Source organism: Oncorhynchus mykiss, chromosome 7 (assembly GCF_057628025.1).
Source record: "Oncorhynchus mykiss isolate SJ-2025 chromosome 7, ASM5762802v1, whole genome shotgun sequence".
NCBI classification, from domain to species: Eukaryota; Metazoa; Chordata; class Actinopteri; order Salmoniformes; family Salmonidae; genus Oncorhynchus; species Oncorhynchus mykiss.
Window position 1 is genome coordinate 40,370,124 of NC_143028.1, and position 288,358 is coordinate 40,658,481.

General features: G+C 41.6%; 3 protein-coding genes and 2 long non-coding RNA genes across 33 annotated transcripts; 2 read left to right on the forward strand and 3 right to left on the reverse strand.

Moving 5' to 3' along the window:
- Positions 1-229: 229 nt before the first annotated feature.
- On the reverse strand, positions 230-2,785 carry LOC110527874 (putative G protein-coupled receptor 173). The gene has a single exon (XM_036983346.2). The coding sequence runs from the start codon at positions 1,951-1,953 to the stop codon at positions 832-834; it is 1,122 nt and encodes a 373-aa protein (XP_036839241.1). The 5' UTR covers positions 1,954-2,785; the 3' UTR covers positions 230-831.
- A 20,459-nt stretch (positions 2,786-23,244) lies between these two features.
- LOC110527875 (uncharacterized) lies at positions 23,245-27,858 on the forward strand. The gene is made up of 2 exons (XR_002474170.3): positions 23,245-23,588; positions 27,324-27,858. It is a non-coding gene; the product is annotated as an uncharacterized LOC110527875 (long non-coding RNA).
- Positions 27,859-28,488: 630 nt separating this feature from the next.
- On the forward strand, positions 28,489-233,947 carry LOC110527876 (forkhead box protein P1-B). 29 transcript variants are annotated; one of them, XM_036983357.2, is made up of 20 exons: positions 28,489-29,039; positions 65,862-65,960; positions 93,888-93,931; positions 118,291-118,357; positions 142,527-142,687; positions 174,924-175,055; positions 193,105-193,242; positions 193,471-193,560; positions 197,182-197,332; positions 203,032-203,221; positions 208,686-208,799; positions 215,084-215,171; positions 218,465-218,548; positions 222,231-222,441; positions 222,595-222,671; positions 223,395-223,496; positions 225,277-225,398; positions 226,211-226,280; positions 226,513-226,679; positions 229,408-233,947. In XM_036983357.2, exons 5-20 carry the CDS (start codon positions 142,538-142,540, stop codon positions 229,544-229,546), a joined length of 2,025 nt encoding a protein of 674 aa, XP_036839252.1. In that variant the 5' UTR covers positions 28,489-29,039; positions 65,862-65,960; positions 93,888-93,931; positions 118,291-118,357; positions 142,527-142,537; the 3' UTR covers positions 229,547-233,947. The 29 variants fall into 29 exon arrangements, with proteins under 29 accessions (XP_036839252.1, XP_090097066.1, XP_036839254.1 ...); XM_090240940.1 differs by having other exon boundaries at positions 226,214-226,280; XM_036983359.2 differs by having other exon boundaries at positions 197,185-197,332.
- On the reverse strand, positions 70,564-74,596 carry LOC149982540 (uncharacterized). The gene has a single exon (XM_090240962.1). It carries the CDS (start codon positions 73,384-73,386, stop codon positions 72,466-72,468), a length of 921 nt encoding a protein of 306 aa, XP_090097088.1. The 5' UTR covers positions 73,387-74,596; the 3' UTR covers positions 70,564-72,465.
- On the reverse strand, positions 138,093-164,374 carry LOC149982541 (uncharacterized). The gene is made up of 3 exons (XR_016497251.1): positions 164,135-164,374; positions 159,347-159,465; positions 138,093-138,583 (listed from the first exon to the last, which is right to left on the reverse strand). It is a non-coding gene; the product is annotated as an uncharacterized LOC149982541 (long non-coding RNA).
- Positions 233,948-288,358: the final 54,411 nt, after the last annotated feature.

Below are 288,358 nucleotides of genomic sequence, written 5' to 3' on the forward strand. Positions count from 1 at the left end.
ATAACATGATTTGAGTATAATCATATTCTTGTTTCAGGGTAATACACCACATAATTTGTGCTACAGTACAGAAGGGCTACAATACACAAACAATATGGTAAGCTGAAAGTAATTGGGTTTGTGGATGACGATTGGAAATTGATGTTCCCATATGGTTTTTGTATTGTAACTGAACAGATACTGTCCAATAACCATTTGCTTATTGTGTATTACAGAATCAAAGCAATACTAATCATTCATTTGTTGTTTATTTACTCAGACGTCCAAACAATGCAAACACCTCTCTGCACCACTGACACTTTTCTTCTTTTAGAGTCCCATGGTCATTGTCCATAGAAAAACAAATGATTTGTCTATTTTACAGGGAATGTACAAGGGATGCATTTGTATCACCAGGTTATGTCAACATCCAGGAAGAACATGTATTTGCAAATTACTGTAAAAGTGAGTTAACACTTTCTCCACACAAATAATTCTAAGATTTTCTGAAAGATAGAAAGTCATTTTTTTTTGGTTTGTTCAGAATAAAGTGACAAAATAGCTTCACAGAATATACACACGTCATATGTCTTTCTCACAGGGTTGACATAGGCCTAGGCTATACTCAAAGAAAATACTAATGAGATTCATAAAATATGCTAAATGATTAGTATTTGAAATCAAGATTGGCAACTTTATACACTTTCTGTATGTGCAAATCACAAAATGTGGCCTTCAACATATGTGGAAAAATTGGGCAAGCAGAGAGACTGAGAAATATCACCTATAGGCTTTAATACCAACATGACAGTTCTGTTCGTTTTCCCTTGTCTAAAACAACAGTTGAACCTATCAGATGACACAGTAAGGCTCCATAGACATAGGCGTCTGTGTGCTGAGACAACACGGGAAACAAGCTCTGAGACGGATCCTCAGCTCCTTGTTGAATATGAAACAAATAATGGGATTCGCCCCCGCCTGAATGAACGTCATCCACACCGCCGCAGTCAGGTAGACCTGTGGAATGGTGCCTCCCTTGACAAAAACTCGAAGGTAGCAAGCAACAATGTACGGGGCCCAGAAGAGAAGAAACGCCAGAGTTATCATGTAATACATTTTCCCTATGCGTTTCTCCATTTTAAATTCATCCAAGACAAGCAGCCGTCTGTTTCCATTATGCGAGGCTTGCCTGATGCCCACTAATGTTGGTGGGGTGGGACCACGTCCAAATCCTGCAATCCAATTGGCAGCTGCCTGCCCAGTTGCACCTGGCCCGTGGAAGGTCCAGTTTTGGCTTATAGCTGGGACCAGCTGAGCGGGTTTCATCTTGCGGTGGTCATAAACGAAACACAGCATCTTTATGTAAACAACGTGTGTTGTTCCCACGATGACAGCCAGCATCAACATGAAGCCCAGGGTATCGTTTGCTTTCACGTATCGGTGCTCGAAAATGCATTGTTCCTCCTCATGGATGAATTTGTAGGTGCCAACGTCGAATACAGGGGGGAAAGCCATAGCGACAGAGAGGGTCCAGACCATGCAAATCACTGCCACACATGTCCATAATGTCATTCGTTTGGAATAAAACCTGTGGTGTGCTATTGCCATGTATCTGGTGACACTGACGCAGAAGAGCAGAAACGCCACATGGAAACAAAAAAGGACTGACATGAAAGCAATAATCTTACAACTTATAATGCTGTATGTCCAGGTGGAACCGTTATTGATTGATATCATCACAAAGGGGAAACACACGGTAGACCGTATTATATCTGCCAAGCACAGATCAAGTAGAAAATAATACGGAGCCTTTTGAAGGGAGCTGTCTTTCAGCACCAACAGGGACAGCGCCACATTCCCTACAAGGCTCATGCAAATGATCAGACCGAGCGAGGCCAGTTTCACCGCAGAGGCGGTGATAGCATAATTCTGTAGTGAAGGATTGCTTTCCCCAAACTCGCTTGTATTTGCCATCTATGCAACCAGGCTATTGTCAAAGCCGCGTTGATTCTATATTCGCACATCAAGTTGTCCTGCTTCCTCTCGTCGAAGTATCAATGATTGATCAAAATTGCCCTGCAAAAAAATGTACATGATGCACGTTTTAAGTCAAAAATACCTCAGGTTAAACAGAATCTGCGTTTTAACCTATTCAGAATATAATTAATTATTCTCCTGGGTTTAAAGCATAGCCTGATTAACAAAAGCAATTGATATCCATCGAAAAATGAAGTCACCGTTTTACATTGCTTTTCTTGTAATCCTTCATCTCACAAGTGTCCGTTTCGAATATGAAATACACCCATGTTCGTAGTTCCATTTTCTGCTGATAGCAGTGTTCGCACACACCATTTTAAAAGGATCCGTTTAATGGGCACACATTTAAAAAAAATATCTCCATTTCCACTGATGGCAGAGGTTCTCGTTCGTCTTGCGGAAGAAATAAACATAAAACTGGGGACAGGCCGTCATCATCACTTCAGCACGCAATTAATAGGGCATGGTAGGCTATAGCCAAACCACTGTTCAGTCCGCTCAATCGAAGGCATGGTTTATGGATAGATCCAGAATTAAAGAACAGTTGTATATAAACTATGCGCGTTGGTTTGTATTTGTGGAAAATATGTCTACTATTTACGTTGCCAAACGAGGTTGAATCGGATGAGGTAGAGACCGACAATACTGAACAGCCAGGGGCTAATCTCGAGATAGATGAGATGTAATCCACGTCCTCAGATCAGAAACGGAAACGTTTGTCCTGTGCGTGTACACTATTCTGCGATACATGGACTCATTCAATAATTGGATCCTGTCTCATGCATTCCTCAGGCATGCTTTTTCATGTAGCCTATAGAAAGCCTTGCCAAATGCAATCGTTTCGGGTCGGGGGGGCTCCGTTACTTTTACGCTGAGTCAGCTTTAAAGGCACAGTCTTATACAACCAACCTAACCTAAAATGCAACGATCATCATCTAATTTAAAAATATACTGTAAGTAATTGAGCGAATTCATAGTCATACAGGACAGGTGCATTATGAAAATGCTACCAAGGGTCACAGAGATATAGTTCTATTGACCCATGTGTTTGAGTTACTGTCTCACCCAAGTGTATGACTCTTCTGCTTGCATTTACTATTTTGTAAGTCACTACAGATGATCCATGACTCTTATCCCCTGATCAGACATAGCCCACTGGGCACACACTGGTTGAATCAACGTTGTTTCCACGTTGTTTCAATGAAATTACATTGAACCAACGTGGAATAGATGATGAATCTGTTTCCAGTGGAGCAAACAATAGGCTATTGTAGTCTACTTAGAACGATTTTATTCCTGTTTCTACTTTATTAGTCACATATGTTTCCAAATGCAGTCCAATTTTGACTGGTCAATATGCAGGATAGGCTTACACAACTTTGCCAACATGATTAGTTGGCACTACCAAGTAGGCTAGGCCTATAAGACTACCAACAATTTTTGTAGCCTAAACATTTGAACAACTATTAGACAGAAGCCCACATATTACTATCACCAATTATATGTGATATGTTAGAGACATATCCATCTTATTTAACAAACTGTATGCACATAATATGGCACAATATGATATGTGGCAATGGTATGCATTATGTCAATGGAGTTGATAACACATATCTAACAGCTGTGATTCACCAGTGCCCTCTGCAGGCAAGGCATTTTAGTGCAGGAGTCACAGAAATGCAGTACTGTATTTTTATATTTTTTCACCTTTATTTAACCAGGTAGGCCAGTTGAGAACACGTTCGCCTTTTACAACTGCGACCTGGCCAAGATAAAGCAAAGCAGTGCGACAAAAACAGCAACACAGAGTTACACATGGGATAAACAAACTTACAGTCAATAACACAATAGAAAAATCTGTATACAGTGTGTGCAAATTAAGTAAGGAGGTAAGGCAATAAATAGGCCATAGTGGCGAAGTAATTACAATTTAGCAATTAACACTGGAGTGATAGATGTGCAGATGAGTATGCGCAAGTTGAAACACTGGTGTGCAAAAGAGCGGGAAAAAAAACAAATATGGGATGAGGTAGGTAATTGGTTGGATGGGCTATTTACAGATGGGCTGTGTACAGCTGCAGCAATCGGGAAGCTGCTCTGACAATTGATGCTTAAAGTTAGTGAGGGAGATATAAGTCTCCAACTTCAGTGATTTTTGCAATTCGTTCCAGTCATTGGCAGCAGAGAACTGGAAGGAAAGTGGCCAAAGGAGGTGTTGGGTTTGGGGTATCAGCCTACTCAGGGGAGTGGGGGAGGGGGAGAGAGAGGGGGGGGGGTAATTGAGGGTCTATATCCTTCGCAGGCTACTTGTTTATGTTAGGTTATGAGCTATGGGGCCTATCATAGCAGGCATAAAAAAAAAACGCCTGAGCAGAGTCCCCTAATCCGGTTCTCTGCGTTTGCTTTCTAGCATTGCGTTCAAAGGAGTGCATAGGTTGGATTTATCAAACATACAATATGCGTCAAACTGTATGTGTAGACGCTTGACAGAAATGGACTTTTGTTGCACATTTATCCAGATGATGCTGCGTACCATTTTTGCGCAATGACGCTGTAGGGATGATCGAGGTGTTATTGTGAAGTGGAAATGTCTAGGAGCAAAAAACGTGTCAGCCGTTAAATTATCATGTCAGCCTAAAATTACCATGCACAATGCCAAGCGTTGGCTGGAGTGGTGTGTAAAGCTCGCCGCCATTGGACTCTAGAGCAGGGTTTGCGTTCTCTGGAGTGATGAATCACGCTTCACCATCTGGCAGTCCGACGGACAAATTTGTGTTTGGCGGATGCCAAGAGAATGCTACCTGCCCCAATGCATAGTGCCAACTGTAAAGTTTGGTGGAGGAGGAATAATGGTCTGGGGCTGTTTTCATGGTTTGGGCTAGGCCCTTTAGTTCCAGTAAAGAGAAATCTTAACACTACAGCATACATGATGCTTCCAACTTTGTGGCAACAGTTTGGGGAAGGCCCTTTCCTGTTTCAGCATGACAATGCCCCCTTGCACAAAGCGAGGTCCATACAGAAATGGTTTGTTGGGGCCTCACGAGTGGAGCAGCGGTCTAAGGCACTGGATTGCAGTGCTTGAAGCATCACTAGACCTGGGGTCGATTCCAGGCTGTATCACAGCCGGCCATGACCGGGAGACACACGAGGCGGCACACAATTGGCCCAGCGTCATGGTTAGGGGAGGGTTTGGCCGGCCGGGTTCTCCTTGTACCATCGTGCTCTAGTGACCCCTTGTGGAGGGCCAGGCGCCTGCAAGCTTACTTCAGTCGTCAGCTGGATGGTGTTTTCTCCGACACATTGGTACTGGCTGGGTTAAGCGAGTAGTGTGTCAAGAAGCAGTGCGTCTTGGTAGGGTCGCGTTTCGGAGGACGCATGGCTCTCGACCTTCACCTCTTCCGAGTCTGTAGGGGAGTTGCAGCGATGGGACAAGACAGTAACTACCAATTGTACATCACAAAAAAGGGGTAAAAGTACATTAAGAAAAAATGAAAAAATATGGTTTGTCGAGATCAGTGTGGAAGAACTTAACCGGCCTGCACAGAGCCCTGACCTAAACCCCATCAAACACTTTTGGGGTGAATTGGAACGCTGACTGCGAGTCAGGCCTTATCACCCAACATCAGTGCCCGTCCTCACTAATGCTTTTGTGGCTGAAAGGAAGCACATCTCTGCAGCAACGTTCCAGCATCTAGTGGAAAGCCTTCCCTGAAGAATATAGGATGTTATAGCAGCGCTATACAGGCCCTATACAGTCAATGAGACTACCTGTATACTGTACATGTGACCAGTGACCTATAACCCTATGTGACTGACCAGGAAGTGTATGTAAAGGTTAGAGGAGAAAGCATGGCTCTTACCGTTTCACAGCTTATGGAATGCACCTCTCTTCATGTTGTATAGTACTTATTTTATGCAAAGTTGCTATATGTTATTCAACTTTAGATAACTTCACCAAACTAAACATCTATGGGACAGCTCTCAAACTGTGCCAGTGGCATTTAGGGAATGCCATTATTAGGGAATGCTATTATTTGCCTGCAGTTAGGATAGAGCAATAACAGCCAATTATTATATGATGTGACTTTTATTGACTGTTGTTTTTTTTATATATATTTTTAATGTAGGCCTATGCTTCATAACAGTAGGGTGTTCTGTTACTTTATAGGCCCAATAAACACTGAGTTAGGTAGGCCAATAAAAAGGATGCCTAAACCCCAGGTCAAATTAGGCATACATCTCTTGCAACATGCTGCAGTCTACTAGACCTACTCATATAGACCTAAAGATCATTAGGTTTCCACTGGGAATGTATCAACAAGCATGCTTCTGACAACAAGCATCAGGCATGTTTTTGATAATCATTTTAAATGGGCTGATGAAGAATTTGTTTTTTAAGTTGTTTTGGAAAAAAAAAACATTGCGTTCTGCTAAAGTCCCATATTATTTTGTAGGAGTACGTTTTTGTTAAGATGACCACCTGAATGAAGTACCACATTTATTTATTCTTATTTTTTTACCCCTTTTTTCTCCCCAATTTCGTGGTATCCAATTGTTAGTAGTTACTATGTTGTCTCATCGCTACAACTCCCGTACGGGCTCGGGAGAGACGAAGGTGGAGAGCCATGCGTCCTCCGAAACACAACCCAACCAAGCCGCACTGCTTCTTAACACAGCGCGCATCCACCCCGGACACCAATGTGTCAGAGGAAACACCGTGCACCTAGCGACCTGATCAGCGTGCACTGCGCCCGGCCCGCCAAAGGAGTAGCTAGTGCACGATGAGACAATGATATCCCAACCGGCCAAGCCCTCCCTAACCCGGACGACGCCAGGCCTATTGTGCGTCGCCCCATGGACCTCCCGGTTGCGACAGAGCCTGGGCTCAAACCCAGAGTCTCTGGTGGCACAGCTAGCACTTCGATGCAGTGCCTTAGACCCACTGTGCCACCCGGGAGGCCGAGGAACCATTTTGATATCCATCCTGGTGGAAGAAGTGGCCTTTTTATTTCTGTTGTTAGTCGGAGGAACAGAAAGAGCACATGTTGAGTCTCATCCGATTCTAGAAATATGCCATGTCATGCGTTGCTGTAGTGTAGGGCACCTGTAACGGGGGTAATAAATGGCATCTCGTGGGAAGTCGTTGTTGCACAAATGAAGAGTATCCCTGGAGTGGTTGATGCACCTCGGATGAATCGTGTTGCGAAAGGAGTGAAAGTAAAGAGTCTGTTTGTTCTTTTGTTGTTGTTTTTGTACGGAGTCCCTCTCTACCAGGTGCATTTGGGTAATGTGAATCACCATGACAGACCGTTTGTGCCATGCACCGATGCATTGTATTCACTGGATTGGTTTTTGGACATGTGCCAAGTATCTGTCGATATGTGGAAGTTGTGGAAAATAAGATCATTTTGATATGATAAACGTGTGAAGTGTTGCAATTGTGCCCGACTAGGTCGAAAGAGAATTAGGTTGCCAAAGTCAGGGCTCTCCAGAGCATTTCATATGTAGATGGTTGTCAAAAGGGTTGAGGGAATTAAATGGTCCTCCTGAAGACTCCATGGAGTTTTATATGGCCTCCCACCTTGCACGTGTAACAGAGTAAGAAAATATATCCTGTTTTAAGTTCGCCAAAATTAGTTTCATAAGCTTTGAATTCATGTTACTGAGTTCATGTTTGAATATGTCTTATAGTTTCAATTATTCATATTGAAAGCTTTCATTCAGAGGTACTTGACAGAAATCGTGTGTTTGGAAGACGGTATTGCACCCTAGCTGCTGTATTATTTGTGCCCACCATTTTCCCCGACTGTTTCATGCTGATGGAATTAATGGTAGGTTGAAAATGTTTCTCCCGCTCCTTTTCCCAGTTAATGTCACTTTCTTTTTATATAATTACGACCAAACTGTCACGAATAATGTACGACATGTAGTTTGTCATAATGTGAAGTGTATTATGGTTGTTTTAGCCAAGTTTTCATGCTAACTTGTTAACGTTAGCTGTGCTAGTTCCTGTCCTGTTAGCCATGTACACTGTTAGCTAGCTGGTTTTCAACATGTGTGTACCGTTCAAGCCTAGAAGTTCCACATTTTTGTAGCATTTTTTAATATTTTTTTATACAACAGGTGGGTTTAATCCTGAATGCTGATTGGTTAAAACCACATTCCAGCCGCTGTCTATTCCACAAGTTACCACCGGCTAAATCTATGATTTTAAAATTCCTATTTACTCTGTTCCATCTGACTGCGCAATCCATTGTCTCTTCAGCCCAGCCAAGCAATTTATACATTTGATCTCCACTATAAAAAGCATCTAATCATTATCTCACATTTCTTTTAGACTAACATTTAGTTTTCAACAGCGGAGATCTGCTTGCTGTCTGTCTCTGACATTATAAAATTGTTTCTATATTGAAATTCAATCTCCAGCTGTCCCATAGCAATGAATGTGCCGGGAGTTGGAACGAGATGCAGGCAGCGTTTCTCAGCCAGTCGAAATCAGGAATCAGCTGGCATCATTTTTATGGATATATACATAGAAATTTACATTTTAAAAGAGGTAAAATGAAATTAAGTGCAGCTAGTTTGCAGTGTTTCCAGCTTCATGTTGAAGTGATTGTGTTAGTTGTGTTGTTGGCTAGCTCCTCTGAATAATAGTGACCTAACATATTTAGCATATTTTCTATGCCAGGTGAAATCGTGCTTCATTAACAAATGCAAATGCGGCTACTTTGATGTTATTCTGGCTGTGCTTTTTGACGTGACTGTAAGTTAATTGTAGTTGGCTAGCAAGCAAGCAAGCCAGTATGGCAATGGAACATTTAGAACGAACGTCTGGGTCGATAAAGAACAAAGACTGAGCGACTGTTCTGCCGGTGCATTGAAAATCCCTCCAGCTCTATATTATCTGTGTCAGCGTTCAGCCACGACTCGGTGAAACATACGGTATTACAGTTGTTAATGTACCGTTGGTAAGATAATCGTAATCGTAGGTCATCAATTTTATTCTCCAATTATTGCGTGTTAGCAAGTAGAATTGATGGCAGTGGGAGTTTACTCGCTCACCTACGGATTCTCAAAAGACAGCCCGATCTGCAACCTCTTTTCCTCCATCTTTTCTTCACGCAAATGATGGGGATCTGGGCCTGTTCCCGGGAGAGCAGTATATCTCTCTCATCGGACCCGTTAAAGGAAAAAGCTTCTTCCAGTTCGTGGTGAGTAATCCCAGTTCTGATGTCCAGAAGTTATTTCCGGTCATAAGAGACAGTAGCAGCAACATTATGTACAAAATAGCACAAAATAGCACAAAGAACAAAATAGCACAATTGGTTACAGGCATGTAAAACGTCAGCCATCTTCTTCACCTCCATCTTAACAGCTAGATTTGTTAAAGTCGCGCCTTGGACAATTTTGCACTTTAGCTCACCCTAACCCTTTTCCTTACCTTAACCTAATTCTCCTAACCTGCCACGGTAATTATCCTAACCTGCCACATTAATTCTCCTAACATGCTGTGTAAATTCTCCAAACCTGTTCCAAAACGTAACTTCTGCGACACAAAACCGGCAGACCTGCCCTGAGAATAGTCTTGATTTTCACCAATGCGATACAGCAGCCTACATTCCTGCACTAGATTACTGTTTTGAAGACATTATTCCTCCATCTTGGCCTCCCTCCACCATTTGTAAAAAATATTTTGAAGCTATAGAACTGCATTTATGTCAACATTTGTTTATTCTATTACAGACACCTTAATGCATACTTTTAAATTATATTATGTGAGCTAATCATAAAAAAAATCTTAAGTATCTTTAAAAAAAAGTTATAATCTTACTGTCCTCACTACAACAAAAAAATACTTAAATACCTGTTTTGTCCTTTAAATCAATTAAATTGAAACACTGTAGTAGAATTCACCATAGGAATGAATTGGACTGCTCCTTCTGGGGCGTGCCAATATGGCTAATCGGTGGTTTCAAAGCCTCTCATTGTCCAATACATGGCATCAGCAATCCAGGGTTTATATACATAATTGAGTGGGGGCGAACACAAAAGAGGCAAACCATTAAAGGCGCTACACCGAGCGGTTTCACTAAAATAGTTAGATTTTGCACACAAAACAAAAAGATGGCGGTTCCTGCGGGTACAAATCTGCAGGTGAAGACAGAACAACCTCACAAATCCATCTCGAAATGATATTCACATTGACTAAGATGAAAGGAAAAACATAACAAAACACAAACAAACATTTCCCCTGCACTCTCCGTGGACATTTTAGCTTGACAATTAACATAAATACACGAACGACCAACTTAAATGTAACTAGCAGCAACACAATTCATTGTGATATGAAAGGAGTGAGACATGCACCGAAAGGCAACCAACAGAATTGCTGTGTCTGCCTTGCATAACTTGCTAGCTAACTATAAGAAAAGAGGGTCTTCCACATAAGTTACACCTACACCCAACTAGCTAGCTAACTTTAATGTTATGCTACCTTGACCAGTATGAACGTGTAACTAAACTATTTTGGAACAATAATGCATTGCTCTTGCCCTATAATATAAGCTAGCTAACCATCCAATGGCTTCCGCCTTGCTACTCTACCATTAAGGCCTGATTGGTGGAGTGCTGCAGAGATGTTGTACTTCTGGAAGGTTCTCCCATCTCCACAGAGGAACTCTGGAGCTCTGTCAGAGTGACCATCAGGTTCTTTCTTGGTCACCTCCCTGACTAAGGCCCTTCTCCCCCAATTGCTAAGTTTGGCTGGGCAGGCTAGCACTAGGAAGAGTCTTGGTGGTTCCAAACTTCTTCCATTTAAGAGTAATGGAGGCCACTGTGTTCTTGGGGACCTTCAATGCTGCAGAAATGTTTTGCCACCCTTCCCCGTTATATTGACAGGTGTGTGCCTTTCCAAATCATGTCCAGTCAATTGAATTTACCACAGGTGGACTCCAATCAAGTTGTAGAAACATCTCAAGGATTAACAATGGAAACAGGATGCACCTGAGATTAATTTTGAGTCTGAATATTTAGGTAAATAAGGTATTTCATTTTTTTTTGTTTTTATACATTTGCAAGAATTTCTAGAAACCTGTTTTTGCTTTGTCATTATGGGGTATAGTGTATAGATTGATGAATGTTTTTATTTAATACATTTTAGAATAAGGCTGTAGCGTAACAAAATGTGGAAAAAGGGGTCTGAATACTTTCCGAATGCACTGTACATTCAGCGAATTGTAGGAAAATTATGGAACATAGAGAGACTATAGATCAATTATTTAATGTTTTTTCTTATTTTTTCTTTGTACATTCTTGGGGAAAGCCTGACTCACTGCTCCAACGTTGCAGACAGAAATACCTCATCTAGAGCCGACATGATTTCTAATTCAACATATTAGAGATGCATGTTTGTTCTACATAGCATACTTGTATCTGTGGAAAGATCTGATGTGATGGGTAAAAACCGAGAGGAAGAGGTGAAGCGAGAGGGTTTATTCCGTCCAAAATCTGTCCACGAAAATTAGACCACGAAGTGAGGAATTTTTGTATGGAGGTCCATGAGAGAGTGTCGAATTTGGTCAACAAAAAATGTAATAGCTAATTTGCTACGTGAGGCTTATTTGAATAAAAGTTTCGTAATGGTTAGGTTATGAATGCACTGATATAAGTGGACACACGTGGCATTTCCACAACTTTGAAAATAATGACTTTATATCAGAGTTGTGCCTATTGTTCACACTCATATCTGCCCTCTCAATGGCTAGAATGGTTCCACCTGTTCTCGCCTCCTCCCACATGCCTTCCATCTTTGAGGACATGTATTTCCATTGTTAGAAAGGTCACTGGACTATCTTGTCAGTATAATAGATCATCTTTGGTCAAAAGTAGCCTGGCTGACACGGCACATGTGACTGACAGCACAAGGAGAGCTGTGACACACTCGTCTGGACAGGAGATCGTTGTAAATGCAGTATTTGCACAGAAATTGTGATGATGATTCGTTTATGATTGGTTCTCTTAAAAATCCTTTGTGGTTGAGGCCTGTCAGCCAAACTAGGTCAAAAGACCAATTTGTGTGTAAAGGCAACCTTAACATCATGTGACTTCTGGACTCCTTTATTGGAAAAGTCAGCTGTCCAAGGTACTGTACATTTTAATCGAAGTTCAGCAGATAGCCTTGTTTACCATAACATTTGCATAATTGCAGTCAAAATGTAGAGAGAAGGTTTTTTCATGGTTCAAGTTCATAATGCGGGATCTACATCATCCTCTAATCATGAACCATAGATATTGACCTACCCACTATTTTGCCTGATTTTCTATGTTGAATTCCTTATCACATCCTTGAATGTGTCATGTATAGATATGGCTAACAGTGTGCCATGTCTAGTATCAATGCAGCTCCTATGTGCCCAAGGAACGTCTTACTTTGATACAGGCTTTGGTAAACATCTGTGTTTGCGAATGCGCTTGATTTCCAGAAGCCGCTTGTTCTCTTTTAGGTCATTTCAAGGGAGTGTGAATCCAATCTGAAAAAGATCTAGGCAGTACAAACAGTTTAGCTGAGTTCATGTGAGGAACTTCATTTTATCTCTTCGAGCAAGTAAGTAGTAGTTAATTATGCATTGATTTTCTCAGAGTAGAGTTTGAGTGTATACAACAACATCCCTCCTGTGACTGCCCTGCCTGTCTGTCACTTAATGCATGGAGATAGAAGGCCTCTATGGTAGGTCCACTTCCTTGGTTGAAAATATAAATCACTTATTTCATTTAGATTGTGGTTTCAATGGAAGGTTTCTTGTAAACAGTGTTACATAACTTTCATGACTTAAGTGGCACAAATCAGAATCCTGTTTGCAAATTATGATAATTTACAAGTTTTCACTGCCTGAGACAAGAGTTTTTGGTTGAAACATAAAACATGTTGTGACAACGGGACAGAGGATGTGGATAGAATCTTGTTTCATTTGATTATCAGTAAAATTAACAAATGTATAAAATACTGATTACTATGTATAGCTTTGAGACTATAAATGACCATCCACCCAGCTTTGTAACAAATGAACCAAATTAGTGTTACACTACCTACCGACCCTCTGGCACTAATGCTAGAATTTGAAGTGACTGACTGAGGTAGCCGAAACATGTACCATTTATAATATATAGTTTTTTTGTCTTTTGTTTCTATTTTTTCCTTTACAGAGGAAGAGATTGATGGGGTCAGCTTTAGTATTTGAGATCGAGCTGACGTTTTTCAAGTCTGGATTGGAAATGCATCTCTAGCGAGTGAAGCGAATATCTTCGGTAAAGTCTATTAAACTCCTCCCGCACGCACGTAACTTTTAAAGCAGTGTTTTATAAATGTAAGTATGGTCTTTTTGTTTTTGTAATTTTCTGACGACCTGATATTTTTGTATGTAGCAGTTACATTTGTGCAATAGTGGTGGTAGGATTACATATTTGTTGTGGGCTGAACTCACCACGGCCAGGCGTGCATACGATTGACTTTAAAATGCATTGTATTGAATGATAATTATCCAGCCGAAGCCGGGCGGGCGGGGAATGCTTTGATTTGTTAAATTAGAACATGTCTATATTTTTTATGGTTTTGACTCTTGACGTTGTAGTCACACAAAGCATATATTTTTTTCCCATATGCCGTTCTTTTCCAAGGTTATTTGAATGAAAAGATGTACAAAAGGGTTGAGGCTTTACCCTGTCTGCTAATCTATTCCAATGCCCAACAGTGCATTTACTTCCCCAAGTTGCTAACAAACTTTGCTTTCTACTGGTGGTATTGGCTAGGTAAATACTAAACATAACTGATAGGGGTTCATTCATTTTTAGTAGCAGTAACGCGTAAAATCTTGCTAGCTATTGAGCTAGGATCCAATGTGATTTTCACACGCATTTAGTTGGTTTCACCCCTCTGCCTGGCTGTCTCCACCTGCATGCCCCTGGTGTGTTTTGCCCATATTTTATCCAAGAAAAAATATTATCTTAGCATATAAAGTCAAGGGTGTACATTGGATATGACCGTTTTCATCTTTCAGCTCACAGGGAACATCATGCTTTTGAAAGAGGACGTTCAGGACATTAGTCCCTGATGCACAAATACATTCAAGGATACACTTTTTAATCAACCATAGCCCCAGCACCACACACAGGAGCAACAGAGCAAAGGACACCCCACCCAGACCAGCAGACACCCTCCCAGACTTGCAAGACCCCCTCCTGAAGGACCTGCACTGAGAGAACCCACGCCAAGAGGACCTACAGCCAGACCACAGTATCACCAGCCACACCCCAACCAGCTAAGACCATCCAAACCAAACTCTTGCCACACTCTATACAGGCCCCCCCATATCAGACCTATGCCCCTTCTACCCACCCCATGCCCCCCGACCCTGAAGGCAAGGACCTCAACACAACAGCAGGACGTGCCCAGGCCGTGAGCATAGCAACAGGCTGCTCAGCAAGGAAGAAGCCACTGCTCCAAAACTGCCATAAAAAAAGCCAGACTACGGTTTGCAACTGCACATGGGGCAAAGAATGTACATTTAGGAGAAATGTCCTCTGGTCTGATGAAACAAAAATAGAACTGTTTGGCCATAATGACCATCATTAGGGAAAAGGGTGAGGCTTGCAAGCCAAAGAACAGAATCCCAACCGTGAAGCACGGGGCTGGCAGCATCATGTTGTGGGGGTGCTTTTCTACAGATGAGACTGGTGCACTTCACAACATAGATGGCATCATGAGGGAGGAAAATGATGTGGATATATTGAAGCAACATCTCAAGACATTAGTCAGGAAGTTAAAGCTTGGTCGCAAATGGGTCTTCCTAATGGACAATGACCCCAAGCATACTTCCATAGTTGTGGCAAAATGGCGTAAGGACATCAAAGTCAAGGTATTGGAGTGGCGATCACAAAGCCCTGACCTCAAGCCTATAGGAAATGTGTGGGCAGAACTGAAAAAGCGTGTGTTAGCAAGGAGGCCTAGAAACCTGACTCGGTTATACCAGCTCTGTCAGGAGGAATGGGCCAAAATTCACCCAACTTATTGTGGGAAGCTTGCGGGCTTCCGGAAATGTTTGATCCAAGTTAAACAATTTAAAGGCAATGCTACCATATACTAATTGAGTGTATGTAAAGTTCTGACCCACTGGGAATGCAATGAAATAAATACAAGCTGAAAGAAATCACTCTCTACTATTATTCTGACATTTCACATTCTTAAAATAAAGTGGTGATCCTAATTGATCTAAGACAGGGATTTTTTTATTTGGATTAAATGCCAGGAAATGTGAAAAAACGATTTTAAATGCATTTGGCTAAGGTGTATGTAAACTTCCGACTTCAACTGTACCTGCTGGAGCGCGTGCTACGGGTGGGTTTTGCTATGGTGACCAGTGAGCTGAGATAAGGCGGGGGTTTACCTAGAAAATACTTATAGATGACCTGGAGCCAGTGGGTTTGGATATGGATACGGATATGTAGTGAGGGCCAGCCAACGAGACAGGTCGCAGTGGTGGGTAGTATATGGGGCTTTGGTGATGAAACGGATGGCACTGTGATAGACTACATCCAGTTTGCTGAGTAGAGTGTTGGGGGCTATTTTGTAAATGACATCGCCAAAGTCAAGGATCGGTAGGATAGTCAGTTGTACGAGGGTATGTTGGCAGCATGAGTGAAGGATGCTTTGTTGCGAAATAGGTAGCCAATTCTAGATTTAATTTTAGATTGTAGATACTTAATGTGAGTCTGGAAGGAGAGTTTACAGTCTAACCAGACACCTAGGTATTTGTAGTTGTCCACATATTGTAGGTCAGAACCGTCCAGAGTAGTGATGCAAGTCTGGCGTAGGGTGTGGGCAGCAATCGGTTGAAGAGAATGCACTTAGTTTTACTAGCATTTAAAAGCAGTTGGAGGCCACGGAAGGAGTGTTGTATGGCGTTGATGTATACAGAATGGTGTCGTCTGCGTAGAGGTGGATCAGAGAATCACCAGCAGCAAGAGCAACATCATTGAGATATTCAGAGAAAAGAGTCGTCCCGAGAATTGAACCCTGTGGCACCCCCATAAAGACTGCCAGAGGTCCGGAAAACAGGCACTCCGATTTGACACACTGAACTCTATCTGAGAAGTAGTTGGTGAACCAGACGAGGCAGTCATTTGAGAAGCCAAGGCTATTGAGTCTGCCGATAAGAATGCGTTGATTGACAGAGTTGAAATCCTTGGCCAGGTCGATGAAGACGGCTGCACAGTACTGTCTTTTATCGATGGTGGTTATGATATCATTTAGGGCCTTGAGCGTGGCTGAGGTGCACCCGTGACCAGCTAGGAAACCGGATTGCATAGAGGAGAAGGCACGGTGCGATTCAAGATGGTTGGTGATCTGTTTGTTCACTTGGCTTTCAAAGACTTTAGAAAGGCAGGGCAGGATGGATATAGGTCTGTAACAGTTTGGGTCTAGAGTGTCTCCCCCTTTGAAGAGGGGGATGACCGCGGCAGCTTTCCAATCTTTTGGGATCTCAGACGATACAAAAGAGAGGTTGAATAGGCTAGTAATAGGGGTTGCAACAATTTCGGCCGATCATTTTAGAAAGAGAGGGTCCAGATTGTCTAGCCCAGCTTATTTGTAGGGATCCAGATTTTACAGTTCTTTCAGAACATCAGCTGTCTGGATTTGGGTGAAGGAGAAACGGCGTTGGGTGGGGGAAAGTTGCTGCAGGGGGTGCTGAGATGTTGGCCGGGGTAGGGGTAGCCAGGTGGAACGCTTGGCCAGCCGTGGAAAAATGCTAATTAAAATGATCGATTATCGTAGATTTATCGGTGGTGACTCTGTTTCCTATTATCGGTGCAGTGGGCAGCTGGGAGGAGATGCTCTTATTCTCCATGGATTTTACAGTGTCCCAAAACTTTTTGGAATTAGTGCTACAGGAAGCACATTTCTGTTTGCTAGCCTTAGCTTTCCTATCTGACTGAGTATATTTGTTCCTGACTTCCCTGAAAATGTGCATATTGTTGTGGCTATTCAATGCTAATGCAGTAAGCCACAGGGTGTTTTTGTGCTGGTCAAGTCTGGGGTGAACCAAGGGCTATATCTGTTCTTAGTTCTAAATTTTTTGAATGGGGCATGCTTATTTAGGGAAGCACTTTTGAAGAGCAACCAGGCATCCTTTACTGACGGGATGAGGTCAATATCCTTCCAGAATACCCGGGCCAGATCAATTAGAAAAGCCTGCTCGCTGAAGTGTTTTAGGGAGCGTTTGACGGTGATGAGAGGTGGTCGTTTGACCGTGGACCCAGTACGCATGCAGGCAGTGATTGCTGAGATCCTGGTTGAAGACAGCAGAGGTTTATTTAGAGGGCAGGTTGGTCAGGATGATATCTAAGAGGGTGCCCATGGTTACGGATTTAGGGTTGTACCTGGTAGGTTCCTTGATGATTTGTGTGAGATTGAGGGCATCTATCTTAGATTGTAGGATGGCCGGGGTGTTAAGCATGTCCTAGTTTAGGTCACCTAACAGTACAAACTCTGAAGATAGGTGGGGGGCGATCAATTCACTTATGGTGTCCAGGGCACAACTGGAGGCAGAGGGGGGTCTATAACAAGCGGTAAACGGTGAGAGACTTGTTTCTGGAAAGGTGGATTTTTAAAAGTAGAAGCTCGAATTGTTTGGGCACAGACCAGGATAGTAAGACAGAACTCTGCAGGCTACTTCTGCAGTAGATTGCAACTCCGCCCCCTTTGGCAGTTCTATCTTGTTGGAAAATGTTATAGTTAGGGATGGAAATTTCAGGATTTTTGGTGGCCTTCCTAAGCCAGGATTCAGACACGGCTAGGACATCCGGGTTGGCTTAGTGTGCTAATGCAGTGAATAAAACAAACTTAGGGAGGAGGCTTCTAATGTTAACATACATGAAACAAATGATTTTACGGTTACAGAAGTCAACAAATGAGAGCGCCTAGGGAATGGGAGTGATGGGGGGGCTGCAGGGCCTGGGTTAACCTCTACATCATCAGGGGAACAGAGGAGGAGGAGTAGGATAAGTGTACGGCTAAAGGCTATAAGAACTGGTCGTCTAATGAGTTGGGAACAGAGAATAAAAGGAGCAGATTTCAGGGCGTGGTAGAATAGATTCAGGAGATAATGTACAGACAAGGGTATTATGGTAGGTTGTGGGTACAGTGGAGGTTAGGCTAGGCATTGAGTGATGATGAGAGAGGTTTTGTCTCTAGAGGCACCATTTAAGCCAGGTGCGGTCACCGCATGTGTGGGGGGTGGAACATAATGGTTAGCTAAGGCATGTTGAACAGGGCTGGAGGCTCTACAGTGAAATAAAACAGAAATTACTAACCAAAACAGCAATAGACAAGGCATATTGACATTAGGGAGAGGCATGTGTAGCTGAGTGATCATAGGGTCTAGTGAGTAGCTAGGCGCGCTGGAGGCACGGCGATTCAGACAGCTAGCGGGCTAGCAGAAGGGCCTTCGAGGGACGTCACAACACAGGAGAGCCTGTTGAAACCCCCTCGGACAGTTACGTCGGCAGACCAGTCATGATGGATTGGCAGGGCTCTGTATCCGCAGCAAAGGGTCCAGGCCAATTTGCAAAAGAGGTAATTGAAGCCCAGGGATTGCTTGATGGATCTCATTCGGCTAGCCGAGAGATGTGCCTAGAGGCTAACTGGTGCTTGCTTCAGGACAGAGACGTTAGACAGGAGTAGCCACTCCGGAGTAAATGTTCAGAGCTTGCGGTAGGAATCCGGAGATGTGCTCTGGGTAGATATCGCGCTGTGCAGGCTGGCAGGAGTTGCCCGGGCTGAGGCTGGCAGTCCGAGTTAACGGTGATGACCGCTAGTACTAGTGACTACTAGCTAGTTACCTGGCTAGCTTCTGAAGGGGGTTCCGGTTCGAAAGTGTAAAAATAGCAGATCCATACCACATTGGGTGAGGCGGGTTCCAGGAGAGTATGCTCAGTCCATAGATGGAAAATGAGATTAAAAATAATAAAAATGTACACGATAACGCCCATTCCCTCTCAGGAGACTGGAAAGATTTTGCATGGACTCAGATCCTCAAAGTTCGACACCTGCACCATCGAGAGCATCACCGCCTGGTATGGAAACTGCTCAGCCTCCGACAGCAAGGCGCTACAGAGTCTAGTGCGTACGGCCCAGTACATCACTGGGGCCAAGTGTCTCCTCATGGACTGCACTAGTTTTGCCAGTTCTTGCTGTGAGATGTTACCCCACTCTTCCACCAAGGCACCTGCAAGTTCCTGGACAATCCAAGGAGGAATGGCCCTGGCCCTCACCCTCCGATCCAACATGTCCCAGACGTGCTCAATGGGATTGAGATCCGGGCTCTTTGCTGACCATGGCACAACACTGAGATTCCTGTCTTGCAGGAAATCACACACAGAACGTGCAGTATGGCCGGTGGCATTCTCATGCTGGAGGGTCATTTCAGGATGAGCCTGCAGGAAGGGTACCACATGAGGGAGCAGGATGTCTTCCCTGTAACGTACAGCGTTGAGATTGCCTGCAATGACAACAAGCTCAGTCCGATGATGCTGTGACACACCGCTCCAGACCATGATGGACCCTCCACCTCCAACTCGATCGCGCTCCAGAGTACAGGCCTTAGTGTATCACTCATTCCTTCGACGATACAACCCAACATTGCCGAGTTATGTGCATCCTTTCAAGCACACCCTGCTCATTAACCCGTGGTGAGTTATTCACAGTTTTCGATGAACAAATAAAGTTTTATATGTAAGATGGCTAAATAAAGAGCAAAATGATTTGTGCCCTGGTCCTATAAGAGCTCTTTGTCACTTCCCACGAGCCAGGTTGTGACGACAACTCACACTCATTCTCATGTTTAATAAATGAATTGTACAGTGTGTGTGTGGCAGGCTTACAATGATGGCAAAAAACAACATTTGAAAGTGAGCTGACCTTGGTGCTAGAGGGGGGTACGCAGCTAGAGGTTGAATGTTTGAAGGGGTACGGAACTATAAAACGTTTGGGAACCATTGTACTAGAAGAAACTCATGGACAATATGGACACAGATGTAAAAAACGAATACTATATTTTTCAGGTTATTCAAGTATCAAATTACCAAAGTTACCATAGATTTCCATAAATGACCTGTTAATGATCAAAATTACAGAATGTTCTTGTAACTTTGACTGGTATCTTTGAAACCCTAATTCTGATGCTTTGGTCTTGGTCCCATTATCTCCACCTACTGGTAACTTTTTGTCATGACTCTTTTCTGGCATTTTTTGCTGTAAATCACTATTAGTTCTACTGATAATCCACACGGTATTATCACTTCTGAGATAAACAGAAATGCACACTACAACAACAGAGCTTACTTTTTGCAAAATAATGTCATTTTCCTTTGTCTACCCACATCAATCAATTGTTTGATCAACCTTAGCAGTAAGGAACGAGAAAAACATTAATATTATCCCCATAGGATGCTTGTTGTGAAATGTAGATGCATGTCTATTTCCATGCTTTGTGTCCCTTGCTGACAAATAGAGTAGACACAGATGGGTGAAATGTCCTCAGAAGTCATTATCTGTGCTCATGTCCAGAAGTGGCTTCCTTTCATTCCATGTAGAATGGTAGTCATCTAGTGTTCCTCTGTTGCTCTTAATGCCCTCAGCAGCAGGGGGGAACATATGAAAGCCAACCCTTTGGAAATCGAGAGTAGATTCTTTTCATTTGCTTAATTACCTAATTAACAGAAAGCTAATTACTTTGTTGTGTGCATGAGTGCATTTGGAGAGGGTGTTACATAACTGATAGTAATCCTCAATTCATTTGTTTTGAAGCAGCACTCTATCAAGTCAAGGCCTAATCCACAGCACATTGGTAACATCAAACCAACAATATGTCAAAACAATTCAGACAAGACACTTGTGTGTTAGACACCGTTGAGCTAAATATGCCCAATATACAGATACGTTTAGCCGACTATTGGCTGGCTGACTTTGTAATTGTGTGTTGTATTGTCTTTATTATGGATAAACATTTTGAATTAATTTTCACCAATTAGTAGTTTGCCTAGAGAAAGATATGTTTTGTGTGCATTGTGTGATTACTGCTTTGATGTTGCAAAGAGAGAGGGGTGCTATTGTTACTATAAATGTATGCATTACAGTCCTATAATGTACATCAAACTGTGGACATGCTCAAAGTGTGGGAAACTATGCAAAATAACTATATATATACATAATTCCTGTTCCAGGAGAGTGCATCTTATAATCAATTTAAAAACTTGATTAATTTCATTACAAACATTGACTGATTAATCAGGCAGGTTTTGTTTTCAGGAACAATACATGTTTATTTCCAGTGCAAAATATTTACTTCAAGTGATGTAATTTTATTTTTAATGTCCTATGTTGGAATAGTTAATGTAGAGCATTTCCTATTCCCCGGTGTTTAGGGGTATCTGTCACGCCCTGACCGTAGAGCGTTTTATTTCTCTATTTTGGTTTTGTCAGGGTGTGATTTGGGTGGGCAGTCTATGTTCTATGATTTTCTATTTCTATGTGTTTGGCCTGGTATGGTTCTCAATCAGAGGCAGCTGTCTATCATTGTCTCTGATTGAGAACCATACTTAGGTAGCCTTTTTCCCCCACCTGTTTTGTGGGAAGTAAACTTTGACTTTGTTCAGGGCACATAGCCCAAAGCTTCACAGTTTGGGTTTTGGTCTTTGTTTTGTCGGCGTCATTTTTAATAAAGTGAAAATGTACGCTTACCATGCTGCACCTTGGTCCAGTCCTTCAGCTAGCCGTGATAGTATCCATAGATATGCTTCTCTTTATTCCTTATGTTTGCGTTTTGGGTGTAAAGTACTGTACATTTGTTACAACTAATATTGTCTTGTTTGTTTTCTGCATTGAATGGATCGGCTGCACGTTTTATTGAATGTTGTTGTTTCTGTGGCTGTGTGAGAACAGAGCAGAGGACCATTAAACACAACACCGTGGTCTGGTCAAGCTAAGGGCCATACCGTGATTGATGTCTGTCTCCCACGCCTTGGGGCTGCTTGTTTCTCCTCAACTTCTTTACGAGGAGAATATGGAACAGTGGCCCCCACCATCACCAGATGTCTTCAACCTTGCTAACAATAAGCCCCTAATATGTAATCAGTTCTCTTTACTATATGGCGTTGTGTTTTTTTAAGGATTCTTCAACTAACATTTGACTTTAGGCTTAATGTAGGCCTTTTCATTTTCAGCTGCAGAGAGCTGTACAGGTTGAAGGCATGTCCAAATGTTTCATAATTTATATATGATGGAGTAATTGTGTGACTGTTACAATTTACACATTTGATTATTAAAGTAATTATCACTTTCATTAATCAAAGTGTTTACTGTTTTATCATAGGAACAATGAGATGGTACTGGCTTCAACTGCTGTCAGAGGGTGGTGCTCTATACCAAAGAAACAGACTTTCCAAAACCCATCAGCCATGCGGTGCCTTCTAGATGCAGCCATGATAAATTTACTGTAATTTGTAATGAAATGAACAGTGCTTTTCAGACCTTGACCAAGGACAGAGACTTCAAATATTTTCTCTTGAGGTTAAATTAATGTTGCTTTTCAATGAGTGTTAACTGGACTATTGGACCGACCTGTGAAAATTATTTTCTGTAGGGGGCAAATGACAGACTTTTAATTACTGCCATAATGTCTGAACACCTTCAGTGACAGTAAAGGGGGCTGGAACAGGGAAAAGTCCGTTTTCATAGGCTTATACCAGTTATTTAGAGGAAGTAACTAATAATGCACTTTATAATATAGGGGAAGACGTCTGCCACTACAAAATAGTTTCCAACAAAGTTGAGGCCGAGACATAGGACACTTGAACGTTTGCTTGCATTCATTAAAGTTTGTCCCTCTTTCGAACTTTCACCCCTCGATCTCCCTCCTTTCATTGGACAAAGCGCAGAAAAAAGAAAAGAAAGCTTTTTCTGCCTCAATTGTAATGAGATAGTTTACAACTAGACATTTTTACTTTATGACAATCCGCTGGTGTCGACCCTTTCTGCTAAAGATAATCCATAATCTCCCAGCAAAATTGCATTGTTGGATTTGGTTTCTGTGTAACTGGCAACGAATGTGACTTCAGTTCTGTTCAAATTCTGTGAAGATCTGCAATGAATATTGTTCATCCAGCAGGTGGATATGACGTCACGGACTCGGAACATCAGAAAATAACAACATCCAAATCCGAGATTCCGTTTTCTTTTATAGCGCATTAAATTGTATTAACAGTAGAAGGAGCTCGCTCTCGTATTTGAGACAGAAGGTGTTGTGAAACTCTAGATTATTCTCCCTGTAACGGCGCTCCGTGAATGCAGCAGAGACATCTTCTTGTAGTGGTTAAAGTTAGTCCCCCGAAGCGGAGTAATATTGTTAGTATTTACAGTGTGGTTGTTGCATGCTTTCTTGGTACACAAGATCGCGTGTACAGTTCATTAACTCTATCACAGAATTGTCTACTGAGTCCACCTACCATTGTCGATTCCGGTAAGTTGATCATATTATAATGTTCTCTCGTTACTCATTGCCTCTACTATTTCAGCTCGCTCACATGGAGTTTGTCTTTGTTTGCGATAGTTTTTTTTGTATTGTTTCTATGGCGAAATAAACAAATAAACAACACCAATAATATTACATGAGAGCTGAAATACTGCTCGATGTCTTGCATTTTGAAATGCTCAGTGATAGTATTAGAAGAGCATGGACGTTGGACCATCGAAAGAGGCGCAAATATGATGAGAACTGCATTGATTTGGGGTTAACTTATATTGGGAGTAGTGCCTTTCCTCAGCCACAGTGTGTTATATGTGCAAAAGTACTATCTCACAAGTCGATGAAACCTTCACTCTTGTGCAGACATTTAGAGACTAAACATGTCATTTTGAAAAATAAGCCACAGGAGTTTTTTGACTGAGAATTAGGATGACTTTTGAGTAGTAAGACATGTATAATAGCAACCGGTAACATTAATAAGAAGGGCCGAGAAGCGTCTTATATGGTGAGATACTGAGTGGCTAGGGCAGGCAAGCCCCATATTATTGTGGAGGACTTAATTCGTCATTGCTGCCGAGGATATGGCCTGGACAATGCTGGGGGAAAAGGCCCAAAAAACTATACAGACAATGCCTTCATCAAACAACACTGTTTCACAACGCATCAGTGACATGGCAGGAAATGTTTTGAAACAATTAATGCTTGTATACAAGCCAGTGAATTCTATGCTTTACAGCTTGATGAGTCAACAGAAGAGGCGGGCCTGGCACAGCTCCTAGTATATTTCCGTTACGATTATGGGGGGTCAATTAAGGAAGACATCCTCTTCTGCAAACCATTGGAAACCAGGACAACATGAGAGGATATTTTTGAAGAACTGTGCAGCTTTGTGACATGGCGCAAAAGCAATGACAGGGAGACATAGTGGAGTGGTAACGTGCTGCCAAAGGAATGCCGGACAGCTTGAAAGACGTTTTGGACTCTACAGTGAAAATGGTTAACTTTGTTAAAGCAAGGCCCCTGAACTCTCCTGTATTTTCTGCACTATGCAATGATATGGGCAGCGACCATGTAATGCTTTTACAACATACAGAAGTGCGCTGGTTATCAAGAGGCAAAGTATTGCCACATTTTTTAAAATTGAGAGACGAGCTTAACGTTTTTTTTACTGACCATAATTTTCACTTGTCTGACCGCTTGCATGATGACGAGTTTCTCACACGACTGGCCTACCTGGCTGATGTTTTTTCTCACCTGAATGATCTGAATCTAAGATTACAGGGACTCTCCACAACTATATTCATTGTGCGGGACAAAATTGAGGCTATGATTAAGTAGTTGGAGCGCTTCTATATCTGCATTATCAAGGACAACACACAGGTCTTTCAGTCATTGTATGATTTTTTTGTGTGCAAATAAACTCAAGCTTACGGACAATGTCAAATGTGATATAGGGAAGCACCTGAGTGAGTTGGGTGCGCAATTACGCATGTACTTTCCCATAATGGGTGACACAAACAACTGGATTCGTTATCCCTTTCATGCTCTGCCTCCAGTCCACTTACCGATATTTGAACAAGAGAGCCTCATCGAAATTGCAACAAGTGGTAATGTGAAAATTGAATTTCATCAGAAGCCACTGCCAGATTTCTGGATTGGGCTGCGCTCAGGCTCAGTATCCTGCCTTGGCAAATCGCACTGTTAAGACACTGATGCCCTTTGTAACCACGTACCTATGTGAGAGTGGATTCTCGGCCCTCACAAGCATGAAAACTAAATGCAGGCACAGACTGTGTGGAAAATTATTTAAGACAGACTCTCTCCAATATAACCCAACATTGCAGAGTTATGTGCATCCTTTCAAGCACACCCTGCTCATTAACCTGTGGTGCGTTATTCACAGTTTTCGATGAACAAATAAAGTTTTATATGTAAGATGGCTAAATAAAGAGCAAAATGATTTGTGCCCTGGTCCTATAAGAGCTCTTTGTCACTTCCCATGAGCCTGGTTGTGACGACAACTCACACTCATTCTCATGTTTAATAAATGTATCGTACAGTGTGTGTGTGTGGCAGGCTTACAATGATGGCAAAAAACAACATTTGAAAGTGAGCTGACCTTGGTGCTAGAGGGGGGTACGCAGCTAGAGGTTGAATGTTTGAAGGGGTACGGAACTATAAAACGTTTGGGGACCATTGTACTAGAAGAAACTCATGGACAATATGGACACAGATGTAAAAAACGAATACTATATTTTTCAGGTTATTCAAGTATCAAATTACCAAAGTTACCATAGATTTCCATAAATGACCTGTTAATGATCAAAATTACAGAATGTTCTTGTAACTTTGACTGGTATCTTTGAAACCCTAATTCTGATGCTTTGGTCTTGGTCCCATTATCTCCACCTACTGGTAACTTTTTGTCATGACTCTTTTCTGGCATTTTTGCTGTAAATCACTATTAGTTCTACTGATAATCCACACGGTATTATCACTTCTGAGATAAACAGAAATGCACACTACAACAACAGAGCTTACTTTTTGCAAAATAATGTCATTTTCCTTTGTCTACCCACATCAATCAATTGTTTGATCAACCTTAGCAGTAAAGAACGAGAAAAACATTAATATTATCCCCATAGGATGCTTGTTGTGAAATGTAGATGCATGTCTATTTCCAGGCTTTGTGTCCCTTGCTGACAAATAGAGTAGACACAGATGGGTGAAATGTCCTCAGAAGTCATTATCTGTGCTCATGTCCAGAAGTGGCTTCCTTTCATTCCATGTAGAATGGTAGTCATCTAGTGTTCCTCTGTTGCTCTTAATGCCCTCAGCAGCAGGGGGGAACATATGAAAGCCAACCCTTTGGAAATCGAGAGTAGATTCTTTTCATTTGCTTAATTACCTAATTAACAGAAAGCTAATTACTTTGTTGTGTGCATGAGTGCATTTGGAGAGGGTGTTACATAACTGATAGTAATCCTCAATTCATTTGTTTTGAAGCAGCACTCTATCAAGTCGAGGCCTAATCCACAGCACATTGGTAACATCAAACCAACAATATGTCAAAACAATTCAGACAAGACACTTGTGTGTTAGACACCGTTGAGCTAAATATGCCCAATATACAGATACGTTTAGCCGACTATTGGCTGGCTGACTTTGTAATTGTGTGTTGTATTGTCTTTATTATGGATAAACATTTTGAATTAATTTTCACCAATTAGTAGTTTGCCTAGAGAAAGATATGTTTTGTGTGCATTGTGTGATTACTGCTTTGATGTTGCAAAGAGAGAGGGGTGCTATTGTTACTATAAATGTATGCATTACAGTCCTATAATGTACATCAAACTGTGGACATGCTCAAAGTGTGGGAAACTATGCAAAATAAATATATATATACATAATTCCTGTTCCAGGAGAGTGCATCTTATAATCAATTTAAAAACTTGATTAATTTCATTACAAACATTGTCTGATTAATCAGGCAGGTTTTTGTTTTCAGGAACAATACATGTTTATTTCCAGTGCAAAATATTTATGTAATTTTATTTTTAATGTCCTATGTTGGAATAGTTAATGTAGATAATTTCCTATTCCCCGGTGTTTAGGGGTATCCATAGATAGTCTTCTCTGTATTCCTTTTGTTTGTGTTTTGGGTGTAAAGTACTGTACATTTGTTACAACTAATATTGTCTTTTGTTGTATGTTTTCTGCATTGTCTAGATCGGCTGCACGTTTTATTGAATTGACAACATTTTCTATCTAATTTAACACCTTGACTGAGTGGTTTGGACTTCACCTGGACTAAACACAAATCCCACACGTGCATGTTTCTGTGGCTGTGTGAGAGCAGAGCAGAGGACCATTAAACACAACACAGTGGTCTGGTCAAGCAAAGGGCCATACCGTGATTGATGTCTCTCTCCCACGCCTTGGGGCTGCTTGTTTCTCCTCAACTTCTTTACGAGGAGAATATGGAACAGTGGCCCCCACCATCCACCATCACTGGATATCTTAAACCGTGCTAACAATGAGCCTCTAATATGTCATCAGTACTCTTTACTCTATGGCTTTGTGTTTTTCAGGATTATTCAACTATCATTTGATTTTAGGCTTAATGTATGCCTTTTCATTTTCAGCTGCAGAGAGCTGTACAGGTTGAAGGCATGTCTAAATGTTTCATAATTTATATATAATGGCGTAATTGTGTGACTGTTACAATTTACACATTTGATTATTAAAGTAATTATCACTTTCATTAATAGTCTGTGTTTATTGTTTTATCATAGGAGCAATGAGATGGTACTGGCTTCAACTGCTGTCAGAGGGTGGCGCTCTATACCAAAGAAACAGACTTTCCAAGAAAACCCATCAGCCATGCTATGCATTTTAGATGCAGCCATGATAAATTTACTGTCATTTGTAATGAAATGAACGGTGCTTTTCAGACCTTGATCAAGGACACAGAGACTTCAAATATTTTCTCTTGAGGTTAAATTAATGTTGCTTTTCAACGAGTGTTAACTGGACTATTGGACCGACCTGTGATAATTATTTTCTGTAGAGGGCAAATGACAGACTTTTAATTACTGCCATAATGTCTGAACACCTTCAGTGACAGTAAAGAGGGCTGGAACAGGGAAAAGTCCGTTTTCATAGGCTTATACCAGTTATTTAGAGGAAGTAACTAATAATGCACTTTATAATATAGGGGAAGACGTCTGCCACTACAAAATAGTTTCCAACAAAGTTGAGGCCGAGACATAGGACACTTGAACGTTTGCTTGCATTCATTAAAGTTTGTCCCTCTTTCGAACTTTCACCCCTCGATCTCCCTCCTTTCATTGGACAAAGCGCAGAAAAAAGAAAAGAAAGCTTTTTCTGCCTCAATTGTAATGAGATAGTTTACAACTAGACATTTTTACTTTATGACAATCCGCTGGTGTCGACCCTTTCTGCTAAAGATAATCCATAATCTCCCAGCAAAATTGCATTGTTGGATTTGGTTTCTGTGTAACTGGCAACGAATGTGACTTCAGTTCTGTTCAAATTCTGTGAAGATCTGCAATGAATATTGTTTACCCAGCAGGTGGATATGACGTCACGGACTCGGAACATCAGAAAATAACAACATCCAAATCCGCGATTCCGTTTTCTTTTATAGCGCATTAAATTGTATTAACATTAGAAGGAGCTCGCTCTCGTATTTGAGACAGAAGGTGTTGTGAAACTCTAGATTATTCTCCCTGTAACGGCGCTCTCCGTGAATGCAGCAGAGATATCTTCTCGTAGTTAAAGTTAGTCCCCCCAAGCGGAGTAATATTGTTAGTATTTACAGTGTGGTTGTTGCATGCTTTCTTGGTACACAAGATCGCGTGTACAGTTCATTATCTCTAGCACAGAATTGTCTACTGCGTCCACCTACCATTGTCGATTCCGGTAAGTTGATCATATTATAATGTTCTCTCGTTACTCATTGCCTTTACTATTTCAGCTCGCTCACATGGAGTTTGTCTTTGTTTGCGACTGTTTTTTTTTGTATTGTTTCTATGGCGAAATAAACAAATAAACAACACCAATAATATTACACGAGAGCTGAAATACTGCTCGATGTCTTGTTTTATCGCTGTAAGCAGCGTATACCTTTTGAAATGCTCAGTGATAGTATTCGAAGACGAGATACCGCATCTTCTACTTTTCTAGAAGTTTGGTCGGTAGTTGCTCTCTTTATTTTCTCATGTTTGTGACCCCGGGTGAATTGTATTTTCAACAATCTCAAGAGTATGTAAGAAGTGCATGTTATACTTTGAAACCATGCTCTTGGTCAACTAAGTGTTTACACTTTAACTCAACATGAGCTTTTTGAATGTAGAGAGGAAGTTTGAGTGCCGTGATTTCTTTGGACCAAAATCAGGGATTAGGGACTTTTCCCCACGTGCTACCTTCCACAAACTGCAGGACGGACCAGACTCACTGTATAGCTGTGACTCTGACGATTGCGTAGATTTTTACACATTATAATTTCTTATGGTTACAGTAGGAAGCACCATTTTTGATAGTTCAGTTATGTACGTTGGCATAACCTAATGTATACCACGATTTGATAGTTACTGTAGCACTTGCATAGACAATACCACTCTCCTACAGTGTAATAACATTATTGTGGTATAGTGCACTGCAATGGTATTGAATACTATTTTTATACTTTAAACATCTCTATATACAGGGGATATCTTTTGTAGACTTTTCTTATTTGCTACAATTACCATCCCACTTTGAGTTGTTAGTGCTTACCCGTTGGAGGATGAAAGTTTTATATAACTTTTTTTGATTGGGTTGTAGTAGATTATATTCATATTTTTGTGCAAGAATATATTCCACGTTGAAAGTAGAGCAAAGAACTTTGATAAATGACACGTTTGTTATTGTAGTGGTGCTGTACAGCAAAGACCATATCAAACGGTAGTGTTGGAGTTTTTTTTACGAGGTAGTGCTAAGTGTTGCACTAACAGATTAATTTCAACATATTTTGCTTGCACTTTATAATGGCAAGTGTGTTCAGTTATTCTATTTATTTTCTGTTCTATTATTTACATCTTGAACTATATTAAATCACCACTATTGCAAAAAAAAAATAACACACTTTAACTTGCACACAGGGTGTATATCATATTTTAATAATTTTGTATATATAGACCATGATTGTTTCCCTAAAATAGGAGGGAACATAACAAGCACAAAACAGTTAGATCTACATTTTCCTCACAATAAGGGCACAAACCAAACCTGCAGCTGGTGCGCTATTGGAGCTAAAACCATCAAAAAACAAAAGGCAACCGCAGCTTTAACATCTATCGTTGGCAGAGCTCCCTCTTTCTTGCTCTTTGGATTAGTCATTGTCTGAGGGGAAAAAACACTTTTTGTAGGAGAAGTAAAGTAAACAGCCTTGAACAAGCGAACCTTGACAACCCAGATTAAGGAAAACATTGAAGATCAAACAATGCTGCTGCTGCTGGGCTGTTGTCATGAGCTGCCTGAGAGAGAGCTGCAGACTATTTGAACAAGCACTGGGGTTTGTGTGCTCACTTATGCAGAAATGGACCTTCGCAAATGCTGACCCAGGTTTAAAAAGCACAGGGTGAACTTTCTTTGATACTTTCCAGCTCTGGTGTTTTATACAGCCAGTGTCCAGAGAGCCCCAGCCTTTCTTCTCCTGTCTGACAGGAACACACTAACAGTGTCCTCTCAGACTGCTTTATGCCAGATGAAACTACAGTGCTTTCCCTGCCCCCTATTGCAACTGAAAAAATTCACAGTCTGAAAAAAGTATTAAAATCAAGACGGGGTAGTCATATGCAGTTTTATTATTTAGCCTCCTTGAATTCCTGTCCAATCCGTAATGTACTTCTGTGTTATTTTCTAAAGTCCTGATTTTCAGTTTGGCCTTTTTAGTACATACACAGGCGTGTGTTTTGGGTCCTCTGTGCATAATGAGAATTGAGGCTAAATTGGTGAGAAAGTAATCAGTCACTCATGTATTCAGTCTGAGGAGGACTCCCATCCCGGAGTGGGCGGGCTTGCTCTTTCATCTGACTGCTCAGTATTTTGTGAACACACGCTGAAATACCCAGTGCTGGGTACGGAAGGCCTGTAAACTGACTGTGCCCTCGCTAGCAGCTCAAAGATAAGAAAAGTTATTTTGGTGGGAATGAGCTTTCACACTACATCGAGTTTCCAGATTAGGGCTGGTATTAGGGTATTTGCCCTGTCATTATTGTTTTATACAGAGTTACTGTAATGTGAAGTGGTACCACTTATGGATAACTTTCCCTATGTAACTTGTGTATTTAAATATCATCACCTCACTGTTGGAACATTCACATCATGAGTTTGTCATGTGACTCACGCAAGTTTACATTAAAAATTGGTCGTACATGGACAGGAAAGGATGAGGGAATGAATGGTAGGATTGTAAAGCAGCACAAGTGTGACTAGTATACCTACAGTGTTTATTAGTGAGCTATTCCGTTCTAATGGAATGGGTAACAAAGGAAAGCAGGACAATATTTGCAGGGTAAAGGTTAGTGTTGTCCCACTCCCTGTGGGGTGCCCAGGCAGCTGTTGTCTCTCTGCGGCGTGCCCCTGGCACACTGTGCTCTCCATGCCAGGCTGCCAGGCCATTGGTCAGGGAGTGGACGGCTTCAGGTGAGATCCGAGCAGCTCCTCTGTTTCCATGGAGACTGCACACGCTCAGGACGGCCATTAACTAATTCAACCATTAATTACTGTCTTCCTCTGTCATCTGTCCATAAAAAAGGGAGGGTGACATAATGTCACTGGCAACATGGGGAAGAAAGGAAGTGTGACATTTCTTGATGTTGCATGATAAAAAGTTAGTACATTTTTTTTGTACAATTTTCTAATGGACATTTGATTATTTTCACACCTTTTTTTTCAGTGCAATGATTTTTTGCGAAATCATTAGTGCCTATTTTGTTACCCGTTGGCAGTTGTTTGTCTACAATTTAGTATTTATGTCTATTTCATGTTATACTGTACATCATACAGGTTCTGTTGTTTTGGTGGATGCCCACCTGAGACCTAATTACTTTAGTTTCACCTGCTTATCATCAATAATCCATTGAAAGGTGGTCAAATGAGTTCACTTATATACTAGAATGGAAGAGTAATAATGAAAGGGCACTAGACAATTGTGCCATTTCAATGTGTCTACGGCTGCAAACTACACTCTCTGTAGTACTGTTGGTTTGCATTAGATGTGAAAACTTTGCATGTGTGTAGGAGTGTAGAGCGTAGTGACTATGCCTGAAAGTAATGTTTCACTCAATCTACTCATAAAGAAAGCAAATGCTTGTGCAAATCTAAACACCTCTCATATTCAAATATGTACATCTTCCATACATTTTTCTCACACATTCTTTTTTTGCCATAGAGCTGACTTGTCAAACCTCAAGGGCATCTGAGATGTGAGATGTATTTTGGAGATTGAAAGGATATAATGGCAAGCAATATTAACCCCATTAGGTCAGACCCAGGGTTCCACGGGCAGGATCCGCATGGGTAAAGGGAGGGATCCCACACAACACTGTTCCTAGTGGTGAGACTTTCTATGAATGTGACATTTGAAAACACCAAAGGATGCCTGCTCTGATCCAGACTGTTGTGGAGTATTGATCTCGATATTTCAGTAATTTTCTTTTTCACTATACTACTCACCTGTGTGTCTCACAAGTAGGTTGAAGTGGTCACATGTCGTGATATGCACATATAGCCCATATCAACTATTTCACGTCACATATGCATGCAGTGGAATCACTGTATTGAACAGCACCTTCTTGGCTGGGAATAAGACTACAGACACTCCTACATGTTGGCCAAGGTTTTCCTATGCCTGGTGTCCCTGTTGAGGGGTGGCCTTGGTCCCTTCTTTCTGCTCTCCTCAGTGACTCAATACTTATGGCCTTCGTCTCTGTGTTTTTCAAGGTCGATATACAGTGCATTCGGAAAGTATTCAGACCCCTTTCCACATTTTGTTACATTACAGCCTTGTTTTAAAATGGATGAAATAATGTTTTTACGCATCAATATACACACACACACACACAATACCCCATAATGACAAAGTGAAAACAGGTTTTTAGACATTTTAGCAAATGTTTTAGCAAATGTGTGTGTGTGTGTATATATACATACAGTGGGGCAAAAAAAGTATTTAGTCAGCCACCAATTGTGCACGGTCTCCCACTTAAAACGATGAGAGAAGCCTGTAATTTTCATCATAGGCACATTTCAACTATGACAGACAAAATGAGAAGAAAAAAATCGAGAAAATCACATTGTAGGATTTTTTATGAATTTATTTGCAAATGATGGTGGAAAATAAGTATTTATTACAGGCCTCTCATCTTTTTAAGTGGGAGGACTTGCACAATTGGTGGCTGACTAAATACTTTTTTGCCCCACTGTATTAGATAGATATATATATCTATCTATATCACTTATTTACATAAGTATTCAGACCCTTTACAATGAGACTCGATATTGAGCTTGGGTGCATTCTGTTTCCATTGATCATCCTTGAAATGTTTCTGCAACTTGATTGGAGTCCACCTGTGCTAAATTCAATTGATTGGACATTATTTGGAAAGGCACACACCTGTCTATATATAGTACCACAGTTGACAGTGCGTGTCAGAGCAAAAACCAAGCCACGAGGTCGAAGGAATTGTCCGTAGAGCCCCAAGACAAGATTGTGTCTTCACAGATTTGGGGAAGGGTACCAAATAATGTCTGCAGCATTGAAGGTCTCTAAGAACACAGTGGCCTCCATCATTCTTAAATGGAAGAAGTTTGGAACCACCAAGACTCTTCCTAAAGCTGGCCGCCCAGCCAAACTGAGCAATCGGGGAGAAGGATCTTGGTCAGGGAGGTGTCCTAGAACCTGATGGTCACTCTGACAGAGCTCCAGAGTTCCTCTATGGAGATGGTTGTCCTTCTGGAAGGTTCTCCCATCTCATTAGCACTCCACCATTCAGGACTTTATGGTAGAGTGGCCAGACGGAAGCCACTCCTCAGTAAAATGCACGACAGGCCGCTTGGAGTTTGCCAAAAGGCACCTAAAGGACTCTGACCATGAGAAACAGGATTCTCTGGTCTGAGGAAACCAAGATTAAACTCTTTGGCCTGAATGCCAAGTGTCACATAAGGAGGAAACCAGGCACCATCCCTATGTAACCGATGTGAAATGGCTAGCTAGTTAGCGGGGTGCACGCTAACAGCGTTTCAATTGGTGACATCACCCGCTCTGAGACCTTGAAGTAGTTGTTCCTCTTGCTATGCAAGGGCTGCGGCTTTGGTGGAGTGATGGGTAACGATGCTTTGAGGGTGGCTGTTGTCGATGTGTGCAGAGGATCCCTGGTTCGAGCCCAGGTAGGGGTGAGGAGAGGGACGGAAGCTAAACTGTTACACCTACAGCTTGAGAGGATCTGTAGAGAATGGGAGTAACTCCTGAAATACATGCCAAGCTTGTAGCCTCATACCCAAGAAGACTCAAGGCTGAAATTGCTGCCAAAGGTGCTTCAACAAAGTAATGAGTAAAGGGTCTTAATACTTATGTAAATGTAATATTTCATTTTCTATATAAATATATACATTTGCAAGCATTTCAAAAAAATGTTTTGCTTTGTCATTATGGGGTGTGTGTGTGTGTGTGTATATTGATGAGGGGGAAAACAATTGTAATCAATTTTAGAATAAGGTTGTAACGTAACAAAATGTGGAAAAAGTCAAGGGGTCTGAATACTTTCCGAATCACTGTACTCCTATTATTACCTTGGCTGCACAAGCACATTTTTTTTCCTGACAATTATTTAGAATACTGCACTATTTACTTAAATTCTGCATTTCTTAGCAGAATTTCCCTAGTAGAATATGTCCAGCATAGCTTAGAGTTATCCACGCTCCCTTTTGGGTGTTTCACAGGTACGCAGCAAACAGTTTTAAGCAGACATCAGAGGCCCAGCCATATGCTACAATCTGTGTTCAGCTTCCCTTGCGAGACCTCTACACCTGTTTCTCTCAGCTGGCCTATGTGTGTGTTTCTACATTTGTGTACAAGGTCTCTTGCCTTTTTAAAGTAACGATTCACCCAATTTGAATGTAATATTGTTTTTGTGCATCTTTGAGGGATGTCCTATCGAATCCCTGGGTCATTTCACGTTTTCATGTGTATCTGAGCTATTGTTTTTCAAGCAGGCAGAAATTATGCAGTTCTGATGTAGCATTGCGATAAAGCCTCTCTCACTACATTGGAAGTTAATAGGAATCTGACTTTTAGATTGTGTAAATTAGAGGTTGATTTTATGATTTTTCAACGCCGACACCGATTTATTGGAGGACCAAAAAAAAGCTGATACTGATTAATTGGATGATTTTTAAAAACATGTATTTGTAATAATGACAATTACAACAATACTGAATGAACACTTATTTTAACTTTAATATAATACATCAATAAAATCTATTTAGCCTCAAATAAATAATGAAACATGTTACATTTGGTTTAAATAATGCAAAAATAAGGTGTAAAAGTGCAATATGTGCCATGTAAAAAAGCTAACGTTTCAGTTCCTTGCTCAGAACATGAGAACATATGAAAGCTGGTGGTTCCTTTTAACATGAGTCTTCAATATTCCCAGGTAAGAAGTTTTAGGTTGTAGTTATTATAGGAATTATAGGACTATTTCTCTGTACGATTTGTATTTCATATACCTTTGACTATTGGATGTTCTTATAGGAATTTTAGTATTGCCAGTGTAACAGTATAGCTTCCATCCCTCTCCTCGCTCCTACCCGGGCTCGAACCAGGAACACAATGACAACAGCCACCCTCGACGCAGCGTTACCCATGCAGAGCAAGGGGAACAACCACTCCAAGTCTCAGAGCGAGTGACGTTTGAAACACTATTAGCGTGCACCCCGCTAACTAGCTAGCCATTTCACATCGGTTACACCAGCCTAATCTCGGGAGTTGATAGGCTTGAAGTCATAAACAGCTCAATGCTTGAAGCGTTGCGAAGAACTGCTGTCAAACACACGAAAGTGCTGTTTGAATGAATGCTTACGAGCCTGGTGGTGCCTACCATCGCTCAGTTAGACTGCTCTATTAAATCATAGACTTAGTTAACATAATAACACACATAAACATAATAACACACAGAAATACGAGTCTTGGGTCATTAATATGGTCGAATCCGGAAACTATTATCTCGAAAACAAGACGTTTATTCTTTCAGTGAAATACGGAACTGTTCCGTATTTTATCTAACGGGTGGCGTCCATAAGTCTAAATATTCCTGTTACATTGCACAACCTTCAATGTTATGTCATAATTACGTAAAATTCTGGCAAATTAGGCTGCCCAAACTGTTGCATATACACTGACTCTGCGTGCAATGAACGCAAGAGAAGTGACACAATTTCACCTGGTTAATATTGCCTGCTAACCTGGATTTCTTTTAGCTAAATATGCAGGTTTAAAAATATATACTTCTGTGTATTGATTTTAAGAAAGGCATTGATGTTTATAGTTAGGTACAGTCGTGCAACTTTTTCGCAAATGCGCTTTTGTTAAATCATCCCCAGTTTGGCGAAGTTGGCTGTCTTTGTTAGGAAGAAATAGTCTTCACACAGTTCGCAATGAGTTATGTTAGCAGGCAATATTAACTAAATATACAGGTTTAAAAATATATACTTGTGTATTGATTTTAAGAAAGGCATTGATGTTTATAGTTAGGTACACATTGGAGCAACGACAGTCCCTTTTCGCAAATACGCACCGCATCGATTATATGCAAAGCAGGACACGCTAGATAAACTAGTAATATCATCAACCATGTGTAGTTAACTAGTGATGATTGATTGATTGATTTTTATTTTATTTTTATGAGATACGTTTTTAATGCTAGCTAGCAACTTACCTTGGCTTCCTACTGCATTCACGTAACAGGCAGGCTCCTCGTGGAGTGCAATGTAAAGCAGGTGGTTAGAGCGTTGGACTAGTTAACTGTAAGGTTGCAAGATTGAATCCCCGAGCTGACAAGGTAAAAATCTGTCGTTCTGCCCCTGAACAAGGGAGTTAACCCACTGTTCCTAGGCCGTCATTGAAAATAAGAATGTGTTCTTAACTGACTTGCCTAGTTAAATTTAAGGTTAAATAAAAGGTGTAAAAAAAAAAACTGATTTCCGATTGTTATGAAAACTTGAAATTGGCCCTAATTAAAATTGGCCATTCCGATTAATCGGTCGACCTCTAGGGTAAATGTCTATCATACATGTCAGATTTCAATACAGGACGTTGTCTTCTCTCAAATGAGCCATTGATCATATTCCTACCACGAGCAATGTGTAATTTAACAGAGGGTCTAACATATTTATCCTATTTGTTTGCCTCTTCAGTCCAGAGTACGTTGCGTCCCCAGGGGGCATTGCATGATCGTTGCGAATGTCAGACTCCACTCTGTGAGGCACGTATATCTGCAAGTTGAACATGGTGAGATTGTAGACTCCAAAATTGATAATTTATTGTTTAGGAGATTTTATAGCTAACTAGCTACTTCACATGCCTATATTTACTTTGGTATTATTGTGTGTAGCTACGTTTGCTAGCTAGCTAGTCAGCCAGCCCATTTTGTAGTTGACTTGAGCTGCAACAGATTTCCACAACGATTTTCACATGTTGCTAACAACCTTATTATAATGACAAAATGAAACATTTGTTCACAAAAATATTGTTCTCACATGTTAGTGTTATGTAATATTGCAAATTATAGGAATGAGTGGTTTTGGGTGGATTTTTCCTTTAAGGTCCAGGCACCACACCCTAATATGTTTGTTATTTTCCCCTTAATCATATCACAATCAATTTCTACCAGTTGAATGTGTACACAAATATAATACTTTCCCCCCTCTGAAATATTGTATTAAATTATGCACATTTTGTGATATGCAAATATGAGCATATTTAATGATATCACGGGAGTCCATTTTGCTGGACACTGGATGAAGTTTGCCTAAATATTTTTCATTCATTTTGTTAAAGTACTCCATGACCGGATTAAGTTACTACATATAGTTCAGTTTGTAACATTCTCTATGAAATGTTATTTTAAATTGTGTGATTCAATGTGGTAAACTTTGAAGTTATGGATGTATGTCAATTTAAAAGTGGTTACAATTCATGACATTTTGATGATGGTAGTATGATAAAATAATGAAAATATACATTTTCTCAAACTGTCTAACATTTTTATTTTGACCTTTTCAAAATACTAATGTTAATGGACCAAAATACCCCCCCCCCCCCCCCCAAAAAAAAAATACAAAATAAAATAATAAATACATCTTGAAAAGTACATGCAAAAATGTAATTTTTGCCTCGTGTACATGACCTTAAGGTATTTGCCTATTGGACCACAGTCCTTCTCATCGTACTGATGCTTCCACTAATCTGGGATCTGCCTGTGCTCGACAATGAGAATTAGCACCAAACACCTAAACATAAGCAGTAATGCCTCCTTTAGAACACCAGCAACACTAGTTTAAATCAGCTATAGTATTTCACAACATGTGCATTAAGGCCAAGGGAGCAGAGCACTGCTAAGGGAGTCAGTCAGCCAGTCCCAACCTTGGCGTCTTTGGTGTGTTCTCAGTTGGCAGCCCAACCCTGACAAGAAACATAACATGGCAGGGCCTGCTCTTCCATCATCAGGGCTGGGCGGAAAGTTGCTGTGCTTTGATCATGTTCTTGGGCGCATCGCTCCAGCTTAGCCCTGCCGCTCATGATGTGATAAGCCATCACAGTATTCAGATCTGAGCCGGCAGCACTGTGGGCTAGAGGAGAGACAGGGGAGAGCAGCAATGCAAATTTTGTTGACAGGTTGTTAATGCACTCTTTCTCTCTGCCTTTGAATTAAACAATGTTGTTCCTTTCCGCTCTCGCTCTCTCCTTTCAAGAAAATGATCTGTTTCATTTGAACTACTACTTTGAGATGGAACAACACTATTCCCACATTTCCCTGGCCTATGTTCACGATTAAAACACCTTTTTAATCAGAGGTGCATATTAATTCACTTATTGGAGCATGTTTTGAATGATTTAGCGAAATGATGCCAATTGAAATATTCTAAGTAAATAAAACTGATATAACTTAACTTTGAAGTTGAATGTCCCCTTTTGCTCTAGTCTTCTTCTGTATTAGATGTTAGTACATACATGTTTTAGAACCATGATTTTTAAAAAGGCTGCTCTTAATTGAGTGGTTGTTGCTTGTTTATTTGATATGTATTTACCAGCTGGGTGGTAATAGGGGAGCTGTAATTCTCAGAGATGTACTGCTCTCGCTCTCTGGGAGAGGATCAACTACTCTGATGAGCACAGAACATAGATGAAAGTCTAAAGTTACTTTTACAACTACTCTGCCTCATTTAAGGTACCAGTAGAAGAGAGTAGAACAGGATCATTATTTGTCCTACATCTGTAAGTGGTACAATGTACCTGGGTGGACTATTTGGGAAGTACTGTAAAAACGTATATTATTACTCATTATTAGTCGTATATTTGACAATAGTCTGAGAGGGTAAGCAAATCATGGAAAGTGACGGGTGTTACACCAAAATGGATTTGATTGACAGACAAGTCAACATCTAGGCTACTAGTTTGATTAAATGGTTCAAATAGAAGTTCTCCCTCCTTGAGAAGAGTTATCCAAAGAATAACTGTATGGATGGTTTACAGCTCACTCTTCACTAGGCTTATTATAGTAGGCTGAAATATAAGCGTGGTGCTCAAGGCTGGTGATTGTGGAAGGCCTTGAGGATTTAGAGTCTCTCATGAGGACACAGTACCTTTTGTAGATAATGGCTGTGTTAACCTAGATTCATGACTTCTATTTTCAGAGTCCCTTGAATATTGAGTTGAAGCATATGATATTGCATATTGAAAGGAAAGGCTTTACCTAAATGAAATCATACTGATGTGGTTTGTCCACACAACATAGTAGATGAATAAATGCTGATGGTGACTTGCCTTACCTCAATGACTCAGATGACCTGAAAATGGGGGAATTACAGTGCCTAGTGAAAGTCTACACACCCTTAACAGTGTCTTCACATTTTGCTGCCTTCACATTTAAGGGAAAGAAAGTATTTTTAAAAAAGAGAGGGAAACTCAAAATTAATACACAATAAAACAATGAAAGTGTCTTGATTACATATGTCTTAACACTCCAGAGTTAAAACTTAGTGGAATCACCTTTGGCAGCCATTACAGCTGTGAATACTATTGTACTTTGCACAACTCTCTTAGGGCAACATGCAGCAAGTATGTCCATTATTTTTGTCAAAATTACAGACGCACAAATATCGTAAGCTCCCGAAAATGCTAACTATTGTAACTATTGTAATGGTAAAATGCTAACTATTAATTTAAACTCTATCTGACATGGTACAGGTGTCTTCTATTTTTAAGCCCATAACCATGTGTGTGAGGTGTATACTTCTGTTTTTAAAGTAGATTTGTTTAAGACTGCCAAGAAACACTCTGTGTGACCCTAATTTAGCCCACTGCAGTAAAAGATTAATAGACATATAAGTGAATTTGTCCCAATACTTTTGGAGCTTACTGTAAGTTTCCTTAATTAACAGTTGTGCAAGGTTGGTAGAATATTATTCAAAATGATCCACAGCTGTAATGGCTGCCCAAGGTGCTTCCACCAAATATTATCTCAGAGGTGTGAAAACCATATGCAATCAATACATTCTCATTTTGTATTTCTTAGTCATTTAGATTTTTGTTGTTGTTGTATTGCCTTCATTTTGAAAATGAGGAGCAGGTCGTGTAGATCAATAGGAACAAAATCTTATTTAATTCCTTTTTAGATTACATTTTAGGCTAGAAAAATGTGAAGACTGTGCAAGGGGTGTGTTGAAATTGAGGAGCCACTATGGATCTGTCTCCGTCAGTATGTTAGTCACACGCAATATTTCAGACACCACTGGCTCAATTTTGAAGGAACTTGGGTGAATGATGCATCTTACCATAGAGTTCTGGCATTTACAAAATGACACTGATTGCCCCAAAGGGGCGCTATAGTAATCAACTGAAATGTGTTTGTCACGTGATCTCTCAGACACCAAACTTTGAACAAGCATATCTCCTGTCCCGTTTTGAGCTACAGTCATGACATATTTGTACATACACTGATTGTACAAAACATTAAGAGCACCTTAACCTTTTCACGTGTGGATTCCAAATATCTCTAACGGTCGCTCCAGCGGGACCTTTTTTTTTATGTGGCTGATGTCAGAATGCACTCACTGTTCCAAAGTGTGATAGTTACGCTACAGGACAGTTAACCTGCACTCCCCTCAAAACAAGGCATGCTGCTTGCAAATTATCTAAAGGCTCTTTCAATTTGTCAATTTCAAATGCTTGTATAACAAGTTTTATTTCATAACAGCAGTTTGAATTGAGGTGTGTTCCACCTCCTCATTAATTCACATAGCAGTAGCCCATTTCACTGTTGCAGACAATTTATGTTTGAGGCTTTACTGAGCCGTCTACAACGAGAGCCCAAGCACTTCCCTAGTGTTTCCCCAGATCAAGAATACAGACATTTGCACATCTCCGTTCAGAACAGAACCTGCACAAACTTTTTCCTGCAGGCACATTTTCCGGCTGACGCCCACATTGCCTTCATTTTTGTTTTCCTTGCTAATAAAAACTTTGGACATGTGTGTGTGTTCCTATGAAAGTAAGTGCCTTATTACGTTATCATTATAGTTTCTGTATATTGTCGTTTCTACTGTATGTATGGAGCATAATGTATTTACTGTTTTATTCACGTTTTTGGATGGTTGTACTGATTGCGATGAGTTAATGCTAAGCAACACTACTTGGCTTAGTATTGGGACACCTATTCATCGAACATCTCATTCGAAAATCATGGGCATTAATATGTAGTTGGTCCCCCCCTTGCTGCTATAACAGCTTCCACTCTTCTGCAAAGGCTTTCCACTAGTTGCTGGAACATTGCTGCTGGGACTTGCTTCCATTCAGCCACAAGATAATTAGTGAGGTCAGGCTCTGATGTTCGGCGACTAGGCCTGGCTTGGTTTTCGATGGGGTTGAGGTCAGGGATCTGTGTAGGCCAGTCAAGTTCTTCCTCACCGATCTCCACAAACCATTTCTGTATAGACCTTGCTTTGTGTTCGTGGGCATTGTCATGCTGAAATACGAAAAGACCTTCCTCAAACTGTTGCCACAACATTTGGAATCAAAGCCTCAATCATCTAGAATGTTCTTGTATGCTGTAGCATTAAGATTTCCCTTCACTGTAAGTAAGGGTCCAAGCCCGAACCATGAAAATAAACCCCAGACCGTTATTCTTCCTCCGTCAAACTTTACAGATGGAACTATGCAGATTCATCCGTCGGCCGTTCAGATGGTGAATCGCGATTCATCACTCCAGAGAAAGTGTTTCCACTGCTCCAGAGTCCAATGGTGGCGAGCTTTCTACCACTCCAGCCAATGCTTGGTGATCTTAGGCTTTTGTGCGGCTCCCGACAAACAGTTATTGTGCTGACGTTGCTTCCAGAGGCAGTTTGGAACTTGGTAGTGAGTGTTGCAACTGAGGACAGACAATTTTTTTACGCGCTACGAACTTCAGCACTCATCGGTCCTGTTCCGTGAGCTTGTCTGGCTAACCACTTTGCGGCTGAGCCTTTGTTGCTCCTAGATGTTTCCACGTCACAATAACAGCATTTGCAGTTGACCAGGGCAGAAATATCACCAACTGACTTGTTGGAAAGGTGGCATCCTATCACGCTGCCACGTTGAAAGTCACTGAGCTCTTCAGTACGGGCTATTCTACTGCCAATGTTTGTCTAAGGACATTACATGGCTGTGTGCTCAATTTTATACACCTGTCAGAAACGGCTGTGGCTGAAATAGCCAAATCCACTAATTTGAGGTGTCCACATACCTTTGGCCATGTAGTGTAAATGCCAGCTATGTGTGGCGCCATGTTTATTGACATTATACAATGCATTCTAGTTGTCATGTAAACGTCTGTCAGACCAAAGATGTTATAAAAATATGAGGTGAAGGGATGGTTTACTCGACTGACTTTCGTAACTATCGTTACTCAGGGTTGCCAGCACAGACCCCCCGTTCCAGGGGTTTGCCCCCCCATTTATTGATAAATCCCCCATCATAGTAATATTTCCTGCGGCATATCTCCCCACGATACCTTCCCCACATGAACTTGAAATCCCCCTCAAATGAAATGAACCCCACAAACCCCCCTAAAATGGTTTCACCCAAATTGGGCCACCCTGTTTAGTTTTCGTGCTACTGTTAGGCTATGCATTAGGCTTGTATTTGGGGTGATGATCTGTGAGGTGATAACATTTTATCTGCTTTGTGACTTGTCAAAAACTGTAAACAACTTGTCAAGACATGTGCTCCTGTTCTTGTATACACTGTAACAAGTACATCGAAGACTTGTAAAATGCTGAGAAGTGGGCAAATTTTTCGGGCTTTGGGCGCAGCCATCTTTGACTTTGTTTATTTGCGTCTTATAGTGAATGGAATTCTGGGATTAGGGAGTTTTCGCTTGTCAAACATAAACAAACATGACTGCCATCAAAGAATTTAGCTGCTGTTAGGTTAGCTGATACGCATCTCTTTTCTAAACAATATTGCATTTTTCGCTTGTGCTCACCAGAGATGTGGTACATAGTAAACAAGTTTAGCTGTTAGGTTGCTAGCTTATGTTTAGTTTTTTTGTCAGTGCAACAAGTTATATAGACTGGTTTTTGGAGTGAGTTTGGCTGTGGATGTGTTCTGTGTGATGCTTGGATGATGTTTGCATTTATCTTTTACAATAAAAGGTGAAATTGAGGAATAAAGTTGTGATGACTTATTTCCCATCAGTACAAAAACATTGTTTAGATGCTTTTCAGACAATAATGTTGTTTAGTCGTGTTTGTTGCATCATACATTATTTTTGATGTACATATACATGTACATATTTGCGATGGTACGCTGCAGGGACCACTCAACAATGATCACAAATATGTGATCGTACTCGTTAGTGTTAATATTGCATCTCTGGCGCCTCCAGAGATGCAACCTCTCTCATTGTCACTCAATGCCTAGGTTTATCTCCACTGTGCTCACACCCTACCATACCCTTGTCTGTACATTATGCCCTGAATCTATCCTACCACGCCCAGAAATCTGCTCCTTTTATTCTTTGTTCCCAACGCACTAGACGACCAGTTCTTATAGCCTTAAGCCGTACCCTCATCCTACTCCTCCTCTGTTTCTCTGGTGATGTAGAGGTTAACCCAGGCCCTGCGTGTCTCCAGGCGCTCTCATTTATTGACTTTTGTAACCGTAAAAGCCTTGGGTTCATACATGTTAACATCAGAAGCCTCCTCCCTAAGTTTGCTATATTCACTGTTTTAGCATACCTCACCAACCCTGATATCCTAGCCGTGTCTGAATCCTGGCTTAGGAAGGCCACCGAAAATTCTGAAATTTCCATCCCCAATTACAAAATGTTCCATCAAGATAGAACTGCTAAAGGGGGCAGAGTTAGACTGCAGAGTTCTGTCATACTATCCAGGTCTATGCCCAAACAGTTCGAGCCTCTACTTTTAAAAATCCATCTCTCCAGAAATAAGTCCCTCACTGTTGCCGCTTGTTATAGACCCCCCTCGGCCCCCAGTTGTGCCCTGGACACCATATTTGAATTGATCACCCCCCATCTATCATCAGAGTTCTTACTGTTAGGTGACCTAAACTGGGATATGCTTAACACCTCCTCTGCCATTGTTGCAACCCCTATTACTAGTCTGTTCAACCTCTTTCGTATCGTCTGAGATTCTTAAAGATTGGAAAGCGGCCACGGCCACCCCCCTCTTCAAAGGGGGAGACACTCTAGACCCAAACTGTTACAGACCTATATCCATCCTGCCCTGCCTTTCTAAAGTCTTTGAAAGCCAAGTGAACAAACAGATCACCAACCATCTTGAATCGCACCGTGCCTTCTCCTCTATGCAATCCGGTTTCCTAGCTGGTCACGGGTGCACCTCAGCCACGCTCAAGGTCCTAAACAATATCATAACTGCCATTGATAAAAGACAGTACTGTGCAGCCGTCTTCATCGACCTGGCCAAAGCTTTCGACTCTGTCAATCACTGCATTCTTATCGGCAGACTCAACAGCCTTAGTTTATCTAATGACTGCCTCGCCTGGTTCACTAACTACTTCTAAGATTGAGTTCAGTGTGTCAAATCGGAGAGCCTTTTGTCCGGACCTCTGGCAGTCTCTATGGGGATGCCAAAGGGTTAAATTCTCGGGCCGACTCTTTTCTCTGTATATAATCAATGTTGTTGCTCTTGCTGCTGGTGATTCTTTGATCCATCTCTACACAGATGATACCATTCTGTATACATCTGGCCCTTCTTTGGACACTGTGTTAACAAACCTCCAAACGAGCTTCAATGCATACAACACTCCTTCCGTGGCCTCCAACTGCTCTTAAATGCTAGAAAAACTAAATGCATGCTCTTCAAACGATCACTGCCCTCACCCGCCCGTCCTACTAGCATCACTAATCTGGACGGTTCTGATTTTAGAATATGTGGACAACTGTAAATACCTAGGTGTCTGGCAAGACTGTGAACTCTCCTTCTAGACCTATATCAAGCATCTCCAATCCAAAATGTAATCTAGAATCGGCTTCCTATTTAGCAACAAAGCCTCACTCATGCTTCCAAACACACCCTCGTAAAACTGACTATCCTACCAATCCTTGACTTCGGTGATGTAATTTACAAACTAGCCTTCAACACTCTACTCAGCAAATTGGATACAGTCTATCACAGTGCCATCCGTTTTGTCACCAAAGCCCCATATACTACCCACCACTGCGACCTGTATGCTCTCGTTGGCTGGTCCTCGCTACATATTTGTCGCCAAACCCACTGGCTCCAGGGCATCTATAAGTCTTTGCTAGGTAAAGCTCTGCCTTATCTCAGCTCACTGGTCACCATAGCAACACCCACTCGTAGCACGCGCTCCAGCAGGTATATTACACTGGTCATCCCCAAAGCCAACACCTCGTTTGGGCGCCTTTCCTTCCAGTTCTCTGCTGCCACTATCTTGTGCGCCTGGATCCTACTAACATACCCTGTTCAAAGGCACTTAAATGTTTTGTCCTGCCCATCCACCCTCTGAATGGCACACATACACAATCCATGTCTCAATTGTCTCAAGGCTTAAAAATCCAACCTGTCTCATGCCCTTCTTCTACACTGATTTGAAGTGGATTTAACAAGTGACATCAATAAGGGATCATAGCTTTCACCTGTATCATGGAACTTGCAGGTGTTCATAATGCTTTTTACACTGTTTATGCATATCCTCATGAGAAACACATTTTCTATAAGCTGCATCATTTGTGGGGGACGACATGTTTACTGTTGCCTTGTTCTTTCCATGCCTCTCTTCCTCTCGCTCTGCTTCTCTCTATCACACACACACACACACACACACACACACACACACACACACACACACACACACACACACACACACACACACACAACCTTGTTTGTGTGAGAGCTGCTGTTGTTTGATAGCCCAGTCTCCCAGTAGATCTTCTGACATTGTTGTTGTTTGCCTGTGTTGGTTGGAGCGTGTGACTTGTATTTGCCCAGACTCCTTGGAGGGAGTTTGTTTTTGTTCTCAGTGTGGTAAGCAGGGTGGGGCTCCATTCCCCAACCACTCAAGAGAGAGATGCTTATTTTCTCAGGTGCTATTTTTTTGTTTATCAGTTTGGTCAATAGACTTACTAAATGCTGTGTTGGAGGGGATATTTAGCTGACTTGTTTGTTTTGGTCCTTGGATGGAGAGCGGATGAATCCCACGTTATGGACGTTACATTTGAACGCAAAATCACAACTTAATGTTTCACAGAATGGACAACCAAAATACAAATGAAGTTTTTGATGTGTGTCTATAGTACCTCTTAGAGGGAGTGTATACTCAAAAAAGCGGACTTCTATACGGACTTTGGCATGTTGGAGAAATAAATAAGAAGCGTTATGAAATGGACAAGCTTTTTGGGAAGACTGAACATAATAGCTAAAGTCTGTGAGTTTGTAAGTCTTGGGCAAAATATGTATAGCCATTTCGAAGGAGAGGCTTGGTTAAACACAAAAACTATGATTTTGAATAGATTGAATTTTCCATTCTTACTTTAAAGAGCAAAAACAAACATTATGGATGTGACCCCCTCCGTTATGGATGTTACAGAATCGGAAAATTAACATTCTAATCTTAACGAGTTCTTGATCAAAATCAATCATAACACATTTGTTGTCATTTGGAATGTCAGCAGAAAGCATAATACTTTAGGATGACACAATTATAGGTAGCCTGAATAGTATACCCGGCCAGGCACCACACCGTAATAGGTACATTTATTTTATATATATATATATATATTAGTGATGAACCGATATGACATTTTTGGCTGATATCCAATATTTTCCTTGCCCCAAAAAAACTATACCGATTTTATTTAAAATTTTAGCATCCTTTTAAGCATTCTAGTACAGTTAAATAGTTAACACACACACAGGCACTGCATCTCAGTGCAAGAGGCGTCACTACAGTCCCTGGTTCGAATCCAGGCTGTATCACATCTGGCCATGATTTGGAGTCCCATAGGGTGGCTCACAATTGGCCCAGCGTTGTCAGGGTTTGGCCAGGGTAGGCTGTCATTGTAAATAAGAAGTTCTTAACTGACTTGCCAAGTTAAATAAAGGTTAAAAAAATTTAAATTGTGAGCTACACTTAAAATGATACTTTAAGGAAAACTATTCCGTGTTTGCGGCCAGGGAGCACGTACCTGGGGTCAATTAAATTGATAAGCCTCTTAACCTTCCTTTTCGACTGTGTGTTATTGCAGGACTGAAACAACTGTGAATTGAGCCACATTTATTTTCAACGTGTGTATTGAACACTATTCCCGAGGAAAAACAATACTGTGTGGATGTTTTGGAGTCTGATAACTCTGACGAGGACATTGGGAAATAATATTTTGTGTATTGAATAGACTGCTACCCCGTTTAATTGATCCCCAATTCTTAGGTAAAGCTGTACAGTGCAATATGAATGTCAATACACACAATATGCTGACTGGGGAGGGGATTTCACACAGTCACAGTCCCACGATAAGAGCTACAACGCTAATATTTGTGTAAACTCTTCACAGTTGTGTTCTGTGGGTGTCCCCAAGTAGACTGATACCCCATTTCATTGCTTCACATTCCAACCTTGTTTAACATTATCTAGTCTACATATGGCATGATTCCATCAATTGTAACCTTCTGCATCACTTTCAAAGAGGTAGTTTTATTTTGAAGGCAAACCACAAATTCCACTATTGTGCCTAATCCTTATTGTGGCTAGCTTCACAACACATAACCCGGTCAGGTCGAGCCTCACTAGCCAGATGAAGCTAGCTGGCTGCTTATAACATTAGATTTGGGCAACAGGGTTAAGTAGCTGGCTAGCTATTTATTCTCATGAACTGAAGTTCAATTTCAATAGGTGAACAACAAGTGGCTACCTAGCTAATACTCACAAGGATTCCTAAATCAATCCTAAGAATTGTGAAAATGACTGCAGTTTCTACTGGTCATTGTTTTCAGGCTGGTTGTATTGGTGCTATCTAGGTACCAAGCTAAAGCTAGCTAGCTACCCCAGAAGTTGTGTTCGAACAAATAATGCTTTATTACCAACGCGGGATTGTAAACACATTGTTCTTGGCCGATGTTTGCTTTTTTGCTGACTTTTTTGTGCAGCTTTGACAGTGCTACTCATAGTAATATTGCTAGCTAGATGCAGCTAGATGCAGGCAAGAGTGTGCAAGCTGGTATTGAATGTGTCACTGTCTATCACCTTGATTACTCTAATTTGTCTCTCAACCTGTCCACCTACGGTATAAACTTCCATTCGTAGGCTAGGTTGTAACAACCTCATGTTGCATATAAGGATAATTAGAGTATCATGTGGTAGCCTAAACCTATCGCTGTTACATTGAGCTGGGTGAATGGAATATGAATGACGGTCATCCAATATGCTGTAATGGAAATAAAGCCATGCTCATGAAATCCTTTCTTTAAAAAAGAAAAATCCCATATGGGCACCGGCTGCTATTGCTTCACATACAGTAGGCATATAGGCTACTGTATGCATTTGCACACTCTTGATAAGGTATACTTTAGGTAGTAGCACTTAACTACCCTAGTTACATGAGATTTTGGGAGTCTGTGGAGTTACATGTTATTATAAATGTACGGTGAAATGTACGTCGCTACCAAAAGGACCAAAAACACAGCTTCCTTGTATTTGAAATCTGGAATGTTACACTGACCAGGGACATCGGAGCACTTAAGTGAATGCACATCCAGTATTATCCAGTAGCAGAGCATCCAACTCACTGGTAGGATTTCTAGTATTGCCATTGTGTTTAATAACAGGCTTACAGTAAAGTTGAAAGGGTATTTGTTGTGGATGGAGAAATAAGGTTGTGAGCTATTGGATATTATAAAACCAGTTGTTTGGATGCTGATTGGTTGATATGCGGGAGTTGTGGGACACAAGTCCTGCAAAATACCATGACGTTAATACTATCGTTGTGGAATTATTTACATACTTTTACGTGTTGACTTATCAATATCTCCATTTAACGGCGAGCCCCATATTTAGAAATGAGGAAATCAATATTTTCACTTAATATTATAGAGTAGTCAAGTTTAGGCTTCTGGAGTGTGTTTCTATGTACTTTATACCCAATTGTAAGTGATGATTGAAGGGCTAATTCAAAGAGTTTTAATCACCATGTGAAACTCTTGCAGTGTCATCTTTTTTTGTAAATGCCTCATAAAATGAATAGACGAGTAGCCTCTTTTTAGAGCATAATGGATACATTAGAATATAAGATGGATGGTAGATTAGTATCCCTCACAATATTTCTCTATCTCGGTTCTCTTTTCTCTATAGTGGCCGATCTCACATAAATGATCTAGTGGAACACAATAAGGTGGCAGATAAACCTCACATGGACAGGTTAATTGAAAACGAGAAATGATGGAATTTGACTGTTTTGAATGCAGTCATTCTTCAAAGTGGAGTTGAGGGCTGACCACATCTCCAGGTGAGATTGACTGTCGGAACCTGTTTAGCTACTGCATGATTTTACACTGCAAATACATTGGTGTTGTTTTTATTTTTGTTTAGTCTCCACCTCTGATTGTACCTGGGCTTACCAATCACACTGGAGCTGACTCTCCTTTCCTATCATGTGAGATCATACTGTTGGATCTGAGGTGTTGTGTTGTTATTTGGGTAAACTTCAGGGGTAGAATAAAAAACATACACCCAGAAAAATGATTTTGTGTGGAGGTGCTGACTAACGGTGAATAAACTATCAACTATCGAAATAAATAGAGTCGCACACACCATATATAAACTCCCAGTAATTTATTGGGTATTTACCAACGTTTCGGCATCACTGTGCCTTCTTCAGGGTGGAGTGTGCGAGCGACTCTCTTTATTTTTGATAGTTTATAGTGAACTTCAAGGGTGCCTACCGACCATTGAACAACATGTCAACAAAAGACAGCCAGGTTGTCATTACCAGGCTGATATGACTCTTGTTGTTAGAGGATACATTACCTGAAGATATACTGGGCCAATAGCAGAGGTCCATAAGGATGACGGCCCCCCCCCCCCCCATGTACTTACCACAAATGCCTCGTTTGCTAAGTTCGCTGTATTGTACATTGCTCTCCTTGACTTTTTTTGTGTCATCATTAGCTCAGTATACACGATCCCAATTCTAGCTCCAAGACGGCGGCACTTTGAAAAACCCCAAAAGTATATTATGCTGATTTTATTGGCGCGTTGAACCAAGTTGCGCGCCATTGTTTAAAAACTTGGTGGATAGAGGTAAAACAATAACGTCAAATCTATATTCTGACATCTTTATGCACCTTCGCCATTGCGACCGTCGATGGCTACCAGATTATCGCCAGCTGATCTCTTGTTAAACCATCAATATGCGCTAAATTCACCCGCACAGCTGATCTCAATTGCAACCATTATTGGTAACCTCATTTACCGCTCCCTAAAATATGATGTTGGTGTCACCTTAGGGCTGCTTGTAACCAAAGTCTTTCAAGATATGTTCACCCTCTGGTTGGTATAATCATCGGAATAAATTAGTCCTACTTTGAGCAGACTAGGGGCGATTTATCCATTTGACAATCAGTTCATACAACTGAAATACAGTATTTCCTCGTTTTTAACCAGGCAAATACTACTGCGTGGGAATTTACCTGACACGTATGAATGGAAAACCAATGTTGGTGTAGCCTACTGGCTTGTTTATTCTCGTAGGTTTTTGGTTGCAAGCAAGTTTGCTTTAACACGCAGTTGCTGCCTTGGTATATTGTTGTCTTTAGGTCTATCTTTATGTAGTGTTGTCTCTCTTGTTGTGATGTATGTTTTGTCCTATATTTATATTGTATTTATTTATTTTAATCGCAGGTCCCCGTCCCCGTAGGGGGCCTTTTGCCTTTGGTAGGCCGTCATTGTAATTAAGAATTTGATCTTAACTGACTTGCCTAGTTAAATAAAGGTTACATTTAATAAAATGTATGTAATCTCCCGTTACTAGTTTTTTTTAAAGAACTCCAGCGCTAATGCGTAGCACAGCGCAACATTCTAACTGTTGGTTGCAATGCACCCACTGTATCACAGGGTGTCCATTCATGCTCCATTGTTATGTGTACTTCACATTGTCATTGATTTCCAGTACAGTAGATGTTCTACAGAAAATGGATTGCGCAAAGTATATTTTGTCCTCTCCTGTTATGGATAGGTTGTCGTTAGGTCAAGTACATGTTTGCAATCCTATTTACAGCCTGTGAGGCAAGGTATCTGTTAAGTAATCCGGTGTAATATTCCACAGGACAATTAGCAGTGTTAGTGGGTGAAAATGTGGACAAGTAAATCTTTGGATACAAATATGTTCTCTATATTGTATTGTAACCCCTTGGAAATGGATCTTATTGAAGCTGCCGTTGGTCCTCTGGGCCCAGTTCTTCCAAAGTTATCTATCCGTATTTCGGCTATCGGATAGGATTAAATGCATAGAAATAGAATACATAGAACCAGAGTCCCCATTCAAGTCAACGATTCGTCCGTTATATTCATTCTATTTCTATGCATTTAATCCTATCCGATAGGCAAATCCAGATGGATAACTGGGCCCTCGAGTTGACATTATTACCGTAGATCACCTGTTAGCCAGTTAATAATGGGCACACTTATTGTTCTCACTCTGAAAACCTTCATTATGTGAGACCTTTAGATGTGTTAGGCTTTCTTACAGTTTAGCTCATGTAAATGATTTGCATGAGGTTTGTCCCTCCTGATTTAGGTTGTTTGGAACTCAACTCTTCTACTTTGGAACCATGCCAATTGAATTTTCTGCTTCCTAACACGCTAGGAGAGTAGGGAATATATAACTTTGGGCCCGAGGCTTGATCTCCTTACGTGTGTCCCCTCCCCCCCATCCATTCACATCACTCTGACAATTAGTGAGTTCGACCATCCCCAAATGACCCACTAATTAAAGAGTTGGCATTATAATTACAATGTGTTTATTGTCTGTTTATGTGTGGTGTGCTGTACATAATGTGCTGGCACATTTCTTTGCTGTAAATGGATTGAAGGTTGTTAATATACTTGCTGTAAATGTGATTTCATGTGGTTAACATCTACGATAACTCCTTCATCAGCCCTTTGACAGTTGCACTGTTTGTCGCATGTACAACGCAATTTGGCTGACAGCGGTAACTGGCAGCCGGAATAACCAAATTATTTAGTCATGGGTTTTTAACGGGCACAACGGCAAATGGATGTTAAGTAAATGATGCAATTTATTCCCTTCCTCCTCATTGCCAGGGTGGCTGCCACGGGACTTCTGCCAGCTTTAAATAAGTGGTACCCAGATGGTATTCACATGACGCACACTTGGTTACAAAATCGTCCCCGGGAATAACTCCGCTGCCACAACAACCAATAGGTCAATTGAGCAGGAGAGCCTGTTGCTTCCACAGTTCCGCATATGCAAATCTGCTAATATTGTGTCATTTCGGTAAATTCTGGGGGAAGGTTGTATCTCAGGGGTCCTAAATGAATTGGAAAGGATCCCAGTTAATGAGCGGAGCTGGAGAGAGGGGGAGAGAGAGAGAGAGAGAGAGAGAGCGGGGAGACATCCTCCGCCTCAGCTCCTTTCCTCCTTCCTAAAGCATGGCTTCCTGGCTCCTCTACCGCTCGCTCGCCTTGCCTCATGCTCCTCCGTCGTGGAGAGGGGAAGTGCCTGTGATGAGGATGGACCTGTAATGGCATAGTCCGCCGGGCTCTGTTGGATAGAGTGATTTTTCTACCATCTTATGAGAAAAGTCATTCTATTTCTGGAACATGAGTGTGGAAGACAATGCCTGGCCTTTTTTCTCTCTCTCTCTCAATCTCTTTCTCATTCACTCACTCTCTCTTTCTCATCCTCACTCTCACTCTCCCACTATCTCCGTCTCTCTCAACCTCCATCTCCTCTCTCTGTCTGCCACACTTTTACACCCGCTCTCATCAGCTGCAGCTGTGGTGCACTCTGTCTCGATTTCTCCTGGAGAAGTGGTGAACTGTGTCGTCTGCAGCCACTAACAGCCAACAGCTGCTTCAGCCCACTGCAGAGGGAGGACAATGTGGAACTGATTTTTAGAGAAGGAAAAATAAATAAACAATGAACAAAAAAACAATACCTCAACCAACACACAGCTTATGCAAATTGGGAAAATGTGTTTGCAAATCGATAAGCCATGCTTGTGCATGAAAAGTATGGAGTGACCACTTTACACGGAGATGTTCGTTACCACGAGCAGTTCTTTATCTGCAAGATATTGACCTACACATCTGTTTCTCATTTATATATACAGTACTAGTCAAAAGTTTGGACACACCTACTCATTCCAGGGTTTTTCTTTATCTTTACAATTTTCAACATTGTAGAATAATGGTGAAGACATCAAAACTATGAAATACCACATATGGAATCATGTAGTAACCAAAACAGTGTTAAATAAGTCAATATACATTTTAAATTCTTCAAAGTAGCCACCCTTTGCCTTGATGACAGATTTGCACATTCTTGGCATTCTCTCAACCAGCTTCATGAGGTAGTCACCTGGAATGCATTTCAATTAACAGGTATGCCTTGTTAAATGTTAATTTGTGGAATTTCTTTCCTTCTTAATGCGTTTGAGCCAATCAGTTGTGTTGTGACATGAAAGGGGTGGTATACAGATGATAGCCCTATTTGGTAAAAGACCAAGTCCATAATATGGCAAATAAAAGCTCAAATAAGCAAAGAGAAACTAACAGTCCATTATTACTTTAAGACAAATGTCAGTCAATCCGGGAACTCTCAAGAACTTTGAAAGTTTCTTCAAGTGCAGTCGCAAAAACCATCAAGCGCTATGATGAAACTGGCCAGAGTTACCTCTGCTGCAGAGGATAAGTTCATTAGAGTTACCAGCCTCAGAAATCATTAATTAACTGCACCTCAGATTGCACCTCAGAGTTTAAGTAACAGACACATCTCAACATCAACTGTTCAGAGGAGAATATGTGAATCAGGCCTTCAAAAAAACACGACTAAAGGACACCAATAAGAAGAAGAGACTTGCTTGGGCCAAAAAACACGATCAATGGGCATTAGAGCGGTGGAAATCTGTCCTTTGGTCTGATGAGTCCAAATGTCTTTGTGAGACGCAGAGTGGGTGAACAGATTATCTCTGCATGTCTGGTTCCCACCGTGAAGCATGGAGGAGGAAGTGTGATGGTGTGGGGTTGTTTTGCTGGTGATTTATTTAGAATTCAAGGCTTAACCAGCATGGCTACCACAGCATTATGCAGCGATACACCATCCCATCTGGTTTGCGCTTAGTGGGACTATCATTTGTTTTTCAACAGGACAATGACGCGAAACACACCTCTAGGCTGTGTAAGGGCTATTTGACCAAGAAGGAGAGTGATGGAGTGTTGCATCAGATGACCTGGCCTCCACAATCACCCGACCTCAACTCAATTGAGATGGTTTGGGATGAGTTGGACCGCAGAGTGAAGGAAAAGCAGCCAACAAGTGCTCAGCATAAGTGGGCGCTCCTTCAAGACTGTTGGAAAAACATTCCAGGTGACGCTGGTTGAGAGAATGCCAAGAGTGTGCAAAGCTGTCATCTATTTAAAGGGTGGCTACTTATTTTGATTTGTTTAACACTTTTGGTTACTACATGATTCTTAGTGTTATTTCATAGTTTTAATGTCTTCACTATTATTCTACAACATATTCAAAGAAAACCCCTTGAATGAGTAGGTGTGTCCAAACTCTTGTCTCGTTATCGTTGAATGACAACAAACACTTACTGTTGACCAATGACAGACGAAGGAGTGCAGACTTTGGTTCTCGAACTTCATCTTTCCTCGAATCTTTTGTGTGTGCACCAGCAGCCGAAAAGGACCAAAACAAAAACGTCACAAAATGTTGTCATAATATATGCACAAACTGTTCTGAACTGTTTCCGATGGGAATCATGTAGAAGGTTTTACTGTGTATGTGGAAAAAACATCAGCTTTCACCGGGATAAGTTTTACTCATTGTGCTGAGAGGTGGGTCAAACTGTCAGTAGGTCAAATGTCAGATTGGAAAAAACAAGACAATGCAACAATGGCAGATCTAATTAGAAAACACATGAACATCACTGCCAAGTCTGCTTCTACCTTAACAAAATATCCCTCATTCATCTCAAGTATATTTACAGCATAAACACATATAGGCCTATTTCTAGATATTTGGATTGCATTGGTTTCAAAGTTAATTGGTTTGGAGCCTTGAGACCATTTATACTTAATTGTTAAAGTCCAAAACACTATATTATCAGTTCTATATTATATAATTCTATAATATACTATATTATCAGTATCTTAAAAAGTTCTATATTCTGTAACAAAAAGCAAGAAAACGGATTCATTGATTCCTAATGAAATGAACACAGTCTCGCCATTGTTTTATTATTTTCTGTCACCTTGTAATTGTCTGGATGTCATAAGCTGCTATTAGCATTGGTAGAAAATGTTAATGCTCAGAGGCTCATCTGCTCCAAAGAATGCCTCTCTATCACTCTCACATTGCTTTAAAGGGGAAAAGGAAGATGAATTTTGCCCATAAAGGCTGTATCACAAGGGCTTTTTATCCTAAATGGCTCTGGGGATTGTTATCTGTGGGAAGTGTGTCCTGCCTCCGTCGTGTTCAATCAAGTGTCCACTTAGCTGTGACTGGGAGTAATTGTTCCCAAGTGAGCCACACACTGACCTGTTAATGTCTGCGTTGACCCTCTAACCTTGTCAGCACGTCTTAGGGAGGAGTTTAAATCATGTGGATCTCCTCCTTGCCTTTGCGCTGCCAGGTCAAGTGGGCGTCGCTGCTGAAAGACCACTCTCTTATAATTGTCACCAGCAGCATGGGTCAGCCATGGGTGCTCCTGGAGCCCGGCTCTTATTAGATGAGGTACTAGGAGTGTTGTGACTTAATGGGTCAAGCCATTGATCCGATCCAGCCACCATGTTCTCTCTCTTTAGTCAGATGGAGTCCTGCTAGCTACCTGCTGACAGGCAGTCGCAGCTCAGGTGGACTGTGTTGGACACAGACAGCATTCTGAGGCTACCAACCACCATTTGGTCCATATACAGTGCCTTGCGAAAGTATTCGGCCCCCTTGAACTTTGCGACCTTTTGCCACATTTCAGGCTTCAAACATAAAGATATAAAACTGTATTTTTTGTGAAGAATCAACAACAAGTGGGACACAATCATGAAGTGGAATGACATTTATTGGATATTTCAAACTTTTTTAACAAATCAAAAACTGAAAAATTGGGCGTGCAAAATTATTCAGCCCCCTTAAGTTAATACTTTGTAGCGCCACCTTTTGCTGCGATTACAGCTGTAAGTCGCTTGGGGTATGTCTCTATCAGTTTTGCACATCGAGAGACTGACATTTTTTCCCATTCCTCCTTGCAAAACAGCTCGAGCTCAGTGAGGTTGGATGGAGAGCATTTGTGAACAGCAGTTTTCAGTTCTTTCCACAGATTCTCGATTGGATTCAGGTCTGGACTTTGACTTGGCCATTCTAACACCTGGATATGTTTATTTTTTAACCATTCCATTGTAGATTTTGCTTTATGTTTTGGATCATTGTCTTGTTGGAAGACAAATCTCCGTCCCAGTCTCAGGTCTTTTGCAGACTCCATCAGGTTTTCTTCCAGAATGGTCCTGTATTTGGCTCTATCCATCTTCCCATCAATTTTAACCATCTTCCCTGTCCCTGCTGAAGAAAAGCAGGCCCAAACCATGATGCTGCCACCACCATGTTTGACAGTGGGGATGGTGTGTCCAGCTGTGTTGCTTTTACGCCAAACATAACGTTTTGCATTGTTGCCAAAAAGTTCAATTTTGGTTTCATCTGACCAGAGCACCTTCTTCCACATGTTTGGTGTGTCTCCCAGGTGGCTTGTGGCAAACTTTAAATTACACTTTTTATGGATATCTTTACGAAATGGCTTTCTTCTTGCCACTCTTCCAAATAGGCCAGATTTGTGCAATATACTATGGACAGAGTCTCCCACCTCAGCTGTAGATCTCTGCAGTTCATCCAGAGTGATCATGGGCCTCTTGGCTGCATCTCTGATCAGTCTTCTCCTTGTATGAGCTGAACATTTAAAGGGATGGCCAGGTCTTGGTAGATTTGCAGTGGTCTGATACTCCTTCCATTTCAATATTATCGCTTGCACAGTGCTCCTTGGGATGTTTAAAGCTTGGGAAATCTTTTTGTATCCAAATCAGGCTTTAAACTTCTTCACAACAGTATCTCGGACCTGCCTGGTGTGTTCCTTGTTCTTCATGATCTCTGCGCTTTTAACGGACCTCTGAGACTATCACAGTGCAGGTGCATTTATACGGAGACTTGATTACACACAGGTAGATTGTATTTATCATCATTAGTCATTTAGGTCAACATTGGATCATTCAGAGATCCTCACTGAACTTCTGGAGAGAGCTTGCTGCACTGAAAGTAAAGTAATTTTGCACGCCCAATTTTTCAGGTTTTGAATTGTTAAAAAAGTTTGAAATATCCAATAAATGTTGTTCCACTTCATGATTGTGTCCCACTTGTTGTTGATTCTTCACAAAAAAATACAGTTTTATATCTTTGTTTGAAGCCTGAAATGTGGCAAAAGGTTGCAAAGTTCAAGGGGGCCGAATACTTTCGTAAGGCACTGTATAATGTTTTGGTATTGACGTTTGTCAATGGGGCCCTTATTATGTATGGTTTGATCTCCCTTTGACTGTGGTCCCTCTGTGTATTGGACATGGAGGGGGGGGGGGAAGTAGGACGATATGGCCAAAATATCATATGGTATTTTTCAAATTTTGACGGTATTTTATGTTTTTTATTAATTCATGTTTTACATTTGCTTCACGAGTAGTGCGTGACTCTAGGGTGGCAACTAGAGGTCGACCGATTAATCGGAATGGCCGATTAATTAGGGCCGAGTTCGAGTTTTCATAACAATCGGAAATCGGTATTTTTGGGCACCGATTTTTATTTATTTATTATTTTATTTTTTTCACCTCTATTTAGTCTTTATTTAACTAGGCAAGTCAGTTAAGAACACATTCTTATTTTCAATGACGGCCTAGGAACAGTGGATTAACTGCCCTGTTCAGGGGCAGAACGACAGATTTTCACCTTGTCAGCTCGGGGGATCCAATCTTGCAATCTTAACTAGTCCAACGCAATAACGACCTGCCTCTTTCTCGTTGCACTCCACAAGGAGGAGCCTGTTATGCGAATGCAGTAAGCCAAGGTAAGTTGCTAGCTAGCATTAACTTATCTTATAAAAAACAATCAATCATAATCATTAGTTAACTACACATGGTTGATGATATTACTAGATATTATCTAGCGTGTCCTGCATGGCATATAATATGATACAAGTATCTGATACAAGTATCTGACTGAGCGGTGGTAGGTAGAAGCAGGCGCGTAAACATTCATTCAAACAGCACTTTCGTGCGTTTTGCCAGCAGCTCTTCGTTGTGCGTCAAGCATTGCGCTGTTTATGACTTCAAGCCTATCAACTCCTGAGATGAGGCTTGAGTAACCGAAGTGAAATGGCTAGCTAATTAGCGTGCGCTAATTGTCATTGTGTTGCTGGTTCGAGCGAGGAGAGGGACGGAAGCTATACTGTTACACTGGCAATACTAAAGTGCCTATAAGAACATCCAATAGTCAAAGGTTAATGAAATACAAATGGTATAGAGGGAAATAGTCCTATAATAAATACAACCTAAAACTTCTTACCTGGGAATATTGAAGACTCATGTTAAAAGGAACCACCAGCTTTCATATGTTCTCATGTTCTGAGCAAGGAACTGAAACGTTAGCTTTCTTACATGGAACATATTTTACATGGAACATATTGTACTTTTACTTTCTTCTCCAACACTTTGGTTTTGCATTATTTCATTATTTACTTGAGGCTAAATTGATTTTATTGATGTATTATATTAAGTTAAAATAAGTGTTTATTCAGTATTGTTGTAATTGTCATTATTACAAATAAATAAATACAAAATCGGCGTCGGCTTTTATGGTCCTCCCATAATCGGTATCGCCGTTGAAAAATCCTAATCGGTCGACCTCTAGTGGCAACACATTCTAAATGATTTCAATGGGTCTTTCTCCATTCTGATTGTTTTCAAATCAAATCTATTTGTCACATACACATGGTTAGCAGATGTTAATGCGAGTGTAGCGAAATGCTTCTGCTTCTAGTTCCGACAATGCAGTAATAACCAACGAGTAATCTAACCTAACAATTCCAAAACTACTACCTTATACACACAGTGTAAAGGGATAAAGAATATGTACATAAAGATATATGAATGAGTGATGGTACAGAACGGCATAGGCAAGATGCAGTAGATGGTATTGAGTACAGTATATACATATGAGATGAGTAATGTAGGATATGTGAACATTATATTAAGTAGCATTGTTTAAAGTGGCTAGTGATATATTTTACATCAATTTCCATCAATTCCCATTATTAAAGTATACTGTTCAACTCAACTGGGGTGGCAGGTAGCCTAGTGGTTAGAGCATTGGGCTGGTAACCGAAAGGTTGATAGATCGAATCCCCAAGCTGTCAAGGTAAAAATCTGTCATTCTGCACCTGAACAAGGCAGTTAACCCACTGTTCCTAGGCCATCATTGTAAATAAGAATTTGTTCTTAACTGACTTGCCTAGTTAAATAAAATTAATTAAAACTTCAACCTAAAATAACTTCCTGCATTTCCTGCATCACTTCCACACTGCCACGATATGGGCAAAAAAATTAGGCCTTTTTTTTAACCTAATGTTGCAATTGCAATTTAGATCAAAACACCTGGGTGAACTTTTGGAATCATGGAAATATGTTTATATTAATTCTAATGTTAGAATGTAAATAATAGTAGGCACTTTGAGTACAGTGTTGTTTGACATGACAACGAATGAAAATGCCATGGATGAAGTTATTGTGACAGGCTAGGAACCAAAGTGATGTTCAGTGTTTCCTAGGGGACCCTATAATCTTTGGCTACATCAAATCTTTATTCATGTAGCCAACATATTCATGTTTAGCCTATTCTTCTTAGATTTAGAAGATACTGTTGCACAAACAACATGCTGATTTAGGTCTCCACCAGCACTGGTATTAGGCTATATTAGCCAGCTACGTTTGCTCTGACGCAGTGCGAGTCAGCTAGCCAACAATAAACCGCCTAGCTAGCCCGCTAACTAGCGATTTAGGCTAACTTGCTAAGAAAATACAAACTAGCTGTTTGCAGATGTAAGAAACACAAACTAATATTGTAATTATAGAACGCGTGTGTATTTATATTAAGATCAAAGTGGAAACAACATCGTTGCGTGTGCTGCATTGACCATTTAGACTGAAAGTGTCTCATGGTCAAACAACAACAAATGCGCTCCTTGAGTGACAAGGCTATGTCTGTGTGGAAAGCGGCGCAGAGAGGGATGACTCGAGTAGCGGAGTAAACTGTACAAATGGACGTTACACACAGCATATCACATTTAACAAACCAAACATTCAAATACCGTTTTAGAAGATGAAGTAAAAACCCATACCGGTCCGTGCATCAATACCGGTATATAGTAAAATACGGCATACCGCCCAGCCCTAGGGAAATGTAGGTTATCCTTGCTCCCATCCAGTTTACCCAATGTTTCATGGACCTGGGTAGAACAAACACCTCCACAAATTTGTTGTCAGATCGCTTGGAAACTTGACACACAAATAAGTATCTATTAACCTTTCTGATCTCCCCATCCGGGATCGTGAATACAGACTCAAGCTAATTACCATAACGCAACGTTAACTATTCATGAAAATCGCAAATGAAATGAAATAAATATGCTAGCTCTCAAGCTTAGCCTTTTGTTAACAACACTGTCATCTCAGATTTTCAAAATATGCTTCTCAACCATTGCAAAACAAGCATTTGTGTAACAGTATTGATGGCTAACGTAGCATTTAGCGTAGCATTTAGCATTAGCATTCAGCTGGCAACATTTACACAAAAAAACAGAAAAGCATTCAAATAAAATAATTTACCTTTGAAGAACTTCAAATGTTTTCAATGAGGAGACTCTCAGATAGCAAATGTTCAGTTTTTCCTGAAAGATTATTTGTTTAGGACAAATCGCTCCGTTTTCTGCGTCACGTTTAGCTATGAAAAAACCCCTGTATCCAGGATGTGTGTAGATCTATCAGCAAGCTCATTAGCATAACACAACGTTAACTATTCATGAAAATCGCAAATGAAATGAAATAAATATGCCATCTCTCAAGCTTAGCCTTTTGTAAACAACACTGTCATCTCAGATTTTCAAAATATGCTTCTCAACCATAGGAAAACAATAATTTGTGTAAAAGTAGCTAGCTAGCGTAGCATTTAGCGTTAGCATCCAGCACGCAACATTTCAACAAAAACATAAAAGCCTTCAAATAAAATAATTTACCTTTGAAGAACTTCAGATGTTTTCAATGAGGAGACTCTCAGTTAGATAGCAGATGCTCAGTTTTTCCAAAAAGATTATTTGTGTATTAGAAATAGCTCCGTTTTGTACATCACATTTGGCTACCAAAAAAAAACGAAAATTCAGTCCTCAAAACGCGAACTTTTTTCCAAATTAACTCCATAATATCGACTGAAAACATGGCAAACGTTGTTTAGAATCAATCCTCAAGGTGTTTTTCACATATCTCTTCGATGATATATCGTTCGTGGAAGCATGGTTTCCCCTCTCAATCAAATGGAAAAATACTTGCACATGGCTTTACGCACCAGTTTCGACGCAGGACACCAGGCGGACACTTGGAAAATGTAGTCTCTTATGGTCAATCTTCCAATGATATGCCTACAAATACGTCACAATGCTGCCGACATCTTGGGGAAACGGCAGAAGGTCTAAGCTTATTCCTGTCGCATTCACAGCCATATAAGGAGACATTAGAAAACAGAGCTTCAGAAATTCTGCTCATTTCCTGTTTAACGTATCATCTTGGTTTCGCCTGTAGAATGAGTTCTGGGGCACTTACAGACAAAAAAAAAAGAATATGCATAGTCGAGCATCTTTTCGTGACATAATATCGCGCTTAAAACGGGAACGTTTTTTATCCAAAAATGAAATAGCGCCCCTAGAGATGCAACTGGTTAACACACTACTTTAAAGTGGCTGGTTACTAGTTCCCTTTGAAACTGACAAAGATTGTAATTTGGGTGAAAAGGGGAGATTAAAAACACATGCTTCTGAAGCTGAAAGTTGTGTGTTGAGCAGCTGCTGTGTGGAAATCCACAAGTGAAACATAGCTTAGCTGTTGTACTGTATATGTCTTATGGATGTTTTGGCAGTGAATATGACTTTCAAGATACTGTACTGTATCATACAGTGTTTGGCTGTTTGTTCAGTTTTTTGGATGGAAAGCCAGTGGCACATCTATAAACTAAACAGCCAATAACTGCTTCCTGCTAATTTGCGAAGTGAAGTATAATTACCTACCTTCAAAAGTACTTTTACTCTCACACTTTCTTTACATCCTTTACATGAGACCATGAACTGAATCACTTTTAGAATGATCTCATCAGTTAGATTTTCTTGGAGCCATTGTCAATTCTGCATGGGGGTATGCTTTTTTTTATTGAGTCTTTTCTCAATAGCCTGTTGTGAGTGCCTTCTGTGCGGGGTCTCAAAGTTTACAGGGCCTTTTTGAGCCAATGCTCTTTTCAGCAGAGCCCCAATGGTGCAGCCATAAATTCAGAGAGGTGAAGCCGTCTATTGGGATCAACATATTTTTTGGGGGTAATGACAGGCATGCAGACGGGTAATCAGAGGGGTCTTATCTGGGGTTCAGAGGCTGATGACGGGCAGAGGAATGTGGCCCGGCTGTGGAAACAATGCCGCGTTAATGGGGTTAGCTGAATTCCACACTCATGAATTATGAGGAGTTGGGATGGCGGGCCTGTGGCTTGTTGTGTCTGGTTTGGGGCCTCTACACACTACTGCTGCACAGAGAAAGAGTCAGAGTTATATATTTAGTCTTTTGACACTGGCTGTCATAGGCAAGGTCAATTAATGGAGCGGGATCTCCATGGTATGTTCTTCTGGTGGGAGAACAAAAGTGCATTATACACTCATGCCATAAACAGATGGGCCTAAAGACATAGATGGTCATGCACACTCGGGCTGGGCGATATGGCTAAAATATGATATCACTGTATAAAAGAATGACAGTATTTGACGGTATTTTATGTTTTTGAAAAATAAATATTCTAAATTTGCTTTGAGTAGTTAGTGATCCTAGGGTGGCAACACATACATTCTAAGTGATTTCAATGGGTCTTTCTCCATTCTGATTGCTTTATACTGTTCAATTCAACTGAACCCCCGCCCCCCACAAAAAATCTGTATTTTCATACATAGTGGGGCTGCATGATATGGCCAAACAATCTAGGGCTTATTTTCAACCAAATGTTGCGATTTGATTTGCCATTTAGAGCTAAACACTTGGGTGAGCTGTTGGTTCCATGGAAATATAATGATTATTCTAATTTTATAGTTAGAATATAATAGTGGGCACTTTGAATACAGTGTTGTTTGATATGACAATGAATAAAAATGCCAGGAAGGAGTTATTGTGACAGGGTAGGAGCCAAAGTGTTGATAAGTGTTTCCTAGGGGACCATGTAGTCTTTGGCTACATTGAATGCTTTGTCTTAGCTACTTTATGTACTTAACATATTCATGCTTTGAGTAATTCCTCTTTGATTTAGAGGATACTGTTACACAAACAACATTCTAATTTAGGTCTCCCACATCACTGGTATTATCAGGCTGTATAGCTAGTTACGTTTGCTCTGACTCAGTACATTTATTAGCTAGCCAGTTAACTAGCAATTAGCATGAGCGGCTAACATGATTTAGGCCCAACTGCCTAAGAAAAGACAAACGATCAGTTTTCAGATGTAAGAAACATAAACTAATAGTGTATATATAGAACGCTAGGGGATTTATATTAAGAAGCAAAGTGAAAACAGCATTGTTGTCATCAACATTGTTGCATGTGCTGCGTTGACCATGCAGACTGAATGCAAGTGTCTTGTGGTCGAGGAACAACAAATGTGCTTCTTGACAGGGGGCGGGGCTTGGTCTGTGGACACCGGAATGCAAAGAGAGAGAGCTGAGAGAGATGACTCAAGATGCGGAGTAAACTATAGAAATGGACATAACACACGGCGTGTCACATTTAACAAACCAAACATTTAAAATACCGTTATAGAAGGTAAAGTAAAAACCCAAACCGGTCTGTGTATCAATACCGGTATATCGTAAAATATGGTATACCGTTCACAATGTAATTTTGTAACTGACTGAATGGTGTTCAGAAAATGGCCTTTCAAAATTCAGATTATTTTGAGACTGAGCTCACAGACGATGGTGTGAGTTTATAGTTCAGTGTGTCACTGAGAACATGCAGAGTTAGATGAGAATCAGAATTCTGTAGTTGTATACTTTGTCATTTTGTTAAACTATGACATTTTCATCAGCAGCATCATCACCACATTATGCAATCACCACTGATCTGTCTTTGTAAAGATTTAAACAGTGACATGACTCGATATGTATTTAGGTCATGAGATGACAACAGGAATCAGTGTGTCATAACTCATGTAAAATATGTGTGGTTGGAACTGATCACGTTTAATTTTCCCTCTTCACATTCACGGTTGATGTGGGTTAAGTGAACTGTAGGGACTCTCCCCACCTTTTCACATCCTGTTTGTAATAGACATATATCTATCTCCCCTGTCCTTCTCTTCTGTCTGTCCCTCGCATACTTAAATACAGTGTCATCTGTGAACTGCTGATGATCCCGCCTCCAAAGAACCTAAGCTGAATTCTCATTGGAAGAATGGAGCGCCAGTCTTTCCTTCACGAGTGAACACGGTAAGAGCACATTCTTACTCTATCTACATCTACTCTAAAATGACTTTTAATGTCGTGTGTGTGCTCTGCCAATCTGTGAACTACTCTGCAGCACAGTAGGATTTAATTTATTATGCTAATTTGCATCTAATTATAATTCGGTTAATCTAGATACCAACACATACTCAAAAAGTATTTTCAAGAATTGTTAATTGTTCAGGCCAAATAATGTTCAATTTTTATTTAACCAAATTGCATTATGACTTTAAATAATGAAACAACTTAAAATAATGTGTACATTTATCAAGTGGTTTATCATATTGAAACTTTGTTGAACATATTTCTAACTATGTTGATGCATTGCAGAAAGTATTACTACACAAGTATGGATCTTGAATGTTTTGTCAATTAGAAACAGTTTTAGGGTTAGGTTTGTAACGTTACATTTTTTAACACAGAACATGTTTTGCACAAACGTCTACAGAATATCATCATACCGATGACATAGTCATTAAAAATGAAACACTATCATGACCACCTTGTGTCATATTGGCAAAATCATTGAAAAATATCAATCAAAACAAAAATTGCACACTTTACTCGCTGAATGATACACCGGTCGTAGTAGCATCGGCAGCTTTGTGTGTGTGACTGTCCTTTGTTTTTAACATCTTTGGCATGCTCTAGTCTCCCTGTCCCTCTCCTCTGTCTGCCATGGGTTCTCTGATTGGCTGAACACTTTCTGCACTCTAGTCTGGCTGACTGCCAGGCCCTGCCTTGCCACTGATCAGAAGTGAACGTGACATTTGTGCGGAGGTAATGGAATCTGTGTGCAATTAAATCTCCCGACTGTGAAGAAGAATCTATCTCCCCCTCCCTTCTCCTACCCCATCAGCAGGGGGGTGGCCGTGATGATGAAACCGTCCCAGCAGGCCCCTCTCCCCGGCCTGCCCCGCCAGTACCCCTTTCCTCTCTCCCAATCTCTGTCAGGTTGCGTTTTTTAACTTCTCCCTGTCTCTGCCTTGGTTTCTGCCCAGCAATTAATTACAGCAAACGTCAATTAAAAATCTTCCCAAATATTGTTGGAGAATTAAATTCCAATTACAGAAATTACATTAAAGGAAAACAACATTAACATTGATTTAATGTGACAGTGAAGGTGACAGTTGTTATTTTGTGACAAAGAATTGTGGGCCATTCAACATGTTTTGATGTAAATGTGAAATGGAGGGAGTGGAAGAATGAGGGGGATGGGCTGGTTTGGGGAGGAGTGGATAGAGGGAGAGCGGACACATGCATGGATGAGAGGAGAAGAGGGGTAAATCTCTCTATCTCTATGCCCCACTCTGCTGCTGTGCCACTCTACTTAACGCCTCATTTGTGGTCTCTGTGGTCAATGGTTTGAGTCTTTCTCTGTGCTGATGGTGCACTTGTTCATGGCTAATACCACAGACCTCCTCTATGTCTGAAACCTAATGGGTATGTATCCTCATCAAGATCGCCCATAAACATAAAAGGGTTCCTCCCAGGCATACTGGCCTGAGCGGAGGCACATTTCCCTTGAACTTCTTGAAAAGGAGTCCCTATCAGAGTTCCTTGTCCTCAGTGGGTGGACTGGGAGAGGGGCAGGATTTCCAGGTCAAGGGTCATCTGCAGGCTAGAGCCAGGAGGGCAGGGCTTAATCTGCTTGCCCAGAGGGAGGGCTCTGACATGCAGTGCCTTCATAAAGTATTAATTCCCCTTGATTTACTCCACATTTTGTTGTGTTGCAGCTTGAATTCAAAATGGATTAAGTCGATTCTTCCCCCCCCTGCCCCACCCATCTACACACAATACCCCATAATGACAAAGTGAGAACATGTTTCACACCTTCCTATATAAGGTCACACAGTTGACATTGTAGGTCAGATCAGAAACTATACCATGAAATCCAATTAACTATCCGTAGATCTCAGAGAATTGTGATGAGGCATATATCTGGGGATGGGTATAAAAACATTTCTAGAGTGTTGAAAGTCTCCAAGAGCACAGTTGTCTCCGTCATTGGTAAATGGAAAAAAATATGGAGCTAACCAGACTCTGCCTCTAGAGCTGGCCGTCCGACCAAACTGAGCAACCGGGCAAGAAGTATCTTGGTCAGGGAGGTGACTAAGAACCCAATGAACACACTGACAGAACTACCGAGTTCCTTGGCTGAGATGGGAAAATCTGCCAGAAGGACAGCGGTCTCTACAACACTTCACCAATCTTGGATTTATGGGAGCGCATGGAGATTGCAAAAAGGCACATGAGAGCATGTCAAAAGATTCCGTGGTCTGATGAGACAAAAATAGATATCTTTGGCCTGAATGCAAAACCAGGTACCGCTCACCATCACTACCTGAATCGTGGTGGTGGCAGCATCATGCTATGGGGAGAATTTTCAGCGGCAGGGGCTGGGAGACTGGTAAGGATAGAGGGAACAATGAATGGAGCCAAATACAGGCAAATCCTTAATGAGAACCTGCAAACGACCTTAGACTGAAGCAAAGATTTACGTTCCAACGGGACAATGACCCCAACCATACAGCCAAAGCAACGCTGGAAGGGTTTCAGAACAAGAATGTGAAAGTCCTTGAGTGGCCCAGCTAAAGTCTCATCTAAAACAGAGTTTGGAATATTTGTGCCTCACCATGGGTAAATTAAGGTTGGATTTTGATTTGACAGTGTCCATTTGCCTACTAACATTATGTGAACAGCTGCAGTGATTTCTCTATCAAATAGCATAGACAGTGAGACAGACCCCCAACAGCTCCGTCTGTTTACATAAGACAACACGTTGCACATTTTTTTACTTCAGAAGTACTGCACCAAACACCTTAGTCAGATGTAAAACTGCGCAACTAAAACATCCACGACAAAAACTTAAACTAAAGAAATCTGTAATAAATGTTGTCTTAGATTCATTCTGGGGATTTAGAGAAAGTGAAATAGGCATTCCTTCTAATGGGGCCAAATATCATTAACCAAATGCGGAATTGGTCAGGAAACACACCTCCAAGACTAGTTTTTCATAACACATAATGACACGTCATACCATGTCATCAGTGTTGTGTTCAAGACCACCTAAAGTGAGACTCGATTTGCTCCAAGACCGGAGCAAATCGAGACAGAGTCAAGAGGGGGTAAGGGGTCAGAGACCGAGTCAAGACCGAAACCAGAAAAATGTGAGTCCAATTCAAGACCATTATAGTAATTTTGTCAAATCACCACCACAATAAGAGTTCAAAATGTCCAGTATTTCTGTGTTCATATTTCAGAACAACACATGGATTATTTAGACAGTCCGAATAGTGAAAAAAATGCATGCAGAGGTAAAATAGAGCTACGTTACACATTTTTACTAACCCAAAAACAGTGAGGAACAATGGGCCTTCTACGCCTCCGTGATTGGCTGAGTATTCTGTCACTCATGGGGACACTACGTCATCGTGAAGTTTATGTCCTTAGTAAGGGTAGACATCCAACATTTTTGCCCTTTGGGTCCTGCCATAGAGTTTTATATTACAAGTGCCCTTCCAAGAAGGCTCAAGGTCATTGGCTACAGATGTAATGACGTCAAATCACGTTATATGTACAGTAGCTTTGATTGGACTGATCATGTCAACATCATACTTTCAAAGTCTTAGCTAGCAGTCACCATCATGAATCAAGTTGACAATCTACTGGCTAATCATTGTCTTATAAAGATAAATAATGATGATAAATTATAGATAAACATATCGGTGCTCATCGGCCATTGGACATAAAGATTGGAAAGTTGGAAATCGCAAATTCAACAATGAGTTGTTTGGAAGGAATCAGCGGCTAACTGCAAGCAGTGCAAAGCAACCAGTAGCCTGCTATTCAATGAAGTGGCTGTGTGTGTTTTTTCCGAGGCGCCACCTTCATGTTTAAGTGAGCACATCACTAGCCAAGCGGAGTCCAAAAATGTCTTGTATGCGGCTGCATAAATGATGTAATTTGTAAGGGAGATATGTATACTGTAGCTAAGAAAGTAAAACTAAGTGGATGTTGTGTAGTAAGCTGTTAGTAGTTAGCCCATGTGCCTCACTCTAATAATTTGGTCTATTTTCGCCTATTAATTTCTTACTGGTCATCCCCAAAGCCAACACCTCTTTTGGCCGCCTTTCATTCCAGTTCTCTGCTGTCAATGACTGGAACAAATTGCAAAAATGGCTGAATTTGGAGACTTATATCTCCCTCACTAACTTTAAGCATCAGCTATCTGAGAAGCTTACCGATCGCTGCAGCTGTACATAGCCCATCTGTAAATAGCCCATCCAACTACCTACCTCATCCCCATATTGTTTTTATTTACTTTTTTGCACACCAGTATTTCTACTTGCACATCATCATCTGCACATCTATCACTCCAGTGTTAATTTGCTAAATTGTAATTACTTCGCTACTATGGCCTATTTATTGCCTTACCTCCTTACTCCATTTGCACACACTGTATATAGATTTTTGTATTGTGTACTGTACTTTTGTTTATCCCATGTGTAACTCTGTGTTTGTTTTTTGTCGCACTGCTGTGCTTTATCTGGTTAAATAAAGGTGAAATAAAAAATAAATAAAAAAAACATGTAGCCTATAACCTGTTTTTGAGCAATGTCGTCATTTAATATTGTAAGAGGTTTTGTTGTCTGCTTATATGCCCCCTTTATTAATCCTACGGTTCTGACTTGGCGTACAGGGAAAATACTGTTAGAGCAGCCCATGTTCTGCATTCTGTCGCTGTACATTTCAAAGGTGCTGAACACATAGATATATTGACTGTCTGTCGTTGCTCGCTCATTAATGTCTTAATCAAACTTACGGAATGCGTTTTATCCGATCATCGTTCCCTTATGCCATAGTTTGTACATTTCAATTGTTAGTAGAAACCACAATTGTTTAAGCAAGTCAGCCATATCAACTATGTTTTAAAAAAAGGCAGTAAACGAGGCTGAATTAATTGTTTCGTGGCCAGACAAGTCTCCGCTGATAGCCAGTTATAGCGGGGGTAAGGATTCACTCAATTGTGCTGGAAAGAAAGCTCTGCTGTTGGGACAGTGTTCTGTAGGCCCTAACAGTTTGTGGGCACTGCTTGTTGCCATTTATACTGCAATTAATGTATTGTTTAGTGTCCTTGCTGGCATGTATAAAAACATTTTTTTTGAGTTTGCCCCATCAAGAGTTACATGCCAAAATCAACACTGCACAGAAGTCCTCTTACTTTTGGGAACTTTATAGTCCTATTGATCAAACAACCATGAAAAGGTAGGCTCTCTCTCCCCTCAACTATGCACATCAACTAATGCTTGCCACACTCAGACGCGAGTGCTCTAAAATCAGAGCAGATAGCTAGAGTGAATTTCCAAATGCAGGAGGTATGCAAACTTTTTAACAGTCGTTCAAGTTCTTGGTAGCTAACCAAATGACACCTGCATCCCGAGCTGTGTATTGCCAAAAAACGATATGAGGGGAAAAAGTCAGTCATTCATTGGCATGACATGACATTCTCCTAGCAGCTAGCTAGATATCTAGCTAATGTTAGGCTCCGTGTTTTTTGTTTGGTACATAAATAGATACACTAGGCTATTAGCCACGTTATGACTAACTTGTGATCATTGCCCTTGCTAGTTGTCATTCCCAGTCTTTGTTACATTTGTCTGTTTTTGTCCAGAATATTGAGCCATTGAAACTGAAACAGTACATCCCAAATGAAGGCAGCAAACAATGTGTGATTTTCAACTCGATAGCAATATTTTTGGGACTAGCATTGAAATGCATCCATTTATTCTTCAAACAATACCTTAGTGTACGTCATGGAACATTGAGTCAAATATAACCTTTTTTTAAAACCTCTTATGAAGTTGGTTTTGTGGCATAAACTGGGAATTTGATATTTTTGTTTGAAGTTATGATTGTCTGTTTCATATTTTCCCTTAACTTTAGGTCACCCATTAATTTGTGTGCTAAATGTGAAATGTTTTTTGCAATGGGAAGTAATAGTTGTAGATTTTGATTGGGAAATGCTTAATGGTTGTGTTTTTGTATTTGTCACGGCCGTTGAATGAAGAGGACCAAGGTGCAGCGTAGTGAGCGTACATATTATTTTATTTAGAAAAGACGCAGAACAAAACAATAAACACTACAAAACAAACCGTGAAGCTAAAGGCTATGTGCCATAAACAAAGTCACCTTCCCACCCCAAATCACACCTTCCCAAACCAAATAGAGACATAAAAAGGATCTCTAAGGTCAGGGCGTGACAGTAACCCCCCCCCCCCAAAGGTGCGGACTCCAGCCGCAAAACCTGAACCTATAGGGGAGGGTCTGGGTGGGCATCTATCCGCGGTGGCGGCTCAGGTGCGGGACGCAGACCCCGCTCCACCACTGGCTCACCCCACTTTGGTGGCACCTCGGGTGCGGGGACCCTCGTCGCGGGCTGGAGACCGTCGCTGGGGGCCCCGGACTGGAGACTGTCGCTGGAGGCTCCTTACTGGGGACCGTCGCTGTAGGCTTCGTGCCATGGATCATCACTGGAGGCTTCGTGCCATGTATCAACACTGGAGGCTTCGTGCCATGGATCAACACTGGAGGCTTCGTGCCATGGATCAACACTGGAGGCTTCGTGCCATGGATCAACACTGGAGGCTTCGTGCCATGGATCAACACTGGAGGCTTCGTGCCATGGATCAACACTGGAGGCTTCGTGCCATGGATCAACACTGGAGGCTTCGTGCCATGGATCAACACTGGAGGCTTCGTGCCATGGATCAACACTGGAGGCTTCGTGCCATGGATCAACACTGGAGGCTTCGTGCCATGGATCATCACTGGAGGCTTCGTGCCAAGGATCATCACTGGAGGCTTCTTGCCATGGATCATCACTGGAAGGAGGAGACGTATGGGCAGTCTGGTACGTTGAGCCGCCACAGGGCTCACCAGGCTGGGGAGACATACAGGAGGCCCTGTCCTTCTGGGGATAGGCACAGGATACACTGGGCCATGGAGGCACACTGGAGGTCTTGAGCGTAGAGCCTGCACAACCCGTCCTGGCTGGATGGTTTTTCGCCCTGCAGATGCGGGGCGCAGGCACACGACGCACTGGGCTGTGCAGATGCACCGGAGATACAGTGCGCAGAGCCGGCGCAGGATATCCCGGGCCGTAGAGACGTACTGGCGGCCAGATGCGCAGATCCGGCAACCTCCAAACTGGCTGGATGCCCACTCTAGCTCGGCCGATTCGGGGGGCTGGAAGGTTGCGCACCAGGCTATGCACGCGCACTGGTGACACCGTGCGCTCCACCGCATAACACCTGACCAGTACGACGCTCGCCACGTTAAGCACGGATGGCGATACTCCCCAGCCTGCCTCCAGGGTCCCGTACCATCCAGGATCTCCTCCCAAGTCCATGAATCCTGGACACGCTGCTCCTCCTTACCACGCTGCTTCGTCCGTTGTTGGTGGGAAGTTCTGTCACGGCCGTTGAATGAAGAGGACCAAGGTGCAGCGCTGTGAGCGTACATATTCTTTTATTTAGAAAAGATGCCAAACCCTACCTGGCCAAACATAGAAATACAAATAATATAACATAGAATACCCACCCTAAATCACATCCTGACCAAACCAAATAGAGACATAAAAAGGATCTCTTAAGGTCAGGGCGTGACAGTATTCTTATGATTGGGACCTACTGGCTTGTTATGTCTGAGTTTATGGACTGCTTATCCTTTAACATCATGCTGTGTGTGACTGCTGTCTTTCCATCGGCCCTATGCAGTGGTGCATTGAGAAGTGGGTGTACTCTAATTTTGCCAAAACGTTCCCAAACGGCCCGCCCAGCGAAGGGTAGACACCCTGTGCGAAAAATCCTATGTTTAAAAAAAAATGGTTTCCTATAGATTTTTCAGATTTTTACTCTCAAAATCACACATTTTTTAAATAGAAAAAATACAAACAATTGATGATCTAAGTCCACAATAACGCTTAAACCACATCAATCTGATTGGGTGGGCCTGTCGGAGCCTGGCTCCCCAGTGGGTGGGCCTCTGTCCACCCAGGCCCATCCATGTCTACGGCCCTGATGCAAACAGCACATGATGACAATTGCGCATCACAAATATTATGCTAACCAACACTTCGGACTAAACTTTTCCAGTACCTGGTTTACATACCCATTGTTGCCTTAGTTAGTATTTACTGGTAGATTATACTGGTTGATATAAGTTTGAACATCTTTCCTACCCTACCCTACTGGTTACCGATGTCATTCTTCTGTGAGCTGCTCCATGCCAAAACCAGTTGAGATACGATATTCTGCTGAAACTAGGCTATGTGTGCGGCGCGCATGTATATATATATTTCATAAGGCTTTGCAATTATGTAGGCTACTTCTAATGATTGACTAATGACTAACGAATGACTAATGATTTCTCTATTGTACTGTCATCATTGATAATTTATATACCTCCTCTACACTACTTTGATACTTCTTAATCCCTACGGATGCGTGAGTATAAGCAATGCACACTGAAAAAAAGGTGAGTATATGGCTTAAACCTGCCTATACCCTCCACTTCACCACTGCCCTGCGTATACCCTCCACTACACCACTGGCCTCTGTATACCCTCCACTACACCACTGGCCTGCGTATACCCTCCACTACACCACTGGCCCTTTGTGTTTTATAAAAAGTGCACCTCCTACTTGAGTGCGCTGGTATTACGGTTGTTGTCCTTTCAGAATCACGAATCTGTCACACACTGAAGGCCTATAGGTTCGCCACTGCGCAAACATGTTTATAATAGATATAAAGATATAGATAGATATAAAGGATATTGTTTCATGCACTGACTGAATAAAACTTACTTACTGCGCTGATCTCGGGAAGAAATTAGGAGGCCTCACTGTCCAAGACCGAATCAAGACTGAGGACAAATGTATCTGACACCTAGACAAGACCACCGAGACACTCAATATGTGGTCTTGCGAGTACTACATAATGTCACAATGTCTGACATAACTTTTCATAACCTGCCATAATATGGTGATAACACTGTCCTGACACATATACCTGTTACCTGTTGTAACAAATATTGTGTTATTTTATGGCTGATTATGACACCTACATAAGAGTGTCAAAACTCTTATATATTGGTGTAGGAGCAGATTTCAGGAGCAGGACAAGACACCCTCTTTGTGACTAATGACCGACTTAAGGCCATGTACCTGATAGGCTATCTGGTTTATACGATTATAATGGTCATAATGCTTCCTGTCAGTGTCATCAAGTGTATTTTCTTAGTCCAAATGAAGTGACCAGGGTGAAAGTAGAATTAATTTATTCCCAGTACAAGACATCCTATATGTGCATGCGCTGTACGTTTTCATGGGCCTAATAACATTTCTGTCTGTAATAAAGCCTTTTTGTGGGGAAAAAAACTGTCTCCCCTGTCAATGGGCCTGGCTCTCAAGTGGGTGGGCCTATACCCTCCCAGGCCCATCCATGGCTGCGCCCCTGCACAGTCATGTGAAATCCATAAATTAGGGTCTAATGAATTTCAATTGGCTGATTTCCTCATATGAACTGTAACTCATTAAATCTTTGGTATTGTTGCATGTTGCGTTTATAGTTTTGTTCAGTATAGATAAGACATGGATATAATACATTTCTCCTCTATTCCCTTTCTCTGTAGTTTTGCTTACAAAGGCATATTCAACCGTGGCTGTTTTGTGAAATGATCACAATCATCATGTATGTATGAATTCTTATTTGATTTATCTTACAATGCCGGTCGGTATTGACCTTTAATTTATGACTTATTTGTTTAGCGCTGCTTTTCTTTGTCATAATGAATAATTTATGTCAAGTACGACAAGCGTAAGGGAGTATTGTCTTAGAAAATAGTAATGTCACTCAGGTCCTTTTCTCTCAGCAACTGAAGGTTAATTTAAACCAACAGTCAAATGAACCTCTCCATTTCCTTGTGGCCCTATGAAAACGGTGGTTCATACTGAATGCCACCGGGTCCTGCTTTATTCATTAACATCCTGCTAAACAAATAGACCTCACAGCTCAGTTAGCGTTTTCTTCTGTTGCGGAGGTTTCTGTCTAGTTGTGTGATCAAGAGGAGAGGGTTTTGCTCAGGGAAAGAGCGAGTGAGGCCTCAATGCTCTAGTGTCATTCTAATGGCAAAGTAGATCAGATGGACGCAGAAAATTGTTTTAATTGTATAATTATTTGTGGTTAGCCATTTGTGTGGAAAACTGCTGTGATGTGGTTGAAGGCCAGGGAAGAGCGCCGTTTGGCCTTTATGTGCTTATTTTGTCTCTGAACAGGAAATGAACAACAACTAAGAATCCTTAGGATATAGGGCTCCCTCTCACAGACACATACACACACACAGTACATATAAGGACATACACACTTTGATACAAACACACACTCACGACACACAAACACCCCCCTCGGGCAGGTCGAGGCGTGCTCAGTGAGATGTTGCCCTTTAAGTAATGTGTCTGCCCAGTGAGTCTGCTCCTCAGGCATGGATTGAACACTGTGTGGTGTAGCCTGTAGCCACCTGACCGGCATGGCAGACCTCAATACGCATATAACAGTAGCTCAACATACGGCCCACTTAACACGACTTCCACTGTAGAGAGCAGGCGGGCCTTATCAGATCAGTAACCTAGCTTAATCACTGCTCAACGGATTCCTGATAAGATGTTAAAATAGTACTGTACCCAATAGGATCCAGATGGCACTAAACGTTGAATTAAGGTGCATCACTCACTCAGTGCATGGTGTTTCTACACAACCTTAAAGGAAAAATCCACCCAAAACCACTAATTCCTTTAATTTACTGTGTGAACAAGTGCTTCATTTTGGCATTATAATAAGTTTGGTAGCAACATGGAAAATCTGTTGCAGCTGAAGTCGACAACAAAATCCACAATGCAATGCTCTCTATGGGCTGGCTGTCTAGCTAGCTAGGTACCTAGCTAGCAAATGTAGCTACACACAATAATACCAAAGACAATATCAGCATGTAACACAGCTAGTTAGCTGTAAAATCGCCTAAACAAACTGCACTATCAATTTAGGAGTCTGTTCAACCTGCAGATCGATGTGATTTACAGAGTGGACTCTAACATTCGCAACAGCAGATAGACGTTTGAGGAGATGGAAAACATTGCCGAGGCTACGTGAATGGGTCACACGGTGCATTCTGAACGATTCTGGGACAAGGAGCGCTCTCCTTCAAGGAGTGAATGGGAGTCTATTGGGCACTAGCTAAAAAAACATTAGCATGAATTTCATCAACAAGAAGTACCACATAATTATCTCACGTCTCTGAAAATATTTGTTAACTTGCTATCTGTGGTATCGAAAAGCTTTGGAATCATTACATTACCTGCTTATTTTCCTCAAAGTTTGTATCTCGTCATATAGACTGACTTTGAGAAGGGATTGCATGACGATTAGCTTAGCAACCACGGGACGCAGCATGACAACTGGAATGCGATTGGTCGACATTCTGCTGGGTGGGACGTTATACATTACTTATTTCATTGGATTCCTATCTCCTTTCTATAATATCTCTGGCAACGGCACCATGCAATGCACCCTGGACTAAAGAGGCAGACAAATAGGAACAATGTGCTAGATTAGACCCGCCGTTAAATTACACATTTCTCGATGTAGGGATATCGCAAAAATAGGATCAATCGCTCATTTGAGAGAAGACATCCTCCAGAGTTATAATATTGGCCTGTATTGAAATCTGACATACTTAGTAGACGTTTTCATGATCGAAAAGTCGTATTCCTATTAAAACGTCTTAGGGATTGGGGGCAGTATTTTCACGTCCGGATGAAAAGCGTGCCCAAAGTAAACTGCCTGTTACTCAGGCCCAGAAGCTAGGATATGCATATGATTTGGATAGAAAACACTCAAGTTTCTAAAACTGTAAAAATAATGTCTGTGAGTATAACAGAACTGATTTGGCAGGTGAAACCCTGAGGACAACCCATCCAGGAATTTCTTTTTTTGAGGTCACTTGGTTTTCAGTTGGATTTCTATGGGAAGCCCTATTTAATAGGAACCTGGTTGCAGCTCCTATGGCTTCCACTAGATGTCAACAGTCTAGAAATTGGTAGACATTTTTATTTTGAGCTATGAAGAAGTAGGGCTGTTCTTAGTAAGTGTCAAGCCAAGTGGACTCTACTGTTTTGATGCGCGTGAACTGGAGCGCTCTTCACGTTGTTTTTATCCGGTATTGAACACAGTATATTCCGTCTTAAATTTCTTTGATTATTTACGTTTTAGAATACCTTAGGTTGGATTAGGAATGTTGTTTGAAATGTTTGGACCAAGTTTACAGGTAACTTATTAGATACTTTGTAGTCATGTTGGGCGAGTTGGAACCGGTGTATTATAACGCGCCAAATAAATGGACATTTTGGGGATATAAGGAAGGACATTATCGAACAAAAAGACCATTTGTGATGTTTCTGGGACATTTTGGAGTGCCAACAGAAGAAGATCTTCAAAGGTAAGGCATTTATTATAACGTTATTTCTGACTTTTGTGTCACCACTTGCCTGGTTGAAAATTATTTCCATGTGTTTGTATGCGGGGTGCTGTCCTCAGATAATCGCATGGTCTGCTTTCGCCGTAAAGCCTTTTTGAAATCTGACACTGCGGTTGGATTAACAAGAAGTTGAGCTTTATTTTGATGTATTACACTTATATTGTCGTGAATCTTGAATATTGGTATTTCTGTAGTTTAAATTTGGAGCTCTGAAATTTCACTGGATGTCGTCAAATCGAAAGGATCACTAAGAGGTTTTAACTTTCAGTGTAGTGAGAGCGACTTTATCACCGTGCTACGTCATACCGGCCGGATTTCTGCCTGCTTGAACGCCAATAACTCAGATACACATAAAAACATGACTTGACCCAGGGAATCGATAGAACCTCACTCCGAGATCCACAAAAACAATATTACATTCAAAATGGGTGAACCTTTCCTTTAATCCCATGGATGAGTAAGTTTCATATGCCTGGCTTTTCCACTGATTTGAGTGAAAATAATGATCTGAAAATAACTATCTGCTCCGTCTTCTGGCGTCTCTCAGCTCCTGTCCTGTCCTGTCTCCCATCGATGTTGAGAAGTGATGACGTCAGACCACAGTTGAAAGTTCCAATTGGGCAGAGCTTTTCTATCGGAGTAACTGCATGTCATATTTTGCCTTTGCCTGTTTTCTGGCAATCAAAATACAGCATAACCATAAAGATTTTAAATAGTTACCAACAAGTCCGACATCAACATAATATGGGTAATGTAAGACACTTTCAGCTATCCATAATTTTACACACACACACAAGGATGGGGAGGCAGGGTAGCCTAGTGGTTAGAGCGTTGGACTAGTAACTGGAAGGTTGCAAGTTCAAACCCCCGAGCTGACAAGGTACTAATCTGTTAACCCACTGTTCCTAGGCCGTCATTGAAAATAAGAATTTGTTCTTAACTGACTTGCCTGGTTAAATAAAGGTTAAATACAAAAAGGATGTTTCAAGCCTGGTGGACAATGCTGTACAAATTGTCAGAGCAGCGATAGGCTAGAGTCAGCAGCTGCATGCACTTTTCAGCTTGACTCATTCAAATGTAATAAAACAGCGTAAGGAGTGCTTGAGGGACCGAAGGTCTGGATGCTCTCTCCATTTAAGCAAGAGCTGCAGTAGGACACCCTTGTTATGATGTTTGTTTCAGATTCTGGTGACACAATCAAACCAAATATAACTTTTTCAAGTCAATATAGATAAACATCATTCTCAAGTAGATTTTTTTTATATTTTCTTGTGTACCACTCTGTCAAGTTCAGCACCATGAAGAATGAACTGCCTTATCACACCCCTTCATTTAATAAGTTAATCACACATGTAGCCTGTCTGCAGTGCAACAAAAAGCAATTTGTCAATGGTGAGCTTGTTGTCATGTCGCCGTTGTCATGCTCTGTTGTTTAGCTGTATCCTCTGATAATGTATATCTGATAATGCTTAATAAGGCAGGCAACTGTCTCTGTGCTGCTGTATGCTACAGGCTCACTAGGCTACTACAGGAGCCCCGTGTTTGGCCTCAAGTGTCTGTGCAGCGTGCTTCTTAAATGGTCCGAGTTGCACCTAATGGTGACTTCCTGGCGTTATGGCCGCCGCCTCCCACTGGATAATGCACTAATGAAGGGTGGCAGGAAGGACCAGGGGTCCGGAACAGATCGTGGGCAGCTGGCGGAGCAGGAGAATAGGAAGCACCGCCGCCGAGGCGAAACTGCAGCAAGAAGCAAATGAAAGCTCATATCTGCCATCTCCCTCGCCTCTCTGCACTTTCCTGTTTGGACTTGAAGGTGATTGGAGCCAAGGCAGTGACAGTTGACGGAAGCTTTGTGAGGAGAGAGTATTTATTTACCGTGAGACGCGGTGATGCTGTTCAGGATGCGGTTTCACGCAGGATGTGCCCCCCCCCCCGCCCCTCAGATTTGATCATCTCACAAAAGAGTTCTGAGGCAGGTGCTGGGAGGCCCCTGCTCTAGGCAGGCTGCATTGTGTAAGAGACTGGGAGGCTAGAGGCTGAGGGGCTGGGCCTAGACTGACTCAGCAGCACTCACTCAGCACGGCTTCCTGCTCTGCCTCGGGAGGTGGGACCAAGGTTAGCACAGGTCACTACGAAAGGGAGTGGGAAACATTAAAGGTCCAATGCAGCCACTTCTATCTCAATATCAAATCATTTCTGGGTAACATTTAAATACCTTACTGTGATTGTTTTCAATTAAAATTGTAGAGAAATGAACAACAAAAAAACAATTTCTCAAGCAAGAATTTTGCTTGGACTGTCTGGGAGTGGTCTGAGTAGGGAGGGGAAAACTGAAAACTATTTTTTGTTGGCAGAGGGGTTTGGCCTATTAACTAATTTACCGCCTGGTGATGTCACCAGGCAGGCCAAGCTCCATCCCACCAAAACAGGCTGAAATTTCAAGCTGTCTTTTCAAAAATACCTTACACTAGAATGAACATTATCATACTTTTCACAATTTCACAGTATTATTTGAACCTCATAGTGTGGAAACATATATATAAAACACAGGAAAATCACATTTTTGACTTCACTGGGCCTTTAAGAGTGTGTTCCGATACACACTCTTAAAGAGTGTGTGTGCATGTGTGTGCGCGTGCCTGAGAGTGTGTGTAGACCTTGCCAGGAATTCCGCTTGGCTTGTAAAACGGAAGGGAAGGGGTGTCATGTTTAAATCTCCATAATTACATTGTATGGTGTAGGTACTGTGCAATTATCAGTGTTGTCACCCTCCAATACAGTAATCTCCTTACCGAAAGCAAAAAGTGAGTATATTTACTGTTATATTACTTCTAACAACTTATTCTCCACACACATTGACTTTCACCTGTCTGAGTTCTGTTGTCCTGTAGCCAGACTGCTAGTCTGGAGGCAGAGGGTGTTGTCAGCTAGTGAGCATGGTGAAAAGGTGAGCCACATTGACGCCTGCCTGCTCGGTGGTGTCATGTCGGTACTAGTCCACACACACCAGGTTTCAAAGGTCGTTTTTTTATTAGCTGCCTTACGGCTGGACACCAGAGTCTAAACTCAGACCTGCCACATAAAACGCACATTTGTTGAGAGTGTGCAAAGTGATAAACCATCCAGTCTCCAGGCAGCATCGCATTAATACACTTAAGTAGCTCACTGAACCTCCTAAGCAACGGTGGCAAAAAAAAAAAAAAAAAACATCCTCCATTTTGCAATCAATTCAGTCTCTGTTAAATTGCAGTGTTGCTCATACTTTGGAATTGTGCATTTTCATTGTCAGTGATGTTTTGATTTTGTTGTCAATGCTTCTTATTGATATTGGTAAATAAAAGGAGCAGTTGTCATTCAGAAATGTATCTTCAAAACGGTGATAATAATTGAGGCTGCTCTTGCAACATTTGCATCAAGACTGGTAGTATATAAGGTTAATAAAGGCTTTCATGAGGCTTACAAATACAAAAGTATATTGTATCTCCATTTTGTTCATGGATCACTTCTCTAAGTAGTGAGATATTATACTGACCGCCTCATGCTTCAAGAGATAATGTAGAATTTAGGAGGCTGTGCTTAACGCTTATAATGTGGGAGTTAAGCAGAGTAGTTCACATCTCATTATTTCTCGTAAAATGAATACTTGGAACACTGGTGTTCAAGCAAATCAGAATGTGGGCTTACACTGGTATTGATGTAACGAGGTGACTCTAAATTGGTGTACTTTATCATAAACAAAGACTATCTTTGTTTTCTTATGCTTTATGTGGAGATTTCATCTGAATACTTCCAGGCTGTAATGTTGCGAAGACACATGGAATGCAATACCTACTTGATTATTCAGAAAATATCTAGGTTATATTATTGTCTGTTTTCCACAATAATCAGCTTTATTGTATTTGCAGCAGCAGCTGACCCTTAACAGAAGCAGAGACTGTACTCCTCATCTTCATTTAGCCCCCCTGAAGGAGTGGATAATGTGCAGGGTGCCCCAGTAAACTCTGCCTCTCTCCTCGCTTCTCTCTCTGGGTGCAGTGTATTAGTGAGTTCCTACAGGGCACTACACCTCCATCTCCGGAGATGTGATCCTGCCATTGACAGGCGGATGGAAATAATCCAAACAACAACTAGATACACGTCTCAGGGCTTTTGGCTCCAGCTGTTTTCAAAGAATCTCTGGTAAATAACCTGAGAGAGCAACACTATTTAGACTGGGACAGCCTCTACTGAGTCTGTTGTGGTGGCTTTAGATCTGAAAGGGAAGTGGTGGCCCTATGCTTGTTGTGGTCCACCTCTTGACAATGTCCATCCATGTGCCTAACAAGCACTGACACATGTTTTATGTCACGTAATAATTCACTTTTCTCAATTCATCTACGTGTGACCGACCGGCTCTATTTGGTCTTATGTTTTTTTTTTACGTAGCACAATTTGAAATTGTGTTTTTAACACTGGATAAAAGTAGAGACTAAGAGCTAGAAAATTGTATATCATGGGCTCCGGAGTGGCGCAGCGGTCTAAGGCACTGCATTTCAGTGCTAGAGGCGTCACTACAGACCCTGGCTTGAATCCAGGCTGTATCACTACCGGCCGTGATTGTTAGTCCCATAGGGTGGAGGACAATTGGCCCAGTGTCGTCCGGGTTTGGCCGGTGTAGGCCGTCATTGTAAATAAGAATTTGTTCTTAACTGGCTTGCCTAGTTAAATGAAGGAGTCATTAAAACATTTTTTAAATATTTATATATACACTACCGTTCAAAAGTTTGGGGTCACTTAGAAATGTCCTTGTTTTTGAAAGATAAAACTTTTTTTTTCTCCATTTAAAATAACATAAAATTGATCAGAAATAGAGTGTAGACATTAATGTTGTAAATGACTATTGTAGCTGGAAACGACTGCTTTTTAATGGAATATCTACATAGGCATACAGAGGCCCATTATCAGAAACCATCACTCCTGTGTTCCAAAGGCAAGTTGTGTTAGCTAATCCAAGTTTATCATTTTAAAAGACTAATTGATCATTAGAAAAACATTTTGCAATTATGTTAGCAAAGATGAAAACTTTTGCTGATTAAAGAAGCAATAAAACTGGCCAGCTTCCCGGATGTTGACGTTGAGACTGGTGTTTTGCGGGTACAGGCTGTTTTTAATGTTATACCGAGCGTTGGTGACTGCTGGCAACAATTGAATTATAATTTTTTGCCAACCTTTCCTGACATGGGCCATATTCAACGGGTGTTGTGAGTTCATAAATTTGTCAGTTATTCTGCGAATTTACCAGCTACGTCTATTGACAGTAGTCTCAGTGACATCATGAACATTCTATTAAAATGGTTACTTGCATAGTGGAGTCTCTTGTTTAGACATGTAGCAAGTTAGCTAAACAATGAACCATAATCCCAACTCATAGCGTTGTTTCCTTCCATGAATCTTTAAGTAGCTAACCAACCAGGTTCAATGTTAGCTAGCTAACATTAGTCTATAACTAGCAATGCAAATAGTTATGAGATACGAATAATATTACTACACAGATCATACATGTAGCATTAGCTAGCGAGAGCAACACTTATGCAGCTCTACTATGTGATATCTTTAAAAAATAAAATAAAAACCATTAGAAGGGATTACCAACACATACTGACCAGCTCTTGTCATAGACAGAAGCGAGCTACATGGCAGAACAATCTGAAATCATCTCTCGGCATATCCAGCCCACTCACTATCTCAGCCAAGCATGAGTGCGGGATGGTTTTTGCTTTTTCCCCGTGGCTAAACCAACTCTGCTCATAATTTTAACAATTTTATTTGTATTTATAGATGGAATACAAGTTTGTAAGTAAGGCACATGAATGTTCACATGTTCCAAAAGGCATTTCTGCCAAAATACACATTTTGATAAAAAATAAAAAGTTAACATTAAAAAAAAAATGTTTTGCTGAATTCCTGGTGATTTTAGTCTTTTTTTTTTTTTTAACCAAATACTTTGGGGGACCCCAACAAAATCACTTGAGGGCATGTTTAGTGGCGAATCAGGTGTTATCTTGGTCAGAGGGTGTGGCTAGCAGCTTTTACAAGATTGGCCTGAGAATATTGGGCTGAGAAGATGACCTCTCAAAGACACTGTGCCTAGGCCGTCATTGAAAATAAAAATTTGTTCTTAACTGACTTGCCTAGTAAAATAAAGGTACAAATAAAAAAATTAAAAACTTACCTCAGTGCAAAGATTACTAGGCCAATGATTTAATGTTATTGGCTATGGGGACTAGGGCTAAATGCAATTTTAATTTAGTGATATGTTCAGTGAGTAATTGATTAAGAGGATACTATTTGATTTTGCATGAATAGGCATGCAAAAAACAAGTTAGATAGCGTTGCATCAGCTCGTGTATTTACCACAGCTATCTGTTGGATCTCAGCCCTAATTTACGTTTTGGGATATGGGCCCTATTGGAGCTGACATAAAGCATAATCTCAGAGAATTATTTAAAGGCAAATGCCATAGTGGCGTTTTTCCCTTCTCATGATAACGGAGGGAGCATAGATTGGTAAGAGGCGGATAATATATGTGTGAGATTGATCAGTGAGTAGCGACCCCATTATCTCCAGAGATGTTAATTATACTGTGCTCAGCTTGCATGTCAAAAGCCAGATAATTGAAGAAGGTAAAAGATCTGCGCCACACTTTATTTATGCTTTCACTTTGAGGCTGGCGGCAGATATCCTCTCACTTTACTTTCTTTCTTTTGCTCTCTCTCTCTCTCTCTCTATTTCCCTTATTAGCCCCATTTATTTATTGTTCGGTAATATTATACTGTCAAATATGATCATTTTGCAGAGGTATTATTCACAATCATCACCTCTGTGCGCTCTCTTTGTGCTGCCTGGATCATCTCAGGTTTCTAGTGGTCGGTCGGTCTGTGTGGGACAGCAGTGGGCCTGACTGTGGACCCTGCAGGAAGGAGGACAGCATTGTGCAGTGCAGATATAACCCCTGGATTTAGTCCTCTGGAGTAACCAAAGAGCCTCCAGCTGAGACATGACTCCTCTCCTGTTGTCAATACTCCCTTAATCACACTATTATTCATACCTGTTTGCCTTCCCTGAAAAAAAATAGAGGTGTAATCTGTTTTAAAGCTGTGGTGTAAAGAAAAGTAGGGATTTCCCCACCTCATGGTGCTCGGGTGCCTGCTTGTTGACCTCTGTGAAATGGCTTCATTGTGTAACTGGGGATATCAACAGTTAGTTGGGTTGTGAAAATGTAGAGAGAGGCTAACCATATGTGAATGCTTAAGTTTGGTATTGGTGCAAACTAGAAAGAGGAGATGACAAAAAGCTTTTGTTGTTGAGTGGCATACTGCCTTTCTCTGGTTACTCAGACAGTTATCTACCTAAAGTGGTCTTCACAAATGCATTGATGTGAGAGTCAATTGAAACTTCTTAAAAGGCTCTTGTTATTTCTGTTGTTTATGTTTTGAGTGTCATTCCTCTGCCTGAACCTCTGAATTCATCTCACAACATAATGAAACCCTGCAAAGGGACTTTTCTTAAACACTTTGTCTTACAAAAGTGTTTTTTTTTTCATCACCTATCCTGCTGATAGAGGTAACATCAAAACAGTCTTTCCTGTGGTTTGAGTTGTGGTGTTTCTCTGTGCTGCAATCCATGTCTGTACACTAACAACAGACGCGCACGCACAAGTGTTTTCTCTTCAACCATTTGTATGCTTCACCACATCCCCTCTGTTGACCAGTCTGTATAAGCTTATCAAACTCTCTCTGTGACACCTCTAGACCAATTACAAAATCTGTGTTGATGTTCGTACTACTGAATTAAACAATAAACAATAGCCATATTTAGTCTGTCAGGACTATACCTTGAATTTATTTCATAACATTGCTTATATATGATTCGTGAGGTTCCTTCAATTCCTTAAGTATCTCCCATCACTGACTGTGAATCTGATTGGATTTAAGCTGCAGCACAGGAGTGTGATGATGCTGCTGTATGCACGTTCCTTCTCCTCCTGTATTGTCATGGTGACTGGGGGAGGGGGTGACCCTGTAGGAGTAGATGAACAGTGGTCATCGTTCACCTCAGGGGCTGATGGACAGATGCTGATTTAGGTTGATTTAGTGCATCACCTGGTGGACACTACTAGGAATGATCCCATCTGAATGGAGTAGGAGCTGGCTGCGGGAAGTGTGGGTTTGGAGAGCTCTACTGATTCCACGTCATACAGGGTTCTACCACAGAGGGCTTAAATGAACCTCAACTCCTTATTCTATGGCCTGCAAGAGAAAGAGTGTTTTCCGACAGGAAAGAAACATGTCAACTCTCTGACATCACCATCCTGACGTTAAGAAGGAGGCCTTTTTCACACACTACTCTTTTAAGTCAGTGTGTCATAAACTAGTTCCTAGGGCACAGCGTTAGCTATTCATCATGTTCACATTTGTGACCCACCACCTGGATTCAGTCCAATGTAGCAAAATTTGAAATTGTGTTTTTTACATTGGATAAAAGTAGAGACTCAGAGCTACAAATGGTATATCATACACTACAGTTGAGGGAAAATGGAAAGTAATTCTGCTTTGAATGTTCATCAACTTGTAACCCCACTTTGGAGAAAATGCCCCTTGAATGGTTTGGTATGCCAACTGGAGAGCTCTTCTTTGTCTACACCCCTTCAGCATCGTTCACACCCTCTTAAGCTTTACCCCCACCCATCTCTTTAAAGATTCACATGTGAGGCCATGTGCTAAACAGAGTGAGTAGTGTAGTAAACAACCAAAGTTTTGAAGGCTAAATATGGTAACCGTAGTAGTCTACAATAAGGGAGTCCTTGGCCTATATCCTAATCTGACTTTGGTGCAGGTTATGTTGTTCACATTACCATCTCTGGTAAACACACTCTATATCAAATAAAAGTGAATTTGTCACATGCACAGGACACAGAAGGTGAAAATAGTACAGTGAAATGGTTACTAGCGTATTTGCTTAGTAGCAATATCAAAAACAAAGTTTCCAGATACAAATATTTGATCATTATTAGATTACGCTTACCCCAGACACACTTGTCTAAATTGATGGGTCATGTGAAAGAAATGCTATAGCCACATCTAGCTAAGTGGATGGGTCACTATTGTCTAGACATGTACACATGTTCATGAAATACAATAGCTGGCCGTAATCTCCCCCAGACACACCTTGCTAACTTGATGGGTCATGTAATCATCTGGCGAAGTAGAGTCTCTTGTTTGGACATGTAACTAGCTAGCTAAACAATGAACTGGAATAAACCAAACTCATACTGCTACCAATACCAATACCAAACGTATTGTCATACAGTAGCCCTAGTATGAATATGCAAGTAGCTAAAGCTAACCAACTAGGTTCGATGTTCGCTAGCTAACTAACTTTAGGCTATAATTAGCAGTGCAAATAGCCCATCACAACTTTTTCCAACTGATCTGTTGATTGCGCCTGCTAAATTCAGGGCGTCAGTGTTGTTGAGAAAAGTAACACATTTTGTATTTTTCGATGGCTGACGTTGTAAAAACAAAAAAAATCTGCTCTAGAAAGGATGATCAACACATACTGAGCAGCAAATGTTATCGACAGAAGCATGCTTCACGGCAGACCAATCCACACTCATCTCCCGGCATGTCCAGCCCATCCATTATCTCAGCCAGTCATGGCTAGCGGGAAGGTTCCTGGCTTTTTCCATAGCTAAACCAACTTGGCTTGTAATTGAACAATTTTATTTGTATTTACTTAGGGAATACAAGTTTGTTATTAAGGCACATACAAGTTCACATATTCCAGAAGGCTTTTCTGCCAAAAAATGCATTTTGATAAAATACCAAAAAAAAGACGTTCAAATGATCACAAAACCTCCTGTGAAGTAGTGACGTGCAACATACGCCTGCCTAGCTTCCTGAAACGGGTCACATTTTGAACCGTATTAGAATGGTTTGTGATTTGACTTCAGTTGTTCTCTGTGCTTCGTAATGCCAGTATACAGTGTTATCTGTGTTGAGGTCATTACTTTAATAGGCTTTATTGATCTAAACAACATTAGGGGTTGCGGTGATGTTATTAAGGTAGAGATAACTTCGGTGTAATTCCACTAAAACAATATATTAGTGCTTTATTGGTCTAAATAACTTTACCTTTTAGACAGTAATGCAGGAGTAAGTCACCCTGGCTCTTTATGTCTCCGGGATCTTAATAAAGCATTTCCTCTGGACAGCCTGCTGTGAAGAGAGTGAAAAACGACAGGTTAAAAGGCATGCTGGGAAGTTTCCATGCCATCACTGTAAATCATTTCTTTTGAGTACACAAATAAAGCTTGAGAAGAGCTGTGAGCGGGGAGGGACCAGGGGAGAGTTAGTGGAGCCACGGGCCTCAAAACAGTCTGTTTTACACATGAATGTACTGGTGGAAGTAGTGAGTCCAAGGTTCCCCATGGTTCTCCGTGGTTCCCAGTGCTCAGGGGGACGTGGGCACCTCCGTGCAGGCAGTAGCTCAGTGGTCTACCTTGTTAACACCCATATGTAGGAGTTATTACAAATGTAGGATCCTAATTTGATCACCCTGTTGAAGGAGAACTTCTTGCAATGCGGTTTATAAAGGCTTCTGAAGTTTGTAATTTCCACTTTGAAATTTGACTTAATTTTCCCTTATGTATCAATCCCTACATGTATCAATCCCTACAAAAATGTCCATTAATTCAACTCCAAATAATAATTCACATTTCCAGTTGCTGCAGGATTATTTTCCTGCTGTAGCAAACTGGCTCAAATTAAGATCCTACATCTATATACGTCTTATACTTTTCTTCCTCTGATCGATGTGTCAGAAATGAGCTTTGGGTAGACTAACATCCTGACATATTTAACAGATTTGTAGCAATAATTAAAGTATGGGTATTGTTAGTGTTTTTCTTATTGATTAAACTGTTCATTGGTTTATACTGCAAACTTTTTAATGGACAGTTGCAATATTTCTTTCCTTTCAAGGGCACACTATATCCAATATTTATATGAAATAACGATCCCATTTATCAGGAAGCATATTTTCAGGGGAATTTTAATTTGCAGCTATTTAAAGCCTGGGTTTTGGTAATGAATTATTTTGTCATCTTGCCTCTGATGAGATTCATCTTTAATAACTGTAACAATTATTTTATTAAAAAGAGAAGCCGTGCATTATGGCTATCTCGCCAAGGTCTCGAGCTGGAAAGAATTCTCATTAAGAGCATTATATTACCCCGTAGTGCTTTCATTTGGATGTCCCGCTGAAATTACATTACGTGTCAACAATGCTTGTGTTAGAAGTAAGCAGTCATATTTACAGAGGCTAGCTTTTTTCATTTGCCAGCTGACACTTGGAGATTAAAAGAGATACTAATGCTTAATATCTGATTAAGTCATTTAAATGGGAAAACTGTTCTAAAAGGTTGACTTTTAATATAAAGTGAGGAATTGAGTTCTCTACCTTCTGGCTTTGATATTAGTTTTACATTTTGGAACCAACTTAGGATTGTGGTAATGATACTTTTGTTAAACAAAGCACTGACACCCAACCCACCCAATTTGATTCCTGTCCAAATTGGATGTATGTCCTAGTGTCATGATTGATCAATCCTATGTTTGTTCTACGACATCATGAAGACGTGTTGTGTTGTCAGGTTTGTCATGCTTTGTGTCTGTCTGGCAAAGCGCTGGCTCAGGAAGGGTTTTCGTTAATGACATGGTTGTAATTGTTTGTCAGTGTGGTAATGTGTGATTTCCTATCACCATGTGAAGTTGGGAGGTTGAAGAAGGAAGGAGGCATGGTGTCAGGAAGACAAAGTGCTGTGATTTGTCACCAGCCAAACGTCTTGTAAAATATTTTTTTACTCGCCCACATAGTCTTCGGGGAGGGGGCTGTAACATCATGATAATTTAAATACTGTATAACTCCTTCATATGCCATCATTTTCTCTCGAAACGGAACATACAGGAAGCCCAGCAGTAAATTAGTAGTTCTCTCGTCTGTAAACATAATAGTGAGTTTTGTCCCACACAAGTGTTCCTAAAGGCAACTGTGTTTTTGGAGGAATGAAAACTTGGTGATCTGAGGGATATTGTGACAAGCAAGCAATAGAGACAAAAAGCATTTGGAGAGAATGAATGATTGTGTGTCGCTGTGTGTGCCACGCGTTTGTGTCAGTGAAGTGATGCCTACCATCTCCGTTTTTAAAGGAAGACAGAAGTGAAATCACCAAATGTAACGTAAACTTTTATTTTTAGATTTTGGTTAGAATCCTCACTTCCTTAAATGTATTATTTTCAACAGAGGCTATTTCACCATCTGATGAGAAGAGATATTTCAAATTTGCTCAGTATAAGTGGAAGACTGCATGTGACCAGGTAATTTGGGGTAAATCATTTCTTCACCTCATCACGTTGTTGTGGTGCCCATGTACTGTATTGGATGGGTCTACTCCTCTTTCTACCTCCATGTTGGTTTGGTAGGGGGGTAGATTCCCCCTAGTTATCAAATTAATGAGTTCCAATCAGGAAACAAGCCAAACAAAGGAGAAGTGTTACAGTATGCAGATGTCTCCAGAGGGTGCTACTTATTGTCACAATTGCCCTTTTGTCCGCCCCCCCCCTCCCCCATTTCAATTCATGTCTTCATTGGTTATTCTCAGTCTGGTTTTGCACACATGGGTAGTGTAATCAGCTAAATGTAGCTGTTGCTTTCTTATTATTACCTGGGTGCTTAACACAGATTTTTTTTCCTTCAAGGACAAATGGTGTACGAGAAGGCTGATCCCGTGTGAAGTCCCTGAGCTCCCGGCGAGCAGCAGATCCCTTTTCAGCACCAGCTGTTCTCTCAGATACACTGGGCCGCACTGAAATTCTCTTAATATAATTTTGGGGACTCAGGAGAATAGCGCAAAACATGCGTCCCAGCGAGGAGAGCGTTGAATTTTTCATCAGCAGGCCTCAACTCGCTGAGTTAGTGGGCAGCGCTTTCATTCATGAGCAGATGTTCAGCGCAGTTACGCTCTGCAGTTAATGTGAACTTATTGGCCTCTCTGCCATTGGCTGCAAGGACGTTGGCAGCGACCTGGCATCTGAGAATTACTCCTGGTAAAAAGCGCAAGCCAGGGAAGTGTAGCCGTGGCCTTTTTTTAGCCACTTCCCAGCCCACAAGCTGTAGCCGGAGAGCAGGGGAAGGCTCTGACAGGCCATCAGTCTTAGGCCCGACAGTGATGAAACACTCTCTGCTGTTTGCTGGGGGAATAGCAGTGAAAATTCCTGAAGACAAGTTTATCATTCATTTCTTATGACAAACTAAACATGAAACCCACACGACTTGGCAAGAGAATGCGCTGCGTGATAGGCTAGCACAGGAAGGTACAGGTCCCAGTTGTTAGTCAATGGGTACTAGGGATATAGTGGTTTCGATACCCTTGAAACAGGAAATTCATGTAAACCAGGCAGCTGCGAACAGGTAACTTTCTCTCTGTCTGGCCCTGGTTGGTTCACGGTAGAGCCCAGCTGGTGCTGAGGTCAGCCTGGTTGTTCAGACATCTGTTGAACCAAGCCTCTCCAATTGGGTTTGATGTGGCTCTCTAGATCAGTAATACTTTCCTACAAACTCTGTAAAAGGCTTGCTAAAGGATTACATAAAGGCCTATTAACTTATCAAGATGAGTACGTGACTGCGTTGAGTGGGTAACATTCGGCTCACCATGGGAGCAGTGTGAAAGTCATTGCGGTAAAGTTGTGGATGTGGGACTTTAATAGGAGAATGTTTGTTTCTGCTGTACGTCTCATTCTCACTTTCCAATTGGTCCTTTTCAGGTTGGGTTTATGAGAGCAAAACTAATTAGTGTTTCTAAATTCAGCAGAAAAAAAAGTCAGTTGGGTTGATTGTTCTGGTTTCCTCTCCTGTGTCAGGCGCTCAACAATAAAATAAGACTCTAATCATTTTCTAACTGCTCGTATTTTTAAACCAGAGTTGAATGTCATTCCCGGTCTCCTGGCATTTTGTTTGGCAAGATCAGGGACCAGCGGTTAGCCTCTCGCCGTGCTGTCTTTGTGATTCGTGGGAAGTTTATGATGGGGCTGGTGGAAAAAAACAATGCGTGGGGTTGTTTCTGCTTTGATTGTGAACGTCCTGCTGACAGGAGCAGGCTAGTGAGATTACAGTAGCTCTCTGACATTCCCTATTGCCTTTATTAAGAGAGCTCCAGCTGCAGCGAGCCCTCAGGAAACACCAGCACTGAGCAGGGCAAACCCGTGGGCCGCTGGCCGCCGGGAGAGGGAGAGGGAGCCCTGTTTGAGTTGGCAGACAGTCCCCTCTCCTCTCAGGGAAGTTCTGCTGCCTCTGCAGAAAGGCCAGTGGCGGGTAGCTCTTACAGGACAGGACGCGCGGTGGTGATTCCAAGGGCAGGATGGGCTTTTTCCACCTCTCCTTCCTTTCAGGAAACACATTTAGCCTTTTCTTCCCTCCCTGTTTTAAAAAGGAGAGAAAAAGTGGAGGTGGGGGATGCAGACCGAGTGACAGAAGTAAGCCATATGATGTTGGTGTTAATCTGTGGCGTTTTATTTGAGATGGGGTGTGCAATGTTCCAACAAGTTATTTCAGTGTGCTCCGTGTTCTCTGAGCCCTCGACTCGGGGCCGGGGTTTTATTTATATTGAATCCCAAAAAGTTTATAGGTCTTTTTAACAACGTGCCATAAAACTTACACTGTTTTTTATTTTTCCATCCACAGCGGAGGGATTTGTCTTCAGAGGGCAGTAATTAAGCAGAAGGAGCTGTGGGTCTAGGGTTAGGGTGGAACGGTGTTTAAATGCAATTAGAGCACAGCTAGAATACATTTGAACTCAATTACAGTTTTCTGAATGTGCCCTTATTTGTTTAATCAAGGGAATTCTCATTTGAGATGCTAAATATGTATCCAAAGATATTTAAAACATGGAAAGAAAATAAGCTCTGAGGAACAGCCTACTTGATGCTGCTCTAATGAAGAATTGTTTGAAAGTGACCCCACGCATGCACGCACGCAAGCACACATTGTGACATAGAGTATTTACTAGCATAATACTGTTTCTCAATAACAGGGTGGTACCCAACAGGAATGAAATACTGTGTTTGTCGTTTTTCGATTGAAGGAGTGCCATAGATTTCTTAATTTCCTATTGATATTAATATCTTCCTAATTTTCTCCTTTTCACTTTTATTCCTCCCCTCCCTTCTCTCTCCCCCCCTCTCTCTCTCCCTCCCCCTCTTCCACCTGCTTGTGTTTTCCTCCAGCCAAGAGACTCCAGTGGTGACCCCCTTTGGAGACAGAAATCAAAGTAAGTGACTAGAGTAAGACCCCATTGACACAACCAGAGACTCCTAATAGACATGACAGATCTATACTCATATTAAATACACTACATCCATGGACGAGAGTTTCCCTGTATAGAGGGTTTTCAACTAAACAAAGGCCTAGTCAAGTGAATCCACATTACACTTGTTTGAGCTATATCTCAGAGAAACATAATACATGCAACTGTTTACATCTGATGAAAATTGAGATTGCAAAACAATAAATTAGATTTTACATGCAGATGTAGGATCCTAATTTGATCACTATTTTGTTGAGGAGAATTTTCCTGCACCTCAGGAAATGCAAACTTGTAGTGTTTTCAAGGTTTCAAATGTCAGACTTCATTTGCCATAATGTAAAAAAATTATCAACCCCAACAAAAAATATCAATGAATTATAATCCACATAATAATTTACATATCCTGTTGCTGCAGGATTATTTTCCTGCTGTAGAAAACTGTCTTAAATTAAGATCCTACACCTGTAGTAACAGGTGCTATTGTAATTGATCCGTTGTTTTTTGCCATTTAGTATTTACATTACTTTGAATGATGCAGAAATTTTAGTGACAATGCATGATCAACATAGGTTCCCTGTACCGTAACCCCCGAATCCACACCACCGTATTGTCACAGTTCCCACTGGTTACACACTTGAATCAAAGTTTTTTTCCACCTCAATTCAATGAAATTACATTGATCCAACGTGGAATAGGTGTTGAATTGACATTTGTGCCCAGCGGGTTGTGACTGAATTCAAGGCAAAAACATGACCAGATACTATATGCAGGTTCACGTCTGTAAGTCTCCTCGCACCGTCTCCCAAGTCATTTACACTGTGTGTGGTGTATAAACACATCCAAAACAAACAATGACCCAGTGCAGACTCCACACTGCAAAACTATTTCAAAGCCTGGAGTATACTGTAAACACTAAACATGGCTGACCTTCCTACCGACCACACCACCTTCACGCTCGGGAAGCTCAGACTTAAATCTAGTGTTTGCGTTAAGAGCTCATTTTGACCTTGGCGAGACATGTTGTAGATTACATTTATCTGTTCAGTCTCTTGTCTGTTTCAGTCAGATATTGGTCAGGTTGTATTCTGTGACCGTATGGCCATGATCCTCAGTCTGCAATTGAATACTTACATATGACTTAAGCCTCCACAGAGAAATCCTGTCACATTTCATATGGTAACACTGTCCAGTGCCTTGACGCGGAGATGAAACACAGTTTGTCTTCCACTGGGTTGGATGGTGTTGTTGTTGGATTAGAGTAGGGTTTCAGACATCGGGTAGGAGTACAGGTTAGCTCTGCTAGAGCCAGTTACTGTCCCTGACTGCTAGGCAGAGCTATACTGGCTTATTTGGATAGTCCATCAGTAGATGTCTACAGACTTATCTACTAACCCTAACCTTAACCCCTATCCTAAACCTAAACTTAACCCTAGCCCTAACACTAAACCTAATCGTAAGTTTAGCAAGCAGTTATTTCTAAACAGATGGTCCTACCATCAACAAACTATCTGTAGAGCATCTACAGATGGACCATCTGGACTATCCAAATGTAGTCTGACCCTATACAGGTTTATATGAACTATACTGGTTTACATATCCTCTGCTGTGTTACCCTCAATGGAGTCAGGGGGGGTGCTGAGAACTCCTCCTTAACAGTGGTGAAAAAAGTACCCAATTGTCATACTTGAGTAAAAGTAAAGATACCCTAATAGAAAATGACTCAAGTAAAAGTGAGTCATCCGGTAAAATACTACTTGAGAAAAGTCTGGTTTTAAATATACTTAAATATCAAAAGTTAAAGTATAATTAATTTCAAAATGCCTTATATTATGCAAACCAGACGACACCATTAACTTTTATTTTTATTTTTTTATGGATAGCCAGTTGCAACACTCAGGCATCTTTTACAAACGAAGCATGTGTGTTTAGTGAGTCTGCCAGATCAAAGGCAGCAGGGATGACCAGGGATGTTGTCGTGATAGGGGAGTGAATTGGACAATTTAAGGCCGGCTAAGCATTCAAAATGTAACGAGTACATTTGGGTATCAGGGAAAAAGTATGTAGTAAAAAGTACATTAGTATCATTAGGTATGTAATGGAGTAAAAATACAAGTAGTCAAAAATATAAATAGTAAAGTACAGATACCCCAAATATCGACTCACACGACTCACACTCATCTTTTTCACAATTCCTGACATTTAATCCAAGTACAAATTCCTCGTCTTAGGTCAGTTAGGATCACCACTTTATTTTAAGAATGTGAAATGTCAGAATAATAGTAGGGAGAATGATTTATTTAAGCTTGTATTTATTTAATTGCATTCCCAGTGGGTCAGACGTTTACATACACTCAATTAGTATTTGGCCTTTAAATTGTTTAACTTGGGTCAAACATTTCGGATAGCCTTCCACAAGCATCCCACAATAAGTTGGGTGAATTTTGGCCCATTCCTCCTGACAGAGCTGGTGTAACTGAGTCAGGTTTGTAGGCCTTCTTGCTCGCACACACCTTTTCAGTTCTGCCCACAAATTTTCTATAGGATTTGTGATGGCCACTCCAGTACGTTGACTTTGTTGTCCTTAAGCCATTTTGCCACAACTTTGGAAGTATGCTTGTGGTCATTGTCCATTTGGAAGACCCATTTGCGACCAAGATTTAACTTCCTGACTGATGTCTTGAGATGTTGCTTCAATATATCCACGTAATTTTCCTCCCTCATGAAGCCATCTTTATTGTGAAGTGCACCAATCCCTCCTGCAGCAAAGCACCACCACAACATGATGCTGCCACCCCCGTGCTTCACGGTTGGGATGGTGTTCTTTGGCTTGCAAACCTCCCACTTTTTTGTCCAAACATAACGATGGTCATTATGGCCAAACAGTTCTATTTTTGTTTCATCAGACCAGAGGACATTTTCCAAAAAGTATGGTCTTGTCCCCATGTGCAGTTGCAAACCGAAGTCTGTCTTTTATATGGCGGTTTTGGAGCAGTGGCTTCTTCCTTGCTGAGCGGCCTTTCAGGTTATGTCAATATAGGACTCGTTTTACTGTGGATATAGATACTTTTGTACCTGTTTCCCCCAGCATCTTCACAATGTCCTTTGCTGTTGTTCTGGAATTGATTTGCACTTTTCCACCAAAGTACGTTAATCTCTAAGAGACAGAACGCGTCTCCTTCCTGAGAGGAATGACGGCTGCGTGGTCCCGTGGTGTTTTATACTTGCGTGCTATTGTTTGTACAGATGAACGTGGTATTTGGCATTTGGAAATTGCTCCCAAGGATGAACCAGACTTATGTAGGTGTGCAATTGTTTTTTCTGAGGTCTTGGCTGATTTATTTTGATTTTCCCATGATGTCAAGCAAGGAGGCACTGAGTTTGAAGGGAGGCCTTGAAATACATCCACAGGTACACCTCTAATTGACTCAAATTATGTCATTTAGCCTATCAGAAACTTCTATAGCCATGACATCATTTTCTGGAATTTTCCAAGCTGCACAGTCAACTTAGTGGATGTAAACTTCTGACCCACTGGAATTGTGATACAGTGAATTGTAAGTGAAATAATTTGTCTGTAAACAATTTTTGGAAAAATGACTTGTCATGCACAAAGTAGATGTCCTAACCGACTTGCCAAAACTATAGTTTGTTAACAAGACATTTGTGGAGTGGTTGAAGAACGAGTTTTAATGACACCAACCTAGGTGTATGTAGACTTCAACTGCAAGTATTTTTACTTAAGTAATTTACACCACTGCGCCTTAATAAAGCCCAGCTGTGGAATGATCAAATAGTGGCTCTAATTAAAGTGCTGGTGTTCACCAATGTAGAATTCTCTCTGGAATGATAACAACCTGTGATATGTGCAGTGGAATGCGTTGGGCAGCTCTTTGGGAATGGGGCTTGCCAACATGTTGTTGACATAGATGTCAGATGGAGACTAATGAAGGCCAGACTGATCCTTTGGATGCAGGCCTTAAACAAATAAACCCTCTCAGAATACATTAGAGACTCGTTGTAATGTTGTAGGCTATTTGCGCTTTAGCATATTCTTTTGGTATGTGTTTTGATATCTTGATGATCCGTTGTTGTTGTGATACTGGTATCTTGAGGTTTGATGTGGCTGGTTGAGAGGGTTGTCATGGTGTTCCATCGTGATGTTCTGGCATTTTATCAGTTTAATCAGTATTGTTGTGTTGTGTGGCATGATAAGCCGTGGTGCATCTGTGTCGTGTCTAGTTTTGTGCGCTTGCAAAACAGGTTGATACTGAATGGAACAAATGAATGTTGTGCTATCTGATAATGTAAATGAGCCATCTAAATATTTCCCCCACCTTCTGAGTAGGAGAGGTATTTACATAACCAGTTTGGCTTTTAATACATGTGGAAATTCAAACGTTTGTTCAATTTTCCAATTATTATTATAACTGTAAAAAAAAAAAGAAAGAAGTGTTTTAGGATAAGATGTATGCTAAATGTCATTTTGGTACCACAAACATTCATCTCATAATTTAAAGATAACACAACAATAAAAGAACGCTCATTGACAGGTTTGTGTCAGCCAAGTAAGTAGTTGATGAATATGATAGACAATCCTTTGCATGTAAATGTATCCTAAACTTCCAATTACCAGGCACTTTTGAATATTGATTAGAGAAAAGACAAGGACACAGAAGTGAAGTACTTTTGAATGCATGAAACCCAGAGCTTCTGAAACAGTTCCATTTGTCACAACTTCTCAGCCTCTTTAGTGCTGCTCTTCCCACTAAATGTAGGCTGGTGATGGGAAACAATGTCATTTCATTATTGCATGATGTGTACTTCGTAGATGTATGGTGAAATAATCAATTAGCAATGGTCATCACTGATGTATTTAAGCTTACAATGTAAGTTTCGCATGGAATATATTCTGGCTCTTTCTTTAAAAGCACTTAAAGCACTTTTTACTATTATGTCCAAGTACATTCTGAAGCCTACATACCCTTTATTGAGATTTGATTTAGAGCAACAAAGCATTTCTATAGATATTGGAATAAAGTAATTGATTCTCAATATAAAGTTATGGCAATTCTGAGGAGGTCTTAGGTTAAGTGAATACTTTCCATAATTTTTTTCCTTAGTTTACATTTTTCCATGGCCATTATGAAATACCTTTTTGAATATTCTTTCAGCACTCCTTGGATGACTGATAATATACACATTGATTTCTACACTTTGTCACTCAAACCAATTTCTTACAATACACTGAGTATTAATAGACTCTGAGTATTTGACAGTGGTTGTACGGCTAGTGACGTATCCCACCACCTGAACGTTGTGACTGTGGACATGCAGGTACTTGGGCCAGACTCAGCGCTGTTTGTCAACACACAGAGAGCATGAGACGTGCGGACCAACGCGCTGCTCGGGTCATGTCTTGCTCGCAGACATGGAGCCACGACGCGATGTGACAAGCAACAGATGTGCCACACCGCCTGGAATCAAACGAGCCATCCAACGCTGAGCTAAGCATGCAGTCAGACACGGCTCCTGTGAACTTAGTGCTGCGCTGCTGGCAGTGGCAGGCAGATGAGGGAAGGCAGTGCCAGCGCTGCTCCTTGTTTCCTGTCTGAGCTAAGGGAGGACAGGACAGGCCTGGTAACTCAACCTGGTCTCAGGCCATTTTGTATTATTCTATACGTAAATCAGAGACACTCCATTTAGTATGATATGTTACGTTTCGTATGGTATGTATTAATTTGTGTCCATCACCCATTTTGAATGATATGTTACTAATTACAAATCATATCTGTTAAGAATTTGCAAAACGTACATTATGTTACGGATTTGCAAAACGTGTTATATCTTACTAATTCTAGCTAGCTGACTAACGTTAGCTCGCTGGCTAATGTTAGCTAGGCTAGGGTTTAGGGTTAAATCAAGTTAGGTTAAAGAGTTAAGGTTGGGGTTATCTAAATGGGTTAGGTTAAGGGTTAGCTAACATGGTAAGTAGTTGCAAAGTAGCTAAAAGGTAGTAAGTACAGTGCCTTGCGAAAGTATTCGGCCCCCTTGAACTTTGCGACCTTTTGCCACATTTCAGGCTTCAAACATAAGGATATAAAACTGTATTTTTTTGTGAAGAATCAACAACAAGTGGGACACAATCATGAAGTGGAATGACATTTATTGGATATTTCAAACTTTTTTTAACAAATCAAAAACTGAAAAATTGGGCGTGCAAAATGATTCAGCCCCCTTAAGTTAATACTTTGTAGCGCCACCTTTTGCTGCGATTACAGCTGTAAGTCGCTTGGGGTATGTCTCTATCAGTTTTGCACATCGAGAGACTGACATTTTTTCCCATTCCTCCTTGCAAAACAGCTCGAGCTCAGTGAGGTTGGATGGAGAGCATTTGTGAACAGCAGTTTTCAGTTCTTTCCACAGATTCTCAATTGGATTCAGGTCTGGACTTTGACTTGGCCATTCTAACACCTGGATATGTTTATTTTTGAACCATTCCATTGTAGATTTTGCTTTATGTTTTGGATCATTGTCTTGTTGGAAGACAAATCTCCGTCCCAGTCTCAGGTCTTTTGCAGACTCCATCAGGTTTTCTTCCAGAATGGTCCTGTATTTGGCTCCATCCATCTTCCCATCAATTTAACCATCTTCCCTGTCCCTGCTGAAGAAAAGCAGGCCCAAACCATGATGCTGCCACCACCATGTTTGACAGTGGGGATGGTGTGTTCAGCTGTGTTGCTTTTACGCCAAACATAAAGTTTTGCATTGTTGCCAAAAATTTCAATTTTGGTTTCATCTGACCAGAGCACCTTCTTCCACATGTTTGGTGTGTCTCCCAGGTGGCTTGTGGCAAACTTTAAACAACACTTTTTATGGATATCTTTAAGAAATGTCTTTCTTCTTGCCACTCTTCCATAAAGGCCAGATTTGTGCAATATACGACTGATTGTTGTCCTATGGACAGAGTCTCCCACCTCAGCTGTAGATCTCTGCAGTTCATCCAGAGTGATCATGGGCCTCTTGGCTGCATCTCTGATCAGTCTTCTCCTTGTATGAGCTGAAAGTTTAGAGGGACGGCCAGGTCTTGGTAGATTTGCAGTGGTCTGATACTCCTTCCATTTCAATATTATCGCTTGCACAGTGCTCCTTGTGATGTTTAAAGCTTGGGAAATCTTTTTGCATCCAAATCCGGCTTTAAACTTCTTCACAACAGTATCTCGGACCTGCCTGGTGTGTTCCTTGTTCTTCATGATGCTCTCTGCGCTTTTAACGGACCTCTGAGACTATCACAGTGCAGGTGCATTTATACGGAGACTTGATTTTACACAGGTGGATTGTATTTATCATCATTAGTCATTTAGGTCAACATTGGATCATTCAGAGATCCTCACTGAACTTCTGGAGAGAGTTTGCTGCACTGAAAGTAAAGGGGCTGAATAATTTTGCATGCCCAATTTTTCAGTTTTTGATTTGTTAAAAAAGTTTGAAATATCCAATAAATGTCGTTCCACTTCATGATTGTGTCCCACTTGTTGTTGATTCTTCACAAAAAAATACAGTTTTATATCTTTATGTTTGAAGCCTGAAATGTGGCAAAAGGTCGCAAAGTTCAAGGGGGCCGAATACTTTCGCAAGGCACTGTAGGTGAAAAGTTGCATTTACATTTACTATGTTACGTCTAGTCTGAGACCAGGCTGTACTGGGCCTCCCTCTGAAGCTGCCTTCCATTCACTCTGACATCTGAGGTCTGGACAGGAACTCTGATTAGATAGACTGTACTGTACGCTCTCAAAGGCCCTCATACAGACATTCTGTATGAGGCACAGTCAACGCCACAGTGAGAGGCACCGTCACAGTGAGACGACAGCCGAGAGAAATATCGTCTTGAATGCTCTTTGTTGAGCACGGAGCGATTTGACTGAGAATAACATCACTTATTGACATAAAGAATACACTTTTTTGTCGTTTACTTGTTAGTACTGTAATATGGTCTCTCCCAGTTTCTGGTTTTCAGGTTATGTATTTAATGAGTGGAATGGCTAGTGTCACAGACAGAGAAGAGTCTGGCTCTCTGAGAGGAAGGGAACTAAAGCCACACATACTTAGCCTATCCGTCCCAGTTCATGCAAAACCGTTTGGTCTGTTTGACTGGCTGTAAAAGTGCAACAAACGTTGGTGACACGAGGAACAACGTTAATGATATCCTCTCTCAATTTAATCGGCTGATCAGCTCAGGCCTGTAAGCAAATTGTGTGGGCTTGTGTAAGTGAGGGGGAGCAACAGGAATATATCATCTCAACAAGTGAATGGATGAAGTCCCGCTGACAGCTACTTGACTGATCACTTACTAGAGACGGTCACCCTGCATCTGTTTACCACAGCACAGCCACATGATGCTGGAGCTCCATGTGTGTAATTGAGCTATTTCCCTTGGCTCCTCTGTAACTTGTGCTAACTTATGTTCTTCAGCCTCACTCACTCACTGCTGCTCAACTTTCCATCATAGCGTAGGGGGAACGTTTTTATGATCATAATCACACCTAGCCAACACTGCTATGTAAATATAGTATTATCGGCGATTCCAATTTGGTTAAAGTGGCATGAATGTGGGTGATACAGACATCTCTCTGTTCTGTCTGTGACACGGGCGAAATAGGCGACAGTTAGGAATCAAGGGTAACTTGCTTTTAGGTAATAGAGGTATGTTACCGGAGTATACTCATGTAAAGGGGAAAAAAAGAACAACAACCGCTGTTTTCAACATTCAAAAACGGAGCTGATGTTAATGGAACCCACAATCTGTAGATGTGCAACTACAGTTCACACATGGAAATTTAAATGGAATATCTAGATCTGAATTGTGCTATTTCAATATTCAAATATTAATACAAAACAATTGAATGCTGCATGGCCCTAACTATTTGCATTCAGCTCTGTTTGTTATTGGAACAAAGATGACTTGGTAAAGAGAAAGGGGGAATTCAGTGAGTGGCACGCAAACAAACCATTTGTCTTCCTATTGTAGGCAAATTAAACTACAGTGTTTAGGTGCATGTACTCAAATACAATACACTTTATACTTGTTTTAAATAGCATAACTATGTAATTCAGTATTCTGTCGTGATATACTGCAGTGCCTGGAAGGATCCAATACACTTGAATGCCTGGCTAGTATGAAGAGTCAACTCAATTCCACTGTGAAATACATATTTTGGACAGAGCATCATCATTCCTCTTATGGTTCCAACATAATAGATGCTATTGTGTCCCCACTGTAGATGTTTGTTTGAATACTCCACTCACTCTCCCGCTCTCTTAGAAATACATGTTACACCCAACAAGCTGCCCTTTTCTCCTTCTCTCCTCCTCTCCTCAGTTAGCGTGGGAATTAGTCTGTAGGTCAGGCACTGGGAGGACAGACAGACAGACAGGAAGGGAGGGGGAGGGAGAGTAGGACCCCTCCACTATTTGACAGGGTTAAGCATTGTGAAAGATTGCCAGTGCAAGCCGTGACATCTGTAGCAAGTATCAACGTGAACTGTAATTAAGTAGAATCAGTGATTTTTAATTCTATATTCTACGTAATAACAGGGCAGTAATTAATAATTTAAGGGAAGGGGCTGCAGCCGGACCCTGTTTCTCCTGTGTTTAAATTTAGCCAGTGTCATTGTCCGGCACTTTGATTAATTGGTTATCTCTCTTGACTATACATCTCCATGAAATATCTCTTTCCATCTGTCATTAAACTGCACATGGAAATTGGTTCTATATATATGTAGTCATTTACTGCAGGGGGGAAACACCAGATCAGAAAAAAAATTGCCACCAGGATATACTGATAACCGTAGTATACCGTTATGACTGTGACCCAATATGGGGAATTATTGGGAAAGTTGCTCTTCTTTTATCTGTTGCAAATGACATTGAATTATTCTGCATGATAATAGGATAGAGAGCTCATACATTTGTATGATCAGACTGAAGGAGCTGTGTGTTGCTGGTGCTAGTCCTGGCCTACACAGTGAATAGTGACCAGTCAGCCAGAGATTGGCTAGCCTGTCAAATAAAGATTAGGCCTTCATTTCTTCATCTAATCCCTGTAAATCTCTCACGGAAGAACTTTGTGAGCGGAGGGCTGTTACTGGAGCGCGGCTTTACAGCTCGTGTCTCTTCCTTTATCTCTACATGTACACCTCAGTGAACAAAACAACCTGTTGTTTTCAATTGCTGTGGTCAATTCCTCCGACAGACATGTTTGGATTACAGCTTTCAAAGAGCAGTTTAAATTGGGACATTTTCTCCAAGGTTTCCATGGTAATTAGGTGATTGATTCTTTATTTTCTGGATGGTGGAGCATTGTCAGGGTAAACTTCTGCTATAGCAACACCACATAGTCATTAAGAAAAGCAAGTTAGACTGGGTTTTGATAGCCATTTATACTTTGCCTTCCTAAAGGTTTTGAAGTTTAATATCCCCATATTAAGCTATTGGGGAGCGGGGGGGTGTCTTCAGTTTCCTCTTCAAAATTGCTGTTCATTCTTTTTATTGAATTATTAATTGTATGTTTTGAATTATTGACTGAAGTAAATTTCTGATTAAATTAATATTAACACTCTGAAATATTCATGATCGATGTTGAAAACGATGAACTTGCAGACCTATTAATATAATCATAAACGGACACTGGAAAGGAAAGTCACAAGTCAAGTGTGCAGGCACTGACTGACCTCATGGTGATTTGTGCATACGTTTCCCTAGATCTTCCTCTAGGGTCAGTTCATATAGGATAGCTATGTTTATTTGGCTGTCTGTGTGCTTCCTGTCTGACCAGTGTCATGGGTGGGTGCAGCTCAGGGCATCAGGTGATGACAGATGGGGGGGACTTGATGACCCTTCGTCTGCATGTGATCTGTCACATCTCACCTGTCTGCAGCTGACTCCAGATCAGTCACAGGGTAGGAGAGGAAAGTTACAGCGATACAGTACTTTGAGCCCCTTTCAACTCTCTGATTGGCAGGCAGAGGCCCAATGAGATCCATTATTCACTGTTCTTTTAATCATTCCCAACCACAGGTTGTCTGAGAATCCAACAAGCTAAAGTTAGAGTATATTTGGTGGAACAGTGTTGTTGTTGAAAACGTAATTTAATTTTAGAATTTTTCCAAGTATTAGCAGTGAAATATTTTTGAACCAATGGCTTAAGGAGAGTTTAATCTACTCTTTTGTCTGTTTTGATTCATTCATCTGTAGTTATTTTTATAACTTATTCAGCAAATATATGATATATTCATAAAGTTCTTTACTTTGTTCTTAAAATTGTCCCATTGTATAAATACAATATGGAAATCTGAAAAAAATAAACCATTACTGTAACACTAATGAAAAGCACCTTAAAATATGGTTACAATAATTATGTTTTAAATGTTAATGTCAGTTGAGAGCATAATAAAGACGACATGATAGACTCACTATTCAAAATCTGATAGCCAGGGAGAAGCAAATTATTTCAAATATTTGATATTTAAATTATTTTCAAATGAACAGAGACATGAGCAGAATGAAAGGCGAGTAGTTTCCCCTGGTGATACTTGGGGCGCCTTTGTTTCCTTGGTGTGTCTCCGGCTCATTAATGTTCAGAGCATGTGAGAGAACCAGCAGCACTGTACTCCATAACCCATGGTGCTGTGCTGTGTGCTATGTTGTGTGAGACCCCGGGCCCCATGCATACATGCAGCACACAGAGAAATCCCCCAGCCATTTACAGTCCACTGGTTCATTCAGGAAGGGATGGCCGCCGAGCTGTCCTGATTAAAATGACAATAGTCTAATTAACTCGACCTCGGTGTCAGTGCACAAAACGGCTGCTGGCCCGCCACTTTCTGTCTGAAAAGCCTTTGTCTTCACGCCATCCAAAAATAAGAAGTTTTTCAGGCAAATGCCTCAACCCCCTTCGATGAGATTTACTAATGGCAATTATTTTTTATAAGCTAATTAAATCTATGCAGTTTCAATTTTTTTCTTCTGTGGAATCCCGGAGGGATTTGTCATTTGGGGGATAGTATTACAAGCACCTTCAAGCACTGTTAGTCGTTTTAAAATATTATATACAATTATAAAACGGTCTGTTTGTGCTCAACCTGATTTTATTTCAAACACGGTTAATTACACTCACTCTCCAGTGATCTCACTCTCTGAAGAAACAGAAGACAGTGGGCTTATCCCTCTGGTCCCCTCATCTTCTGCCCCCTAACTGCTAGCTTTGTGAACAGACAGACAGACCAGAGAAAGACAGGCCAGAGATGGAGGATTGAAGCAAATGAACCCATTTTATAGACAAGTTTAACATTTTAACCAGATAACAATTTCATATTTCATGCTCCACAACAGAGATATTTGAGAGAGGGATTTCGCTCTTGCCCTACAATCTGTTGCCATTATTTGATACTCTCATCTAAAGGAAGCGGGAATAGAAAGAAGAAAAAAACACAACAAAAAACTTTAATGACCGAACTGGAAACGTCTTTCTCTTCTATTATCCTTCTGCTGGTGATTAGGGTCTATAGGGAGATAATTTAGTTTTGAATTAATGAATCGAAAACTTCTCTCTTCTTCTGAAAGGAAGGGCAGATCTTTTGTGCCACTATCTGAAGACATCTTCCACTCTTGACAATGCACACTGAGAATTGGTTTTGTTTTAAGGTTGGAGTCCCCCCCCCCCGCCTCCCCCTCCCGTCGCTTGTCAGTCTAGGGCTGATATGAGGGATCTCTCTCTCTCTCTCTCTCTCTCTCTCTCTCTCTCAGTGCTGGTGTCTGGTGGAATCTGAACACTATGTGTGCATGCAGGTACAGGGGAAAGCATCACAACATGTGTTCTGGGATGTGTGCTGAATGGACACGTAATAACACACCCTTCCAATAACTACAGCACATAAAGGGAAAAATATACAAAGGTAAATACCTCACCCACTGGTCCTGAATGTCCATCTAACAAGGACTACCAGAAACTACTTTTTAAATATACTGAACAGAAATGTAATCGCAACATGTAAAGTATTGGTCCCATCTAAAATGTGCAGTTTTGTCACAATAGAATACCACAGATGTCTTAAGCTTTGAGGGAGCATGCAATTGGCATGCTGACTGCGGGAATGTCCACCAGAGCTGTTGCCATATCATTTTATGTTAATTTCTCTACCATAAGCCGCTTCCAACGTTGCTTTAGAGAATTTGGCAGTACGTCCAACCAGCCTCACAATCGCAGACCACATGTAACCATGCCAGCCCAGGACCTCCACACCTGGCTGCTTTACCTGCGGGATCGTCTGAGACCAGCCACCTGGACAGCTGATGAAATCTATGAGTATTTATTTCTGTAATAAAGCCCTTTTTGTGGGGAAAAACAAATTCTGATTGGCTGGGTCTGGCTCCCCAGTGGGTGGGTCTATGCACTCCCAGGCCCACCCATGGCTGCACCCCTGCTCAGTCATGTGAAATCCATAGATTAGGGCCTAATTAATTTATTTCAATTGACAATTTCCTTCTAACTCAGTAAAATCTTTGAAATTGTTGCATGTTGCGTTTATATTTTTGTTCAGTATATAATTATAAACTGGGTGGTTCGAGCCCTGAATGCTGATTGACTGACAGCCGTGGTATATCAGACTGTATACCACGGGTAGGACAAAATGTTTAGTTTTACTTCTCTAATTACGTTGGTAACCAGTTTATAATAAAGCACTTCTGGAGTTTGTGGTATATGGCCAATATACCATGGCTAAGGGCTGTGTCCAGGCACTCCGCGTTGCGTTGTGCCTAAGAACAGCCCTTAGTCGTGGTATATTGGCCATATACCTCATCCCCTCGGGCCTTATTGCTTAAATGAAACGCACAGGTTTTAATTTACTATGGAAAACACAGGGGCCACATGTATCATTTGACATTTAACAGCCCAGAGAGACATCTCTATTGAAATGAATGGAAGTGAAGTGTGGACCAACCACCATTTGGTGCTGTGTAGAACAAGTGGTGGCCAGAGAGCACATATTTAACTGTCCTTGTGGAAGTTCACATCTGGTGTGTGGAGCTGGGCGACTCGACGGCAGGGCAGTCCCTCCCCCGACGCCACTCTCACATTTCATCATCTGTTCTCCAGCACCGGGGAGCTCCGGCATAAGTTGGCTGCTCTGGATCCATCTGTTGTTATTATTTTCCACTGATAATTGGCTTGAACAATGGAATGCCTGTGTCTCCCTGCCTTTGAAACTCTATACCCTGTTTATTTTCCAGACGTCTCATTTCTGCTCTCTCCTTCTCTTTCTTTCCCTCTATCTCCCCCTCTCCCCCCCCCCTCTCTCTCTCTCTCTCTCTCTCTCTCTCTCTCTCTCTCTCTCTCTCTCTCTCTCTCTCTCTCTCTCTCTCTCTCTCTCTCTCCCTCCTGCTTACTCCCTCCCTAGCCCGGTGTCTGCACCCCCTCTTCCTTCATTTCTGCTTCTTCCCCTTCTACATTTGAGAGGGGCTTGCATGAAAATGACATCTTTGACTGGGCGCATCAGTATGTGTCACTCAGCATCTAAAGCTGGGCTCCAGATTTTCTTCGGGGCTCGGCTCCCATTCTCTTTGGTTCACTTGAAGTTTTAGTCATGAAGCCTGGCAGATTCAGGCAGACACTCCAGGAGTCTCGCTCCGTTGTGAGTTTCTGCATTTATATCCCGAGAGAGGGGGATAGAGAGACCAAGAGTAAGAGGGAGGAAGAGAGAGAGGGAGAGCAAGAAAGAGAGGGTCTGTAGACTGTAGGAGCTGGACATTTGCGGCTATTCTAAATCACTTTGTTTTTTTCTTCCTGGCTCTGAAGACCTAGCCTGTATTTCCTATACATCCACTAGGATGTGTCCATAGGGGTGCAGCAGGGAGAAAAGAGGAGGATGAATAAAAGCAGTAACAGTATGATACTTTTACTGGACATAATTGAAAGGAATATTCAAGCCCCAAAGTGACCTACCTTAACTACACTATATGGTTTTAGTTAGTGGATATATCCTTTTGAATTTTCTATAGATTATACACTATGTAACGCTTGCTTACACAAGTTAAGTGGGTAGCTGAAATGTATATTTTAAACGTTTAAGATTAGGCATTTGTTATTGATGTATTAAAAACAGACTGATAGAAACAAATTGTATTGGGAAAGAATCCTACAGCATTATACTATAGTCATGTATTTGCATGTGCCTTTGTCTTTACAATAAACTTTGAGCCCTCAGCATTAAGGACAAACTCAGTCATTTTTGTTTCTGGACTGGTAGTGTGGCCGTTCTGGAGTTTGTTAATTTGTTCGGCTTGCGGAGGACAGGTAGGGTTCTCAGCAGGCTCCTGCTCCTCTCTGCCTGGTCAATGCCAGTCCTTCATTTGCTGAGTGTTTGTGTTTATGCAAAAGGGCCTCTTCCTGCATATTTAATCTAGAGCAAGGCACTGGCTTTTGTTGTGTTTAGATCACATACCTCCAGTCCCTCTGAGCACTGCAGTCAGGACTCCCTTCAGCTCTCTCACACTACAACTACTTCTACTACTTCTACTGCTACTAGCTACTAGTAACACTGACAGGCTTTTCTTCTGTTTGAGAAGTGGATTGTAGACGTCTTGTTAAACCTGGGGGAACCTACATTAATGTTTCATTAATGTAATGAAACTCAGGCTCACGGTTCATGGGTAAGTCAGTAAAGATTTTCATTTAGCATTTTCTCATCTTCTCTCATCTTGTATGGGTTCATGTTGGGTGTGTGTATGCGGTAAGTGTGTTCTGTAAGTGTTGTACAGAACTGTGCCGTAGGTAGAGCGATGCGTTCCCCTGAAGAGCTGAAGTTATTTTGGAGGTCCAGGGTTTTAGAATGAAGGCGACCTTCAGACAGACTTCAGGGCTGCCTGGCCGCTGGTCCACTAGTGCTTGCATAGAAGAGGCTTGCATTGTGTGATCTTCACTCCTGTTCTTTAGTTCAGTAGGGTCGAGCTGTGTGATTAGTAAAGTAGTGAATGTGCTGCTCTGACGGGTTCCTCTCACCTTCTCTTCCTCCGTCCGTCTTTGGTCCGGGGAAATGGAATCTGCGGTTATTGATATTAATAGCACACAGGATCTGTGGCGGGTGAATGGAGGAGCAGGGCACCGAGACTTGGGAGTGGAAACGTGATATCGCAGGAGAGAATTGACAGTCCTTCTGTTTGAAAGGGTGGAAAGGAATTGGCCGTAGAAATAGCATTGCATAATCTGGCTGTAGGTTAGCCCCTTTGTGCTGTCAATGTGAGTAGGGTACATATATCCGTCTACACCGTTGCATTTTTGTGTGCTCGGAGTGAGACTGAGCAACTTCATGATTCCAACTCTCTCTTTCTCCCTGTCTGCCTCTCACTGTCCCAGCTACAACTTCTCAATTGTAGGAGAAACCATATGAAAAAGTGATTTTTTTTCTGTTTGCTTCCTGGATCAGTAGATTAGAATTTGTGTAGAGCCAGAGTGAAGTAATTTGGGTATCCAGAGGAAGGGAATGCTCTATTCAAAGAGCTCTGTTAACATTTAAATAGTGTAAAGAAATGCGCTGCCTTGTTTGTTCTGGGTTAGGAGTGAAATTCCACTTCCTTGGTATTAAAGCGGCAAAGCTCTTTCTGTGTACTCTGTGTTTTGTTCTTAGCTCAGCAAAACGTGAGGGCAGGTCCAAAGAATCTCTGGGATCAGACAGGCTGACATTCAGCAGGCTGCACTGTTGCCTTTTCAGCTTACAGGAAGAAAAAAAAAACCTCTAAAAGGGCTTGAGGGAAGTTGGGTTTAATTGGTGGGTTTTGAGCTTGTTTGCATGTCAGAAAGTGCTGTTGTTTACAGTCTATGTGAGTGTGCAATATAATGCCACAATCCTTGCCAATCGCATTGAGAGAGAAAATATGCTTGATATTTTGAAGCTGTTTTATGAGACGTAGTTACGTTTTCATTGAATCAGTCTGTCTTAATAAAGCATGAAAGAAATGAAGACAAAAATACTATTCAGTCAGCCCTTTAGTGAATCACAGCTGTAAATAGCTGCATTTGTTTCAGAATGAGTCATGCCTTATATCAGGGGTTCCCAAACTTTTTCACTCAGCCCCCCCTTTTTCAGCATTGGGGAACACATGGGTTCAAGCACTGTTCATGACACAAACTGTCCACATCCCTCTTGTTGGCTGAGAGAACATTTTAAATGTTTAAGCTCATTTCATGCAATTCTACACATTTTGTCATGGAGTGCAGAGAATATTTTGCCATGTCTAATGTGTATTCATGTGATATTTGAGTGACTCAAACATTACTACAAAATCTATGGACAAAATAACGTAGCTAATAAACGTTAGCTGACAATACAGTGCATTCGGAAGGTATTCAGACCACTTGACTTTTTCCACATTTTGTTATGTTACAGCCTTATTCTAAAATGGATGACAGAAATAAAAATCCTCATCAATCTACACAATACCCCATAATAACAAAGCAAAAACAGGTTTTTAGATTTTTTTTCAAATGTATTAAACATTTTTTTTAAATACCTTATTTACATAAGTATTCAGACCCTTTGCTATGATACTCGAAATTGAACTCAGGTGCTTCCTGTTTCCATTGACCATTCTTGAGATTTGAGATTTGGAAAGACACATGCCTGTCTATGTAAGGTTCCACAGTTGACTGTGCAGCAAAAACCAAGCCATGAGGTCGAAGGAATTGTCCGTAGAGCTCAGAGTCAGGGTTTTGTCAAGGCACGTGTCTGGGGAAGGGTACCAAAACATTTCTGCAGCATTGAAGTTCCCCAAAAACACAGGGGCCTCCATCATTCTTAAATGGAAGAAGTTTGGAACCACCAAGACTCTTCCTAAAGCTGGCCGCGGGGCCAAACTGAGCAATCGGTGGAAAAGAGCCTTGGTCAGGGAGGTGACCCATAACACGGCGGTCACTCTGACAGAGCTGCAGAATTCCTCTGTGGTGATGGGAGAACCTTCCAGAAGGACAACCATCTCTGCAGCACTCCACCAATCAGGCCTTTATGGTTGAGTGGCCAGACGGAGGCCCCTCTTCAGTAAAAGGCACAAGACAGCACGCTTGTAAGATGGAACTCTTTGGCCTGAATGCCAAGCATCACTTCTGGAGGAAACCTGGCACCATCCCTAGGGTGAAGCATGGTGGTGGCAACATCATGCTGTGGGATTGTTTTTCAGCGGCAGGGACTGGGAGTCTAGTCGGAATTGGGGGAAAGATGATGGAGCAAAGTACAGAGAGCCTTGATGATAACTTGCTCCAGAGCGCTTAGTACCTCAGACTGGGGACCAAGGTTCACCTTCCAACAGGACAACAACCCTAAGCACACAGACAAGACAACACAGGAGTGGCTTCGGGACAAGTCTCTGAATGTCTTTGTGGCCCAGCCAGAGCCCGACTTGAACCCGATCAAACATCTCTGGAGAGAACTGAAAATAGCTGTTCAGCGACGCTCCCCATCCAACCTGACAGCGCTTTGGAGGATAAGCAGAGGAGAATGGTGTCATGCCTGCTCCCGCTTTCCCTCCCTGGCGCTTGAGGGTGCCAGGCTGCCCAGGACTACGCACTCCTGCCACCATCATTATGCACACCTGCTCCCCTCGTCACGAGCATCAGCGATTCATTGCACTCACCTGGACTCAATCACCTGTGTTATTTCCTCCCTTATATCTGTCTGTTCCCCAGCTCTGTTCCCCGCTTCAGCATTAATTTGTCATTTTGTTACCCAGTTCTGATGCTGTTCCTGTCCTGTTCCATGTCTGTGCTGTATTAAATGTTCACTCTCTGTACCTGCTTCTCATCTCCAGCGTCGGTTCTTACAGAATGCTGAAGCCATCAAATGAAGCATTGGGGAGTGCTGGCTTTTTGGTCTTGGTGGTGACACCGATGGAACCAGGGTGGTGCCTCAGCTGGTTCATCAGGCTTCCACACCCCAGCTGGCTCGAGAGGTTTCCTTGCCCCGTTTGTCTCGGCAGGCTCTCATCCCACGTCATGCCTCAGACGGATCGTCAGGGTTTTACACCCCAGACGGATCATCAGACTCCCACATCTCAGCCAGCTCGCCAGGCTCCCTCGTCCCAGCGGGATCATCAAGCTCCACGTCTCAACCGGATCGTCAGGCTCCTACGCCTCAGCCGCTTCGCCAGGCTTCTACACCCCAGCCGGCTTGTCCAGCGCCCATGCCTCGGCCGGCCCGTCAGGCTCGCCCAGGAGGGGGGCTTCTGTCACGCCTTCTCCCGCTTTCCCTCCCTGGCGCTCGAGGGCGCCAGGCTGCCTAGGACTACGCACTCCTGCCACCATCATTACACACACCTGCTCCCCTCGTCACACGCATCAGCGATTCATTGCACTCACCTGGACTCAATCACATGTGTTATTTCCTCCCCTGTAGCTGTCTGTTCACCGCTTCAGCATTAATTTGTCATTTTGTTACCCAGTTCTGACGCTGTTCCTGTCCTGTTCCATGTCTGTGCTGTATTAAATGTTCACTCTCTGTACCTGCTTCTCATCTCCAGCGTCGGTTCATACAAATGTGAGAAACTCTCCAAATACAGGTACCAAGCTTGTAACGTCAATCCCAAGAAGACTTGAGGCTGTAATCACCGACAAAGGTTCTTCAACAAAGTACTGAGTAAAGGGTCTGAATACTGAATGTTATTTTTCAGTTTTTTATTTGTAATAAATTTGCAAGCATTTCAAAAAAACAGTTTTGTTTTGTCATTATGGGGCATTGTGTGTAGATTGATTGGGGGGAAAAACGAATTAATCCATTTTAGAATGTGGAAAAAGTCAAGGGGTCTGAATAGTTTCAGAATGCACTGTAGCTTTCGAAGGTCTGCAATGACTGACATGACGAGAGGAAAACTGATGATGCACTACCCAATTTCGAAATGACACCTTGTGCATTTTACTATTCAGAGCACATACAGTGGCTCTTTGAGTATGCAAAAAAAATGAAAAAATTGTAGTATGCGACAACCGAGTATACTTTAAATGCCCTGATGTCATATTCATTTTGGCTTTGACAACAGATGATCAGTTACACATGGGGATGCGCTACCGAAATCAATGAATAGCGATAAAGAATGCAATCGCACATGACGCATTCTCAGTGTGTGAAAATAGAATAAGTTATAGTATGTGAATTTTCAAAAATCGAGTTTGGTTTAAATGCCAGGATGTTATACTCATTTGAGCTTTTCATCTATTAGAATTTGATGCTCAGTTTTCCACAATGTGTTGGAAAAGGTGGGATGGCTACAAGTGACAGGCCCTAGTTCTCTTCAAGTAGCCAAACAACAAAACTAGGCTACTTGATTGGGAAGATTCCGAATAGCGAAGCTTCTGCGGTGGTGTTAAAATGTACAGTGCCTTGCGAAAGTATTCGGCCCCCTTGAACTTTGCGACCTTTTGCCACATTTCAGGCTTCAAACATAAAGATATAAAACTGTATTTTTTTGTGAAGAATCAAAGTATTAACTTTACAAAGTATTAACTTAAGGGGGCTGAATAATTTTGCACGCCCAATTTTTCAGTTTTTGATTTGTTAAAAAAGTTTGAAATATCCAATAAATGTCGTTCCACTTCATGATTGTGTCCCACTTGTTGTTGATTCTTCACAAAAAAAATACAGTTTTATATCTTTATGTTTGAAGCCTGAAATGTGGCAAAAGGTCGCAAAGTTCAAGGGGGCCGAATACTTTCGCAAGGCACTGTAGTTTTTGTTCCCCTTAAAATGATCACGAATATTGCATCGTAGGCTACATCTTTGAAAACAGAAGTCTATTATGATTCGTTTAAGTGAATTTCTGTTTTTTAATTGAAAAGTGTTTCTTGGCCTTTTGTCAGAGCTTTTAAACTAAATAGTTGATTTCTGAATGTGTCTGCAACGGGGACTTGGCTGCGTTATTGATGTCATGTTAATCAGGCCTTTTGATTTGAACACATGGATTGTTTTAGTTTTGAAAGCTAGACTAACTATTTAATTTATGGATCAAGCCTTAGCAGTCATTCTGATCTCGTTCCCAATGATCAATGCTTTACTTTATTATGTTGTGGTTCTGAATTTACGATGCACCCGTCTGTCTGTCCATGGTTTTTTTTGTGCAATAGCCTTTAGATTTGTACTAGGCTATGTCATTTAATTTATATATATGTCACAGTACTTTGGCTTCACTAACAAAATATGTTCAAATGGATCCAAAGGACCTGTTTCTGTCTTCAGTCCTTTTTAATTAGGGTAGATGGGCTATATGGGCTAGGGTATAGGTCGAATGTGATAGTCTGCCTATTACCAGCCTGAGTAGGCCTATAACTCCATTAGGTTGAATGTGGTAGTCTACCTGTAACCAGCCTGAGTAGACCTACTTTATCAGAGTTTAGAGAAGGTAATCGAATTGGAAATAAGCTGTTATCAGGCTGGTTAATTAATGCGATGCATGTCTGTTGAATTTGGAAAGATCCACCCGCACTCGGCCAGTCAGGAGCCGCTACTGCGTTGCGGCCGTGGCATACTGCATACTTTTTACTAAACGGTATGTGCTAAATAGTATGCGACGATGAGTAAGTATGTAGTACGCTAGTATGGGTATTTGGACACAGCTAGTGACTAGCAAAATCTTCGGTACACACACCCTAAAAACAAACACTAATGTCCTGAATATAGATATCACTGACTCTGCACTGCCTATCCTGTTGGACACCCTCTTACTATCCTTCCTAAGCTCTTTATATACATCCACCACCCATTTACAGAGACCAATGTTAAACCAATCCAATGCTACGTTTTGTTTTCACATAATGGTGTTTAGTTCATGGTATGATAAATAGACCAATCTGTGTAGAATGATGCAGCTAGCGTCACTAAGTGATCGAAACATGCTGGCTAGGCTGAAAGGACAGCGAGTGAGGAAACTCTGGCATGTCCTATTGACAGACAGCCATCGAGTTGGGCATCCATTAATATGGTAATGACGTGTGAAAGTTCATTAACGACCCGCCACGGAAGTAGCCACAAAAGTAGCCACAAATATCGTATTAAGCATGCTCAGAGTAATTAATGGAATAACTTTACTTTGTGGTAAATATTCATGGCCTCTTCTTTTCTGTCAGAATGGTGTGAAGAGAGTAGAGAGCTTGTCCATTAGAAGGGCTGAAGAGCTGTCCAGAGTGGATATGGGGCCTTTTGTTCGGATTGGGTGCGTTTCAGTGGAGGGGTATTAATTCATATTTTGAACATGCGATCCTGCAACAAAGCCAGAGGCAGCATTGATAACATACCTAGAACATGAGAGCATATTATAGAGCATATTTTGAAGCAGTGACCTCTCGCTAAGGGGTTCCACTTCACAGTTCTGTCTTTGTTCACATTCAAAAACATAGTCACACCACTCAAATAGTCTGAACCAAGACAAAAAAAAAACATTCCAATGAGATGAAATACTGTGTATGTATGCATACATCACAATCAAGTACAAGAATGTCCATGTAGTTGAACATAAAGATGATGCTTATTTGTTGCTACAGCAAACTCCATTTAACACAACATATGCTGTAGGAACAGAATTGGCAAATGCTTTTAAATCATAGCAGTCTTTCTGTGTCTGTATCTCTATGTCTTTCCAACAGATATGATAAGTCTTAGAACTCCCACGATGAACCCTTTTGTTGTCCTTCTGTTTCTCCTCCCCACACAACATACATGTACCGAGCTGTCCGTTCAACACTTTGGCAGCAAGCATTTTAAGATGCTCCTCCACTTTCTTTTGTCTCAGGAAGTTGTTGCGTTTTGATTCATGTTCTTAGCCGAGCCCTCTCGCTGAGCGGTAACATAACCCACCTGGGTGGGTAATCATCTCAACCAGGAGTTATTCTGTTCCCTCAAATCTCAATGGTGGAGTGTGTGATGGGCTCCACAAACCCAACTGGGCAGAGCAGCATGCGCTTGTTTATCCACACCCTCAGCTCTCGGCACCCCCACCGCTCTAAACGCTACTATTACAGCCGCGTGCAGTTTTAAATTGACACAATTATCTATTTAAGTGTTACAAGATGTGCATTATATTGCGGAGAAGGAGGGGGGGAAAAAAGCACTGACACAGTTGCTATCGGAGTTATGTTTCCTTTTTTCTCTCCAATACACATTTTCTATCATTAAAGTGATGGCACATTTATCTAAATGGATGTTATGCATTGGGTAAACTCATTTAGTTCCCTGGGCCTTTTCAGGTGATAGGGATTAATGATGTTTAGTAGTTTGAAACTGAAAATATCTGTCATTTGTCACCACTTGCCATTGATTTACGATGTCATTGATGATATGTTAATTGGAGTGTAACGAATCAGAATAGTAAGAGAGTTGTATAAGAATAGTTCATTTTTAGATAAACACGTTAGACCTGCACAAACGCCTGGCCACAGCTTTGACTGCCAAATGTGAACTTCACAAAAGAACAGTGTCAGAGAGTTGGACTTTTTTTCATATTTGGATATGCTTTAATGCTTTTATTCAAATGCTTCTGAGATATTGCCCATAGTCACTTTTCAGTTTACCATAAAAATACGATTGTATTTCTTTTTGGGGGGGGTTGAGTGCTCAGTATAGAGTGCACAGTGCATGCTGAACAGCTAGTGCGCTCCAGAATGTTCTATTATTCCAGTAAGCATATGACAGGTTGTGCTCTTCCACCAGGTGGAGTCATCTTTGACAACGGCAAGGAATATTTAACAAAAAATGGTCTTGCAAATAAATGGTTCATTTTCATTTAACAGCCTCATTATTCGCTTTATTGTCCTCCACAGCTACAGTATAGTGAACGACTGTACTTACGGTATCCACCAGATGGAAATGTACAGATGCGGTAGACGATGAGCCTAGGATAGCTACGTGTGACTTGTAGCCTTCTGTTTGATGCTGATGGTTACACAGAAGGTAGACTCTATACATTTACAACCACTCTGAGAAGAGTCTGAAGATTTGTGACACCATTAAAAGGAAAGACAAACAAAAACAGCTGGATGGAAAGACAAAACATTCAACTTCTTTATAATTACCCAGGAAAAGTGTTATACCTGTTTATTGTATAATTGTGATGAATCCTGATCATTAGCAATAGAAACAGTTGAGTGGCCTCATACAGCAAACTGTACTAATAAACATTGATTTTGTCTGTTTATCTTTCAGCCATTTTATTTGTGGGGATTGCTGATGACAAATGCAGTAGTTAGTGGCAGTGATTATTCAATAACAACCTCTAATTCCCATGTCCTCTTTCTTCAGGGCAAGGAGGCTGAAGTCACTACGCTGGAACTGAAGATTGCTTTAAACAAGCAAGTCCTTCTAGAAGGTAAACACACAATTATTCATTAGATTACAAACTCAATGTTGAGGGTGAATGTTGTATCAGATTGGCTTAATAAATAACCTGCTGCAGTCTGGTTGCCTTGTTTGTACATTTGGTGAAACAAAAACCTTGCTCTGAAGGTTCACTGTCAAACATTTGAAAATCTACACGGTGACTAAGTGTTGACATCTCTCATCACGATCATGCTACGATGTATCTATGCATGACTTATTTTAGTTGATGTTGTACAGTTTGTTATGTAAGCAGAAGATGAGGTCTGTAGTGTGTAGTAGACTTGTAGAGAGATCAGATATACGGTATATCTTAGAGTGCAAATACAGGTAGGTACATATCTGAGTCGTTCATGTTTATGGACTCACCAAAGGGCATTTGACTGAAAAGCAGTTATTGGCATGGAATTTCTATGTTTCCCCTCAGTACTGTCTCTCAGTCATGATATAGTATATCACAGTTCCTTGTGAGAAAGAGTAGATTAATACATGGTTACATATCTACTGATTATTTAGCCAGGTGACCTTGTGTACCTTTTTGAAAGCTTCCCTTTCATGGATCTCTTGGTGGATCAGTGTGATGTGTGTGCTCCTCACAACCCTGTCCATATCTCAACGCGTTGTGGCCCCAGGATGTGAGCAGGGAGGCTGGAGTGATCCAGTGGGGCGAGGATGGGGGTGTTAACACATCAGGAGCTCTGGGCTTCAGAGGAGCAGCGTGTCTGTGTTCTGTCTCTCACCGCCCAACAGACAGCGATGGGTTTTACCATCCCAGCCCTTCAGCTCACAGCTAAAAGGGAGGGGCACAAACCCAGGTTTAGTCCTATAGACTGTTAACAGGGAGATGCCAGCCTACTTCCATAATATTATGTTGTGGCTAACCGCCATAGGCCAACACTACATAGAATTCAAAGGTCTTAACTGTAAGTCCCACAGTGTGTAAAGTTGTGACAATCAGCTTGAAGTCTTATTATATTTGTGGAAATTGAGAGACAACTAAATTATTTGGAAGGGAAATAGGTTCACCAACAATCAAATATGTTCCTGTGGTAAGTTCAGATGGACTCCACATGTATAGAGTCAATTTCACGCCTTAAGTATTGAATTAATAATAAAACATATGATAAAACCTTTCACTACGGCTGGCAGTGACTAGCTACAGGCATGCAGTCTTGCATTTCATTCTTTTTGGCTAGCTATTCAGCCAGCCAACTAAGCTAACGTACCTCAGAATTGTCACGGGTCAATAATGAACAGATATTGGAAGCGTATCTATCTAATACATTTCATGACAAACCATGTAACTAGATAGGTAAACATATTAGTTAAATGGGTAGAAATAGAATAGAAAAAAAGCTACCCTCCCCTGTCTATCCTGCTCAGTGATTGGGTTAGGATGAACTGTCACTCCAAAACTGGTGGACCAATGGAGACGCATTATCTACACCTCCCTCTAAACCCCACCTTCACAATTTTTTGGGTGCCAAAAGCGTAAGCAAAGAAACAGAAGACGAAAGCAAAGATCAGAGTAAGGCTAAATGGATTCGATAGGGTTGGTTGTTGGAAAAGTTTTGCTCACACTTTTTAAAATTTTTATTGCTTTTGATATCATTCTTTATATTTACAATTCAAAAATGTAGGCTTTCAATTATTTTGTTTGATCTCAACATCCATTATTTCACGTTTCCACAAAAATATCATTTTTACATTTTTCATATTTACTATTTATTTGACTTTGAATTCAATTCTAAAGGCATGAAATTGACCCCATACACATGACATAACTCTTTAATTGTAATATTTAAATAAGGTTGTGCGTTTCTCACGGTCAGAGGAGGAAGTGAGTGTTGTGTTTGCCATGCCTCCTCCCAGAGGAGACTGGTGGGAGGAGCTATAGGAAGACAGGCTCACTGAAAGACTGGAATTGAATTAATGGAACAGTATCAAACACATCAAACATTTGGAAACCACATGTTTGACTCCATTGATTCCACTCCAGCCTTTGCAATGAGCCCGTCCTCCTATATCTCCTCCCACCAGCCTCCTCTGCTATCACCCCAGTGTGCTAAACAGCCATATACCCCTATTTGATCGAGTTCAGCCAATCACTTCTCCATTTGGAAAGAGATCCTCGGACCAAAGGGGTATTTATCTTGACTGCATTCTCTGCTCAGTGTTCTGAAGCAGGTCCTCTCCAGGCCCACAGCACAACTGCTTTCTCCAGATGTAAGATCAGGACTGAAACCTTTCAAATTATTTAGTAATTCATGTTAATGTGCCAAAACCAGCCTAATTATTGACACAACTTTCCAATGCGATTTTGTGGCAGTTTATAGGATTAACATGCTTCAGTCTTTAAAGCCGTTTTTAAGTGCAATGTAAACGGAAAAGATACTCTTATTTTGGGATTGAGAAACGGTGTGTGTGTGTTTGTCAGTGCTCATGTATGTAGGTCTGCACATGCTTGTCATTTCTTTATTCGTTTAAGGATTAGGAATCAAAAGCAGTCTGACAAAGGCGTTGATAACAGTAAGGATGACTCTTGATCAGATAGTTCAGTTATCACTATGCCTAATGGTGTTCAGGTTCAGAGCATGCAGGTCTTATTTTCTCTGCCTATTTCCACGTGTTGGTGGTGCTGAAGTCAACAGACGATGATGCTCTATTAGAAGATGAAGTTCTCCCTCAGAAGATCTGTGTATGTTTCTGTTTCGCTGCCTTTTTGAAATGTTTTTGTTTCTGTTTGAGCTTCATCTGAAGAACATGTCATTACAAACAGTTGGCTGCTTACATTACCCGCCACGCTGCTGTGGTTCTGAACGCTTCTGAAGATCAAGTTACTTTTCTAATCTGCTGCTTTTTATAGGAGTATTATAAGGAGAAAAAAAAGACAATTCACGAGTCCTACCAAAGAAAGGTCGCACGTGGAATGTTGCATGTTGGGAAGAAGACAGCTCATGTAGTAGTTCTCTTGACTGTATGTATAAAAAGTCATTTAATTTCTTTATATCAGCATCAAGCTGAAAAAATTGCCATGTATTACAGGGTTGGCAAGCTTCTAATTCTGTGGCATTTACAGCTGGCTGTGTTTCCATGCATTTATAACACTTTGATTCTTAAGAGTTCCTTTAATCGCTTTTGCCCTGCTCCGAACATAATAAACAACTTGCTGTTGCTAAAGTGCCACATGGGGGAGATTGCTAACAAGAACGTTAAACGTTTCTGCCACAAGCAGTTTTGTCACTGTGTTTTTCATGCTCTCTAACTACAGTAATCTACTCTCTCAGTGCGTGGCTGCAGTACGGTGGTTAAAAACGCCGACAGGCAAAATAGCTGCGAGGCTTCTCTAGTCGACTGTCTAGCTGTATGAAAGTGAATTGTTGTCATTGATGGGTCGAAAAAACATTACAATGGAGACCAACATAAAAAAGCAACACTGGGTTTTTATTTTGACCTGTGTATCTAGATGACAGGATATCCCAGAGCCTACTAAACACCCACCTGCCCTCTGTCTTCTCTCTATCCCCAGTCACAGCACAGCAGCTCTTATCAGAAGGGACTCTGGGAGATATCCCAGCTCATTTTTGTCCGGCTAAACGGGTTGCACTGGTAAATGTATGCTGTATTCAGAATACAGCATGTCACAGTGAATAGAGCCGTATTATGTTCTCTTGCGTCTCCTGCACTTATACTTCTTGTAAAGTAGAAAGAATTGTACTGATCGTGTTATCTTAGATGTGTTATCTTGAAGCTACTTAAAATAAATACCTTTTTAGGGGGAAATGTTTGGCTAGTTTCAATCTATTTTTCTATCAGCAGCACACAGACATACTTGTTTCTTTTTGTGGTTTGGGACATATTGATGTATAAAATCGTCTCTTTCTGGGAGATTGAAGACCTTTTATGATGTCAGGCTGCTATCAGGTGCAGACGTGTAACGTGACAGAGTCAGAGTCCCCGTGTGAGATTAACTGCGGCGACAGTAGTAAGCAAATTCCACCCGCAGATTAGTCTTTTTACAGGAAAACGAAAAGAAAATCACAAAAGTGAGTGTAAAATCTCCAAAATATTTTGGCCTGCTCCTACCACCTCGAAAAATGTGAAATTGAAATGAATCAGTTTGATTGATTTTAAGTCTTAAATGTTCAGACAAATTATTACCACCGGGTGGCGCAGTGGCTCTGTCGTAACCGGCCGCGACCGGGAGGTCCGTGGGGCGACGCACAATTGGCCTAGCGTCGTCCGGGTTAGGGAGGGATTGGTCGGTAGGGATCTCCTTGTCTCATCGCGCACCAGCGACTCCTGTGGCGGGCCGGGCGCAGTGCGTGCTAGCCAAGGTTGCCAGGGGCACGGTGTAGCCTTCGACACATTGGTGCGGCTGGCTTCCGGGTTGGATGCGTGCTGTGTTAAGAAGCAGTACGGCTGGTTGGGTTGTGAATCGGAGGACGCATGACATTCAGCCTTCGTCTCTCCCGAGCCCGTACGGGAGTTGTAGCAATGAGACAATTGGATACCACGAAATTGGGGAGAAAAAGGGGTAAAATTAAAAAAATTATAATAATTATTACCTATAACTTTTTGAGAGGGTCCAGGCCAGCAACACCCATATTGATATTACCATATTAAAGAAATGGTGATATAGATGCAGCCGTTGAGAGGTCTGATTAAAGCAGCTACTTTTTCCCAGTTATATCGAATTCATATTTTCTGACTTGTTCTACGCATACTATGGAGAATTTTGGGAGCTATTTGGGAGCTATTTCTGGGCTTTGCAGTTAGGCTTAGTTTTATGGGAACGGAGTGCAGAGAAAATAATAACTCTGGAGCGAAGAAAATTTCAAAAAGTGCCTATGTTGAGTTGATCATCTTGGTTCTTATTTGGACATTTTTGACATTGCTGAATTCACTTCATGGTCAATATCACTTTGGCAGTCCTTCGGGCTCTCCATTTATTTGAGAAAACAAATCCCTTTTACGGATAAAGCACCTGGTGTGGCTACTTAATGGAATGGCTTTAGAGTTATGTAAATAAACAGCTTGCATTTTCGGTGTGAGATTAAGAGGACTGGGAAGGCTGCTAGAGAGCGTGAGTATGGAGGGAGAGATAACTAAACAAATAAAGTTGACACATGGAATACGTTTTTTTTTTAGGGGGGGGGGGGGGGGCACTCAATGTATGGCGTTCTAGTTAGATGTTACCTTTTGGTTGCTAGGGCTTGGTGAACTGTTAGGTTGTCTAGACTCTTTCAACAGCCGCAATGTCTTAGAAAGGCCCATGAGTCTGAGACGCAAGACTTGGGTTGGCTGGGTTTGGGTATTGGTTACAACCAATGAGTTGTATTAAGGGGAGTTAGATTTGTACAGTTTAACACTAGAGTAACTTGGCCCCTGTTGAGGTAGCAGTGGGTAACCATTAATGGATTGAGGATGTAGCCATGTCTTCTGTTTAACCTTGAGAAGATAACCAGAACCATGACAGGGAGTGAAAGGAGAGGAGAACAAGTGACCACTGAAACAAAGTAGTATGAGTGTTATATTACATTCAAATAGCTCCTCATGCTGTTTAGATTAGTGAGAAATGGAACCCTCTGACCCAAACATATCAAATAATATCCTTTTTAGTTTATTCAGCTGCAAGTTTGCCAAACTGCTCTAATTCACGTCATACATCGTTGCCAATTAAGTTCTCCTCTTGTTCCACTTGTTGGATTGGCAAATAAATTAGAATGTTAAAATATTTAAAATGTTGAATTAAAATTAGACAGTTAAACGACGCACACGAAGCGGAACACTTTTTTGAGAGGGAGTGGAAAGCTTTTTCATTCAAAATGGGAGTTTATTTAATGCAATCCAACAAGAAAGTCAGAGGCATTTTTAAACAAATATTTATTTACTGGGCTTTTGCACCGGTTTCAGTCTTGGCTCTTACATTGTTTTCATAGACAAAGTCTCCCTGGCCTAGGAGAAAAAAGTACAGGGCGGTACAGAGCCCTGAAAACAGGACTGACAAACACCATTAGCTGAAAAATTTCCATCTCATTGCAACTATGTTTTTGTTGACTTTACCGTACACGTCCTAATATGGTTACCTCCCTGTTAAAGCAGCCCAGCACAGAGCCAAGGGGCCCTCGCAGGGAGACGCTTTTAACTGCCACTTAGACAATAAGAAACAAATGTCACAGCGCGGCAAAAAGGCCCAGCTTTCACAGCCTTACAATACTCAACCTTCCATGGTGCTTGGCTCAGGCTGCTGTGTGATATTTATCCACTCTCCCATGTTACCTGTTGCTGTGCCCTCTCACTATATCCCCGCCAGCCAGCCTGCCTCCCCTACTCTCTCTATCTCTTTATCTCTCTCTCTCTCTCTTTATCTCTCTCTCTCTCTCTTTATCTCTCTCTCTCTCTCTCTCTCTCTCTCTCTCGCTCTCTCTCTCTGTCTATCTCTTTATGTCTCTCTCCATCTTTCTATCCCTCTCTGTCACTGTCTCTGTGTTAGCTGTTGACTGATCTGTCTCTGTTTGCCTTGTTTAGTTATTTATCAGGGGGAATAAGATTGATGTGTTTAGAGTGGCTGTTGTCTCTGCCGCAGAGCAGAGGCCAGTTCAGCTGCAGGTCATGCCCTGCCCAGGCCCCGGCCCCTATCTGATCTGCTCCCTCAGCCCGGGTGTTTGAGCTGGAGGCAGCATCTTACTGACACCAGAGGCCTTCTTATTCTCCACTCTGATGAGATCCCCCTCAGTCCACATATGGTTTGAGTCCTGAGGTACAACAACAAATCTTTATTCTTTTTTAGAGTGTTTTTCTCGTCTATAGACTGAAGATAGATAGTCTTGGCTGTGAGCTGCTGTGGTGAATGTATCGAACTGTCAATGGTTCTGTCACAATAGGCTTTGACTGATACCTGTCGCTCAGCTCCCCTAGAGGACATTGAGAATCCTTTCATTCATTTTATATGTAACATCGCTCTACTCAGTCTTCCCAGACCTGTACCCTGTAGGTAGTATTACCATATTCCATTGGTGGATTAGGTGGTAGGTTAAACTAGCCTATGATTTCAGATGCATTTCTTTCTTTTCCCTTGTTGGTTAAAGATGTTGGCAGCCTCACCTCAATCCTAAAATCCTCACGTTTATGATATTTGCCCAGCATGATCTGTGCCCATGGATGAATGGGAAGATGGGACATGTGGAATGTTGAAGGTCAGTGTCCATGATTCACACAGGGATAGAGCGTAAGAATCCTTGTGAAAATACTTGGGCCGGGATCAAACAGATGTTATGTGATATATTCTTAACATTGACCTTTAAATGCATTTCTCTCTTTTTAGTAGCTTGTTCCATATGTTTAGGAAGACCAAAGTGGAGTGAGCCTTTAAAATACATTTAATTCAAATGGCAAGTAATTTTTTTTTTTTTTAATGTGTCTACATTTTGGGGGTTTGTAAGTGGCAAAGTAATAGGTTTCAGAATCATTACATAACTTGTTTGAAAGTTGCTATGTCTGCTCATGTGTTTAAACACAGTTTTCTAAATGAAATGAAAAAATGTAAACCATAACCACCTGGTCTCAATTATTAAGGTAGTGGGTTGTAACGTGAGTTTACCATCAATGTCCTGGTAACTAGCTGTGTTTCTACCTCACAGCATGTGAGCGAGGCGGCAGGTAGCCTAGTGGTTAGAGCATTGGGCCAGTAACCGAAAGGTTGCTGGATCGAATCCCTGGGCTGACGAGGGAAAAATCTGTCGTTCTGCCCCTGAACAAGGCAGTTAACCCACTGTTCCCCGGTAGGCCATCATTGTAAATAAGAAGTTGTTCTTAACTGACTTGCCTAGTTAAATAAAGGTTACATGTTCAGTGTTAATAATAGAGCCATTGGCCGTTTTCAAGGGATTGGTGATCAGTGGGAGATCAGAGCCGTATGAGAGAGGCTTGGTGTGTGTAATACCCAGTGAATAGGCTGTTATCAATAAAACGTCACAATACGTTGCAGAGCGTTCAATTTGACTGCTGGGGCCAAGGAGACCCCCAGCTCCGCTATAACCATTGGCCGTTTTCAAAGGATTGTTAAATAAATGTACAACTATTTGGTTTCAATATTACCTCCTGAACTACTACAGTTCAGATTATTCCACATTTAGCTCTATCATCAGTTATACAACATGTAACTGCTTGCTTTTCATGATCAGTAAACATCAATTGATCACGTATTTTCAGATATGTGAGGACAGGTGGCCTATTCATTTGGCATGTAGCTAGCTTGCTTGCTCATGTGTCATTTGGCTTGCTTCATCAGAGATTAGGCTTTTGGAAAGAGCTTGACATCGGCAAGGCCTCGGTCCTGGTAAAGTAGTCAGTGTGACAACTGTCATCACCGCTATAGATGGCAAGCAAATATAGCCACCCAAGTATATTCCCTGAAAGTTTGTATCTAGCTATATTGACATGATCTGTTGTTAGCTACTGTAGCTAGCCAATTTGATGTGGTCCATTAATCAATGTAGCCATTATGTCTGTCAGCAGTGATCGTGATAAACACTCTTAAAAACAGTGTTGAAAAGGGGATAACGTTGAAAAGGGGATAATGTTGAAATGGGGATAACGTTGGCTAAATTCGCTAGGTAAGCCTACGTTGGTTGGAGAGAAAAAAGTACATTAGGTCTACTTACCACTGTTTAGCCAACTGTATAAAGTCTCTCCCGGTAGCTTGCAACGTATACATTATCTGCTAACCGTTGGCTACATCGACAAATGTGTCCTTCTGCTGCTTGAATGGCAGATTCCACAAAGGATGGGAAATGAACCTAAACCACTCATACTTGTCTGGTATCGTTCACTTTTATTTTATAACACTCAGATATCCAATTAATAGTAGCCACTATTCAGAGATATCGTGAGGCTACCCTACGTATCTGAAATGACGTGATCAACTGATGTTTTCTGATCATGAAAAGCGCGCAGTTACTTGCTGTATAACTCGGATGATAGAGATACATGTGTGCAGTTGTTTTGCATTGAATCTGACATGCTCTTCAAGTGGGGATGATATTACAACCAAATATTTAACATTTATTTAGCAATTGCTTCGAAACGGCTAAAGGTTGTCAATGGTTTTAGCAGTGCTGTGTGTCTCCTTTGCCCCCCAGCAGGCAAATCCCCATCAGGTTGTCGTTTTATTATGAATTATTTCAAGCCTAGTTAAAAATGTACTTTGTTGTTGATGTCATTTTGGTTTTTAAGTTTGGTATTTGAAGTATTCTGCGTAACAATATTTTTTCAAAATGTTTGTTTATAAAACATTTGTGTTTCTAGTTTTCTAAAAACATTTGGTGGGGGGAAATAAAGCCTGCCCTATCTGATGCTAATGAACTTTGTGAGGAGGTTGTTTGCTGACTTCAAGGTCAGTTTCTGAGAATGGCTGCACGTTTTGTTGTAAACACATTTACAGCCAAAGATGTGTAAACATTGTATACAGGTGGAGAGGCAATACTGGTAGATTTTTTTCTTCCGTAATGACTTTCCCCCCCTGATGTGTGCTAAAAGGCAGCATGTGTGTTTGTGTTAACTTGTATTTGTGTTACAGTGAGTGCACTAGCAAAAAAAAAATGTACCACAAAGCGTAATGATGTGCCTGCTCAGAGAGAGAGAGAGAGAGAGAGAGAGAGAGAGAGAGAGAGAGAGAGAGAGAGAGAGAGAGAGAGAGAGAGAGAGAGAGAGAGAGAGAGAGAGAGAGAGAGAGAGAGAGAGAGAGAGAGAGAGAGAGAGAGAGAGAGAGAGAGAGAGAGAGAGAGAGAGAGAGAGAGAGAGAGAGAGAGAGAGAGAGAGAGAGAGAGAGAGAGAGAGAGAGAGAGAGAGAGAGAGTTGGGGTATTAAATATGAATTAATGGAATGTTGCTCAGGCACATCTTTGGGTGTAGTGTTGAAATATTAAATGTATGTTGCCGACGACCCACTGTGAAGGTGCATTTGGACTTAGTATCCTTTAATTAGAAGTGAGATATTAGCATTTCATAGGGCTTTACGCTGGGCGAGGGAATGGCCGGCACGGCCGCCGAGCCTTCATTAGCCAGCCTCTCTGCATGTGATGAGCGGCGTCATTAGCTGATGGAGTGGATTTGCCCTAGCTGTACCTTGAAAGGCACATCATTTACATACGTTCAAGGAATAAGGCCTTTAATGGATTCCTCAATGAATAAAATAAAAATGCCACTTCTTAAAATGTTCAAGAATCAGTTTCTGATAGTGTACATCAGTAGCCAGCTACTTCTTTTGTTGGATGGATGGAGTAAGGCAAAAGGGGACAAAAGAGGGAAGAAATACTGGCAAAGAGAGCTGAGATTGACTTATGTTTGAAACTTAAGGCATCGGAATTCACTTTGCGAGTCGTGTAGTGTGTCATAAATTCTGAATTAAATCAATAATGTGGGGACGTGAAAGTATAAAATCTTTGGATCAAACAGGAGAAATATGACATGCAGACTGCCTTTTGCCTCCAGACATGGGCACATAAATAAGATGTGCATGATTTGTCAGAGGAAGTGCTAGGCGTCACTCAGTGGGGGCTGGGCTGGGAGATTGAGGTGTTAATATCACCATGTTTATCAGAGGGAAAGCAGGAGAGACAATGGTTAAACTTGTGTGCGCGTGTGTGTGTGCGTGGAGTGATCAATAAAATACTAATGAGCTCCTGAAGTGGCAAGTGTGGGAAATTGCATCTTTGATCACACAGGGTTTGGGAAATGTAACCTGAGTGTGGAGCCAACCAGGTAAGAACTCCCAGTGCCACCCCTCCACATCACTCCCACCCGCCCCTGCACTCCCTGCCCGACACACAGACCTGTCGGCTGGGAAGGATCTTCCTCATCTTCTCCAAAACACATATTTATTTTGGATGTTTTCATTGAGAGTCTACACGGTGATTACAGCTGTTCATTAACAAAATTGGGTATTTGTTTTAAACTTTAACCAATCACTTTGATATGCTAATTACGGTGTAATTTCATTTGAGCCCGGTAATGATGATGCTGTTATTAAGGACATAAATGATGCAGTTAAGCTGAGAGTAATCTCATTTGCATACTGTTCATGCCAGTAAATTAAGCCCTTTCCTGCACTGCTTCAGGTTTAATTTTCCACTCCTTTTCACACAGCAGCAGCAGTATCTCTCAGCCCCGTGCCTAATATGCAGGCCAGCCTTTTTGATGTGGAGGGAGAGAGAGACACTTCCTCACACTAAATCTAGTCACAATATGTAACACATAACAGAACTCATTACTGTGTGTCTTTAATAAGTTGGGATTAATAAAACGAGGTACTTTTTACTCTTTATAGTCATACAAAAATACACTGCTCAAAAAAGTAAAGGGAACACTTAAACAACACAATGTAACTCCAAGTCAATCACACTTCTGTGAAATCAAACTGTCCACTTAGGAAGCAACACTGATTGACAATAAATTTCACATGCTGTTGTGCAAATGGAATAGACAACAGGTGGAAATTATAGGCAATTAGCAAGACACCCCCAATAAAGGAGTGGTTCTGCAGGTGGTAACCACAGACCACTTCTCAGTTCCTATGCTTCCTGGCTGATGTTTTGGTCACTTTTGAATGCTGGCGGGTGCTTTCACTCTAGTGGTAGCATGAGACGGAGTCTACAACCCACACAAGTGGCTCAGGTAGTGCAGCTCATCCAGGATGGCACATCAATGCGAGCTGTGGCAAGAAGGTTTGCTGTGTCTGTCAGCGTAGTGTCCAGAGCATGGAGGCGCTACCAGGAGACAGGCCAGTACATCAGGAGACGTGGAGGGCAACAACCCAGCAGCAGGACCGCTACCTCCGCCTTTGTGCAAGGAGGAGCAGGAGGAGCACTGCCAGAGCAAGATGACCTCCAGCAGGCCACAAAGGTGCATGTGTCTGCTCAAACGGTCAGAAACAGACTCCATGAGGGTGGTATGAGGGCCCGACGTCCACAGGTGGGGGAAAAAAAGTATTTAACAAGAATATTTCATTCATTCAGATCTAGGATATGTTATTTTAGTGTTCCCTTTATTTTTTTGAGCAGTGTATATCTGTGCCCCTTGTACCCCATGTTCATGTTTTTGGCATGTTTCATCCCCCACCCGAAAAACATTACAACCATTACAACCTGTAAAGCTATAATGATGTCCCGAGAATCAGCTGAGCCTTCAGTCTTAATGGTTGGCTTTCCAGTTACATGTTGATCATACAGTAGATCTCTTCAAAGGGTTGATTGTATCTTGATATTCTTCCTTTGAAAGAAGATGAATGAAAAGATGATTTTTATGTCCATGTTTTTTTTCCTTCTCCAAATGACCCTTTATCATTAGATAATGATATAATGCATTCATGGAAAATGGTGACAGGTGTGTGCATACATGTTGTTCATGTCCACAAACAAGTGGCACACAATTCTTTCTCTGAAGGGAAATGACCTGAAACGACCGTATTATTCTTAAAGGGATCAATGGAAAGAGTGTTCACAGAATCACAACATAGGTAATTGTTGAAGGCGGTTTGGTTCCTTCATTAGAGAAGCAGTAGCTCATGGTCTCTCATTGTGTATTGTTTGCTCTGTGAGGGTAAACATGTTTGTCACACAGAGGTGTATTTATGCTGATCAAACAGTTCAGCCAGGGGATTGCCAATGCCAAGGTCTTTTGGCTCCTTTCAGAGATGAACGCCCGTGCTGCACAAACCTCCCTTACGATTCGAAAACGTACCCTTTTGTCTTTCCCTGAAAGCATCACGTCCAGCTCCAACACGGCATCTCCTTTGTATTTTGAAGGCGGGGGGGGGGGAACGCATTTTATGGAGTTAACACTGACAATAGAATTGCCCTTCAGCAAGAATGCTTTTCCGTTTTGTACCATAAAGAATATTATTTTTCTGCCAGCCAATTTTCTCTGTTAGTCTCTAATTGGCTACATAAATCTCTGGCGTTGAGGGTGAAGAATGTTGCGGTGTCACAGAGTGTAATCTTCACCCTTATTTACCAATTCATTAAGATTCATTGATGCAGGATCGGCGAGAGGAAATGACAGCATAAATCAGACCTCCAACATAATGACCCTAATCAGTTGGGAATTGCAGAAAATGTCATCATGAACTATGTCCTTGTATTAGTGCCACTGTACATTGTCATTGCGCTGCTTTATGAGTGGGACGCATCCTCCTGACATCGGGCTGTATTTAACCAAAAAGAGTTGTTAAAAACTGATTCCATTAAAGCGCTGAGATTCATACAAGGTCTTTCAGTATTTAGCCCGGTGCCCTTTACCTTCAATTTAACTGCTTAACGGAAGGCACGTACCCCTCCTTTTTAACCCACCGTGTCCTCTCTCTGGAAAGCTAGAGCTTATAAAATAATGACACAACCCAGCACGGTAACGTCTAGGAGACACAGCACCTGAGGATGCAGTGGGAGGGGTCAGGAGTCTGACCACTCCCATGCCAGAAGCAATGAATGGGGTGCCAACATGTATTTGGTCCTTTGTCCTGATTGGTTAATGGCCACCCATTACTTATCCAATCAGTTGAAAGAAGCCATTAACGAATGTGCTTGAGGTGGATATTGTTTAGTTACTGTCAAGATAACACTGCTTTTTCTGCGGTTTTCCACACAATTGCATTGATTTGAACTTGAGTAGAATGACGTCCTCATCTCATAGAATTTAGTAGCAGCATCTTGGCTCATTGGAGGCCATTGAGATTCATTATTTGTAATATGTTCTCTTTCTGTCTAAACTTGTGGTTAGCACTCTGGGCCTAAATGATCGCTTGACTGCAATTAAACTGGTCCCACACATTACTTTCTGTATAATCCTCCAACTCAAGCACTTTCAGAATGGAATTGTATTGATTCTGTTATGTGTTTATTAGAATACCTCACACACGTTGGGCAATAGTTAAATATTAAGTTTCTCTCATCACGCGAGATAACTATTGAAGCCAAATGCCCATTGCATTTCCTTGCCATTATTTGTGTATAAAGGTTAATGATTGTGGCTGGCAATCAAAAGCTGAACTTTATCTCTGTGTAACTAACTCCAAACAAAGGAACTGGGTGATAAGCACCTGTACTGCACTGTACTCAGCAGTGACACATTTTACACCGTTTGAGTATTGAACACAGCTCAGTGTATGTGGTAAGACTAATGTAGCAGGGGGGAGACTGAACTCTTGTATTTACTGCTGTTGATGATAACGATGCTATTGAATAGTGGGGTAATAGACAGTGTCTGTACCTAACGCTGCCAGGAACCTTTTCCAACAATGATATAACTGTAGAAAGTTGCAAAGACTCAGAGTTGTCAATGCACATCAGCAAGTGGGTAAGTTTACCCCCCCCCCCCCCCCCCCAAGACAGTGTTTCTAATAATATGGCCCTCATATGGTTTAGGAACAGAGCATTAATTAGATAAGTTCATAGGCTAAACTTCCTTTCCCTAGGAAAATGCATCTGACACATTTCCTCCTTGCAAGTCCACATTTCCACCCCCTTGGGAATGGGCCTTGCATGAATTCTAGTAAAAATGATTAAAAATATATGACACACTTTTTAAGTAATGTTAAAACAATAAGCGTTTTTACAGGTCCCATAGGATGCGGAGAGATTGAAGTCTGTGTTTTTCTTTCGGCGTGTGTGTTTGACAGTTCTAATTGGTAAGATGAGCTTGAGGGCAGCGAGGCCTGCTTTTCCCACGCATTGGGTCTGGTCAGGAAAGAGGCCCACGTCTCTCGATGTCTGTCCTCTCGCTGCAGTGTTAATCGGTGTGAGCCTCGTGTGAGTGAGATTATCAAAGTCAAATGAAGGAGAGTCGTTGAGGAATGTGTGGTAAACCACTCCTAAAAGCAGTTCACATCACACCAGTACTTTTCCATTCATGTACTACCGTTTTGAAAGTCGTTTCTGTTTACTTAATCTCAATTGGCCGTTGTGTACTAAAAATACTGTGCCCTGCCTTACTTTTGCACATTCCGTCATTGTCTCTGCTTAGCAGGCCTGTACGTTTTGGTGTATATGGGAAGGCTTCATGCCAAGGAGACAAACTGTTTGGTGTATTTTCTGAAATGATGTATCTACTTAGCCTCCCTACTGGAGAGTGTGCCTTCTGCTCCCATCCTTGTTGTTCATTTATCTGAGCTTGTAATGTGGTAATAGGTTCATATTCATATGAATCATCATCCTCAGTATCAGTGGATGTCAAGCCCATTTCTCTGTATAAAGTGTAGTAATACATTTGAATCAGAATTTTACGCTTGAGGATCCCATTATATTCTTCACAATGTGTCATAAATATGTGTTTGGGCTCTTCCCTTTGCCCTCGCTATATGGGGGTAAATGGGTTTGGGGCATAACTGAAATGAGAATGAAGGTTGTTTGGGAGGTGAGATGAGACAGGAAACTAAACACTCAGGGGTAGCTAGGCCTCACTGACTGGATTCACATGAGCAGATGGCAACTTGTATGCATGAAACATTCATGAACAAGGTGACGTGCAGCTTGAAATTGCCCGCACCAATTTCTCTTTTGTGCTTGTTGTAATCGTTACCTGTTTCTGAATAGTTTATTATTTGCTCTAACATGAATGGCGTAACACAGATCTCACACTGTGTGTGTTTGACTCAAAGTCAAACCAATATTCTTTTATTTGAAAGAAATCGATTCAGTATTCATTGTATAACTACAGTATTCATTCCAGTATTATATGGGTAAATTATGGGGCACCTGCAGTTAAATTTGTCGGATGAAAACAACATTGCTTGTTTTTCCGTCGACCTGTCTTGTTGTTATTGGGAACAGCTTCTGGGTTCCTCAGACATCCTTTGTTGTTTCCAAACCCTATTTACTGAATAATTAAAGCAGGTAAATGTTTAACATGTTTTACAAGTTTCTTGCTGTGGTGTCGTTGAAGACACTCTGTGTTGGGTCTGTAGTGAAAGTGTCTCTACTGCCGTGTTTTCCCTCAATCCTGATGCCTCGATCAGACCGACAGCTTCGTCTCAGAGCATTTTGTATTATTCTCTAAATAAATCTGACACTCCATTTAGTATGATATGTTACGTTTCATATGGTATGTATTCATTTGCGGATGTCCATCACCCATTTTGTATGTAATGAATTACAATTTGTATTATATGTTACAAATTTGCAAAAACGTAGAATATGTTACGCATTTGCTAAGTTTATGATATGTTACGAATTCTAGCTAGGTGCCAATGTTAGCTAGCTGGCTAACGTTAGTTAGGCTAGGGGTTAGAGGTTTGGGTTAAGATTAGGTTTAAGTTTAGGAGTTAGGCTAAAAGGGTTAAGGTTAGGGGAAGGGTTAGCTAACATGCTAAGTAGGTTGAAAGTAGCTGAAAAGTTGCTAATTAGCTAAAATGCAAAAGTTGTGTGTGATGAGATTCGAACTTGCAATATTTAGGTTACTAGACAATCGCGTTATACACTACTTTCATTTTGTTATACGTTACTCACCAAAAGTAACATATCATACTAATTTGAATATCCCAGATTTAAGTTTACTATGTTGCATCTAGTCTATGAGACCAGGCTGTGCACCAATACCAGCTAATCAATTCTACAGTCAAATGTTTTTCATTATGTAATCCAACATTTGTACTGGATATGTGTGCAACAAAAGTTCAACAGTCCCCCATTGTTACTATTCCTATCAACTCCCGAGTGGCGCAGTGGTATCAGTGCAAGAGGCATCACTACAGTCCCTGGTTCGAATCCAGGCTGCATCATCTCCGGCCATCCGATAGGGGCGGCGCACAATTGGCCCAGCGTCGTCCGGGGTAGGCCGTCATTGTAAATAAGAATTTGTTCTTAACTGACTTGTCTAGTTAAATAAAGGTTCCGTTTAAAAATCAAGTCTACGCAGACAATTGGATGCATATGTTGGAATTATCAAACATACAGTATGCACCACACAGAATGCACTGCAACTGCCTCTGCAATGCCATGCTGCAAGACAAACGCAGCGTTCCATTTGAAATTAATGTACTTCTGGTATACCAAAACACATTCACACTTAAGGTTTGATCGAGGCTAGAGGAGGCTCTCTTCACCAGCCCACAACACCCTCCTCACCTCCGTCCACCCCCTCTTCGTTCACATTCATGGTGGCCGCCAGGCCAGCAGCTGTAACACACCACCTTAATGCTTCTTCAAATGTCAGGAGAATGACTGTTTGTTTGTCTTGAGTTTTCCCCAGCCATTTATTCTAGCTGGCTCTGCATTTGCATCGACCTTGATTTTCTAAGCCTGGCCCCTTTCTCCTCCCAGAGCCTGTTTACATTAGGCCTGCCCTGAGTGTCACCTATGAAATCTGTTGCTCATTCCACCTGGTTAATGTTAAATTGGTCCTGCAAAGAGATGTTTGTTCATAAACACAAACCCCCCCGCTCCCCCTGTTTACTGTAGCCATGGCAGCAATCAGTTATTAAACAAATAGCTGCTTTGTTTGCTGGTGTGAGTGGCTGGTTATCCCCTACAAGGTCTGGAAGGAACTTTTTAAAAAGCTTCTGTTGTGTCTCTGTGAAAAAGGGGTGGAGGGATAGAGGGGAAGCCCTGTTCCTACAATGTTGTAACAGTCGTCTTGAGATATGCTTTTCTTATCTACGACTTTTGGTTGAAGTGGCTGATGAGATTAGAGGCTTGTTTGGTCTCACTGTAAAGTCTCTGTTGGCGGAATGTCATCGGTGCCTTCAGTTTTCCTTCTCGGAGAAGAGAAGGGCGAGGGATTCTTCGTTGAGTGTCAAGCGAGCCCAGATATTGTAGCAGACACTTCTGAGTGATCCACATGGTTCTGGATTACGGAGGCCTAGGCTACGTTTAAGGTAAAAACGAGGGAGGTTCAGGGACCCAGTCCAATTCCAACTGTCTGTTCTGTTCTGCTCAGTCCACTATAGGGGTTATTTTCTTTTAAATGTTTTTTTGGGGTACTATGAGAGGACTTATCACATGTTCATTCAACTATTTGTAAACAAGGTTATCAGCACTGGCATTTTTTTTGTTATTCTCATGTTTGTCTTCAGACTTATCTTCATAACATTGAGCCAAAATAAAACTGAACACAAAACTCTCAAAACCTTGAAAACCCATCCAGGGGAAGCATTATGGTGTCGTGCCACCTTGGTGCAAGCTGTTTGTGTTGTCTAGTCTAGCAACCAAGCCTAACCTAAACAGGCAGCATCGAAATGCACCTCTCCCTTTGTCTTCTCCTTTGTCTGTCTTTATCTCTTCCCCAAGAATGTTGTGCTTTTGTTGTGTGCTTGTGTAAACAGGGGCTATGTGAGATCTATGCAAGCCGGAGCAGGTGGCCATGGAGGGTTTTCTGTCATGAGCATTAAAGAAAAACAGAACATGGGGAAAGGTCACGGCACAGCTGCGCAGGCCGACCCTACCTTGGATTGTTGACTGAATCGAGCTCTTGAATTCCAGGCTGCCATGGCGAGGGAAAGGCGTTTGAATTAGATTGAGGCTCGGCGTGGAGCAGTGAGTGGATACGATACGAGACTGACAGGCTTGATTAGCCCTTGGTGCTGTGCCATGCTCTGAACCTGTCTGTTCAGGTGGGCGTTGCATGTGACTGTGTTTTTAATGCACTCCCCATATTAGAGGAACAAAAGCAAAACACCAACAAACAGAAACTCTGACCTTTTTTGATGATCCACTGTTTGTTCCAAACACTTGTTGTGTTTTGCAACCAGACATTCCCCCACCACCCCCCTCCAGAAGAACAGACATCTGATGATCAACAGAGAAGCAAAGCGTCTGTTTTGTGGACCGCCGTTTGCCTCATTCTAATCTCCTGGAATATCAGTCATTTAGAGCTTTTTGTTTTTGTTGTTATATTTAGGGCTGACATGCCTCATAAACAAGCAGGTCTGTTTCTCATGAACTGCCCCCTCATTTCTGTGTCTGTGTGTCTGTGTGTGTGTGTGTGTGTGTGTGTGTGTGTTCCAGCCTTGCTAAGTACAGTACCCTTAGCGAGACACTTGACCCATAATTACCCCTGAATATGCATCATTGTATAAATGGATTAAGTAAAATAGCAAGCTATTTGAGTCGTCATCACAGATTGGACCATTCCCTGAGCAAACAAAAAATAAATAAACTAGGGCCCTGTCATGTGGTAGACTAGTTGCCTGTGTCTGCTAGTCTACATGAAGCTTCTGTGCATCTGCCTCAGTGCTGCACCGATTTAACATTGTTGTCACCAGACAACTCTCCAATAAGTCTCTTTCCTATCTGGTTGATATTTATGATGGATAATGCACATTTCCCATTTTCATTTTTCCCCCTTTTTTTTGCTTGCAATATTGTAGCTTTGAATTATTCTGTGGTAATATTAATGAGAAAGTAGATTTATGGGTTTCATTTGTTTGTCAATTCGAAAATTAATTGGGTGTTAATTTTAGCCGCCCCTCGTCAGTGCCGGTTCCAAGCATGCGCGCATTACTTTGCATTCATTGTAGCCTTCCCCTCCTTTATTGTGGGTCACTAGTTTTGCATACATTAAAATAGCCCCACGGCTCATTCTCTTGATTACTTTTGGAGATGCCATGCATTTGGAAATGTACGCCTTTCCGTTATAATTATGAAAATTTTGCATGGAATGACAGTGCGTGCATAATAGCCATTACTTTCCGCCTTTTATGTAGCTTTGGAGAGAGAGGAAAAAAACAGACTCAGTCAATTTTTTTCTATGTGTGGAAAAACATATTTTATTTGAAAAAGAAGTGGGGGTGAATAACGTCAGCATGTGGTTTATTTCAAATCACATTTCATTTGGCCTGAGAATGTGTGTTTCTAATTGGTGTTTCAGAAGGAAGGGGAGTTTGTATGAGCTGAGCTGAGCAGCCAGGCCCTGCAGATGTAGTTGTAGCCGGCTCCCTCCCATCCCACAGTATTCCTATTGCTCGCTCCTTGTTTAGAAAATCCCATTATGGAGTGAGGCTGTGCCAGACTGAAGGGGTGAGCCGGGTCAACATCTGTCTGGAGAGAGAGTGGGCCGAGCTGGAGGCTTGAGGACCCAGCCCAGAGCGTCCAATCCAGAGAACACAGCCCATAGCCTCGGCCCAAACTGCAGACAGAGGCAGGGGCTCAGAATGAGATGAGTGGGTGGTGTGACATGACAAATGAACCAATGCAGACCACAGTGTCTGATGAGTCACTGGGATGTTCTGCCTGCAAGAAAAGCAGAGACATCTAAAATTATAGTGCACTATGGTGTTGATTATTATAGTGGTAGCTACTGATTTTGCTACTTGATAATAGTACAGAAATTATTCTTTATTTCAACACAAAAAATAGTAGTGTCTGTAATATTATTTATTGTTGTTGTGATCTTGCTTATTTTCTTTACTCATAATAGATGTGGACATTTGATGTCTGTCAGACAGTGTCCCCAATGGTGGCCCCTCTGCCTTAGGTTTGCTGTGTCTCTTGTTTGGATGGGGATCTCAGGAGACTCAGCCCCTCTGTTGAGTACACATTAACACATACTGGCCTCCCTATTACACGCCTTAAACGCAACATTATAAATCTGCATTTATGCCCATTTTCAACTCCTTTCATGATTAGGCCCAGCGTTTTAAGGGCATTTATTCTGCTTCATATAAATAATTAATCAGCCAAGTTAATTTACTCCTGCCTGACTTGGTCAGCTTCATTAACTTCTCTGGAATTGGGCGACTAGACGTGTCGCCCGCCGCCGCACCAGTGAGGCTTGTGACCAACACAAAAGATGTAAATCTCACCACTGATTTCAGGAATACAGCCCCAGATAAGCATCGGTGTCGTTCGGTTCATACTCATCCCAGGAGAGAGGGGAGGGAGTGGGGGTATGAGCTTGGGGCTGAAGGGTGAGGGAATGTCTGTCTGGGTTTTGTATCACCAAAATCAGAAGCAGTACGGACTTGAAAAATAGAAAATGATGTGTCCATCATTTTCATGCAAAAGGTACGGCTGAGTAACTGTTTATTAATGGGACTTGCGGCAGCAAACGTCCCACTTTAAATCTTCGTCATGCTTCTTCTTATTATTTTGAACGCTACCCATGCTACACCGTTTAAGCTAGAAACGCAGTTGAAACTTTAAAACGTGTATACCGTTCTGGATTAAGTTGCTTGTGTACAACTTTTTGATATCTTTTATAGTTTTAAACTGTTATTAAGCTTGATGTCCTCCATCCACTTTCATGGGATTTCCTCAGCATTCTAAAGGTCGCATTGTGACATGACTCCCAACATTCTATTCTATTCACTGAAAACAATGTCACTTTTGACAGCTACTTTGACCACTCTCCGAATAAATTAGACATCTTAGAAATATTCCTCTACTTCTCTGCCAAATCTGAAATTGGAACAACAATCTATTGGAACAACAATATATTCTACCAATCTAATGATACAGTTGTGTTCACATGAACACTTCTTTTTTTTTTTTTACTGTTTACTAACAACTGACATTTTGACCACTTTCCTAGCACTTTACACAAAAACTTTAATGTTTTTTATTTATTTTTTATTTTTATATACTGTACCAGTCAAAAGTTTGGACACACCTTCTCATTCCAGGGTTTTTATTTATTTTTACTATTTTCTACATTGTAGAATAATAGTGAAGACATATTTTCGTATTTATTTTTTATTTAACCTTTCTTTAACTAGGCAAGTCAGTTACAATGATGGCCTATTGAATATGGAATCATGTAGTAACCAAAAAAACTGTTAAACTAATATGATGTAACTCTGGGTCTTCCTTTCCTGTGGTGGTCCTCATGAGAGCCAGTTTCATCATAGAGCTTGATGGTTTTTGCGACTGACCGACCTTCATGTCTTAAAGTAATGATGGACTGTCATTTTTCTTTGCTTATTTGAGCTGTTCTTGGCTCTAATGCATTAAGAAGGAAAGAACTTACACACATGAACTTTTAACAAGGCACACCAGTTAATTGAAATGCATTCCAGGTGGCTACCACATGAAGCTGGTTGAGAGAATGTCAAGAGTGTGCAAAGCTGTCATCAAGGCAAAAGGTCATCAAGGCAAAGGGTGGCTACTGTGAATAATCTATAATATAAAATATATTTTGATTTGTTTAACACTTTTTTTGGTTACTACATGATTCCATATGTGTTATTTCATAGTTTTAATGTCTTTGTATTATTATTCTACAATGTAGAAAATAGTACAAATAAAGAAAAACCCTTGAATGAGTAGGTGTGTCAACTTTTGACTGGTACTGTATAAACAAATAAAAAATGTGTTCAAATGCCTCTCCTGTGAAGTAGTGAAGTGTGACGTGCGACATACGCCTGGCTTCCTGAAATGGATCACGTTTGAGACGTGAATGGCCAACATTTCACTACAAAAGGGGAGTTGATTTTCTTTTGCTAACATGTTTCCCAAATTAATTTAGAACGGCATACTAATCACATGACCAATATCTGCACTCTGATTGGAGGATTCCTATAAATTGCCCACTAGGTTGCGCTGCTGATCAAATCTAAATTCCCCAGATTATATAAAGTTTATAATTTTCAATGGAAAAATGTTGCAGCAAACATTGCTGGCAACATTGCTCAGCAATACTGTCCCAGAAAATTGCCAATGCATCATGGCCTAGCCTGGAGCTAAGGATAGCCCGTGGCTAAGAACAATGCAGTGTGAAAAGGCCTATTGTGACTTTTGACACAAATCAGTTACTCTGACCACTTTCCCAAAAACTAAGACAAAAACATACGACTTCTATTCAAATCTGAAATATGGATACTTCGGGATTTTGGCAATGAAGCACTTTACCTGCTTCCCCTGAGTCAGATGAACTTGTGGATACCATTGTTATGTATCTGCAACCAGTATGAAGGACATTAGAGGAAGTTTCGCGAGCCAATGATAACTAGCATTAGCACAATGCCTGGTCTTCTATGGTAACAGCTAGCATGCTTTCTAGCTGTTACCATAGACATCCAGTTATTGTGCTAGCTATTGCGCTAACGCCAGTTAGCAACTTCCTTAAAACAGAAGTAGATAAAGGGCTTCATTGCCAAAATACCGAATTCCTTAAAAACAACTGACATTTTATCCACTTTCCCAACAACTTAGACCAAAATGTACTGTGTAGAAAATCTTTGACTTCTTCTGTGTTTTTCAAATCTAAAATCATAACACTTCTTCCATTACCACAAAAATTATTTTAAAGAGCTAAAGCAAGTCCCCAATTTTACTTTATGTTAAATTACCATCTAGTTTATTTAGAAAAATATTGAAATATATGCAATTATAGAGCATATACACTGAGTGTAAAAAACATTATGAACTTTCGACACCTTGTAGAGTCCATGCCCCGACAAACTGAGGCTTTTCTGAGGACAAAATGGGGGGACAATGAGGGCATGTTACTCAATATTAGGAAGCTGTTCTTAACATTTTGTACACTCAGTGTATAGCCCTTTGTAATACAGCATATTCTTCTTTGAAATGAAGTAATAACAGAACATGTTTTGGTAGACTCATGTTGGTGTTAATTGAGCACCCCTGTAGGTTTTCTGTGTTTTCACTCGGTTTTAAAATTGATGTTTCTCGCAGAGATCCTTTGGCAGGTAGGCCCACCCGTTGGCCCTGTTTCCCATTAAAAAGCCATTCTGCAGTGGTTCTTCTGGGACCATACAAGTAAATATACCCATTTCCATAGAAAGTGTTTTGTTTGTGAGGGTGAGTGTTTTCTTGGGCTCCTCTGCTTTGCCTTACTGAGGTTGGGTTCTTCCAAGATGTGTGTTTTTCGATCCCCTGCCTTCTACACAGCCGCGAAGGAGAACACTAACAGAACCTGAGCCATGCTCCTCCCTCCAACCCAGTATGGGCTTGTCATTTGTAAAGTAACTGGTCCGGAAAGACACAACAACACACTAGTTCGTCACCCAGTGGAAAGAGAGTCTATGAGAGTGTGTGCGTGTGTTTTCTTCGCTGAATACAGTGCAAGCAAACAAACAAGAAACAGACATGCATGAACCAGTAGGAAAACTGGTAATAAAAGTGGACGAAAAGTTTGGCCCGGGTTGAAACGTACTGTGTCCCCTGTACTGTGCCTTGTTTTAGAAGCTTTTTCTCCTACTCTCTGCTCCTTCAGGTTTTGAAGTCATGATGCAAGAATCTGGGACGGAGGCGACAAGCAACGGTCCGGCCAATCAGAACGGAGCAGCGAGCGTGGAGGGCGGAGCCAGGGACGCGAGGCCCGGGAGCGTGACGACCCCGTCGGCAGCTGACCTGATCCATCTCCAGCAGCACCAGGTCAACTAGGTTCCTCTCTTCACACCTGTCGTTATGAACCCATGTGAACAGCAGTCCCTAGCCCACCTCTAAAGTGCCTGTTAATATTTAATCCTGTCCCAAAGTGCATAAACACATTATTATAATCATTTATGTATATTCGAGGGCGTTTTAGATTTTTTTTTAAGAGTTGGGGGGGGGGGGGGGTGAGTCCTCGCTCAGTGATTGTGTTGTTTGGGTGCGGACATGTTTATTGTAGCATGCAGCATCTGCATTTTGGTGAAATATTTATCAAGGTAGGTCAGCATATTTTAAGTGTGTGGGTGCCACACGATTCTCTGACAGTTTGAGTGCTGTGCTGTCCAATGGGCTGACTGGGTTTTCCCTTGGCTCATTGTAAACACGCCTCACACTCACAACTAATGCCACACTCCTCTGTGTCCGACCAATGAGGCCCGAAGAATGGCGGTAGCTTTATTATTAGTAAAGCCCAAAACATTTTCACCATCTGAGACTTGAGGCAAACAGACAAGCTCTTTCTGTTGGTGTCAGCGTTATGTGTGCCACGCGACAGTGTGTTTAAGGAAACAGCATTGAAAAGATCACTGTGTCTCATGCTATTGTGCCATCACAGAATGACTGGGGTTGTTGTCAGGAGCAGTTTAGTCATGATGTACAGCCTCTTTTGTTGCTGTCTGTTGTCACAGCATATCTATCAACATCGGTATACTGTAAGGTCCCATGCTAAATCATGCATTTTGTCTCAAAGAAAATAATACAATCTTATTCATTTGAAGCACTTATCATGAAAATTAGCCTCTGAACATGTACAGCACATTTGAAGTAATATGCCCAAAATTACATATTTGTTGCAAGCCAGTAACATTAACACCCGCAAAGTTGCAAATGCATGCTTTCCAGCAACTCCAGCAACAATAATAGAAAAACCCAAGTAGACGTAAAAGGATGTACTCTACTTGTGTCTCAGTGTTAGACCTGTAGGCCCACTACTCCACGTAGCTGTCTGTCCCTCCTATCTCCCCTCCATCACTGCTGCTCTAGCTGTCTCCCTCTCTTTTTCCAGCTCAAAACGAATATGTCGTCAGTGAGAAAATCACAGCCATACTGAATTCATTACTGCAGTAGTCACACAAAACCGTGGATAAAATTTCAATAACTGCAAGCCACAGTTGAGTAAACAGTTGCACTGAAACTTAATTCCTGTTGACTTTTCCTTCATTCTTTGCCAGGGGCGCATTCTGATTCGCTCTGCAAAGACAACAGGGGTTACAACTTTGATGAATGTGAGGCAGATGAGAGGGAGAGCAGGGAAGTGTCATGGATGCGCACTTGACACCAAGGAGAGAGAGAAAAAAAATCCTTCTCCCGAGAATAGAGCCAACCATCCAGCAATGGTCTCTATTTTAGTCATATGGAGTGAATAATGATTCTCTCAGATCAGTCATTTATGAAAACAATTTAGAATCAACAACTTTACTCGTGAATTTAATCCTGTATAATTGTTTTCCTGTGCATTTGAATAGCACATGTTTTCTTTCTGTTTGTCCTTTTGAACCAAGCCCATGGTTAATTTCTGTGGCGCACCATGCGGTTGATGATGGGGACGGAGAGAGGAAGGCGGATAGATTCATTGTTCTGTGTGATAAATGGTGCATGGTTTGGGATGAAGGACGAGATGTCTCATTCTCCGCTCCTGACGCTCTCCTTTGATAGGGTACTTACCAGTAGAGGATTCTGGGGGAATGCGCCTGTCTTTTTATTCTCCCATTAGGCTAACCCAGGATTTTCACTCATGCATCATGAACCATGTTAATTGTCGCATGGGCATTAAGATCTTCGCTCAATTACTTGATAACTTTTACTTTTGTGGCATTTTGCAGTCTGTCGTTTCCGTTTTCTTTGCTGGTTGCACTAATATAACCTGACAGACATGTGGGCTTCTGTGTCTTTGTTCTCTGGGAATCATCCAAGACACCATTTCCCTTTTGGTGATGCAGAAATCAATCTAGAATTTTCTCTGACTCGAAGTGCGAATATATCCCCTGAGTCAGGGTGAACAACAAACCTGGGGGTGGCATATCATTTATTCTTATTAGGGAACATAACTATGAAAGACAGTGCTCATTAATAAAGATAGGGGATAAAATAATTGTAATCTGTTTGATCATCTTGATTCTGACAGGGGAATTCATCTTGTCGACCAGTCAGATTTGGGGGAAGTGGACCATAAGCTTGGTTTAAACATCTTTATTAGTAAGTCAAATATTGGGCTGGAATACCTCAACAGCAAGGTGCTCGCATGGCTTATCTAAATCTAAAATTGAAGTAGTTCCCCCTTATTGGCATTTTTTTGGAGAACAAAATCTTTATTCTCTTTTTTCTTTTATGAGAAATAGCTTGAGTATTTATTTGCTCATATTTTAGCAATTTCATCTAGGCTTTTGCCATGTGCAACTTTTATTTGTTGCTTTTGTGTTAGAAAGTCTGGGGATCATTCAGATGTTTCTGCTTGTGCTTTGTTGATGTCGGTTCAGAGATTTTAAATCAGCCCAAACATCTAAAGCCATTCACTGTATGGACATTTTCTGTTTGAACCAAAATGTACCCATTTGGTAGATAAATGTCGGGTAATGTTGTGTCAACCAAACAAAAGGTTTACACCCTATACTTTTTGAATATGACTCCTTTTTTTTATGTTGTCGCTAAACTTTCTTGCTGCTTGTGCAGAAGTTGTGGTTTTCACCAAGTCCCTTTCATGAGGAAATGAATGATGATAGAAATTATGAAGACAAATATGTAAAAAGGGCTGTGTTTATGCAATAGCTAGAAATGTGTGGCTTTTCGGTTTGTTTTGCTGTTATTGATTTTGCAAGAGGAAGTTCTGATGGCCAAAGGAGAAGTCACATAATAGAACAGACCAGATGCAGCCAGCCACATCAACAGGCAGGCAGTCACAGCGATGACGCGATTGAACATTCAGATACTGCAGTATTTTGTGCTGCTGTTGACTCCATCCAGCACATTCAAGGTCCTACATATACTGCTGTTGGTAGTGATTTATGGTTCATTTAGGCAGTAATCTCTTGCATGTTTGAGCAAAACAATTGATTATTCTGCTAGGAATTGGGTTCAGCTGATATGACTGTGGACTATTAAATATTAATATCCTGTCTCTTAGAAGTGTCCTTTTAATCAAGTTGGAGAGATTCCTTAAATATCATCGTTCCTCAGTGATACAAAATACATTCCAACAATATTCTCAGAAAAAGAACAACAGCCGGATGAATCGTTGCTTTTCCTCTATTGCAGAAACATCCATCCAGGCTTTTTTGTCAGACAAATGCTCTAAAGCTTTTTTTGCAAGTCACAAGATAAACCATGATGGGAGTTTGTTCTCCCTCTCTGACGGAGAAGGGCCATCCGTACTGTAGCGTTGCGTGTGCAAAAGGGAGAGACGACACTGGCTCTTCACACGTAACAGCGGAAAGGGCTGAGCAGGCACAGGTTAGCTGTTTGCATAATGCAAACCTTACACGGTCCCTTATGGACATGGTGGAAGACAGAGAGAGAGAGCGAGCGAGCGAGATGTGCGCGCACGCACACGCATTCAGCTCAGCCTGTCTGTCCGTCGCGTCGCTGAACTCTGCATTGAGGCGCACACACCAGAGGAGGAAGTGCTGAGCGATAAGCAGACTCACATGACTTTCTCCCGTTTCCAGACTACTGTAGGACAGACAGGTACAGTACGGCAGGGCCAGGGCTGCTGAGGCCTCTGTTCTGGTCAGTAGGAGACTACTTAGATGAGAGAGGTTAACAGCATCAGGTCAAAGGAGAGCGCAAAGCAGCCCTCACGCTGCTGGGATGGTTGGCTGCTGATTGTGTGCACTCGACTGTGGAGTTCAGTGGAAGAGAACCACAAGCAGCTTCCTCAGTTGAAATACATTACAAGAAAGGAGAAAACGCTCCTTATCACCACACATTTGAATTGAATTGAGCATCTTTGCGTTTTCTCATGGCTGTATATCTGCTCAGTGCTGCATAGCTAATGCGTATGATAAAGGGCAGGTTTCTCTGTGTGGTTGGTGTCCAAGAGCTATGGCGCATTATTCTCTCAATGTGTTTCCTTGCTGAGGGTTGCTGCACACACACACACACACACACACTCCCCATCTTAGAGAGGATCATGTTGAAAGGATACACACTGCTTTATGTCTGTCAGATCGGGCTAGGGACGGTAGGGGCTGCAACTTATTGTAAATCTGGGGGAACGGATAACATCAGTGTTATGACACTACATATTGCCCTAAATTGCTTTATTGGTAAAATTATAGTGCTCTTCCAATTTGAATAATTTTATGGAATCCCTCACAGAACAGTTTAATTATGTTATCACACAACTCACAACATCTGTCTTTATAGTGGAGCGGATGACAGTTTTATTACAGGCTGAATTTCTTTGGTGGGTTTGGCAATTGACGTGTGATCTGATTAATAATCATACTGATGGAGGTGGAAATTGAACAGTACTGTGCTTGTATGTACAGGTAACTGCCAAAATGATGGAAACACTTGAGTAAATGAGCGATTCAAAGTATACCCAATTGAACACTTAGAGGAGATTCTGGAGCGGCGCCTGAGACGGCGTTCTCCACCTCCATCAGCAAAACGTATCGTGGAATAATGGTGTCGCATCCCTACAATAGAGTTCCAGACACTTGTTGAATCTATGCCAAGGTGCATTGAAGCTGTTCTGGCTCGTGGTGACCCAACATACTATTAAAACACTTTGTGTTGGGGTTTCCTTTATTTTGTCAGTTACCTGTAGAAAATAAAACTTCATCACTGTTTTTGTCGAGGCCTAAGCCTTCCGCAATTGAACCATATTGCTTTTTGAGTCAAGTTAATTGTTACATGCAATATATTTCTCTCCCAGGGAAAGAGAGATCTGTTTAGTCTAGCATGGTATGACTTCTGAAGCCTTTTGTCATGTCTTGTTTAGTTTTGTTCTTCATGTGTTTTGAAGGTAACCTCAATAGCAGAACCTCTCCCTATGGCTACATTCCAAAATGGCCAGCTCATGAACTCATCTTTTTTGTTGAGTCTACCTCCAGCATGTCCTTTCAGCCCGCCGGGCAAGCAGCAGCAGAAAGAGATGAAGTACACGTTGCATGTGTGCATACCATGCCATACCCCCGAGTTTAAAATAGTTGACTGTTCCATGGGTTGACATCCTGTTTACACCCCCTCCCCGACCTGTTTCATGTGGGCAGGCGGGGGAGGGGGGGTCTGAGGAGTTGTTTCACAATGAGGTAATCAGAGAGCCTCTTCACTTCCCCCATGCCCCAACAAGACAGCGGCGCTGCAAGGTAAGTCATTCACTACTGTACTGCAGCTCACCCCGGCCACATGAAAAGAAACATGGGGGATAATGGATTTCAGGTCAAACAGTCAGCGCCTGGAAAAAGACATTAAAGGAGGAGTTAGCGGTGTGTGCGTGCGTGTGTGTGTAGGGGAGGGGGTGTAGTAGAGGGGAAGGTGTATTGTTGTGCATCCCGTATTTATCAGGATGATGTAACGGTGCTCCCCTCCCCCTTCACCCCTCCACGCCCCTCTTTAAAGAAAGCCCTCAGAAGTGTGTTATGTTGGGTCAGTGTGGCCACTGCTTCCTATGTAAATGATGCGCCTGTATGCTGGTATCATTAGGAAGCGTGAAGTGGCTCTCATTGTGTGGCGCCCGGATGGTCTTTGATGGCGTGTCTGTGTGTTAGTGCTGAAGAGGGGAACTCTAAACTTCTGAGCAGGTGTCTGGAGCAGCTGGTGTGGAGAGGCAGACAGGGAAACACGTCTGTATTGGTTCAGTGTTCAATGGCTTATTGGAAGGGCTGAACCGTTGCGAGGGTTTTTGACTAAATGCATAATACCCGCATACCCACAAACCTACCCCTCAAACCCCACATGTTCACAGTCAAGACACGCATATGCACACACACACACACACACACACACACACACACACACGTGCTCAGGCACACACACACACAAACACACACACACTGGTATTGGTCTGTTTTTGTTGAGCAGATTGTGTGTTTAGCGGTGTAAACAAGTAACCGCTTTAACAGGGACTCAGGAGGCTTGGGTTGGGAAAGTACAGGCCTTAACATGAAAGGTTTTAATAGCCATAGTCAAAACACTGTTTAAACAAAACCCGTTATTCAGTGGAATGGAATGTTTACATCGAGTTGAATAATAATGCCTTTTTCGGAGAAACTAGTCTTTTAGGATGGCCAATTTGGCCCAATTTATTAGGGATCAAGTTAAAGATACACAAGTCGTCTTGGGAAAACATTTAAGCACAGGGCTTATACATTTTTAATGAGAGCTCTACTTTAAAAACTTCATAGAATTAATATGTATCAGGAAAGTATTTTCTCCACAGAAAACTTCTGGGTAATTAATATTCATAGGCTGTGCATGTTAACACCCCCAATGCAAGTGCAATGTAGATCCAATTAACATAGAATGGGCCCTAAGGATTTGGCAGATAAGGTTTAAACGAGGTATTGAAATTGAAACTGGGGCTTTCTCCCAATAAAACACTTATTTGTTTCAATAAAACCCTAATCCTTGTAGCTTCATTCGTCTCAGATTAAGGCATTTATTGGGGCTCCAGAGGCCACAATAGTACACAGATAGAGAGGGTGTATATGTGTGTATTGGGGGTGGGGGTGGGGGAGGGCATTACCAATCGAGAGAGTAGCCTGCTAATGCAAAAGCGGTGTAGTGAAACTGTCTTTTTTATGTCTTATTCATAATCTACACGCATCACTGTAGATAACAGACGTCAATGTTCATTCACGCCGTCAGACCTCAGTGCTGAGACTGGGCAGGCTGGGCCCAGGTGACAGAGAGGGAAGAGCTGGAGACTGGAGGGGAGCAAAGTGATGGCAGCAAAACGCCTGTTTACTCCTGCCAGGCGTCTGTTAGCACGCAGGCCTGTGATATTGCTCCCCAGAGCACCTTGTGAGGAATGTGCCTGCCGCGTGTTTCTTAAAGGCCCAGTGCAGTCAAAATTATTTTCTTTTTTTCGTGTGTTTTGTATCATATTGTACGGCAGCTGATGAAACTAACACTTTAAAAGTGTGAAACAATGTAATCAGTGTTATTTCCTGATAGCATTTTCAGGAAATTGCCACTATCTACACAGGACCTTCTAATCAGCAGATTTGCATGGGCAGGAGGTTCAGCTTTCCATGGTGACATCACCATGTGTTAAATTGGATAATATACCAATAACAAAGAGAGTTCCAAACCTCTCTGCCAATAACAGCTAGTTTTCAGTTTTCCCTTCCCAACTCGGATCACTCCTAAACAGTCCTAGCAAAATTATTGCTTGAGAAGCAGTTTTTTAATGGACATCTATTACAGTAAGGTGCTTAATTGTTACCCAGAAATTATTTGATATTGAAATGAAAACGGCTGCATCGGGCCATTAACCCTGTCAGTCCAGAGACCCCAGCAAAACTAATATTTTCATTTACAGTTGAAGTCGGAAGTTTTCATACATCTTAGCCAAATACATTTAAAAATTAGTTAAAACTCCCTGTTTTAGGTCAGTTAGGATCACCACTTTATTTTAAGAATGGGAAATGGCAGAATAACAGTAGAGAGATTGATTTATTTCAGCTTTTATTTCTTTCATCACATTCCCAGTAAGTCAGAAGTTTACATACTCTCAATTAGTATTTGGTAGCATTGCCTTTAAATTGTTTAACTTGGGTCAAACGTTTCAGGTAGCCTTCCACAAGCTTCCCACAATAAGTTGGGTGAATTTTGGCCCATTCCTCCTAACTGAGTCAGGTTTGTAGGCCTCCTTGCTCGCACACGCTTTTTCAGTTCTGCCCACAAATGTTCTATAGGATTGAGGTCAGGGCTTTGTGATGGCCACTACAATACCTTGACTTTGTTGTCCTTAAGCCATTTTACCACAACTTTGGAAGTATGCTTGGGGTCATTGTCCATTTGGAAGACCCATTTGCGACCAAGCTTTAACTTCCTGACTGATGTCTTGAGATGTTGCTTCAATATATCCACATAATTTTCCTGCCTCATGATGCCATCTATTTTGTGAAGTGCACCAGTCCCTCTTGCAGCAAAGCACCCCCACAACATAATGTTGCCTCCCCTTTTTCCTCCAAACATAACGATGGTCATTATAGCCAAACAATTCTATTTTTGTTTCATCAGACCAGAGGACATTTCTACAAAAAGTATGATCTTAATCCCCATGTGCAGTTGCAAACCGTAGTCTGACTTTTTTTTAATGGCGGTTTTGAAGCAGTGGTTTGTTCCTTTCAGGTTATGTCGATATAGGACACATTTTACTGTGGATATAGATACTTTTGTACCTGTTTTCTCCAGCATCTTCACAAGGTCCTTTGCTGTTGTTCTGGGATTGATTTGCACTTTTCGCACCAAAGTGCGTTCATCTCTAGGAGACAGAACGCGTCTTCTTCCTGAGCGGAATGACGGCTGTGTGGTCTTATTGTGTTTACACTTGCGTACTATTGTTTGTACAGATGAACGTGGTACCTTCAGGCGTTTGGAAATTGCTCCCAAGGATGAACCAGACTTATGGAGGTGTACAATGTTTTTTCTGATGTCTTGGCTGATTTATTTTGATTTTCCCATGATGTCAAGCAAAGAGGCACCAAGGTAGGCCTTGAAATATATCCACAGGTACACCTCCAATTGACTCAAATTATGTCAGTTAGCCTATCCGAAGCTTCTAAAGCCATGACATTATTTTCTGGAATTTTCCAAGCTGTTTAAAGGGCTAGGCACCTCGTCAGCGGGACACCTGTCTGCAACTATGTGAGCTTATTACAGTATTATAGACACTATGTCCTGGGATTACCTATGATCTTCTATGTAGAAGAACCGCTTACCTTCTAATGGCTGTTGTGTAGCTCGTGAGCGTCATAAACATGTTACATGTGCGTGTTCATGAGCGTCTCAGCTTTTCATAGATAGCTTTTAGTAGTTTGTAGATCAAACCATTCGGACTCTTCAGACGTTTTTGTAAAAAACATTTTTAAAAAACGGCCCCGGACCCCTTCAGGATCCGCCCTTGTTTCACAAACATCGCTCTAGCTCAGCTCCCGTTAATCACACAGACTAATGGTTGGTATGCAGAAGAAATAGAAAAAACACCATGTTTAAAAGGGGTTAGAAGTCCAAATCACACTGGCGTTATGGTGGGACTCATTGGGTTAAAGGGCTCAGAATGCCTCTAAATGGTTTAGCTGCCAAATGGTGATGAAGGTGCTTGAGAAAGAACCAGAGAGATTTTTCTATTATCTCCCCCACCTTCTTGTTTCCCTGCTCTACACATCAATTCTCTCTGTCGAAGAATAGAGCAGTGAGCTTTTTTTGTGTGACTTTTGAACCTCCTTGGTTAGTAACATTGGGAGTGCAGAGGCTTTGGGAAATCCTTTTTTAAAATGTTTAACCCGTTACACCACTGACAGTCTCCCCAGCATCGCTAGCTATGATCCTAATGCATATGCTGCACTCACTAGCTGGGAAATGGCCTCCGTAGGATGGGCCATAAAAATGAGCAGCACAGACGTGTGTCGGCTTCATTCAGCACAGTCACTATGCTGTGCTGTAAAGGAGATACATGGCGAACTGACCTTGGTCTCTACACGCGTGACGTTAGGATCTCAATAAACGTAGAGGCTGTTAGTGGTGGTAAGGAGACCACCGTTCTCAGGGTTTGTATGGTGGCAGGTTATGAGTAGTGGAATGGACAATGAGACATTATTAAGTCTGTATTCAACATGATTTTCCCTTGCTATCATGAAAAGACAATATGACAAATAACTGACTCCTAAAATCAATTGATTACCTATAGAGGTAAATATATGTCTGTGTGAACCCTCACTCTGCCTCCTTTCAGAGCACATTGGATGATTTGACTTGTCTCGTCTCCCATCGATGTATGTATCAGTGATTTAATAATGACCTCCGATGCGTTCGGGAGTGACGTGGCCTCTATTTGAGAGAAAAATGGCGAGGGGCCTGCGTGTGCAGCTGAATGGTTGTATACCATTTAGAGAATGATATGTTGCGTCTACGATGTGACGTCTCATCATAAAGAAAAGTGATGGCACCCCAGCATCCTGTGAATGACGGCTGCCATAAATAGTCACCCACAGCACCACCAGTATAAATCCTCATTCGCTCTTTCTCTCTCTCTTAAAAAAAGATATATATTATTTAAATGGACAAATAAAAACAAATGTTTTCTCCACTGTGAGGATGCCGGGCGGGAGCCCCTCTGGAACACAGGGATGCATGTTGTGTTGTGTTGCTTTCTAGCTGTGGGCTCCACTGCGCTGTTGTTATTTAGTTGTTTACAATCTCTGACATGATGTAATGAGATGGCTGTGAAAGTACTAGCCAGTAAATGGCACAGAAAATAAGACAGGGCTTTATGCTTGTTTCTCCTCTTTTTTCTTCCCGTTTTCTCCCTCACTGGGAATATGTTCTGCATTATACTAAAGGAACATGAGCCTTGAATATAGGAAACTCGTTTTTGCGTTAGGTGCTCCCCGGAGGTAGGGGGAAAATATCATGTCCCTGTGTGAAATGCGAATGTGAAATCTAGCAGAAAGAAATATTTATGACCATTTTCTGCTTGATTAGAGCTGGCTGACATGCATTAGGATACAGGGGCTGGACAAAAAGGAGCGCTTCTTCTGGGAAAATGTTTAAAAGAGTTGTTTAGAGCCCTACCTGTCTGTCCGTCTGTCTGTCTGCTCGGGTGAAGGGAGAGCATGGGAACGGCAGTGGGGTATGTCCATGTCCAACAAGAGTCATCTGGGAGGGATTCATACGGTAGGGAAGTGACAGGCTCCATCAGTACCATGCTCCAGAGAGATAGGATGCTGTCAGCTGCCATCCAGCTACAGGTAAACTAACTGTCACCCACTAGTCACACAACACGTACAGTGCCAGTCAAAAGTTAAAATAAATACACACATATACACACACACACACACATACACACATACACACATACACACATACACACATACATACATACATACATACATACATACATACATACATACATACATACATACATACATCCAGTACCAGTAAAAAGTTTGGACACACCTAGTCATTCCAGGGTTTTTCTTTATTTTTACTTTTTTCTACATTGTAGAATAATAGTGAAGACGTCAAAACTATGAAATAACACATAGACACACACACACGTAGTAACCAAAACAATTGTTAAACAAATTATATTCTTCACTATTATTCCACAATGTAGAAATTAGTAAAAATAAAGAAAAATCATTGAATGAGTAGGTGTGTCCAAACTTTTGACTGGTGCTGTACATATACATATATATTTATTAGACTTTTGACTGGTACTGTGTATTTACATAACTATTTATTAGACTTTTGACTGGTACTGTATATTTACATAACTATTTATTAGACTTTTGACTGGTACTGTATATTTACATAACTATTTATTAGACTTTTGACTGGTACTGTATATTTACATAACTATTTATTAGACTTTTGACTGGTACTGTACATATACATAACTATTTATTAGACTTTTGACTGGTACTGTGTATTTACATAACTATTTATTAGACTTTTGACTGGTACTGTACATATACATATATATTTATTAGACTTTTGACTGGTGCTGTATATTTATATATATATTTATTAGACTTTTGACTGGTACTGTATATTTACATAACTATTTATTAGACTTTTGACTGGTACTGTATATTTATATATATATTTATTAGACTTTTGACTGGTACTGTATATTTACATAACTATTTATTAGACTTTTGACTGGTACTGTATATTTACATAACTATTTATTAGACTTTTGACTGGTACTGTATATTTACATAACTATTTATTAGACTTTTGACTGGTGCAGTACATATACATAAATATTTATTAGACTTTTGACTGGTACTGTATCTTCTCAACATCTACATTTGTCACACTAGAACATTAATAGAACGTGGAATAGATTGCTCTGTCAATATTCACGACACAAAGCAATTTTATGCTGTTATTTTTTTGTTAAATTTTTTTTAAATCATGATTTGTATTTCACATAAACGTTAAACTGGCATATAAAACCTAAAGGGCCTTTGTCTGTCTGTATAATGTAGTTGTGTGGACATTTACAATGCACAAGCTATCTTGTTTTATGCAATTGTGTGTGTGTGTGTGCAGGTGTTGCCAGTGTTCATATGCAAACACATTGCTGTGGCTGATACTTCTGGAAGTGTGTTAATGCGTGTGTGTGTGTGAGAGAGAGGCAGTCATTTCCCTAATGTCTGCACTTATCGACACAACTTCCTCCCATATAACAATCCCCACTACTCCACTTGTGTAATATTCTTCATAATTATGCAAGCAGTCAATTTTCTTTTTGTCATGCCTCAGATAAACATTTGTGTAATCATTGCCGCTTGTAACAGGCTAATCCGTGTTGTGACATTATGGCATATACATGCCAATGTTATAAACAATCTGTTAATTACTATATTGATGCAATTGTTGTTTTCCATAAGCAACATTCCCTGGCAACCATTGGATTATGTCTGTTATTGAGGATATGACTGGCTAAAAGGCACAGGTCTTAAAGCCATTTCCTATAGACGGGTTAGCCGACAACTTGACAAAAACTTTGCGCACGCTTCAATGGGGCAGAAGTCCATGTGTTTTTGTGATTCTGATGGCGAGATGGCTGGCAACAATAACAAGAAGCTGCCATTTGGGGAATCGTACGTGGCTTGTTTCAGCTAGTTTTATTTCGTTCTTGATACCATGTCTTGTTTAGATTTTTACGTCTATACTGAAATATAGACGTCTATACTGAAATGGCAAAAATCCGCTAGCTAGCTAGCTAACTAATAACTGTAATGATGTATTTGAGAGATAACAAGTGCTCATTGTGGAAACGCATTCATGTTTTCAATGAACATTGGAGACAAAGTAAAGTTTACATGTTTCAACAATCTAAGCCAACCCCATATGTTTTGCCCCATGGTTGCGCACACAACAGTTTGGTTGTTAAACGACCAACACATGTATATATCAGATAAGTAAAAAATCGAGAGTATGATTTATAAAAAAACAAATATCTCTGCGGATATTTAATAATTGTGCCCATGGATAGCCAAGGTCCCTTATTAAACATTAACACGCAAAAGAAAGTTAGAATCAGAAAGATGGTATTTTGAATTGGATAAATATGAAGCATAAATATAGAGCTCTGAATTACCAGCCCTTATCTGCAGTCTAAACACTATACTCATTTTTCCTCATTGCTAAATGCAAACGTAGTAACCTCCATGAAAACGTTCATGCATGTCATTAAATCTGTTTAAGGAATTACATCTACATCTGCATTGCTTGCTCTTTGGGGTTTTAGGCTGGGTTTCTGTATAAGCGCTTTGTGACAACCGCAGATGTAAAAAGGGCTTTATAAAATACATTTGATTGATTGATGTGAAATGTCAGTTTGAGGAGTACCTACCAGGATTGTGTCTTTAATTGGTATGTAATTGTGGTAGACGGACAAGTTAGATTTTTTTAATACACGCTCTGATAATTAATTTAAAACTTGTCTTCAGCATAGAAATGCTTGGCGCCTTGATCTGTACAAGAGAGGCAACAGCGGTGTCACACAGTGTCATGTATTACCCTTGCTCCCAGAACAAGAGGCGCTGTGCCTTTAAGAGGAAGCTAAGATCCACCTGGACTTCTCTCTCTCTCTCTGCTGTCTTCATCACTTTGCTCACGTCCAGATAATATCATCTTCATCCCAGATAGCTGTGGCACAGGGGAACTGCATTGGTTGATCAAATTTGGCTTGGCTAACACTGCCATCTCCTCCCCCAGAAGCGAGGGGCTGTGCCTGGAATGCGCGGCAGAGCCGAGCCACGGTGTGGTGATTGATTGATTCTGCCTGTCACAGGACAAGATAACCGCATCAGTAAATACTCTGTACTCCTCAGCCTCCCCCTGCACAATCACAACCGAGGGCATCACCGGGGCTACAGCACACTGATGCATGTTGGGAATTCATTGCGGTGTTCTATTGCGTCAGGGGAGGGTCTATGTGAGCTCCACCAGCTATGTTTGTTTAGTCCATTTCCTGCTTTACCCTTTCAAACCAGGGTTATGGTATACATAGGAACTTCAACACATATTTAACATGCACACATACTGAACCAGTATGAGGGGATTTTGAATAAAGTTACAACATTTGTTTTTTTCCCTCCATTTGATGAGAGGTCCCGAGCCGGTGCTTCAGTATCACCATATTTGCTAATCTCCATGAGTTCACTTGAAATTGTCCTTTGAGTTCAGGCAGTTGAACCTGTCTATTTTGTGCTGTATTTGTCTATATCTTGGAGTGACTTTGTACTCCCCGCCGTCGCTCTCAAGTGCAATGAACACAATAAGTATTGTCCTTATCTAAAGAGCAAAATCAAGATGGGGTTCAACGGCCTGTGGGTTATTTGCGGTTGATTTGGTGAGGAAAGAAAAGAGACTGGGAAATGGACACCCATCTCTCATTACCTCCCTCGCCATAGAGTGAGAGAGAGAGAGAGAGCGAGAGAATGGAGAAAAATATTTTAATCACGAGAGGGCTGTGTTTCTAATGTAAAAGTGTCAAAGAGTGATGTGTGAAATTGAGAAACGGCCAGTTGGATTAGGGGGTGAGGAGTGTTCCCTTCCCTCTGCTCTCTCCCACAGCCTGGGTCACTGCTACAGAGCCAACACTACCTGTAGTGGAATAACCTACAGTGCTTGCATATTAGCTAGCTTATTCCACCAAATGTCTCATTTGTTTGTTACTTTCATCTACAGTATTTGTTACGTAGATCCATCCATGAAGCACTGGTGCAGTATAACATGAGACAGCATCTCGTGATTCTATATAATGTCTTTCCTAGCTCTACGTTGGTATATCCCATAGATAAAGGGCCTGCTGTCCCTTGCCCTCTGCTCTGTGCAGTACATGATAGAGAATCCAACAACAGCATGTCTTTGCTTCTCTCCCAGTCTTCCAGCATCTCTCTGGGCCAGGTCTGGCTGGAGGAGAGAACAGAAAAGGATCTCTTCCTGGCAGGTGGACTGTACTGTGGGGAGCTGCAGCTTCTGCCTTTTCGCTGACTCGCCACCGAGCTAGAGGGGAAAAATTGATGTTTATACACAGAAGTGTGTGTGTTCTATTTAAACCACCTGAGCTCTAGCCAGAATGCCGGTTTTGCCCCATATTTCAAACAGATGTTGAGGAGGTGAAGAAAGCCTTGAGAGTCCCGCAATCAAAATAATTATCTTAACAGCTGCATGTTTACAAAGTGTTTATGCAATATTCTGCAGTGTGTCTCACTGGGGTGGAACTCGTGTGTTAAAACACAATACATAACCCCACCTATTCATATTTAAACACCTTTTGAGGGTGCCAATTTGACAATATTTATGTGTAAAGCAGTATCATTTATATAACGAACACCCTTGCAGAATAGCTAATTTATTTTGCTATGATGCATAGTCACAGATCACAAGTTTGTGTGCCACTCCTCACTGTCTCACCACATCCCCTCCAGTCCTGCTACTGTAAATACCTAAGTCCCCCCCCTGCTGTCTGTCTCACCTGCACAGCATGAATCACAGGAGACGCCATGCACAGGCAGGCGGGCGGGGGGTGGGTCCTCTTTGATGGGCAGGTTGAGAAGTTATAGGAGAGCTGTAGCCATGGGGCAGCTTTGCCTTACTTTGTCCTGCTGCCAAACCCCAGTCACTGCTAGCTGCACTGGGATACTGATGCACTAGCTCAACTAAATTATTGACATACAGTTTTTATACAGAATTAAATCTTGGCTTTTGGAGAGCATGTGTGCTGTATAGATACTCTAGTATCTGGAGGAATAGTTTGATATTACATTGCGTTCTAGTGATAGGTGCTAACATGGCTTCATCAATAAGTGCATCGATGACGTCGTCCCCACAGTGACCGTACGTACATGGATTACAGGCAGCACTGAGCTAAAGGCTAGAGCTGCCGCTTTCAAGGAACGGGACTCTAACCCGGAAGCTTATAAGAAATCCCGCTATGCCCTCAGACGAACCATCAAACAGGCAAAGCGGAAATACAGAACTTAGATTGAGTCGTACTACAACAGCTCTGACGCTCGTCGGATGATGTGGCAGGGCTAGCCAACCATTACAGACTACAAAGGGAAGCACAGCCGAGAGCTGCCCAGTGACACGAGCCTATCAGATGAATTAATCTCTAGCGACGAGCAATCCCGTATCCGGGATCTTAAGTATAGCCTCAAGCTCATTAGCATAATGCAACGTTAACTATTCATGAAAATCGCAAATGAAATGAAATAAATATACTGGCTCTCAAGCTTAGCCTTTTGTTAACAACACTGTCATCTCAGATTTTCAAAATATGCTTTTCAACCATAGCAAAACAAGCATTTGTGTAAGAGTATTGATAGCTAGCATAGCATTAAGCCTAGCATTCAGCAGGCAACATTTTCACAAAAACAAGAAAAGCATTCAAATAAAATCATTTACCTTTGAAGAACTTCGGATGTTTTCAATGAGGAGACTCTCACTTAGATAGCAAATGTTCAGTTTTTCCAAAAAGATTATTTGTGTAGGAGAAATCGCTCCGTTTTGTTCATCACGTTTGGCTGAGGAAAAAACCCGAAAATTCAGTCATTAAAACGCGAACTTTTTTCCAAATTAACTTCATAATATCGACAGAAACATGGCAAACTTTGTTTAGAATCAATCCTCAAGGTGTTTTTCACATATCTATTCGATGATAAGTCACTCGTGGCAGTTTAGTTTCTCCTCTCTTCAAAATGGAAACATGCACGCACCTGGAGATTACGCATAGTTTCGACGGAGGACACCAGGCGGGACACCTGGTAAATGTAGTCTCTTATGGTCAATTTTCCAATGATATGCCTACAAATACGTCACAATGCTGCAAACACCTTGGGGAAACGACAGAAAGTGTAGGCTCATTCCTTGCGCATTCACAGCCATATAAGGAGACATTGGAACACAGCGCCTCCAAAATCTGGGGTACTTCCTGTTTGAAATGTCATCTTGGTTTCGCCTGTAACATCAGTTCTGTGGCACTCACAGATAATATCTTTGCAGATTTGGAAACGTCAGAGTGTTTTCTTTCCAAAGCTGTCAATTATATGCATAGTAGAGCATCTTTTCGTGACAAAATATCTTGTTTAAAACGGGAACGTTTTCCATCCAAAAAATGAAATACTGCCCCTAGAGTTTCAAGAGGTTAAACTACTTCCACGCTCGCTTCGAGGAAGATAAATAACACTGAAACGTGCATGAGAGCACCAGCTGTACCGGAAGACGGTGTGATCACGCTCTCCGTAGCCGATCTTTAGACAGGTCAACATTCACAAGGCCACAGGGCCAGACGGATTACCAGGACGTGTACTGCGAGCATGTGTTTGACCAACTAGCAAGTGTCTTCACTGACATTTTCAACCTCTCCCTGTCCGAGTCTGTAATACCAACATGTTTTAAGCAGACCACCATAGTGCCTGTGCCCACGAACACTAAGGTGACCTGCCATTCACGTCTGTAGCCATAAAGTGCTTTAAAAGGCTGGTCATGGCTCACATCAACACCATCATCCCAGAAACACTAGACCCACTCCAATTTGCATACCGCCCCAACAGATCCACAGATGATGCAATCTCTATTGCACTCCACACTGCGCTTTCCCAGCTGGACAGAAGGAACACCTATGTGAGAATGCTATTCATTGACTACAGCTCAGTGTTCAACACCATAGTGCCCTCAAAGCTCACCAATAAGCTAAGGACTAAACACCTCCCTCTGCAACTTGAATCCTGGACTTCCTGACGGGCCCCCCCCAGGTGGTGAGGGTAGGTAACAACACATCCGCCACGCTGATCCTCAACACAGGGCCTCAGGGGTGTGTGCTCAGCCCCCTCCTGTACTCCCTGTTCACTCATGACTGCACAGCCAGGCACGACTCCAACACCATCATTAAATTTGCAGATGACACATCAGTGGTAGGCCTGATCACCGACAACAATGAGACAGCCTATAGGGAGGAGGTCAGAGACCTGGCCGTGTGGTGCCAGGACAACAACCTCTCCCTCAACGTGATCAAGACAAAGGAGATGATTGTGGACTACATGAAAAGGAGGACCAAGCACGCCCCCATTCTCATCAACGGGGCTGCAGTGGAGCAGGTTGAGAGTTTCAAGTTCCTGGGTGTCCACATCATCAACAAACTAACATGGTCCAAGCACACCAAGACCGTCGTGAAGCGGGCACGACAAAACCTATTCCGCCTCAGGAGACTGAAAAGATTTGGCATGGGTCCTCAGATCCTCAAAAGGTTCTACAGCTGCACCATCGAGAGCATCCTGACTGGTTGCATCACTGCCTGGTATGGCAACTGCTCGACCTCTGACCGCAAGGCGCTACAGAGGGTAGTGCGAACGGCCCAGTACATCACTGGGGCCAAGCTTCCTGCCGTCCAGGACCTCTATACCAGGCAGTGTCAGAGAAAGGCCCTAAAAATTGTCAAAGACTCCAGCCACCCCAGTCATTTACTGGTCTCTCTGCTACCGCATGGCAACCAGTACCGGAGCACCAAGTCTAGGTCCAAGAGGCTTCTAAGCAGCTTCTACCCCCAAGCCATAAGTCTCTTGAACATCTAGTCAAATGGCTACCCAGACTATTTGCATTGCCCCCGCACATTGACTCTGTACCTGCACCCCCTGTATATATTGTTAGTTTTTTACTGCTGCTCTTTAATTACTTGTTACTTTTATCTCTTATCCGTATTTTTTTTTAACTGCACTGTTGGTTAGAGGCTCGTAAGAAAGCATTCCACTGTAAGGTGTTGTATTTGGAGCATGTGACTAATAAGAATTTGATTTGATAATTCTTCATGGCATACTACAGGGTTTTGCTTTGGTGTATCCATATTTCTGCATTGTATTTTGAAAGACACGATCCCCCTGGAATAGATGGTGAATTTGAATAATCACTGGAGTGTGTTACTTGAATAGCAGGGATAGCAGTGTCCCAGGGCAGCAGGTAGCCTAGCGGTTAAGACCGTTGAGCCAGTAACCAAAAGGTCGCTGGTTCGAATCGCCGAGCAGAGTAGGTGAGAAATCTGTCGATGTACCCTTAAGCAAGGCACTTAATCCTAATTGCTCCTGTAAGTCACTCTGGATAAGAGCGTCTGCTAAATGACTCAAATGTAAATGAGGGAAAAACAGGTAATTATGCTAAGCCTGTAAATGAATTAACCGCTGACCTCAAATTATAATTGATTTCATGGAAGAAATTCATATTTATCATATTTTTTTAATGTATTTTCTTACTTTTTCTTACCTTTTTTTCATGTAATTAATTGACAATTTTCTGGGGGAAAAACTTCAGATCTTCAAATAGAGAAGATATCTGTGTCTGCTATGTTTACGAGCAGAGCAATTATACTTGGCAACATTTACTTGAAGTAATGATGTCGTATCCTGGAATGAGAGCAAAGAGTTCACTCCCTGCGTAGTGATAAAGTATACAAGTATCAGTTTGTTTTTCTCTATTTGCAGAAATGCATAATGCAAATGTATTTTTTGACTCTGTTTTTCGCACTGGGCTTTCAGACGACCAAAATTATGTAAATGAGTTGAGCTGAAACAATGTCAGCAGCTGTCTATGATTCAGAAATAGCATTGTTATGCTAGTGTCTGCACTGAGTCTGGCAATGATCCGCACAAACATTCTCAAATATGTAGCGGTCAGTGACTGTGTACTGAGTTGCCATGGACAGCTTTGTGTGCAGGCACTGCTTGGCTGATGACACGGGCTGCTTTACATGTAAATTCTCTAGTGATTCACCTCCAAGCGAACCCATTGAGAGGGATTCTGCCACTGGCCTAAAGACCGAGGTGTGCTTTTATGACTAGGTAAGGCATGTCCTCTCAAAGGCCCCTAAAGCGCACTGTATCTCTATACCCTCCCCTTTAATCACTGTATCACAGACACTCGTGTGTGTGTGTGTGTGTGTGTGTGTGTGTGTGTGTGTGTGTGTGTGTGTGTGTGTGTGTGTGTGTGTGTGTGTGTGTGTGTGTGTGTGTGTGTGTGTGTTCCCCAAACGGCCTTCCTGTTTCTCATGTTTAAACGTAATCAGCAAAAATAAAAGCCGTTGTAAGCTGGCTCATGTTAAAGAGGTGATTATTGGTAATAAATACTTTTTCATACATACTTATTACAGAGGCAGTTTTCTTCTGCGGTTAATGAGAGTAATTTGATTTGCTTGAGAGATTACAGTTCCCAAGAATTAATGTGGCAATCCCATTCCAAGATAAAGCGAGATCTAAGATTCTTCACAGGTCGTGTGCTGCTAGATGCACCACTCTCACATAGCAGCTAATGGAGTTGAACAGCAGTCTGTCATTTCCCTCCTGGCCCCCCGCTCTATAGCCCACATGCCCTTGGTTCCTGCAGTGCTTGTTGTTTGGGCTACTTACTGTATGCCAGCTTTTCACTTTGGGTTTGTTTCATTCTCACTGCACCATGTGTTTCTCACAGGACTGGGCGATATGGCCTTAAAATCATATATCGAGTTTTTACAAACTTATGGGCGATTCACAATATATATCCAAGAAGGTTGTTCGCACAATTAAAGGTCAAATACACTGCATTTCAAACAGTCAACAATGATCTAATGAATTCAGGGCTTGTGAAATTCTACCTAGGCTAAATATGACTTCCTCAACCATAAGACCCACTAATAATGTCATTATTTTATCAAAATAGTTTAACCTGCTTTTTTTTCAATAATCACTGATCGGTCTTTCAAGTCTGTCTTTGAAAATACCTTTTTGTTACAAGTTTAACCAGAACCATGCATAATGCACAGTCACTAATAATGACTAACTTCTTGTAGTGGCATTAAATTAAAAAAATTACGGGGTTGTTCGAGCCATGAATGCTGATTGGCTGAAAGCCATGGTATATCAGACCGTATACCACGGGTATGACCCAAAATTACTTTTTACTGTTCTAATTACGTTGGTAACCAGTTTATAATAGCAATAAGACACCTCGGGGGTTCGTGTTATATGGCCAATATACCACACCCCCTCGTGCCGTATTGCTTAATTAACACAGGTCTCATAAACAATCTCTCAAGCATAAGCCCACATGCTAGCGAGGAGCCAGCTAATCTTTATATTTCAAGTTTAGCCAACTTGTATTTATTTGCTAGCTAACAAGGTAGAACAGCTTAATTGTTTTTGAACACACCCTTCTGTCTGAGCATTAACTTACCAGAATCAATGTTCATTGATGCTCCCATTTTAGTAGTGTCTGCTCTGCGCAATTTGAGGAGTTGAGATATAAAAAGAGTATTGATAGAAAGGTTTCCTTCTCCACACAATGGGTTTCGGTGTCCATATGACCAATTCTGTTGGACCAGACCTCAAATACCAATATCGAGTTGAAACCGCTTGTCAGAGAGGAAGACATGATCTCTCGTGAGTGGCAGGGGGAAGTGGCTTTGTGTGTGGTGTGTGTGTGTGTGTGTGTGTGTGTACATGGGAAGGTGCACACACGGAGCGAAGGAGATGAGACCAAAATGACAACATGAGAACAAGCGGACATAAACGCTGATAAATAAAAAATAAAACTTGATTCCTGCATCTAGATAGATTTATCACCTAATTGCATTCATTTCCAATTCATTTGTTTCATCAAGACAGATTATATACAGAAGCCTGTTTTTTTTCCACCACAGTCGCCATTGTTCAATATTTCCATCACATGTTTATGTAAGCCTTTTAAGCTTGGCACGTAACTTAATTTGCGTTGTGATCATCTTCTCCTGTGACGTTTATTGAAGAATGCAGCTCAGGAGGTGTCTATGCAGTGTGCTGAAAGTGGCTTCAGGCTGATTGAAGCCGGCCAATTCTGTCACCATGCTGCGCCTTGCATGCTAATTACTACAGGATGTTATGTTTGTTAAAAGTGCTTACATGCACTTACACGACTTTCCCCCATGACTTGTTGTTATTTTCCTCACAATTGTCCTCGCCAAAGTGAAGGAAAACGTCTGATTTGTGAGTAGGGTTGCAAAGGGAGGGTATATTACTGGGAACTAAGTTTTCCAGTAAACTACCAGAATTTTGTTAACTTTCAAGTTTTGTGGGAAAATGTATATGATTACATTTAGTGGCCTTTTTGGGTACTTCATATTATCACAGGTATCTGTAATTATCTCTGCCCCTCTGTGTGGCCGTATCACATGTAAAATATATGAAGTAAATAAAATGACAGAGGTGTAAAATATTATCCTAAATATAAACCATCAACAGTGAATAACGATGGTGTTTACTATGGGGGTTTATGCATGAAATATCATTTCTTTCTTCTTTTTTTTACACACTTTTATTTATTTTACTATGTCAATATTTATTTATTTTGTCCATTTTTTGGGGTCAAACCGGTGGCAGTTGTGAAAACGTTAATATGTGGAAGAGTTGCAGAAATAATGGCATTGTTGATTATATGCTTCTTCTTTTTTTTAAATGCAGTAGGCTATTTTCTCCTGAACTATATGGTCTATCCACTAGTAGAAACTCATGGACAATATGGACACATATATAAAAATGAATACTATATATAAAGAAACACGTTTTGTTTGTTATTTAAGTATAAATTAGTTTGGTAAATTACCAGTAGCTTTGCAACCCTACTTGTGAGTGTTTGAGTAATGCCGAGTATCCACGTTAACACTAGAAAGGCAGAGGAAGTCATAATCAAACCAAAAGAGTATGGCCACTCTTTTGTCTTTGCATTCTTTCGTCAGAACACTACGATGAATCACGTCAGTCCAAGCTGACTGGTGATCTGTCCAGACTCCAGAACCAGCCAGGAGATCATTATAGTTTATGGCCAAAGCAATTAGATTTTTTTCTCTTCCTTTATTCCTGTCTGTCTGGGATCATATTACCCATCTTGGAATGACTTCAACAGAGACAGTGGTATTCCCAGGGAGCTGCCTCTCCACTGCAACTCAATCCACAGCCATGGCCAATTGGGGTCGCTGTGATTTATAGAAATATTCTCCCGTAGAGGAACTCTCACTCCAACCACACTGGGATTCCTCCACTGGCACCTCATAGACCTCATACAGGGGGGGGTTTACGTCCTTCAGGTCCCAGGTCAAGACAAAGGAAATCCGTAGCAAACGATGTACAGTGGCGTCTGAAATTGACACCCTTGATAAAGATTTGCAAAAATGACTATATAAAATAATTAATTAAAAATACTGAGCTATATTGTATGCTCCCATTTTTTAAATGTATTATATTATTTTATAGTAATGCGATTGCTCATAGAAAGAGATTTTGTTTAACAAGTAAAACATTTTTTTTTGACACCCTTGTTTTCAGTACCTTTCAATACCTCACCATGTGGGGATAATAGCACTGAGACTTTTTCTAAAATGTTTTATGAGTTGTAGAACACATTGAGAGGGATCTTAGACCATTCCTCTATACAGAATCCTTTCAGATCCTTGACATCTTTGGCCTGTGCTTATGGACGGCCCTCTTCAATTCAAACCACAGGTTTTCAATGGGTTTCAAGTCCGGAGACTGAAATGGCCATTGCAAAATTTTGATTTTGTGGTCAATTAACCATTTCATCGTAGATTTTGATGTGTGCTTGGGGTTATCTTGCTGGAAGATCGATCCACTTGCGGCCATGTTTTAGTTTCCCGGCAGAGGTAACCAGATATTTGGCAGAAATATCACGGTACTGCTGAAGTTCATGATGCTGTTGACCTTAACCTCTTGACCTTAACCTCTTAACCCCTTTTTGGATGTGGATGTGGATGTGGATACCAAACCCACCACTGGTGTGTGTGGCCAAAGAGCTCTATTTTCATGTCATCCAACAAATGTAAACTCCAGGAGTTTGCTAAACGGCGTTGGCACTTGGATTGGAACTGGTGCTTTGGTCAGATGACTTGAAAATAGACTAATTGTCCACGCACATATACAGTATATGAAGCTTGGGATCAGTGTAGCTATGATAGAAGCCATTTTCTAACGTTTTTAATGAGTATACCACAGATAAAGGCTCAATTGCAGTAGCAACCAAGAGATGGATTCCGTGCCATTATCACTTGGTCAAATTCTGCGTTTGTGAAATCAACGACAAGCTTTGCTTAAGATGGTGTGTTTTCTCTAGGGTCAGAGCACATCATGTTATCCTGCCCTCACAGCAGTGATAGGCCCCAGGCAATGTCACTACCTTTTTAGGTGTTTTTGATTGGTGGCTTCATATGTATAGGCAGACTTTACTTTGGGGTCTCAGAAGGTTGAGCAGCATAGTAGTAAACCCATAGTAGAGGGAGCTGAGGAACGATCAAAAGACAACACAGAAGAAGCTAGTGCCCTAAGCAGTCTGAGTCCCCCACATTTGTGTCAACTGTCTGATGCAGAATATCAGTCTCCTCCTGAAGCAGTGCTTTGTAGCAGGGCATTGTGTCTGTAATGTTACACAGGCTGTCTGTATTCATCTATATTCAGTGCCACACAAAACAGAGATTTGGGGTTTTACTGGGAGTGACTTGGGAGTTAGCTGCTCTGTTGATGAAGTTGTGTAATGTGTATGAGACCTAGAACAACAAGGCCTTCCCATTCTAAACACTATACCCGGGAGACTTCTCCTCAGAATCCTCGTTTTTGGAAGCTCCCTTTCCCAAGCACAACATTGCCAACCACTACCTGATGCAACTCCGCGGGCGAAAATGCAATAACAAACGAAACAAGGATGTTTTTCTAAGCACTGTCTAGATCGTTGGCATGCCCAGGACATTTTGCGTGTTTTATCGACTTGGGGGTGGGCATACCCAGGTGTTGGGAGAGAGGACGGTACAGATTGAGGTCTGCCTTGCATTGTTCCCATCTCTTTTCTTTTTTTTCTATTCTTTATCTCTCTCGTTTTTTTCCCCTCCTCACTCAATCTCCCTCTCTCTTTTCCCTCTCTTTCTGCCATCTAAGTGAAACCAAAGCATTGACTGCTCCCCAACTGATTTGCCTCTGTGTGACCTCCCTTCATTGGTGCCATTCACTGGCGGTGCTGAAGCAGAATGCAGCGTGGCTACCAGGGGGAGAAAGAGTGACACGCGGACGCGCTCTGATAGACTTTCCAAGTGAAGTGGATTAAATCAGCATCAGGCTAGTGGAGCTGATTACCCTGAATATGAAAATGCAGTATCTTAATGGTACATATTTTCATGAGGCAGGCCAGTTGCCTTTCATTTTGCGGCTAATATGTCTATTCTTATGAGTCATTTACTTCTTTAATTACCTTTAGCAGCAGATGCACAATGGTGTATTAATGTGAATGATTTTTACGGCCACTTTATCATACAGTGCCTGGGAAGTTGAAAGGCGTAATTGAGGTGGAAGAGCGACTCATGAGGGAAACAATATTTAGTTGACAGCTTCCCTTGTAGTCTAGGAGGGTGTTTATGAGTTTACACCACTCTAAAGCAGTAATAAACACACTATTCATTTAATAACTGCTGAATGCCAGGGATGGAAAGGTCTTCACAGAGAGATTTTCATTGTTATTGAATCATGATAGGAAGTTGTTGTCCTATAATCAGACAAAACTGTGTGTGTGTGTGTGTGTGTGTGTGTGCGTGTGCGTGTCCGCGTGTGTGTGTGTCCTGCCTGTCTGAAGACAGTGGAAGCCATTGTTATTTTCTTACATTCGTCTAATTTAGTGTAGGTTTTGGCCCTGTTACTTTGATCGTAAATGACACTTCTCTGTGTGTGTGTGTGTTGTGTCTACAGTATGTGTGCTTGTCTTTATATGTATGTGTTTATCCAGACCTCTTTGAACAGGGGCCTTCTTTTTGCCATCTGTTGTTAAGCTGCTGGCTAAGCAAGCCTGGAGAATCCAAACAAACCGGCGGCACACAGCAAACGGAAGCTGTCAGGCCTGCATAGCTTAGCTGACCTCCCGGGCTGCCGGTCACACTGCTGTACCAGGCTCCGAGTGGAGCGCTGGGCCCAGACGGGCCCGCCTGGTGGCCACTGTTTGCTCTCCGCTCTGCGCCTGCTCCGTGCCCCCTCCTCTCTCGTTCTGTCTCCCTCCTCCTCCTCTCCCTCCCTTCACTCCCTGCCGTCCATCATCAGTCCCGCTCCACAACCCCCTCTTCCATCCACACTCATGTTTAAAAACTTAATTTTCTTCCCTGTTTTTCTTTCACTCCATTTTCCCCCTGAAAACATTTGTCAAGCCATTGCATTACCTGTTATGTGGAGAACAAACAAAATGGGATTTCTTTATTGAAGTCAGCTTGCAACTTATATAATTGCATGCTGTGCTTTATATTGTTTAAACATGGCAATTTGAAATGTTTAGTCTTGTCATAAATATTAATAGATTAGTTGAAAAGTGCAGCAAAGGAAGGGAATATAATGGTTTGAAGTGGGTACAAAACGTTGATTTATTTATGTATTCTACGTGAATTAGTTTGGATATCTAAACATGGGTTAGAGAGTGTTTTTCAGAGGGCCTGTAAAGCGTGAGGTTTGAACATGGGTGCCTGTTTTCCATGTGGAGAGGCTTTTTGGAAATGGCATTAATGACATACTTACTGGGAATCCAGCCCTGCCTACTTTGCATTACAGATAAACGGCCATAGTATAAAAAATAAAAAAAAACTGCAATTAAAATAAATAGACACAATCCTCCCGTTGCTTGTCCAGTCACGTGTTTAAGAATTCTGTCAAATCAAAGGCATTTCAATTAAAATGACACTTATTGTTAACACTTATAAGTTAATTCCATTACTATATGTTTGCACACTCAAAGCCCCCCCCCCCCCCCCCCCCCCCCACCCACATCCTCTTACTAGTTACTATGGGTGTTAGTAACTTTCCCAGCTTCAATAAATTCACCACCGGTCTTACAATAGACAGCGTAATAAAGTACAAATAAGGAACGTCTTTCCTGTCCGTAGATCAATAGGAGGGAGTTCACCTACTGTGCGATCGTCACACCAGGAGGAGCCAGAGAGAAGGGAGCTTATTGCACAGGGCTGCAGCTGAGGTGCAAAGGGCCCTTTGTTTGGATCAGGGGTAGGGGTAGAGCCAGGGCCATAAATGTCAGGTGAGTTGAGACGTGTGCTCTCTCACTCAGAAAGTTGAGCAGAGAACCTTGACATTTAGGCCATCACCACGCAAGCCCATCGAGGCCTGAGACGGGGGGAGAAAGGTCTGTGTCTGCTGAGCAGGACTATTAAGAACTAACCTATTAGCTGGGTTTTTGCTGGCCGTCTGAGAGCACTGGTCTCCTATCTAATAAACTCCAGCCACTGAGTAAACAGCCAGCACTGGACCCTGCTCTCCTCTACTCCTCCTCTCCTCCCCTGCTCCCTGTTTCCCTCCAGTCTCCACAATGGCCACAGGGATCCGGTTACACCTGCGCACACATCTTCTAGCAATTAGGGGCAATTTGTTTGAAACCATTTCACATTCAAGGTCTTCCCTGGCGTTGGGGTTGGAGGACATTGGTGAGTCGGAGGAAATAAAGAGGGCTCTCTCCTGATGCGTCTGAGCAAACACACTTGACCAGACCCTCGTTTCATTTCTCACCACCCCTCTCCCAGTGGAGCCACCCTGAATGGAGCCCTCTCGTTTTTCACACAGCCACCCTCTTTGACCTGGCTCACATTTTTCTATTATTTGTCTGTCAGTTTGAAATGGAGGATGAGTGTTGTCGGTCTCCTCTCTGGGTGTAACGTAGCCTGCCCGCTAGACTCTCATTATAACCAGCACATTTTAATTCCTCTACAGTTGGACTTTAGTTATTTGCTGTTTTTTTTTTGTTTAGTTTACTCTAGGCCAACAGATTATGTAGAGAGATAAAGAAGTGCCCTCGGTCACATGTCCAAAATGTGCGTACAATTACGACGTGGTGAAAGGTGCAGGGCTGAATCAAAGCGAAGACTTGACTCTGTGGTAATTCTCTGAGCAGGGATTTGTATGGCACCCAGAGCTGGCTTAAACAGCAGGAAACCCAAAGCCTGTAAATAATGTGCAGACTGCATATAAAGACATCCACTACTCAGCCCAATCCCTTATCGCTGTTAGATAGCCCTGGGACATGAGAGCTGCTCCTGCCTTTTTCAGAGACTATATTCACTAATATGGTGTGAAAGTATATGCAGATAAGGCAGCCGTGTTTATTGGGGCAGACCCGTTAAACACAAGGGAAAGTGTGAACTTTGAACACATTTGAAATAGAAAAACAAAAGAGGATTCCAAATGACATGGACAAGGATACCAAATTGCATCGTCTTTGTTGACGATAAGACCTTGTCTGATCCTGGAGGGTGTTTTCTAATCAAAAGTTCCTGAAGGATTTTTTTCTCTGTACGTTTGTGTGTGTGCGTGCGCGCGTGTGTCTAAATACTGTAGTTTTCCTTGTCCTAGCTGATACTGTACAGCTACAGCTTAGCCTGTACTACAAACAACCATAGCAGGACATTCTAAGGAACCGTCTCCAGTTGAACCTAGGCCTACATATACGGATTTGGCACGTACAAATATGTGAATCCGATTTGAGAAGCCTCATGTTACTCATGAGATGTTTTGCCAGTTAGAAATATACACAGTTCGTTCTGCTACGGTTTTAAACATTAGAATTAAGTCCAACTTTAATAAGTGTATCAACCCTAGTTAATTCTGGAAACGTACAGTATCCCCCCCCTTAGCATTACATCTGCTTTTCACAATAGCAAGATTGGCTCCTGTTCCCTTTGCAGCTTCATCACCATTATCTGTTTTGAGCAGTTTTTGTATCTGATCAGTTCCACCTAATATGTTTCTTGATTTGTGCTGTTGTATTGCCCAGACAACATGCTGTTCTCCTCATTTCTCTGCTCTTTAGATGCTCCGGCCTGTCATCCGCTGGCAGTTTATCGCAGGCGTCTGGAGCTGCTTTTCAGACTTGCACGTCGATCAAGGCTCAGTACCTTTGAATGTGAGATCAAAAAGAGATGAATTCCAGGGAAAGTGGGGAGAGAGAGAAGAGGGAGAGAGAGAAGGGCTGTGTGTGAAGAGAAGAGTGGGTGCTGTGTAAACATCACAGTGACAGCTCACAATGGGTTATTTTAGCACGGCATTAGGCCTCTTCAAGGCGGCCAGCTACAGTCGCCTTGTTAAACAACAAATCATTCCTCAGCCTCTAGCCGGGCCTCACCTCGGAAACACTCTGCATAGGTTCCCCAGCTAGTCCGTTTTAGCTCGTTCTTTTTCAATAACGACAAAGTCATTTCGACTCATCCTGTGTCTTTTGCTCTTTAAACAATTTTACAAAGTCAATGGGTGAAACAGAGTGCCTAAACAGTCTGACTAATAAGTGATTATTGTCTCCTGGTATTTTCTCACTTTTGTCAAATATAAAAGTATTAAATAGTTTCTAGTTGATGATCATCTTGGATGATGAGAAAATACAGTGTTGCGTTGCAGTGTCACGGTTACTGTATTTCTGCTGATTGATTATAGTATAATGTAGGCTTTTTGCCCAATTTTTTGGGCCAATGGTTCCCAGAAACGTATATCTTCATCCACAAGTGTCTGAAACTCCCATGATATCCTGTTGACTCAAGTATCCTTGTTCCAACACCCCCCGCTAGTAAACCAGACACGTTACACCAAAACATCTGTGTGTCGTAAGTTAGAGAAGACGTTTGAATGTTGCCCTGTAGTAATCCGCGGGCTTGGCTTTAAACTATTCTGTGCTCTGTTGTGTCATGGCTACCTCGCCAGGTAAAGTCATTCTCTCTTAGAATAAGAACCCGCTCTCCTCTTTTCCATTATCCAGCTTGGTCATTTGTGTTCTATTGTCTATTAAACTTGACTTCCTGCTGCTCATTTTACATAAGTACTGTATACAATGTGTATATAACTTTTAACCATCAACTAATACTTACCTACGACTTGAGCTTCTTGTATTACGTTGCTCTTGTGCTGGATTTCTTAAGTGTTAGTAGAGCTGGGATGATCAACCGGACATTAGCGACACTGACCAAACCGATCACTTGTTATAAGCATTTTTCTGATATTGTTCATTACGATAAGTAGCCTATACTAGAGAAATGTGAAGTTTGAAATGAAATAACTTTGCTAATATGGCTGTTAATGGGACAATTGTCCCTTGTTAATGGGACAATTGATGGCTACAACCATCAAACTAGTAGTAGTGCCAGCCTCACCAATGTGTCGGAGGAGACACCGTTCACCTGACGACCAAGGTCAGCCTGCAGGTGCCCGGCCCGCCACAAACCCTCCCCTAGCCCGGGCGATGCTGGGCCAATTGTGCACCGCCCTATGGGACTACCGATCACGGCCGGTTGTGATACAGCCCGGGAACGAACCAGGGTCTGTTGTGACGCCTCTAGATCTGCAATGCAGTGAGCCCCCTAGTAGTAATTGTTTAATAGATAATTAAAAACAAACTGTGTTGCCCATTAAATATATACTTCGGGATTTTGGCAGTGAGGCCCTCTATCAACTTCCCCAGAGTCAGATGAACTCGTAGATACCATTTTATGTCTCTGCGTGCAGTTTGAAGGAAGTTGCTAAATAGCGCTAGTGCCATTGCTAGCTAGTGTTAGCGCAATTCCTAACTAGCGTTAGCATTGGCTCATGAAACTACCTCTAACTTCTTTCATGCTGGACACAGAGATACAAATGGTATTCATGAGTTCTGTCACAAGAAAAGAGTATACTATATTTTATGAATGTGTGGGCTTGAGGTTTTCCTCTCACGAGAGAGAAAGAGAGAGAGAGAGAGAGACACGCCAGGAGAGTGGCCTCTGTAGCCTGTGGTCATATTCTTGCCTCATGATGTCATCCCACAGGCCTGTGTTAGAGAGAGGTCAACATATACACACAGACCAGCGCACAGCTGTTTGCCCCCGCGTCTGAGCTGAACTCCCCTCTCATCTGTTCCTTAATAGAGCTTTAACAGGCCTACAGATCAACTCCTTATCCTATCACTCTCTCTTCCTCTTTCTCTATAACTCTTTCACCATACCTTCTTCCTTCTGATATTTCACTTTCATACAATATTTCACACATTCCTCTTTCTCTTTCACACGTTTCTTTAACTTTCCATCTTACATCCTCTGAGCACCTCCCCTTTTTCTTCTTCAACATACTGCTTTTCATTTGACTCCGTATGGCAATCAACCTAACTTATCAAATAATTGACTTGAGGACTATAACTCTGCTGTGCGAGATGGGCTTGGATGTGCCCCCGACTGTTTGTTTAAGTTTGTTTAATTGTGGGAGTAAGCGTCTGAGGAACATGGAAAGAATGAGCCCAGTTATTTACTCAGATGTTTTACTGGTGTAGGTGTGAGACTGGCGGCTCACTGTGGGAACACGCGCTTGCTTTTCTTGGTATCAGTGTGGTTTTCATGACCACTGTTTTTTCCCAGCTCCCCGGCTTTGTTTGTTCTGGATGGCATGTTTGATTATTTATCGTGAGGGAAAAGGGAGTAGCTGGAACAATAAACATGTGACTGCACTGTATTTTGTTTTCCACTGAGAAGGCCGTGTCCTTTAACAGATATTTGGAGCAGCAATAAACCTTTTATTTGCTTTCTGGGGGGGGGGACAGAGGGAGAGGAGGATCAAAAAGCACCGATCTCTTTTTCTGTTTACTGTAAGTGCCACTTATCAACAGAAAAATATTTTCACTGGCCGGTTGCTATTGATTTTTGTCCTTTTTTTTTATCCACAAGTTTGTTTTGTCAACTGATTCTTGTTTGTGCGTTGAGAGGAAACTATGGAAATGTGTTTGAACGAGGCGCGGGTGGAAAACATTTTTAGAATGTCCGTTTTGTTTTGTTGCCTATCTGCAGTCCGAGAACACATTGTCGTTTGGGTTACATCTGTTGTGTTAAAAGCAATACGATTGGTCTCAAGAAAATGGTTGAGCCCCAAGACACAATAAAATATCTGCTTTTAGTTTGAATGTTGTTCCTTTTTTTAACCCACCATCATTTTAATCTCTATTCCAGGCTCTCCAAGTGGCTCGACAGATCCTTCTACAACAACAACAACAACAACAACAACAACAACAACAGCTGCAGCCTCAGCAAGGCACCGGTCTAAAATCCCCCAAAGGCAGTGAGAAGCAGCCAAGTCTACAGGTACTACAACACACTCTCATACAGTATTTCATGTTAGCAACATGCAAACGGTATTGTTTGCTGTTGCACCAGTCAACTGTCATATTGTTACTTCCTGGTTGTAAAACCTCAAGACAAACACAAGCGGTTGGACGGTTGTAAAAGTCACTCATTAAGTTGAACAATGGAGTGCTGAACTTTCTTGATCTTTTCTATGGTACACTGCGTGCTGTTTTCTTTCTGTCTGTTGGGGGGGATGCACCAGGCAACCTGCATAAACAGGAAATTAAGAGAGGCAGAGCGAGTGACGGTTGCAGACCAACCACGCTCGTGTGTCTGTGTGTTCGTGGGTGGGGATTGCAATGGTGGTCAACAACATACATTTCAGACTGTGACACTTACTATGTAGAAAAGACAGGATTGTATATAGCCTAGACTCACAGAAATCACCTTCTGAGAAATATTTATGTATTCTATGTATTTATATATTTTTAAAGCCAAGGCAATAATGCACACATGCAGTATTTGTGTTGTGGGTCGAGGCCTGTTGTAGCAGTGTGTGGTAAGTATGTGATAGAAGGATGAGTGGCCTGTTTATAGGAAGGATAAAGGAAGAGAAGAAAGAGGATAAAGAAAAAGAGGATAAAGGATGAGAGAGGGGAAGATGAGGTGAGGGTTCCAACTCTCCAGCAGAGATTTGAGCCTGGACATGCTTTAGGAGCTATTTGGTCGCTCACTCACTCACTCACTCACTCACTCATATTGAGGATCAACTGTTTTCACCACTAGCAGGAGGGGGCACCAGGGAGCAGACAGGGTGTGCGGATGGGGTGGGAGTGGGGTAATAATTAGAGGGTAAGGGATGCGTGGAATTTATTTGGGTAGCCTTTGTGATTTTTCATCTTTTCTGCTGCTTTTGAATAGGAACAGCTATCCGTATCTGATGCAATATTTACGTTAATTTCAGATCAGCCGTTTGAGCTGCCTCAGATGCGTATCTTTGTTTGAACAAGGAGGGGTTGTTTGTTTCAGTGTGAAATTGCAAACGACTTCAGGGCATATTTGATAATTAATACGAAGGCCTGTTCTGTATGTGTGTGTGTGTATATCTAATATTTAATACCCCCTTTCCCAAAGGAGGCCCTTTTTAATGAGCTATTGTAGCAGCTAGGTCTAATGTCAGGTAGTGAAAGAGGCTCTTTGTTGTGCAGATGTCTCAGGAATAGCTCCAGCGGATGAAATATGACTGTGCTGACCTTTCAGTTGTGTGCGTATTTGTCAGGATTCAAATAAGTTGAAAGGATCAAACTAAACAGTTTCCCGAGTCAGGCTGGGAATTGTGCAGCAGAGGTCAACAGTGGGGGCCACATGGAGGATTCCAGCGTACAGCCAGTTGTTGGTACGTAGTGAAGTACTAGACCATCTCCCGCAGACAAAGACAAAATTAAAATTCTAATTTATTAATGTATACAGAGATCTTGCCCAACCTGTCACTCAGCTATTGAAAAGAGAGCCGGGGCCTTTTTTCTCTTCTCCCTGCCCAGTAGTTGTGAAGAGCACAGGCTGGCTGGTCATACCATCTAAATAAAAATGCTAAATTGCCTCCTCTGTAGTGTTGTAGGCTATGTAACATTTTTCCTATGTTGAAACTGTCATAATGACAAGCCACAAGTGTTTATTTATCTCAGAGTAACAAACTCCACTAATTAAATACATAAATTCAATGGCTGTGTTCGTGCATAATCAGAATGTGTGTGTGTGCATGAGTTTATAATATATTTGGTCTTCCTGCAGTGGAGCAGCCTCTTTATTCAGACACTTTAGCTAGAAGGACAAACCCACACACAGAGAAAGCACTAGAAGACCCCTTTAGTGCAACAACATTGGCATTCTCCACAGCATACTTGGGGATAATGATTTTTGTATTGAGTTGGAACAGGTCATCAAAAGACATAATACAACAATTATGAGCTATGTAGTAAGCTGCCACCCCAGAAAAGCACCTGATGTGTAGAGCTGTGTATAGCTGTCTGCGGTGAGGGGGGCCATTCATCTTGGCAGTCTCCCCATTAGACAGAGAGAGATGCATGACCTCTGTGACTCACTCCAATTCATTTTATTCAAGTCAAAAATAATGAAGCGCAGAATATCTGAAACACCAGAAAGAAATGACCTGCGTGGAAGCGGTAAGAAGAAATCAAGCAAGCAGGTGAATCCTTGATCAGCATGAAATGGCTCTTTGGTTTTATATCTCCAAGAAGAGGGGGTGTTTTCATCTCCAACCCCCCCCCCCCCCCCCCAATGAAACTTGTAGACAAGATACCACATGTCCTGCTTGTATAAAGTTACCCAGGGCCTTTAATCAGACTAAATCATACAAACAGCTGTTAGCAGGCTGGAGAGCAGCGTAACATACTTGACTGGTCAAAAAGCCAGTAAATTACTGACAGAATGACACATGTAATTAAAAGAGTCCAGGCCACTTTACCTCGCGCTTTACACCTACAGTGGCGCAGGACGAGAGCAAGCAACTCCCACCTCGCTAATTAGCATTATCAGTGAAATGGTAGGGTTTGACTCATTAGTTCCATGTGCATTTAATTAGAGGCTGGCTGAAATTGGATTTAACTTATTACTTTTTCATGGATCACTTTCTTGTCATCACTTCAAATTGGATTGCAGCCCCAGGTAACTAATTATGCCAGCCGCAGGATCAGGAGTGGAGAAATAGGTCATTAGGAACAACACTGTCGGACCCTCGCTGATAGTCCACTCACACCGCGGAGCGAGAAGGGGGGGAAAAAAAGAGTCTCATTTGTGGCATTTCTTAGGAGGCTGCTCAGTTAACTACACCACGCTGCAAGGCATCCTGGGTAGACACCCAGCGCCTACAGTGGATTATGTGACATGAAGCTGGGCTGAAGATGTTATGTCAACATGGTTCCTGTGCCATCTGTGTAATGCCCAGATTAGACTTGTTCTGTTCCAGGTCTGAATGGTGGCCTTGATGGGCCTTCATTATTCATTATTCATGTCACTAGTACCATGAGGTAATGTTCGGTAGGCTGAAAGCCAACCATGGCTCTCTATATGAACCCTCAATGAAGAAAGTTCACTTTTATTAGCCGGTATTGGCAGCTCAGAAAAGACAATCCTGAGAATGTGTGTGTATTAGGATTGAAAACAGAACATGTTAATGGTTTGACAAATGCCCAGTCCGCCTATTAGGCGTATTTTTATAATATTTTTGGTTGTAGACAGATTATTTGTAGCACAGGCAAATGCGTCACATAGGGCGGCAGACTACAGAAAAAAAAATCCCTTGTTGAATCTTTGCTTGTTCTCTGAAAGCAACATGTAAAGATCAGTTCTTTCATATTTCTACTGAAGCTGAGTCCTTGAAGCTTGTGAGAAACGGAAAACAAGAAAAGAGAAACAGCTTTTTTTATGGTTTCCTGACTTCCTCTGTTCCCTGAAATGATGCGTTGGCTTCCTTTTTATTTAAATGAAATGATCATGATTTGTCTGATAGGTCATCTTGTCAACATCCTCTGATCAATTTTTCATTGAACATTTTTGTGATGTCAAGGGAGCAGTGCTTGTTATTCTTCAGAAATTGGCAAAATATGGAAGGAAAAAAAATCCAGGTGAATATCTTGGTCTCTCTCTCTCGGTCTCTCTCTCGGTGTCTCTCTCTCTCTCTGTATCTTTCTCTCTCTCTCTCTCTCTCTCTGTATCTCTCTGTATCTCTCTCTCTCTCTGTCTGTATCTCTCTCTCTTTCGGTCTCTCCCAATCTCTGTTATACACCATTGTGCACAGTCAAACAGAGGGCATCTCCAGGTCAAAAGTTAATCTTTTCAGTTTTACATGAAGAAAGCCTTTTAAGTTCTGCCTCCCCTCCGCCGCTCATATCCTTCATTGGTGGTCTTTGGGGCAGCGTGGTGTGACAAGAATGCAGGGGCCAAATCTCAATCTGACAGGGGATGAGAAGCCCCTGGCTTTCTCTATTTCTGTGTTTTGTAGTAGACCCATGGCATTGTCCTGACACATGCACACCACAGCGCTCCAAGCTGTAAGTCGTTAGACTACCGGGCCGGGGCCTGCCGGCTGGACCTCAGCCAGGGGTCTGAGGCGATCAGAGGCGGTGTTCCGAAGCGCTCCCTCCCGCAGCCCAGCCGCCCTGTGGCCCAGAGCTCTATCCGCGGTGGCGGGCGAGGCGACAGTGAGCCCAGGCTCGGCTCATTTTGGCCCCCTGCCCAAACAGGAAGGCCAGCTGAGATAACGGGACAATGGAGGTGAGCGCATCCACTCTGTGATGAGTGCCCCAAGGTGTGGACCCCAAATGAGCCAGGTTTCCCGTTTTAAACAGACACGTTCGGGTTCAGACGATCAAGGCCAGTGTGGTTGGGTTCTCCTTTCACCTTGTCAGTAAACAGGGACTAGGCCTACTCCTTGTTTTGAACTGGGATTGAAATGGGAATGTTCTGACAGACACTGTGTTATTAGAGAAATCAATATTTGTCAAGTTCAACAGCACAGTTAAAGATGTTTTTTTTAGGTCCAGAATCAAATCACATATGTCTGTGGGTGTGTGTGTAAGTGATGTCTCTGTCCTTTTGTGTTTGTAAAAGCTCTCAAGGTGATGTGGTAATGAATTCTTAGTTGATGTCTTTGTTGCTTTGAGGTGATTTAATTCGCCAGGAATGATCAACCCAACGCTGATCCCTGCATCCATGTGTAACCAGGGATCAGGATGTCTTTTTCACCGCTTGTTTTTCTTGTCATATTGTAAAAATGTATTATGTGTACTGTATATATTAGAAACAGGTTTGGATAATTCGGTCAGAATGAAGTCATCCCTTGTATTTCCAGGCAGTCTGTTCCAGCCTGTTAGTAAGCCTCAGCCATCCGATGACTGTCGGCCTGACTCCAGTCACAGGGCTTTAAGCCACTGCCATTTTCAGGAGCTTTTTATTCTGAGGCCTGACGTTTCCCTTCAAGCTCTATCCCCGTCTCTCCCTCCCCCCAAATCGTGTATCTTTAAATCATTCTCCGCCACAGTATCTTGATGACAGCCATGTGTTGTTTGGAATGATTCACTCCCCCTTTAGGGGGATAATGGGTAGATGTATGGACTGTAAGGACAGAGCATTCATATCCATATAAAAAAAAACATCCACTCAAGTATCTCATGCATCTCTCCATTTATCATAACCGTTATTTAACCAGGTTAGTCTCGTTGAGATAAAAATCCATTTTTCAAGAGAGACCTAGACCATGACAGCAGCATCAACACATCAGTATCAGACAATCAGGCACATGACATCAACCAAATGAGAATGACATCATTACAATAAGCAGTACATCAGTAACTAACACGACACACGACAGAAAAACATCCGAGTGCAATAGGTCAAGCGTCAGAGCTTCACAACTATACAACTTGTACATTATTTTTATTTTTTTTAATTTAACTCCTCTAGGGACTTCAGGTCCTCGAGTTTTAAGTTGGCTTGGAGGGAATTCCAAGACCGAGGCGATAACTGATGAGCATTCTTAACTGATGACTATAACTGACCAGCATGTTTTGCAGGATTAAAATCAGGCGTATTGTGCACACACAGATCGTTTCAGTTAGTGTTATCTACTCACCCTGTTTTACTCATATGGTCTTTAGAGGGGGTGTACACTCCTGAAACCATGTATGAGAGACGTTCTGAATTGAATGACACACCATAGATACTTATATTCATTTTGGGCACTGAAGAGTACATGTTTATAGTCCACGCCCTGGTAATTCATGTAGCTATGACTTGTTTCTGGATACCAAATACTTGGCACGGATGCACTCGAGTGCCCAAAATGTACAAAACGAAGTATTTTTACCATGTTGACGTAATACTGTTTGATAAAGAGGACTATTTGACTGCTCATTCCATTTGGCGTCATTCAACTATAGGATTAGTTTTTTTCCTCAACAAAATGTCATATAGTAAGGTGCTGCACTTCTTAATATAGTGTCTGATTCAAAATAACTCTATATGGATCAATCGTGAAAGAATACATCACAGTTTCCCCATCCCCTAATGTTGCACATCGCTGCAGATGTTCTTGTTTTGACTAAGCGAAAACCACAGCAGACAGAACACAAAGAAACACAAACTTCGCCCTATGCTGGCTGGCATTATCACCTCAGGAAATATTTATAAAATACGGACCACAAATCTCCTGAGTTAACAATGTGTTCTTCAATGCCTGAAGATTAAAAGTAAATATCCAAATCAATAACACAATAAATCCTTGTAACACAGTTTAACAGGCATGGGTTACTGGTAACTTTCAAAGATTACCAGTAAACTACTAGAAGTTTGGTAACTTAAGTTTTGGGGGGAATTTGATCACATGACATCTAGTGGCCTTTTGGGGTGTCTGTAATTATCTCTGGCCCTCTGTGTAGCCTAATCACATGTAAAATATATACAATAATCAAATAAGTAGAATGATAAAGCTGTAAAACATTATCCTAAATATAAACCATCCACTTAGGGAATACCATTGGTGTTTAATATGAGGGTTTCAGCATGAAATATCCTTTATATTATGTCAATAATATGTCTTTGTTGTAAATGTTTTGGCGCCAAATCGGTGGCAGTTGTGAAAAAATACAATATTTGGAGAGTTGCAGAGTTAATTGAAAATAATGCCATTGTTGATTTAGATGCTTTTTTCAAAATGGTCTATCCACTAAACACTTGTGGACAATATGGACACAGATATGAAAAAATATATATTATGTAGGAATAAAAAATGTTTTGTTTTTCAAGTCCAGTTGAACTTTTAATTAACATAATTACCGAAAGTTCTGGTAACTTTGGTTAATTACCAGTAGTTTTGCAACCCTAAACAGGCTTGACTAAAGGAGTCCGTATTCCCATCCTAAACAGTTAGTTTTCGTCTTCGGCAAAGGTTTATTCGCTCGAAGTCAGCTGAAGTCTACGCCCCTTCGTTGGTGATTGGTCAACAGTAAGGAATCTTCAATTAACTTTTTATTGTCATTCATCGAGAGACAAATTATTTTCATGCAAATGTTGTCACTTTGAGAAATACTGCACAAAACATCGTAGTTAGATGTAAAATCTTATTGACACAAATGCGAAAATGAATGACAGGTTTCATTAGTTCTGTCTATTTTGAGGCTACATCATCTCAAGATGGACAAACAGTGCTATTGCCGACTTTTCTCTCTTGAAAAGCCTGCAACATGTATAATTGTTTAGGTCTGGCCTAGATCACATTCTACATTGGACGTAAAGTTACGACCCACTTGTGACCAACTGGTGCACCCGGCCCCTGGATCTGTAAACAATGATTTACTTTTCTCAGACAAGAGGGAACCAAACCATGTTTGCTTTCTCATGATTAAAGTTAAGTTTACACATAAGGAAAAAGTGTTTGTATACAGTTGATATTTTTATTTTAATTGTAAAATGAGTTAGATATATCTAGATACTGTATGTATTATACCAATGTTGATATGGCTTAGAAGGAATGTATTCTCCCACTTTGTTTATTAATAGGAGATGTGTAACGTGAACTGTGTCATCGTCTTTAACCCCAGAACAAATCCCTAGTCAGAACACCAGACGTTAACTCATACTTTCACTGTAACTCAGGCAGGAAATTGAGTATTTTATTATGTCATTTCCTCACTGTGTCATACGCATAAAACTGAAAGCTCAAGGATATTGATGATCCTCTGTGTTGATAAAAATGTGTTTGTAAAAATCTATATGTATGACATCGTTACATATGTGTAATTACTGTATACAGTGCAGGCTCAGGCAGAGGATGAGAAGAGTAGAGTGGGAGGGGGAGAAAGGGGAGGGTTGAACTGTATATCTGCTAAATTTATCATGAGGCCTTTGGGAGAATTGAAATGAGAACAGTGACCTATTACTGCTAAGAAGGTGTTTCATTGAGAATATGCCGACATGCAACTCCAGGGAGATACTGGGGAGAAGAGTGTGCCCAGAGCTGATACCACTGTGTGTGTGTGTGTGTGTGTGTGTGTGTGTGTGTGTGTGTGTGTGTGTAAGAAAATAAAGAGCTTTTTTTCTTCTACTTAATTATTCACTAAGATATGTATTGGAATTGTCACTTTTGACACTTGAGGTTTCACAGTCAATAATTTATATAGGTCACCTGTCTTAGCAAAGCTTGTTAGTTATTAGCAGATGAGGGCAGTGGGTTGTTGAGTACGGGCTGTGTTTGGTTTACCAGTGTATTTGTGGACTGGAATGTATTCCATCAGCATTCATCCTTAGACAAACTTTTATAGACGTTGATATGAGCAGTTTTGTTATGGCCATGTTTTTCTTTTTTGTGCTTTATTGACACGGTAATTAGTTGAGTTACGTGTTAATCCTGATTTTAGAGGATTATTTTCATGTCTGAAGTATTCCATAGTTATGGCTCATCTGAAACAGGCTTGAATTGATTAAGTGTATTATCAGACAATACAGACATGTTTATCACGGTTTAAATATCATTATTTCAAAACCAGGAAAAATACATGTAGACACGTTTTCAAATTCTATTATCTCTCGCCTGTGCAGTTCATACATATCCAGTAGGGGGCAGAGTCCTGTTCACCTGTTTCATCTTTTATATACTAGGTTCACATGGGTGTTTAACCATGTGATGATATTATGACAGCTAATTCTTCGTATCATGATTAAGTAGTAGTGATACTACCAAAGGTAGTACCATCTGTTGTGTAGTGAAGTATTAGGACAAGTGGTTTTAGTAGTTTGTAGTGTCATCAAAGAGCACATCGAGTTTATTGCTTACGTTTACAATTTAGACACAAAGGGCAACAATTTTTTTTAAATCCCCTGGAAAAAGAAAGTGGTGACAGGGTCAATTTCTTACTAAGTACACACAAACTTTTAAAAAAACTAAACAAAAATATTCAACAAACAACACATTTACAATAAAAAGCATTTATTTTAGACTGAAATGTTTGTGTATGGTATTGTCCACACAAAAAAAAAATATTTAAAAAATAAACAACAAAGCATCTCAATTGTTTGTTGGCTGTTTGTTGTTGTCAGAATATAAAATGAGTTTGTCTCTTTGTCCTGGTGCTGTAAACAATTCCATTTACCAGAACAATAAAGCGTCTCAAAGCAGGCTAGATTCTTTCTTTCAGCTGTGTTTACTTATCTGTTGTTTAATTAAAGGGCCTCTTTTCTTTAGACGTCCATTGTTTCAATAGCGCGGCCGGAGTTTCAGCATGGGTCAAAGGGTTAACAGCCGTCAACTGTGGCTTTTTTTTTTTTTTTAAAGGGGCCCCACACAAAGGCATGGTTTCACCTGCAGCTCGGCCTTAGGCTCCCTATTGTGTAGGCCATTTGAATTGATTATGTTTAGGGGGCTGGTTGTGATTGGTGGAGAAGGGCGTGGTTGATTGGATAGTTTTTTATCTTGTCAGCCAGGGAGCAACCTTGTGCGTGCAATCTGTCTGTATCCCGAGGAAGGCTGGAGACGACACAGCACAGCAGTGTCCGCCTGCCTCTTTGCCTGCCTTCCTGCCTCTCATTCTCTCTCTCTCCATCGTGCTCCTCTCCGCTCCACTCCACACTGCACGGCCCAGCTCTCTGTTTACCCTGCCAGCTAAATGGAGTTTGTCAGGTTTGTCAATATGATTGATTCTGCAATTTTGCCAGCTTTCTTGTGTAAAACTTGACAATTTAATTTGTCCAGGGAAAAGAAAAGAGGGCTTTTGTCTATCTGTTGTTGTTCTATCATTGTAATTGGTTCATTTTATCATGCAGTTTGTTTAAGGGGAGAACAGATCCAGGTTTTAGTGTGTTCCGTAGGTAGGGACAGAGTACAGGCTTGCCCCGAAGGCTGTTACACTACAGGCATGTGTGATTTGTGGGGAGAAGCTGTGTTTTTAAAGATATGTGTTTACCTGCTGTTAGTTGCTGATGTCATTCAGAGATCGAGATTTTCCTTTTGCTGAAATGTGCTTCAACAAATGAAACGTTTAGGTGTTTGGTTTATTTGTTTGCGTATTTAGTTACACTTAACTTCATGTAAACGCTTTACATTAACTTTCACTTCACATGAAGTTGCTCCTATGCCAGTTTAGATACTGTATTCTGTAGTAAATATCCCAGTTGTGTTGGTTTTGTTTACAGTCCTGACGCTGTACTAACCTGAAAGTCAGGATCTGGTACTTCAGTATGTGTTGTTGAAATATGGAAAGTTCTAGGAAAAGCAGTGTGGCATGTTTCTATTTTAGACTTGAAGTTGTTTATCACATATTAGTATTTAGTAAATTATACATCTGTGTGTAGTAGGTACATGTAGCCCTCAGCTTCACTAGCGCTTGCTGTTGTTGTTTAGTGTAAAAGTGTTACATGAGATATTCACAGTTTTTGTGTGTGTTTTTTGAGCAGTGTGTGTTTGTGAGCTGTGTGTGTGTGTGTGCCGCTCAGACTTGGCTCTCTCTCCGGGCTATCGACAGTGTTCCTGTCAAGTGAGGGAGGCAGTGAGGTGATGGGGGTGGGGGGGGGGGGTTGATCCTCTCCTCACTCTGTCACTTGAAATTAAGGGAGAGGGAGGCATAACTCTACATTTGACGTCGTCACTACGTAACCATTTTAGCCCGACTCAATCATTGTAAATGTCAGCAGCGACAGTTTTCCTGAAAAGTTTTTTGTGTGCGTGTGCCCACGCGTGTGTGTTGTATAGGGGGTGGGGAATAGAAATGAGTGGTGAAGTTGAACCAACTTCCCCCTATTTCCCTGGTGGTACATTTGAACCCCACAAAACACCCCTTAGGTATTAGACTGAAGACAGTTATTGACTTTGTGGTGCTGGTTTAACTTTTAATGATGTGAGAGCCTCCAGAGTCTTCCAAAATGACATTTTCAATTAATATATTAATGCATGCTTTGAAAAGACCCCATTTTCCTCACTTTTAAGGCTAGTGTTTTCACCCTCTACACCCTCTGCCATGTTTGTACTGAGCACCAGACTGTGTCTGAGGAGCCCTGGCGTTGGGAGGGAGTTTTCAGCAGCATCGTGTGTCATGGTGGTAGAGTGCAGAGTGGCTGAAGGTGTCTGGCAGAGAGGGGCCGATGGAGGTACACATTAGATGTGAGGAAAGTGAAGTCTAAACAGCCAGTGTGCACCGTAATGCTGTGCAGCTGCACCGGCCGGGCTGGGGCTGCATTTTGGGAGAGCTGGAGTGCGAGCTGATTAGGTTGACAGTTTGTAATCAAAGTTGATTTATTGTTCATTAGTAGTGCATTAGCTCTTTCAGGCAGGGCCGTTATTTGTCCAGTGGTCTGTCAAGGCGAGAGGCTGCCAGCACCTGTCATTTCTAAACCATGACATACTGTAGGCAACCAGATATTACCCTGTACCCAGAGAGGGGGGGACAGGGCCAGCGAGAGCCCACAGCGCTCTGGGATATCCTTTACAGGACTGGCCACTGCTTTGCAGTGTGAAGTGAGCGAGGGGGAATAGTTTAGCGGTGATATAGAAAACCACCAGCTGCTCTCTGCTGTTGCCGCTGACTGGATTGAGGAACGTTTTGACTTGAAAAGAGCTTTTGTTCAGTTTCAAGGTGCATTACTGCTCAGCACGCTCGTTCAAAGCGTGCCTCTATTTCAGAGAGACGAATGAAGTCAAGATGTTATGCATTTCATGGGTAGAGATAGTCAGTTAACAGTGGGACTTGTATGGTGTATAGACAGTGATGGGTATCAAGAAAAGTATAACTAGCCTATATTTGCCAATTGTCCTGCTCGACTAGAACGTATTATGTGACACTGTGTTGATTGCTGCTGGGCTCCTCAAAGAAAAAATAAATAAATGCTTTATTTGTCAATGTAGTCGTGGAATAATTCAGTAGGCAGTACCCAGATATAAGCAGAGGCATACGTGTTGGATCTCGATTTATCTCTGGAAGGCTTTCACACATACTGTAAGCCAGCTGCTGACTTCTCCCCTTTTATTATTATTAATTGGCCACATGTTTTTTCTGACTCACAAAAGACGACAACACAAGCCGGCGTAAAAAATAAAAAAAAAGCAGCACAATTTGTGGCCCCTTGTCTGCCGCCATGGAAACAAGGATTAGGTTTGCGTTGCTGGTGTGCAGAGTATGGAAACAATCTGCATGAGGATGTCAGGCATTGTCTTTGGGTAAATTTTCATTTGAAGGGGATTTTAAAGGCTGTGATCTTAATTAAATCTCAACTGACTCAAATAATGCATCTGAAGGCACGCAGTGTTGCGTAACGGTGCTGAGCTGGTAAACCATAAATCACGCACAGAGAGGGACGCAGGAAGAGAGCAGAAGAGGGGGTTCGGGTGTTGGGTGGGGACACACGCGCCAGGTCTACGACAAGGTGAATGGGATGGTGAATGGTGCTTTTGTAGGCAGTAGAGTTGTCATGGCATATTTTATTTTTGTAACTTGTCTCAAACTTGCCTGGTAAGTGCCTGAAAATCTACATATGGGGGTGTGGCTAAAAATGTCAGAACGTGTGAGATGTTATCAGTGAAAATGGAAACTGGAACCCTCATTTAAAAAATGAATACGTTTTGTGATAAACTTTGCTGGATTTCAGTGTTTAGAATTTTTTGTTTAGAAGTCACTCACTTCAAAGCATAACTTGCATAATTGTACACAGGTGTAGTGTCATAATTTGTGTTATATCACATCATTTTAGTGCACATCATTTTTGTGCACTACAGATGTATCTCTATCAGTGAATACAGTGGAACATGAATACACTGAAAGAAATCATCCTCTAATTAAGTAATATACTCTTACTACAGCCAACTACAGGAGATGGCCCCCGGTGATCATATTTAGCTGTGTGATGACTGTTTGAATAGCAGAGACATTACGCATACTCTCTGTTCCTCTCAATTCCTAAGACAGTGTATAGTGTGTGTGTCAGGGTGGGAACCATGCCCTCTGCTCTGTGCTCAGCAGTGGGCACCTGCAGTGGAGGCCTCCCTGAGTGTGGGAAAGAGCCGACACCACGCAGCTCAGCTGTTATAGTCGGGGTGAGAGGCTCGCTCACTTCTCTGTATCGTTTGTTTGTTTTACGGAACGCTGGCCCAGCTTTGCCGAAAACGTGTTTGTTTGTGGTTTAAAAGTGAATTAAAATGCAATCTTGAGTTTTGTTTTTACAGTTGCTGCGTATCGTTTCGATCCCCTCGCAGAATAGAAATAGCAAATGGGGAGAATATGTGACTGTGATTATCCTGTTTATCTGAACTGTAAACATTTTTTAAAGCAGCTTGAATTTGGATGACAGAGAAGAATTAGGTAGGTCTTAACTGAACCAGGATGGGTAGCTCTATTGCCTTGGGTTCATCATCATGCATGTAGTCTGGGACTTCATACATTGGTTATTGTTTAATAATAAAAAAATATATATTTATATACATATATATATATATATATATATATAGATAGATAATAGTAATACACACAAACAAAAATACACCAAAAATACAATGTAAGAAACAGATATTCTTTCATTGACCCTTTTTCCCAGCAGAGAAAATGTGCTTGACATATTCTCCATACCGCTACCCACCTTCAATATTTCAATAAACCTAAATGAGTCATGAAAAAACGTGTCATTCCGATCTTGTCGTGGACTAATTATGTTCATGCATCACTTCAATGCAATGAAATCCTCATTTCAGAGACATTTTCACGCTCGAGATTATATGCTATTCAAGACGGAGCGCCGTTACTTTTACAATGTCTCAGGACAAGGTAAACCAACAGCATCAAACAGGCTGGGTTCTATGATTTCTCAAGGGCTTGTTATTTTCTACTTCTACATTCTATTTGATGTCCTTACAAAACAAGACGACACCAGGGAGCAAGATATAAAAGTTAGATTTTTTTTTCTCCTTTTCGTCTAACCTGTTCCTTCATGGCCAGTTTAATATCAGCCATGGTCTCATTGAAGTTGGCCTCTTTTTCCTCTTTCTATTCTCCTTAATTGCCCCTGTATCACCAGGAGGGGGAGGGTGGCTAGCCTTATGCCTGGATCTGCTTCTCTCTCTCTCTCTCTCGCTCTCTCGCTCTCTCTCGCTCTCTCTCTCTCTCACCACACTTTGACCTTTGCCTTCTGGGGATAACGCTGGTTGGAGAGGGTCTTCATTAAGTGTGAAGCAGTGAATTTCCGACATCGTCAGATGTGTGGCCAATATTTCCTCATTAGAATATCATTTCCGTGCTTGTTCTCGACGGCGGCGCACAAAGAGAAGTTGGCTTAGTGTCTTTTGAAGGAGGCAGTCTTAACCAGAGCATAGGCTCCCATCACTCTGTGCTGTGCCTTCCCTTCACTCTGAACACGCTCCTGCTCTGTTCTCCAGGCAGCACGGCGTCAGACGCTGCCTGCTACACTGACCTCCTCCCTTAGGCAACTAAAACTGCGTAGTTTCAGAAGCATTTTTGTAAATGGATTATATTTTAGAAATGTGGCTAACCTGTTGTAAGTTACTGTCATGATAATAATGACAGAGACGTAAGGGAGCCGTATTACTGCTGTGTTTGCATTGGACAGTGGCACATGGGACAATTTAAACTGTCACAGTTTGCATCTTTGAAAGCAGGAAATAACATTTTTTTTTTTTTTTTACCGGATTAAAAATAGTCTTAGTATTTTTTTATTAACATCATTGTAGTTACATATTGTATAAAGTGATGCTCCAGAACTTTTGTATAATTTCAGCCATTCAATGGAAAGGTGGTGCTCATGATTGGTCCCTGTGTACTATGCCTTTCAATTGTGTTCTGTGTCATCTATTCCCTATGACATGTTACGTCCTACCAATAAATCACATCTTTTTTGGAGGGGCAATTCATGTGATATGTTATGAATCCAATTTGTACAATGTTACGAATTTGTTGTGCTAAAGATTCCGGACTGCATGTTTAACTATATGTGTGAGTTCACAAGCTATATGGACTTTAATTGCCTTTGTGTACATGTTTCAGTTTTTGTGTGTGTGTGTGTGTGTGTGTTGGCCAGCAGGCCTGCACTGGTGTGTTGCCTACAGTCACTCTGCAGCTGTGTGAGAATGCTCCAGGCTTGAATGTTTATGTAGGCGAGGCACCTGCAAAGCGCCACACCTTACTGAAATCCATAAACGTAATCTATTTCTGGCATGCCCAGAATGTCCTCTTTTTCACACCCGCATATTGGTGTTCAAGTAGCTGCTCAAAGAAACTCTCCTATAAACCCTCCTATCCTCTTTGAATTAACCAGACCGACAGAGAATTGTCCCTCAGACTCTCTTTATATGTACATATATTTCTTTGAATCATCTGGAGTCCTGATGTTAACCAGAGATAAGGGAGTGTGCCATATGGAGAGTGTTCTAAATGGAGACTGGCGTCCTGTGTTTGTGTTAAATAGGCATGATACACCAACCAGGGCCATATTTTTCACTTAAAGTGCTCCCTCCCGCCCTTCCCCTCAATAGCCGCCTGTCTTAGGCAGATTTTCACTCATTCAACACAGGATTAAATGGTAGTAGTTACAATGATCAATAGGTTAAGAACCGTACAATCCCTCTCGCTGCTAATGACCTCAGTAGTAATGGGTAATAAAATGTTAGCTGTAATAGCCTCTTGCCGGGGCTCTGCCTGCCGTCTCTGGGTGTCTAGCAGTAGTTACAGTGAACCAGACCCCGCAATCATGACAGGGAGAGGTGTGAAGCTTCCTGAACCAGAGGATGTGCTGCTCAAGGTGTAAATTTTTTTTTTTTTAAATGTAAATGAAATTAATTGAATGAAATTCCAATGCAATTTGTAATGGAATTGTCAGTTAAGTGTGAAAGTGTTTAAAGTATTGTGTTAATTCTATTTCTCTACACTGGATCTCTATGTTAGACTCTATAAAACATGTACTATTGAAGATGCATAATAAAAATGGTTAAATACATGTGAAAATAACCCTGGCTACGTTTACTGCCCGTAAAGTAGAGCATGTCAAATCTAAAGTAGATCGTTTCCCTCATGTAATTTAATATAAAACATCAAAGAAGAGCCATTATTATTTATCCTTGGTGTGTGAGGTAATTGTCAGTGGTGCTGAGGCTTTTTTTTTTTTACGGCAGGCCTATATCTATCGCATCACGTAGAGGGCTTATACTGTAGCGAGACACGCTGCCTGGTTGACCTTCAAAATAGTTCATCAAAATTAGTGATGCTGAGAAAAAAGGACATCAGTGTATAATGACTGTGAAATTAGGAACGGGAGCCGTGGCTATGCAAATGACAGGACAAGTCATATGAAAAAGTCAAGCCGAACTGCATATTAAGACGTAATACGGGAGGAATTAATATTGGATTTTCATCCTCTCACCGATTCGCATTGAGAATGAGAGATGTTAAGTGCTTTGGGTCTTGGGTGGAGCAAAACCTCCTCGAGTTTCCCCTACAGGAGGACCAAACGACTCTAATCGCGTAACGCAGCGCGGAGCACCTCCTCGATGAAGTTTACAGAGAGCATCAGCGTCAGCGCCACAGCGTCCTGTTTAACACTATTGCCCTTTCCAGCGCCGTGGGAGTACAAGCTGCTCATTATGACCCGTTTTGGTTTTGTTTTATGTTCCAATTTGGAAAAGGAATACGGTGATATGCATGCAGCAGGTGTCAGAGAACACCCCACCTGCTAGATAGATTCTAAACAGCTACGTTACATTCAGAGATGCATGAAAAATTCAAAGGGCCGTCATTAGCAATGAGGACGCGGTACAATTTGGGTAACCTTGGCGAAGACAGACTGTCACCCCTAATGTCCGCTCTATCAGCCGGGCGACATTAGCCTCAGAGACGCAGAGCACAGTTTTACCACACAATCACGCACACACACACACACACGCACACGCACACACACACACCGCGCGGCATGTTAACAGTTGCAAATGTGAGACGCTATCAAATATATCTCGGTAGCTGTTTGTCACTAAAATGTCAGCGAAAGGGGCTTTTAATGGTATCGCACATCATAGCAATGAGTGGCAGCATCCAGACACTCTGGGAAGTCACAATGCCGCCGGAGCAATTAAGGCAGCCTGACAACTGTGGGGCTCACTCATTGTCATAACAAATCACTTGTTTTGAAGAGTCATCCACTCACACCTTTTTGTTGGAGTTAGTTAAGGGCCTGTGTCAGAGTGAGCCCTCCTCGAGGCACAGTGCCAGCATTTTATTTGTACGTTAGATAAATTGCTGTTGACAATATTCTAATGAAATGCTCTCATGTGTACAAAGATATGTATTGTAGCCTACAGTGGGTGGCCTATCTTTGCATGTTCTGCTGTTTGCAGATCACCTCAAATGATCAGCTTGAGAAAGCATCAAAACAGAAGCAATCAAACGTTGGGACAGCCTTGTGTGCTAGGTGTGTGTTTCTGGAGAGAGCTGTTGTTGCTCAAGGTCGGAGCCTGTAGTAGATTCTCCACAGGCTTACTGCAGGCCTGGCTGTCTCGTGTCATTACAGCTCTGGGGGTGTAGCGTCTCTAGCTGCGATGACACTCCTGGTGATTTATCCAGTACAGACCAGAGGGGTTGAGAGGCTGGGCTATCCTTAGCTGTCTCTTTTGAGTAGCTGTTGCAGTGTGTCTAGCCCCTGACAATTAGTCTGGTTGACCTGCTGTAGTCTTTACCATCTCTGCTGGTTGTCCCTAGTTACCATAGCCACAAAGTCAAAATGGCTATATCATAAAATTGAGAACATTTAATTTACGTTTATGCTTAGGCATAAGGTTCGCAGTATTTAAGAATAGAAATTGTAGCAATAGGCGGGGTTTAGACATCATTTTGACTTTGTGGCTGTGTTAACTAGTGACAAGCTTGTCCTCCAGTTCCCTTTCTTTGCTGTGGTCATCTAATCCTATAAAGCATGTGTCCTGGCCATGTCTGTCTTTTGCTGTACCACTGTCTCTCTCATAGACCAGGTTAGTGACTGATCTGTCCTTAATGTCTCCTCTGTGTATCTCTTATAGGTTCCAGTCTCAGTGGCTATGATGACACCCCAGGTAATAACTCCCCAGCGGATGCAGCAGATCCTCCAGCAGCAGGTGCTGAGCCCTCAGCAGCTCCAGGTGCTCCTGCAACAGCAGCAGGCACTCATGTTACAACAGGTGAACGCATAGGACACACACACACACACACACAGTACATAGAACACATCAACATCCCCACACCAACTACCAATATAAAAGGGAAAGATTGACAGGGCGCTAGCATTCCCTCTGAACATGAGACTGTATCAAGTATCCCACGGGCCAACTGCTGAGTTTAGCAGTGGGCCTGATGGTTTGATTGGTTGGCGAGCTCTCACTCAGACGTAGCTCCCATGTCTTTTTCAGCAGCAACTCCAAGAGTTCTACAAGAAGCAGCAGGAACAGCTCCACCTCCAGCTCCTCCAGCAGCAGCATGCGGGCACGCAGAGTAAAGAGGTAGGCTCACTACGCGGACATCATCACCATCAGCACCACCGCATGCCGCCGCCTTACTCAACTCACATGGTGCCCCGGCAGTAAGAGCCTCAGAAAAGTGCAGCGCACGGAAGGCATTTGCTCTCTCCCTCTCGCCATTTGTTCAGAGGCTGTGGTTTTTAAGCAGAAGAAGAAATAGAGCAAAAAGAATCACTCGTGCTTCTGATTAGCATGTCAGGCTCTCTGGGTCAATACCAGTAATAACTTTATGAACTAAGAATAGTGATGATTCCTCTCCTTCCAGGGACTGGGGCTCATATTGCTGCTCAGGCAGTGAAAGTAATGTTTGTGCAGTTTTTTTATTTTCTTATTTTCTCTCGAGTAAACAAGTGTCCTACAATAAAGTTTGCCCTTCATATGAGCCCCCTTGTAGCCAATAATCAAAAGGAAGGGGAAAAGAAAGGGCCTATAAATCGGAAAAGCTTCCTTGGTAATTAGCATGGAAACAGCGATGGGAGAGAGTGCAGGTAATTGTGTGATATCAGTGCAGAGAACCGCTCCCAGCCTTGTTGCCCGCGCTCTCTTTTTCCCCCCTGGCTCATCAGCGGTGGCTCAATGCGTGTTAATGACTCGCGGATACAGGCATCACTCTGGACAAAAGAATGATTATTGTGCGGTCAAAAGAAATTCAAAGACAATCAAGGAATTTTCTCTCTCTTCCCGTCTGAGAGACACGTTTGGGGAGGGTAAGGAAAAAGGATCTAAATTAAGCCAAATATCAAAAACACACGCACGCTTGCGCGCAAACGTGAATGAACAAACGCACACGCTCTCACACACACGCTCTCACACACACACACACACACACTGTCTGAGCTACCGACTTCAAAGTCCCAGCTCTCTAATTAATGAACTGCAGGCTTCAGTTTGGACAAGTTGTGGTGTGATGCTCCCATAAATCAACGTGACAGCAGAGCTCCTCGGCCTCAGATAGGGCCTGTCACCAAGTCGCATCTGATGTACACATGACTCAAACTGGGGGGGTGGAGAGGGAGGGGGTGCTAGTCAGAAGGAGGTGCAATTGATCAGCTGAAAGGAGCCTAAAAAAAATAATGTTTTTTTAAACTTTTGAAGCATGTTATGTATGATCACAGGAAATGGATGCAGCCTCGAGAGGCTCTCCTTCTGCTCTCCAATGTGTACCCCCCCCCCCCCCCCCCTCACCAATCGCATTTCTAGCTGCTGCAGCCATCAAAACACAGAATAAGAATTGCGCCTCGACTCCCCCGTGGCTAGCAGACAATAACCCCCTGTTGTTGCTTTGTGCCTCTTTTATTTTAAAGACATCAAAATTTAGTTTTTCAAAGATCTTTAACTTTATATTTGAAGCTTGACAATAAAGAGCTGCCACTGCCACTCTGTATCAATTGTCAGGGCCTGTATTTTTCTCTCCCTCGTGCCACTTCTTGTTAACCTCTTATTTGGTCTATTGAGCTGGGGGTTTTAATGTGTCTGCATGCTGGGAGAGCACAGGAGCTGCTGTCAGCTGATGAGACCACAAGAAAGAAATCTGATGGGGCGCAAGTTAAATTCATTTAATTTCTCCCATTTTTAAAAGCCACCCTATATTTATTTAGGGCACTGATGAAAGACATTGTTCTCTGTGAACTCCCGCCCCCGTAGTACCATTAGCACCTTTGTCTTATGCTGTCAGACAGACGGGAGCTACAGTGCAGAGAAGAGTCCTATTGAAGACACGAGAAACTTCTTACACTGTACTGAAAAAGGAACACCATAAAAAACAAACAAAAAGGGGAAGATGGGAAGAATCACACGCCAGCTGAATCACTAATTAATTACACTGAAACCTCAGTGAGCTCTTCATCAAATATGCTCCGTATAGTTTAGAGCATAAACCATAGAAATAGGTGTTCATGAATACACCCTCTCACCTAGCCCATGCTTAAGTGGTAGTCCATGAATATGACACAACATAATCCTGATCAGACTAACGTAATGAGAAGGCCTCTCCACGTCAGACCAGTGTAGTGTACAGCACTGTGCGTGTGTGTGTTCTTTTTACTGAGCTGTGGAGCAGAGTCTGGGCGTGGGGAGACGAGGGGAGGGGAAAGGAAGCCCGGCAGACCTTTGCCAGGCAGACCAGGACAGGGGGGGGGCATTTTATCAGGCTATTTCAGCGGTTTCTGAGTCGCAGGCCGGTGACCTGACAGCAGCGTTGCACCGAGACCTTTTTTTTGTATGCGCTCAATTGTGAGACGTAAACAAAGTGGTGTATCCTGTGTTTGGTAACAGGGTGTGGTGCACAGCTTGGCAGCCCGGGTTGCTTTTAATGCCCCCCACCCCCCTTGACAATTGGCCTTGTATACTCATATACAGCCTAATATCCTGCCCTCTCCCAGGCTTATTTTGTTTGGCTGTCCTTATCTGTCAGAGAAAAAATAACAAGGTGAGCTTTGTCTTGATTGATCATTATCTCCAGTTGTTGTTTAAGGAATAATAATCCATATTTTGATGGTGAAGCTGAGCCTGGGGTTAATGGTAGGGTTAAATGTCCAGTCTCTCCCCTCCTCTGTTATCTAAACATCTCCCCATTTGTTTTGATTCAATGAAGATTAGGGATATTAGATCATTTCCTTCTTTTTATTGTCCTACACTATACCACATCTCTCTCTTTCTCTCTTTTCTCTCTTTTACTCTCTTTTTCTCTCTTTTTCTTTCTCTCTCTCTCTACTCTCTCTCTCTCTCTCTCTCTCTCTACTCCCTCTCTCTCTTTCTCTCTCTCTACTCCCTCTCTCTCTTTCTCTCTCCCTCTCTCCCCTACTCTACTCCCTCCCTTTACACCTTTCACTTTCTAGACCGAGGAAAAAGAGTCTCTGGCTTTCCCAGAATGTTATATGTAGTCATAGTCCTGTAAGATGAACAAGATGTTCTTCACTCGCTCTATGATTCAAATCAACTTGCTGCACTGGGGGGGGAAGAAACCCCTCCTCAAGCTCAGTGCCGCGCCTGAGAGAGTTGTGAGACTAGCTGGTGTGGCTATTAAACACTTTGATTTAGTCACACGTTGTTTGCTGAATTATGAATGGGTGTAATTAAAATCCTGTGGCTCTTATTATGAATGATTAACTATGTTGTTTCATTGTTTGTCATTTGCCTCCTGACTCCTCGTTAATTAAAAGAGAGAGGGATGCATACTGTACCTGTCTTAAGTGTGCACAGGCAAACCTACATAGTGTGTTGAATGTGTGAGTGTGTATGTGGTGGTTCGATTGGGTGGGTGTGTGTGTGTGTGTGTGTGTGTGTGTTTGAGAGAAGGTGTGTGTTTTCGTGTGAGCAAACATACTGTATCCTGTTTGAGAGAACATAATGTGTGTAAAAGCACACAACTGTTCAGACATACAGGATGCCCTATATGATCAGAATGTGTTTGTCCACTGGATCATATGCCTACCCTATATTTGAACACACACTAGAATTTGCATGCTTCTGTGTTCAATCAATATGTACAGTCCAAAACAGTATGAAAATAATGTACTTTTTGTTTGCTCTGGGGCATGCATGTCCTGTTTGTGTGTTTGCTGATGGTGTGTCTCTGTGTGTGTGTGTGTGTGTATTCCTCAGCAGCAGCAGCAGGCCCAGCGTTTGGCCTTCCAGCAGCAGCTCATGCAGGTCCAACAGCTCCAGCAGCAGCACCTGCTCAACCTCCAGAGACAAGGCCTGCTCACCATCCAGCCTGGACAGACGACCTTGCCCCTGCACTCGCTCACTCAGGGTCAGTGCTCTACTGTACTGTACTGTACTGTACACCTGCCCCTCCGCAGTCCCCCCCACAAACACACAAATGCTAAAATACCCTAGACTCACTTTACTCCAATGAAATATTATACTACATCTGCCTTGACTACAGTATCAAATCAAACTTTATTTGTCACGTGTGCCGAAGACAAGTGTAGACCTTACCGTGAAATGCTTACTTACAAGCTCAACAGTGCAGTTCAAGAAGTAAAAAAATATATTTACTATTAAATATTAACTAAAGTAAAATGAACTAATGTAAAAAAAGTAATAATAATAATAATTCAAAGTAACACAATAACATAACAATAACGAGGCTATATACTGGGGGTGCCTGTTCTGAGTCAGTGTACGGAGGTACAGGTTAGTTGAGGTAGTTTGTACATCTAGGTAGGGGTAAAGTGACTATGCATAGATAACAAACAGCGAGTAGCAGCAGAGTAAAAACAAAGTAGTCCGGTGGCCCTTTGATTAATTTCTCAGCAGTCTTATGGCTTGGGGGTAGAAGCTGATTAACTATGTTGAAAACAACTCTCAGTATACAACTCTCTTTAGAAGTGTTTCCCACCTACCCCCCCTTGTGTTCCTCCCGTGTGACTGTCATGGTGTATAGGTTCCCCCTCTCCTGTCTCTTGACTCTCCATTCATACCTTTTTTCTTAGAATGGCATCATCATACTGGGTGTTGACCTAGTGGAACCATTGTTACTAAACTGCCACTGAACCTCTTATTGTGAAATCTCCCATAAGGGTATGGTGGTTTGAGTCAATACTTGTTTTTAAGCCAGGAAGTTTATTTCTTAATTTGTTTATTAATATTTTCTTAAGGAGCAGCCCTATGACAAAGACTCATTCATAGCGTTTTGGAGCATGACATAGACTATTCATTCCACACTAAGACAAACAGTTTTGAAATAACAAGATAAGGCCATAAAATGGGAAGGGTGGGGGAGCTTAGGTAATAAGCAAACCAAAACAGGGTTTGTTCAGTCATGTTATTGTTTGGACTGTATGGAATCACTCATCCACTGGCAGATGATTGCCATAGGCACAGGCGGGGACCGCCAATGTGCTCTTAGTGTACGTTTACGAATGACCTCGTGTCGGATATCTGGCAAACACACGCCCTGTGAGTAAAGTATTGCCCTAACGATATGGCAGCTTGCTGTTCTTTATGGAATTGCACAACAGTTACTGGACATCCTGTTGACTCTTTGCTTATGCATGGTGTCATCAAATACCCCTAAGCCATCTCAAACAGGATACAGTAACCATACACTCTTTGTTGGTTCAGCCTATTTTGGCAGATGACAGTTTAAGGTACAAATACGGTATCGTTTCTCTTTGTTATTATTTATACAAACTGAAATGAGGAATTGAATCTTACCGCACAGTTGGTTCGTTTCAATATTTGAACTGAGTGGAACTTGGTTAGGCTGCCCTTGGAAACCGTTGGTGGTTAAACTCTATGGGAAGACAGCTGTTAAAACACTTAACATCAGGCTGAGTTTCCCTTCCTATTCTACATAAGTTCTGATTGCATGTTTGAAGTTATTGATGACCTTTCTGTTTCTCACGTCAATGAACTCTTTCATGCAATCAGTAGCCAAGACCTACGGAGCTAAGATCTCATCTACAATATTCAGCAAGTAGTCAGCGTCACTGCAACACTAATGATGAGTTTTGCTGCTCTGTTTGGACCTAGGTGATAATGCTTTTGGACTGAGGCGATGCGTTAGGATGACTTTTATACACTGAGGCGATGATCAGACAGATCAGCCTTATTCCCCTTTATTCAAAATCCAGATGTCAAAATCAAATTATTTGACAAATTCAATCTCTCACGACATCATAATTGTATTGTGCTCTCACATATGCGTTCATGGTGATCTGAGATTATACACTTCACAAAAAGGATTTGAACAGCCCTGTAGACGTGTCTTTTATACTTGGAAAAAATGTAACATGTATAACATGGTTTATTTTATTTGTGTTGTTTTGTCTGATCCGTACTGGAATTGTTGATAGAGACATTTTCATTACAAATTGACATGAAGAATTACGTTGAGTTATCATTTAATACCAAACTGTGAAGGAAGTAAATGAGTAGAAGCTTGAAGAGTGCTATTTGGATGACAATCAGTTGTTCTCTTTATCTGAACCTTCATTTGTTTCTCTCGCAGTAAATTCTTTTGACATTAATGTTCAAAGTCTTGGAAGCGGTCAGACAGTATCTGTTATAAATTACAATAATGTGTTTGGGGAGGATATAACTCCCATAAATATAAATTTGATCCAGCGCTGCCCTCCCCTCCTTCCCCCAAAAGCCTCTCCTCTTGACCTGTGGAGCACGAGTGAGACGGCAATGTTCGCTCCGCTCTGTTCTCCCAGGTGCAGCTACCAGGTTGTGTGTGTGTGTGTGTGCGTATGTATCGCTGCTTGCCCCTCTCTGCGCCTGCCCTGATTGGCTAAAGTGTTTTCTGAGGCCCTGTGGCCTCCCAGGCGGCGATGTAACAGACTGAACTCTCATCACTGGAGAACATCAGTTAAGTTGTCCAAGAGAGGGCAATGGGACAGTGACAGGACAAATTTGTCGGTAATATGAAAGCAAAGAATGTGGCGAAGCATGAAGCTGCTCTTAGTGCAGCAACGGCACATCAGGGACAGCGGCAGGTAATACGCTCCCCCAGTCAGTGATTGATTTGGCCAGCAGCGCGACATTGGTAATAGTTCCTACAGCATTAGGAGGTAACATATTTTAGGCCTAAGGGGTGCATATCACTAGGCCAGTGATTACAGGAACATAAACAGGGGTGCACCAGAGGTGCTCCCTGATGGAGCAATAAATTAATAGTGGTGTCACCGCCCCCCCATGGTATTGGCTCTGTGTGGAAAGCAACAGCAGAGTTGAAAGAGCCCAGAGGATAGGGGCTATTTTTTATTCTGTGGATGATGGCCTGCAACTGATGTCATTATGAACGTTAAATCAACTTTCTGCTTGCTTGAACATGGTCACCTGGGTGCGGAGGTACAAGGACAGGAAAAGGTTGAAGAGCTCGGCCTGTCTGGATGCCAGAGCTACCTGCAGAGGTAAAATTGAGTTGCCAGGCCGGTGATCAATCAAGTGTCCCAACAACATACATTTTTTAAAGTGCTTGTCTGTATTTCCAACCTATAATGAGTGGAATAGCATTGTTGAAAAATGGGAAAATGGAGGATAAACCAATCCTGCATTTTTAAAATGGACAGACTGGGGATACAAAAAAGGATTTAGAGATCCAGTGTTCCTGTGTTTACCATAGAAATCAGATGCTAACTTCTCAGGAAAAATAGAACGCTGTTTGTCCAAACATAGAATACAATACTGTTTTGAGATTTTCATAGCATTACATTTTGTCATTTATGGTGTCATTATGAACAACCCTCGGTTTGAAGAGATCCAATGAGGACAAGGTAGTTTAATAACAGAAGGACATGGGACCAGGGGATAGAGTGGGAGAGAAATAAGGGGGTACGTTAGGAAGGAGACAGCTTGGTCCCAGTCCGTTACCCCTCTCATCAGAAGAGTCTATGGGACCTGTTTCATCTGAGTAAACAGTGGTGTCGGGGTCACCAGGACTGGCTGGTAATTGAGGGATAGTGGGCCACCCTGTCAGCCACACAGGCTAAAAATACATCGCCCACTGTCACTGGGCACCAAGTGGGGGGAAAATGATTGTTCCCACTGTTGAAGCACAGGATACTCACTCCACCAGTGACCTTCCCCATCCAGACAAATCATCATCATGGAAAACTTTCCCTCCAAGGATCATTCCCACCATCAAAACAACAACGAGACCTTAATAAGACAAGTGAGAAGCAACAACCGAAGGATTAGCATGCTTTTGTGCAAACAGGAACATTTTGGCATGTTTTGTCTGTCAGGGCTGTGTCCTTTGATTAAGGTACGTCAAAGAATGTGAGTGAGTGAGTGAGTGAGTGAGTGAGTGAGTGAGTGAGTGAGTGAGTGAGTGAGTGAGTGAGTGAGTGAGTGAGTGAGTGAGTGAGTGAGTGAGTGAGTGAGTGAGTGAGTGAGTGAGTGAGGTGAGTGAGTGAGGTGAGTGAGTGAGTGAGTGAGTGAGTGAGTGAATGAATGAATGAATACAGGCCAGGCAGAATATAGGAGAGCGTGTTAAAATATTTGAATGAGGAAAGACACTCTTTGGAACGTGGAAAGGTTATTGATTTGTCCTGCAATCATTTCCTGCTCTTTGATATGCAAACGATCTAGTGTGAATTTACAGCAATCCTATCAGACTCATTTCACAGTTCTTAGTCCCTGTGTCTCTCCAGAGTCCTTCGCCTCATTAGGCCAATGTTCTCCATTACGAGCATAATTAAAATCCTCAGTAGCTTATCAAATTAAAAATATTTTTGCTGATCGTATTGAGATCTTCACTTCACAGTTATTTTCCACAACAGGAATAAATTAAGGCTAAGCATTTTGTATTACGATCTGGCGCTTGAAAGGGCCACTTGTCGTATCTATAGAGGGAGTGATTAAAAAGGGGGGAAATCCGGAGAATATAAACCCATCCCGAGATAAGCATGTGCAAATCATCTTTCATTTGCCATTGCTCATTTTGAGAATGGATTTAATTAATTGTAATGTTAAACGAGTGGTCTTGCACATCCAGTTGAATTCACAGCATATCCAAAGGGTATTTCAGTATGTTTTAAACATGTGACTCATTTAAGGACAGTTCTGAATACCCAATACAAATTTGCACACATTCCCATAGTGGATCTTTCAATATGACATAAAAAATATGAGTTAACCAAATACATTTTGGAATGACAATACAAATGGCTAGAGAACATACCCTCACGGGGGGGATTTTTTTCTTTTTCTTATCAGCTTTTGCCTCATTTATGTCAAATGAAAGCAGGCTTCTCCGGCGCGGTGGTAACAGACACTGTACATACAGACACATACACATATACATTGTGTGCGAACAATGGCTGGGTTCTCTTAGAGATGGTGTACAGACAGCAGTATCCTTCCTGCTCCCCAATCTGAGGGTGTCAAGGATCGCTGTCAGTCAGCAGGAGAGACAACATGCTCTCTCAGTGTATGTGTTCCAACACACGAATGTCTTGTCTTCAAGGGATTTTTCCCCCCTTCTTTCTAAGGCTGCTGTGTGAGATGCAGTGTGCTTGACTTGTTAAACGAGGTTTAAGTCTTCTGTGTCAGTTGGAGGCGGTGCTGAGCTTTAAGTATTTTGCACATTAATGCGCTTCTGAGGATATTACCCCAGGGTCCTGTTTCTAGAGAAGGTGGGGTGGTGTGGGCTGTTTTGGTTGTAACGTTGCTATTGTAAACTTTTTGTGTGTGTTCTGCCTCTCCTCTTGTTGGGGAAATGATGGTGATTATTCAGATTTCATGCCTTGTCTGGATGTTAATTATTTACTGTGGGCATGAAATGCGTGTGAATGCCAGGGATTTGTGTATACGAACACGCTTCAGATCACAGGGAGAGAGCGGGGGGGGGAGCAAGCGCTCTCAGTGTATTACCCTGTAGTGGAATATTTTTTAATTAATACTTGGCTTTGTTTACAGACCCTTTGATTTAATTATGTGATGAAGAGAGTTGGATTAGCTGCTAATTGATTTAGTTATCCAATTTGTTTGTTTTAGGCATGATTCCAGCAGAGCTTCAGCAGCTGTGGAAGGAGGTGACGAACGTGAAGGAAGAGAACAGCAGCAGCAACAACAACAGCCACCGTGGCCTGGACCTGTCCTCGCCACAACCCCCCAAGAACCCCCTCCTCAACCAACACGCCTCCACCAACGGACAGTACATGAGCCACTCTCTGAAGAGAGAAGGGTGAGTCTTTCTCTCCCCCCCCCCCTTCCACCCGAGCTAACAGCTTTCGTGGAACATGCTGGGCACAATAGAGTTTATTACCAGGGAATGGGTTGTGCCTGAATGTGTTGCGAATGAAGTTCAGCTCATTGATTTATCATTAAATATACCACAGATTATGATATTCGCAACAATCTGACTTCTTTTTCTAAACTGGGGTACAACTAGGCATGTCCTTTCTACTTTATGAAAAAAATTCTAACTGGAACTCATTATGTGTGACATTATCTTTACTGTCATCTTTGACTAAAGAAAACAGGAGGCCTACATAGTCCCCATTTAAAAACTGCAATTCCTTGAAGGGGCCTAAGTTGATGGACATGTTCCCATAGGGCTTTGCCCACAGATGAATATTAATTTATAGTTTGTAAGTACCTTCCTATTTTCATTAAGACGCAGGCTTGTTCTGTGTTTCGGAATCCAGTTGGGGATTGCAGTCAAACACCTGGGAGCGAGGGAATGATTTCGAGTTTAGATTGCAGTAATGAAAATGGGATCAGCACACGATTAATTAGAGGGTCAAGGGTGCTGTTATTTCAGTTGCACTTAGGAAACTGCAGCTGTGACTTGCAGGGCTACGTTTGGTTAAATAAAATTCAAATTACCAACGGTCCTCTCAACAACAGAAAAACACACACCCAGCCACCTTTGCTTTCCCTCCGGATTTTGACGTTTCTGACAGTATGTGAAAACATATTGCAAATTCCCAACACAATACAAAGAGACAACTAGCTTTCTATAGGTGTGGCGTTCAGAACATATTGAAGTCGAGCAATTCACACTGATGTACTGTATTCTTTAGTTAAATAATCATTAGCATCATGTATATTACATAACTAAATAAAAAAAAACACATTCTAACTTTAATTGGAATATGTGTCAAACAGAGACCGTTTATTATTACATGATGTACAAAATACACTATCAATATTTGATGTTGATCTGATGTAAGATCGACGTCAGACAACACAACACACGACTCTTTTCGTTGGTGACTTGACGGGATATTTGTAGGTTTCCCTGGGCCTCTGTGTCTTTAAGGAAGGAATTAATTTGGCATCCAACACGTTGACTTGTTTTCTTGCACTGAGGCGCTGATCTCTGGATTGCTGGTGAGGAGCCTCCAGGCGCCATGAGCTCACTGCACAACATCTGACTTGTTTCACTGATCAAAACCTATGTGTCATTATGAAAGCACTGCAGATGAAAACACGTTTAGCACTCTAAACCATCAGGCCTTGGGAGGTGGAGAAGGGTTCAAACACAGACAGGCAGATAGATAGTCCTCTGGTGGTAGTGGGGAGATACAGGCCTGCATGGAAAAACCTGGCTATCTCACTCAGCTATAGCTTAACTTGGAATGCCTTATTTGGAAAGGAAATAAATGCTATGTGTTTTACTGATTACGGGATACTAGTTCATCACATGCGTTTGTTTCAATATAATGTGAGACATTTTTAGGTCAAGTGGTGTGACGTCAGTATTTTGACACTCCTTTCGTACATGTTGTCGATGATGTCTCACAGAATGTCCACATTTCACTGAGACATTGCATGGAAAAACCGATAGATCCACCTCTATCCTTTTCACACGCTGTCCCAGCCACGTACAGCACACACAACCCCACACAACACCACAGAACACACAGCAAGCTCCAGACACCTCTCCTAGCTCAGTGCAGACAGTATCCACGGGCCCCGGTGCATTCAGTCTGCTCAGTTAGTCAGTCTGAGCTCTAGCCTCTGTGGCTGAAGATTAATCAGAGGGGAGGATATTGACACGCTCGCTTCATCACCTGCTTCAGATATGACCAAACAACAAGTCCCAGCTGAAACATTGGAGAAGACGTGCATGAGAGGCTGCCTCCGATGCCTTGCGCTCCCTGTCAGAGATTAAAGAAGACGTCAACAGCAGTTTAACACACGCTCCAGTGAAGAAGGCAGTCTGGGGTTGAATATTCACAGAGTATCTTAGATCTGTCAGAATCCCAAGCAGGTGATTTCTCAGCCGTTTCTCTGTTCTGTGCTGTGTGTGGATGGCAGCACAACGTTTCCAAACGCGTTTTTCAAATATAGATGACTGATATAAATGGGAATAAAAATAAAAAAATCCCGATTCAACACCGTATGATGCCAATTTAGATTCATACAACTACCAAGAGCATATTCATATCTTTTGATGATGCGGACTCCATTCTAATCAGAATCCTTGGGAGAAAAAAATAAAACATCTGAAATATTATTAGGCATGATTATTCCATACAAAGCTATAGGAGACGTCTGTGTTATAATCCAGGGATTTGAATAATCAGGTTTTAGATAATGACCTGGACTGGGTGTAAATAGAGAGCATCAACTCATCCTCCCAGTGCTGAACGTAATGAACTTTTAATTGATGTGGTATTGCAAGTCTTTTTGTCATGCAACAGAAACAAGCCACTCTCATGGACCTATTTTCCCGGCCGGGCTCAGATTGGTTTACAGCAAGCCCTAAGTACCATGTAGTTAGTTTCATGTGTCATATAAAATCTGCCCGGGCACAGCGACGCCTGCAACTAAAACCTTAAGTGCATCCACAGGCATCATTCACAGGTCTTTTAACTTCCGTCTTAAGGAAGGAGGAGAAATTCAATCACTGCAGAGACGAGACGTTGTTCCCACTTTTAGCAGCCTCCAAGAGCCCTCACTCGTAGCAGGACGGACAGGGATCCGGACTGAATACGCCCCAACATGGTGAACTGTTGGTTAGTCAGACTGGTCAGAGCTTTGGGATGTGAGAGAAAAACCCCTGTGAGCCAGGTCTCTTTGTTCAATGATTTGCTTATTTAAATGCAATGTATCCTATCTGTACCTGACGTCAATTCCCCATCCCTTTACTGCACTCATTTTGTACAAGAGGGAGAGAGAGATGTGGAGGGAAGAGAGAGCGAGAGCGAGGGAGAGCATCCTCCTTACAAAGCATTTGGCCCACTTACTTCCCAGCAACCATCAGTAACCACAGCTCAGGGACTTCAGCTCAGCAATCTGTTAAGGAGATAAATAATCTGATTTGGCACGACACTCCCCTCTCTCTCGCCTTTAATTTGTCTTACACCCGGAAAATGATAATTAAATCATTTAGGGGTAAACCCTTGAGTGGCAGGAGATATGAGAGAATAGAGTTGGGGCAGTCATCGATACTCACTCTGAGAGATGATAGACCTTATTGTGACTGGCTGTACAGACAGACCACATCCAGACTCTGACCCAGCTTGGTAGACACATCCATCCTCTTTCTGTTTGGTAGCAATAGACTGACTGCCCCAGTGTACTGTATGATCTTACTTAGCACCTTACTTAGAAATAGACTGATTGTGTACAGTGTGCTCTGCTTGTGTTTTTGCCTGCAGTATGGTAGGCCTATGTGTTGGTGTTTACAAAGTGCAACACCTGGAAGATTTGGCCACATTCTGTCTAGGTAGAGGAGCTTTTTGTTCCTATTCTATGCAGGAAGCAGATGACACGGTTTCCCTCATTGCTGTTACAAGATCATTAGAGTTCTCTTCCCCCAGGCAGCAAGGCAGCCTGACAATAATAGCATCCTAACAGACCTGCCCAGGGTGCGAGTCACATTTAACTCCACCACAGGATCAGAGAGAGAGAGAGAGAGAGAGATGAGGAGCTGTTTTTTCTCTTGTAGTACCGAATGAGCTCACAATAGGGAGAAATCCCACAAACTTCAACTATTACACTAATGTAGCTCATTTTGTGTAAATTCTGCCATTTACCACTGTTTAGTCATTTGCCGTTTAAAAGGGCGCTTCTGCCGCCAGCTCCTTCCAAGCTCTGTGCTCACCGACTCCCAGCGCCCACTCCACAATTCAATATCTTATTAATACAGAATTAACCAATGTACCTCCTCCGAAATAATTAAAAAAGGATCTCTTTAAATAAAAAAATCAGCAGTAGCTTTCAACAGTCCACACATTTCCTTGTTAAAAAGTCATTGTAATAGATCTTCTACCATCTATTTATTAGCTGTATCAAAACAGAGGTCTTAATGCGTATGCATAATTCATCATTTATTTTTCTTTTCTTTCTTTTTTTAAATATGTCTGACTTTTGAGGGGAAAAAAACTGTTAACCACATTCATGAATGCTTCACTGCTCCCTAATTGTAATGCAATTATCACGTTATGAACAATGTGAACTCTTAAGCAAGTAATTATAACGCAAGAAAAACCTGTGACGACCCTTCAAATGTCCTTCTTGAAGTACAGCTTTACCAACATCTATACAAATTTGATTTTAATCTGAACAACGGCGTAGTTTAATCCTGCAAAATTGGCACACCGCGGTTTTATATTTTATATATATATATATATATATATAAAATGAAAGATTAATGAAAGATTGTTTCTGTAATTGTATGCGTTAGGATTGGTTAAATTGTGCAGAGGGCTTTTCAACAGTCATCCTTAGGAGAGCAAATAGTATCCATATGAATCAGACAATAGTGGTTAGACTGAATGCCTAACGACGGTACTGTGGGGATTTGGACCTAATGAATCTTCCCTTGCCCTCTCTCCCTTCTCAACTCCTGCAGAATGGCTCATTGCGTAAGCAGCAGTGGTGTGCTAGACTAGAGAGCCACTAGCAGCACAGGTGGTGGCGATATAGGACAGTCCCCAAGACTCTTGTAGCTGACACTTGTACAGTGTCTGTGTCCATATGGCACACTGTCTTGTTTTCTAACACACACCGTCTACACGCGCAGGCCTCTGCGTTGTACACTTTCTGGTTATTCTCTGTGTTTCCACTTGACTTGCCATATGGAAGATTTTGTGTAGTTTGTTTTTCGGGACGATCCTGGTATTTACAGCAGATGTTGTGAAGCCGTAAGCCTCTCCTCAGCTGTGCAAGTGTTTGGTCCCTTCTGACGTCGGTTGGTCCGTCCGTCGATCGGTAAATAATTTGCTAGCAGACGGGGGTGTTTGGTGTTTACTGTTTGTGCACGACAGGAGGCTGGCAGATGGATTTTTGTTGTGGGACTGGCCAGCCCGTTCCTCCAGGTGGGTTCTGGGATGGGGCTCAGCGGTCAGGGCGTCTCAGGGAACCCCTGGCTGCCTGGATCAAAGTGGGCTGCTACTCGGATCACTGACAATAAATAGTGACATATTGGGTCCCTCTCACAAGGGCTGCCCCTACGAGGGCCGCAACCTCCAGCCAGAGAGGAAGCATAGATCACAAGGCTCACACTGCCCACAGTTCAAAGGTCAACACAAAGACAGGCTTTTGTGTTGAGACACCACAAGGGGAATTCTCTCCAAACCCATCAGCATCCTCCACTTCAAATGGTGTAGTTCTGTATCATCAGCCATTAAGACATCCTCCACAAAGGGATTGTTAATAGGCAGGCATTAATACCATCTGGCTTTCTCTTCCAGATCAACGCTAGACGACCACCACCACTCTCACCATAGTCACCCGCTCTATGGGCATGGGGTTTGCAAGTGGCCTGGATGCGAGGCGGTATTTGAGGACTTCCAGTCATTCCTAAAGTAAGTTTACGCAGCATCTCTCTGCAGCATGTTATGTAAAGTACCATCAAAAGTTTGGACACACCTACAGTACTCATTCCAGGGTATTTTCTTTCTCTTTACTATTTTTTACATTGTGGAATAATAGTGAAGATATCAAAACAATGAATAACACATATGGAATCATGTAGTAATGACACAAATGTAAAACAAATCCAAATATATGTTATATTTGAGATTCTTCTTGGCATTCTCTCAACCAGCTTCATGAGGTAGTCACCTGGAATACATTTCAATTAACAGGTGTGCCTTGTTAAAAGTTAATTTGTGTAAATAATGGTCTCATTTGAGTCAATCAGTTGTGTTGTGACAAGGTAGAGGTGGTATACAGATGATAGCCCTATTTGGTAAAAGACCAAGTCCATATTATGGCAAGAACAGCTCAAATAAGCAAATAGAAAAGACAGTCCATCGTTACTTTAAGACATGAAGGTCAGTCAATCCGGAACATTTCAAGAACTTTGAAAGTTTCTTCAAGTACAGTCGCAAAAACCATCAACCGCTATAATGAAACTGGCTCTCATGAGGACCGCCACAGGAAAAGAAGACCCAGTGTTACCTCTACTGCAGAGGATAAGTTCATTAGAGTTACCAGCCTCAGAAATTGCAGTCCAATTAAATTCTTCAGAGTTTAAGTAACAGACACATCTCAGAATCAACTGTTCAGAGACTGCGTGAATCAGGCCTTCATGGTCAAATTGCTGCAAAGAAACCACTACTAAAGGACACTAAAAAGAAGAAGAGACTTGCTTGTGCCAAAAAACACGAGCAATGGACATTAGACTGGTGGAAATCTGTCCTTTGGTCTGATGAGTCCAAATTTGAGATTTTTGGTTCAAACCGCCTGTGTCTTTGTGAGACACAGAGTAGGTGAACGGAGGATCTCTGCATGTGTGGTTCCTACCGCGAGGCATGGAGGAGGAGGTGTGATGGTGCGGGGGTGCTTTGCTGGTGACACTTAACCAGCATGGCTATCACAGCATTCTGCAACGATACGCCATCCTTTCTGGTTTGCGCTTAGTGGGACTGTCATTTGTTTTTCAACAGGACAATGACCCAAAACACACCTCCAGGATGTAAGGGCTATTTGACCAAGAAGGAGAGTGATGGGGGCTGAATCATATGACCTGGCTTCTACAATCACCTGACCTCAACCCAATTGAGATGGTTTGGAATGAGTTGGACCGCAGAGTGAAGGAAAAGCAGCCAACAAGTGCTCAACATATGTGGGAACTCCTTCAAGACTGTTGAAAAGCATTCCTCATGAAGCTGGTTGAGAGAATGTCAAGTGTGTGCAAAGCTGCCATCAAGGCAAAGGGTGGCTACTTTGAAGAATCTAAAATATAACATTTATTTTGAATGTTTAACACTTTTGGTTACTACATGATTCCATATGTGTTAATTCATAGTTTTTATGTCTTCACTATTATTCTACAATGTAGAAAATAGTAAAAAATAAAGAAAAAGTATGAGTATGTGTATGTGTGTGTGTGTCCAAACATATGAGTATGTGTGTCCAAACATTTGACTGGTACTGTATGTTACTCCAGTGTCTTGTTCCTGTGGGTGTCTGGCGCTCTTCTTGAGATGGTTAAGGTTTCCCCTGGGGCTCAGTGCCACTACAGGTGCAACGGTTTGTTGTGTGTGTGTTTGTACATTTGTGCGCATGGGCATGTACGTGTGTGTGTGTGTTTGCGTGCGTGCGTGCGTGCGTATATGTGTGTGAGTGCGTGTTGGGTGTGTTGTTGTGCCTCTCTGAGGGTGTTGGGGTGTGGTCTCCACTGGGCCCTGTAGGGGCCTCTAATTCCTGTGATAAGTACCGTCCCCATGGTGATTCTGGACGTTTTTCCCAAACAAACAACGGGAGGATGTTTATCTGGGGCACCCGACACTCAGGGCGCTCCGCATGTTTGCCCTTGTCACTGGACAGGGATTGGTGTATGTGCCTTCACTTCCCTCACTCAGCTCTTTCTGCCTCTCTCTTGCTTTCTTTCTGTCTCTCTCTGTTTGCTCTTCTCTTCTGCTGTCTTTATTTTTGTCTCTACACTGCCTCTCTCACCAAACTTGCCTAAGAAGCTGTCTTTAGATCACACCTTAATAACAGCACCAGAACTAACTTATTTTCACATCTCAGTAGTTTTACTCCTCAATAACCTAAATTATAACCAAGGCCATTGGACCCTCTAAAATATTTTCATTTGAGTAATTTAGCAGATGCTCTTATCACGACTTACAACTGAGTGCATTCTTTTTCATATATATCTTCTTTTTTTTCATACCACTCTCACGTGGGAGTCGAACCCACAACCCTGGCATTGCAAGCACCATGCTCTACCAACTGAGCCACACAGGAATCCGTCTCAGGGTCTTTTGGCTTCTTCTAATTCATATCCACTCTCACCTGGGCCTGTGATGTACTGTATCGTCCCCTGTCCAGACCTGACCCTGGTTTACTAATCAACATCGTGTGCAGTGTTCTGTGGGTAATCCAACACATGACACCATCATGGCTACAGAGACAGAGGATGAAAACATCTGTGCTGTGGCAGCAGATCAATGGGTGTCTGTCGGCCCGGATTAGTGGCACTTTAAACAAGATATGACACATTTCCATTATCCTGGGCCTAAACTAAAACAAGTAGTCAGGGCACACAGAGGTCCCTCACAAGATACAGTGGGTGGAGACTTAACAGTCACTGCACTTCTGCTGTTCCTACTCTGTGATTGGCTTCTCATTTCATACTATGCAGCTGGTCACTTTGAGAGAAGTTTGTTTTGAAAAGTGTCCTAAAGTGTTTACAGCACCGCAAAACACTTTGAGATCATTTTTTATGATAATAATGTAAGCTACCCTGGATTTATGTGAACTGAGAGAAAGAACAGAATGTTTGAGTCGTTTTTTTTTACTCTGTTTTTAACACAATTTTCACTAAGTTGTTCGACTTAACATTACAAATGAGCAAAAATGTGTCTATTTTCTTATCCCTTCACATTTCAGTTTTGGGAGTGTCACCTTCAAAACCATCACTATTTATTGTATTCTGACATTGCCTCACACTTTGTTTATAGAAGTGAGCGGAATTAAACATCTGTATGCCTGGTAAAGCTCTCCTTAGAAAAAAAGCCTTTTAGTGCACTCTGCAATGTTTTTATCATGGCAACATCTTGTTTACTTTAGTTGCCTGCCTAAACTTCTCGGAACATGTTAAGAAAACCTTCGGAGAGAGCCTCTACAAAGCCGCCTTTGTGTAACAGCAGCAGGCAAGAGAGCAAGCAGCTCACCAAGGTGTTAACTCTCAAACCCTTAAGCGCTTCCACATGAAACCCGGAGACTGATACCCCACAAATAAAAACAATAAATAGTTCAGGGATATGCTAACAATACCTTTTAGAAATGATTGTTCAGGCGGATAGATATGTTGGAAGTGATCTGGAGGAGACAGTAGAGACTGTGTGTGTGTGAGAGACAGCAGAACACTGAGTATTGTGTAGGAGAGTGGGAAAGGTGAGGAAGACTCTAACGTCAACCAGATTTCAGCTCGGCATGCCAACAGTAACAACTAACACGGGAGTGAAATGTTGTTTTAAACTGTGTGCGTATTTATTCTGTCTTTCAAAGGAAACATGAATACCTACATACACTGTCTCGATAAATAAAAAGGGCCAAATCCTATTCCTGTTTTCAATTCAGTGCTGTGAGAGGTGGGGTCCGGATCGTAGCAGAGCTCAGTGTTTTTATGAGGGTCAGGACCCCCGCTTCAGTGGCCGTTCAAAGGTCACAGCCAGTGAAACACTGCACTGCCCTCTAGTGCTGCACCCTCTGCCTCTCTCTCGCTCTCATAAAACGAACTGACTCTCATACCTCAACACTCTCTGAGAATTGCTGAAGAAAGAATAGGCTATTTGGTGGGTATGTCTTTTGTGGACAATGTTCTTCATATATCTCAACACGGGTCTCCTAAAAGATGTATTTGAAAATCGTTGAACAATATTCTTGAATATCTTATATTTAAAATGCAGTTTGGACCCGATGTGCAAACAGTTTTATTAAAAACAATGAAAATAGAAATGAAAATGTACACAATGATCAGCTACAGAGTATATGGACATGTGCCATAGTGCTGGTCCAAAGTAGTGGGTCCAGAGTATATAATTAAAACCAGCTAAAACGAAAGGCACACTAAATGATATGTAAAAAGCTGACTGTGTAAGGAATGTCTATTTAACTTGTTTTATTGTGGCAATTTACATTAGGGACTGTCATCCTGACAGAAAGCTTTTAAAATCTGTTTCATTTCAAGTCCAGAAAGTGACACATGCCAACGTTCATAGTCTCTCTCGATGTCAATTCCCCGTATCCCCAGCTAGCTCCCTGTATCCAGACGCTCTTCGCAGGGCTGCATTAGGGGCCATTTGAATATTTCATTTCCTATTAATTATGCACTGTGACTCTCCATGTCATTAGAAGGGGGGAAAAAATCTCATGTAACAAAGGATGAAAAGAAGCAAGGCGCATGGCTTCTGTGAACAGAGAAATTCCGAAGCGCATCACGTAGGTCACCCTTCAATGAAAATGAGGTCTATGCCGGTTAAATAAATTGAAGTTGAAACGTCTTTACCTATTCTTTTTTTTTTTTTTTTTGTAAGATGTACTGAAATGTTTACCGGTTTCAACCTACTTAATTAAATGGCCTTTTATTTCATTCAGATAAATGTGGAGCTGAGTGGACAGAATTGATTTCAGCAGTCAGGGTTATCGTTCACGCTTTCTTCAGATATGCCTTCATTTCTGTCTTTTTGTCAAAATAATTACATTGAAAATACTGAATATATATTACAGACTATTTAAAAAATATATATATATACAACCGGGACATCTGAAAAGCAGTGTATTTGCCAAAAAGATTTAAATCAATGTGCCCAAGGTTGAAAATAGCCCTCTAAAAGAGAAACCTTCACATTCAAGCAGAATGCCATCAATTTCCCCTCCCTTCACATAATGTCAGTTTTGTGTGTGTCTGTGGCTTTTTAATGCACAAATGTGTTGTCGGTATGTTAAGCAATCGGCCCATAACAAAACTGCCAGGGTGGCCTTTAGATTTATTGGGCCATCACTTCAGCTCGGCCTGCCATTGCTGCTGCCCCGGTCAGGTCTGGCTACTTTTTGCAATAAATGACAGAAAACGTGTATTTGAGAAGGCAGGCACGTCGCACACCATTCCTCCCTCTGCCGGCGCCACTGTGAGCGCGTAGAGGCATGCCTAGTGACAGTGACCTACATGGTCACTGAAGATGTGATATAATTTATGATATATATAATATATTGGATCCATTAGCGAGCATAATGAAGTAGTGAAATGAAAGGGTATTTGTGAAATCAGTTCAAACATCCTGCTCGGATTATGATTAAATGATTAATGAAATGCCCCTGCATAAGCATTTTCAAACAGTAATTCATGCGCAGGCTGATAAAAATCCTCCAATCATATTTCCTTCACTCGTGAACCTTATCTCCACCATTTTATATAAATCACGGAAAAAATCCTGTCTGCTGCCGGGCAAGCTACTTATTTAGATTAGTAAAAAAACGTGCAGGAAAAGAGAACATCTTCGCAGTATAAAATAATCATGCATAATTATATTCATAATTCAAGTTTGTGACAGATTCCATCTCTCTTCTTCTTGTTGTCCTTTGCCTTTCCGTCTGGCTTCATTTGACTTCTCTTCATCTTGATGACATAATTAACTAAAAAATCCACCAAAATAAGGAGAATGTGCCAAAAAGGCATAACCAGAAAGGCAATGGTGCCATCTTTGAAAAGAAAGGTTGCACAGTGAAGCACTGTATAATTTACTAAATTAATCCAACCTGAAATTTTTAAGTCATTTTTCTTATCTATGAAGTTAAGTTTGAGCAGATATGGCCACCTCATGAAATATGGATTCCTTTCTTCTTTGCTTAAATAATTCCTTTTCAGGTTATGCAGATATTGTTTGAAAAATCCTGGTAATATTATGGTAGTTTTATATTTCTGGATCTGCACAGTATTTACTCATTATTATCTGTATGTGTGTTCACCATTCCTACTTTATTCCCACAGTACCCATACAAAGGAATTACTAGATCACGTAATCACATAAAGAATTCTAGGATTTTTATTCAATTGTATAAAAGGCTGCAGTAAAACCATGTGAAGACACACGGAGCTGAGAATCTTTGTTTTCTCTTTTATCTTTTCTCTCAGGCATCTCAACAATGAGCACGCCCTGGACGACAGGAGCACAGCCCAATGTCGGGTGCAAATGCAGGTCGTACAGCAGCTGGAACTACAGGTATTGTCTCTCGTTTTCGCCAAATATGTGTGGCTCCTTTCCTGACACTTCCTCTGTCTACTGCCCTCCCCCTGTCTCGCAAATATGAACCATGGGTCACACATTGAGGGGGGTGGAAGAATAAAATGATTTTGTACATTTGTGAGTAACCAGTCATTAAAAATGTGTTATGTATGCATGACAGCAAGGCAAAGATATATGAAGGGCTCCGGGGCTAAGTAGAGAAGATAATTACATTTTGAATTTTACTGGGTTTTAAGGTTATTTATGACTTTAAACTGTTTGGCACCAACAATAAAACACTTCTTGAAATGCTCAGGCAGCAGCCAACGATGGGCTTCCTCAGTGTCTACTAGGTTTATTGGAACAGAAAGATACGGTACAATATTTCTCACAAATAACAGTGATAAGGAATATTAATGCAGTCCTCCCATGAGTGGTCTGATAGGCACTTCGTCCATACGAGGGACCCTGGAAAATATGCATATGTACATTAAGTATGCGCTAATGGAAAAAGGGATGGCACAATTTTGGTCCATTAGTGTGCGTAAGTAAGAGCTGTGGAGAGGTGGTCTGAACACTCTCTACTGGTCCCAATGCCCTCTAGGCTGGAACCAGGTGCCTTTGGGGAAGGTTTGCACAACTTTTATTACAACTGAAAGGTAGACACAACAAACCATTCCATTAACTGTTGTTTTTGTGTATTTATTTGTTGCTAAGCAGGCATTGTCATCAATGGCATTTTTATGTATAACAGATTTGATGATGTATATACAGTTGAAGTCGGAAGTTTACATACACCTTAGCCAAATACATTTAAACTCGGTTTTTCAAAATTCCTGACATTTAATCCTAGTAAAATTCCCTTTCTTAGGTCAGATAGGATCACCACTTTATTTTAAGAATGTGAAGTGTCAGAATAATAGTAGAGAGAGTGATTTATTCCAGCTTTTATTTCTTTCATCACATTCCCAGTGGGTCAGAAGTTTACATACACTCAATTAGTATTTGGTAGCATTGCCTTAGAATTGTTTAACTTGGGTCAAACATTTCAGGTAGCCTTCCACAAGCTTCCCTCAGTAAGTTGGGTGAATTTTGGCCCATTACTCCTGACAGAGTTGGTGTAACTGAGTCAGGTTTGTAGGCCTCCTTGCTCGCACACGCTTTTTCAGTTCTGCCCACAAATTTTCTATAGGATTGAGGTCAGGGCTTTGTGATGGCCACTTCAATACCTTGACTTTGTTGTCCTTAAGCCATTTTGCCACAACTTTGGAAGCATGCTTGGGGTCATTGACCATTAGGAAGACCCATTTGCGACCAAGCTTTAACTTCCTGACTAATGTCTTGAGATGTTGCTTCAATATATCCACATCATTTTCCTGCCTCATGATGCCATCTATTTTGTGAAGTGCACCAGTCCCTCCTGCAGCAAAGCACCCCCACAACATGATGCTGCCACCCCTGTGCTTCACGGTTGGGATGGTGATCAGAAGCTTATGAAGCCATGACATCATTTTCGGGAATTTTCCAAGCTTAAAGGCACAGTCAACTTAGTGTATGTAAACTTCTGACCCACTGGAATTTTGATACAGTGAATTATAAGTGAATTAATCTGTCTGTAAACAATTGTTGGAAAAATTACTTGTGTCATGCACAAAGTAGATGTCCTAACCGACTTGCCCAAACTAAGAAATTTGTGGAGTGGTTGAAAAACGAGTTTTAATGACTCCAACCTAAGTGTATGTAAACTTCCGACTTCAACTTATTTATTAGAGAGGGGTAAAGAAAGATTTTGTTCGGGCGCCAGGCAGGTATTAACCATGCCGAAAGGAAAAGAGTAGAATAGAGAGAGTACCACTACCAGACCCACACACATCAGCAGAAGAGACTGCCTAGAGGGTAGCCTGTTTCCCAGATAGCCAGTGGAGAGAAAAAAGAATACACACCATATAAAACCCACATCACAGCACAGGGGTAACCCCAACAAGAATACCTCATACAATAATACTAATACTAATAATGGCAGAGCAATTCAACAGCAACTTCATACAAGAACGAACCCAGTCATCAACATAGGATTTGCAATAATCTGTATTATTTTCTAGTGGATGAGTGCAGAGGGTATGAATGTGGGGGGGGTGTTCATCAACACAACAAAGGCCTTAAAAATGTCCACAGTCTTCTCGGCCACATGTCATTAGTACACCTCAATACAGTTCACATAACAATACACAACTTGCAAGCAACCTCCCTTTTAACTAAAATGTCCAAATACTTCTGGCAGGGCAATAATAGTCCAGCTCTAATGAACTTCAATGGGAAGTGCATTGGAAAAATAGAGAGTCTGTTGCAGGGTAAAGCACTGGAACGATAGAGGGAAGAGAAAAAGAGAGAGAACAAGAGAGATCTTAGCTGTGGTCTTCAGGCGTGCAGGTGTACTGTCTGACTGTCTGATGGTTTGTTGGTTTGTATGTTAAAGCTTCGCAACAATGTTGCTACTAATCCATGCGATCCATAACGGGCGTGGTCCCAAACGAAAACAACCACGACCTAGAGCGATTACACCGATGATTGAGTTAAAACACTCTATAAACTACACACGCTGAAAACAAACAAAACTTCTGCAGCACAGCACACACAATCAAACTGTCGCGCCACCAAAGAGCCCCTCCCCAAAGAGCTGAATGAGCTCTCTTTATTTCCTCCTTCCTTACTGCTCATGCGCTCTTAAAGTGGCAGTGCACGGTGAAGGCTCCGTGCAGATTTCGCCACAAACTGTACTACCATTTATCATAGTTACAAACGCAATGACGATGAACAGAATTTTAACCTCAAACGACGAGGTTACAAGTTCAGTTAAGCGTTTCACAACACTACCATATTACTTATTATTTCCGCTCTGGTTGTGTGTATCATTGAGAGCAACTCGGTGTGTGTGTTTATCAGACACATCCTGATTCCTCCCCCTAACCCAGCATATCTCTATAATGTGACCTGGCAGCTACTGTAAGACCGAGTGGACAGTTTAGGACAGGTAGGCAGATCCAGGGTTTGTTATTGGCAATGGGACCTAGAGTATAGTTTAGCCTTGAAGAAGAGACATCGCCATGTAGACTTGTTCATGAACATTAAGGTATCAATATACACCAAAGTTTATAATCAGAGCAGCATATTAAATAAACATATATGACATACAGTGAGAAATAACATAATGCATTGGATTGTACTACAGAGAATTCGATTTTTGTTCATAAAGGATTTAATGGTTGTTTTTTCCCCCCTTCTCAATACAGCTGGCGAAAGACAAAGAGCGTCTGCAAGCCATGATGACGCATCTCCACGTCAAATCCACTGAGCCCAAGCCGACCCCACAGCCAGTGAGTAAACTCTCTACCACATGCCTGTTTTCCGTCCTCCTCGTCTCTCACTTGTCTAATTGCCACACTTATATGTATTAATGTATTTCCTCATCTCTTTTTATGTACCTGCTAAACGAAAGCAGCTGCTCACTTGAAAGGAGCACAAAAAAAAAATGTTTTGGTCACATATTTTGACATCCCAGCTTCTATTTTGTTCTGATGATTAACTCGGAGCACATGGTAACAGCGGTCAGTGGCGGCTGAACTGGTGTTGGTATGAGCCGACACCATAGACCTCTGTAGCGTGGTGAAATATAGACTTTTCTTTGAAATGGGAAAAAATCTCCTCAACGTCTTCAATTGGTGGTGAAGACGGTATCCGGGGGATTCCCCCAAAATAAGCTTCAGAAATACAACATGTTTCTCAAATTAAGAGCAATCGTGATGGCTGTTCAATTCCTTATCTTGACACATTTTTCGGACCATAACACCATGTCTGTTATGTCATCATGTCACGATATAACTTACTGTTTAATCCTTGTCTTACAGGGGTACCACTTAAAAATACAGCGTACTGCTATTTTGTCATGTTTAAGAAGGAGCGCCATTACCATAGTTCAGTCATTGTGACAGTTCATTCATAGTGCCAAAGGCATGAGGGCCATTACACTGCTGGGCTGAACACAGAGACACACACACACACACACACAGAGAACCGCTCCTCTGACAAGTTCCTTTCAAAGCCTCAATCATATATTTACAGTCAGTCTGGAGCTATTGACGGGCAGAATCTCTGTACGGTGCGCCACATAGCGCAGGAAGGCAGGCAGGAAGGCAGGCAGTCACCAAAGTGCCTGGAGATGTGACAATAGGCTGCTTGTCGGAGCTTTGCCTCTGTCACACACACTGATTGTGTAGATTAGGCTTCAGAACGAGTGCCTGTCACGGGGACATTTGTATATGAAAAGTGGCTGGGGCAGCAGATAGCATCTTGACTACTCTACCTCTCCCCAGGGCCAGTGGGAATGGCTGTGTCAGGGCTCTGTGCTAAAGCTCTGGGGGGTGGGTACCAGACCAGTGCTGCTTTTATTCAAATAAATACAATTCCTGCATTCTCCAGCGGGGGTGCAGTGCATGCTGGTAGCTGCAATGATATGCTATGATAAATGTGTCTAGCCATGGTGTGGCTCAGTGGCTGGATCAGTGGGGGAATCCCACAGTCCCAGCTGGAGCTCTCAGTTAGACTGGAGCTGGAGCTGACCTCAGACCAGGCTTTAGACTATAGACTGTTCAGGGAGTGGATGTTGATGGGAGAAAAAACATTCAGTCACGACAGACAACAGCAATTGCCTGCATTTTACAGTTACTATTTTACAGTTAGTCCTAATTAAATGCATAACACATAGATATATACTGTACATACAGTGTCAACTGAATATGATTTAATTTATTCCTATGAGCTTTAAAAATATATATATATAAAAAAAGAGCTGAAGAATACAGTGCATAAGCAATGTGTGTGTGTGTGTGTGTGTGTGTGTGTGTGTGTGTGTGTGTGTGTGTGTGTGTGTGTGTGTGTGTGTGTGTGTGTGTGTGTGTGTGTGTGTGTGCATGCGTGCGTGTGTGTGTGTGTGTTTTTGTTTGTCTTTGTGTGGGGTTGGGTCTCTGTAGTTGGTGTCACTAAGCATTCTCGTCAGAAGTCTGACCTTTTCGCAGTACATAATTAAGGAGGGACTTTTTTGTTTATTTTCTTTAGCAGCTTGGCAAGTCAAAGCCAGTATAATTAGATCACCAATTACCATTTCATTAATTTCTGTCTGAAGTCTCATTTTGTCTCTGCACTGGAGTGAGCCCAAATGCTGAGGGAAACAAAGGCCAGGCTATTACCAGGCTGTCTGGCCTATTGTTGAGGGCCACTCACTGTTTTTGGCTGAGGAATATGGATGAAACATGAAACAAAGACTGCTAATCCACAGGAAAATAAGTCTATTGATAGTATTGTGTCAGAAAACAACCAACCCAAGTGTGATTTATTTGGCCCTTGATTTAGAATAACACCCTCGTACAGTAGTGAATGTACCGTATACATTTATGTGCTTACAGTAATTGTGTAACACATGATTTGTGTAGAACTCTGCCAAAAAAGGCATTTTCTGGCCTCAGAATTCTTAATAAACATCACATGCTGTATTTATACATCTCTATTGATGCAGGAAAAAAAAACAGACACAATTCCCATGTTTTAGCAAGTGTAATGCAAATGAATACAAATACACAGACTACAATTCATTCAAAAAAAATCACACTAGCCGTAACCTCGTTAAGTCAATGTCATGTCAAGGATAAATATAGCGGTGGTGCCAGCCGTGCAGGCAGCCCCAGATTTCTTTATTATATACCTGTCTATCATGTGGGGCCCTCTTGGTGGTAATGACTGTTAATAGGGTTGTGGTAATTGGGTGGCCGTGGAGGATCCATGTGGGGGGGGGGGGTGAGATGTTAAACACTGTCTGTTCACTTTCACCTGCAAGCCCTGCGCCTCCACTGTAACCCACAACCATTATCAGCTAAACTTAGACATCCGATACCTCCAAAGCAATTGACAGCGTTGGCATTTCATTAATTTGTTAGCACAATCCACAAATGATTGTCAAAGATGAGACGCCTCCTGCCCACTCTCTCTCTCTCTCTCTCTCTCTCTCTTTCTTTTTCTCTCTTTTTCTCTCTCTCTTTCTCTTTCTTTCTCTACTCTCTCTCTCTCTCTACTTTCTTTCTCTCTCTCTCTCTCTACTTTCTTTCTCTCTCTCTCTCTCTCTCTTTTTTTTTTTCCTCCCCTCTTTCCTTGCAGACTAAAGTCATGTTTAATTTGGAAACTGGCCTCCTTTGGCAAATGAGCAATTAGAACAATTTTGTGCGAATATGTATATGTGTCATTAGCTTTCCTGCAAATTAATAGCAGGAGCAATGGGTCAGACTAGAATTTTCCACTTGACTGCTGCTCCACTGTGGAGGCTTGGCAGAGTTTGGAAGCAGCCACAGCTGCTGGAAGCCATGGTATACGTTCGGAGCACTTGGCTTAATTCGTTTACCTTGTAGCCATTATTACTAATATCCCTCCCCACACCCCCACCCTTGACAGAAAAGCAACCCCTCTCATTCTCCCTCTCAACCAAATATTTGGGATGCATCTTGCGCCAGACAGCGTAGCCCAGGTGATGGGGTCATTCAGATACAGCATTTAATCATCAGATCACCTCCATAAGCATCTCCTAATTAGAGTCCTTACAATACAATTTCAGCTTGTAATTAGCCCAGATTGGCCGCTTCCTTTCCGTGGCTTATTAGTAGCTGCTCAGCGGTAGGTAAGAATCACATTGTCATTTGTCAGGGCTGTTAGGGCCGCCCATCTCCCCTTGCCAGTCGCCACGGATGTGATGCCAGCAGATCAAACAAAGGGAAGAAAACAGAGAGCAGGGAGCTGAGCCGTTAGAGGAGTAGGAGACGGGAGGTGGAGAGAGCATGAGCAGGACTCCTCGGTTGTTTTCTAAGCGTTTAGCGAACGTTCACGGATCATCCTCGGGGTTGGCCATAATTAGAGCTGTGATCAGCTTAGCCAATGAGGCATCTGAGACGCCGGGTAATTAACGAGCTTTTGTCTGTCTGTCTGTCTGTGTTTTGTTTTGTTTACTCTCCCTCCCAGCTCAACCTGGTGTCCAACGTCACCCTGTCCAAAACAGCCCCCCCTGAGGCCTCGCCCCCTCTGAGCCTGCCCCAGACCCCAACCACCCCCACGGCCCCCCTGACTCCCCTGTCCCAGGCCTACTCCGTCATCACCCCCAACAGCCTCCACCACAGCGTGGGCCCCATGCGCCGGCGCTACTCTGACAAATACAACATGCCCATTTCCCCAGGTATTGGAAGCATATACCACACACACATAAACACACACACACGCCCGCACATACAATTTCAAGTCTATCACACTACAAATGTATCTATAATAGCTACTAACTATGGCCTTTCTCTATGTTCGTCTGTATGCTGTGTTTGCTCCCTTTGTACAGATATTGTCCAGAACAAAGAGTTCTACATGAATGCTGAAGTCAGACCTCCCTTCACATATGCCTCACTTATACGCCAGGTAAGGATCCTCTGGTCAGATGCCTCCGCTCTGCACTTCTCTGAGCTGGTAACTTGCAATGTATTTAATCTGTCATTTAAAGGAATAGAGCCTTTAATCTGCTTCAGTGGCTTCTGTCGTTAGCAGAACACGCATTAGATAAATATTCAGCCAAGACACAGATTGCTTATTTTCGGCTTTTTTTTCTCTCCCTTCCTTGTTAAATTTCAAATACAATTTAGACGCGCAGCAGAAGATTAACCATCTGCAAATGAGTACAAGAATGCACTCGGGACTCCAAAAAACGGCCATAAATAACATTTGCTTTTGATTAAGCGTTACAGTGGATGTGATTATTATGAAATTAATTTCACACAACAGTAGGGATGAGCCTGTTTTAAGATGGCCAGTCATTTAGTTGGCCAGCCCGCAGTAATCTGTGATCTCAGGAATGTATCTAAGCCTGGCATAATTGCTGGCCTGTAATCTGCCTGAGAAATGTTTTCGCTTCCCTCCATTTACACTGACAAAAGAAATATATTCAAATTGTGAGATTTGAATGGGAACCAGACAGTGTTCCATAAACAAAGTGAGAGGGTACACATCATCACACGGACAGACGATGAACTGTCGTCTGTGTTCTTTCAGGAGAGCACACACAAACCTGCATGCCACTTGTGAATAATTGATTGTTTTTCCAGAGGGAACAAAATGTTAAATGTTGTTTCTGTCTCTTTTTTCCAGGCTATCCTTGAATCCCCGGAAAAGCAGCTAACACTAAATGAAATTTACAACTGGTTCACACGAATGTTTGCATATTTCAGGCGCAACGCCGCAACATGGAAGGTAAAATCACTCTTCACTTTGACTTCCTTAGACTAATATAAAGGGCAGGGACAGTTGTGTTGCTCTTGTGGAATTAAATGATAGTCAAATGTATCAAGTGTAAATGCAATGAATGAGTCTTTAACCAATTCATAACTTTGCCCGCTTGTTCTATCCGAATAGAGCCACCCCTAACACAAACTGTCTGTAACCTCGCAGAAAAAAAGTGTAAGGGAAATTGTGCATTCTTTTAAAAGAAAATCCCCACCTAATATTTGGAGATGTTTTTGGTAGTGGGTGGATGTGTTTAACTCCCTACTGTGCTGCCAGGGACTCCTGGCCGAGACACTCCCACAGAATTTAAACTGAGAACACCTTTTCCACTGGGCCACACACACACACACACACAGGCAAACAAACCCCAAGAGAAACAGAGACAGAAAAGGAGAGGGGTTAGAAAGAGAGGGCAGACTAAAACCAAAGGAGAAGCTGAGGAGTAAGAGAAAAGAGAGGGCAGACTAAAACCAAAGGAAAAGCTGAGGAGTAAGAGAAAAGAGAGGGCAGACTAAAACCAAAGGAGAAGCTGAGGAGTAAGAGAAAAGAGAGTGATGAAGCATTGAAGGCTACCCTCATAAGGCAGGGAGGGCCTGCAGTGTAGCGTATCCACAATGCAGCTGTGAATAAACCCCTGAGCCCCACACCAGCCCCCCTCTGCAGCTCACTGTCCTCTCTCTTTAACTGCCTGCCTTCGCAGGCCGCTGACAGCCCTACCATAGGGGCACATTGGAGTTATAAACACCAAATCCCACACTGTGAAACACTCCTGCATAGAGGCATGCACACACACTCACACACACACACACACACACACACTCAATAAAGCACTCAGATGACAAAGGGCCATACGTATACAGAGTTCCAATCTCATGTGTCAGTGATTGGTTTATTTAAAAGGGCAATCTGCAGTTGTTTCATCCATTTTTGGAATTATAAATTAATTATATGTACCCATTGATTCTTAAATCATGTAACTTATAAATGCCTCATGAGTTTAGTTTAGCTGTGGTACCCCATCAGAACCCCAAATATAAGCTTATTTTACGGCTATTTTAAACAAAAATAAATGTCAACAAACACTGTATAGCCTCAAAACTATAATTTGGATGGCATGGATGGTCACCGTTTGCATCCATAGCTCTGTCTTTGGATTCTCCAGCCTCATCCCTCAGCTTTTTACCGAAACAACAGTGGCGGGGAAAGCATGTTGTTATTGTTTCAACTGCTGATTGCCACTTTAAGAAAAGTAACCCGCATACTCTGCAAATGGTCTTATGAAAAAGCTTATCATATAACCCACAAGCTGAAGCTTTTGGAAATGTGTCTTCTCCATTATTGTTCAATTGTAGGTAAGGTCATAACTGAAACTGACAAACCAAACAGACTGGTTTATTTGATCAAGGTCTTTGTTCAGTTTGGGTTTTGTTATCAGTAGGCTCTTCTCAAATGGCTCATCATAAATTCAAGCTCTATGAAAGATATTTTAAAAGGATGTTGATGAAATGAAACTGTATTGCCATAGTAACTGGAAAATATTTCCACAATGTTTTTGTCATTTGATACTTTTGGCAGTCTACTGCCAATAGATCACTGATACTTGAAAGAATGTACTGTATTTATGTCCAGGATCTATCATGTGTCTGTCTAAATGTTTCTTCTCTGAAATGAAGTGGTTCATTATTAGACATTTTCTTGTGTTGATAGAATGTTTCTCTCCCTTCTCTTTTTTTTACACCAACTGCAGAACGCAGTCCGGCATAATCTTAGTCTTCACAAGTGTTTTGTGCGAGTAGAAAACGTTAAAGGGGCTGTGTGGACAGTGGATGAACTAGAGTTCCAAAAGAGAAGGCCACAAAAGATCAGTGGGTAGGTCTGCCATCTCTGGCCGACTCTGGCGTTTGTCTGGTTGTGGATCTATGGGAAGAGGCTGCTCCATGTCATTGTCTGCGTGCCACGATGTCCCCCAAAGTCGCTGTTTGCTTTAGTGTGCAGCATCCCCCGTGCTTTCCGTCTTCTACTCCTGGTGGTGTAACCATAACCCACATTGGCTTGTGCTTATTTTCATGTTGATCATCTCCCTCTCCTCCCTTGTCCCTCTGTCTGTGACTGGTGTTGGTCTGTCTGTCCCTCTGTCTATCTGTCCCTGTGTTGTTGTGATCACTGCATCTGCATCTGGCTGCCCTGATGCTCGTCTCCTGCTCAGGGTGCCATTCGCACCAACCTTTCCCTGCATAAGTGCTTTGTGAGAGTAGAGGATGAGTTTGGGTCCTTTTGGACTGTTGATGATGAGGAGTTTAAACGCGGCCGCCACGTACAGCGAGGCCGCCCTCGGAAATACGCCGCTGATGAGAACTTTGATGAGCTGCTCGTACAGTAAGCACTTCCGCCTGGCCCACTCTGCTTCCTGACCCCCAGCTTCCCCCAACCCCCCCCCCTCCCCTCACCTCCTGCATGCTCCGCCTCTGTGTTCCCATCATGCCTCTGTGTTCCCATCATGCCTCTGTGTTCAGCTCTTCCATCATACATCGTGCTTTTACACAACCTGCTTTCATCAACCTGTTTTGTCTTCCTTACCAATGAATTGAAATGATTCTGTGAACTTTTGGGGATTGATAAAATTGCATGGAATGTACTAAATGAATGATGAGCATTTTCTAAACTAAAGTTGTTTTCTGCAGAAGTCCAGCATTAGTGAAGAACATCCAGACCAGCTTGGGTTATGGGCCAGCTCTCTCAGCAGCCTTCCAGGTAAATGTGAATACTGACTCAGTCTCAAGCTCTCTGGGCGTTCACTACTTTACCTTTTAACCTTTTACTGTGAGGGAAAGAAAGGCAGGAAATAATAAACATAACACTGTGTCCACCTCCTATTCCTGGTCATTCTTCCTTGTTTTGGATGTGCGGGTGGTGGGTTGGCAGGCTGAAAAGTGCTGACAGTTTTCTTCCGTTTCACTGTTTTAACACTGTGCATGCTTTTCAGGCTTCAATGGCAGAAAACAACATACCTCTATACACTACTGCTTCCATTGGAAGTCCCACCCTCAACTCCCTGGCGAATGCCATCCGAGAGGAGATGAACGGAGCGATGGACCATGGAAACAGCAACGGCAGTGACAGCAGTCCAGGACGCTCTCCCTTGCCAGCTATGTGAGTGGCTCCTTACTTTTTTATCTGCAGTATTTGTTTAAGACTGGAGGAAAGGAAAGAGTTTCAGCTGGTCACCACCGATTCAAATAGATCCCAAATATAATGGATTTTGATAGAACCTTTAAAAATCCACTCAAATGCTTTAATGTTATGTCAATGTTATACTAAATGAACAGTGATAAACAGGATTATAAATAAAGAGAGGATGATATTGGCGCAGTTGAATGAAGGGTCAGGGCCAGGACTGTGGCTGCAGCCCTCCCTGAAAATGGAAACTCCACCTTCTGGAAGGTTTTAAAGCCAGGCAAGGCCAAAGACCGGAGCCCTCTGTTATTTCAACACAAAGTTTATAAACTCGTCTTTATTACGGTTCTAAAATGTGTCCTGCCATCTGCTGAGTCCAGCCATAATCACCTCTTCAATTTATAAAAAATATTTACAAAATGGCAGAAAGAAAAGTGACAAAGCTGCTGTCTCCTCCACACTGAAACATGAGCTCCAACACGTTCAGAACCCTCTGAGCCGTCGAAAGAAAAACAAGAAAAAAAGCATCATTATTCTAGAAGAAATAGTCCAAGGTTCCCATGTAGGAAAGCTGTGGTCGGCCTGGAAACCACAGTTCCCTATTCACTTGTTGTATAGGAGTGTCTGCTAAGTTGTTTGAAGCCTAAAATAATATGGGGCAGGCTGCATCGTTTCCAGATGTGGGGCACCGATGTGCAGCTCTGCTAGATTTAGGGATGGCCCCGTAAAACATCAGAGCTAGAGGGAAGTTGTGCCGGAAAACAAAAAGGTGCAGTATTGAGCTTGTGGCGAAATGGAGAAAAGTGCCATCCCTAATCACTGTGAACATAGCTTTGGGCATCGCTCTGGAACAGGAAAGGCAGAGACAGGATGGGTGTGCTGGCCCAAAGGCTGCCTGTGTCTCTCTCCCTCTCTTTATCTTGAGGCTGATTAAACCCATATTCTGAGCTTTTTCACAATTACTCCGTGTGGATAAGCTTTATACGAGTCGAAAATTTGTCAGAGCGTTCAACTTCAGTGCGTTTGCGCGGCGCCACATTTCCTCTATCTTCTATGAAGCAGCACGCCTTCAAACAAACGCTCCGGTTTACGGAGCTAGCACCCTCTATCGCTCTCAAGCCGGCTCCCTCTCTCCTCTCTGTTCTCCAAGAGATGCACCTCACACAATCTGCAGACTCGCAACATCCTCGTCCCACCCGAACCAAACCTGGCTCACAGCTCTTCACCTGGTGTACAGACATCAGGCTTGACTATGGAGTGGCCCAGGCCTTACATGTGTTTACCAGCTGCCTATCTCACAGCCCTGCATGGTGTTCGTCAGAGTTAGGCTTTTAACACAGGGAGGAAAACAGGGGCCGTTCTATTTTACAGGAAGACTATAATCAGGTATCCAGCCTCAGCCAGCTAATTAAAAGCAGAGTGTGGAATCAGCATGCAGTTCAATAGCATAATAATAACAATTTCATGTTTGCCCTGCAGCTTGGGATTGAGACCTGAGGCGATGTGACTTGTGGAGTTACTTTGATCTGAAACCAGTAGAAAAGCTGACTTTACTTTTCTCCCTGTTTTGTCAGCTCGTTTGTGTTGAACTTGTTTTCAAGTCTATGGGTAAATACATCTAATTTGTGTAACGTTTGTGGGTAAATAAATCTGGAACGTGCATGCCGCTGGCCGCTGGTCAAAACGAGCTCGGCATCTCGTACTGACACATAGTGACGGGGGGACATAAATGTATACAGTTACACATTGCCATATTATTTTTGGACGATAATATATCGTTATTTGACTCTGTGTATCGATTTCTAAAAAATAACAATTGAAATGGTTAGAAAAAGGGGAAAATATCCCGCAGCTGCTCATAATATGCTACCCCCTTTTTCCCTCCTCTCTGCGCCTGTGGAGCCTCCTTCCCGTGCGCTTTATTCCTGCAGTGTTTCTGTAATGAGAATTTGGCAGATCTCATCTCTTTAGCGCCTCCTTTGCCCAGGCAGTGGGCTGGGTTCATGTTTTGCCTTGTTTACAACTGACAGCGTTATTATTCTCGTAAGGGCTCTGTTTCTTATCACAGTGTTGTGTTGAGTGTGCCTTTCTGCTCTGCTCTCGCGCCTTCCTGCCAGCGCTTTTCTTCTCTTATTGACACTTGGGTGAAAATATGCATTAATTTTGGAGTTTAAAGCATGTATAGCGGTGTCTGGTCGCTGTGTTTGCTTGAAGTTGATTAATGATAGAAGCTGGCTCGGGGTCATCCTCTGGAGACCCGCCTCGCAGGTTGTGCATGTTAACGAGTAGGAAGGGGAACACACAGCACGCCACTGATCCACCGCCACCAGGAGGCTGACAAACCCCCCACTCGCTCCCTCCGCAGAGTCCATTCTTCTCTCTCCCCGTCGCACGTTGTTAATCTTCCTCATTTATCAATTCTAAGTGAATACCCAGTTGTCAGCTGCTATGAAAATAAAGCCTGCCGGTTTCCTGGGATTGGAATACCTCAAAGGAAGGTGAAATTATCATCAAGCCCAGCCCAGTGAGGCCCCTCTCAGAGATTCATTAGAGCCATTCATTTGTTTTTGTTTCTAATTTCTGAATCAATACATGTCTGTGATTCTGTTTTTGAGAGAGAATGGAAGGTTCAACAAGGGTTTAACCAGCTAAAAATGAACTAACTGGATCATCCCCTGTCTGTTTGTGTTCTGTTTCCACGCAGGCATCACATTAAAGAGGAACCGCTGGACCCGGAGGACCACGAAGGCCCCCTCTCCCTGGTGATGACGGCCAACCACAGTCCAGATTTCGGTCACCACAGAGATTACGATGACGACCAGGGCCACGATGACATGCTGTAAGGCCAGGCCCCCAGAGGCAGAACTAACCTTAGTCATCTGTGAGATGCCACGACGTCACAGATAACACAGATACAAGACTGCAGTCTCAGCCCTCTGATGACAGCTATCAAATGTTTCCAATTGACTTTTAGTGCCATTAAATACATAGTGAAAAACACAAGAACGAGAATACGTCTCACTTGGGAGTATTTTTGATTTATATCTACTTTTTGGTTTAAGTGAACGAAAAAAAAAAAGACATTTCTACTCAACATGCGTTGGATGGACATGTTTGGTACTGGGGACTTCTTGGTTAGTGTGGTGATTTCAAATCCAGGATGGACTTGGACCTGCACTGTGCAGCCAGTATGGACTGCATGCAGCCCACTCAACCACACTGAGCACGGACTGCTGAGGGGTTCTCTGTCTTTTTCTCTCTCTCTCACACACACACACACACACATATGCCCATAAACTTAAGAGATATTGACTGACATTTAATTTACATTGTGTGTGTGTGTGTGTGTGTATGTTTTGTTCATTGTCACTGCCTTCAAAACTTAATTGGTTTGCTTCCATCTAGGGTGGGAGGGATGTTTTTTGGTGTGTTTTGAGGGTGAGGGGTTTCAAATCTAAATGTCTTTTTCATTGTACATTGGCTCTTTATCGCTTTTGATTTCTTTAACTGATCAGACCTCATGCCCGTGCTGTGGAGATTCTGTATGGTCAGCACTTGATGAATGCTTATATGATTTCCTTTCATGTTGTCTCCATGTTGTTGTTTTTTTACATGAAGCAGAATGTCAAAATACCAAGTAGTATTTTTCTGTCATTTATTCCACATGCTTCAGAATGCCACCTCCCTGACATGTAGCCCCCCCCCATCCCCCATCCCCCCAAGCTCATGAAGTCCATCTGCAATGCACTACTCGTAATGAAGGCTCTCTCCACGCATCAATGAAGTTTAATTTAAGATGGGAATGAATGACAGAGAAATCATGCAGGTTATGATTTATCCTCATGAAATGATGTTTGAGAACAGCCCTTCACGGCAGTGCATGTTAGCTGCATCCACATTTCTGATCATTCGCAAGCTCCCAGTTTTAGAAAGAAAATGAAATGCCAGGTGTGCAGGACAAAGATGATATTTTAGACCAGATAGTTGTGATTCCTGAAGACAACTGTCATCGTAGATCAAACGTGTCTAGTTTTCCACACTGTCATTTCACTCATGGAGGGATTGTTTGGCCAGGCTTGACGATATCAAAGTGCATTCCCTATAGTTGTCATGTTTTTTACCATATGCATGACCAGTTGGCTCTCTCAGTTCTGAGTGATTATTAATAATTACACACATCAGATTAAATATTAATGTCCTTAATTTAGGGATAATCCCAAAACAGGCAATAAGACCTGATCATTGCTTCATTCCAGTATTTGTCAAGCATGTTACGGCCCCAGACCCTTCCACAAGCGAACTGATGATCTGGTACAGTCGGTAGTCAACATCAGCAGAACCCAATGACCAAGTCAGAGTAGTGGTGTAGGTCCTGTGATAGAGTGAATGGGATTGATGCAGGGACTGTGGCGCTGTGAGGCTGAACACAAATGGGCTTGATCCTAGGTTTGGTATATTGATATGAAACTGAATATGCTCGGTCAAAGACTGACTTTTTAAAGACTGCAACCACTTTGCATTTTTATTTATTATTATTAGTTCAGTTTTTAGTTTTACTTTTGTATTTAGTTGTTGATGTGTCGGATATCTTGTTCTGTGACTACCAAAGATAAACTACAAAGTAAAAACGATGTTCTCTGTTTCATGCAATAGCAGATAAGGCCAAATATCCTCCATTCTCTCCCATTGGATGTGACAGGATCTATTGATGGAGTATAGTCTCAGCTTTGTCAAGCCAATGGCTCATTGATTAGAGAGGGTGCTCCTCAAGCAGTCGGACTGTCATCACCTTTAAAGCCAAAGGGTTGTCATGACGAGTACAGTAGCTGCAGGACTTTGCAGTGACCAAAACCTCAAGGGAGATGCGGAGTCAGACAAACATTATGACCAAATTAGGGGAGCATGGTCTTTGGACCAATGAGAGGGAAAGGGATCACTCTGTCCATCTATCAGCAGCAGATTACTGTGCAACATAAGGGGGTGGATAAAAGGAGATGATGATAATAACGATGCTGATTTACCAGTAGACAGGAGAGCTTTGCAGAGAACAATGTGAAAAAGGATTCTTTACTTCAACTGGACCACACAATGATTAAATATTTTGTTTGTTTTTTATTCTTTATGAATTTGTACCCTTTCCAACGATTGTATGCCACTCTTTAGTGAGTCCTGCTATCTTGACGGGATTCTACTGTTCTCTGTTAACATTGGCACGGCTTTATGATTGTGTTTAGTTTCTGTCAACGTATTACTTTTTATATTAAAAAACACTCCTGTCAACTAATAAGCTGGGTACAAGGTACTTTATGGCAGTTATTTGAACATTTCATCATGCGTTTCCTATTGCTAATGAAAATGGGCAATCTGTGGTTTTCAGAAAATGTATTTAATATCCAATAGCAGGCAGCTGTGGGATGGGTCAGTAACAGCCGGACTGGGATCGTGAGAACAACTCGATCTCGTCCAAAGCCAGTCTTTTGCTGATTTGCTTGGTATTCTAAAGGGGGGAAAGCTGGTAGATTAGAGCATTCTCAGCATGTGTAGCTTGACATTACTAAAGATAACAGCATGAGAAAAATTGTTAGTACACAGACCTCAGTTCAAACCTATAGGGAATGATTAAATTAAGAGAGAAAAAAATGTGTTTCACTCAGTTGCATTTAGTTGTATGTCTTGCATGTGTAGTCTAAAACTGTAGTGAGTGAAAAAATATTTTTTTAAAGGCAAAAAAAAAAAAATGATAAGAATACAACGTTTGAGCTTGTTTATCTTGAGGGTCTCGCATCCTTTTTGCAAAATCAATCCAAACCTCAGGCCTTTTTTCATGATGAAATCACCTAACTTTATTTGATCCCCTTTTTTCACAGTCTATTGTCAGTCGCTTGGACGTGGGCTTTACAACAGTAGGTTGTTAGTATTGCGCCTTGTGTCTTTTTCTTGTCGTTTTCTTTGCTTGTTTCTTTCAAAGATCAAAAAATTACATGTGTGTTATTCTTTTTGCTTTCTCACAACTGCTTTGTGTTAGCTATAAAAAAAAAGCTTTGAAAAATTGCTGTATGTATTGGAATAGCAAACTGTACTGCAAATGTATTTTACTTAGTAATCCTTGCTTTAAAACGTCATACATGCAGACATCTGTGCGAGATGGGCGGGGCAGGGTGGGGGATTATCCCAGATTTTGGATTTTAAACTGTAAAATAGAAAACAGACTTTTTCTCTGTTATCATTGACCTAAGGATTTTGTACAGATTTTGTTCTTCCTTGTGTTAAGCTGTTTTTGATACTTCCTTTTGATGGTCCAACCACTGCCTTCTGTGGCTATATGTTAAACATTACTGCTCGGCAAAAGGGCAGACAGGTATATTTCCTCTACAAGACTGAGGTATCTTGCATGACTAATTCCAGGGTCACAGAGATGAGAAATGATAGTTAAGTGGTCAGTAATAGTATAAGGGTGTATCAATCTAATGATATTTTATATGAAACTAATAGGAAAAATAAGAAAAATATGCAGTGCCAAGATGTAGAGTATTTGTTAAATGCTTTGTTTTTATTCCAGAGGAATCGATTAATTCATATCGTACATCATCAGTGATGTCATCATCATCAGCCCATCATCATTAGGTGAAATAAATACCGTTTTTTTGTTATATTTTTATCTCAACTGTTATTTTTTCATAATAAGTAAAGCCAAGCACATCAGGTAGCAGTCTTAAGTGGAGCACAAAGGCTAAAGGTTAAACGTTTGATGTGAGTCGGACTGTACTCGTTCTTGATATACTCGATGTTGAATTTTGAACAAGAAATATCAACCCAAGTCGGGTAACCTTTTGACCTTGCTGTGCTCTGTGTAGGCGGCATCAGATTCCCCCTCAAGACACTTGTGGCCATGCTAATTTGCCACGGTTCCATCAATCATGATCCACCCCACTGTCGTTCACCACTGTGTTGTACCATCATCCTCTCAACCCGTGCTTCTGGCGGAGGGAGGGAGGGAGGGAAGAGGGTACAGCAGAGCAGCTGTCACGGTGCTTTAATGTTTCAGCAGTTAGGTTAGTTTTCTGTTGAAGCTGTAGTCTGTAGTTTTCTGTTTTATTAACTAAATATTCTGCTCATCACCTCCATCATCAGTCTGTAATCTCCTCATCATTCCTGGTCTGTCTGATGCAGAGTATTCTGTTGTACAGTCAGTCTCGATAACTGACGTAAGCATTCTAAAAATGCAATAAAATGCTGGTTGTTCACGTTTGTTTCCTGAAGTCATTTCTTACTTGGTTGAAATGGTAGGGATCTGCATACAAAAAGTACTGAAATCATAGTTGCCTTGTCCCATGTGTACCAACGCAGGATGCAGCAAACGAAAAAGGCCACTTGATCATTTATTTCTTCATGTTATTTTGCCTGGGTACTTTATACTACAAAAATCTCCTCAAAGCGATTGCACCTACAGTTTACAATAATATTAGAATTGTTTAGATTTTTTGTTGTTGTATAGGTTAGATTGTCACAGATACAGGCCTGTTTGTCACCTTCTGCAGGACTTCTGAGTCTGTGATAAGGACCACCATATCAGCCTCAACATTAAATTATCTTATAATTAAAAATAGACAGTTAAACTGTTCTAACATCAATTTAGGTAACAGCATTTGATAAGCTATAAATTGTAACTGCATTAAAATTCCAGAAATATTAGCGATATGGATTTCTTGACGGGAATTAACGCTGATGACCAAGACTTGCTTTTTTATGACGGAAGCACAGGTCATGTTGGCCACAAAACAGGAGACAGAGATCAAGTCTAAGCACTTTTAATCTTGTGAAACAAGCAATTACAAATAGCTGCATTGATTCGTTAAAAAGCTTTAGGTGACATAAATTGTTTCTCGCTTAGCTTATTGCTCCTATACATAAATGTCACAAGTATATTATTAATTAAAGCCATTGAAAGATGAGATTTAATAGAAACAATATAAAATCATGACCAATCTTTTTGCTGGCAATATATTATCTAGCATTTGGGTTCCTGAATTTCCATGTTGTATCTCCAGTAATAAACAGTACAGTTGGCTGGAGAATGATTGGATCTCTTGATAAATAATCAAAATACTGAGCTATATTGTATGCTCAAAATGGAAAAATTATATTTTATACTAATACAATTGCTCAGAGAAATAGATTTTGTTTAACAATCTCAAAAAGATAGGTGTCAAAATGATTGGATCCCCTGTTTTCAATACTTCAGCACCATCCCTTTGTGAGGATTACGACACTGAGACTTTTTCAAAAATGTTTTTTTGAGATTGGAGAACTCATTGGGAGGGATCTTAGGTCATTCCTCCATACATAATCTTTCCAGATCTGATATCCTTTGTCTGCGCTTATGGAATGACCTCTTCAATTCAAACCACAGGTTTTCAATGGGGTTCAAGTCTGGAGACTGAGATGGCCATTGCAAAAATTTGATTTTGTGGTCAATTAACCATTTATTTGTGGATTTGATGTTTGCTTGGGTTTATCTTGCTGGAAGAGTCAGCCTTCTGGCAGAGGCAACCAGGTTTCTGGCTTAATGTCCTGGTACTTGGTAGCGTTCATGATGCCGTAGACCTTAACAAGGGCCCCTGGACAAGTGGAAGCAAAATAGCCCATATCATTAAGTCCTCTGTCCATGTCTGTGTTCTTTTGCCCATCTTAATATTGTATTTTTATTGGCCAGTCTGAGATATGGCTTTTTCTCTGCCTAGAAGGCCAAGCATCCCGGCGTCGCCTCTTCACTGTTGGTGTTGAGACTAGTGTTTTGCGGGTACTATTTAAAGAAGCTGCCAGTTTAGGACTTGTGAGGCATCTGTTTCTCCAACTAGACACTCGAATGTACTTGTCCTCTTGCACAGTTGTGCACCGGGGCCTCCCACTCCTCTTTCTATTTTGGTTAGGGCCAGTTTGCGCTGTTCTGTGAAGGGAGTGGTACACAGTGTTGGACCAGATCTTCAGTTGCTTGGCAATTTCTCGCATGGAATAGCCTTCATTTCTCAGAACAAGAATAGATTGACTCGTTTCAGAAGAAAGTTATTTGTTTCTGGTCATGTTGAGCCTGTAATCGAACCCACAAATGCTGATGCTCCAGATACTCAACTAGTCTAAAGAAGGACAGTTTTATTGCTTCTTTAATCAGAACAACAGTTTTCAGCTGTGCTAACATAATTGCTAAATAGTTTTCTAATGATTAATTAGCCTTTTAAAATGATACATTTGGATTAGCTAACACAAGGTGCCATTGGAACACAGGAGTGATGGTTGCTGATAACGGGCCTCTGTACGCCTATGTAGATATTCCATTAAAAATCAGCAGTTTCCAGCTACAATAGTCATTTACAACATTAACAATGTCTACACTGTATTTCTGATAAATGTATGTTATTTTAATGGACAAAAAATGTGCTTTTCTTTCAAAAACAAGGACATTTCTAAGTGACCCCAAACTTTTGAATGGTAGTGTGTACGTAGTGTACAAAACATATTTCCATGACAAACTGACCAGGTGAATCCAGCTGAAAGCTATGCTGCATTATTGATGTCACCTGTTCAATCAGTGTAGATGAAGGGGAGGAGACAGGTTAAAGAAGGACTTTTAAGAAGGACAATTGAGACATGGATTGTGTATGTGTGCCATTCAGAGCGTGAATGGGCAAGACAAAAAGATTTAAGTGGCTTTGAACGGGGTATGTTGCCGGGCGCATCAGTTTGTGTGTGTCAAGAACTGCAACGCTGCTGGGTTTTTCACACTCAACAGTTTCCCGTGTTTATCAAGACTGGTTCACCACCCAAAGGACATCCAGCCAACTTGACACAACTATTGGAAGCACTGGAGTCAACATGGGGCCAGTATCCCTGTGGAATGCTTTCGACACCTTGTAGTGTCCATGCCCCGACGAATTGAGGCTGTTTTAAGGGCAAAAGGGGGTGAAACTATATTAGGAAGGTGTTCCTAATGTTTTGTACACTCAGTGTATAGTAAGCATGAATAGAAATCAATAATTTAGTGTGCATCTGCATCAAATTACAGGAGAGTCTTACAGTGATTACATCAAAGGTTGAGTGGCGTGCTGTTGAAAAACAGCCTGACTGAGTGAGAGAAAATCTTTTTAGCCCAACAATGTTGTGGTGCTCATCCATCAACATGCATCTGCTGTGGTGAGAAAACACCATATTAAATCAAACCACTAATCATTCATTTCACTTTTTCAAAATAATGAATCAGATTATGGGCTTTGCTGTGTTGTGATACTGTGGGCTCCAGCGCTCCTTATAGAACAGTAGGCTCCATTCATCAATCAGCAAGACAAATTAAGCAATTATTTACTGTACCAGTCAAAAGTTTGGACACGCCTAGTCATTCGAGGGTTTTTCTTTATTTGTACTATTTTCCACATTGTAGAATAATAGTGAAGACATCAAAACTATGAAATAACACATATGGAATCATGTAGTAAAAGTGTTAAATCAAAATATATTTTACATTTTAGATTCTTCAAAGTAGCCACCCTTTGCCTCGATGACAGCTTTGCAAGCTCTTGGCATTCTGTCAACCAGCTTCATACATTTTTTAACACTTTTTATTTTGCTTACTACATGAATCCATATGTGTTCTTTCATAGTTTTGATGTCTTCACTATACTTCACTACAAATAAATAAAAACCCTTGAATGAGTAGGTGTTTCCAAACTTTTGACTGGTATCGTATATTGTATGAATATTATAGGGTTAAAAAAAAAGAATATTGGATGAAACCCTACAATACATAGACATATCTGGTCATCATTGTCGTATTCTCACATTTTAGTTATTGTAGTCTACAGCCAAGTTTTTTGCAAATCAGATTCAAATATTTTCTTTTTCCAGCATTCTGAACAGCCAAAAAGCGACATCGAATCAGATATTTCAAGCCATATTTCAAACATCTGAAATCAGATACAAATCTGATTCCTGGCAATGTGACTTGTGTCTGAACAGTCAAATCGGATTTATTTGCCCCTCAAGTGGTCATTCGACTGTCAAGTGGTTTTCAGACAGTCAATAGACTACTTCAAAATGGAGATGGCCTCAATGGCGCTACCCACGTGCTCACAAAAGCCATAGTGCGACAGATACAAAGATGAATCCTCTATCATTCTCTATGGTCTGAACACACACAAATCCGATTTGGTCACGTAACTTGCTGTTTGGACAGTCAGTATTCCAAAACGGATTTGAAAAACAAAACGGATTTGAGAATGAAGGCCTGCAGTGTGAACAAAGCTTACTAGAGTTGCATGGAGATATTCTATGACTAGAGCAAAACCAACCTCAGGGAAACCCAATGGGCCGATTAGCCAGTCGTCCTATTTACTTCCATTGGATTTCACTAACACAACTTGATTCCTGCTCCTCATTTCATTCTAATTAAAGCATGGCAGAGCAACAGCAATCCACACAAGAGCTTTACCTAAATAGCCAAAGCTGGCACATTCCCAATATTGCAGTGTGTAGCAATTAGCAGCCCTGCAGTATTTGCTATTCATGGTTTGATGTAAAAACTTGTTTATTAAGATGGGCTGGAGGCGCTGGTGTGCAATAGACCTGCCTGTAATTAGATACCAATTATTTGTCTGTTTCTGATATTGTAAACTGGCACTTACCACATCAGTTAAATTGACACACTGCGCTGCTTGGTTTACTCTGTAATTAAAACATGTTCTGTTAATTAGATGATGACCACTTTATTCCAGGGCTCTTGTGTTTGGGCTTTTCTGTAGCGGCACTGTTTGGATCATGAGTTGCCAGACGCTTCGCTAATCAGCCCTTGTTTTGTTTCAATTACCACCTGCTGTTCAAAAGGCATGCCTGGATGCCCCCTCCCCCAGTCTAAACAAGGCTGGGCCTGCATGGCTCCCAGCTCCCAGTCCCAGCTCCAACAGTACACATATTAATACTCGCCTGGCTTTCTTCTTCATTAGGAGCCACATCTAGGTTTCAAAGAGAGTCCGAGCAATTAAAAGGGAAGTTAGGAAGAGCAGGGCTGATGTAAGAATAAAGGTACTTATCACATCAGTTATAGCACTCCTCTGTGTGTAGCCAACACTAATTACTCCTGTTGAGTAAATAGCAAAGTGCCTTGGACGTCTCCTTGTATTCTATACACCATTACAGAGGAGGGGGAACTGGTGTGCGTTATAATACTGGCATGAAAAGAAAAACGTGAGTACTGGAGTGTAACCTTGTGTGATAGTGAATGATGGGGCGTGCTTTTGTACATTTTTATCAAGTAGTTTGCCAAATACGTAGCGTATCTCAGATGGTTTGGGGTCTCTTAGAATTAGCATGAATCAGCCCGGTAAAAGCAAGCTCACCTCACCCATCACCTTATTGTGTTCAAGTGGCTTTCCATGACCTCTTAACACAGAAACCGCAAAGAAGAAACGTATCGTCAAAGTCGGGCCTAATTTGCATAGATGTACCCAACAACTGCGCGGGGAGTTTGTAGATAGGTTAGATGTATGAAACGTTTGTATAATATTGTTCCTAAACCATCCTACAATCATACTGTTAAGTTGTCTATATCAGTGTACTGGGACCCCTGGGGATACTTGGCCTATCCACAGGGGGTACTTGAGAAGACTCATGAGACCATAGGCCTAATGGTAAAATGCACATGAGGGGGTACTTAAGGCAGAGCTAAATGTACTTCGTGGTACAGTTACCGAAAAAGGTTGGGTTACCACTGGTCTATACTACAGCAGACTTTGGTTAGTTGCACCTTTTGGTTTTTGCCCTAGCACTACACAGCTAATTTAAATCATCCAAGCTTGATGATGAGTTGATTATTAGAGTCAGCCGTGTAGTGCTAGGGCAAAAAAACAAAATGTGCACACCTTGGGGTCCCCAGGACTGAGTTTGCGAAACATTGCGCTAGGACTTACAATAATAAGAAGAAGTAGGAGGGCATCTGAATATTGCATCATTGTATGCGACTGTGGTATTAATTAATTACAGGTATCTGTATTCTTCCCTTTGTCTAAACCCCATGACCAAATAAGAAAAGAAAGGCACCCAAACAGGCAAACTCTATTAAGATGCATTTTTTTGTCATGTTCCAATATTCAACATTAAGCAGTGTTCTTGAGTTTGAATAATTGAAGAGATGCAAAACAACATGAATAATTACAATTCCCTCTCCCGCTTTATGTCACAATGAATTAATGGATGACACCAAGTTGTTGTTTGAATTTGGATGTCAAAAGTTCTCGAGAATTTTGTGTGTTGATGCCGACCTGGTCACAAATGAACACTAACATAGACAATTCCATGGAGATACATGCAGTTGGTCGGAGGTTTACATACACCTTAGCCAAATACATTTAAACTCAGTTTTCCACAATTCCTGACATTTAATCCTAGTAAAAATTCCCTGTCTTAGGTCAGATAAGGTCACCACTTTATTTTAAGAATGTGAAATGTCAGAATAATAGTAGAGAATGATTTGTTTCAGCTTTTATTTCTTTCATCACATTCCCAGTGGGTCAGAAGTTTACATACACTCAATTAGTATTTGGTAGCATTGCCTTAAAATTGTTTAACTTGGGTCAAACATTTCAGGTAGCCTTCCACAAGCTTCCCTCAATAAATTGGGTGAATTTTGGCCCATTCCTCCTGACAGAGGTGGTGTAACTGAGTCAGGTTTGTAGGCCTCCTTGCTCGCACACACTTTTTCAGTTCTGCCCACAAAAGTTCTATGGGATTGAGGTCGGGGCTTTGTGATGGCCACTCCAATGCCTTGACTTTGTTGTCCTTAAGCCATTTTGCCACAACTTTGGAAGTATGCTTGGGGTCATTGTCCATTTGGAAGACCCATTTGCGACCAAGCTTTAACTTCCTGACTGATGTCTTGAGATGTTGCTTCAATATATCCACATAATTTTCCTGCCTCATGATGCCATCTATTTTGTGAAGTGCACCAGTCCCTCCTGCAGCAAAGCACCCCCACAACATGATGCTGCCACCCCCGTGCTTCACGGTTGGGATGGTGTTTTTTGGCTTGCAAGCCTCCCCCATAACGATGGTCATTATGGTCAAACAGTTCTATTTTTGTTTCATCAGACCAGAGGACCAAAAAAGTACCTTCCTTGTCCCCATGTGCATTTGCAAACTGTAGTCTGGCTTTTTTATGGCAGTTTTGGAGCAATGGCCTTTCAGGTTATGTCGATATAGGACACGTTTTACTGTGGATATAGATACTTTTGTACCTGTTTCCTCCAGCATCTTCACGAGGTCCTTTGCTGTTTTTCTGGGATTGATTTGCACTTTTCGCACCAAAGTATGTTCATCTCTAGGAGACAGAACACTTCTCCTTCCTGAGCGGCATGATGGCTGTGTCGTCCCATGGTGTTTATACTTGCATACTATTGTTTGTACAGATGAGCGTGGTACCTTCAGGCACTTGGAAATTGCTCCCAAGGATGAACCAGACTTGTGGAAGTCTACAATTTTCTTTCTGAGGTCTTGGCTGATTTCTATTGATTTTCCCATGTCGTAAAGCAAAGAGGAACTGAGTTTGAGGGTCAGCCTTGAAATACATCCACAGGTACACCTCCAATTGACTCAAATGATGCCAATTAGCCTAACAGAAGCTTCTAAAGCCATTACATAATTTTCTGGAATTTTCCAAGCTGTTTTAAGGCACAGTCAACTTAGTGTATATAAACTTCTGACCCACTGGAATTTTGATGAATTATAAGTTTAATAATCTGTCTGTAAACAATTGTTGGAAAAATTACTTGTGTCATGCACAAAGTAGATGGCCTAACCAACTTGCCAAAACTATAGTTTGTTATCAAGAAATTTGTGAAGTGGTTGAAAACGAGTTTTAATGACTCCAACCTAAGTGTATGTAAACTTCCGACTTCAACTGTACAGTGTCATTACAAACAACAACAGTTGGCTTGACACATGAACATATAGAATCAAACCCATAACCAAACTAACCAACAACTTTTACATTATTACTAGATTATTAACTAACCCTGACCCTACATTATTACATCATTATTAGAGCTGTGATTGAAAGAATACTCCTCATTTATCCAACCAAAACCCTGGTAAAGTGTATTATTCCAAATGGAAACCAAGTTTGATGTTTGTGTGAACACTCAATCTCTCTCTGTCTCCCTCTCACATTTCCCTCTAAATGTAATACTGTCTCTGTCATAAAAGCTATCATTTAAACATGTCATGGCCAGTGTTTACCTGCAGTGAACCTTGATTGAGGCAGTCTGCGACTTTACACTGATGCCTTCCTAATCTGTATGACTGACATGCTAATTTCCCTGACGCCGCCATTCAAAACACAAGCATGAAATGTTGGTTTTAGAACTGGGAGACTTGGTAGAGTGAATTTCAAGTACTTATTCAAATATTTCATTAAAATGTAAATTTTACACTGGTGTACGTCTAGCTGTGCACAAGGCATGACTTAAGAAGTCATGAAGTTATAACAGCATTTTCCTTTCTGATGCCAATTAACTAGGACTATTATGTCCTTACCTTGTTTTATCTTCAATAACAGCATGCCAACAAATGCATCAAATGCAACAAGGGTTTGAGGGAGCAGTATTGACTATTAAGCAACGTGGGCTGCAAAAAAAAAGAACCCAATTAAACACGAAGCCTCCAGAAGACTGGTAGCTAATCAATTCTCTTATCGCCACAAAGTGCAATTCACTGATTAAAAGTGAGGCTGTGCAACAACAACGAAAAAACTACACTGAAACACAATTGTAAATGAGAAAAATGCCTCCGTATGCGGACATATAATCTAAGGCATTTGCCAGGATGGGGAAGAATCTTTTAGGAAGCTTGCTTAATAACGTCTCCCTGCTGCCAGTCAGCTTAGCTTCAATACCATTACTCATAGGCAGGATTACACAGTGGATCTTTGCACACCTAGAGGCATTGTCAATACATTTATCAGCCGTAAGGAATTTAACAGACATCCTGATTACTGACACAGCTCGTAAATAAACACAGATATTTGGAGACCGTGTCTCTGTGCTTTGAATATAGATCCTGATCAAATAGACTTGCTTATTAATAAGAAATGATGTGTGTACAGACTCTCTACTCCTATATCTTCATGTCTACACACATCACTAACTACCCACGTCTAAGTCTCCCACCTATTCAAGACGGGAATCGATGAATACAGACACAGTCGTGATGATGGCAAGCTTTTTAAAATATTATTTTTTAAATTGAACCTTTATTTAACTAGGCTAAGCTGATTCAATTTGTCATGCAGAAATAAAACACTTTTTTTGCGGTGTTTTCCCACAAAGGACAAATGCTCCAACTTAAGTCTGAGAAGCATTGAAAAGCTTGTGGTATTCAATGTCTTCTTTCTTTCTGTTATTTCATTGTTAACTTGCAAGGGGAAGATAAAATGGTTGCAGGTGGTGCTGAAAATAAAAGCCATCCATCATTATTTATTAGGAATGAAAAAGATACACAATAATGTAATTTAATCTCTCAGCAGACAATTATTTCCACATATTGATAATGCAATGGGGAAAGTACCATGAATCCTAATATGATGTTTGCTTTTATTGGTGTATAATACAACCAGAACAAATAATGTAATTGTATCAGGAAGAAAATGTAATTATTTTGCACATGCTAACATTATGATACCAATCGGGCGGAGACAATGGCATCATATCATTTTGCTGTGCTTAACTAGTTACAATTTGCATTAAGTTATTATGTCTAGGTGGTGATAAAGACAGATTCCTCCTTGTGGTCTGTGTCGCATCTTTTCAGTTCTCCATTTAGCTACAGTTTCCAAAAGTCGCTACAACTTTTCCTTTAGTGGGTCAAACTTTCTATCGGAGTGTATTCTTAACTGAAGTGGAAAAAAATAACATGATAATTACTAAATCGATCATATATTTGTTAATCTATAACTTTTAGTTCTACAACTCAGCATGTCAGCATGAGGTTCATGAAAAGCAAAGAGAATCTGAGGGGAGAGGTACCAAGACGACCGACAAGTGATGACTGATGAATCCAGAATTGTTTTTTGTTTTTTTACATTGAAAATGAAGTACTTTCGAATATGTGCATATAGGTGAACCTATTTGATGCTGATTTAATCATTTGCAATGGTGCGCTGATTTAACATTAATGAAGGACCAGCTTGATGCACCAACTGTCAGGCCATATCAGGCACCCCGACTACCTCTTCGTCGTTTGCATAGAATGGCATTCACGCCAAACTGAACTAATGACCAAGTGAGTCCATGTAAAATTAGATCAGGGATCTAGTATAGTGTCTACCCTGACATTATGAACGTGATTTGTTGATGACTCATTGTAGGCAGTCCGGCATTGAGGTGAGTTCAATCCGCCCAGTTTAAAGATGCAAAGTGTAATATTAATAATGCCAGCTAAATAATTTATATCAGAATCAAAAACCATTTCAGCACAGGATATGTACATATTTTAGTGTCTCATTTGCATGTTCAGAACAAACACCACAAAACCATTAGACAACCATAGTAATGAGTTGTTTGAGTGATTGGCTTTTAAGAGATAAGACAGGGAATCACAACTGAATCACTCTTGTTATGTGTACAGGTGTCACGTTGGATTCCTCCCCTGTTCTTCCTCCCACCAAAATGTTGGATCTCATTGAGCCTCTGACAAATGGCGAGCGCATAGCCTACTGTGTCGAGTCGTCATCTTCCACCGGAGGCTAAAGGACTGTTTGCAAGTCATTAGTGATTTGTAAATGATATTTGCTCCCTCGTGACATATCATTTGAAATGGGTTTCTAATAATAACACCCACTGATATTAAAATAAGAGGCCCTCATGTTGTGATTATGCGTTTCACAAATTTGGTCTTGAAAAATTGCACAGAGACAGAGAGACATGTCTATATGAATTGTGCTCCTAAATCTAATGGATATTAAAGATTCCCCAAGGTTTCTCATAAAGACTCTTGAACAACTATGCTATTGCAAGATGAAACCAGGCATTCGAGACAAAACTTTTCATTTATTGTCCTGAAAATGCCACAATACAGACTTTTAGTACAGACTGGGATTCTATAAGAAGTCAGTCAAACTTATTTCCTGCATCCTAACCATGCAGCTTAGTTGTGTTGAAATCACATTCATTGTGGCTTTTTGTACAGTATTGTAAATACCAAAAGCTGTTCATTTGACTGTCACCTCCTTCCTTAATGACTCCTGACAAATTCCCTGGCTTCCTGTGGTGCGTTTCCTGTGTACGTCGGCATAAAGGGAGTTGGCACGCGGCTCACTGTGCCTGGTGTATGGAGACCCACACCACTGCTCTAACACCATTTGCCATGTATTTTATGAAATGAACCACCAGCTCCGAGATCAATAGGCCCCCATGGTGAATACGAACAACGAGAGTGAGCCCTTATCTGAGCCCTGCTGCCAATCTGTGGCAAGCGAAGCCTGCACCTTCCTTGGATACACCATTGGTCTTTGAAATTAAAGTCGGAGTCTGTAATCCACGGAAATGGCCCCCTCTACTCTCGCTTAGAACCGGTTTAGTTTCACCTCAGCTGATGATAAAGCATGACAGAAATACAGAGCAATATATTCTTGCAGGGGTTGATGGCTTCTGCCAGCTTATCAGGAAACAGGCAGCTAACCTTCTTGTGCTTGGGCCGTGGACAGAATTGAGGAGTCAATTTACAAAAGATGCCATACCAGGTGGCTTGTAAATAAAACCTTATTTTCTCAGGAAAATACAAACGAGTGAGAGAGAAAGAGAAAAAAAACTTGCCAAAGCTTTTGTAACCTTTTCCCCCAAAACGAAGTAAATGTATAATACAGGAGGCTAAGCTCAAGTGATAGAGTGTATTCATGTAAATCCACCCAAGCACAGCTGCAGGAAATTGACAGGGATCTACTGGAGCGCTTTGCCTGTAAAGGGTGGGATTTACATGCCTAACTAGGGCTTAAACACCCTCCCCTGAGTTTACCTGTTACACCTACGCCCTCTGATCACACGTCTGTATGGGCTAAGTTTCACTGCTGACTTCTAATGCCTTTTCATGCGCATACATATCTGTCAGTCTTGCAAATTAACGTATTAACTGTGTTGGTTGAGGCTACTCAATATCAGGGATGAAAACTTGGGGCCAAAAAAACTCGCACTGAGGAGAACAGCGCCATATAAAGTAATCAAATAAAAATGTAATAAAATTGCATTTGTCACATGCGCCGAATACAACAGCTGAAATGCTTCCTTACTACAAGCCCTTAACCAACAATGGTGTTTTAAGAAAATTTAGTTAAGAAAATATTTACTAAATAAACTAAAGTAAAAAATAAAATACTAAGTAACACAATACAATAACGAGGCTATATACACAAGGTACCGGTACCGAGTCAATGTGCGGGGGCTACAGGTTAGTAGAGGTAATTGGTACATAGAGGTAGGGGTAAAGTGACGATGCATAAATAATAAACAGTGAGTAGCAGCAGTGCAAAAACAACGGGGAGGGGTGTCAATGCAAATAGTCCAGGTGGCCATTAGATGAATTGTTCAGCAGTCTTATGGCTTGGGGGTCGATGCTGTTAAGGAGCCTTTTGGACCTAGACTTGGTGATCCAGTACAGCTTGCTGTGCGGTAGCATAGAGAACAGTCTATGACTTGGGTGACTGGACTATTTGACATTTTTTGGGGCCTTCCTCTGACACCGCCTAGTATATACGTCCTGGATGGCAGGAAGCTTGACCCCAGTGATATACTGGGCCGTACACATTACCCTCTGTAGCGCCTTGTGGTCGGATGCCGAGCAGTTGCCATACCAGGCGGTAATGCAACCAGTGCTTACCATGCTCTCGATGGTGCAGCTGTATAACTTTGAGGTTCAGGGGACCCATGCCAAATCTTTGAAAAGGCATTGTTGTGCCCTCTTCACAACTTTCTTGGTATGTTTGGACCATGATAGTTTGCTGGTAACGTGGACACCAAGGAACTTTAAATTCTCGACCCAATCCACTACAGCCCCGTTGATGTGAATGGGGGAGTGTTCGGCAGTCCTTTCCTGTAGTCCACAATCACCTCCTTTGTCTTGCTCACATTGAGGGAGAGGTTGTTGTCTTGGCACCACACTGCCAGGTCTCTGACCTCCTCCCTATAGGCGGTCTCATCGTTGTTGGTGATCAGGCCTACCACCGTTGTGTCATCAGCAAACTTAATGATGGTGTTGGAGTCGTGCTTGACCACGTAGTTGTGGGTGAACAGGGAGTACAGGATGGGGACTGAGGGCGCACCCCTGAGGCGCCCCCATGTTGAAGATCAGCCTGACAGATATGTTGTTGCCTACCCTTACCACCTGGGCCCGTCAGGAAGTCCAGGGTCTAGTTGCAGAGGGAGGTGTTTAATGCCAGGATCCTTAGCTTAGTGATAAGCTTTGTGGGCACTATGGTGTTTGAACACTGAGCTGTAGTCAATGAACAGCATTCTCACATAGGTTTTCCTTTTGTCCAGGTGAAAAAGGGCAGTGGAGTGCGATTTAGTTTGCATCATCTGTGGATGTGTTGGGGCGGTATACGAATTGGAGTGGGCCATGTTGATGTGACCAGCCTTTCAAAGCACTTCATGGCTACCGATGTGAGTGCTACGGGGCGGTAGTCATTTAGGCAAGTTACCAGGGACTATGGTGGTCTACTTGAAACATGTAGATATTACACACTCGGTCAGGGAGAGGTTGAAAATGTCAGTGAAGACACTTGCCAGTTGGTCCACGTATGCGTCAGAGCCGGTGTAGTAGGATTCAATCTTAATCCTGTATTGACACTTTGCCTGTTTGATGGTTCGTTTGAGGGCATAGCACGATTTCTTATGTGTCCAGATTAGTGTCCCACTCCTTGAAAACGGCTGCTCTAGCCTTTTGCTCGGTGCGGATGTTGCCTCTAATCTATGGATTTTTTCCATTTCACTTTTTCATTTTTCCATTTCACCATGTTCGTACGGTCACTGTGGGGACGACGTTGTCGATACACTTATTGATGGAGCCGGTGGCTGAGGTGGTATGCTCCTCAATGCCATTGGATGTATCATGGAATATATTCCAGTCTGTGCTAGCAAAACCGTCCTATAGCAGAGCATCTGAGTCATCTGACCACTTCCGTATTGAGCGAGTCACTGGTACTTCCTGCTTTCATTTTTGCTTGTAAGGAGGAATCAGGAGGCTAGAATTATGGGCAGACTTGCCAAATGGAAGGTGAGGAAGAGCTTTGTATGCGTCTCTGTGTTTGGAATAAAGGTGACCTAGAGTTTTTTCCCCTCTGGTTGCACATAGAAATGAGTTAAAACTGATTTATGTTTGTCTTCATTAACGTCCCCGGCCACTAGGAGCGCCGCTTCTGGATAAGCATTTTCTTGTTTGCTTATGACCTTATACAACTTGTTCAGTGCTATCTTATTGCCCGTGTCGGTTTGAGGTGGTAAATAGACGGATACAACTCTCTTGGTAGATAGTGTGGTCTACTGCTTATCATGAGGTACTCTACTTCAGGCAAGCAAGACCTCGAGACTACCTTAATATTAGACATTGTGTATCAGCTGTTATTGTTAAATAGACACACACGCCCACCCCTTGTCTTACCGGACATAGCTGTTCTGTTCTGCGGATGCACGACAGACCCAGGCAACTTCATATTATCCATAACATCATTCAGCCACGACTCAGTGAAACATAAGATATTGTCCTGTTGGTAGGATAGTCTCGAACGGAGCTCATCCAGTTTATTCTCCAGTGATTGCACGTTGGCCAATAGAACGGAATGTAGTGGCGGGTTACCCACTCACCGATGCACAAGGCACCCTGATCTGCGCCCCCTGTATTTCCTTCTTTTCTTTATGTGAATGACAGGGATTTGGGCCTTGTCCAGGAACAACATTATATCCTTCACGTCAGACTCATTAAAGAAAAAATCTTTGTCCAGTTCGTGGTGAGAAATCACTGTTCTGATATCCAGAAGCTATTTTCCGCTATAAGAGATGGCAGCATCAACATTATGTACAAAATAAGTTACAAACAAAGCAAAAAAAACACACAAAATGGCACAATTGGTTAGGAACCGTTCGTTAAAACGGCAGCCATCCTTATCTCTGTATGATGATAACAAATTGTTCCAGCAGGATTCCTGTAGGATTGTTCCTAAATAACTCTGGATCCCTATATATGTATTCATGTGGAATTCAAAAAAGTTGTATTACTTTGTAGAATTTTCTGTTCTATTTGTTTGTTGCCACACAAGTCTCATATCAGCTGAAACATTTGCAAGTCACTCGATTGTGCGGATTGTAGCCATTGTTACTGGGAGAGACATGTTCCCTCATTAATATTTTATGAGAGGATGTGACAAACACTAAACGAGGCTAACTCAAAGTGCATTGTTTTAATCCATGAGGTGTGAACATGAGCCTGCCGCTGCTTTGTGGGCAATAGAAATTTGCCTAATTCAACGGTTTCTCCTCCAGAGAAAACTGCAAGCCTGCTCCTTTTGCGCAGGACGTGGCTTTGGGCACGGGGGCTTGTGGGTGTAGCTCCTGGGCACTCCCTAGTGCCTGCTGAATCTCAACTCCTTTAGGCACCGACATACACTGTTCTTGGAGTTTTATGTTGAAAGCAAAACATGTATAATAGACAAGCTATTTCCTTGAATTTGATGTCTGTAAACAAAGAAACACCAAACATATACAACATGCAGTCTAAACAAGAACAACAGAATGTTTCCTCATTTGTTTTTTGCTGATGTTAGATTTCTGAGATTGTACAGAACAAATAGGCATCAGGAATGGTCTTTAATGCACTTATTATATCACACAGGAAACAACTGCAAATGTGAAATGCTCCATTTTTTTGTTTTGTGTGGTTTTGTATTTTTCCTAAACAATGATTTTCAGAACTGGAGCCGCCGCCAATAAAATTAATGGGAGAGTTGTTAAGTCCATACAGGAAGTGGGCTTTTTAAATAAACACATTGTTTCCAAACTAATCCACACCCCTATTGTTTACAGTTAGAGAGCTGGGCAGGACGGGTTGCAGAGACTGCCTGTCACTGCCCTAAAGAATCCTGCCTGTCAAGGCCAGTCCCCCCACAGAGAAAATTCAACAAAAAAGAGGACACAAGCGTCGACAGATACAGCTTTTTCTCTTCTTAAAATACATAAAGAGAAAGTGATCGATGTATTTAAGTATCAGCTTCAATTTTCCAAGTTAATGATACATCAGTGGCTACTAGGCCTACTGTAAGTGGTATAGGACAATTTTACATTTGTACCTAACATCACATTTTGTATACAAAAAGTCAAGAATTAACACAGTAAGTAAGTAAGATTACACTGAAACTGTTGGTTGTCCTGTCCCTAAAATGTCATTGCAATTCAGAGGGTTATATCAAATGAATGTATTCCACTTTGCAGAATGATCTATTTGTTATCAGATTTAAGGCCCCACATTGGAAATATCACTGTGTATGCAGACTTATACCTCAGACATCTCTTTCTCTCTTATCAACTCCAACATCGCTATTTGTTTAAAATACCACTTCTCACTTACATAATGTCCTGAGAAAATCTTTTCAGTTAGATTGTAATTCATATATCCGCTCAGTTCGTTCACCCTGATACTTCAGCAAGTTACCTCAGGTTTCCATTTTAATCAGTGATTATAGCTAGCTTTTCAACTCTGAATCACTGAAAGTAAATGTGTGACTCTGCTATCTAGATCACACAGCAACTAACATGAATAGTGTGTTTTGGAAATGAATGCGGTGCATATCTGTCACACCTTTGATATGTGCCGCAAGTCATATTAGACACTTTCGTAATTGTTATTCACTTGTCCATAAATCAAGTATCACAGGGTTAGTTTTTTATTATTATTATTATTTTTTTTTATATAAAAACCTCTTTAAGGATACGCCCCTTTTTTCAATTTTCGACCTCAAATTAAATACCCAAATCTAACTGCCTGTAGCTCAGGACCTGAAGCAAGGAAATGCATATTCTTGATACAATTTGAAAGGAAGCACTTTGAAGTTTTTGGAAATGTTAAGTTAATGTAGGTGAATATGAAGCATTAGATCTGGTAAGAGATAATACAAAGAAAAAAACATCAACTTTTTTTGTACCAACATCTTTGAAATGCAGGAGAAAGGCCATAATGTATTATTCCAGCCCAGGCACAATTTAGATTTTGGCCATTAGATGGCAGCAGTGTTTGTGCAAAGTTTTAGACTGTTTGCATTTCTGTTAAAAATGTTGTGTCAAGACTGCCCAAATGTGCCTAATTGGTTTATTAATACATTTTCAAGTTCATAACTGTGCACTCTCCTCAAACAATAGCATGGTATTATTTCACTGTAATAGATACTGTAAAATGGACAGTGCAGTTAGATTTACAAGAATTTAAGCTTTCTGCCAATATCCGATATGTCCATGTCCTGGGAAATGTTCTTGTTACTTACAACCTCATGCTTATCACATTAGCCTACGTTAGCTCAAAAGTCCCGTCAGGGACCCACCGTTCCTGTAGAGGATTTAAGAATATTAAGTGGAATATCTAATGCTACACATTTATACCATTGACATGACTACTGCAGCGGAGGTTGCCCTTTTCAACTTGTGGCACGGTATTTAAAGCATACTAACGGATTATTGGTGGCTAGGCAGTCAAGGAAACTCGAAACCAGGGAAGAAGTTCTGATTTCCATTCATGCCACAGATATAATAAAATTATCATCAACATGTAAATGACATTGGCAGGCTAGTGGAAAATGTCTCTAATATTAGCAAAATAAATAGATTTCTATTAGCACAATTTGACTGTAACTGTGAAACAATCCCTTCCGATGTATTTTTTTGCATAGATGGTTTAAACAAGTGGCAGTGGAACTTGTAATAGTGTCAGAAGTGAGGCAAAAGCAGAGCACACGGATGAAACCATCTGTGGCTCAAAAACGTTGATGAGAAAAGCCTGAGTCCTTGTGTCAAAGGCAGGGCTCAAAGTGAAACCAGGTTATCTTGTCTGTCTCCCTTCTAGCAGCTTTGAATTCCACTATAGGAAACTGCTGCTTTTGGAAAAGTTCAGTTCCATGTACTCCAGTGTTGGCTGGTCTGCTAGGTTCAGTTCCATGTACTCCAGTGTTGGCTGGTCTGCTAGGTTCAGTTCCATGTACTCCAGTGTTGGCTGGTCTGCTAGGTTCAATTCCATGTACTCCAGTGTTGGCTGGTCTGCTAGGTTCAGTTCCATGTACTCCAGTGTTGACTGGTCTGCTAGGTTCAGTTCCATGTACTCCAGTGTTGACTGGTCTGCTAGGTTCAGTTCCATGTACTCCAGTGTTGACTGGTCTGCTAGGTTCAGTTCCATGTACTCCAGTGTTGGCTGGTCTGCTAGGTTCAGTTCCATGTACTCCAGTGTTGGCTGGTCTGCTAGGTTCAGTTCCATGTACTCCAGTGTTGGCTGGTCTGCTAGGTTCAGTTCCATGTACTCCAGTGTTGACTGGTCTGCTAGGTTCAGTTCCATGTACTCCAGTGTTGGCTGGTCTGCTAGGTTCAGTTCCATGTACTCCAGTGTTGGCTGGTCTGCTAGGTTCAGTTCCATGTACTCCAGTGTTGGCTAGTCTCCTAGGTTCAGTTCCATGTACTCCAGTGTTGGCTGGTCTGCTAGGAGGCCTACAGCCAATGGTAACTCAATCTCCAACTCCAAAGGGAAAAATGAGTTTGGTCGTTGAGTCATAGTGAACTGTGGCTACTCACATTCATTACTTTTTAATTGCTCCTTTATTGGAATGATGTTGTGTCTCTTGGAACATTGCGGGGGATAACAGGGGTTCATGGCGGTCCTAAGGGGCTTTGTTTACATGTTAGGTTGTTTGTTTAGGACTGTTCTGCAGAGTCTTGTCTGGTCTACCATGCAACAGAAAAGAAAGAAAAAACGGAATCATAATAATCACGTCGCCACAAACTGCTCTCTCGGGCCTTCTGTTTTCCAGCTCTGGTTACACACATGTTGGCTCAACAGAATATTCAATAGACATTTATAGGAAATAAATTAAGAGATGAACGCAAACCATATGGTATTCTGAGGTTTATTTGTAAAGAGCCTGCATCAAACCTTTTTTCAGATCACACCATATTAGCTATGTTTTTCCAGTCCAGCAAAATCAGGAAGGTAACCACAGACTTTCCCTGATGGGAAACACATGAGCGTGGCTGTGAGACAGGGAGCCTCATGCATGGAGGAGGCACTGCATCGTGGAGCATCAGTAAAAACAATTACCCTTGCATATCTGAATGTCATATGGTACCACAGTCCCACTTCAATAGGTGAGGCTATTCCCCGGTTCAGATGAAGCTGCGTCACTCTAATGCAGGGAAATGGGATATCTTAAAAAAAACACTGGCTGAGTGGTACAGCTTGGGCATCACCCATTCACATTTCTCCACACGGGTGAAAGAGAGACAGGCTGGATGCCGGCCTGGGGTGTGGGCTGGCTAAAAGAGACTGGGAAGGGAGCCAAGAAAAAATGGTTGTGCCCAGCATATACACTTCCACCCCTGTTTGTGCATGCATGACCCCATGACCCCATGTCCCCACGCCTGCCGGCAAGACAAGTTTACACCATCCATTTAAGTGTGAAAGGAGAAATGCACTGCATGTGACAAGCTCAACAGCAGGGGTACATCAACAACCTAGGTGGTTTCTGCTCCCTCTGTTGATCTTGGTCCCATTTGCTACAGAGTTCTTGCCAATGTTAAAAATAAAATCTAACTACCAACAACATCGACTTTCATGAGGAAGGTATTATTTGGCCGTTGAGACTCACATTTTCTGAAAAATGTATGAAAGAAAGCTTGTTTGTGAGTTATTACATTTAATAGGGGCTCCCGAGTGGCGCAGCGGTCTGAGGCACTGCATCTCTGTGCAAGAGGTGTCACTGCAGACCCTGGTATCACATCCTGCCGTGATTGGGAGTCCCATAGGGCGGCGCACAATTGGCCCAGCGTCGTCAGGGTTTGGCCGGTGTAGGCCGTCATTGTAAATAAGAATTTGTTCTTAACTGACTTGCCTAGTTTAATAAAGGTTAAATAAATCAATCAATAGAAGGCCTTTCAAGTCAACATATCCTCCACTAGTGCCCAGTATCAGACCTTTAGCGCCTCTATTCTTGTAAGGTTCTGTATTTATTTTCTTAGTCAACCTTGTGTTCTTTTGCTTTGTGTTCTTGAACGTAGCCCTGTTTCTTTGTGTTCTGGAACTTAGCCCTGCCGCGCTCTGCGTGTTAATCTACACCTTTTTCTCCCTGAGTATTCATTACAATTCACACGTTGTGTAAGTTATTCACTATCATGTTTTTCCACACTACCGTTGATGGTGGCCGTATGACACACACACACACACACACACACAACTCTGTGTGTATGATAGGCTCCGTATCTTCAGAGCCTGCTGCGCACCCATCGGGCAGTTTACCTCAGGACCTAAAGAATAGCACTTCCAGGAAAAGAAAAGCCAAGGAATCCAGCTGGGGGAAAATGCATCAAAGCTCATGGCTTAAGGCTATAATTAGCTGCTGTTTTGTTTGAAATGTGAAAGAATGAAATCTTTGGAGGAATAGCATTGTTTATTTATTTAGTTTTGTTGTTAAAATTTTCTCTCAAAATGAGAGAATTTCACCAAGACTTGTGCCTGATTGAGTGTGGCGGAGATGTCTGCAGCATATTTAATTAAGGCTGGGTCAAGGTGTTGAATGCAGAGTACTGTTCAAGGATTTTTTTTTTTTAAATAACCCCTAAAGCATTGTGTAGTAGCATTGTGGTATCGTTGTATTTTACCATCTGTCTGTTGTCCAGTGAACTAACTGAAAGTGAATCAATGGTGCTACTGTCGCAAGAGGCAAACAAAAACTGTTCTGAGAAGTCAAACGTCACATATTATTAACAGCTCTATTCAATCTGCATCGCGGAAGTTCAGGTTTACAGTGTGATACCAATTTAAAGGCAATGGTCCTGCTTGAGCGGAGACTGCATTCACGATAAACGCTGCATATGTCGGCTCGTTCGGAAATTCACTTAAAAAATGGTATTGCGCAAACATTTCAGCTTTACAGTTTGAATAGAGCCCTTAGTCTTTCTTTCCTCAACTGAACAGAATACATGTCTATTCTTCCTTTGCTGCCACAAGCACATCTGGACAGAGCTTATTGCCTCACCAATCTCCTCCTGTAAAGAGATTTATTGATATTTAAAATTTCCTGATGGTTTTATGCACTTTGAATGGATATGGTATAAAAGGCATATTCACGGAGTGGTCCGAAAAAATGTCTGGTTGTAAAATAACCTTCGACACCATGGAATCTATAAAGAGAAACATAAGGAGGGCACAAAACTCAGCAGTATGGTACCTCACTTGTGAATGCTATTTACTCAAATCAAACTGTTTCAAAGTTATCAATTTGGATATAATGCCTCACTTTCTCTTTCTCTTGCGCACACACGCACGCACGCACGCACACACACACACACACACACACATGGAGGCGGTTTGCTTCTGAAAGTAGTATTGACGTATACACTGACTCTGTGAATGGGTTCATCGTGAAGTGCATAGAGGATTGTTGTTCCCACTGACGATTAGTACATATCCAAAGCTAAAACTGTGGATAGATGGCTGCATTCACGCAAAACTGAAAGCACCAACCATCGCATTTAACCATGACAAGGTGACTGAGAACATGAACTTGTATGATAGGACCAGCTACGACCACTGTAAGGCAATCAAAGAGGCAAAACGACAGTACATGGACAATTCAACGGCTCAGACACAAGACGTATGTGGCAGGGACTCCAAACAATCACGGATTGTAAAGGGAAAACCATCCACACCGTGGACACCGACGCCTCACTCCCTGATGAGCTAAACACCTTCTTCGCCCGCTTCGAGGAAAACACCATTGAACCACGTTGCTTACGAGGATTTTGTGCTCTCGTTTTCCATGGCCTACATGAGAAAGTAATTTAAGCTTGTTAACCCTCGCAATGCTGTTGACCCAGATGGCATCCCAATCCGTGTCCTCAGAGCATGTGCAGACCAGCTGGCTGGAGTGTTTACAGACATATTCAATCACTCTATATCCCAGTCGGTTGTCCCTACTTGCTTCAAGATGTCCACCATTGTTCATGTACTCAAGAAAGCGAAGGTAACTGAACTAAATTACTATTGCTCCGTAGCACTCACTTCTGTCATCATGAAGTGCTTTGAGAGTCTAGGTAAGGACCATATCATCTCCACCTTACCCGAAACCCACTACGATTCGCATATCGCCCCAACAGATCCACAGACGACACAATTGCACTACACACTACCCTATCCCATCTGGACGAGAGAAATACCTGTGTAAGAATGCTGTTCATCGACTACAGGTCAGCCTTTAACACCATAGTGCCCTACAAGTTCATTACTAAGCTCAGGGCCCTGTGTCTGAACCAGTCTCGCATGCTGGTACTCAACATGGTCCCTACAGGGGTACAATCATCAGGTTTGCTGACAAATCAACAGTGGAAGGTCTGTTTACCAACAACGACATGACAGTCTACAGGGAGGAGGTGAGAGCCCTGGCAGATTGGTGCCAGGAAAATAGCCTCTGCCTCAACGTCAACAAAACGAAGGAGCTGATCGTGGAATACAGGAGACAGCAGAGAGAGCAGGGCCGCAGTGGAGAGCTTCCTAGTAAAGGGCAATTGTTCAAGCAAGAATTTAGCTAGGACTGTCTGGGAGAGGTCTGAGTGGGGAGGGGAGAAACTGAATACTAGATGTTATTGGCAGAGTGGTTTGGAACTCTCTTTTGTATTGGTCTACTATTTTTTTTACAATTGTATTTAACCAGGCAAGTCAATTAAGAACAAATTCTTACTTTACAATGACGGCCTACCCCGGCCAAATTGTGCCCCGCCCTATGAGGCTCCCGATCACGGCTGGTTTTGATACAGCCCGGGATCAAACCAGGGTCTGTAGTGACGCCTCCAGCATTGAGATGCAGTGCCTTAGAACGCTGCGCCACTCGGGAGCCTCAGAGAACGTGGACTATGTGCAAAACCATTGAAGAACCGTTTCAGCACATCTAAATCGCTGAAGATATCCATAACTCTTTAAGCCTCTTAATTTGAAACAGGTATTCACGCCCCGTCTGAAGGAAATAACTGTTTATAAATTGTCTAGCTCAATAATTATTTGTGACTGGATCCATAAGGAGTGTAAATTTGTTTCTGGTTTACAACTACAAAGGCAGAAGGCTGTAGCAACTGGCCGCATACAAAGGCCTGCCAAGCTAACTTATATTCTTGGGTGTAGACCAAGTTTCCCCGAACATGGACAACAGAGTTTTGTTATTAAAATCACCACATTTGCACTTTGCAATGGTTGACACTGAAAAGAAGGAAAGACATTCCGTGGAAAGTGATGACGAGAAGTACATTTTACATCCAATAACATACCAAGTCCAAAAAGGTTGGATTTAGACTAGGACCTATTTTTTTTATTTAACTAGGCAAGTCAGTTAAGAACAAACGCTTATTTACAATGACAGCCTACCCCAGCCAATTGTCCACCACCTTGTGGAACTCCCAATCACAGCCAGATGTGATTTAGCCTGGATTTGAACCAGAGTCTGTAGTGATGCCTCCAGCATTGAGATGCAGTGCCTTAGAATGCTGCGCCACTCAGGAGCCTCAACTTATTTAGTGCATGGGGATGTCACCATGGAAGGTCAAAACTCCATCCCACCAAAACAGGCTGATATTTCAGCCGGTCTTTTCGAAAAATCCCTTAGACGAAAAGGACATTATCATCATGATCACAATTTCCCAGTATTATTCCAACCTCATAGTGTGGAAACATATATAAAACACAGAAACAAATCCAATTTTTGATTGCACTGGGCCTTTAAACTTTGTGGTATGTGCATGGGGAGGAAGTGATCCATCCAAATGGAAGAGTTTCAGCTTGAAGCAATAAGATAACTGTTTACTCAGGGTACTCTATATATTGCACCTTTGCACATCAAGTACAGTACAGCTAGCAACAGAACAAGTCATTTGTAAATGTTGACAATCGGGCATCTGTCTCTCAATCGTCTTTGACTGAATGCATGACTTTCAGCAGTACTTTAGGATATGTATAGAGTCCCTATTGAATAGCCATTTGCAGATAGAGCTGTGACGGTCATGGAATTTTGGATGATGGTAATTGGCCAGCAAAATGACCACGGTCACCATAATATTATTCAATTTTTTTTTAATAGATGCACATTTTCTCCTCTCCTCCGCTCCTGACTGCATGTGCTGCCATAGAAATAGAATGAATAGAATGGGAGTCGCCATTCAAGTCAATGACGGCATAATGGGTGGACTGGCGGTCATTGCGAGCGTACCCATGGGAGCAAAGCAGGAAGTAAAAAGTGTGCTAAAATATGTGATGTGATTTGTTGATTCAACTCAACTAACACTGCAAAAAATACATTCCATTGTATGAGCCACAGCAGTTAACGTCATTTGAGTGACAATTCTACATTACCATGGAAATGATTACCTCACAATACCAGGCAGCCATTGCGAATGTACCCATGAGTTTACCAGTCAAATTGCTGGGGTTAGCGGTTCCAAGCCTGTTCTATTCATTATATTTCTATGTGTGCTGCTGCTGCATTGTGATCATTCAGTCAGCTGTTTGTAATTTTTTTAAATGACGGTTATTTTATTTTCACAACGGTCTTCAACCATCTTCATTCAAGACCGTCTGTTACACGGTTATAACGGTAATTGTGCCAGCCCTATTCACAGATTTATCAAATGTTATTTATACTGACATTTTTCTTGGCGTATTGTGTTTGATGAACCTTCATTTGCCACAATTTCTTAGACCCTTAGCAGATGAAGTCGGTGTGTTTTTGCTTCAGAGAACGTGGACTATGTGCAAAACCATTGAAGAACCGTTTCAGCACATCTAAATCGCTGAAGATATCCATAACTCTTTAAGCCTCTTAATTTGAAACAGGTATTCACGCCCCGTCTGAAGGAAATAACTGTTTATAAATTGTCTAGCTCAATAATTCTTTGTGACTGGATCCATAAGGAGTGTAAATTTGTTTCTGGTTTACAACTACAAAGGCAGAAGGCTGTAGCAACTGGCCGCATACAAAGGCCTGCCAAGCTAACTTATATTTTTGGGTGTAGACCAAGTTTCCCCGAACATGGACAACAGAGTTTTGTTATTAAAATCACCACATTTGCACTTTGCAACGGTTGACACTGAAAAGAAGGAAAGACATTCCGTGGAAAGTGATGACGAGAAGTACATTTTACATCCAATAACATACCAAGTCCAAAAGAAACACCAAAAAATGAAGTGCACGTAGGTTGGATTTAGACTAGGCCCTATGACTTAACATTTACTATAGAAGTGTTGTATAAAATAATACATAGCACACCATGACAGACTTGCCTTCCTTTAAAATCCAGCAAACATTTGCCAAGTAACTTTGTTTGTCATTACCCTCTAACACTTAAACGAGAGGGGCCTATAACTGTTAATCTTACAGGTGAGGAACACACAGGTCTTTCAAACAGTGTCTGTATCCAATTTCAATACGATCGACAATGGGAAACAATTGCTCGTTCAGAGTCGAATGCAATATACATTTGAATCATTTCAAATGTTTGTCTATCAAATAGAATATTTCATTTATTTAAAAAAAAAAAGTCCTGTGGTGCATTATCAATGGGTGAACAGCTTTGCATCAATGTTAGAAAAGATTATCTGCAGAAGAGAACCAACCCTCAAAAACGATTGCACTTCACGACTAAAAGGAAAAATAATGAAATGCTCCTCGGAACACAGCACTGAAAATCAAGATTTTTTTCAGTGGTGAATCTTGGACAGTGTGGCTACAAAACAACATAAAATGCTCTGCGCTATTGTTGCATTCTTCAGATCAAAAGAGCTTTTAATAAGGCCATTATAAATACATCAGAAAATCCACTCTTTTATTCAGCAAACATGTCAATAAAGGATGCACTCCGCTCATTGGTCTTTTATAGCGGCACCGTAGCCCTTCATCTGAGGCTAGCTCTATAATGAAGGAATACTGTGCAGGGTTTGGGGTCCCTGCTGTGTTCAAAGATGTCAGTCAATCTAAAGTACTTTATCATGTAAATAAAGGTAATCTTTCCATCCCTTTGAGGTAGAGCAGGGCATTCTTCTCCTGTTGGCTGGATAAGATGTGTAAAGACCAGGTGGTGGTGGGAGTCCATTAAAGAGAAGGAGTGGCTGGAGAGGGAATCCATCGTCACCACCACGCAGGCCAAAGAGAGGGGCTGAAGTACCCCTCTACCCACTGCTGATGTCCCTTCATGTTTGGAGCTCTACAGTACCAACCACAATGCATCTCTCTCAAACAGAGAGAGCCATACATTATAGGTCTGTGACAATGGCCTATGTACTGCAGACTTAGTGCACTCTGACTGTGTGATTCTGATGTTGATGACATGACCAACAAGACAGATATTTGTTTCAGGGCATTTTTAGGATGTACTTGTCTCCTTTACGATACTCAAATTGCTTTAGAGAGTGCAATAGATATTGTGTATGTGTTATCATGTATTCAACAGCTGGGCCAAGCTCTATGTATCCCTATGCTTCATGCAGTTAAAGTATATTCCTAGTATACACGTTCCCTCACTTGTTTAAGGGTTGCAGACATGGTTGTGCATTAGGTCACAGCACCCCTCTCTGCTAGTGCCATTTTACTTAATTCCAATAAAATATTCTGGAGCAGAGCTCCCTAAAAGCCTCTCCCTGGCCAGGAGGCCTGCTGGGAGGGGAGACTGACTCTATCTGACCCCATGGGCCACAGTGTGCCACAGTAAGAGCGCACAGGTTTGATTGGGACCATTACATCCACACAATCCAAATATTGAGAGTTAAAAAGGGTATTTGCCAGGTAGCCAATCCCCATGCCTATATTAAACAGAGTCATTTTGTAATGTCAGTAATGCACATTCACTTCTGCAGCTTTTTGGTGTCATTGTACCGAAAAAATACATGGCGCAACTTTTATACAAGGACATAGGGTGTCAGATCAACATATGAGATAAGATGCTTCACCAGATCCAATACTTATTCTCCCCTCACACACAGAACAGTCTGGCCGGCCACTACTCTCATCTCCATGTATGCAATACAAACCTTCATGGCATATTGCAATATGTACCGAACCTTGTTTGGAGTACATTAACCTGGCTCACAACAATAGATATGCACACCCTGAGGGGGATAGGGGTTTATTGACTTCCTGCAACGTCTTCCCGTCTGTTGGTTAACTGGACACGTTTCAGTACGCAGGAATGCGGGTGCATTTGGAAAGCTAAAAACACGTTGAAATGATTTCATCTGAAGAGGGATTGGGATGTCTCTTTAATGCTGGAGGGGTTATTTAGTGGTGGTTATTTTCTTACCAGTGGTCTACCAAGGGATTGGAAGGATATGTGAAGAAAAGCAAATGAGCAATTACAATGTATTATAAACACGGACACTATCTAATATGGATATTATGTCAGTCAAGAGTCTGATTTTCACCAATAAAGAGTTACGTACCAAAAGATATTTATTGCATTCCCCTAAAAGCGATCGATACAATGATATTTCCAACAGGTATCTGTTTGTTTAAGAATTACCGATCCCATTTGAACCGCATTCACATTGAAAAAGTCTGTAACCACCACACCAGTTAAAAGGGCAACGTTAAGAATTGTGTAATGAAGTTCTGGCAACTTAATGGCTAACCATGGTGGTTAGCTCAGTCAACTTGTACACGAGTTCATTCAAAGCAAACCGATGAGGAGACAAGCTTCTGGGCAGGTTACATAAGCTGTTTCTCAAAATAAGCAGCCAGTCCAGAGTGGTCAGCCTATTGATTTCCCTGCCAAATGTAATCTGCCTCACCATCATAAATCGTGTGGCTGACATTTACACAAAGCCCTGTTTCAGCCAAACACTGCCAAGTAAGGCTGTTGATTCACCGATCACCTGATAGTCTCCACGACAACGCACGCCACAATTAGACAACTGTAATCCTGCCTTCAAAACATGCGCATAGTTAATTATTTCAGCTGAGGTGAGAGAGAGTGAAAAAACTGTGAAGAGAGAAAAACTGTGAAGGGGGATCCAGACCAAAGCTGGACTCCAAGCCTGCTGTTTCTCCCTGTCAACAGACACTACAGCACACAGCTGTGGATGTACTCGTTAATTCATTTTTTTTTTAAAGGAAACAACATTGAGGGATTGAAACATCAAAAACAGGATAGGAGAAGTGGGGAGTGGATGGAAAAAGCTTTGCTTGAGGTCAATATGAGTTAAACAATAATATCCCATATCCATTGTATTCAAGGAACAACTGTGAGGCTGTGAATATAGCTAATGGGTGAATAGTTCATTGGTGTCAATACATCTTTGTAAATTGCAAAATGCTGTACATGTAGATGGTAGCAGGCGAGACCATCGGTCTCTTGGATTACCAAGACACAGTAGCTTATTGTACACGGAATGCTTTCTCTCCCATCACTTTCTCTCCCAATGTTGACTCAGACAGCAAAGCTATTCCCAAGAAGCCCACCACAAGCACCATGTGCTTCCGCTCCTACCATGTTAACAGAAAAAACTCATTTGCCATGTATTGTTAAAATTTTTATTAATAGCAATTTATGTCACTCAGACAGCGCCTCCTCAAAAAAATAACATCCAAGCCTTGTACAAATCTATCACTCAAGTTGTCAGAAAAATTTGTTCTCATGCAATATAAATAGGCACTGAGTCTGTGGGTAGAGAGATGGGATCTGTTTCTGAGAGGGCGAATGAGTGGCTGTTTAGAGGCTCCCAGGAAAACAGGTCATGCTGTTCACATCATGAAAGCTCAGTCACAAACAAATGTTTTATTTAAAGAGCCAAAGCGTTGTTTACTTGAGTCTGCTTACTCTCTCTCTCTTGTTCTTCCTCTCCATCCCGCTCTGCTCTGTGTTCAGCACATTTGAACGCTGGAAGCCAACTAAAAGGGAACAAAAATACTTCTGACAGGAAGCACTGCCCTGCCACCAAACAAATAGTTGGTCGCACACTAAGTGAACAAATTATGCCAACATGGTTTAATAAATTAAGCATTCAGGGAGTACAAATGTGTTAACCGTTGCAGATCTGGCAACTACCGTAAATAAACCATTTTCCTTTTCTTGTTTACAGAACACAGTAAAGCTCAAATGTATAACACTGATGAAGACGCCCCACATAGGCTCTAGAACTACAGCATTGTCAGGCTCCTGTGTACTAAATTCACAGCATTATGAATGCAATTGAAGAATCTAAACTGGCTCAAAGTCCTGTCTGTCCTTGTATTGATGTCATCAGTGATTAAACGTCCATTCTGTTGACAACGCAACAGAGAAGATGTCTATTACTCTCAATCTATTGCCATAATCCATATTATCCACCAAGCTTACAGCTGTTTTTTAATCTAATGAATAAACAAAAAGCTGCCGATACTCTGCATCCCCTCCTCTTATTCAACCTTTACATTTACAGCTGAGGATCCTTTTTAAATGACATCTTGCTTGGCAACCTCATCCCCAGGCTATTGCCCAAATGAAATCAAATGTTATTTGTCACATGCTTCGTAAACAACAACAGGTGTATACTAGCTTAGAAATGCTTACTGACAGGCCCTTCCCAACAACGTAGAGATATTTTTGTTGTTGTTGAAATAATTAAAAAAATAATAACACAAGGAATAAATACACAATGAGTAATGATAATTTGGCTATATACAAGGGGTACCAGTAACGAGTCGATGTGCAGTGGTACGGTGTAATTGAGGTAGATAATATGTACATATTGGTAGGGATGAAGTGACTAGGCAACAGGATGGATACCAAACAGTATCAGCAGCATATGTGATGATTCAAAAGAGTTAGTACAAAAAGGGTCAATGCCGATAGTTAAATAGTTAACCAATAGCTACCGGACTAACTATTTAGCAGTCTTATGGCTTGGGGGTAGTAGCTGTTCAGGGTCCTGTTGGTTCCAGACTTGGTGCATCGGTACCTCTTGCCGTGCGGTAGCAGAGAGAACAGTCTATGACTTGGGTGGCTGGAGTGTTAGACCATTTTTAGAGCCTTTCTCTGACAGCACCTGTTATAGAGTGCATATATGCCTGGTACATCAACGATTCAATGTTGGCCTTAGTGGGAGTGACCAATGGGAGTGACCATAGAATTGTATGGGATTGACCTTACTGAGTAAAGTATTTGTCATAATTTAATTTGAGGGAATCACACAACTGTGAGACGTGGATCTGTGCTTGCGGTGTGGTTTCCAGTAGATAACACGATAGCCACAAAGTCAAAATTCTCTAAAAAAAATAAACCTTCATTTAAAGTTGAGGTTAGACAGTGTGGCTAAGGTTAAGGTTAGGTTTAAAATCATATTTTAAGAAGATACATTTTAGAAATGGGTGGGGTTTAGCTGTAATTAATACTTTGTGGCTGTGTTAACTAGTGACAACCATGTTGTGTGCTAGCGTATTTTATTGAACCTTTATTTTATCAGGGAGTTATACTGAGACCAATATCTCTATTACAGATGAGCCCTGAATTACATAAATTACAGAAAATATACACCTTTTTGTATAAATACAAAATGCAAGTAGAAATAAAAACATGGTCATAAAAAACAAACACATTCATCACTAATAAGGTTCTCAGTCAGCCTTCTGAATTGCCCAAGAGGCACCACAGCTATACCTTACCACAGCTACATCAGCGGAGCCTTGTCTGGCAGCGAAACAGTTCATTCAGACTCATTTACTGACTTTAACATGGCTGACTTGCTTAAACAAATGTGGTTTCTACTGGCATTTGAGATGTACAAACTACGACAAGCTGATAAGAGGCCATCCGTAATTTCGTTTAAGACATCAATGAGCGAGCTAGGACGGACGTAGTCAAGATAACTATTTGTTCAGCACTTTTGAAATGTACAGTGACAGAATTCAGAACATAGGCCGTTCTCACAGTGTTCTCCCTGTACACCAAGTCAGAACAGTAGAATAAATAATATTCAATGATTACATTTCTCAAAAACAGATTATGGGCTGTTTGTGCATCACCAAGTCAGAACAGAAGGCAAAATTAAGAGGTGAAAATAGACCAAATTATCAGGGTGATCATATGCAAATACTCCACTAGACAAATATTTATGGGAGTTATTAGTAAGAATTAAATCAATCAATAAGGAGATAACAGGGTTTTTCACATTTAGCCATGTGGGTTTCGAGATCAATTGAGTCAATTTAAATCAATGCATATACTTTTAAATTGATCTCAGCCCTGGAACAGCAAATCCAGATTAAAATCCCCTAAAATGGCCAACTCCGAGGACAAAAATGGTGTTAAACACTTGGATATAGCACCAATAGAATCCGCCATGGAGGCAGGAGTGCGGTAAATCCCAGCAACAAATAAATGTGTATTCTACAGTTGAAGTCAGACGTTTACATACACTTAGGTTGGAGTCATTAAAACTAGTTTTTCAACCACACCACACATGTCTTGTTAACAAACTACAGTTTTGGCAAGTTGGTTAGGACATCTACTTTGTGCATGACACAATACACTTTTCCAACAAATGTTTACAGACAGATTTGTTTCACTTATAATTCACTGTATCACAATTCCAGTGGTTCAGAAGTTTACATATGCTAAGTTGAAGTATGGTTCATCCATGGGAGCAATTTCCAAATGCCTGAAGGTACCACTTTCATCTGTACAAAAAATAGTATGCAAGTATAACAACATGGGACCACGCAGCCGTCATACCACTCAGGAAGGAGATGTCTTCTGTCTCCTAGAGATGAACGTACTTTGGTGCGAAAAGTGCAAATCAATCCCAAAGGACCTTGTGAAGATGCTGGAAGAAACAGGTACAAAAGTATATATATCCACAGTAAAACGAGTCCTATATCGACATAACCTGAAAGGCCGCTCAGCAAGGAAGAAACCACTGCTCCAAAACCGCCATAAAAAAAGCCAAACTACAGTTTGCAACTGCACATGAGGACAAAGATCGTACTTTTTGGAGAAATGTCTTCTGGTCTGATGAACAGAAATAGAACTGTTTGGCCCTAATGACCATCGTTATGTTTGGAGGAAAAATGGGGAGGCTTGCAAGCTGAAGAACAGCAATCCAACCGTGAAGCACGGGGGTGGCAGCATAAGGTTGTGGGGATGCTTTGCTGCAGGAGGGACTGGTGCACTTCACAAAATAGATGGCATCCTGAGGCGGGGAAACTATGTGGATATATTGAAGCAACATCTCAAGACATCAGTCAGGAAGTTAAAGCTTGGTCACAAATGGGTCTTCCAAATGGACAATGACCCCAAGCAGGCTTCCAAAGTTGTGGCAAAATGGCTTAAGGACAACAAAGTCAAGGTATTGGAGTGGCCATCACAAAGCCCTGACCTCAATCCTATAGAAAATGTGTGGGCAGAACTGAAAAAGTGTGTGCGAGCAAGGAGGCCTACAAACCTGACTCAGTTACACCAGCTCTGTCAGGAGGAATGGGCCAAAATTCACCCAACTTATTGTGGAAAGCTTGTGGAAGGCTTCCTGAAACGTTTGACCCAAGTTAAACTATTTAAAGGCAATGCTACCAAATACTAATTGAGTGTATGTAAACTTCTGACCCGCTGGGAATGTGATGAAAGATATAAAAGCTGAAATAAATCACTCTCTCTACTATTATTCTGACATTTCACATTCTTAAAATAAAGTGGTGATCCTAACTGACCTAAGACAGGGAATTTTTACTGGGATTAAATGTAAGGAATTGTGAAAAACTGAGTTTAAATGTATTTGGATGTAAACTTCCAACTTCAACTGTACAACCAGGAACTCAAATTTCTTGGGAACAGAAATATTTAAAGATTGGGACACCATGAAATTAGATTTGACATATATGGCCACTCCTCCTTTCTGTAATACATTATAATAATTTACTTCAACGTCTTTATCAGATACAGAACCATTTAACCATGTTTCCAGAGAGAACCAGAATGACAAGAGTCCTGTACCAAAATGTCAATTGTGTCCATATTTTTTAATCATACTTCACACATTAATGTGCATTAGCCCAAGCCCCCTATGAGATTTAAAGTCAGAGGGGGTATTCAGCTCATTCTCATAAGAGCTAACCGACATAGGGTCATCTGCAGCTATTTGTTGAGTGAGCTGAGACTTTGCCAAGGTCCCTGGCCAACCACGTGAGAGCAGTGTAGACTGAGCATTTGGCAGACCTCCCTCAAGTTGCTGGATGCAGGGGTGGGAACTGGGATACCAGTGTTGGCAGAGCTCAGTCCATCCTGATGAAGCTCCCGCCAAAGGAGTGGAGCTGCGGCAGGGGATTGGAGTGGCTGCCAATGCTCCATTCTGGGTTTGCACAGGAGGCCTTGGTGTGGCTCCTGTTGCAGGGTTAGGGCTGCCATGGGGGCCGGGAAGGTCGCAGGCCTATCATGGGGATGGGAATAGGGATGGAAACCAAAACTAGCCTGAGAGGTAGGTTGTGGGGGGAATTGAGGATGGTGGTGTGGAGGGCAGTGTAGCTGGCGAAGCTCCAAACTCTCAGCATATGAGGGCTGATGATGTGAATGATACATGGTGTGGACTGCATCATGTGGTGCGATACCCTCTACAGTGTTTTGCCAGACCCTAGGGTAGTGGTCGGTGCTGTGTAGAGCTGGGCTGAGTTGAGGTGGGCCTGGTCTGGTAGAGCTGGGCTGTGACGGGCCAGGTTTGGTAGAGTTGTGATGAGGTGGGCTGGGTCTGGTTGAGCTGTGCTGTGATGGACCAAGTTTGATTGTGCTGTGCTGAGGCGGGCCTGGTCTGGTAGCTTTGGAGGGAGGTTGTCAGAGGAATTGAAGAGGGTGGTGTGGATGGCAATGTGGCCTGCGATGTTCCAATCTCTGCATGGGGCCTCTTTGATTGCATGCGGCTTGGGCATAGCTCAGTGTATCTACATGCAGTTCCTGGGAGAGAAGGGTTGAAATCTCTCCTCAGAGCAGGGTAGATATTACTATTTTCGCAAGGAGGAAGATGGTGGAGGCTCTCTCTATCACTCCCATTAGTGATGTAAGCTACCCTCTCCTGTTTGGCACGCCAGTTATTGATCCCCGTGTGAATGATGATATGGCTTGGGGAGACAAGCTGGGCCACAGTCAAGAGCTCCATAGCGCTCTCTATTGTGGGGCACCAAAACTTTGACACCTTTTTATTTGGGAGAAGTTTATTCTCTAATATAAACTTTCCATTGGAGTCCATTATTAATATAATGTCTGGTTTCTCGTCAGGTCTATGGAGGATGGCAGGAGTGATGGGAGTAATTATAGGCCGTGAGATGAGGATGGAGGTGACAACTGGGTTGGTTGGTTGGTTGATTTGGTTGGGTTTGTGGGTTATGATTCAGCTGTTTGCCGGGTCCTGGGATATTGTGGGACCTTTTGTAGAGTGGATTGTGGTGGCTGAGAAATTCCTGCCTTAGCTCATGTAACTCCTTCTGCAGTTTGTGCATGTAGCTGGTGTTGACTGTGCTGGACAGTTCCTCTCTAAGTCTACACACTTCCATCCTGAGAGCCTGGCTGTCCTCCACAACATTTTTCATTGCACACTGCAGCTCCCTGATCTCAACCCTATGCTGATGCACCAGGCCGATCTCCTTGTCTATAAGATGCTGTGGTACTGCAGGTGTCACGTGTGAGAGAGGCATGCTCAGTGTCTGCTGCAGGAGAGGGAGGAAGAGTGCCACTGGGGACTACATACTGGGGCACAGAGGGAGTGGAGGCTGTTATAGGTAGTGACAGTGGAGAGATTATAAGTTCAGCAACAAGAGGTTTCATTTGGTCGAAGTAGTGGACAAATTTATCCAGACTGGCCTAGGAACCTTGAACCATCACGGTGACGTTATTATAAATACTAATGTTACATTTGGGGGTGGAATCAATGCCTCATTGTTCTGTTTTCTGACATTTTAAGTTGATTGTTGGTCTTGTGGAGAGCTGTGTGCCAAGCATTAGGATAATTTTATTTCCTTGTTCCTTGTTTCCTTGTTCGCGTTTAGGATGAAGTCTGCCCTCAGAGTCTCTGGACAATATATTTTTGAATGTCTTTTTTCCTGGCTTACTTGTGATATTTTCAGGATAAGTGATGGAATGGTCTCTGAAACAATGTTTAGAGAATGCATCCATCTTCATCTCCATGGTGAACTCTTTAAACAATGCACTCTGTTCTAGAATTATGTGCATATGCCTCTTGATAAAATCACTTATTTAAATAATGCACCTATAGATAAATGCACTTTTTAAGCAATTCACTTTTTTGAGTAATACAAATAAAAATATCAAATGTGTTTTTCACATTACACATAAATTAAGATTCTCTCTCAATGTTCAGAATGTTTCTACCTCCTTTCCAAGTGCTCTTTTGCTTGTTTGTTTGTATGGGGAGGGTTAAGGAGGAAGGTGTTGTGGGAGATGATGTTTACACCTGGAGTCGATTGATGCACCATTACATCAATCGAAGGGTGTGTTCGTAAATTCACTCTGGCTATCTACTCCAATTTCATAGTACTCTCATTTGAGTGAATAACTGATGAATATCCAAATGCTCTCCACCCATTAAATGTTGGCAAAAAAGCGTGATTAATTTGTTGCCAGCAGCACAGTTACAGTCACCAACACTCTGGATAACATGAAAACAACCTAACCAGCTCTGCTGGGGCGAGTAAAATTGTCAGAGTGAGATGTTCTCTCATTTGTGTCTGGAAGTAGCTAGCAAGCTAGCCAATGTTAGCCAATTAGCTTGGGTGCTTAACTGCCGTTTTCAGGTCCGAACACTCGGATCAACCCTACTTCTTGGCCAGAGCGTCCAGCGTATACCGTGAGCGAAACGATCTGAAATTACAAATGGACAATCTGACAAAGCTCTGAAATTACGAACGCCCAGAGTGCACTCTGAGCGCACTCTGGCACTCCAGGGTGAATTTATGAATACACCCTAAGTAAATCTGTCAGTTTAAGCAAGAGATATTTTTTCAATACACCGCAACCGCCGATGTAGCACTTCTGCATCTGCGGTGAAAGGTGACAGAGATAGAGCAGTGTTTGTCAGACCATGAGACAGACATCAATCTTTAGGAAGCCTACAGATGGGAATACCATTCTGAGGGCAGACAGCTTTCACCCCAGAAGGCTCAAAGAGAATATTCTGTATGGCCAATTCCAAAAGGTCCGCAGAATTTGCGATCAGGAAACAGACTACAGTTTCAAATCTGCTGAATTGGAGAATCGCTTCTTGAATCGGGGCTACAGTGTTTAGGTCCTGAAAGATGCCGGTATAAGGGCTGGATTACATGACAGAGAGAACTTGTTGCGAAGGGGAGTGCCTCGTGATACATCAGAGAGAGTGTATTTTGTTACAAAATACAGCACTGAAGCAGAGAACATTAAAATAATCATTAAAAATAATTGGGGAATCATCCAAAGTGATACGCTACTACATCAAGTCTTTCCTGAGCCACCAGTCATAAGCTTTAAGAGATGTCCTACCCTAAAATGACAAATTAGTCCACAGTTATCTTCCGGGTGACTCTCAAAAAACTTGGCTTGACCACAAACCCAAGGGCTCCTTTAAATGTAACCATTGCAACCATTGCAGTAATATTGCACAGAAGAAGCATTTTGTTGACACAGCTTCCAAAATGAAGTATTACGTCAAGCATTTCATTAACTGTAAAACCACTCATGTCATCTATAGATTGGAATGTCCACAGTGCAAGGTGTTCTACATTGGACGGACAAATAGACGCCTTCAAGACCGCTTAGCGGAACACAAGTATGCCATACGGGTAGGCAATGAAGACTACCCCATGGCAAGGCACAACAAGTCCTTACACCATGGCAACCCTGCCTCCCTACAAGCGATGGGTGTTGAACATGTTCCGACCTCTATTAGAAAAGGGGACCGTCTTAAACAGTTAAACCAAAGGGAACGTTTTTGGATTTACAAACTACAGGCCACTAAATACCCTGGTTTAAATGAAGATATGGATTTCTCACCCTTCCTGTAGGGTTGTGATGGGTCCATTTGCTGTCATCCAGTGGACATTTTGCCAGACTGTTGTTGTTCATGTTTTGCTGTGTTCTAGTGTACTATGGAATATATTGCTTTCTTATTTTTGACACTTCTCCCAGTCATATTTAAGGTTAGAACTACCTTTTAGTCTTCTGATACTTCTAGCTTGGAGTTGTATTTTTACGATAACTTAGCTACAGTATTTCACCTTTTAATGTGTATAGTGTTGCTTACTAGGTGTGGCCAATCAATTTTGTAACCACGCCCTCTTCCAATTAGGGCTAATTGTATTCCTTTTTCTGTACTCCTTGACGAAGGCCATGTTGCCGAAACGCGTCGGTTTAAAAAAAAAAACTTTGTTTCTATTGAACATGCCATACTAATAAAGGCATTTAAATCAATTATATGAAGAGTGCCTTGATCCTCCTTTCTTTTTGATGACCAATTGACCCCTTTTACCAAAAAGCACCTTCTATCTACCAAAATGTACTATTGTGTACCTTAGTAGCGCCTCCATTCCTCCTCTTTCTCCTAGTTTCTTATTATTTATTATTTGACTGTCTTTTTTGCCATTTTTGAACGTGTTTGTCTGGGCTATAGTATTTTGTATTTATTAGGGATCCCCATTAGGCAGCAGCTACTCTTCCTGGGGTCCAAACACATTGAGGCACTTACATTACACATAAAACAAAAGATAAAACAGTACAGTCATGTAACATCAATACACCACCACATATCTACAATACAAAATGTATAATACCACCATACACCAATATTACTATGTACTTGTGTGTAGAGTCTGTGTACAAGCATTTGCGTGTGTATGCGTGTGTCTGAACCTGTCTCTTCACAGTCCTTGCTGTTCCATAAGGTGTATTTTTATGTGTTTTTTAAATCTGATTCTACTGCTTGCATCAGTTACTTGATGTGGAATAGAGTTCCACGTAGTCATGGCTCTATGCAGTACTGTGCGCCTCCCATAGTCTGTTCTGGACATGGGGATTGTGAAGAGACTTCTGGTCTTGTGAAGTATGCATGGGTGTCCGAGCTGTGTGCTAGTAGTTTAAACAGGCAGCTCTGTACATTCAGCTTGTCAACACTTCTTACAAAACAGGTAAGTCAATCTCTCCTCCACTTTGAGCCATGAGAGATTGACATGCATATCATTAATATTAGCTTCCTTTGTTAATTTAAGGGCCAGTCGTGCTGCCATGTTCTGAGCCAATTGTAATTTTCCTGTCCCTCTTGTCGGCACCTAACCACACTACTGAACAGTAGTCAAGGTGCAACAAAACTAGGTTCTATAGGACCTGTCTTGCTGATAGTGTTGTTAAGAAGGCAGAGCAGTGCTTTATTATGGACAGACTTCTCCCCATTTTAGCTACTGTTGTTTAAACATGTTTTGACCATAACATTTTACAATCCAGGGTTACACCAAGCATTTTAGTCTCCTCAACTTGCTCAATTTCCACATTATTCATTACAAGATTTAGTTGAGGTTCAGAGTTTAGTGAATGATTTGTCCCAAATATAATGCTTTTAGTTTTTGAAATATTTAGGATACATTTATTCCTTGCCACCCATTCTGAAACTATCTGCAGCTCTTTGTTAAGTGTTGCAGTCATTTCAGTCTTTGTAGTAGCTGACATAGTGTTGAGTCATTCGCATACATAGACACAATTGCTTTACTCAAAGCCAGTGGCATGTCATTAGTAAATATTGAAAAAAGTAAGGGGCCTAGACAGCTGCCCTGGGGAATTCCTGATTCTACCCGAATTATGTTGGAGAGGCTTCCATTAAAGAACACCCTCTGTGTTCTGTTAGATAGGTAACTCTTTATTCACAATATAGCAATATAACACATGCGTTTTTCCACAGCAGACTATGATCGATGATGTCAAAAGCCACGCTGAAGTCTAACAAAACAGCTCCAACAATCATTTTATCATCAGTTCCTCTCAGCCAATCATCGGTCAGTCGTGTAAGTGCTGTGCTTGTTGAATGTCCTTCCATATAAGCATGCAGAAAGTCTGTTGTCCATTTGTTTACTGTAAAATATCATTGTATCTGGTCAAACACAATTTTTTCAAAAAGTTTACTAAGGGTTGGTAACAGGCTGATTGGTCGGCTATTTGAGCCAGTAAAGGGGCCTTTACTATGCTTAGGTAGCGGAATTACTTTTGCTTCCCTCTAGGCCTAAGGGCACACCCTTTCTAGTAGGCTTAAATTGAAGATATGGCAAATAGGAATGGCAATATCGTTTGCTATTATACTCAGCTATTTTCCATCCAAGTTGTCAGACCTCTGTGGCTTGTCATTGTTGATAGACAACAATCATTTTTCAACCTCTTTCATACTCACTTTACGGATGTAGAATGGCACCAAAAACGATGGCTGACGGTTTATGTGCTCTTGACCAAATGTGTTCTTTTGTTCATTTTTTTGCGTTGTTTGTAACTTATTTTTTGACTTATATTGTACATAATGTTGCTGCTACCGTCTCTTATGACTGAAAACAACTTCTGGACATCAGAACAGCGATTACTCACCACGAACTGGTAGAAGCTTTTTCCTTTAATGAGTCCAACGTGAAGGATATACTGCTTTCCTGGGAACAGGCCCAAATCCCCGTAATTTGCGTGAATAGAAGATGGAGATAAAGGGGACTGAGGTCAGGCTGCCTTCTGAGAATCTGTAGGCAAGCAAGTAAACACACACTGCCATCCGTTATATTGGCAAACATGCAATCATTGGAAAATAAAATCGATGACCTATTGGGCAAGATTAAACTACCAACTGGACATTAAAAACTGTAATATCTTATGTTTCACCTAGTCGTGGCTGAACGACGACATGAACAACAGAGCTGGTGGGTTTTATTGTATTGGCAGGATAGAAAAGCAGCCTCTGGTAAGACAAGGGGTGTGGGTCTATGTATATTTGTAAACAACAGCCGGTGCACAATATCTAAGGAAGTCTCAAGGTTATGCTCACCTGAGGTAAAGTATCTCATGATAAGCTGTAGACCACACTATCTTCCTAGAGTGTTTTCATCTGTATTTTTTGTAGCTGTCTACATACCACCACAGACCAATGCTGGTACTAAGACCACACTTAATGATCTGTACATCGCCATAAGCAAACAGGAAAACGCTCATCCAGAGGCAGCGCTCCTAGTGGCCAGGGACTTTAATGCAGGGAAACTTAAATCAGTTTTACCAAATTTCCACCAGCATGTTAAATGTTCAACCAGAGGAGAAAAAAGTCTAGACCACCTTTACTCCACACATAGAGACTCGTATAAATCTCTCCCTCGCCTTCCACTTGGCAAATCTGAACATAATTCTATCCTCCTGATTCCTGCATACAAGCAAAAAATAAAGCAGGAAGCACCAGTGACTCGGTCAATAAAAAAAGTTGTCAGATGAAGCAGATGCTATGCTACAGGACTGTTTTGCTAATACAGACTGGAATATGTTCCGGGATACTTCCGATGGCATTGAGGAGTACACCACATCAGTCACTGGCTTCATCAATAACTGCATCCATGATGACATCATCCCCACAGTGATTGTACATACATACCCCAACCAGAATCCATGGATTAAAGGCAACATCCGCACTGAGCTAAAGGGTAGAGCTGCCGCTTTCATGGAGCGGGACTCTAACCCAGAAGCTTATAAGAAATCCCGCTATGCCCTCTGACGAACCATCAAACAGGCAAAGCGTCAATACAGGACTAAGACTGAAAAGTTTTAACATGGGTCCTCAGATCCTCAAAAGGTTCTGCAGCGGCACCATCAAGAGCATTTCACTGCCTGGCATGGCAACTGCTCGGCCTCTGACCATAAGGCACTACAGAGGGTAGTGCGAACGGTCCAGTACATCACTGGGTCCAAGCTTCCTGCCATCCAGGACCTCTATACCAGGCAGTGTCAGAGGAAGGCCCTACAAATTGCCAAAGACTCCAGCCACCCTAGTCATAGACTATTCTCTCTGCAACCGCATGGCAAGTGGTACTGGAGCGCCAAGTCTAGGTCCAAGAGGCTTCTAAACAGCTTCTACCCCCAAGCCATAAGACTCCTGAAAATCAAATCAAATGACTATTTACCCCCCCCCCCCCCCCCCATTTACACCGCTGCTACTCTCTGTTATTATCTTCATAGTCACTTTAATAACTCTACCTACATGTACATATTACCTCAATTACCTCGACTAACCGGGGCCCCCACACATTGACTCTGTACCGGTAAATCCTGTAAATAACCTCGCTATTGTTATTTTACTGCTGTTCTTTAAATATTTATTACTTTTATTTCTTATTCATATTTTTTTAGGTATTATTTAAAAAAAAAAAACTTTTAAACCTTTTTTTTAACAAAAACAATTTCACTGTTGTTTTCAGCTCATGTGACATTTTCTTTTCATTTCATTTGAATTCAACATTACAATGCCTGTCTTTCATAATTTGGTCAGATGTAGTTAGATGTGTACTGTCAGTGGTTGTTGCTGTCATGTCTAAATGTGCTAATCTTGTCAATGAAAATGTCATTAAAGTAGTTGGCAATATCACTGGGTTTTGTGATGAATGAACCATCTGATTCAATGAATGATGGAGCTGAGGTTGCCTTTTTGCCCAAAATGTAATTTAAGGTGCTCCAAAGCTTTTTACTAGAATTACTTTTAGCTTTGTTTCATAGTATACTTTCTTCTTCATTTTATTCAGTTTAGTAACCTGCTTTATCAATTTGCAATACATTTGCCAATCGGTTGTGCTGCCAAACGTATTTACCATTACTTTTGTATCATCCCTCTCAACCATACTAGTGTTCAATTCCTCATCAATCCAAGGGGATTTAACAGTTTGTACAGTCATTTTCTTAATGGGTGCATGCTTATTAGTAACTGGAATAAGCAATTTCAGAAATGTGTCAAGTGCAGCATCTGGTTGCTCCTCATTACACACCACAGACAAGCAAATACTCTTTACAACATCAAGATAAGAATCATATTGTATGACGTCTTACACACTATATTAGGCCCAGCCTTCGTAAATTTGGTTTTCCTAGATATGGCAACTATGTTGTGATCACTACATCCAATGGATTTGGATACTGCTTTAAAGCACATTTCTGCAGCATTAGTAAAGATGGGATCAATACATGTTGATGATTTCATTCCTGTGCTGTTTGTAACTACCCTGGTACTGTAGGTTGACTGATAACCTGGTTACAATTTGAAGATTTTTCTTGAGTGGGCTTCTTGATGAAAGCCAGTCAATATTGAATTCAAGCAGAAGATATACCTCTCTGTTGATATCACATCCATTTTCAAGCATTTTACCTCACACCCAAAAGTACTTGTTACATTTTGAATGCTTAGCAGGACAGGAAAATGTTCCAATTCACACACTTATCAAGAATACACATGGTCATCCCTTCTGCCTCTGATCTGGCGGACTCACTAAACACAAATTCATCTTTGAAAATGATGTCTGAGTGATGGAAAAAAACAAGAAAATAGTGCCATCTGCTTTGCTTAAAATTATTTTTGAAATCATTTCTACTTCTACTTTTGATAGTAAAGTATATTTAGAATCAAATACTTTTAGACTTTTACTCAAGTAGTATTTTACTGAGTGACTTTTACTTTTACTTTTACTTGAGTAACTTTCTATTAAGGCATCTATACTTTTACTCAAGTATGACAATTGGGTACTTTTCCCACCTCTGCAGGTGTGTAATGCCAGTAGCCTGCTGAATCTTTCACACCCGAGTCTTTCTGTATTGGCTGACGAAGGCCAAGTTTGACGCATTGGTCCACCAGACTTTTCGCACATTCGGGAGGAATTGTCTGGAAACGAAATGAACTGCCCGGTATCAAAATCAAATCAAATGTATTCGTCATACATCACATTCACAGTAAAAGTTTATTTGGAGTAGCTGTTAAAGTTATTGATCTATTTTTAAATAACAGTCCTGTTGGTATTCTGCTGATGGGCAGATGATTGTATTTGAGCCTCCTCATCAGTAGGGAGTTAGTAGTGATTATGTGCTGGACACTGATCAGCAATGCTTCCCCTCAGGACTGGAGAGATCTGAATTTACAGGCTCTCTCTCTCTGTGGATACTGACAGTGCAGCAAAGAGCTGCTCCACCACACTACAACTGCCTGCAGCTTTAATGGAAAAATTCACCCAAAACCACTCGTTCCTTTAATTTACACTGTTAAATAACACTCATATGCCAGAACAATATTTTTTTGTGAATAAATGTATAATTTTGTCATTATAATAAGGTTGGTAACAACATGGGAAATCATTGCTAGCCAGCCAGTCCATAGAGACAACATTGCATTGTGGATTTTGTAACAGATTTCCACAATGATTTTCCATGTTGTTACCAACGTTGTTATGAAATGTTTGTACACAAAAATATATTGTTCTCACATATTAGTGTTATTTAAAGGTTTAAATTAAAGGAATGAGTGGTTTTGGGTGGATATTTTTAGCAAACATAGCTACACACAATAATACCAAAGACAATATCAGCATATAACGTTGCTAGTTATCTGTAAAACCGGCGAAACAAACTGCACTATCAATTTATGAGTCTACAGTCTCATTATGTTCAACCTGCAAATCGATGTGCCTCACAGAGTGGAGTCTAACATTCGCAACAGCAGATATACTTTTGAGGAGATGGGAAACGTTGCCCATGCTACGTCAATGGGCCACGCGGTGCATTCTGGGCGATTCTGCGACAATGAGCTCCTTCAAGGAGTGAATGGGAGTCTATTGGGCGCTAGCTTAAAAACCCAACATTAGCAAAAATTCTGTAAACAAGAAGTACAACATTACAAATATTTTCCGAGATGTGAGATTATTTACTTGCTATCTGTAGTATCTTATAGCTTTAGAATCGTGACATTAGGTACATCGGGGAAAATAGGCACGTTTCTCGAAATATCAACACAGACTTTGAAAAAGTATTGCATGACGATTAGCTTAGCAACCGCGTGAAACAGCATGACAATGTGAATGCGATTGATCGAAGGTCTGGTGGGAGGGGCGTTATACAGTGGGGGAAAAAAGTATTTAGTCAGCCACCAATTGTGCAAGTTCTCCCACTTAAAACGATGAGAGAGGCCTGTAATTTTCATCATAGGTACACTTCAACTACTATCACTGCTACTTCATACCACTGCCTGCTTGAATGCCAGTAACTCAGATATATCTGAAAACATGAAACTACCCAGTTAATCAAAAGAACATCTCTCAAAGAAGCACAAAAACATATCACATTTAGAATGGGTGAACCTTTCCTTTAAGTGCCTGTGTGTCCTATTGCAAACACATGGCAAGGCGAATTTAGCACAGATTAGACCTGATAAAGGTAAACAGTTATTCTAATGTTTAATGTATGAGTTCTAGAGATACAGATTTGAATATAAATATACAAACATAAATACGTAAATACACAGAGTAACAGAAATGAAAGCAAGGCCTTCTAACAGAGAGAGTAACTCAATAACTTGCTTACACATACAGGAATTGTGACACGATTTAGGGGGTTATGAGTCTCTTTTAGGTTTTAATTTGACAACAAACTGTGATCAAGACAAAGATGCTGCCTTCTTTGATTTCTCCACTGTTCTTTCCCTCAGCTTTTCCCTAACAGAGCATGTGTGTGTGGTGTTCTCAGTGACTGAGAGCCAGGGATACAGACTGAGGTGGTAGAGTCCAGGTATGGTGCAGCTCTCCTGGCCAGAGGCCTGCTCCTCTCATCTATGTCCTCCTCCAGCGCTCAGAGCAGAGCAGCTCCACAGAGTGAGACAAAGGTGAAGGGTAGGGGGGTTAACACAGACCCACACACCCAACCCCCCACCAGTCCCCCCCCCCCCCCCCCCCGCTCCAGCTGCCCCTCTCCCCATCATCCCACTTCCCTCGCCCCTCTTCCCTGCATCCCTGACACCCTATCCCCGCTTTCAGTCTCAATCTGCAACTAGCTGAAGGTGAACCTTCTTTAAATTATATCTAAAACAAAAGGCATGTGAAGTAAGAGTGGGGCCTTTGAAATATTTAAAAGGCTTCGGCAGCAAATTCTACGGCTAGCTCAATAACAAAGAATGGTGACACGTGGGAACACAGGACTTCAAATGACGCAACAAGACAGTGGAGACAATTAGCAGGAGACTGCAGACTGTGATCACACATGTGAAACAAAGACACTTGACATTTTGGATTTGATGACATGGAGTCAGTATGGACCGTTCCACTTCAGATCAACACTGAGGGAAAGGTGTTCACATGAACACACTCAGTCAGTCAGTCAGTCCAGCCTTTTCCACTTCTAGTTATTTACCTGCTAACCACACGTCTCTGTCTCATCACCACTGGGCCACAGGATCACTTTTGTTCTGACAGCCATAGCTCCAGAGGCAGAGAGAATCTCTACCCCTCAGGGCAAAAAACATAATTAACATTATTATTGTTTGACTTTTTTCTTCAGTAATTCAAAGGAGCCATATTTACATGCCGGAGCTACAGTATTGACTGTATAATTTTCTATAGCGTCCGAATATGTAAATGCACTCTCAAACACTAGAAAAGACATACCCTATGTGCAATTATGTAAATTGTCTTTGGTTATTCATTCATTTATTCACTCTTGTATTCGCTCATGCATTCATTTGCCATATTAGGGGCTGGTAGAGTTGCCCTGAAAGCGTCAGGCTCTCTCCACAGGCTCCTTGGGCAGACAATGGGCAGGCCCTGGACACAAATCCCCCTCTCAAGAATTGTGGGGTAAGTTGACCTGCTCGCTGCAGAGCAGAGCATGTGGAATGTGATCTTTTTAAAGAGCCTTGCGCAGCCCAGCACACCGGTATAAAACAAAGAGGTGAGGGCTGAACAAAGACCAAGACCAACCCACTCATGCCTAGTTCTATGTCTATAACGTGTTTATAACCTATTGGTGAATTCATATATTTTATATTTAACTTTGATGGAAATCATTTTCAATTCTAAATGACATAACATATCTTGCAGGTAAGGCTTAGTATTAGTCACAATCAAATTACAAATTACTATACAAACTCTTATTATTCACGACAGACAAATACAATCAGAAGTGTGGCGTAGGAAGGAGAAAACAAACAACTTCATAGCAACTTTATAGAATTAGATGAAAACAAAGTTACTGGCCGGGATGTGGCGCAGTGAGTGAATATACTCCTTAGGCAAGTTTGAATAATTCAATATTGTATCTCCCCAATTCATCTCTGACTAAATTCCAAGTGACTAGACAGTAAGCTCACAAATATGTTCTTCAAGTCCTCGGATATATGGGCGGGTCATTGTAAAGACGGATTTCCACAAGGGCTGACGCAAAAATGCACATGCCACATGGTTCTGATCAGCTGTCTGACCTATATGAAACCTTCAATCAATAATTATGAACTTGCTCGTGTGCTCAGTATTGAGGCTGACATGCAGAAAAAAAAACAAGAAAGCTTAAACAAATAGAGCAGGCAGTGAACAGTATGTGTCATAACTGACCAGTCGCGGTGAGACATTTTCACTCCAACACGACAACACATAATGGAGGGCTCAAGCAGTGACATGCCTATTGAGCTCACAGGTGTACCACATGGTCTCACTATGATGTCATCTAAGCCAAGTCTATCTGGTCTCCATCTCTTGCTAAGCATATGGTTGGCCAGAAACTCTGTTCATAACATTAGCATAATGACTTATGGAGACCAAAACGAGCAACCTGATCTCAGGGCAATTTGTAGGATTTGGTAAAGTCATCTGTCCCGTCATTTAGTATGATGTATAATATCATACGGCTTATCCGGGCGTGCTATACGAATTGGAGGATGTAACTTATTATACTTCTTGGAGGACGTATATTATTATACGTCTTTCTCTGGGACCAGGTTGCTTGTTTCATCTTAACAGCAAAGGAGAATTACGGGGAGAATTAACATTGGTGCTTAGGATAACTAACGACAAAGGTTCGGATCATTTACATAAAAGGGGAATCAGAAGATTCTAGGTTCGTCTCCTGGCTAGCTCAGTTCTTGAAGCGGCAGGTAGCCTAGTGGTTAGAGCGTTGGGCCATCAACTGAGCTGACAAGGTAAAAATCTGCTGTTCTGACCCTGAACAAGGGTAGGCTGTTGTACATAATAATTTGTTCCTAACTGCCTTGCCTAGTTTAAAATAACGGTTTAAGGTTAGAATAAAGGTTAGCTAAAATGCTACAGCTGTCCCTGATGCAAACACGCACGTTTGGATTGATAGACGTTACACCCAGACCAACCTCCCTACTTTCGCTTCTGTTTAAAGTAGACCATTTGTAGGTATCATATGTCTTGGAGGTGCTCAGAATACGTATAGTATGGCTCTGAGGCCATGCTGAAACGAGGCAGGGTAAATATGTAACAGATACAGGACAGAAAAGTGTGAGTCTGACTAAAGTACAATGTGCAGTTCTGCTACATAAGCCAAAGCAGGCGTCTGATGAAAAGCTTTTACTGGAGGGTGAGAGGTCCCATTGCGACACCCAGGGTGCATAAGGGACATGTTTTGTGAAGGAACAAAGAGCACAGGAAGGAAATGCAATGAGCAAAGAAAAACATTGTTACACAATGTAGAACAGTATCGGTGGACTCGAATACACCTTCAACTAAATGTCATTATCAGTAGGGGGTAAATACAGTTAAAATCAGATTCCTTTTGTGATGATGAGGATCATCTTCTTCATCGTCTACATCATCATCATTACCCCCCCCCCCCTCCTCCTAATGCCTTTAGAAAATAATTTGTACTAACACACCTGTTTTATCAACTTCTAGACCATCCCTTGGTGTGCCTGCGTGTGTCTCTAATACTTTATTTTCTAGTACACTTTGTTAAGTATAGTTTCCCCTGTGCATATGTGCATCCCCTGAACACGCACAGTGAACAGCGCATGGAACGGCATGCTCCATGTTTGGGTAAACTGCGTAACAAATTAGGGGGGGAAAAGGCTACCGCTGGAGACACAGAGTAATCTCTCTCCTGGACAATACCATGTTTTATTATTAATAAAACAGAACAGCATAGGTCCTGGCGGAGTAACCTGCTAAGATGGGGAGCGTGCTCATCGATGATATCAAGGTGACTGAACACACACTGAGCGCTGGGCCGGGCGTCAGGAGTCTGCTCCGGCTGCATGGGGCTGGGCTCAAGCTGTGGACTAGGTGCCTGGCTGCATAATTGGGAATTATTAAGCATGGCTCTAGCAGTGAGGTGATCATGAAATTGTTTTTTCAGTCTTGAGGGATAAAAGAGAGAATTCAAATGTTCAAACCTGGCAGCTAAAGAGCCTTGTCTTAAACCTCCCATGATTACATTTCTTTTTTAGTAACAAAGGAAATGCATTTGGAACACATAGGGACAGTTTTAAATCGTAGATTGTTGTAGATAGTAATCGGGATAAATATTTCAATAGCTACTGGACCAGCAGGGCTAAATGCAGTTTAATAAGTTGTTCACTTTCCTAAAAGTGACAGATATTGAATCACAAAAAAAAACAGCACAGATAAGGAGAAATATGCAGTTGTTCTTAAAATGTCTATGCTTATAAAATAATAGATAGGTAGGAAATGTAGAATATATCATATGTAAATTTTTTTGCATATTCTTACATGCCTTCTCAGAAACTCAAAAACAATAACAGCAGCTTCTGCTTCCGGACTACATTAGCATATGAGTTGTGAGTAAACACACTGACCATAACATTCTAGGCAATTCTTTTAAAAATCGGAGATTCCAACTGCGTAAAGACAACTTTAGAAGCCACCAAATTACAGGCAGCGTGCAATTCCTTTTGAAATGAGCTCTTCTAACTGGAATCATTAGTTTGGATCTTGAAGCAGAGCTTTTTCCCCTCAATAGCAGCGATTTCGAATCACGACGCAATAACATTTCTCTCATAATCTAAAATGATGCTCATGAAAAAAGCAGAGTGGCTTGATGTGGCAAAGGAGAACTAGATGTTAGTGATTGTCCAATATTGCTTATGCTCTCATAGATTACTTAATTATCGGTCCGTGCCTACGTTCTGCTCCGTTAACGGCAGGCAATACAGCCTTTACCTCACTTAAGGAATAAATTGTATTACTCCATCTCTCCCCGTCTCGTAACAAACACACCCACCCACACATAAACACCCCTCCCCTGGTTTTTATCACTGTCTCATATAGATCATTTCATCTGAAATGTGACGACTACTGGGAGAAAGCTCATGAGATAACATAATAACAATTTATTTAATTGTGTTTGGCGGCTTTATTCTCCAGAACCTTTCATCCCCTCTATGTGAAATCAGGGACTGGGTGCTCATTGGCACACACTGAGTTAACGATTTGGAATCATGAGGAGTGCAACTTTTCAGCTAAATTGCTATTGGCTCAGTGGGTAGCATTGTTTTTGAGTAGAGGTTTAGAGGGAATAAATATGTTAATCATCTAGTCCGTCAGATTGCTCATAGCTGTCTCTGCTGGGAAGCTGAGAGGCTGGGAACACATCAGTATGAGTGACACAGGCCTAAGGATCACACTGAGTGAACAGGTATCAAAGTCACGACTGGGTCAGTGAGGTAGGAATCAGGTCAACAGTGTGTAATAGCTACAGCATCAGTGCTGGGCTGGGGTCAGGCCTAATAAGGCTAATGGGAACAGAAACATTCAGAGTACTAGGATGGACTGGGCTAGCCTAAAGGGAATCTGGTCACTGATATGGCAGGTAGTCAGAAGGCAAAGGCACCATCATTTCTCAAGAATGCAAATGACTCCATTAAAGGGGAAATCTGCAGTGGCTGCATCCATTTTTGGACTTGTAAATTAATGACATGTACCCATTGATTCTCGAAGAGTATAACTTAGAAATGCCTCATGAGCTTAGTTCAACTGTCGTACCCATCAGAACCCACAATATAAGCTTGTTTTTACTCCAATGTTTGTAAATGAGGTAAATGTAAACAAACACCAGCCTCAAAACGTGGTTAAAATTATACAATTGATATCATTCCTTGCATTCATAGTTCTTTCTATGAATTTGAGAGTGGTTACACTTCTCCAGCCCCATCCCTCAGATGTTTAGTGTGACACGGGTGGGGATTTCACTTTGTTATTGTTTCAACTGCTGATTGCCGCTTTAAACCATTATCATGATCCAAACTCATACCAAATCGGTGAAGGTATATAGGAATCAACCATATACTGTTTATGCTACAGTACAGGTAGGGGGAGAGACACAGACAGCCCAGTAGTGTGACACCGAGAGCAGCCTAGCAGGCAGGAACCACACCAAACAGGGGCATCGCACAGTACCAGTGACCTCATCATCAGCCGTGTTCTCCACAGAGCTACCAACCACTGTGCCACATACAGACCTGTCAGGACAGGAAGCCACTCTGCTCTCATCAGCTCCCACATACAGTACAGCACCGTGTCATCAAACCATGTGCAAACAGCGTATGGCGTTTTCTGGACCTATACGTTTAGTGGGAATATCCTGTATTAATACCGACGTGCATATCTTTGGCCAGTGGATTATTGTCCATTAATCACATTAGCATTTTCTCTCTGACAACAAGGTGAGTTCTTATCCCTGATCTTCAAACTGTGACTGGGAACTATTGATCTGGAGCATGTTGTCATTCAAATGATAATTAGGAGAGGGTGAGAGGTCGGCCTCCAATCCGTTTGAACATCTGGATGAGAGTTCCTCAAGGACAATGGGAGCGGCAGGATGCATGCAGTGTGTTGAGCCCTGCACACACGTCTTTATGTGCCCACGTCCATTATACAAATGATGTAATTAATTCCAACACTCCAGTAGCTCAATCCAACAATCAATGTAGACAAAACACTGGGAAAGGAGCCCAATGCTACGTTACATGCACGCACACACACACACACACACACACACACACACACACACACACACACACACACACACACACACACACACACACACACACACACACACACACACACACACACACACACACACTCCAGTGATGGACACCTACGTAAGCCTAAGCAGGGGCTTCCTAGTTCCGTGAGGATGTAAAATACAAAGTTTTTATATGTAAACTCAGCCTAGAAAGTATTTGAAATATCTGCTGATGTAATAGAGTAAAGTGTAGGAGAAGATTTGGTACCTTTGTGACGATTTTATTGATTATTTTAACATTTGTTTTGCCAATGTGGTTTGCGAGTGGAGGTCAGTCGTTAAACGAGATATACAACCAAGCTTTGTGACTTACTTTCTGAGTTGTAGCTTAATAAAAACACATTTTTAACATTAAAAACAGGGTAAAATTGTAATCTGGAAAATGACAGCATAACAACACTTCATATTACTCTGTGGTAACTTAGCGTTGGTGTTATCACAGGTTAGGCTTATCTATAATTCAAACTGTATTCTAAGGACATACCAAACGCAAACATTAGCAAACCCAACATATAACGTTCTCAATATTATAGCAGAGTTCAAATGAATCATTTTATGGAGCCCTGATATTTACAAAAAGATTACAGTAACGTATAATTTTTTACGAATAAATAAAGTTCAACTCCAGGAGTATATTAAACTACTGCATTTATGTTATCATTATTTCATGAATAATTCCGTTTGCACACTGATAAGGTGCTTACAGCAGAACTTTGAAGGAATCAGCTGAACAAATGGTCTTCAAAATTCTTAAACGGGCTTGTTCACAGTGTTTAGGGAGAGAAAAAACTCTCTGTTTTTCTTATGAGCCTGTATGCCAGGCAGCACAAATGCATGCTTGACCATTCAGAACAATGGCTAGTCAATTGTCAGGTAAAAGAAAAAAGATTGTGAGGCAAAGAAAACAGATGTCACTTTAGCAAAATTGCAAAAGTACAGATGAGCATTAAAAACACATCTGAGGAAAGAAGTCACTGTTTGCATGTGGCGATTGTCGATTTAAGATCATTTCTGATCAATTGAACACGGTCCATGTGGGGGACCAGGCAAAGGGTGTGGTAGGTCATCGAAAAAGCAAACACCTTATCATGGTTCCTGTTAAACACTTTTTTGTTTTTGCATGCTAAACTGTAAATGAACAAACAAAACTGTTTTTGACCCACACATGCAAAACATACATGTAAAGTAGTGCGCCTGCAGAGACTGCAGACAAACAATGCAAATATTGCCCCCTTGTGGTGGATGTGAAGTCACAGGTGCTGCTGAAGGACTAGTCAAATATATTAGATACATCTGAGACCGGGATCGAGGCAGACACCACATAACATATTTTCCAAATAAAAACTAGTCACTCTACTTGTTGATCAAATATGAGGGAATCATATTACATTTCATATAATGTAGTGTTCAATACCATTACAAAGTATATGATATCACACGAATTCAATCATGTTCTAAAACACACACACACAAAACATATTTGAGAAAAATACAATGGGCCAGAGTAAGAATATTTCAAAATTGAAGTTAAAAAACAAAGAAAGTGATTCTGGTTGCCTGAAAAGGCCCATAAGATGATTGTGAATGGGAATACATTATTTGTGTCAACTATAACAACAAAACACCCAAGAGTGTAATTAGTGTTGTATCATTCAACTCTCCCATCAACCTCTCTCTCTCTCTCTCTCTCTCTCCCATCAACCTCTCTCTCTCTCTGTCTCCCTCTCTCTCTCTTTCCCTCTCTCTCTCTCTCTCTCTCTCGCTCTCTCTCTCTCTTGCTCTCTCTCTCTCGCTCTCTCGTTAGAGTAAATGTCAATGTCACTTAAAGTCACTGCTGTAATTTATTGGCTCCTTAATACTGATGGACAAAGGTCGTCAGCAACGCTGTGAGGTGTTCTATCAGGTTTATCTGTGCGGGTCATTAACCTTGACCTGGTGTAAATGCACCAGAGCTTCCCATTGCACACAGATTGTATGCCCCCAAGAAGTTCTCCTCGCGACAGTCACTCCACTGCCCCATCGCTCAAGTGCTTTAAACTTGCCTTAATTGTCATATGGCAGCCAATGCAGGTTTCTTAATTGATCTGACCTTTCACAGCGCTTTCTAATTTTCGATCCCACTTTCATTGTTCCATCTGGCACTTTAAAACGACATCTGGTTAGCTGTACTTTACCCGGTGATCTCTGTACAGTTATTTTTAAACTTAATGCATGCTTCAACAGATGTTAGTTTTTATAGACGAGGGGCTAAACTGCACTCCGATACAGGCCGTGTCTGCAATACTTCCCTCAGTGATTCAAATATTGACACCAGGAATTACAAGCCTGGCCGCCAGCAAAACCCTAATATTATGTTGGCTTCTTCTTTTTCAGCCTATTAGGTAAACATCAATTCAGCTCTGTTTTCGCTCATCATTGCACATAAATAAAACATTAGCCTTTAGTTTATAAAGTGATAAACATTTTTGCAGTGCAGGGTTCGGTTTTACAAATACGACTGTTGTCAGCAAGACGGCAGGCAAATTTGTTGAATAAATAATAAGCAGACGGACGCGGGGAGAAGATGAGAATGTGTTCACCGTGAAAGTGTGATCAGGTCAACAGGTTAGCACAGACAGCACAGGCAGCACTATCCCTCCTCTGAATGATTTTCTCTACATGTGACACAATAGCATTTGAGCATTTATACTGAAAAATGCAAAGGTGGTATTCATTCACACCAAATGTCTAATAAAAATACATTTGATTATTGTCATTTGTACAGTATAAACGCAGCCAAAATGTTGTACACTGTACAGTCTCTCACCAACTGAGCTGTGGGTTCCATTGCATGCTGATATCATCATGGTAACCAAAAATGTAAGTCTGAGCTTTATTCAGATTTTCTCATGGTCTTACATTTCAAGAATCCAGCTTTAAGCTCTCTCTTTTGGTTGAGATGTTTTATCTTATATTGGTTGGTGCGTCTGCTGGTAACAGGGTGATTAACTCTGCCAAGGGCATCCTCAGTTCACTACGTCCACTAGGCATGGCACAGTACGAGGCCCTGATGACTCCCGTTAAATCTGCCACGTCTTCTCCCTCCTTCCTAACTGTCCCCCAAATCAGTCACCAGATGATGAGAAAAGTAGGTCTGTGGATTCTGTGTTCTCGATCTCACATTTTCTTTTGACGTGTTGTCGATTTTTACATCCATGCATGAAAACGTAATTTTCTGCTCTGACATTTTCCAGTAGATCCGTTTCCTATGGCATGGTATTTTTTTTATGGGGAAGTGCTTGGAGATGGGTCTACCTGCAGGGTGTTAAATTAATGGCATATAATTGACTGATTAAA

Coding starts and splice junctions, on each gene's coding strand:
- LOC110527874 (XM_036983346.2), bottom strand. CDS start 1,953: ATGGCAAATACAAGCGAGTTTGGGGAAAGCAATCCTTCACTACAGAAT.
- LOC110527876 (XM_036983354.2), top strand. CDS start 142,538: ATGATGCAAGAATCTGGGACGGAGGCGACAAGCAACGGTCCGGCCAAT. Junction 142,688..174,923: donor TCCATCTCCAGCAGCACCAG/GTCAACTAGGTT, acceptor TCTCTATTCCAG/GCTCTCCAAGTGGCTCGACA. Junction 175,056..193,104: donor AGAAGCAGCCAAGTCTACAG/GTACTACAACAC, acceptor TATCTCTTATAG/GTTCCAGTCTCAGTGGCTAT.
- LOC149982540 (XM_090240962.1), bottom strand. CDS start 73,386: ATGGACTTGGGAGGAGATCCTGGATGGTACGGGACCCTGGAGGCAGGC.